Source organism: Onychostruthus taczanowskii, unplaced genomic scaffold (genome assembly GCF_017590055.1).
Source record: "Onychostruthus taczanowskii isolate IOZ18803 unplaced genomic scaffold, ASM1759005v1 scaffold12, whole genome shotgun sequence".
In the NCBI taxonomy this organism is placed as follows: domain Eukaryota; kingdom Metazoa; phylum Chordata; class Aves; order Passeriformes; family Passeridae; genus Onychostruthus; species Onychostruthus taczanowskii.
In genome coordinates this window covers 15,764,991-16,001,419 of record NW_024498351.1, presented here as the reverse complement: position 1 = coordinate 16,001,419, position 236,429 = coordinate 15,764,991, and the positions used below count along the sequence as shown (strand labels likewise).

At 38.7% G+C, this 236,429-nt stretch overlaps 7 protein-coding genes and 1 long non-coding RNA gene across 15 annotated transcripts; 5 read left to right on the top strand and 3 right to left on the bottom strand.

The window, feature by feature from the left end:
• The first annotated feature begins 14,668 nt into the window (after positions 1-14,668).
• Positions 14,669-37,944, top strand: PDLIM3 (PDZ and LIM domain 3). Of its 3 annotated transcripts, XM_041427927.1 has the most exons (8): positions 14,687-15,104; positions 20,292-20,443; positions 22,047-22,131; positions 27,761-27,828; positions 30,826-31,089; positions 33,672-33,799; positions 34,934-35,045; positions 35,931-37,944. In XM_041427927.1, exons 1-8 carry the CDS (start codon positions 15,012-15,014, stop codon positions 36,118-36,120), a joined length of 1,092 nt encoding a protein of 363 aa, XP_041283861.1. In that variant the 5' UTR covers positions 14,687-15,011; the 3' UTR covers positions 36,121-37,944. The 3 variants fall into 3 exon arrangements, with proteins under 3 accessions (XP_041283862.1, XP_041283864.1, XP_041283861.1); XM_041427928.1 differs by lacking the exons at positions 27,761-27,828; positions 30,826-31,089 and adding an exon at positions 27,123-27,310 and having other exon boundaries at positions 14,669-15,104; XM_041427930.1 differs by lacking the exon at positions 30,826-31,089 and having other exon boundaries at positions 14,680-15,104.
• Positions 37,945-49,284: 11,340 nt separating this feature from the next.
• On the top strand, positions 49,285-64,395 carry UFSP2 (UFM1 specific peptidase 2). Of its 3 annotated transcripts, none has more exons than XM_041427885.1 (12): positions 49,285-49,401; positions 51,590-51,668; positions 53,456-53,636; positions 53,701-53,767; positions 54,107-54,264; positions 55,038-55,230; positions 56,695-56,841; positions 57,302-57,466; positions 58,760-58,884; positions 60,432-60,508; positions 62,186-62,310; positions 63,628-64,395. In XM_041427885.1, the coding sequence occupies exons 2-12, from the start codon at positions 51,605-51,607 to the stop codon at positions 63,712-63,714; spliced, it is 1,389 nt and encodes a 462-aa protein (XP_041283819.1). In that variant the 5' UTR covers positions 49,285-49,401; positions 51,590-51,604; the 3' UTR covers positions 63,715-64,395. The 3 variants fall into 3 exon arrangements, with proteins under 3 accessions (XP_041283819.1, XP_041283820.1, XP_041283818.1); XM_041427886.1 differs by having other exon boundaries at positions 49,288-49,413; positions 54,110-54,264; XM_041427884.1 differs by having other exon boundaries at positions 49,288-49,413.
• On the bottom strand, positions 64,367-66,895 carry ANKRD37 (ankyrin repeat domain 37). Its single transcript, XM_041427888.1, has 5 exons — positions 66,759-66,895; positions 66,283-66,435; positions 65,496-65,587; positions 64,786-65,015; positions 64,367-64,503 (listed from the first exon to the last, which is right to left on the bottom strand). Exons 1-5 carry the CDS (start codon positions 66,783-66,785, stop codon positions 64,490-64,492), a joined length of 516 nt encoding a protein of 171 aa, XP_041283822.1. The 5' UTR covers positions 66,786-66,895; the 3' UTR covers positions 64,367-64,489.
• LOC121348408 (LRP2 binding protein) lies at positions 66,359-81,498 on the top strand. The gene is made up of 8 exons (XM_041427887.1): positions 66,359-66,386; positions 70,055-70,167; positions 72,077-72,190; positions 73,708-73,850; positions 73,928-74,033; positions 74,496-74,719; positions 78,445-78,610; positions 80,435-81,498. Exons 3-8 carry the CDS (start codon positions 72,137-72,139, stop codon positions 80,498-80,500), a joined length of 759 nt encoding a protein of 252 aa, XP_041283821.1. The 5' UTR covers positions 66,359-66,386; positions 70,055-70,167; positions 72,077-72,136; the 3' UTR covers positions 80,501-81,498.
• Positions 81,499-81,610: 112 nt separating this feature from the next.
• Positions 81,611-164,953, bottom strand: SNX25 (sorting nexin 25). 3 transcript variants are annotated; one of them, XM_041427881.1, is made up of 19 exons: positions 164,658-164,952; positions 153,121-153,205; positions 143,046-143,262; positions 130,783-130,955; positions 129,740-129,926; positions 123,962-124,032; positions 113,340-113,530; positions 106,198-106,329; positions 104,064-104,339; positions 99,810-99,965; positions 97,272-97,403; positions 92,343-92,483; positions 91,672-91,785; positions 90,991-91,155; positions 87,696-87,813; positions 86,419-86,485; positions 85,092-85,273; positions 83,410-83,510; positions 81,611-82,627 (listed from the first exon to the last, which is right to left on the bottom strand). In XM_041427881.1, exons 1-19 carry the CDS (start codon positions 164,727-164,729, stop codon positions 82,553-82,555), a joined length of 2,655 nt encoding a protein of 884 aa, XP_041283815.1. In that variant the 5' UTR covers positions 164,730-164,952; the 3' UTR covers positions 81,611-82,552. The 3 variants fall into 3 exon arrangements, with proteins under 3 accessions (XP_041283815.1, XP_041283817.1, XP_041283816.1); XM_041427883.1 differs by lacking the exon at positions 164,658-164,952 and adding an exon at positions 154,273-154,291; XM_041427882.1 differs by having other exon boundaries at positions 82,531-82,627; positions 83,370-83,510; positions 164,658-164,953.
• A 6,833-nt stretch (positions 164,954-171,786) lies between these two features.
• Positions 171,787-202,783, top strand: CFAP97 (cilia and flagella associated protein 97). Of its 2 annotated transcripts, none has more exons than XM_041427794.1 (6): positions 171,787-171,885; positions 181,897-182,766; positions 182,855-182,926; positions 191,776-192,038; positions 200,079-200,229; positions 200,874-202,783. In XM_041427794.1, exons 2-6 carry the CDS (start codon positions 181,917-181,919, stop codon positions 200,999-201,001), a joined length of 1,464 nt encoding a protein of 487 aa, XP_041283728.1. In that variant the 5' UTR covers positions 171,787-171,885; positions 181,897-181,916; the 3' UTR covers positions 201,002-202,783. The 2 variants fall into 2 exon arrangements, with proteins under 2 accessions (XP_041283728.1, XP_041283729.1); XM_041427795.1 differs by lacking the exon at positions 171,787-171,885 and adding an exon at positions 172,066-172,116.
• A 2,119-nt stretch (positions 202,784-204,902) lies between these two features.
• Positions 204,903-207,437, bottom strand: SLC25A4 (solute carrier family 25 member 4). Its single transcript, XM_041427796.1, has 4 exons — positions 207,235-207,437; positions 206,503-206,989; positions 206,070-206,210; positions 204,903-205,733 (listed from the first exon to the last, which is right to left on the bottom strand). The coding sequence occupies exons 1-4, from the start codon at positions 207,343-207,345 to the stop codon at positions 205,576-205,578; spliced, it is 897 nt and encodes a 298-aa protein (XP_041283730.1). The 5' UTR covers positions 207,346-207,437; the 3' UTR covers positions 204,903-205,575.
• A 724-nt stretch (positions 207,438-208,161) lies between these two features.
• Positions 208,162-215,237, top strand: LOC121348383. The gene is made up of 4 exons (XR_005954368.1): positions 208,162-208,884; positions 209,021-209,121; positions 213,828-213,916; positions 214,521-215,237. It is a non-coding gene; the product is annotated as an uncharacterized LOC121348383 (long non-coding RNA).
• Positions 215,238-236,429: the final 21,192 nt, after the last annotated feature.

Here is a 236,429-nt window from a genome sequence, read left to right as displayed (position 1 = left end):
CAAAAGCAACATTATGGACTTTCTGCTTAGAATGTGCCAGTTTGAGATGATTTTTCTCTTGCCAGAACCACCCTTCACACAGAAACACAAAGGTGAAACACACAATGTAAACCCTTTATACATGCCAGAAATTCCTACATCCTAATCCTTCAACAAAAGCAAAACAAAAACTCCCATGGTAAATGATGGCATAGGAATGAGAACTGAGGAAAACACTGGTTTCTGGGGAATATTTTACACTTGGGACATCTCTGCCTGGCAAAGAATAACTGTCAAAAAAAACCTTGCAACAAGAAGCAAAGCAGCTTCTAGGTTTTGGGTGGGGGGTTCTGTTTGGTTTTTTTGTTGAAATTTTTTTTCACTGCCTGGTTGCACAGATACTGCTGGAGCCTCAGAGTAGCTCTTTAGTCCTTGCTCACCATGCCATGCTGGCCACTCCTGCCAGGCTGCTTCTTCCCAAATGCTGTGCATGGTGTACTTCTATCACTAAAGAATCCAGTACAACGGTAACCTGCATTTGCACAGGAATAATCCATTTCCTCAAGTCTGATGTATGCTTGTTTCATCTTCACAATTGCTGGGTTGGAAAATGCAAACCTACCAACATCTCTAAATAAATAATAAATATGTAGCTGTCTACAGGAAGGTTAAGACCAAGGACTGCTGTTAAAACTCCAGCAGAAACTCCTGTGTCAGTATAACTGTCAGTGCTTGGAGTGTTTTCAGCTGGGACAAGGCCTCATTGAGTCAGTATGACTGAAGGGACCATTCTCTTCCTCTGCTAATTTAGCTTAAACCCACCACATGCATCTCTTCTCACAGCCCAATAACCAAATGCTGGCAGATGCAGTGTGACATGGTGTGGTTTGCCCTTTCTGCTTGCTGAGTGACCCAGCGTGGGATTCAGGACATCACTGAAGTCCTGCTGTATGCCAGGTACCTGTGAGAGCTGTCACAAACAGGCACTGTTGTGCTTTAATAGTCTTTTATAAAAACTAGCCTAATGACATCAGCTGGTTAGTATAGTCTGACTAATATAAAGAAATTCTGGATAGTTAAAGGTCTGAGTGGTTAAGGGGGGAAATAGAATCCTCTGCTAATTGTAAAGTGAATGAAAAAGCGGAAAATATTTGCCATTGTAATGAGAATAGCAAGCCATTGACACTTCAGGAGAAGACTGTAGTTCTTAATGTTTTCATCAAAAAGCAGACAACTATTTAAGTATATCCAGTTAAACCAAACATACTCAATTCTGTTAAGTCTGCTGAAATCCCAACTACACTACTGAAGGAACAAACAAAGCATTTTTTGAGTTTCCTTGGATAGGCCCGTATAAAACCAAGAAGGCCACCCCACACAAGTAGGTGGTGTTTCATCGAAAAAGCCAGAGAGCAAGAGAGGTCTGGGGAATTAGAGGCCAGCCACTTAATATCTAGGAAAAGATGAGAACAGATCAATTAAAAGCTTCAGATATTCACTGATTTTTATGGAAAATTATGTATCAAATCAAATTATTTTTCTCTTGTCGGCATATGTAGCATGCTTCATGATTTCTGTTAAGATTTGCTTTTAATGCTATGAGTTGGCAGCTGGATTTGCAGACTAAGAAAAGTCAGTGCCAGTGCAATAAAATCAAGTCTGTTGCAGAGTTGCACTACCTTACAGACAAACAGGTAATATAACGACAGCATCCCGAAAAACCAGTTGATCTCAGTCCCTACCCTGCAGAGAAAGTATTTGCTGCTGAGGCAAAGGCTTCCTAAAACAAGACAGCCCCTAACATATCAACAAGCCAGGGAGACTAATGCATGAGCAGTTCAGGGTAGTGATCTATATCCCAAACTAAGCAAAGGGTCACCCTAGCAGGTCTCACATTCTGTCACCCGTGCCAAAGCAAAGCATGGTGTCATTCTGCGATGCCTGGCATTTACTAGTTGCCTTTTAAATGGTGATATACAGAACCCGGACAGGAACACGAGGTGCTTCCTGTGCATTTGAAAAAACAGTGCATGAGCCCATGGGAAGCTGGAAACATGAAGTCAGTAGCTCTAGAAAGACCTTAGGTCATTGCTAAGTATAGTCCCTCACAGCATTTATAGTCACAGGGTGAAACCCTTCCTTTGCTCCAGTTAACAGCAAGCTCCTTTGAAGTCAACAGATCCCACAGTATTGATAGTAATTTTTGTGTTAACATGAAACTAAAATTGCATAAGAAAGAAGCACTAGAACAACTGAATGTCCAGTTTGGGTTGGCTTTATTATATTGGAAAGTGTGAGTGCACACAGAGACCAGAGTCCACTTCTTTAACTGTTCCCCCAACAGAGCAGAGCAGATAGTTGCCTTTTTTAGTACTTAACTGACACGTTAGCTTAAAAAAATTCTTTTATCCATTGTTACAACCAGCAAATACCAATCAGACCAACACCTAAATCCATCCATTTTACACAGCAGGGAACTGCCAGACCAACACATTGGAAATCAGCACCTTATCCATACACAGTAAATAGGGATGCTGAATTTAACAAGACTTTCTTCTGCAACTCTATTGATAATCAATAAACATCATGCCATTTATTTGACTGGCTGCAAAAATTGCCATTTTAGTTTTATCCTCCCTGTAATCAGCAGATAGTTAAGTTCCCAAGTCCTAGCTAAAGATTGCCCAATAGAATCTATTTTTCTCATCCATAAAGTGAAGTCACTTTCCTTTGAAAGTTAAAAATATTTTCACACATATCTATGCAGAATATGACAGAAATCCACTGAAACAAAATAATGAATGAACTCCTGCTTGCATTTCCCTAAGTCAGAAACTAATTAGGCTAAAGAAAATTATACTGATGACTGCTAGGCTCTCTTTTATGGGTTTTATCACCTCTGAAACATAAAAAAAAGAAAAAAAGCTTCTAGTTACTATGTGGTGATGAAACCAGAGAAGAACCTGAACAATCCTGCAGGTGCAACTTATAGTGCAAATGTGCTGTAAATAGTTACACTGTGCAGCTGCACCCAGGACTCCCAGCTCCTGTTTCACTTGCATCAATGAGAATCCCACACATAATGTATTAAGAAATATGCCTTTTGATATTTAGATTTTGTTTACTCAGGGTCACAAGGAGCAATGTTTTGTGGTAACCAATTGCTTTATACCACAAAAAAAGCAGAAAGCATTCTTACTAAAATAGCTTTAATGCCTATAACAACTATCCCATACAATTTTTTTGAGCACCCTTTATATCATGATGTCACATCTAATTACAAATCAGGAGCACAGAGGGTTCCACTACATCAGAATGGCATTACATCACAAGTGACACGAGGGAAGGGGTGGGGGGGAGGTGTTGACTGACAACACGAAATGCGTTGCTATCCTCAGTACAGACACTCACATCTCAACAATTCATGTTTCTTGCTGCCAACACAAATAACAAACTTGGAAGCCATTATTTCATCACCCCCATAAACAAATAGCAAAGTAATCCTCCTACATTTTCCATCCATCAGATAAATCAGTAAACCACTTTAAAAACATCCCAAGAATAATGTAATTATTTATTTCTACCAGTGAAGAATTACCAGAGAGTCACAAGCAGTGGCTCTTGATAGTTCCCTCCAAAAGGAAGGGTTTCATTTCTCACTCACAAGCCAATGTTTCCCTTTGCAAGAGTGGGCCCAGTATTCACCTGTGTCCACTTTGCAGTCCAAGCTCTAGCTCCAAGTGACTGGAAGAGAAATTTGCTATTTTAATATCTTAAAGGATCGGGTCCTTTAAGATTGTTTTGGCCATCTTACATTAATATAAAACAAAGTAATTTTATCTCAAGACTTTCTACAAGTGTCACTTAAGGACCAAAGTTATAAACCGCTCTATTAAAACAATCAAGCCTTCAGTCATTTGCACTGTGATGCTCTCCCTCACCCCTGAGTTAAGCATACAAGTGAAACCAGCACTTCAGATGGGGAACACTGAGAAGCCTGAACATGTCGTTCTAAGTGGGTCATTGCACCACTTCTGTCACTGTGATTTGCTAGATAAACCCCAAGTATGCAATGACCCAACTCATGCTTCCCTGGGTTAGTGCTCTGAACTGTAATGTGAAACATGTACAAATACCAGCTGGCTTAATACCCACCAGAGGCTTTTCTTACACTAGCACAGATTCATCTGTTATAGATAGGGGGTTTTTTCACATGTAACTGGAAGTATTTGAACAGGTGAGAATGAGCCCTTCCCTCCTTACGCCATAAAAGAGGACAAATGAATGTGCCCAGGACGTCTGGGGTAGTAGAGAGCAATATTTATATGCCATGGAAGAGTTCAAGGAATTATTTATAGATTCATTTCAACTGCTCCTGCAGCCAGCTCTGAGGTACAAGACATAAAGCAGCACATGAGACAATCTGAAGCAGAAAGTATGAAAGTCATATGCCATCAAAACCACAGGGAAATACCCAGGACACACAAAAATCCCCTCTGCTAGTCACCAATCCATACTCACATTCTGAAACAAGCATGCTGCTACATAGGGGTGCAAAGTTTTTGTACCTACCATTTCAGTCAAAAGGAATTTTAAAGACGAGTGTTGGAAGAAAGAAATTGTCCCAAACCTACATCAGCATCACATAATAACTTCTCGCCATTGCAGCTTTAATTACAAACCTTCTGCAGTTTAAGCTGTTACAGAAAATTGACTTTTCAGTTGCACACACCAGGGATAAATTCTGTGCACAGGATCTTAAAGTAACTGCTAACTATCCAAACTTTCTCCATTCTTTGCAACACACACTTCCTTTGTTTATCTATTTCATTGCAGGATCACAAACAGTGCAGGCTTCGAGACAAGAATCCTCAAGGCAGAAAACCTGCAACTTATTTGTACAGCATTCATGCTACGATGCCCTTGGTCCTTTGAGGTCTTAACCATTGCTTTAATGCAGAAGAGAAAACAGCACTAAATTAACATAAATTGTTTCACTTACAGACATACACCCACAGGTACATCCTCAGTTACAGAAACAGAAGATGTTTCAACCTCCTCCACTAAAAAAAAAAAAAAAAAAAAAAAAAAAAAAAAAAAAAAATTTAAAAAAAAAAAAAACAACAAACTAATACACAACAAAACCAGAGAGGTGGGGTGGCTACTAGTGAAGAAAAAGCAGTGTATTTAGGACATCAGAGGCAGACAAAACCAGTGAGAGCTGTTTCAGGCTCTAGAAACAGGATACCTGGCCATGTTATGGAGCCAGCCTTGTCACCTGCCTTCCTTTGACGCCTTAAGTTTTAGCTTTCATATTTTCCACATTCTGTACTGCATTAGTGTATATAACTCTGAACTTCATATAAATTGTTAGCAAGTTCTCTTCACAGTTTAGTCAGACAAAACAATCCTTTTCCAGCCTGAGAACCAAGGACACTGTTGCAGCTCCGGGCCCAAAAACAGATAACTGAGGAGAGCCATCTGGGAGGATGGCACTTCATAACCTGAAGCTGTAATTAACCCCAATACATAAATGGACCAAAACTTATAAAAGTGTGAAAACTCATGACTCAGTGCTCATCTTGGGTGGAGCCACGGCCGGGCTCTTGTGCTGCCCAAGGTGTATCCTTTGAAGGCCTTGTAATAAATACCTACTTTATTCCTTTAACACTGCCTAGCCTCTGTTCTAGGTGGCCTGACAAGGCATCCCCTTCACCAAATATATCCTGTGTTTCCATGATAGCTCCCCAGGAAAGCCATAGAAAGACCAGTCAGACCAGACTAAAAAGAGTCAAGAGTAAGATCAAGAGGGGAAGATAAAAACAGCTACAGCAAGCCCAAAGAAATCCTTCAGGCTCTATGGGCTTGCCCACCCTGAAAGGCGTGGTTTTAAGCCCAGCTGGAAATTTGACTGTCCTGGTTTTAAGCCCAGCTGGAAAGTAAGCACCATGCAGCTGCTTGCTCAATCCCCCCATACGAGTGACCTACCCTACTTTTCCCTCCAGCTCCAGCTTCCTTCCTGCCAGCTCCAGAGGCAAAAGTACTATTGAGGGAAAGGCATCCATGGAATATGAAACATTTTACTACTGAAAATTACTGCAATCCTAGTCTATTCCATTCAAGCTCTCACACTTTGGTTCTTGCCTTACCCAGACATCTACCAAAAGACTTCAGCAACTCGACATCATTGCTGAAATCCAGAACTTCCAAAGATGAGATGATCTCCTGCATCAGGCCATAAAACTTGTTAGCTAACAGCTTCCACAGCACATTTACTGGAGGTTGTTAGAAGATCCTGACTAAACATTCTGGCATTCCCTCTAGTGGGAGAACTTTAGCAAGTTACTTTTAAGCTCTGAAAAATGCTAAACAAGAAATTGCTGAAATGCAATGGACAGGCAAGAGGGGATAAAAAAAATCAGGTTTAGGGAGACTTTTTTTTTTTTTTGCTTTTCTGAAGAGGTTTTCAGTTTTCAGTGGTTTTGGTGGTTGGTTTGTTGGGTGGGGTTTTTTTTGGCTGGAGGGAGTCAGTGGTAAGGATTGCAAGCAAAACCATTTTCAGGTCTTTATTTCCAGAGAGATTTTTGTTAGGAGACTTTACTCACATTTCAAAGCACTACCTGTAAATACCATTATTTACTTCACATTGTAGAATGAGGAATACCCTTTGAAAAGCCTAGAGGAATTACGCCTAAATTCTGGCCTGGATTTCCACAGTACCAGCAAACTTCAAGAACATAAATTCCCAGCTATGGTATGAACTATATCAACCCTCCACATGCTGGAGTATAGCAATAGTGGGTATATGAATACTAGTTTTAAGACTTGGTGGATATCTGACATTTCATATACAGGTATTACCTGTTGATAAAATGAGAAGTATGTCCTGCTTAAGTTTCTGCTTTTTATCCTTGCTGCAGTTCATCATTTTCCACAATACAGCCAGGTTTTGCAAATATTTTCTCAATTCTGTGCACTTAGCCATACATTCACGGAACAGAATCAAGCAAAAAGTCCAGTCAGGACGAAGTGTGAAATACATAATTAATTATTTTATATTGGCCCTTTTTTTTTTTTTTTTTTGCTGATAATAAACTAATTCGTGGACGTGAACAAGCTGCCACTGTTCTTTAAACAAGCAGAAAGAGATTACTCAAGATAGTAATGGGGGAAATATTTACAGTATCTAGCTACATTTAAGTATTCTGCTTGAGTAACTAGAGTGTGCGTCAGGACCCAAGGATCCAGCTTTGTGGCTAGCTATATTCTGAAGCTGCTAATCTCTGGCTCAGGGCCGACCTTATACTTAAAACAGAATACAATATTTGTCTTTCAGCTGTTGCTGTTTGTCATGACTCAATAAACATGGCTAACTCTGCCATAGCAACTGCTGTTAAAATGCTGAAGCCAAGCCACAAAGTGAAAGAAAAATAGATGTTGAATACAGTACTTTATGGAACATAAGATAACACCTGTATATTAAAAGCCATTCTGATGCCTGTTTCTAAGAGAAAAATACCCAGAAGTTTTGGCACTTGGACTACAAGTGACTATGACTTAACATGTGATCTCACATATGATCTCATCATTTGTTTGTGTATGGAGTCTTATCTCTTGGGAGACCACAAAATAGGTCAAGGTATTGATCTAGAAGTTTGACACATGCTTTGAAGAAACACTTGACTGCTCTGGACTTAGAAAAAAAAATCCATATATTTTTTCAGGCTTAAGGCAGAATGAACTTTTGTTTTCCCTTCTTCCTAAGCTTCCCAGATAGAGATCTTGGGTCAGTAGACTAACACAGAACAACTGTAAATACCTGTTACCAAGGACATCTTTCTCTCATAGATACAAATGCACACAAGCTCACAGACAGGGGATGACAAAAAACCTGTCAAGTACTGCAATACAGAATGAGCCACCATGGACCACGGTTCAAATCCTTATGGTTCCTTGTTGCCTACATTCCTCCAAAAACCTGTAGCCAGCCCCAGGGAAACACCAGACACAGTCTCAGTGGCATTCACACATTTGGAGTACAGTTGCATATAAGCACTTTGCTATATTCAAAGAGCCCTATAGAAAAGCAGTATTTTACAGCCAAGGATAAAGGTGTGGTTAAAAAGAACTGCATAGAATGAAAACTAGGAGAAACTTCAGAAGAAGATCCAGACAGGATGAGCAGCTTTGCCTCCACTTTATTTCTGCCTTTCCTAACAGTATTTTGTAAATAGTCACAGCATTCCCAGACTTTTATTATTTGTTATTTACAATATAAGACATTCTCAATAAGTCAAAAGATAATAATTGAAAAATTATATACGGAAAAAAAATTTAAAATATAGAGCAGGAATAAAATACAAATCACAACCATACAGGGATAAGCATTTTCTTTTTAACCAAGAAATCACTGTTATTTCTTGACACTTCAGATCTTTTTCCAGCTATAACTTTCACTGACAAAAATATACTAGAAGAAGGGAGAAAACATACATACACAAGTGTTTCCATGGAGAGGGACATACACTATAGACAGGATCTTCATTGACAATTTTACCATTCCAAGAAGAACAAGTTCTCTCTTGTCATCTAATAATTTTTAGACAAAATGCAATCCAAAAAGCACTGCTACTGACTCCTGCCTGAAGGGTCCCTCTAGTCACACAAGGTGTACTAGGGATCTATTCTTAGTCTTTAGTTTTGCAAAATTCTCTGCAATTTTTGTTGCATCTTGTGCTACTGAATAGAACCAGCTCCTTCTCTGGCAGCAGCATATGTAATCCCAATACATTCACTTGCCTATAACCTTTTATCTTGATTAGTTAAGGAGCAGTTAATTAAAACTAACATAGAAGGGACATATCACAGGATTTTGTGCCAGTTTTAGTCTATGAATAGTGTGGATACAGTAATTCATATCCCATGAATGAGACTTGAATAACAATTACAAAATACATGTCTGAAAAGAAAGGATGCAATGTCTAAGTAAGATGCACACAGGAGAAGCTAACTGGGTCATGCCTGGAACACAGCTGGCCAACAGCTTCTAAGAATCTAAAATTACTATCTGCTAAATTACAATATAACATACCCCTCTGGAAGGCCTCATGTTACCTCCATCACTTCCACTGCCCATTTCCCTGGTCCTAATCACCTTATTTCCTCCAGCCTCTTCTTTTCTGAGCACTGCCAATACTTGACTTGTATCATGCAACCCAGCACAAGAAAAGATGTATGGTTGGCCACCACTGGCATACTAACAGCATCCAGACATGTATTTTGGCCTACACAGACACAAGCAATAATAATCTTGTGATAAATGTTTACCTTTTACACCTAAGGCTTGGAAAGAACAAGAGTCAAGTGTCTTGATGCCACTTGATCTCTCCACTATCCCTTTAGTAAATATAAGCTTTTCTCTTGAAAAGACACAGTTAGTTTCCACATAGCAATAAAAGATTACATAGCTAAACACATAAAATCACACATGAAGTAGGACTAATTCTTGCAGAAGTAAAAAGTGTGACTTTGCCTTTAACAGAGGCAGTGCTGGATGTCTGAAGAGGCATGTTATCGTTTCTGTAGGTACGTGTCATTGCACACCTAATGAAGTATTTGGACTATTTCCTAAATGCTGCTCTATAACTCTATAATATGCCTCATGAAAGAGGTTCTATAAATCTAACAACTGCTGTGCATTATTTTTTTCAGGTAAAGTCAAATGGCAAACACATCAGAGAGTTGTGTAACAGCCAACTTTTATTCAAAAATTATGTAAGTGCCAGCATGTTTATTTATGAAGCATACTGGACTTATCTGCTGGCACAGAGCCTTGCTAACTTCATTCCAACTTCAGTTCTTTGAAATGAGCTTATCTCATTCCCAATGCCAAAATGGCTTTAACTTTAAACAAAAAAGGCATCAGCTTGCCAAATTTGGACATGACGTTTGACTGCAGCTATTAAAGGGAGCAGAAACACTGATGAGTGAATGAGCTGAAAAGAAAAACAACTCCTTCCTCAGTCAGCTTTAAGATTCTCCATCAGAACTTCTACAGGCTGTCAGAACAGAAGGGGAAACCCTTTTCCATACACAAGAGGAAAACACAGCCTCTCAGAAAACATTCATAAAATTAATTGTGAAATTTGGTAAATGCAGCAATTAAGCACAAAATTTGAGAAATGCTTTGCAACTTTTTTGCCAGGAATCATAATTATAAAATGAGCTGACACATCAGACTCACAACAAAACCAATAAATGACAACAAATTCATTTTCTAGTCATAACCATATCTAACCCCCTGCAAAATAGGCAAAATTGAAATAATATGACAGAAGCAACAATTCAGAAAACCAGTGCAGTAATCAGAATCTTAGCAACATAGACTGAAAGTAAATACATGCACAGACTGCAAACACAGAGCTGCAAACATAGGGTATAGACATGAGTTTTCAAAATTAAGGTAAGCAGTATTTCAATACCTTAATGTGACATCAGCATCTCATTCCATTCAATATACTCTTTAGATTTTTTTAAACACTTGTCACTATTTTATAAATGTCCCCAACTCCTCCTTTACATTTTTTAAAAATTAAAAAGAAAAGAAAGGAAAAAAATCAGCGCACGAATATCAGTTAAGATGAAAACCAAGTACATCTGTAATTAAACAACTTTTAAAAATAAAATATTTCAAATTCTATTTTCAATTTGCTTAGAATTTTATGGAACAGCTCTGAAACATACCATTTCACTAAAAAAAAAAAAACAAACCAAAAAAAAAAAAAAAAAAAAAACCTAAAAAAAAAAAGACGGCTCGCTAATTTAGAACAAATCCTTAATGTGAGCTTTAAAAGGTTCTAAGACACCTACTCCTCACTTAGTAAGTAGGAAGCTTCTTGAATAAAATTGAGGTTTAAGTCTTCCATTTCTGCAGCATTCATGGAACAAATGAATAACCTTTGAAAGTTAAATAATATGGTGAAAAAAAAAATAGACAAGACATTCCTGGCTTCCCAAATCTGCATACAAAAGATTTACCAAAATACTTATGAGCTTCAGTTTGCTACTTAGAATCTAAGCAGCAGAGAAAAGCACCAGAGTTATGTAAAAATGATAATCAAAGGTTTAAAATGAGAGGTCAGTTGACCTAAATCACTGCTTCAAAGCATCTACAAAGCTGGGGCAGATAGGGAGGAGTTGTAGGAATGTCCTTCTCCACCTCACATGTATTTCCAGCCCAGGAATTTCTAATGCCTGGGAGAGGGGTAAAGTGCAAGACCTCCACTCCTCCCTTCCTTGCCAGATGCATGAGAAGAATAACAGAGGTGCTTGTCATACCACCTAGGAAAAGAAAAGAAGATTTCTCCCTTGCCAGGAAAAACTAAGGGTACTGCTAATTTGTCAGACATCCACTAACCAAAAGCTGATAAGAAAAGTTCACCAGGATCCAAATTATTAATCATTCCCTAACAATGGAATTAGGAAAAACTACAATCTGCATACAGTCTTATTGCTTTGGGAACTCTTTTAAAATAAGTAGTATTCATTATAAAAAGATTTCTCATATACCCATGAGTTTTGAAATAGAAAACAGGCTGTGCAGTTTGGAACACTCTGACCTTTCACCTCTGGACAGCCAGTTTCAGTACATGCTGTTCCACATGTACAAGTGATTTTCAGGCTCCATTTAGCATCCTAGACTGTTACTATCTAAACTTCACAAACAGTAAAGTCCAATATAGTTTATTATGATATAGACTAAGCTCTGAAGTAAGACACGAGTCTGAAGTGTTTGGGGGTTTTTTGTTTGTTTCTGCCTGTACCAGGGTTTATTCTGTTTCTGCAGCCTGAAACAGAGCACTCCATGGATGAATCCAGAAGGATGAATTGGTTTTAAACATTTGCTCCTTAAAACCTTTTTCTTCAACTCTCAGTCTGCCAAGTGTAAGGAAAACAACATTTTCTTCCATCAAGGCAGGGACATACTGGAACAAGAAACATGAAAATTACATCCAAAACATTCTGATGTGAGGTAAGAAGCTTGCCTTTTGTTAGCAATATGGAAAACAGTGCCATGCCATGGGCACAGGAGTTTGAAAGCTAGAGAGTTGTCATGGTGTGCAATGACAGATTTGTGTACCATGCTACCACTCTAATGCCTTAATTGAGACCCCCAGCTCCCAAATCTCCAAAAAGTGAGTGACACAAAGGAATTTGACACAGCTTTCCCCCACCTTCCATTTCTGGGGGAGGAGGCGGGTGGAAAACAGTGGTTATACCCTTTCAGGCTGCATTGGATAGAAAACTAACACTTGGCACAAAAATCAAATGAAATATCAACCTGAAAAGCAAAAGTCTGCTTCAAACATTTGGGTAGTCATACTATAAACCAAAAGACTACATTATTATTCTGGGGAGGCTAGTTTATGCATAAATTCATAGCAGTATTTGCAGATAAAAAAAGTTGTGACCAATGACCCTATAGTACAAAACAAGAAAATCTATTAAAAATCTATTTAAAAATACTTGTTTTATTATATGGAAGATTCAATGACACAAGGAAAAAAAAATAGGAAATAGCACACTGCTTCACATTTACAAAAATCTATTTTCATAGTTACAACTATTATGAAAGAAAATATGATTCCCTAAAACCAGACAAAAATAGAAAATGTTCTTTACTTTACTGAAAGGGATATACCTTTGTCCAGTGGATAAAATGCTCTGGCTTCAATCCAGCTCAGCTGGTCATTTTGTTCTAGTATGTAAAAACAGAAGTGGTCTAGGTAGATAAGCCAAAATGTGTACACATACTATGTAAATGGGTGAAGGACTTTCTTAAAAACAGTCACTAAAAAGGAACTATGAAACAGCCTTATGTGACATGCATCAAGTCAGTATTGCCTTTCAAGTCTTTTGTTTTTCTTTCCCCTCTCTAATTACAAAGAGGGGGGGAAAAAAAAAAGAGGAAAAAAAAAAAAAAAGCCAAGCTGAACCTGGGAAACATCAATAAAACCAGATCTCGCAATTGCTTTCCAGAGCAACAGCACCTTGGAGAGCAAGTCACCCTTCCAGTAAACCAGGCAGAAAAAAAAAAATTATTCTTTGAGCAAGAGCTCAGCTTCATATATGCATATGATTTCCACTGAAACTGAGAGCAACCATTTGCCTAGAAAAAGGTTAAACCTACCCTGCCCTTCTAATCTAGCAAGACTAGAAGGGATATATAAGCAAATTTCAGTACAGTACAGAAACATGAAGAAACTTTACAGACACTTAAGCAATTTAAGCAATCCCAAACCTGGGTTTCTTAAAAAAAACAAACAACCAAATAAAAAACCCTACACCCAAAAAGTAAACCTGCACATTAAGATATAAAGCAGTAATTTAAGAATGCGAATTTGGAAGGAATTTCTCCAGTGAACAAGTTATTATACAAGCATAATTTTTGACACAGGAAACTAAGAACCTGATTATAATGTTTGACCTGACACTGAAATTCCTGTATTTCAAAATAATTTTCTACTGAAGTGCATTGCAGGATTTGCAATCTCAGTATTTGAGATTGCCAGTGTTCAGAGAAAAAGAAAATGCAAATTGCAGAGGAAAGAACTCTTTAAATAAATACATCTAATATGTATTATTATGTTATGTTATTCATTTCCCACTACAAATCAAAACACACCACAGGATTCACTAGCAGATGAGGAGTGAAAACAAAAAAGTACCAAATACACCAGCTGTTTTAACCCAAAACAGATAATCATGGAAGAGGAGAAAAGGTAAGAAACTGAAGTACTACTTGGTGATAAGTTCTGACCTTGAACACACACAGTGTACTCTGCCAGGATGAACTATATAGTGGCAATATATTGAAGACATATACAGAACCAATCTCAAAATGTTAGGACATACCAGAGTATATACACCACTCAGAAAGAATGAGAGGATTTTTTTCTTCAACTTCAAAATACACAAAAATATTTGAGCTACCAAGACTGATACACCACTGACCTAAACACCTGCCTTATTTCCTTAAATGTGCCTATCTTCCTTCACATTCCTAATGAAAGCTGTGCCCCCACCAGCTGACTGACACCCCGCAAGCTCTTTGTGATATAGATACCCTTTCTGATGGTTTACTTTCAAAGAGTCACTGCTATGTGTTTCATTCTGATCAGGATGTGAATTATACTTTAATAACAAAGAATATCTTTGAAATATTCTTGACAAAAACATAGTTACAAAAACCTCTGATGAACACTACTATCTACTAGCAAGCCACAAGTAAAGGACAACTATCTTTAAAAAGCTAAGATTTGTACAAAGGAAAAAAGACATCATCACCTAATACCGCATTTCTCTTCTACAGTATGAGAAATATGTATGACATCAGTCCAGATTTTTCAAGGCATTAGGACTGGTGCATGCCATGGTCTCAAGTGACTATCTAAAAAATGCAGCTGAAGGGCTGGAAGGACTTTTTAATGCAATACACTATTACATTACAAATAAGACAAGATGTGAAACAAGACCTTGAGAGGGAAATCTCCTTATTAGTATTTCTGTTTACGTGAACCAGAATCATGTACAAAGTCAAAGCACTGCATTGCACAGCTGAATCAAACACCAGCAATATAAACAGCATGATATCAAGTGAGCAACGAGGTTGCTTTAAGAAACCAGGACACTGCATCCTGAAGCTTACTGATTGTCAGGCTGAGGGGGACTCTAAAGCAGCAGCATAAAGTTGATGTATTTGTTGTAAACTTTCCAGCATTCAAGCTTTATTTGTCCGAGTTTGATACTCCCCTCTGTGGGTGGAGAAGCCGAGGGACTGGCTGACGTCACCCAAAGAGTAGGGATAAAGTGCAGTGCCCACAGCTTTGGAATGAGTAAAACTTCTTAGGAGGTATAAAAGGTCGGCTGCCCTGTCTGGCAGGTGCTCTGCTGTCAGCAGCCTTCCTCCTATAGCTCAACTCCTCACACGGACCCAAGGAAAAAAGAACAGTAACAAGAAAAATCTGTCCACAATGCCACAAAATGTTGTTCTCCAAGGACCGTCACCCTGGGGATTCAGGCTCTCAGGAGGAATAGATTTTAACCAGCCCTTAATCATAACCAGGGTATGTACTCTTTCCATTTCCTTTCTTTTATTCCATTTAATAGTTGCTGTAGATATTTGTCTTTTACTTTTCTGGAGTTCAGAGATGCAGACTGTGAGCAGATAAAAAAGGAAAGCCAGCTGAATACTAGGAGTTCTTACAAGTTTTGTGTGACATGTTTCTGTGATTGGTCTAAGAGACTATAACTGCACTTCTCCTTCAGTCTCAAAATTAAATTCAAGTGCCTTGGCAGCAGAAAAATTCTGGCATGATTTTCTAGGCTTTCAAAATTACATTCAAACCTGCTAAAACAAAGACCTCGCTTTTATGCTTCCACAGCTAGCCTCTCTGATCACTGGGGGAGAAAACTGCTTGGCAGCAGCTCCTCATGCCTGGGAGTTTGTGCTTTGCAGATTAATCTGACTCTTATTTAACTAAACCAAGTTCTGTTTATTGCCAGCAAAGGCAACAATAACTGTTTTTACATATCTAGAAGTTTTCACTTTCATGAATGTTAAAAGAGTGAGTTATTAGAAAGTTATCCAGTCCTGCATATGAAAGAGTGTGGGTTATTTGGTGGGTTTTGCCATATTTAGAAACTAAAAGTTTACCTTGCCCTTCCTCCCCCATTAAATGTCAAGAATTTGAGCCTTCATTCTTTTTCATGGATTTTGAGATAGCTGCAATATAAAAAACCAGTGGCTCAATCAATGTAGCATACAACACACTGTCAGCTGCCCTGCACCTACAGATGTGGATCTGCTCAAAAACAGGATACATATTTTGAGAATTTCTATATTTTAAAAATTGTGTTCAATGCACAGCAGGCTAGAATTCATTCTCCTTATATTTCTGCTGCTTTTCAGGATCTTAGACATACCAAAGGCGTGTTCCATGAGCCTCCAAAATGCTATGGGGTTTTGTTTTGTTTTTTCTTTTTTCTTTTTTTTTTTTTTTTAAAGCCCTACACTATGACTCACTATATACACTTTGCCTGCTATTGAGTAAATGTCAAAAGCCTTGAAGGATTTATACCACTAGTGATGTCTTGCAGTAAATATGCTTCCAAACAAGAATCAATAGAAAGTTTAAGGACCATCATTTTACATATTAACTAGTATAAATTAACTTAGTGATTAATTCCAGATTTATAAAAGCATTAAAAAATTATGTATTTTAAACAGAAGTAAATGAAAATGCTATTATTTGACTGAATGCAGTTACATAACAACTACTCATAGAATACAGCAAAGCCTTTAGAGAAAGAGGAGACAGAAACACTGAATTAAAAAAAAAATCTCTGGATGTTTTGGGGCCTTCATTGCCTTTTATGGGCCTCTAAAAGAAAAATAGTTTCCATTATCTCTAATGAAAAATATTTTAGCGGTGTCTGGTTTGTATTTTCTTTGTGTTTAGATTAAGTGCAATGAAGTTTAAAACTGCAATAACAAAGGATGTTACTATAAATATAACTTTCTAAAGAATAAATTACTTTGCAGTTGACTCATACCTACCAAATGCCTCACAAGACATAAGCCATTGCAGAAATGCTCAAAATCACGTTTCAAGCAGTACAATGAAATATATATAAATACATATATATAGGGGGAAAAGGTTACATTTGCTTAGCTCAGGTTTAAGAATATTAACAGTAAATTTGTTCAAAGTTAGTGGTTTTGTTGCCACTGCATACATTTAGAAGAGTCCCTCATTAAATATTTATGTAATACCCCTTAAGAAATAGGAGCATTTCAAAAGATTCTCCAGTCTTGCCTCTTGGGGTCTAGGTGTTCCTTTTGTAAAAGTTATCATAAGCAGCCCATTCACACTAGGTTTAACTGTCCTGACAAGAAAAACTAAACAACAAATAGAAATTATTTTAAAATATTTTCAGAATAAAATAATTGCACAGATGTGAAGATTGGTTGGTTATGTCCTTCTTTCAACAAGAGACAGCTTTTATCAGGACTTGTCAAGAGAGACAGATGACATAAGAGATGATTATCCACCTGTCTAAAGAACAGATGTCACTTCAAAAGCTCACGTGAAAATTGTTCTGTTGTTTTGACTGTTTCAAGCAAATGCAAAAACTATAGACCATGATCACTGGGAGAGAGGAAGAACAGGAGGGGAGTAAAAATCAACATATTCAAATTCTATTATGGTCAGAAACAATAAATTAACTACAAAGACTGAAAACATTAAACTATTTGGAACTTTGCATAGATGCAAAGAAATTGCATTGATGAAACAGGAACAACTGAAACTTGTGAAGTTTGGAGAGAATGGTAAAATATTATCAACTCTAGATTTAAAGTTCTGTTTTATTTTTATAGACCCTTACCAATCACAATGCAAGTATTCATACTAACTCACTTTTATGTTTAGGCACTCTGTCTGAAGACATTCATAGTTCTCTTCAAAAAACACAGAGCCTGAAATATTTATGATGGTGTAAGGTCATAAGCTTTACAAGTCTATTATCAGATGCAGAGAGATTTTCTTCAGAGTTTCTTTGGAGACATTTGACCCTCATGTGGTTAAATAATCTGTGACACCTGAATGACCAACATCTATTTTTGTATTTATCCAAATCTAAGATGCCCAGGATACAGGAGTAACAGGCATACCATGCAGACACGGCCTGAGGAGCAAGGAAAAAATTTTCCCAAAGCAACACTAGAATCTACCTCATGAAGCCAGGGTGAGCAACAAACACTACTGTCACAACAAAATTCTAAGTGCTCAAAATACACAGTTAAGGTGTAACTAATAAGAAACAGCACCACTTACATTATTGAGGTGTCCACAATATCAGTATTGTACCCACGATATCTTGCACTGCACAGCATGTTCCCTTCCTATAAAATGTGATCAGCAGGGCAGGTGCCTGCTCTGCAGCTTAGCAGGCCTAGGCATGTAGAGCTCAGCACCTCCATCAAGGTGTTAAGGCCCAAGAGACATCTCAGGAGCTTAGCAACGATCAATTCAGCCAAGGAATAGGAAATACAGACTCCTGTGCCTTTCCCTCCTTGCTCCCACCAAATGATGGCAACCTCATTCAAACATCTATGTGGTATCAGTGCAGCTGCTGACAACTTATAAAACCCAAGGGATTTAGGAGCAACACGGAGCAGGGCATGTTCTGCTAGCAGCACAGCTGCAGGGGAATGTACTGTGCTAGGCAGACACACTACTTTATAAGGCAGGATCACTGTCTCAGGGCTTCGCTGCAGTATGTCACAGGTACAGCAGATGATTTGTTGTGACGTGTGAAACACATAAGCTGCAGAGTAATCTCCATAAGGGTTATACAAGCTAAGTTACTCTTGAGAGGGAACCAAGAATGGTTGGTTTGCCCAGTTAGGTATTAAAGCATCAACAGTCACATTGGAACACGAGGAATTCTGCTGCAGTTTGCCATTGCAGAGATATTCACAACATATTAAGCCAAATCAGGAGCAATTCCACTTTGAAGGAAGAAGAAGGATCATACCTCTAACCCCTGTCTTATTACAGTGGTATAAGTGGTCTCATTGCTGATCATTTACACTTGCAGCTGTTGAAGTTTGAGAAGTAGACAATTTTAGAGATTTCAGACTTAGAATTTATAACCAACTTCCTCGATTCATATTGAAACAGATTATTCAGGCACCCAAACACTTTGTTAAGCTCACAATACACTAGTCCATTCTTCTGAAGGGCAAGGTTGTATAAGTCTGAAGCTGGCCACAAGCACCCCTTTGGAAAGTTTGCCTGACTTGATAATAACACATGCATTGTAATTTGCTACAGTGGTATCAAAATAAGTTTACACATGGGAATGCAGAAAAAGAGCTCACAAAACAATCTCTTTGATCATTCAGACTCACCTAATGGAGATGGAAAGAGGAGAGAACGACCGCCCTTCACTGATTTTTGCCATTATTTCAATACTAATACAGTGCAACTCATAGTAAAAGGAATTTCTATTTGCCTTTTATGTTGACAGTAGTGTCCCCTTCAGAGACAAGTCTGCCAGCTTCACCAAAGCTGAGGTTCAGAACATGCTGGAAGTACACTGGGCAGCTTACTCTCTTCCTTTGCTGGAAAACTGTGAAACACCACAGCTGAATAATGTCTCCACAGTATCTTTTGCAGTCAAGACAACACATGCTTTCACTACAGCAGAAAATAGTGAGAAAAATTCTCTCCAATAGATTTTTCATTCAATATATGTCACAGATGAAAAAACTGCATTTGGAAATAAGACTGTATTGACTTTTTTTTTGCCTTCACACTGGGATTCATTTACTTACAAATAGGCAGCTACTGTTACTTTGCATGATCCAACTTGTGCCTTCAGCTGTTAGAGAGCGGAATTTTACAAGTTTATGTGCTACATGCATGAATTTTATGTTGCTGTCTAGGTAATCAAGACTTGCCCAAAATGGCAATACACACGTAAAGACGGAAATCCCACTCAGTGACCTAAGACCTCTTGTGTATGTGGTATGCGTGTAAGTGTTGTGGTGGCAGGAGAAGTCACCTCTTGCAAATAGAGGACTGTAATTCTAGAAGAAGCTTCAGTAACATCTAAGGTCATGGCCTCTCTACAGCAGTTATTTTAAAGCAAAATTATGTTGGATTTCAATCAGTTTCACAACCATAAGAAGTTTGTCAACTGGACAAAAAAAAAAAAGAAAAAAGCAAGCACAGAAAGATAAGCTTAGGGCTATTTCTGTGAATGTCACAGATGCTGGGATATGTACATAAGGTATGAATTGCACCACACAGACCATCATGAAGGATCAGGGCCACTGTTACTTAAATGCCATGGGATTTAAACCTAAGCACTTTAAGGAGTTCAGCAACACAATTTGTTACCAGTTCTTTTCTACTGATTGTTGTTGTTAAGGGGAAAACATAACTTTTTTTTCAAGCAAATTATATTTATAATGGCAGTAGAGAAATAATATTTAAAGATGAGTTACAGTAATTACAGAAATCAGAGTGGAAACTAATGCAGAAAGGTGAAGATAATTTCTTTCTAATTTGGAGTTATGATGAATAAAACATTCATATGGTTTCCTGACAACAGAACTACAGAGCCTTTGGCAAAATACCTCCTCCATCCAACAGGAAATAGGGGAATGTGATGAAGTTTATTTTCTCTATTAATTTTTGGGCATGCATGGTGATTAAGCAGTTACATTTTGGTCTTTTCAGATTACACCCGGAAGCAAGGCTTCAGCTGCCAACCTGTGCCCTGGTGATGTTATTATAGCTATTGATGGTCTAGGCACAGAGAACATGACACATAATGATGCCCAGGAGAGAATTAAAGCAGCTACACATCAGCTTTGTTTGAAAATAGAGAGGTACGTGTACACATCTGCCTATTTCTGAAAGAAGATACTACTCAATCAACAGTACAACTGATGGTGTAACTATTTAAAATAGTGTGAGGAAGTTTCCAAAATCCTTAAAATTACAAGCAACTAGACCTACCTCTTAAACTTCAGATCAAGCAAGAACCCCAGAACTCATTTTTGTAGGCAGAAAAAGAACAGCTTCCCTCAGGTAATTCACATTGTAATTCTGCTGACTGCACAAGTCCTCTGTTTACTGTCAGTAAGCAAACAGTCCTTCATATTTTGGGGAAATAATAAAATCCTCATCTAGTGTCAGTTGTTCAGTGACCTCTCTGCTCTAACACTCCCTCAGCCACAGGTGCTTATCACTGCCTCCTTCTCCCAGCCACACATAAAGCTGCCACTGCATCATCCCAGTTAGGGAAAACAACACCATGTCACGCTTTCATAAGGGGTGACAAAGGAATGAGTTTAAAGCAAATCAATCTCTTTGGTCACAACATATTAAGCCTAAAAATTATTCTCAAAGCAATGTTTAAAACAAAATTGAGAAACACTGTCTTACCTGAACTGCAGTAATCCAGAAACTTTTGTGTTCACTTCTCTCTACTAGAGCTCAGAAGAGAAACAACCTGCAGCTTCACATCTCCAGCTGAGTTTGCTCAGCCTGTAATCAGAATCACTTGGCACATTCTTTCAGCTGTCTCCAAAACTAAGACAGCCATGATTAACCTGAGGCTCTCAAGGAGGCACAACTCTTTATTGCAGCTGACTACAATATTTCTTTTGAAATACAAAAGTGTTTCTTTTTTTTTTAGAGAGTGTTGTTGAATTACCAGAGCACACACCATAGTTAAATATTCCTTCTGTTAATTCAATGTTCTCCTACAGACTGATATGCCATTTAACAAATATCTTGGGAAGTCAGTTTCAAGATGTGATAAATGTATATATAAAAGCAGCACCAGATTAATATTTAACATTATTACTATTCTACTTTAAATTTAGCTGCCACATTTCACTTTGTCAATAAAAACAGAACTGTAACTGATATTTTTGTGTTTGTTACTTCTGCCTACGTGACTGAAAGAATCACCTATGCAACTTCAATTTCCCCTTGCAAATACTTTGCATACTTAGATTGCACTTAAAACATTGAAAAGCAGGCTTGACATGAAAATTATGGCCTTTAAAAAAAAAAAAAGAAATTGATGTTTAGGATTATTACTAATATATTCAATTATTCATATAAAATATTCTGAGGACCCAACATTAATTCTAGCAACCATTAAAAAACCAAAAAAACTAAAACTAAAACTGAGCTAACTTGGTTAGCTCAGGCCAGAAAGTCACTAATCTTCCTTTCCTTTTGCATTTGGTAACTATTAACAACTTACTTCCCAATGTTAATAGCAAATGTAATTTTTTTAGAAGTAAATACATTATATATATATCAGTTACATATCATTGGCATATTTTTATGTCAAAACACTAAAAGAGTATAGAAATAGCCTGCAGATTTACAAGCTGCGTTATATTTTATGGGGACATACACAACTCTATAGGAATTCATATTATTTAAATTCGGCCTCTCTTACTTTCTTTCTAGGGCAGGAACTAAGTTATGGTCCCCACAAGTTGCAGAAGACGGCAGAGCACATCCCTTCAAGATAAATTTGGAAGCTGAACCTCAGGTATGAACTCTGAAAAGTTACCTAACCATTTTCATTTGCCTTTTTAAAATCAAAAAAATCTCTCTTGTAGTCATTAAAATTCTTTAACTAGAACTTCATCCATAATTAGCCAGTTTAAGCTCATATGAACCATCATGATTATGACATCCAGGAACACCATTTTATCTGACTCAATGTTTTTGATTTTTCAGCTGTAACCAAAACAAAATATTAAAAAGCTACAAAAAATTCTCATTTTCCTTTATGAGTCTACATATCACCATAGTTTTATTACGGAAATAAAATATGTCCTCTTATTCTGATACAGTTCAAGTTGCTTTGACTCCTTTAGAGACTCTTCGTCATATGAGGAAGTTCTTAATTTAGGAATAAATATAAAGTACCTAAGTGATGAAGCCATCAGATCACAAAATTCATTTTGATGTAGTCAGTTAAACAGGGAGATCTTTAAATGCTGGATCTCTTTACCTCCACACATTTTTATACTATGCCACAGAACTGAAGTTTACGTATTCACACAACATTCATGTACAGGTCAATAAGCAAATCACTCACCACTTCTGACTAGGAAAGTCTTGATTGCTGTATGTGACTGAAGCAAATCCAATCAATTGACAGCCATCTCTCTTTTCAAACTCAAAAAAAGAAAAGGCTACTACGAGTCAAAGCCTTCATATTGCTAATAGCGAATTAGCTAGCTACTGCTTACAACTCATCCTTTATTTCTTTGTCATTCCTCTTTAACCTACATAAACATTTGCTGTTATCTCAAGAGCAGGGAGAGAAGAATATTCTGCTGATCCTGGAAGGCCAGGTTCAAAGCAAATATGTCAAAGTATTTATCCTGTGATATCCCAGGAAAAAAAAAATGTAAGTCTAGATTCCATTCCAATAAACCCTGTGCAATAGACTTCCCAATTCTGTTGTCACAGAGATGCTCCAAACATGAATACAGCATTTCAGTGTTTTCTCTCTCTGTTCTTTCTGATTTAAAATTTGCATTAAGTGATACAGGAAACTCCACCAGAAATAATATAGCCTCTTCAGCAGCAGAAATACTATAGTGAAGAAACAAAACTATTTTAAATTAATATTCCTGTGGAAGAGCTAGAATACACATTAGATGACTAGCAATGAAACAAATTCACTAAAAAAGCTATACAGAAAACCATGCAGGCATGCATGACACAAGAGCAATCCCTCTGCATGAAAGCTGCATTCCTAAAAAGGACAGTTCCTTAAAAATAGATCACAAGATTTCACTAAGTGCTATTTGGCAGACTTTTGAAAAGCAGCCTCCATTGGGCAATCAGAAAAACTGTTTCTCCTAGATTAAACAGCCAGGATTTTCATTTAGTATATCTCTTTTTCTTTCCTAGGAAGTTCAGGAGTACTGAATATATTTCATAAATAGTAGGCATCCAAAAGTAGCAATGCTTGCAAGCAAATATACTAAAGCATTCCTGGAATGTTTTACATTTTAGATTAAGTTCTTCCATCTGAGTATCCATCACTCCCTGTGAAATAAAAATACATATAGCCTATTCGTCTGCAATTGCTGGAATTTAAAATTAAATTTTAGAGCATATTTAGTCACAAGACACAGGAGCATGTGTACCAGTATAGAAAACAGCAAAAGTTTCTTGAATCACAGATGACAAATTTTTGCACACCCACAACCTGTGCTGTCCAAGTCTTATAAGAGTTTGCCGAATTCTAACAATAAAAACAGGCACTGAAGCCAAGATGAATGGAGAAAAAAGCAATAATGTATTACTTTAAACATAGAATTTTTTTATCCAAAAGTATTGCATGCATTTACTGGTGTGCAGAAATGGAAAACCACTGGCTCCTATTTATATAATAACTGAAATTACTCAAAAGGTCATAGATCTTATAAATGTATCCAATTTTTTCACTCTCATCAAATAAACATTTTAAAATTCACTAAGAAAGTTAAGAGAAGTCAGTTATTTAAAACATTATGAGCCAACTAAAAAACAATAACAAATGATGACTTACACAATCTTCTTAATAAGTACCTAATTCAAGTTGGCAAGCTAATAAAGATACTTGCAAATGAATGGAAACCCTATTTTAAATTGTTCAGCAATGTGGCCAAATGTTTGGCCAAAGAATGCTTACTTTAGCATCAATGAATGAAAATAATTCTACAGATTCATGGAGATGGCTATGTGAAACCTGATAAACAATTAAATACTGTGCCCACATACAGCTATGGAAGAAGGAACCTTCACACAGTAGCAAACTTCTGAATCAGCCTGAGAATCTCCCAAAGGCCACCTGGAGACCGATACAGGCAATTGTCAGAGCACAGTGAGAGCTCTCACTATTTTTAAATCTGAGAAGAGGAAACTGAGGCAACAATTCTAATTCACAGCTGTAAGCGGCTGACTGAGAATCATTCTTGAAAGCTACACATTCCCATATAAAAAACAGCCACCCTGATTTTGACAGTCTGGAGCAACCTATAGTGTGATGGATAAATAATAGGAAATAGCAGACCACTTGAAGAAATACTAGTGCAATCACATTGTATTCTGAATAAAGGCAATTTATAACATAAGGTTCTCAACAAATATGAGTAGAAAGAGAAAACAAAACTATTACACGGCAAATTTTATAATAAAATTCTTTTTAAAATGCTTTCTGCTATATTGTCAATGTAAAAAAGTATGACTCACAAATGTTTTCTGTTATGATCACTTTAACCTCATTGAAAATAATTTTGTATTCATTGTCACAATTTCTTGAATTGTTTTTATTTGAACTTTTCTTTATTACTTCTATCTTTGCCTTTGAACATTTTGTTCAGTCAGACTAGTCTTTGGCCATGAAGGAGGTTATACATTCCTGGGAGATATATTATGCACATAGATAAGTATAAAAATCTCAGAAAAACACAATCCATTGCTCTAAGAAGTAAGTTTATAGTCTATTACCATTTATAATCAACTTTTGAAACAATATAATTGTGCTGGGCTAGTTCTGAGGACCTACCTCTCTTTATAACAGCACTCAAAGATAAAGATCTTAGCCACAAGATACCTCAAAAATGGACAGACACATTTGTGTTCCGTCACAGCAACTACCCCAAGGAATGCAATCATATCAGCTGTGAGGGATGCATTTCTACAGGCTTTTGGTGCTACATTATTTCTATTCCTGATACCTGTATCAATGCAAAAATGTAACTAGCTCCACAAAAAAATCAGTCAGTTGTGAAAAATAATTAATAAATTAAGTACTGCAATTCTCCAGTATTCCTACTTTGAAATTTCAACAACATTCAGTTCTCATTTAGCTTTTGAACTAAAAGAGGACTTTTCACAGATTCAATGATATCAAATAAACACAAGAGCTGGACTATTTTTGCTGCTGTATGTTCTGTCACTGACATTTTATATTAATAGATAAGTTATAAAGAAAGCAGAATTTAAGCCTCACTAACTGCAAGTTGTTTCACAACTGTTACATTGTAAACATGCTGTTATGCTGTCACATCTTCTGTTCATTTCTCTGTAAGAAATGAAATATGGGGATGAAATTACAATGTTCACAGTTGGTTTTGTTTGTTTTGCATCATACATGGATTTGAATCAATTTTAAATACTTAGACATTAATATCTTTCATTAAGTAGCCATGATCCTAAACTATTAGATTATTTCCATTTACTAATACATTTTGTTAACATCAATTCTGTTCTACCAGACAGAAAGAAGGAATTGCAAGTAAAACCTTTGTGCTCATTTATCTGATTACTGCTTTCAGTAGCCTCTTAAAGTGCAATGCTCCTAAACATTTTCATTTAAAAAACTGCTTTTTACTGTTTGCATTTTCCGGTTGCATATTCTATATATCCATGACTTTTCTTTAGTCCAATCCTAAATATATTTTGCAAACTGTTGCATAACAATTGTACTCAATACCAAACCCAAACTGGAGAACTGGAAAAAAATTCTATGATAATTGAAGTATGAATGACCTGTGCTATCTTAACATTGCAAGTTTAAGTTTCTAAGGAAAAGACCAATTCAGGTTGTAAAAACCTCTTTGTTAGAAACCAAAGCTTTTTATTCCATATGGATAGAAGTTCAAATGCTCTCAGAGAACTGTTTCCACAAGCCATCAGGACAAGGTGATGGACTGCAGTAGTTCATGTTCTTCACTCACTATGGAAAAAGGGCAAAAGCCCTCGGCAGACGACAACATTATTTTTTTTCAAAGCCCCTATTTCTGAGGCTTAGGAGTGGGCCTGAGCTGGAAGGGCCTCAAAGGACACTGTAATAATTATGCAGAATAAAAATAAGTGAATTTTCATGCAGTCAGAAATCTTTATCATTCCTGGCCAACCACTACGGAAGGACATTTTAAGATATCTGATAAACCATCAGAGATTTTATTTCCAGGCCGCATCCTTTTGAATTCCACAAACTGAGGAAATTATCCTGGCAAATGACAAAAAAGTATACAGGCAGAACACAGGCACACAGGCAGAATGATTTCAAATTTACCCATTTCTGGGTTTTACTTATTTATGATGATTTCACATTAAATTGTAGAGCAGTGCTATTTTTGATACACAGATATGCTTTAAAAATTGAATGCATTCAGAAGTATGTCCTCAATCTGATGTATGTTCAAGAAATTAAGATAAGCATACATGAAATGTTTTAAAAGAATAATGTAAACCTTGTCAAATCTAGTGACCAATATGAAAGGTCACTCTAATATTCATCCCTCCCATTTCTTCTAAGCCTTCTGCTTTCCTTGAGATGACAAATTAATGTGTATGGCTTAAATAATATATACAAAATTCATGGAAAAATATGCTTGCACCAGTTAAAAAATAGCAGAGTTGCAAAAGTAAAAATGCAGTTATTAACAATACTGGTGTTGTCAGATTTACTCATTGCTAGCTTTGGTGTGCATTGTAGCTCTGTGTGTTTTGTCTGCCTATCATGTACAGGAATTCAAGCCTATTGGTACAGCTCACAACAGAAGGGCCCAGCCTTTTGTTGCAGCAGCAAATATTGATGACAAAAGACAGGTAGTGAGCTCCTCCTATAACTCTCCAATTGGGCTCTATTCATCTGGCAATATTCAAGATGCGCTTCATGGACAACTGAGGGGTCTCATTCCTAACTCAGCGCAAAAGTGAGTATTGGTATTTACTTACGATACATCGTCATTTGTGGTATATCATTATCTGGTTTCAATTTAAAAGTCCAGCTCTTGCTGTTTTCTTCTGAGACTCAGGATACTCATTACCCAAAAAAAACTGTGATCAAGGAAGCATTTTTTTCCAACACCAAGAACTATCCATTCAGCTTTCTAGTAGCAATGCTGCAGGTAGCTAAAATTTGCCTTCTGCTTTGGGCTGCAACACTATCCTCCAACCTTCTCTCCTGTAAGTGCACTTTACTTTGCATGTTTCTGAACACTACAGTGATTGTATTTTGAGCATCAGGAATGAACAAACTAAACATGGTTACTTCACGGTTAAAATTTTTAAACATTGTTAGCTCCATTTAAACTAGAAAGCATTATGACTGAATGAGCATTTGTAGGCCAAAGAAAGCTATTTTATCTCTTTTTTCTTTACAGGATATCAACTACTTTGAACACAAGCATAATATTCGGCCCAAACCCTTCATAATCTCAGGCCGAAGCAGGTTATAAACTTTGACTGCTGTGCTGAATTTGATGCATGGTGTTATTTTTTTAATGGACAGATACTCACCATTGACAATAATTAAGCATTCTGATGCATTTGAAATTTACTTATAGTACTAGACAGCCTAATGCTGAAATTGAAAGCAAACAAGAAGAATTAAATGGTTGTCTTTCAGAGCTCAGGCTTGAAATTCAAATTTCTCTTTCCAAAAGAAAGTAGATCTACACTCAGTATAGTGTAGATCTATATAACTACAGTTATATTGATCAGAGTCTGAAGTAACTGAAGCTACAATTCAGTTTACAGCACAGCACCAGATATTGTACACTTACAGATCTCTGGCACTGTGAACTTCTTCAGACCAAATGTAGTGTAATTTGTTAACATGCTAAATAAAAGACAGATACATATATAGTATATATACATTTTTTATTTCATATGAAAAAGATATCCTACATAAAAATAAAAGATAGCTAAAGATAGAGAGTTATAAGCATTCCGAGATTTCAAACTTGCATTTCAGCAGACCTCTTTCCAGAGGACAATCTACTGCTGAAGTAAAAGTAGGAAAACTGATGTCACAGATTTGTAAAGTTCCAATACAGAAAATATTATATATTTATATCCATCATTTTAGTGTAACAAACCTCCATCTTAACTGGTGATGAAATTCCTCACTACAGAGGGGAAAAAAACAATGCAAACTCTGTGGCTAAAAAACACAAGGAAGCTCAAAAGGGCCCGAGGGATGAAATATATTATGATGTGATCCTTTATCCTTTTGAGCAGTAGCAGTTTGTGGGACCGCCAGGTACCACACAAAGCTGGCTTTGGGACTGATAGGTACCATTTTACAAGTGCCTAGATTTATGAAGAGTCAAATGAGTATAATCTCACAATTCAAAAATGAAAATGATGCAGTATTTTCCATGAAAGTGTTGAAGTAAATGGCCTTTTACCAGAATATAAGATGAAGAAAATAAACTGCAAAAACTACCTCACCAGCAATGTAACAAGTTTAAGAACTTCAGCTAGGCAAGGTCTGTCTGGAATTCTATCGCTGGGGAAGTCTGCACTTGCAAACTGCAGAACCTCTGACACAGGGTGTTACATCTAAAAAACCTCGGCTGTCACAGTTTTTCCACTACTTTTTCATTACTTTTAATTAATCCACTACTAAATACAGCAAAAAACCAAACCACCATCTCGGCTCTAAATATTTCTTTAGGACAGAGAGCATAGGCTAAATAGGACTCTGACTAAAAGAAGACATGATTGTGGACTGTAGGTTTGAGCCAATGGATTGGACATTGGACAGAATTTTGGACTTTACTCTGGTGAAACTAACTGGAAATTGTCTTTAATATATAACTATACGTTATTTTTTTTACCTATAATTTATTCTGTTTTAATAATATTTTGGCTTCACATAGCAAGAGTGAGAGTTGTGCTTTTTCTAGTCTTTTCCTGCTATGTTCCATTTACTAACACCATTAGCACTGACAAAACTTATTCTACTGCAGGATCTAATGGTGATATTGTTTCTTCTAAAAGGAAATAATGCAAATATATATGTTGCCCAGTGTGAATTTTTTGGCTAGCTCATGCTTGGTGATGATGCACAACTATATTTGCATTAAGGTTTGCCTACCATTTCAGGAATGCTTTTGTTTGACATGTCTTTGATTTTAAAAAAGTATATTTCCATTTAAAACTCTGAAAAGTGGTCCTACACAAATTCTGTTTTGAATCAAAGGGAGAATTTTGGGTTTTCTACTCCACCTGAGAGTAGCTACTGGGCAGAGTTCTGTACTATCAAACTGGGAAACAGAGCATTGTCCCACATTTACACAGCTTGGAAAGAACCACCCACAACCCTGATATCAGGCTGGAGGACAGAGATAAAGCATTTCTTGTCCCACAGCTCAGAATATCACATAAATGGTAACCAATGACTGTAGAAAGATCTGCTTACGTGCAGTTACAAAATAACAGTAAAGAAATACCCCATAACAAAGAAAGCCTCCGAGGTACTATGCAGACAAGACTGAAGTGTTCAAAACAGTGATACTTAGAAAGACTTCAAGTCTAATATTCACATTCTTTTGCCAATCTTTTTCCAGGTATGCTGAATTGGTGCACAGTTACTTCAGTCATGTCAAGCAACACTAATATTTTTTAAAAGTCTACCTCTTATTTTTATATATAAGTTATATGTAAAGTCTACTTCAAAAGCCATAAGATTAATTCTCTGAATTAACCCATTGCTCTTGTGAAGGACTACTTTACATTCTACTGGAAACACTGTAATTTAGAAAAGCAAAAGTAAGCCTGGATGTTTTAGTAACTTTTCTTCTTTGCAATGATGATCAAATACTTTTAAAAAAAAAATTGTTAAACTAGTTTTAAAAGATTCATAAATATCTTACTCTAGAATTTAAGTAAATCCAGAAAATGTCACATTCATTATTTTACACTACTTCATAGTAATTTTTCAGCACTACAGTGAGATAATTGTGAGGTACAGAACTGGAATGATGTGTCTAGGATTCTTCCAGTGCTGCAGGTGTTTATTCTGTCTCTGACATGAACAACTTACTATCCTTTTCATAGATTATAAGAATTACTCACTTAGAACAAAGAATTTTAGGGAGGCTTAATTATTCCTCAATAAAACTGTAAATAAAAATGTAAAATAATGTTATATACTGAATTATTTCACCTATCAAAGGATTTTTACTACCTTTAAAGAAAATGCATGCCAGGATTTTAAGGACTGCTTTATAGCTGGCCTTGATACTTTTTATAGGAAAGCTATCATCAATGACTACACGTACTTTTGCTTTTCTCTGCTTTCTGTAGTTTTGCTTTTTGGAGCTTGTTCCATTTATGCCTTTCAGCGCTGTTAACATCACCGTACCCCTGTCCTTTTGTCTTCACTCCCTGTAATCCCCTGCACACTGCACCCTTTCCTGCACTCTGGCCATGAACACAGTGGATGCAGCACTCCTTCGGGGCTGGACTGTGGCAGTGGGCGCAGCACCCCCTCTTCCATTAGCACGGTCAGCTCCATCTGCCCCACCGAGCTGAAGGCAGTGTCTAAGATGGCCCCTAATGTCCCCCTGGAAATGGAGCTTCCCGGTGTCAAGATTGTACACGCCCAGTTTAACACACCTATGCAGTTGTACTCAGATGACAATATCATGGAAACACTGCAAGGCCAAGTGTCTACAGCTCTGGGGGAAACACCTGTCATAAGGTAATTAGAGCGGCATCTATAATATTTATGAATACACAAATTTAAAATATGCCAAGAAATAGTATCACACAGTTTCTATAAAAAAAGAGGAAAAGGGTTAGAGAGAAACCAAGTAATTTATAACCATTCAATATTCACTAAAATATTCGTAATTTCTGGGTTTTAACCCAAAGTATGAAAGGAGTCCTTCAGAACATACAAATAAATATTTCATAGGTAATAATCTTAGAATTGTAGCTAATAAATAAAAAACTACTACTACCTGGACTATTACCTGGTAGTAATAGTATGCTACCTGGACTATTACCTGACTGACCACTTCAAGACTCCGATTCTCTCCAAAATTTAAAACTTTTAAATAAAATATTATATTTATCTAATAAAGATTTAATAATTTCATCTTATTAATAATCCATAAAATAATAAAAAAATAAAGTTTATATCTGCTGTTGAAATTCAGGTTACGAAGATTAGGAAATATTATAGATGGTTATAGTGTTCTAGATACTTAACTCCCATTCTAGACAACTCATTCAGTACAACTAGATCTTGTATAAAGAGAGACAGAATTTACTGTAGGCCTCCAAATCCATGTCTGACTTATGAATTTATTCACTGCACAACTAAAGTCAGGTAGGAGCCTTATGTATATGGATAACAATTATGATTATACAAGAAAAAGTTTTAAAGCACTATTTATTTTTTTAGGAAACAATTCACCATTTAGGTTGCTTTATCTTTACCTTTGCATAATAGTAACCTATTTTCCTGTTCTAGAACAGTACTTAAGTTAATAATTCATAATGTATATGGCATAAAGATAAGTACTAATATTTTAAATAAGCAATAATCATTGGCACCAATGAGTCTTCTTCAGCACCCTGCAGAATTTGACTGGTGCTAACAAAAAAAAATGTTTATATAAAAGTATTTAGATTCATCCTATCTAATGAAAACTGTAGTTCATGAAGTCTTTTCAGAGTGAAGTTACTCTATTTCGTGAATATTTATGCTCAATCAGAACAATCAGAGAACAATAAAAGAAAAATTTGCTGCTGGATTATTGTGAAATAATGGATTATGCCCAAAGTAATCAGATTTCACACTGCCTGTACATCGCCTACTCTCTCTATGCAGGTGTGAAATGTCTCTTACTGTGGGATAGTTTTCACTATGAATGCATCAAGGAATGTAAAATGACACATTTGTGTCTGGATTCTTTTGCCTTCTTTATGTAATTGCACTATTACTTGCCTTATATTTATAAATATTTTTGTAAAGAGGAGAGAATTCAGGGGTTTAATTAAACATTGCCAAGAATAGTAAAAACTACACTTCTATTCATTAAAAGCTTCTGACAAGAGAAACTGGTAGTTTTTTCACCAGCTTAAGATGGCTCAAAGAAATCTACTGATTGATGAAGATCAAAAAATTCACATAAGCAACAGGGGTCACTGTCCAGCTGCTGCTGCTCTTACTGGGCCATTTGGCAGCCTGGATGCTACCCTGGGAAAAAAAACCAAACCATTTAAAGAAAAACTCTGTCTAATTCTTTGTGGACAGTAGGAAGCCAGCTGCAACAAGAAATTTAAACTGGACATTTGTGTGTGTAGCTTGTGTAGCTGTAAGATAACAGAATGCATCAAATTAAATTTGGATGCTTCTGATTACCCCCAGTAAGTATATGAAATTTACAAATGCTACATATTCAGTCTAATTTCTGTCATTGCATATAGTCCTCTGCTCTTCCTCTTAACTATTTAGGATGCCATTTATCATGAACAATTCAAAATATTCAGCAAAGTTTAAAATGCCATGAAATATTCTCAGTAAAATCTTTGTCTCACAGGTCATTTGAGATTCAACCATCAACTCCTACTTGGACAATAAATTACTTTATATTTTTATTATAACATAGCCACTGCAAAAGAAAGCCTTGTCTTTTTATTAAATTAAGAAATAGAACATCCATTTTTCAGTATTCACCTTACAGTGTTTCCTATTTTGCGATACTTATTTCACTCCTTTTCGTAATCTCCATACATTTAATAAATAACAATTCTCTTACCCAAATAATCCCTATATTACCTAGTGATCAAGCTGACTTAGAAGTCATGTTCTCCCAAAAGATTTGACTGGTTAGGTTTTGCCCGATCTTATGTAAAGGCATGAGCTGTGATTTTAACAACATTCTCGAGGGCAGCTGCTGCAAAAAGGGAACTTCTGGATACCATAGCAGAGAGCACCTGGTAATGCAGCAGATGATTACTGGAATGAAACTACTTTGAGATTAAATGGCCTTTTCTCAAATGCCAGTAGAGCCAAAGCAGTAATTATGGAAATACATTAATGAGTTTCTAGATTTATTTTTGTAACAGTTGCACTGATTTAAGTTTTTTCAGCACTTTTCAGATCAAAAGAAGGCTATATAAAGCAATGTTACCTGGAAGAAAGCTTCTCAATAGTCATAGGAACATGTCTTTATGTTTGTTTCCTGAATCATATTCTATGCCTGGTAGAGACATTGCTTTAGAGTTATGTTTGATAAACTGTTTTTATCTGCTCTTCCTTCTTTAACACAGTGACCCATCTCCCAACTCAATGTCTCAGTCTGACGTGTACAAGATGCTGCACGCTAACCAGGAGGAGCCCAGTCAGCCGCGCCAGTCTGGCTCCTTTAAGGTGCTCCAGAATTTAGTCTCCGAGGAAGGTGGTTAATAACAACATATTCTACCTGTTCAAATAATTTTTAAATGTTTGTGGGAGGGGGGAATCCATGAAGAAAATGAGAAAGATTAGAGATACAAGAATTTCTGAAAGCCCAAATAATTCTGGACCTTATAGCTACCACACCAGTCTCCTGCCATTTCCCATCCTTGCTTGTACAGCAAGCAGTCTCCTCTGTGAATACAATGCAGTGCTGATCACATTTTCCAGAATCTCCTCTCAGATTTTAAGACTTTTAATATCCAAAGTTGAGTTTAACTGAATAAAGTTTCATCTGCAAGAATTTCTGGGACGAGCTGCTTATACTTATGAGACCAAGAAAGATAACACCCTCTTCCACACCTAGGGAAAAAGGAATTTAAACCAACTCCTGAAATCCCCTTAAAACCTATTTCCTCTTTATTATAAATAAAACTGAAGATGACAATACAATTTATAGTCATATTTCCTTCAAATGAAGAAGTTTAGAAAATAAAATTATTAAAGGCTGCAAGTTTATGATATTTACAGTAAGCACAAAGAGCAAAATACAACCAAAATTAACCTAAAAGGTAATATTTGAAATTTTAATGTTTATATATCAATATTTACTAGAGAAGGAATAAAGACATCTAATTGTTTACATATATATCATTGCGGGATTTTACTTAGCATTTTCTTGTATTTTGCTATTATTTTGTATTCATATCATGTTACTAATCTTTCCAAATTGTTGTACAGTTAGTTATATAAATAAGAAGCTTTCTGACAATAGGTCTTGATTATGTCATGTTTCTGTGTTAAAGTCCAATCCTTCTCCCTCTCTGCTATATCCAAGACCTACTCTCAGAGAATTAAGCGATGTCCACGAGGCAGAGAGCATGGCATATGCAATCTCTTTTGGACTTGCTTTTGGCTACAGCTTACACAATATTTCTCCTGATTCCAAAGAGGTGGAATCTAGCCTACTAAACTTTTCTAGTGAGACTGCCTTGTTTGTTCATGTAAGTGAAAGCCTGTAAATACATCCAGAAGTGTAGGTACAGTAGAGAAAATACAGAAAAGTGCAGAAAAGTACTTAACTGCAACAGATGCTTTTATATTAGCCTGTACATAACAGGATTGTTTTGTTTCTCAGATGGGCGCCCTATGGGAACAAGAAGTGTGAAAGCACCTGTAACAAAGACACCTACTGCCATGGCTGGTGTCCAGAAAGTGCCACTGTGTGACAAATGTGGGAGTGGGATTCTGTAAGTTCTTTCTTTTTAGTTTTAGAAATCCCCAGCTCAAGCACACATCATCCTCAAACACCACTGCAAACTACAGAAGTGCGTTCCCATAATGCTGCTAGAGAACAGACATACAAAAATATATTGTTCTAAATGTCAAATTATAACCTGTACCTTCAACAATTTTAATACAGATTATATAAGTTGTGACAACCTACCACTGAGGTCTTAATTGAGATTTCTCAGGACCTTTTGCAAGTCAACCATTAATTACATAATGAAACCAGCAGTTACCCATGTTGTGCTGTGTCAGGCTGTGAATTCTCAAAAATTTCTTGTTAATGCAAAGCATCCTTCTCCCAACTCAATGGGAGTAACCAACAAGCTCTGTAGACCTGTTTTCAAACTATCAGATTTCTACCTGATTAACATCACTAACTTCAGCAAAGAACACAGATAATGATGAAGTGAGAAAACACAGACATGAATAAAATGCAATGTGGTTTTCAAAGTCTTTTTGTCACCCTTTTGATAGGTTAGGTTGTGCTTTCTGTCTTGGAACCAAACCAACATATTTCTTCAAACTCTTCATTTTCCAGTGCTCGTGAACTATGTGATCAACTCTACAAGATTTTATGTTGCCTACACAAACTCAGCATCCAACCTCAAATTATATAGTAGTTTCTAAAACCACAAGATGAACAACTATAAAGCCTTAAAATAAATACCTAGAACATACACTGTATCATAGAACTGAATGGTTTGAGTTGGGAGGGAATTAAAGATCATCTGGTTCTAACCCCCCCTACCATGAGCAAGGATACCTTATAATAGTCTGAGTTGCTGCAGTTTTTCTCATTTTAAATTCATATTAATTGACTGGGGCTTTTCCTTGTTTATATACAGAGGGACAGTGGTGAAGGCACGGGATAAATACCGGCATCCAGAATGCTTCGTGTGCTCTGACTGCGATCTCAACCTGAAACAAAAAGGCTACTTCTTTGTGGAGGGCCAGCTGTACTGTGAAGCTCACGCCCGCGCCCGCATGAGGCCACCAGAGGGATACGAAACAGTCACGGTTTACCCAAAATGCTAGTCCTAGGTTAACACACAAACGTATGCATGCACACAAAAAGCCTTTACCAGCTTAGAACTGCAGTACGAGTGTCAGGACTTCTGCCTAAATCCAAAGTAGCAGCTTTTAAACCTTTCCCTGTGGGATTCTGAGAGAGGCAGAAATCCTTGTTAGCCAGCAATAGTACATTATACCAGCAAAATTCTGCTAAAATATTGGTTTTGAAACTGTCAATATAACTCAAGGAAGTATAAACTAAAACAGTTCTCCTGGAATACAAAAAGTGAAACAGCTGACCTATTACATGAATGCTACAGCATTATGTACACATATATATATAACATACATAAGTGCTGTAAGCAAGACATTATTTTTAACATAAATTAAGTATTTGTGCAAACACCAACACCATCAAAGTCTTACAGGCTGGGCCGCTACAAAAGTAGAAACTTGACAGATTAGAAGAGCAGCAATTTTACATGTTTAGTACAATACAAGCAGTTGTTCGTGTCTGCTGTTATTCTACTATCCTTAATGTATGCCCCAAAGATGTTTTGCTTACTTTGCTCTGAATTTGGGGTTATAGTACCTTAATTTTCTGATGCAGCAACTCTGATAAAAATAAATGTCAAGTCACACAATAAAATGGTTAATATAATAAAGACTGGTTAGTATGAAGCAAAGCAAAAGTTCTATGTTGTCTTAATGATTTTCAAATTATATCAACTTTCACATCACTTTGCAGAAAATTGTTCTAAGGCATGCACACACATAAATTGTTTTTTTGGAAAAAGAACCTCACACTCTAATCGGAATTGTGAATTCATTGTGAATTGAGAATGAAAACAAATTTTAAAACTTTTCTGCAGAAAATAATACTGGATTTTTGTATCTCCATCTTCCAATTTCCACACTAGAAACAAAATCTATGACAGGGAAATATCACCACAATATCTTTACTGATGGTACATTAAAGCTTGGACAATTTTAAAATAAATGTTAATTAAAATATGCAAAGGCAAGGTATTTTATTAAAAAGCCTGAGGAAGTCCTAAGGAATAAAAAACCAAAAAGCTGAAGGAATGTGGGTTTGTAATCAATTTCTGAAACTTGTCAAGGACTACATTGTTTTCTGGTAGGTGCCAGCCACATAAACACACGTAACAGTTAAACCATACTTATCACTTTTAGAAAACATCAAACCAAGTCATAAATTCTTTATTGGGGTATTTTGAACCTGCTCTAAAGTAGAAAAATCTACTAAATTTTATATCAAGTCCACAAGACTAGCAAACAATTAACAACCCAGAGACAAACAATCTTATGTACTTTTCCAATACTATAATGTAAGAAGCCTATAATACAAGTAGAATATGGAATCAAAATTAATTATACATACTTCAAATTTATCTTAAAAATTCACACTTCCCAAAGATTTAAATACAATGTCCACACATTCAAAGACTTTTCAAAATGTCTTAAAGTATTTTTTCAGAACTCAAAAGTTTTAAAAATGTGTGTGTCACTGCATTTATTACCTACATTTCCATATCAAATGCAGAGATTAAAAAAAAAAAAGCGTTGCACCCTTTTCAAGGTTAGTTCCTGAATTATTTTGTGGGCACAAAATACAATTCTGCTCCTCAGGTATCCTGGAGGAAATGTGTAGTATTAATATTTTTCCATTGATAAAGCTCATAAATCTGAAAATTCTTTTGAAAATAAGAGTGCGCATAATGTCTATTTTTACAAACTTTAAATGTCATTGCTGTTTTCAAATGTTTGTTTAATTTCTATGTCTTTGTGGAGTAACTAAAAGTAAAAATAAATCTACTACATATGATACATATTCTGTGTTTCTTTTCATCTGGTATGGAAAATGAGGAAGTGTGAGCATCAAGTGACCTGACAACAAAAGAGGTTTGGATTTCAATCTGAGAGAGCAGCGTGCTTTGGCTTGACCAGATCCCTGGCAAGAATGAAAGACAATTTTTATATTAGGCATTTGAGAACACATCCAGGGCTTTCTAAAACAGAATGAGATCATGTGCTTTCCAAACTGAAGACTCAAAACTCCTCTTATAAGAAACTGCAATACTCCAAATGAGGAAGCCAAGAATAACTTCTGAAAATACATAGATTAATATGTTTATTAATCTATCTAGTTGATTATATGTTACTCTTGAATCAGTGTTCCAAGACAAATGCTTTCGGTCTTTTAAGTAATGCAGTTTTGCCAAAAATCTGAAATCTTAGTAAGTACTCTAAAGTAGTTAAAATAAACTGGTTTTTCCATCAACTAAATAGCTTCCTTCATTTTTTCAACTACTTTTCGTCTCCTAAAAAATTAGACTCATACTTCTGTTCAGATCAGAAGTGGGCTATTGAATGTAAACCCCCCACTATTCCCACTGACTGCATTTTGGTTCACGTCACGCAACTTCAGAGTGCACAAAGTGGTTTCCTTCAGGATGAAATTCCACCAGAAGTTGTGATCTGGGAGCACTGCTAATGCACACCAACCACTAATGGGAACTCAATCCATAGAATCAAACTGGAGCTGAATAGACCATGCCTGAGACATGCGTTAAGGCAGATGCCTCAGTATCAACTGATCTGCTCCTACTGCATCTCACTGCCTTTTAAAACATGCCTGGTTTTAAGAATTGATTGCAAGCTTCATAGGGGAAAGGCTTCTTAACAGAAATTAAATTACTGACTGCTTATCCAGTCTCAGAAACTGGACCTGATTTCAGATGTGTCAATCTCAGAGCTGTTTGATCAAGATTTCTGGTTCAAATTTCTATAAACCATATCAAAGAGCATAACTCTGCAGCTGCGTATAAATCTGACTTGCTTGTAAAAGACATGTACTTGATTTGAATTCCACTTAAGGGTCTTTTTCACAAGGACAAGACCATTATCTTCCTAGGGGGTTCATACATTTATAAATGAAATGGTGGGAGATAAAACATGTTTGCTGGCATGTATCCAGCAAATTTTCTCTCTGAAGGCAAGCATACTCTGCAGATTTATCCATTTCTGTTTCTTGTTTTTGCTCCTGTCATCCAAGCAAGCTATTCAGATAGTTTCTTTGAAACTGTTAACGAGAAATCTCCACAAGCAGATTATTCTTATGTTTTTGTAAATGCATGAAGTTTTGAAATTAAATGCAAGTCTTCAGTTTATGGTCAGTACCATCAACTAAAACCTTTGCCTCCACAGCATATGCTGAATAAAAAAATGTTATCTACACAATGAATTTACAAAGGATTCTGTTTCTATATATGGTAAAGCACGTTTGTTTTATCGTTCTCAGTGAGTGTTTGTAGTTACACGCACTCTACCTAATCCTCCCTCTCTGCACACCAGAGCAAGATCCAAAGACCAGTAAAGCTTTTAGGAGAGTCTTGAAATATTGTATATTACATTACTTTGAAAAAAAATGCTCTCTTTGGCACAAGAGAGGACAGTTGCCCAAAATAAACCTTTAAAGAAATACTGGTTTATACAGGGTAGACAAAATGACAGTTGTGTTAGAGTGACAAATCACAAAACACAGAAGATGTAGAATAGTTAAAGATTATTACTTTTACTCAGAAAACAAAATATTCCCTAAATACCAACAGGATTCTGAGAGCAAAAAATCTCTTGCAAGGTTTTTACAATTTTTCTTTTCATGTTACTTTTCAAAAACAGATTTTTATAGATTACTCATTCTCTGTATAATTATTTTTAAAAATAGTATATTCTTGAGTTGAGACATTTTTAATTATCCTGTAAAAACAGGAGTTTATAAAAAGTTAAATATTAATTAGACTAGATATCCAAGCAGATATGACTGGTATAATATGTTCAATGGCAATCAAAAAAAAAAAAAAAAGGAGAGAAACAATAAAATAATACATGCAGCCAATTGTCTCTACATATTTAGGCCAGAATCAAGTTTCTGTATTACAATAAAGAGCAATGTTCTGATTTTATGCAAATCGTGTAGAGTGTCAGTAGCAACACTTTATACCCCTGGCACAAAGCACAGATATATCCATCACTTGCAATGAAAAAAGAATCTGAGTTTCCCAGCACCAGCTTTGCAAGGTAATTATGAGGTACTCACAGGCTGTGCACAGGAAGCACAGGAATAGGTAGTTTTCTATGAGGAAGAATAAATCTCAAACAGAATCTATGATTGAGCAAATGACAATCAGTCTTCCATTCTACTTACAGACAAAATATCCTTTTCATATATTGACTATTCCATTTGTGTAGGAGTCATTGAATGCATTATTAACAAATTAATGCTATTTAATAATCATATTTCTGAATAAAATTTCTCAATTTTAATTGGCAGTGTCACAAATAATTCTCACCACTGCTTTACTTTATGCAATTTGGACTTCTAACATTTTTACTCCCATATCTTGCACATTTAAGAAAGTTGTGAGTGGAATAAAACTGCCAAATATGAGACACTTAACTAAGACACTTTTATTCTGGCTTTCTAGTATTTTCCAAGAATTGCATTCCTTTCTGCTATTCTACTCTTGCAAATTCCCTCAATTTCATTTTCATTTCACTGCAAGAATGTCCCTATATTCCAAATCATGGTCATGTTTACAGAGGCCTTCTGTTCACTGCTCCAGCTCTCTTGCACCTCTTTCAGCAAGCCAGTTCAAAACTACACACAAGGAGGACAGAGGAAAACTCTACTTGTTTGAAAATTAAATTCTTCCACTGTTTAACTTACCTCATCCTACAAGGAAAGCATATATTCCAAGATCACTCAGAAGCAGAAATGGTCCAACTCTATCAGCCACTATATTGAGAATTAAAAATAATTGGTAGCCCATAGTTTAAAATTCAGACTAAGCAGAAAAGGTAGTTACAGTATGGAAGCAAAAATGGCATGATGACTTACGAACATTTTTTCACACAAGGTTAGTGGACTGAAGTTGAAATAAAGAAGCTTTAAGAATTGCAGAGTAAGAAAAATGCACAGGTAATCACTCAGCACAAAGAAAGAACTCACAGAGTGTGAAAACTAGTCATACACTAAGACACCAGCAAGATCTTTTATCAGCTGATCCAATAACTGGCTGGCTCATAAAAATTTCTCTCTTCCCTAAGTAAAAATGAATTGGAAAAAAGAGAAGCCAGGTAAGGATCCTGCATTGTTTTAACAGGACTAGTTCTTTAAACTTCTGCTTGGGTATAAATTAATGTATGGCTACACAATCTCAGGAACTTCAGAAGATTCCTTAATCCTAATATTGTAGTATAAATCTAAAAGCATGTACTTGTTACTTCTCTGACTCATTGTTCATCTAAGTGTTTCCATTTTGGCTTGCTATGAAATTCTTCTCTATGCGCCACCCAGCTCTGGTAATGGCCTTTCCTACATACTTCCTCTTCACTGCTTATTAACAACTGGCCTTTCTGAATCCAGAGCTACTCTCACCTTTGACAAAGTATGAAAGTGCAATGTTTCAGAAATTACACACTGACACATAGTGCTGTTTTTCCTTTCATGTCCACAGAAATGCCAACAAGGTAAGACCCCTTATTAAGTATGAAGTTTTAATGACCCCATGATATTTTTCTTTGAAAAGCATGCCTAAACACAGATGGGGATTTTAGCAAAAATTGCAGCAGTTATTGTCCTGCTGTAGGCAGAGGTAAGGACTGAGTAAAATGTGCTTTACACTGGTAACATCTGAGCAAAAAATAAGCTGTCAAATCAATCATGGGTCTACTGTGGCATGTAAGGAAAAAAAGGCAAAACCTTTGAGGCATTCAGAACACAGTCTTGCACTAGATCTCACTGCTGTTTGCCAAAAGGCTTTTCATGGCAATTAAATTTCCTGGAAACAAAGCCTCCTCGTCCTGAATGCTGAAAGGGCTCAAATTCATGTTCTCAACACAATACAAGACATAATACAGAAAAGTAGGACAATCTCTTTTTTCCCAAAATTCCAAGGTCAGACAAAAATGTTGTGTCTAATTTTATATTTAATTTACCAATAACAGAGGATGCTGGATACATGTTACAAAATAATTAGTAGAGCAGAACAGTATGAATACTTACACTCATGCACATTCCTATTTGAAAGTGTGCAAATTTGCCAACAGTGGTGATACCAGAATCCTGTTTTGAATGTATCCCTTAAATTACTTGGCCCTTGATACTTCAGACATTGCTGGAGAGGTCAATTTCCATCAACAGCTCTGACTCATACACTGCCTCTCAAGCTAGAGAATCAAACTGACATTTCCAAGTATTCAATGGATTTTGTCTCTATGATCAGCCGGTCAGATCCCAATGCCTCACACACTTGTATATTTACTCCTATCATGTTTCAATAAACCTGTCAAGCTTGCACCTGTTCAAAGGTTGATCATCTCAATAATCAAGGAGTGACAGCTGTGCCTGTAGCTGATTCTAACATTTCTATCATAATGAGGGACACAGACAAATTTCATTAACTGTTCATATTTAGCCTGTATTTCTTTAAGAAGATTCATGAGGCTATAAAGACCTGAGTCATGCACTCTCAAGACAGATTGCCATCTGATACTGTAAGGTATGAGAACAATGAACTGCTTCTGAATATGTCTCTCCTCTTTTCTTTATTTTTCCTTTTTTTATTAAAACCAGTTAGCAAATAACTGTTGCTGACTTTTTCTGGGAAAGTTTTCTTTAGGGAACAGACAGTCAATGTCGAACACCAGTTAAGGACAATAGGAGTCATCCTTGGCATTTCTTGAAACTTCATATTGAAAGAGCAATGCCAGACATTTTCCTAAAGCTTTACAAGGACGGAAGGACGGAAGGACGGAAGGAAGGAAGGAAGGAAGGAAGGAAGGAAGGAAGGAAGGAAGGAAGGAAGGAGACAATTCTCCTCATATCTTTGAAAAATAAACAATTCATCTTCAGAGAATCTCCTCCACGTTAAAATGGCTACCTCTCAAAAAGTAAGATAAAGCCTTAATTGTAGAATTACCTCCCCAAAAAAGACATTTTGAAACTGATCTTTCTCCCTTTCCAGAATTTGTTCTACAGTTTATATATTCTACCTGAGGTCTATTCTTCTAAAAAAGAAAAAAATGCAGGTTATTTACCTTGTCATCTTTTCAAGATCAGGTTTTACCTCCACAATCAATTCACTAACCCACAAAACAGAAATTATTTTCTCCTAAGTAAACTAGCAATTACTAACTTTCTTTCCATAACTTTTTTTTCACCAAAACCTTTAGTGTTAGGTTTCATACTAACCTGCTGCAGCAATTTCCAGCTTAAAAGTGATCCAGTCAGCTGCCCACAGCTCTTAAGGCAAGCAGTGGGGAATGAGATGAGAGGGTCACTCTGGTTACCACATGAGCACAATAGCATCTTTGTGGTCTCGTTACAGAAACTGATGTCAAAACCATCTTCTGGGGCACACAGGGGATCTCCACCACTTGTACACAAAGCCTGGGACTGTGCCACCAGGGCTCTGCAGTGATTTCTTCCCTGTTCCTGCCTTGGTAGCCAGAGAAGTCCTGGTCTGGCAAGAGTTCTGAAGAGCCTGCATGCCCCAAGTCAGAAGAGACAAAAGCAAATGGGAGTCTTTGGAAGTTACTCTCAAAATAACCTTCATCAAACAAGGTGCTGGACATCATCTCTTCACAGATTTTACTGTCCCTGCTAGCTGGCCTTGTTATGGTGTTTTTTGCTTTCGTCCATACCAACTGGTGACTACAATTTTTTTCTGTACTCTTCCTTACAGGCATTTTATCATATTCCCCCTATAATTTTAACTTTGATTTGCTCCTGCACATTCCAGAAGATTTTTTTTTCTTCCTTTTTTCTAATAAATTACTGATAACTTAATGAAGTCTAGGAAATTCCAGAAGACCATCTTTGAAGTGAACTTTAGGCTTATTCTTCTAAACTTTTCCTCCATTTTGTACTCTCTGTTTACCATTAAAATCTGAGGCTGAATTACAGTGTGTATAATCTCTTCCAAGCTTGCTCAACAGCCTGAAAATCCTACAAAAATTCTTTACACTTTAAATCTGCTATATAACTTTGATACCCTTTGGAAATGGGCTTTTAGGGGGTTGGGTTTTTCCCCCCAGGCATCATATTATTCCTCAAAATTAGTAATACAATTTCATCACTAATTACCCTGTCTTTACTCAGATAACTGCATGCCACTAAACAAATCATGTATTTCAGAATTCTCACTATGCTTTTCCTCATTTCACTTGTCAATACTTCCTGAATTTTGTTCACTTACTGGAAATTTCTGGCAATTTCCTGATGCACAATGTTGCTCTACTGTTTTCTTCTACTCCTGTTCTTGGTTTTCAGTTTCTTCTCCCTCCACATCTCTTGTAAATATTTTTGGGTGGTTTTCAATAAGAAGCATGTTGTAATGGAGCTGCAAATTAGATGAGACCTTATGTTAACAACAGATAACTATGGGAAAGAGCTCATGAGAGAAGGAAGGACAGCTACATAAATCATCACTGGCTGCTAAAACAGAAATAAACTAAAAGTGGCTAAACCAATTCTTCATTTTCAGACAATTAAGTAACAGTCCCACTGTTGTCTTCTGTGATTTTGTGCAGTATTTAACTTCCTGGAATGTCTTTCTGCACTGGACAATTTTCCTGTACTTCATAACAAATCCAGAAAGAATATTCATTATTTCTCATTTATTTACTTGTTGGAGAAATACCGACAGTCTCTCATGGGTCAATATCTGGATGTGTTTATAGAAAATGAAGTGCACAATGTAGTTTATTTCTAAACAAAGCAATGTACTGGCCTTGTTTCAGATAAAGATGTACATTTGAATTTTGCAATGATCCTATTGTTTTCAAGCCAAGACTTCCATTATGTTTTCAGGTCAAGACTTCCATACCCATTCCCTGTTTGTCTCAAATTTGGGACTAAACACTTTTCTTTATTTAGGAAGCTGTTGTATTTCCAAAGAGCTAATCTTGTTTACTTACAGCAAATAGGAGCTGACAACTTCAGAAGGTTTTTCTTGTCATCCCTCCTGGTCTTACTGACTTTTCAGGAACCCAGGAAGATCGCAACGCAGATAAGCTAAGAACGGTCTCCACTGCACACAAACCCCATGATGCACAAACAGACAGCAAAATACCACAAAGAAATTTCCAAGTAAACCTTCTCTTCCAGGGTAGATCTATAATTTCATTACTTAGAACCCTTATTTGATTTGTAAACTGATAGTATACCACAGGATTAACTCTCTCCCTGGCTGAGATTCACACATCACCCCGGTAATGCTAACTTGATGTGTACATCAATTTGTGCCACAGACAGTGGCAGAACTCACTTTTCTCAATGTTTGTATCCTCATTAACAAAGAAGATGCAATATTCTGAGAAATTTCCACAATTTAGAGGGCTTGTATCAGGAAATGATAAACTGATAAACTGATAACATTTATTCAATTCAAAAGATTAATTATTCTTGCATCACTGGTTCATCCTTCTTGCTCTTGCATTCCTTGGAAAAAATGCTTTCTGCTGTCCCCCAGACCTTCCATGGTACAGTAAGGTTTTTTAGAACTTAACAAACATTTTGTAAGTTACTTTTGACAAAACAGCCCAATATAGAACAAAAAAAAAAAAAAAAAAATCCTACTTGATTTGCTAGCATAGCTTAAGGACAAGCTGAAATCCCTGACTCAAAGATCAAGACCAGTAACTATTAAAAGCCATTCCTGAAACTTTAAGGGCAAATTTGTCCATCAGCAACTCCCAATAAAAGGTTCTAATTCTAGTGAACAGAAAAGCACTGAAGAAACACATCTGGAGACAACTTTATCACTAATCTTAGAACAGGATCCATAAAATTCTCCAAAACTGTATGCAAGGGACAGATTTCAGTGACAGATTTTATGCTGTATTAATTATGGATTGCATAAATAAACCAAAATTTGTTTTTCTGCTTGTGATGATAAAAAATTAAAAACAAAAATAAATTATTTCTCAGCTGTTAAGTAGCTAAATATAAGGTTTATGTTTGTTGGTGTTGTGTAATACTGCTGGCCTAATTCCGGACACTAAACTCTTCAGCTGTCCCTCAACAGGTGTAAAGTGGTTTCACTAACTTTGTACCTCTGCAAAAACAGGTTAGAACTGTTCAGAGACCCTGAAAACCTTGAGAATTACCATTCTTAAGGACAGAGAGTCATGACCCCACCTTGACTCTCTTACCGACATAACTGCAACTCCCCACCAAAACGATGCTCTAATGGACAGCTGTCAGTGTCTGTCAGTCTGCAGAACTACCATCCTCCCATGCTATAAACACGTGTAAACTTTCAGCATCGGCACTGAATGACAAGTTCCACGACTGAATATTAAAATGCCCAAATTTCTTCAACATCTCCCACCACCGAACTAATCAAGCAATTATATTCCAAAAGCCTGTGACTTTTCCACCAGCGTTCCCTTGAGAGACTTCTTCCCTGTGCCTGCCTTGGTAGCCAGAGAAGTCCTGGTCCGGCAAGTGCTCTGCACAGTCTAAGTCATTATATCACAGATTTTTTAATTTGAACGTTACATCAAAAGGTTGCGTTTGAACTTGTTCTTTCACCAACAAATCCTGCCAGACCTTTAGCTTACATGCAATACGCCCTGAGGGCCAAGCGGCCGCACGAAGAGGCTGCGGCACCGCTGAGGGCGGCCGGGCCTGCCGCGCCCTCCGTCCCCGGCCTTCCCCCGCCACCCTGCAGGCGGGCGCCGGGCCGCCGAGCCACAGCAGCCCCGGCGGGGAGGAAAAGGGGCGAAGGCGAGCCTGTGCTGCAATGAAGGCTGGCCCGCCTGGCCCTGGGAGGCGCGGTGGTGCCGAAGTCCCCCGAGGTTGGTGTTTTGCCCGGTTCGCCTCTTCCCAAGGCACCCCCTCGGCAGAGCCCCGGCTAAGGCTCCTGTCGATGGTCCTGTCGATGCCGCTCCTGTGCCGTGCCAGGAGCCGCAGCAGTGCTCAGACAATCCAGAGGAGGAGAAAGGAGCAGTTGGTCATTCCTCAGGCTGAACAGCTTAGAAGGATAAAAAAGAAAAAAAAAAAGTATGTGCATATCTACCTATACATATGCACTGTGTGCAACACATCTCTTGTAGCATTGCACTGTTTGCAGTTCGGAGTTCATTTTGAGCGCCGTTGATTTTTTATTCCCAGTGGAAAGTATCCCACCTCCTTTTCTCTGTTTTCATTTTCTGTACTGAATGCTTAGCTTTGACTCTGAATTTGTCTCAGCTGCAGGCAGCTTAATTATTTCTTCAAATCTTTTTCTTACCCAAGACCAAAAATGTCCTCTGGCTGCCATTTTTCACTACATATGGCAAAAATACACAGGACAAATAAAACCAGTGCAAGCAAATTTGCCAGTTTTCTTATATTTATGAACTTACACCAAAAAATGGGGATTTTATATAGCACCTAGGATAATGTGGTCCCATTCTTCTGACAACATAAAAGTATTGCTGTGCTTTCAACTGGAACTGTTTGGTCACGATTGTGTTCTTGCTTAAGAGCTCCAAATAAAAAATGAAGGTCAAATCCTGAGTGTTAGAACTTGTGTGGGATACTGCCAGATGTCTCAAAAAAACACCCAAAACTAAGAGATGAACAATATCTACAGTGCCAAGGCCTTTTCTGCTTTTGGTACTGCCACACTGGAGAGCAGACTGGGGGTGTATGGGAACTGGGAGCAGACACAGCCAGGACAGGTGACCCCAGCTGAGCAAAGGGATGTTCCAGACCATGTGACATCATGCTCAGTATGTAAAGGGAGGGATGTTTGGAGTGATGGCTTTGTCCTCCCAAGTCACTGTTAGGTGTGAAGGGACCCTGCTCTCCAGGGGATGGCTGAACACCTGCCTGCCCATGGGAAGCAGGGAATTCATTCCTTGTTTCACTTTGTGTGTGGGCTTTTGCTTTTCCTATTAAACTGTATTTATCTCAACCTGTGAGTTTTCTGGCTTTTACTCCCCTGATTCTCTCCCCAGTCCTGCTGGTGGAGGACTGAGCGAGTGGCTGCATGGGGCTTGGCTGCTGCCTGGGGTGAAACCACCACAATTTCCAACAGAAAGCTCTAAAGAGATGGATATCACACATTAGACCTATGTGGCATGTGGATGCAGAATAGAAAAGCTGCAGCAGCACAGCACTGGAAACACATTGAATAAAATCGATTTTATGCATTTTATTATGAAAATCAATGTGCTGGAACACTGTGTACAACAGAAGGGTGAGCCATATTTTCCTTGTGCTTAGCATGTGGAGCAGACAGCATGACTAAGTTTTAAAAAGCTCACAATTTTTCAGTTGTTTAGGGGGAGGGGTTTTGCAACGTGTTGGTTCACACTGTGTTTTTCTTACCCTACACCAAAAATGTCCTCTGGCTGTCATTTTTCACTACATATGGTGAAAATATACAGGATAAATAAAACCAGTGCACCATAAAAGCCCACCATTACTTCATCAGGCAACCTCAGTGTTGTTCTTCGACTCTTGGGACATCTTGACATCGGATAAGGAACTTAAGGGCAGGCGACAAGAAAGAAACAACCTGAAATGACAGAAAACTGAGCCTTGGAAACCAGTTTAACGGTTCAGTTTTAAGCTAGTTAGCATTATTTGCGAGGACAGAAATAATATATCACAAATAAACAGACCTGGAGTTAAATTCTACAGTTTAACGCACAAAGCATTTATCTAGGGGTTCATGGAGAGGTCTTCTGGACCTCAGCATGCCGATGTGCCCGAGAAGTGCGAGGGCGGATGTGGAAGCCTGGCCTGGCAGGAGCAGTAACGCGAGGCAGCAGCCGGGCCAGCGGGATTCCGCAGCGTCTCCCAGTGGATTTGTGAAATGACGAGGAAATAACACCAGCGTCTGGCAGCAGGCCGCTGACCCCGGACACACCGCGCTGAGCGCAGCCATGGCTGCCCAAGGAGAGAACGCTCAGCCCCACGCACTCCCCGCAGCGTGCCGGCCGCCAGCAGGCACGGCAGCACCGCAGAGAGGGGAAGGGAAGGCGGGTGATTCTGGGGAAAACCCGCGGCAGCGCGGCCTCTCCCTCCCGGCCGAACGGGAAGCGCTCGGGCCCGGGCCCACGGCCCGGCCAGGCGGGCCCCGCCGGCAGCGCGCCTGCGCCGCCGGGATGCGGCGGGCCCGGCCCCCCGGCGGCGCTGACAGACGTGGTGAGTCCGCCCCTCCGCGGCTCGGCCCCTTCTCCCCGTCCCCGGGGAATGGAACGGACGGATGGGTGGGAGACTAGGTAGGTGGATAGGTAAGTAGGCGGGTGTGTGTCCTTCCTCAGCGGGGAGGGGAGCGCCCCCGCCCGGGCCGAGCGGGGCGGGCTGGTGTCCCCGCTGCAGGCTGGGTGCTCGGCCGTCGCGTTTGGGCCTCCAGCCCCAGGGGTGCCCCGGGGGAGGTGCGGAGGCCCCTGGTCCCCTTTCTGCAGGACACAGGCTGTGTCACACGGGGAGCAGTGGCGCCTCCCCCACTGACGCCTTCCTATAGCCCCTGCCATTCTCCATCGCCCGTGGGGGACTCAGCTTGCCTGGCGTTAGCCACGGATTTTTTGGAAGAGATCATCATAATGATGCGCAGCTCTTCTCGGTTGTGCCAAGCAATAGGACAAGAGGCCTCAGGCAGAACCTGATGCCCAGGAAGTTTCACCTGAACAGGAGAAAGAGCATCTTTACTGTGCTGCGACAGCACGAGAACAGATTGTCTAGAGAGACTGTGGAGTCCCTCTCAGTGGAGATACTCCGGAACTGTCTGGACACAATCCTGTGCAATGTGTTCTGGGATGACCCTGCTTGAGCAAGGACATTGGACCACATCACCCTAACACCCAGGCTGTGGGTTTGATCCCCGTTATGGGCCGTTCACTTAAGTGTTGTACTCATTGTCCGTGTGGTTCCCTTCCAACTCAGAAGATTCTGTGATTCTGTGACCCGCTGTGGTCCTTTCCAGCTTCACCCATGCTGTGATTCTCTGATGTCCATGATCAGCTGCTTTTGCAGAGCTCTTCTTTTTATTGATGAACGTTATTCTTGCATAGTAATAATTCAAATAAAAAACATTTACATCAACCCAGGCAAACATTTTTTCACATTCTGGCTGGCACTTTTGTGGGTCCTACTAATTATCCTGTTAATGCCGATAACCGTATTATCTAAAATACTTCAGGATTATGCTTCAGGAACCAAACTGTTTCTTGGCACTCCAGAATCACTGAAACATGAAAATCCTTCACCAGCAGATAAAGTAGTAGATTATTATGTTTTAACAGTCATGCATATTTTGTGTATTTCTCTTTAGAATGCTTTTAATGGAAAGAAAATTAGTCCTGTGTTGTGGGGTTTTTATTTCATGAGTAGCAATGGCATTGCACGTGGAAGTGTCTCATACTTTGTAAGCAAACAGTTATACAGTCAGTCTTTCCAAAGGGTCCTAGTATAATTATTTTTTCAGGTGCTTGGTAGTGTTTTTTTGAGCAGTTTAAGCATTCTTTCTGTGGACTGTTACAGTGAGCACTACCACACTCATCTGTCACCTTTTGTTCCTCTCTGTACCGCCACAGCTGGTTTTTTCTGGTACATTGAATGTGATTGGGGATTGATCTGTCTAAAAAAGTCCTCTCTAAATAGAAGGATGTCTTTCCATCTGCATGAGCTCTCTAGGAGTTCATGTTAAAATGTGAGCAGTTAGGGGGACACAGAGCAGGGACTTTGGAAGGGGGAGCAAACAGTTGGCTGGTCTCAGTGGTGGCATAAGCAGCTCTCATGTCAAATGTGAAACTCAGCCTTAGTTCTCAAGGCTGTGTATAACACACACATATCCCCCACCCCTTTGCTTTTTGTCAGTTACCTGAAACTGTGGTTTCCTAACTAATGAATGCATACTTACAGATGCCTAATTACCTTTCAGCTCAGTTCTGTCCTTGCTTTACTTGAGCTGGAAGAATACATATTTTATATACATGTATAGTGTATATTAGTGACATTTGGATTGAAATAATGAGAAACAATTATATTTTATCTAAATGTGACATTTGGATTGAAATAATGAGAAACAATTATATTTTATCTAAATGTGACATTTGGATTGAAATAATGAGAAACAATGACATTTTACCTAAACATGACATTTGGATTGAAAAAATGAGAAACAATGGCATTTCACCTAAAGTATTTCTATAGGATAAAAGTATAGAATTATGGCTTTTTTTGTCAAGATAGGAAATGTGTTCTAAGGTGTAATTGAGGTGCTGGTGCAGCAGCTGTGCACTGCTGCACCACTCACTCCCCTGTTTATTCACTGGCCTTGTGTAACCTGAGCAGCTGCAGTAATTGCTGGTGTACTTGCACACTGTGGCATAACTGCAGTCAGTTGTGGCTTGAGAGAAGGCATGTTGAAATGGCTGTTCATTTTTGTTGCTTCTTTTTTCTCCTTAGGTAATTCTAGAAGCTATGGATATACTCTTCAGAATAAGAGGAGGCTTGGATCTTGCATTTCAGCTTGCAACTACTGATGGTGTGTCTATAAGACTAATAGATTTCTTAATACTTATATTTACTTTTATTAAGAAACTGTTTATTATATTTATTTTTTTTGGCATTTTACCAGGTGTTAAGTGTTCACAAACCTGTAAAAATTATTCTTTATCTCTATAAATTTTCTGACACTCTTTTTCCCTCCTATGTTTTTTTGTTTTCATTTGAAATAAACTTTACATTGACGTTTTTAGCTAATTTCATTTGCATATACTTCTTACTTGTGATTATGTTACTGGGATCACTTTTCACCTTGAAGCTGAAGTTAATTCTGAAATTATAAGCAAACAGAATAACTTCAATGCAATGAATTTTGTTATAATTTGACTGTGTCAATAATACAATTTTGAGACTTTGGTCCAGTCTTTCCAGAGAAATAGAGAATGGGAACAAGTAATGTACTGAATTTAGGCAGGATTCGCTACTGCAATTCCATGTGATAGAAAGAGACTAATCCATAAAGCATTAAGGGACTCCTGTAGTCCCCCATTGTTACAGTAAAGTGACATTCTCCTCAGAAGGCCTGCTCAGGGCTCTCAGGGGCCATTGAGCTGTCACAGGGCAGGATGAGGCTGTTTTTAGCTCCACTCTCAGTCATTCTGCATTTTAAAAGGATGTGTCTCTAGCAGAAACACTGAATTCCATCTAGTGAACCTTGATAAGGAACTTGGGCTTATTTGAGTTCATGATGTGGAACAGGAGTGTTGAATAGATTGACCTGATCCAAAGCAGCATTTTGTGAGTTGCGTCCTCAGAGAAGGGTTATTTATTTGACTTTGTCTATGGTGTAGTGAACTGTAACCACAGTGAAGCAGAATGGTTGTTGAATTGTCCAAGTGCATGGTACTCACACCTGTTAGTGGGTAAATAAGGCACACTGTTCCTTTTGAAGGGCAGTGAGCTTTTTCTTTTGGAGGAATTTTTTTGACTTTTCTAATAATGTAGTTTTTACAGATTTCTAGTACAAAAGTTATCTAATTGTGACCAAATTTAAGTTACTGCATCAGAGAGATACAGCATAGTCTTTGATGGCTTGTTAGTACTGTATTCAAAGTAATGTTTTTTAACCCTCACAGTAAGGAAAAAAACATGGCTGATGTGCCAGTTATTCTTTCATATCCAACAGTGTCATATCCATTATTGGTTCAGGTTGTAAGGTGTGGGTAAAACACCTTACAAGACCTGAAAGACAATTTTATACCAGTAATATGGTTTCACTTTCAACTATATACCAGTAATAAAGTTTCAGGCAAACCAGACTGTGGCATACAGGTTTATGCTGGCCAAAATTTGGTCCTCAGCTGGAATGTAGGCCCAGGTTTTCCAAAGATTAGTCTGGGTTTGGTTAGTATTTCTGAACAATGATTTGAGGTCAGAAACATGTGAGTGACTCAGATTGAATGTTTTCAGGATTTTTTCAAAAGCCTAAATATACATAGAAGTTTGTCTGTACATAGAAGTTTGTTTGCAGCCCTAGGCTTGGTTAAGACTTAGATGTGGTAAGTGACAGCAGTAGTAATATTCTTCTGTAAGTTTGATAGCATCTGAGAGAAACAGTACACTTTTGTTCAGGGAGGTGAGAGTGAATGTTTGAGACAGACCTGCTAAGTGAAATCTTACCTTAGTTTTGTTTACCCAGTCATTTTTCTGATCATAACAGCATTTTCATTTTTATTCCAAGTCAAAATTTATTAAATGTGTGCCCAGCAGCTATTAAAAAATTGTGAGAGAATTTTCTAGGCTAATTATATCCTTACTGTGTTTCAGAGGCATCAACAAAAAAGGCATTAGGATATGTTTTCAGTGATCTTGAAAACAAACTGTCTTCAGAGGTTCTTGTATTCAGAATTTGCAACAGTTCAGTCTATGTGTGGCCTAACAATGGTATGACCACAGTTCCAGAGCTGACTGATGAGTCTGCATGTAAAGAGATCAGACGATTTATACAGTAAGTATATTTAAAAAACTGGGGGGGGGAGTCATAGACATTTCTCTTTCGGTTGATAATTCAGATTTGATCAAGATGATGAGACCAAACGAAAGCTTGGCAAAAAAAAGGATAAAAAGTTACAGGATACGGTATGTTTCTAATATATAAGAAAAATTACCATTTAAACATTTTGAGACTTGCCCTCTCTAGGCTTTTCTGTACACAAATAGGCATTGACATGACTTTAAAGAATGCTTTTAAAATCATTGAGACTCAACATGAATGCAGAAATCCACCTATGGTAGATCAGCACATGGAAGTTTGTCTTCAACATTACCAGCTTTTTTCTAACCCAAGTATTTCATTACTGAGTTTGATACCAAATACCTGCAATCTTACTTTTGCCTTTTTGGTTCATGTACTTATTGGTTCTTACTTTTGCCGCCTTGTAGTTGGAGATGTAACATTGGTGTCTTTGTTCTCTGCAGCAGCAGATAATCAATGTAGACCTCATGCTGGAAATGACATCTTCATTAGCTGCTTTGGCTCCAGTCATTGAAAGGGAAAAGAAGGAACACCACTACATAAATATGACATTACCAGTTGATGTTGTTGTATCTGTTTCTCCAGAAGAGCCATGGGGAAAGTAAGTGTTATCCTGAACTTGCAAATTTTCAGCTTCATTTCTGCTTTTTCTTGAAATAATGAAGTACAGCTATATCATTCATCAGTTTAATGAAAAGTATATAGTATTTTTGTGATGTAATTTTAACTGTGTAAATAATAAAAGCTCATGTAGGCAGCTGTTAACTTCAGTAATCTTGAGACATGATTCTTTTGCTGTCTATAAAAAATTCAGTTTATCAATGTCTGAAAGATTTGATAACTCACAACCATTGCTTAGCAAAGAACTGAGAAGGTTAGGAAAATGTTCTAGAAATTTTTGTATGTGAGGTGTATAAAAGTGAGAGTTAGGGTGTATTTGATGAGTCTTTGTAATCTCAGCCCTACATTTGGGGTTACATGATGGAAAACATTTGAGTCTGCCTGTGTATTTTTTCCTTGCATTTTTTCCATAGGATTTGAGCGGAGTGGATAAAATGCAAAAAAGAAAACATTTAGTCAAATATTTAATTTTTATTTTGGCAAATGCTCATACTGATTGTGTTTCTGATAGGAGAGCAGGGTAGCCACATTTGGGAGGACTGAATCACTAGGGACTCATTTCTGTGTGCAGACAAGCTTTGAGAAAGGCACAGCTGGGCTCTGCCTTTTCCTGTGGGAGCAGAAGCATTGAAGTAGTGCAGTCATCTGACCAGGTCAGACATGCATTTAGGTATTGTATAACTCACAGCTGTGAGGAAAAGTTATTCACAATCACTGCTCTGCTTTTGAAATATTCTCCCTTGTACTTTGCAGGGTACAAAATCTCCTAGTGAAAGCAATTCATGGGCAATTAACTGACATGGAAAGATGTATCATGAAATATGTGAAAGGAACATCAATTGTGGTACCAGAACAATTTCATTTCATGTTACCAGGAAAAAATCACCTCGTAACAGTCTCATATCCTACGGGTATTTCAGATGATCAGCTGGAAAGTTACAGAAAGGTAAAGCCAACAAACGGTAACAGAACTGGATCTTTTATTTTTAATTACTGTAATTGTAGCAGTGGTAGGGCTTTCCATTTAGTCAATGTAGAATAAATACTAGCAGATACTGCTGTATTTTAGATTCATTTTTATTATAGCCAAACCAGTATACTGAATGTGAAAACTTGTTTCATTATAAGTTATTTTATAGAATGTGCCAGATCTCATTTTTGTGAGGGAACAACAGAAACTTTAAATGTACATAAAATTTGATTGATAAATATTTTCTCTAAATTATGCTTCCAGTAAATTGTTCTTTGAATTTCTCCCTTTTTTTGTTCTTCTATGGTAGAACATCAGTTTACTTTTGGTGTGTTACTACATTCAGGCTTTAATATATGTCCTGAAAAGCTTATTGGTTTTTTTTTTTGTTTGTTTGTTTTGGGTCTTTCTTGGGGTTTTGTGGTGTTGTGGGGTTTTTGTCTGGAGGGCCTGCTTTTTGTAGCTCACAGCTGGACAAACTTAGCTAGTTTTTGGCTTGTTTTTGCCTTTGGATTGGCATCTGGAAAAAAGAATATGGATGAAGTGGAAGAACGTTGAGATGTGCCAGTCCTTTCAGATTGAGACTGATACCAGTCTAGATCACATAATTGCATGTACTGAGAGCAGGGAAAGAATATTCTGCAGCTTAGAGGTGTAGGAACTGGGGACTTTTTTCTGTGTGAAGCATTACTGGGTATATAAAACCCAATCTAGCCTTGTGTTTGCAGAGGCCTCAGGCACTGGTGGCACTGCCTGTGTTTCCTGCTCTCTCTGCTGATCACTCTAACCCACTGATGGGAAGTGTTACTGCAGCTCCTGGAGCTGGGTTCAGTGCTGGGTCATCTGCCTAAAATGTATTAGCTGTGTTACATACATTATCCTAGAGGATCTCATCATGCTTCACTCTTCACTCTGTGAAATAAGACAATATATCTCTTTAAATGTGGCTGCTGTGTGGCAAACAGAGCTTAAGAGATTTTAAAATAGACTGAATCTGCTTGAACCATAAGCCCAATATCTTCATTTTGTGTCAGTATGTATTATTTGTATGCTCCAATATCAGTTAAGATTATAATTTGGTGTGTGTATCTACATTACTGTGTAGATAAAACTGTAATCCTTTTCTATGATGGTGTATTTTATCCTGCTTTCATAACAAACCTGTTACTTGTGGTATTTTCGTGGGGCCCCAGCAGCAGGTGTTATGTAACAGGGCTGCATAAAGTAGAGGGCCCTTTAGATGGGAGGTAAGCCTGCATGAGCTTCCCTGCAGAGGTGAGGTCTAGTAGTAAACATACCTGCTGAGTGTTTAATTAAGCCTATTTTAATAATTTGCTAAACTATGCTGTTAAAATTATAACTTTATTGCTGCTTACAATGTCTTTCTTTTAATCCAAAATTTGAATTGTGTTTCTTATTTTTATTTGAACTTGCATGTAGGAATTGCATGGGTTATACAATCTGCCTTGTGACAGACCATATTTCAAGAGAGCAAATGCTTATCATTTTCCAGATGAACCATATAAAGATGGATATCTCAGAAATCCACATTTACATCTTAGTTCACCTGGCATGGAGTCTGGTATGGTAAGTTTAAATTGAACCATTTTGCAGAAAGTACCTTTTTATTTTGAGATTTTTTTTTATTGAAAGAAGTAATTTAGATAGTCAGTGATGTGCAGATGGGAAAGTAAAATAATTGGTTTGACCTCTTAAGCAAAAGGGCTCCTCTGCACAAAATGGCACTGCTTTAATTTGTTGTATTTGTCCCAAATAAATTGGATTTTCTTGGGATAATAATGTCCATGATTTTAGCATGTATTCTAAAAAGTTTCTCAGAACCAGGACAAGAAACTAACACTATGAACACAGTTTAGGAGACAAAATGAGGTGCAGTTAATCATGTTTGAATAATGACCCTTTGAATCTTCCGAAGATTTGCAGTCCCCAACTGTAAACTTTACAGTGCAAGTGCCAGGTGATATGACTTCTGTGAAAACTGGTGCAAGTGTGATCAGATGGCTCTGTGTGCTCCCCTCCTGTGCAGGTTTATTTAGTACAAGGTGTATACAGTTACCACCACTACATGCAGGACCGCGTGGATGACAGCGGCTGGGGCTGTGCCTATCGCTCTTTGCAGACAATCTGCTCTTGGTTCAAGCACCAAGGCTACGTGGATAGACCTATACCAACACACAAGGAAATTCAACAGGTACAGGACATTAAGGAGATTATTTTATGCATATTTGTCTATAAAGGTTTATGTAGATTGTTTTTAAATATTAGATTCGTACATTTTAGACAATATTTTTTGTCCCTTAAATTGGACTGGTGGTTCTGAATTGTTTGTGTTGGATGACATTGTCTGTACAAATAAGATACATTAAAATAATCTTTCAAATGTTTCCTTGGATTAATGTTGTATTAGAAGCTGTGATATGACATTTTTCACTGTTTTTGTCAAATGAAAAGAACAAAGAACCCAATGTGTCATGCTAAAATCAGTTTTAAAACTGGCTGTCATACTCAGTGACAGCTGGATTAGTTCCCAGATGCTACACAGGAATTTACTGACAACTTTTGCAACTTTGCCTTTGACAGTGGTGCACTTTTTCCTGATTTTTGAACTCTCCTTCACTTCTTTTCTGTTTTGAATTTAAATGCATACCTGAATTGTTCGTTTTTGTTAACAACACTGAATTAAAACTGTAGGCTTGTAGCTAATACCCATAATTGGGTATGCCTGTCAAGGAATACTGCAGTTGCCTTCTGTCTTCTAAATATAATTCTTCATGTTACAGCTATTTACTGAACATTTTTAGTGAAGTTTAATTCATTCCATGAAAAAAACATTTATTATATGTAGCAGGGATGTGAACACTAAAGGTAAAACCACATTTCCTGAACATTTCTCTATCCACACTTGAATGCTATTGAAATCTGTGCAATCCTGTAGCATATTTAGGCATCTAAAAGAGGGCAGTAGCCCTCAAAAGACCTTTGGGCTTTGTGTCCTGAGCAGAAAAGGTCCCTCTCAAGTACTGAATGTAACATATAAAGCTCAGAATGAAGAACAGTTTAAAATAAACCATAACCTTTGACATGGATCAGTAGCCTCTTCCTCAGAGCACTATTTTATGGATCCTTTCCTGAGTGCTTTGAATAGAAATCCAAGCCTTTCAGTATGTGAAGTGGCTTCTGCAGTGTACAAATGATGCACTCCATTATTAAAGAGCTCAGTGGTCCCCCTCCCATTCTGAAGTCTGCCTGTGGAGCTGGGATTGTGGTCTCTACTCATGGACACAGTTCTGCATTACTGCTCAAAGGGACATTTCCAAAACAGAACGGCAGTGAATTAATTCAACATTCATTGGTCTGCTTTTAAACTGCTAGGTTCAAAACACATGCCCATTTATATAAAGTAATTTTGTTGACACAAAATGGTGGAATTCCCTACTATATGTTGTTGATATTTGGGTTTCTTCCTCATTATGATGTTGCAAAGGCACTGGTTGATGCTGGAGACAAGCCCGCAGCATTTGTTGGGTCACGGCAATGGATTGGTTCGATTGAGGTACAGCTTGTTTTGAATCAGCTTTTTGGAATAACATCCAAAATATTATTTGTCAGGTAAGAATCACTACTTGTTTAATGGCTTGGTAATTGCTAGAAAGACTGAATGCCTTAAAATACAAATCATGATCACAGTACATGGGAGAAGAGGTATAATTATAATTAACCCTCTATTCCTACCTTTAGTTGTGCTTACCAATGAAGGTAGTGTTAAATTTCTTGGGAGCTTGGGGTTCCAGTTTCCATTTGCTATAAATTGCTTAATAATATGCAAATTGCCCGATTCTATAAAGCTATGGTCAAATGCTTCCACAAGAAATGTGGTTCCCATTGGGTTTGCTTAATCTATAAATTGCTTCATGATATGCAAACTGATATGGAATTCAGCTTATTCCTTTGCACCACAATTTTTGATGCCAGACACACAGTCTGATGTCCAGAGAGAACTGAATGTGCACTGACAAATAGATTATTACTGCAGCCACAAACCTAACTTGTGAGTTTAGGATTGAGGCAAATTGTTGAGAAGTCTGGAAAATAATGTTCCCCTTTTTGCATTTTTGTGACACATAAAGCAAGGAGTTTGTTTCCATTCTGACAGTCTCATGCTGTCATACACAATGAAGAATCCTACGAAGATATTTGGGACAAAAAGAATAGTCTTTAGCATATATCAGAAGAAAAACTACCATACTTTTTATCATTTAGGAAGCACTAAGCATACTAATAAAACCCCGAACATTTAATAAGTACAGTCATGAAATTAAGAACATACACTAACAGTATGTATGAAAATACAAACCAAAACACTTTTCATGTGTTATGTTTCTTTAGAGTGAATTCACACTGTAGATATTCTAAAAGAGCATGGTAATGGGGATCCTTAATGGTAGGAAAATAGTTCAGGTCTTCAAGATTTTAATCTTTTTTTGCTCCAGAGCTTGTACTTGCAGTTGATCCACCTGTTATTTATAGGAGCTGTGACAGGCCCTGCCAATAGGAAGATTTTTATTCCTGCATATGAGAATATAGAATACACTCCTGAAGTAGGTAGAATTGCTCATAGTGCTGCTACAAGGGAGCAGCAGTTTTTCTCAGTGTTACAAAAAACCAACATCACTACCATGCTGGGAAGAAGAAACAATCAAGCAGCTTTTTCAGCTGGTCACTGGCAGTGGATAGCATTTTTATCTTGGGCTTATTTCCAGCTAGCATCTCTGATTCTTTATGGAAATAAGACTTCACAGCTGCACAGTACTGGATCCATTACAATAAATGCATCATTTCCCAGTTTTGTATTCTGTCTGCATTTAATCCATTCCTACTTGGGAAGTAGGCACACAGACTCTCACAGGGTTTTAAAAAGATTAGCCACTATATAAAGAACTATAAAGACAAGATATTAAAAATGTCTGTATTAATTTCCATGCCTAGCAAATAGACCTTGTGTTAGAAAATGTTTTTCAGATTTTCTCAGGAATTTTACAGAGGAATAATCCAAGTGACTTTCTAATTGGTTATCTATGCAGTGAATGAGTATAATGGGCAATTCCTGAAGTAAACCTAGTGCGAATGATAAATCTGTTATTATTTTTCTTACCTAGCCAGGGTTCTGAGCTAGCATTGCAGGGAAGAGAACTTGCTAATCATTTCAAGACTGAGGGAACTCCAATTATGATTGGTAAGTACTTGAATCTTGAAGAATGCTAATGAAAGTGCATGGCCTCTCTGTGCTGAATTTCATTTCAATTAGAACCCATTTAATTTACTGTACAAAAGTTAATCAAAACTGTAGATGAATTAAAAATTACAGTTTTCCCAAGGTAGCCTCAAAAATGGTAGAGTTTAGTCTGGTTGGTATCTTTTTATTTAGTATTTCTTTCAAGCTCAGTATTGAACATGGTAAAAAAAGTCAGTGTAAATGGTGTTTTTATAAATTTCTGTTAAGTCAGAACTTGAGCTGACTTCCATTCTCTACAGGAGCAGAAGTTCATAGAGTTCCCCAAAACTTCCCCTCAGAGAAGAGTACTGTCAATTGGCTTGGAAGATTAACTTAAGACCAGTTTTAATAATCTGAAATACTGGTATGATAAGAAGTGTCATTTGTAAAAATACTGCAACATTAATTGTTTTTTCCATGCTGTGTGTTAGGAAATTAGTAGTATTGATATTATTATTTTCAACTTTAATAACATTAATTAAAGCAATTTTCCAGTCTGTATTTGTCATTCTATAATGCAGTGTAACTTCCTCAAAACAGAGGTGCCAGAAGTCCAGACTTTGGTATGGTGGTGGTTTAGAGTAGGTATTGGGAAGAAATGTTCCATGTGAGGGTGGCGAGACACCAGAACAGCTGTGCAGAGAAGCTGTGGATGCCCCAAGACCAGGGGGATGGCCCAAGGCTCAAGGCCAGGATTTATGGAGCTTTGAGCACCTGATCTAGTGGGAGGTGACCTGCCCGTGGCAGGGGGGTTGGAACTAGGTGATACTTAAAGTCCTTTACAACCCAAACCATGCTATGATTCCATTAAATATTCTTGGCCTTTCAGCAGCCTTTTTATCTGAATGCCAAGAATGTAGAATCCTATATTGAAAAATCTTTTAGTACTCCTCCCTGTAATGCTCTCTTGCAGGTTGGTTTAATTTTTGTAGTCTTTGGAGGGCTGGAGTTGGGCTTTTTGAGGGTGGGGTTTGGGTATTGATTTTGCTTGTATTCTTCCAGGGATTTTGCAATCCCTATGTGCTGTGTGGAGTTACTACAATATTGCGGGGAAGTAAAGTATTGCATGTTATCTGAAAGAAACATGCCAGAATTGACCTGGGCTCATCTCATCAAAATATCCCCTTTTCCTGTTTGCAGGCCGAGGAAAGGGAAATCAGAATTTACTATTTTCTGCCCCTAATATTCATTGATGTAACATAGTAGAAAACAACATATAAACTTCATCCAGGAATTCCAATTTCTCTTCTAATTTTAGTCCTTTTACAACCATGAAATTTTGCAGATTTCTTTCCTACAGTTAGGTTTCTTTAAAAAAAAAGTGCAAAAGAGATGTTTGAAATATTCTAGACTTCATCTGGTAGAAGTGTGGAGGATTTAACCTGCCTTGCTGACTTAGAAGAAACTTGGAAAATGAATTCTCTACTTACTTTAGTTACTACAACTAACCTTTCTTAGCTGTAGTAAAGAAACGTTGTTTAATAATGTCAAGAATCTTATGAAAGAAACACTTTCAGAATCATCTTGACACAAGCTAATCTGTTAATAGAAGGTGTTGATGTACTTTTATTTAGCCCTTGTATATGAAATCAATCCCAATGAAAAAAAATACAGCCATCTGTGTTTCTCCTATTTTAGGTGGAGGTGTTTTGGCTCACACGATATTGGGAGTGGCTTGGAATGAGACTACAGGGCACATTAAATACTTGATTCTAGACCCACATTACACTGGAGGAGAAGATCTGCATGTTATTTTGGAAAAGGTGAGGCTTAATGCACACATATACACACACATTTATGTATATACATGTATTTTGGCATTAAACAAATAATGTCCAGCCAAATACAACGTGGCTTCTCCATTCCATATGGAAGAAGCACTGAGCCCAGTTAACCTGCATACTACAATATGCTAAGTATTGTCACTCTCTGAAACTTAGTGTCTTTGGAGATGTATCAGATCAGAAACTACATCAAGTTATTATACTATAAAGCAATGTTCTTTATTTTGTATGAATTCACCCAACTCCCCTTTTACCCAGGAGTATCCACGATAAATGTGTTTTATATTTTGAATAAAACAGAAAATTCTGTTCAGGCTGTAAGATGCTCTAAATGAAACAGGGAAGATCACTTATTTTAAATTTTAAAAGTTCTTTTAAAAATCCAGCACTAACCATTCTCAGATCAGGCCTTTAACAATGATCAGAGGGTAGGTACTGAATTGTTTGGAAAATGTAGAAAAACTACAAAGTGTTCAGGGGTATGTAATGTAACGTCATTTCCACATTTAAAGCTGCTAAAAGGGATGACGCAGCACATTACAAACTAGTAAATATAGTGTCAGAAATGTAAACTCTTAAAGCAGCTGAATCATCCTGTAAATGTAGGTAATCAATGTCTTTTCTGGTTTTCATATTAAGTTGCAAATAGTAACTTTCATTTCTAATCTTTGATACCCTTGTGTAGGCCCAACAAAAAAACCCAAACATTCAAAAAAACAGACCAACAAATAAAGCCAAGCAAACAAAAACCCAACAAACAAAAAAAGGAGCTGTTTAAGAAGCATTTTAGTGGCCTATAATGATCAAAGCTTGAAATGAACACAGGAAGAAACTATTTCCAAAGAATGTGTAGGACCAAAGGCTGTTACAGCTACTAGCTGTTAGAATGGTTCAGTGGTCCAGGAGGATAAAATAGATGCAGAACCCACTTTCCTCATCAAAAGTCTCTAGGGAGGAACTAAGGGAAACTGTGAGAATGATGGCATTTCAGAATAACATTAACCTCTCAGGAGCAGCAGAAGGTAGTGAGGAGGTGGGGATGGGGAGGAGATGATACTTTCTAAGAATTAAACTGGGGAGGGAGGAAGGGGGAGAGAGTCTTTTTGTAATGTGTTTTCCACTGATGTGTTTCCAGGCATGCAGAGAACTTTCTGAAAATTGTCATTGCATTCTATAGTCATTTGAAAATAATTCCTACAGCTTAGATTAGTATGATTAGTAAAATAAGAATAGACTCAATAGTGAAAACCAGAATTTAAAGTAGATTTAAAAGCTATCTTGCTTTTCCTTGGACAGGGCTGGTGTGGATGGAAGGGCCCGGAGTTTTGGAACAAGGACGCCTATTACAATCTGTGCCTACCTCAGCGACCAAAGGCTATTTAAATTCACTCTCATGCTGAATGCGCTGAGACAGAATAGCTGATCTAGATAAAACTCTCCTGTTATTTATCAAAATAATGCTTCAAGTCTATCAAAACCCAGGTGAAATAGAAATGTTGGTTGAATGACTTAAATTAAGAAACTATTCTTTTTTAAATGAAACCTCTAGAAATAAGTTACCTGCTTTGAACTGTATTCCTTACAAATGCATTTATTAGGCAACAAATACTCTGTACTTTTCCATAGCACAACTTTAGGTTTATATAGTATTTCCTCTTCTGCTAGAATCTCTATAGATTAAATGCCAAATCCGTTTGTTTTGTGGAATTCTTTCATGACAGAAAGATAAACTGTCCTTTGCCTTTCAAGTTCCACTTAGCCATCTGTCTTGTCCATTATGAATCTGTTCAAAGGCCTTGTTTGTTGCTGGTATTCTTGATGAAACATTTTAGGAGTGGGAAAAGAAGTGGAAAAGTAGCCATATTTACTAGATTTTATTAATTTTGCTGTCATATTTACACAGAAAAAGCAAGAGAATTAATTTTTCTATGCTCATTTATTTATAGCTGAATGAAAACAAGTATTCCAGGTGAGAAAAAAAAAATACTCACAAAATTCTTCTGTAAGAAGTAACAATAAACAAGCTTTCCTCCTTCTCAGAAGGAGACAGTGTCCCAGCACACACATCTGACTGCTCAGTGTATCATCCAGTCATGGTTCTTCAGACTTCAGATATCCCTTATTTCATGTTGAGATTACAAGATGTTTCTTCTGGCAGTTAGGCGACAAGATCTGTCATAGAAACAAAATAAGTCTGTAGCTACTTCATCAGTACATCAGCAAGGGTACCTATGATTTTTATTTCTTCTGTGTTGAAGTAGCCTCTTAAGTGGCATTCCACATGTACTGTCCATTTCCAAGAAGACCCTAACCTTAAGTACCTATGCAAGTTCATCCTTACTAGGAGGCTTCTAAATCTAACTGCTCTCTGTCTAACACACATTTGTTTTACTTAGATGCTAAAAACATTTTAAAAAATATCCTGAATTGTATTAAACCAACACTGTTACACACCATCTGATCTTCTCCTCTTCCTGTTTATGGATCTGCTTGTTTCACTTTCCTGTTTCTGTGCAGTTGGATCCTCTCTCTGCAAGCCATGTCTGTCACTTAGCGAGTTTCCAGACTGTCCTCTCAGTTTCATTGTCTGAGTGTGCTGAATTGTCCTGAGGAACTTGGCACATTCCAGAAAGCCATAATCCAGTGCAAGGTCTGCTGCTGTCTGCCCACTGTTGTTGCACAAGCTGAAATACAGAATTAACAATAACCAATTCAACTGGAATAATGAGCAAGTGCTGATTAAGAGGTGATTTAGGCAGGTGTATAAAAATAAGTACTGAGAATCAATACCAAGAAGGTTTGCAAGGATAGCATATGGCTCATACAGGGGGTGGGTATTAAATACAGAAAGGAATAATTATTTTAAAATAAATTTGTCATCAGTCTATTACTAGCTTCAGCATATCAGAAAGGCAAGAAGAGGGTGAGATGATGATCAGGAATATTCTCTCAGCAGTTATCACAGAGGTACATAGCTACACAACAGCGTGTTAGCATGTGCTCGGTGCTCCTTTGGTGTTTATGTCAGTTTTTAATACTCCTATTGCTACAGTCATGCTATATTTGCAGCCTTAGCACGTGTGTTCTGAGCAAGTTAAATGTACTCTGTAAAATGCACATCCTTTGATGCTCTTACTGAAGTTACTAAACGTTCCTCAACTTACTCAATTTTAGCATCACCAGCAACAAGGAGAGCAAGACATTCCAAACTTCCAGCTTTTGCTGCTTTATGTATCGGGGCTTCTCCAAGGCAATCCTAAAAACACAATTTATATGTAACAGTCATTTGCAAGAAGAGGAGTAGGATAAAGCTGTCTTGTTCTCAAAAATTACTGTTTAGGTACACCAGTCTGTTATGAGCTGAGAGAGAGATTAAAGGAATATAGCTAGTATAGTAATGGTAACTACCATTAAATGTCTAATGTATTCATCACCACAAAGCAGAAGTGCTGTCTCCTGCAGTACTCATTGTTTAACCTTTGCCTTCTTAAAAGATAACTTACACAGAATACCCTCTACACAGACTAACAGCATCTCTTAGCATCATTCAGGGATTGCTGTGACCAATAGCTTGCTACCAGCTCAGAGGTATAAGGGATTCGACTAAGCAACTCGAGTAAGAATCCTTACATTTACTCAAAGTAGGGACAAACTTTTGGAGGAAAAATAAATACTCAAGTTGTGTAAAAGAATTAAGTTGTTTGGACATCAGCATGCAGCACTCTAAGTGTGAAAATTAAATTATACATTGCAAGTGAACTTGCTAATGCAATATAGACAGGATTTCTGGTTCATGCTAGAAGTTACTCTAGAATAAGCAACCCCAAGTATCTCATGCAATGCAACTGAGTATAAGAAAACCCTCTCTTAGATAAAAAGTGTGTAAATAATATTAAGTGGATTTACTGACATGCCAGATTAGAAGTGGAAGGAATAAAATGTGTTTTTTACCTGTTGGTTCAAATTTGCTCCTGTCTGCAGTTGCCAGAGTAGGAAGAAGGCTTCACCACCACAAGCAGCCAAGTGAGCTGGAGACTGACCAGAGGCATCTGCAGGTGCGTTCACACCGGTTCCTGTCTCAAATAGGTTGCTGAAACTACCACACTGAAACAGGATATAAAAAGAAAAAAAGAAATGTTACTGCCAGTGTAAACCATGGCCAGGTCTCAGAATTCTGCATTACAGCAAAAAACATTCCCCTTGCAAACCACTGGACCTTCATGTTCCTTGCAACTGCTTTTTAAATATTTTCTTTTTTGAAGAGCAGTGCAAGAAAGAGGTTTTTGGCTTTTAATCTCTTAACCAGAAATACCAGCGTTAGTGCCCCAGCGTTGATAGCAGCAGCTCCAGGCAAACACCACCTCATTCACTTCCGCAGCTGGGCTCCCGGCCAGACAGAGCCACACACAGACCATCCCAAACCTCACCTCTCCGCTGCAGTCCATTATCAGCATCGCCTCCCCTGTTTGCTGGGCGCGGGGCTGTCAGGGCTCGGGGCTGTGGGCCGGTGGACCGAGGCGCGGGTCCGTCCGTGCCGCCTCCCGGGCCGGCAGCGAGCGCCGGGCCCGCAGCCCCGCCCCGGCACGTCCCGCACACACTCGGCAGCCGCGGCAGCGCCCTCCGGAGCCCCGGGGGGCCGGGCACCGGCTGCTGCACGGGCCGGGAGCGGGCGCCGCTGGAAGCCCCGCTGCCGCCTTCAGCCGGAGCCACCGAGCCCTGAGCGCGGCCTGGTGTGCTCTTGGCTGTGCCGCTGCCAGGCGCAGCCGCCACAGTGGTTCTGGCAGCGGACCTTTACGCTGCTTTGGAAGGCTAGACCAAGGCAGACTTGGATCTAGGAACGAAAATAATAGAGAATTAATTTAGATTTTTTTTCCCAGAAAGAAAAGTCAGTAAAAAGAAATCTCTACCATCGTCCTGCCCAAGCTCTGCCACTAGGCCAGGGAGACTGGCCAGGCGAGGCACGCTGTGAGACCCAGCTCTCACCTTCAGCACAGACATCGCAGCAGGTTCATCACCAATCCGAGCAGGACTAGAATCGGCAGTGGTGGATCTGGGCACAGCCACCTGCTACATCTCTGCTCAAAACACATTTGCAAAAACAGTACTTTGATTGTCACTTACTTGAGCTTGAAGTATCCTAGAGAGGGTGAGTGTCCACAGTACACAGTTCTGTTCTTAGCATTATGGTATTTCTTTCTGTGTCAAATACCTACATGTTTGTTATGGAAGTCCCTCATAATCACTACCATAATTTAAAAAAAATAATTGAAAGTCACATATTTAAAAAACAAATAATAATGGCATGGTTTTAATAAACAGAGATAGGGGGAAGGAAGCCTAACGGTGTTCCTTTAGGGCATACATAGTTCTGAAATTAATTCACAAACATGATGAAATTACCTTCTGCTTCTCCTTTGGGAAAGCTAATATAAATTATTTTAGTGCAATATGAGCATATACAGTACAATTTTTAAATGTGCAGAAATCCAGGTAAATAGGCTGTGATCAACAGCAGAATTGTTTCAGTAAATGACAGTTTTCACTTCTTTTTTATATGGAAAGAAGCACACTTGTGTAATTACAAAATGTTGTGTTGGGTTTTTCCCTGAACAGGTAGCCAAGCTAATTGTTAACAAACAAATAAAATTCCCACATTCCTAGCTATGCTTTGTTAGGGATGAAATACCTTTTTGCAATTTTAAAGATTCTTTTGAAAACACACGTATCCAGAATTAGCTTAAGACTAAATAGTTTTGCATTGCCAAAGAGGTTGTGTTTTGGTGCTTTTGGTTTTATGTTTGGTTTAAAGATCTTTCCTCCCTCCATTACCTCAGCAGTTCAGAGGTTTCAAGCTGCACCTGAGGAATCTCATCTTTCCAGCCTAGCCACCTACACACACATCTGCATCCGGCCAGCCAAAACTCTATTCAAATTCCTGCTATTAATTAGTTCTTGAGCTTCAGGTCACATTTTGCACCCCTCATTAGTGCCTGCAAAACTCTTCTGCTTTTGAATAGCCAGTACTTGTACTGGTATAAACACAGAAGTTACAATTCTCAACTATTTTGTCTGGGGCAGCCCCAAGTGCCAGGTAAGGACAAGGCTTCCTGGCTACAGCTGTTCTGGAACATAACTTAGAAACAATTCTTCTGTGCTTTGTACCTCAGATCACACGTCTTGCATGTGTATCAACAAAATTAAATTGGAAAAATGGTTCTAATAAATGTCTAAGCAGTCAGATAAACCAAGGTATGCTGGTGAATCTCACACCCTTCTGCATCAAAAGCAGCCATGCAACCCATTGTTGGTTGTCTTTGCTGAAGGGTACTGCTGCTTTCACAGACTGTTCTTCACTCTGCCTGTTAAGTAACTGAAGCTTAAAAAAAAGAAAGTTTATTTTCCTGTAGATTTCTTTGGTTATATCATCTACACAAAATTAATCAGGATTAATTTTAGGTGTTTCTTGGTACTTAAAGTCACATGGGACTACTGGAAAACATCACATTGAGCCCATGGTTTTAACCACACAAATCTGCAGGCATCACTCTCCCGTTTTGATTGTTGCCTCTTGTCCCTGTCGCTATAGAAACAGATCACACTGCCAAAAATGGAAGGATGATAATCATCTGGAAAAAAGAAAAAGCTGGGAGCACAGCTAAAGATTATTTTGAAAGCACTTTCATGCATTTTGATATTAGTCCCTTTTTGTAAGAAAGCCAGAAGCAATCAAGAGAAGTGGAAGCAATGCTTTACATTTCATGAGAAACCTCGAACAGCATTTTCCCTCAATTATCCTTTTAAGTTTTTTAATATCTATATGGGCAAAACAAACTACATTACAACAAACAGTTTCTGATCACTGGAAGCGGCGTGAAGTCCCGCCTGCTAAACTGAAGTGTCACGGCCTGGTGCCTTTTTCTCTGACTTGCATTCAGAGTTTCTGCTCCTTTTGCCTGTAGTGTTCTGCAGAGCATTCTGGGCTTCTGCTGTTCATGTCCGACAGAACCGGCGGTAGCAGGGATGATCCGGAGGGTGCCCAGCCTGCAGCCCGCACTGTGACTTACTGGCACTTCTCTCCGGACAACGGCCGGAGGTGGAGCCAAGCCCGTCGTTACATCCCCGACCTTGCCTTGCCGTGCGAGCCCAGGCCCAGCTATGGAGCGGCGCCGGGTGCCGGCGCAGGCCGGGCGGGGCGGCGGCAGGCCCCGGCACAGCAGCAAGCGTCGATCCGGGGCCGGCGGCGCCAGGAACGCGGCACCAGCGAGGGCCGCGGCCTCGCTCCCTTCTGGCCGTCCCCGCTCGGGCCAGGCCCGGGACTGCGCGTCCCGGCAGGATCGGGCCGAGCCGCCTTCGGACGCGGGGCTGCCGGGGGAGCTCGGCCGGCGGTGCTGGCTGGCGCTGCGCTCCGAGCCGCTGCCGCAGGAGCCGGACCCGCCAGGTACCGCTCTCACCTGGGCTCCGGCCGGCAGCTCCCTGCTGCGGTCAGGCGCGGCTTTCAGCTCTGGCACGGCGAACTTCACGCACACAAGGGTCAGGCTGTATTCACTGCATGTTTCCTTCGGGCTGTCTTCGCTCAGCTTTTCGGTTTTATAACAGAGCCTTTTCTTTCATCTTAGTCTTTTGAAGAACATATTAGAAAGGGACCAGCTTCAGACCTCTACTGTATTTAGGCAGGTTTCACCTCTTAGGGGACAAACCCAAACGTGTGTCTGTTTTTAATCAGAGATCCCCTCCCCTGGTGCACTCTTGGCAAAATCGGAGGAGCCGCTGGAGAAGAGTGAGGCACGTGGAGATCCTCCAGCACCTTTTCTGGATGGACAACGATACTATGAAAAGGTGCTTTCCCTCTTTTAAGTAAATATTATAAAGCAGACAGTTTTCAACACCTTTTCCATGAAAAAAGAGACACCTTAAAAAAACCTAAGAGAGGTCCCCTGTGCCTGTTTTGGTCCCATTAAAATCACCTGGTGTTCCCCCTAAATAAGCTACACTTTCCCCAAGCATGTAGTGAGATCTTCCAGTTCCCTCACAGGTCTCCTAAGGACCAGACAAGTGAGCAGCAGCCTATCCTTATAGCCAACTTCCAAGCCAGGTTGGGTTTTTGGGCAGATGACTGCCCAAATACAACACACTTCGTTTTCAGTTGCAGTGGGAGTGAGCCCTGACCGAGACACAGTTTTCGATCTTTGTTCCCCACCTGGGAACTGGAACTTGTTGAAATGTATTATCTTCAAGATCTCTGTCCCTGCCCCAGTTTGGTTAAAATTGGTCATCCAAGTCTTTGAAAGTAAATCCTCAGAGAACAGAGTGGGACTGGCTGGCAGGTGAATATAAACCTCAGCTTCCTGTGAAAACTAGAACTTAGTTCAGGAGGACAGAAAAGAATGTAGTACAAACACTGAGTCAGATATTTTCCAGTGTGACATGCACAGACTCAGTACTGTTTACAGTGCAGCAGTGGTACAGTGTAAATCAGTGTCACAGTTTCCAGCAGGAACAGAATTAACTCACTCAGACTTTCTGCTTTCTGGGCCCTGTCCTTAATGTTTTCATTAATGAATTACCTGAGACTAACTCCATGGAGCTGAATTAAGAGACTCCTCTCTGTTTCTTGACAAAATGGCTTGGATGTCCATGATAGATATTGCTGTACATCCCTAAATTTATTCTTTGAGCAGGTTTTAATTTTCAGATTTTTTAATGTATGTCTGTAGTGCCTAAAAATGCGCATGCTCATAGCACTGTACTTTTCGTTATTGGAAAAAAAAGCCCATTTCCTAATCACAGCCCTGTGTCTCCTTCACATGGCACTAAATTCTCAGGAAAGGTGAGATTAAATGTGCCCCCTGTACTTCTTTTTCTGTTACTCATGACAGCTAGTTGTAAAAAGAAATGGTTTTGGGGTTTTTTTTCAGAGTTCTTTAAAAATACAAAGCCCCACAATCAAAATGGATAAGCTCCCAAGACAATTACAATAAGATAATAGCTTGGTCAGTATTACTAGGGGATGATTGGTCATTGTGAGGACATTTGACTGACTGTTGAACTGTTGCTCAGGTCCAAGTGTTTGCAATCTTTTTTTTTTTTTTTTTAATCAAAACACACAGAAAATTTGAAGTAAAAATATAGAGAAGAATATTTTAATTTCACTATTGTTTTTATGTAGTGTTTATGCGTAAAAATATTTCAGTTAGAACACCAGGCTCAGTTAGCTGTTGTATTGCAGTTGTTTAACTGTGTTTTTAAATGTGGTTTCTTCTCAGACAATGCAGAAGCAAGTACTCTCTGAGATTGATTCTTAGGAGTGAAAGTACCTCTGTTGTTGCAGGTGATACCTCCATAAGAAATGTGTGGCAGACATCTGGGTCCATGAAAGTCTTCAGACATCTGGTTTGTTAGTCTTGGTGAAACCAGCCCTTAGCAGAGATGGAAAAGCAGACTGTTAAATCCTTGAGGTGGAAGAACAGCTGACCTAAGTTAAAGGATGTCAGATAGATGGGGCAGGGATTCTGAACTAGGCTTTATCTCCTCAAATTAAAAAGATGACAGTTTGTGGGAGGGAAGAAAGTTTGTCAGAATGGCTTTTGGTTACCCAGCTTTCTTGGTTGTTAACTTACTCCATCTGTTTCCTGCCTCTTCTGTGGTTGCAATTTTTTGTTCTTCATTCATGAGAGAAATACTCCAGGTTGAAAAATTGTTAAGGGTGTATATATCAGAGAGTTATTGTTTGTTTTCTCTTTCCCAGGGGTTGTACAAAGAAGCATTAAAGCAATTTGAAAAAATCCAGGACACAGATTTTCAAGCAATGTATCAGCTTGGTGTAATGTATTATGATGGACTTGGCACTAAAAAAGACCCTGTGAGTAATTTAGCTGCACACTTTTTATTTTTCTTCTAATATTAGCTGATAATTACTAGGAGCTTCTTTGTAAGCATGATTATTTAGTTTAAAATTACAGCCTTTTCATTTAGAGTTAGTTTCATAAAGTGCAGATGTTTACAGAGCATCATTAAAGAACAAAGGCTCTGGGTTGAGGAGGTTCTCAAAAATGGTAATAAAATAGGAATAAAAAAATACAGTAATTTCTGTTTTAAAATTAACTTTCAAAGGCTTGGTTGGACTTCATGTGGAAGCTATGTTAAAAATTGCTTTAATTTTTTTACTTTTTGATACCAAATTATGTACATTAAAATAAAGTGAATCAAAATGGAAATCAAACAATTATATTTCAAAGCATAAGATCTCTGGCACAAAAAATTTTTAAGGTACTTTCTGTTCTTTTAGCACAGATGCCAGAGATGATTGTGCTTCTGCCAATAGTTGACAGTATTATTCTTAAGTTAGACGCATGAAAAATTACATCTGCAAGCATTTGAAGAATTCAAACTGAAGAATTCTGTTACAAAAAAGGAAGACAAAGGAATGCTTTGCTACAATAAGGAGAGTTAATTTGTTGGTGAAGATGATCTTAAAAAGTGGCATGAGGAAAGAACACAAGCATTAGGAATAAAAGGGTCAGTTGTAAGACAGAAGGCCAAAATAAATGAACCAAAGAGTATATTAACAAATGGGACTCCTGTCTGGTGCTTACAGCATTGTCAGCAGAACTGAAAACATTCTGATTGGGGTTTAGATGTGATTTATTTTTTCTGTATGTCTGCATAATTACCACATTTGTTTACTTGCAAATAAACATTTTAACAAAGTTTCTTTCTTTCTTGTGTATTACAATATGAAAGCTAAATAAAAGCAAAACCTTTTATAAAGGACTAGTTCCAGCATATTTAAACAGGGTATCCATGCTAAATCCCAACAGTGTAAATCTTATTTCTAAAATAATTCTGAGGCCCAGTTGCTCATATGCAATGTTCTCCCTGCTTATTCAACATTATCAGATTTTGTCCTTTATGAGTCTAAGGTATTTTAATTGCAGGGACTTCAAAGTGTACTATATATCACTTTGCCTTCTTGTTAAGCTTGTTTTATGATTTCAGAGACAATACTAAAAAGTTCTCAGAATTCTGAAATTGAAAATGTTACAGGTGTAGGATGTGACATTCATTTACATAAGCACAGTAATGTTTTTGGGAAAAATTGTGTCAGTGAAGAAGAGTAATACATTATCAAATGAACATTTATGAGGAAATGTTTCACACTAATAATATGCTGGGGTTAAAAATGTAGGGGCTGTCTAGTAACCACAGATCAGTTCTGCTTTGGTATGATGCTGTTTCCCAAGCTGTCCTGCCAGTATGCCTCAGCCTTTCTTCAAAGGGGAAAAAATTACCTGTCTGGCAGAAGTTAGTGCATTCTCAGGTTATATATTTCATCCTCTTCACAGTCTGAACATAATAACGTATATGGCTCAATTTTAGGGAAGGGGAGTGGGATACATGAAGAAAATACTCAACTCTGATTCCCCAGAAGCAAGTCACTTGAAGTTTGCAGCTGCATACAGTCTTGGCAGGGCGTATTATGAAGGATGTGGTGTTAAACATTCAGCTGAAGAGGCTGAAAGGTAAGGGCAGTCTGTGATTTTCCTGAAAAATTATAAGATTGTGTGTTTCTTAAACTTTGTTGTCCCCATTTTCTTAGGTTGTGGCTTACTGCTGCAGACAATGGAAATCCAAAAGCAAGTGTAAAGGCGCAGAGTACTTTAGGAATGCTTTATTCTATGCCAATTCTAAAAGATATGAAGAAGGTAAATCCCTATCTTTTGAAATAAAAAGTAGTCATGACTAATCTTTAATTTCAGAGAAATAATACAGTGGTATATTTGACTCTGAAAGTTGTATTTTGAATAGTTAGACATTATCCATGCATTTAAACCTAAGTGAACAGATAGTCAGAATTCCTCATTTTGACTCACTTGACACTGCTAGCTAAGATTTTTTTTTTTTATTTTTTTTTAGTGCAAGTATCAGAAGGAATGATAGAATGGATTAAATTTTTATGAGCTTTGGTAACCTTCATAATTCAAGCAGGTAACACTGATTGGCAGCTCTGACTAAATGAAGCAGGTTTAAAAGCCTCACAAGGATTCTTCTTCCTTTTATGTATAAGCACTTCTTACAGGATGGTTGGTGTAAAAGCTTGTATGGGAACAGTATACACGAAAATCAGCTAAGTAAATACATACCCCAACTTTGTGCCTCTTGTTTAGGCATTTTTCTGGCATTCAGAAGCACGTGAGAATGGAAATCTGGAATCAAAGGGAGCACTTGGCATTATGTATCTCTATGGACAAGGTACACGTCGAAACAGAAAAGCTGCTTTGGAATGTTTGAGAGAAGCAACAGAACTTGGAAATATCTATGCTCAAGGCCATCTTGTGGAATATTACTACACTAGGAAATTTTACTCAAAAGCTGCTGCACTAGCCAAAAGGTAATTTTTGTTCTATTTTTCATTAAGGTTCTTCATGCAAGACCATATAAAACAGATTTAAATTATTAATAAGATGATGGTCCTGTCTATCAAACTCAAGAAATGTTTGAGATAATGAATTGCAAAACATCTTTAACAACAGAATAGCCAATGACAAAATTAGTACTATAAGGTTCTCAATTCCTCAGTATGATTGAACTTTTCCTTCTGATCCTATAAAGCAAAAGAGCCTTGAACAAGAATCCAAAGCAGATGCCCACATGCAGTCGTGCCTTCCTTGCCCACTATCTCCTCTAGGTTCACCATTTCCTTTAACCCCTACAGTCACAGTGTCAAAGAACCCCCAGGTTGGAAGGCAACTCAATGATCATCTGGTCTAACCTTCCTTGGCAAGAGCACAGTCTAGACACAATGGCCCAGCACCCTGTCCAGCTGAATCTTAAAAAGTGTACAAGGTCAATGAACCCACCACTTCCCTTTGTCTGCTTTTCCATCTTTGGTATGCTTCTCCCTTGGTTTTCAGCAGGCTCAGAAATTTGGAATTAAGTCAAGGGGGTCTCTTGCTACCTACTCTCCTTACCTTTAGAGGGGATGAACAAACAGTTCATTGTCCTTCCAGGAGAAGCATTCTTGAAAAATTCCCAGCACTCACTAGCTCCTTTATTCTCCATGGAATCTTCCAAGGAGACCATCCCAACTGTGTGTGAGCTGAAGTTTGCTATTCTGAAATCTGAAACCTTTGTGTTAGTATTAACTCCCAGAGTGCTCAACAGGATCCCAGATCCTCAATATTGTAATCACTGCACCCAAGACTATCACTCACTGAGGTCCTACAAAGTAGATTTTCTTGATTTGGGAGTAGCAAGACAAGCAGTGTCTCCTTCCTGATTGGCATATCTTGATTTGGGAGTAGCAAGACAAGCAGTGTCTCCTTCCTGATTGGCACATCTGACATTTGGTTGAGGCAGCAGTACTCCACTGCTCCGTTCCAGGAACTTCATGAATGTCCTGGGAGTTGCTGTATTCTTCTTTGCATCTAATGCTTGGGTAGTTCAAATCACCCATGATCCAGATTTTGTTACCCAAAGCTTACTTAAGTGACCCAAGTATTATCTCATTGGTCTTACTGTCTTGATTCAGTGGTCAGTAACAGATGCTTAGTGTAAGATCCCTCTTGAGATGATTCCTCTGATCCTGACCTAGAAGCATTCAGTAAGGCTTCCAGAATTGCCACAGTTCACTTCTCCTCATTCAAGGTTCTCCTTAATTCAGTGCATGACTCCTCCTCTTTTTCTGTCTTTACAAAACAGCCTATGGCCATCCCTCACAATCCTTCTGTCATGTCATGTGAGTTGTTCCACCTTGCTTCAGTCATTCCTATGGCTGTGTGACTTTGAGTGGGTGCAGAGCTCCAGCTCCTCCTGTTTGGTCCCAGGCTGTGTGCACGGTACACATACACTTGAGGTGGTTGTCTTCTGGTCCTCATTTGGGAAGCAGCTAAGGAATATTTGTTGCTGCTCTGGTTGGCCTGGGTTATTCCCCAGTTGGTTGGAGCATGGCACAAGTGCAACCACTTCACTTCCACTTCTGTATCTTGAACTAGTCAAGTAGGACAAGAGCAGTGTTGGTGCAATGTTCTATGTAAACAGCACATTTCTGTGACAAACCTCCAGAGTTTACCAGTGTATTGATAGAAATTCAATCTGTCCATCAGATTATTGACTTGCTGGAAATAAGATCCAGATAGACTGACTGCTTGCACAAGTAGCACATGCTAACATTTGTGCTTTTTGGGGTTTGTCTACATAGCTTCTGCTGCACAGCAGCAAACATGGCACAACTTAACCATGTTACAGAAGCTGCACTATATGCCACTGAGTAGCAGAAGCTCTGGTTAATTCAGTAGTTCAGCTATGGATGCTGTTTGCTCTACTCCACGCTGAGAAGGACTGTTTCTCTCTGAACTGCTGCTTTTCTTTCTTTTGCACTGTCAGACTGGAGCAATAACTGTTCAGTCTGGTCTAGCCTGTCTCACTAGGAATGAATCCCCTCCAGTCAATGCTGCATGGTAGATTGTCCATACAAATAAAGAGTGCACCTCATCAGCTGCAATTGCAATTGCAAAAAATAGCAATGAAATCCCACAGTACTGTCAGAGGTGACCATTTCTGAAATAAAATACCAAAACCATACTTGAAACAGTTACACTTAATTAGAATTGAAGATCGCCTTGAGGCAAAAATCTCAGCTGTTCAGCCAGTAATATCAAGCACTGATACCTTTTCTGCTAAAATTTGGCCTTCTATATTCGTAGCAACTACATTTGTTACATTATATACAAGCATAAAACATTATGTGACTATGTGCAGTGTAATCTTGCCTAATATTTGGAGTCTACATTACCTACTAATACTTCACTTCAGATAATTCAGTTATCCCACACAGTTGTACTTACCAATTGCTGTGGTATGTTCTTGAAGTCAGCTGTGCTGAAACAGAATTTTTGCCTGTCTTGATTGGATATCATTATTTGCATTAGCATTCTGCAGATTATCTTTTGAAAAGGAAGGGGAATATGTTACGTATCAGGAATAACAAAAGGTAATATGTTATTGTTGTTCTATTTTAATGTTCTTGCTAAATAAGAACAGTTGTGTTACTGTATTTGTTAACGGACTGAATTAGGTTGAAGAATATCATTCCCAACACTTCCAGTTGATCTAGCAGGCACTGATGTGCACAGGGTCATTTGAGAACAATCTTTCATAAACACTCATTTACAGGAAGTACCTATAAACTGAAATTACTTGCACTTTTCCTTCTTCTGTCAAGTCTGTGACTTTGACACAGCTAAAATGATGTGTAAGAAGCATATAATTACTGTTTGGTACCTGGAAGAGATATGGGGCTTGGGGGTATCTGTTTTAAGACAACAGAAAAAAAATCCCACTTAGGTATAGCATTTTCTAATATTATACTGTTATACTAGATAATTTCAGCTTGATATTAAAACAATATTCACTTTGTCCCTCTGATGCTTAAAATCATTATTAGTAAAAACATGCTGAAACTAAGATGACAGCAAGCACGCAGAAGAAAGGAAATAATTGAGCTGAAACAGTGATGAGTGGTTTTCCTGACAGAGTTTTATAACCAGGGGGTCTCATATGTCCAAGATTTTCAGATTACTACAATTTGCCAATATCCTTGTGAGAACTGAAAATTTTAGAATCATAGAATCACAGAATGGTTTGGGTTGGCTCTTTAAAGACTGTCTAGAGCTCCAGCCCCTGTGCTGTGGGCAGGGACATTTTCCAGTACATGAGGTTGCTCATGTAGTGAAATAAGAGGAAATAAGAGCTACATGAAATACTACATGGAATAAGAGCTTTGTCTTTCTTCTGCATACAATTTCCATAAAATAATTTAATGGGAACAATTAGCATAAACTATGTTGCCTTTTATAACTAACATAACTGTACTGAAAGTGACTTCAAAAGTTGTATGCTTGTTTGCTGCTTAATACCACAATATTCAAGTAAGACTAACTTAAAATCAAATACAAAATCGAGCAATCCTCATAAGATACCTAATACATGTGAATTTCAGCTTATTCTGGATAATTATGTAAGCAGAAAGGAGGCATTGTCAAAGTCATATATGGCCAACTTTAATTATTGCTTGAACTAGCATTATCTAACGTAATGCTCTAAATTCCACAACAGGGCTACAGCCAATGAGGACATCAACACGCTAGCCAAGGTAACTGATTGTCATCCAACTTATTTAGCCAAGGGGGCTGCTATGGCTGCTTTCTACTTGGCTAGATGCCTCCAGCTTGGCCGAGGCATAGAGAAAAACCAGCAGGCTGCTAAGACGTACTATTCTAAAGTAAGTTGAGAAAGTCTTACAGACTGGTTTGTATCTTGTGAAATGGAGTGATACCTTGGATCTGAGTTTAGTCTAAACTTGCTATTTCATTAAGGACTCCAACACTATGTTAAAAGAATATTTGCGAGAGTATGTAGACTGATAGAAATTATCAGTAGTAGTTTAGTACTGAAAACTACTAAAAATAGCCTTGAAAGGATGCTATCTGCCCAACTGCTTAAGCAAGCAGTGTAACCAACAACAACAAAAAATCTATGGCAATCATCACAGCAAAGAGCAAGATAAGTTAGCTAAACAATTTGAATAATTTTATCCCAAATTGATTTGCTTTCTGTCATTCTCTCACAACTGAAAAATTGTTATTTTTCCTTATACTTTAGCATCTGTAAAAATTACAACCTTTATTCAATTGGCCGTAACTGGTTCTCATGCATATTTCTATATTTACATTTTCCATAATAGCTGAGGATCTACTGCTTTTTCTGTTCAATATATACTGGGGGAAAAAAATCAGTTACATTTTTTCCAAAGTTCTAAATTTGGAGTAAGACTGATGGAAAATGAGCTTGAGGAAAAATACTAATAATGGCCTCTAGAAGATTAACCTGTTGAGTAGTATCAGTGATGCCTAAAGGCATCAAGGCAAGGTAGTTTTACCAGCTGAAGGGAATGTAGCAGGTTGGCATCTGTGCTTCAGGGACTCTATGGTTTCTGTGCACGTAGTGACCATTTGTTTCTGCAAGTAGAATACTGTGGTGTTCATCTTGGTGCAATCTAAGTGAATGGAGAGTTATGGAAATTATAAATTATCAGGCAAATTTTGTGGCTCTTTACTCAGGGAAGTCACTGATAGAGGAGGCTTAGCAGAGCAGGTGATCTGAATGTAGAATTTTTAAATACCTTGTTCTCCCACTGTGAAAAATGTTATAGAGGATAGGATGAGGAGGCCATCAGGACAGGAACATAAACTGTGGTATTATGATCATTCCTAGTTAAGGCATTGAAGAGGTTCATCGGGATTAAATTGTTGCATGGCATTTTAGGAGCACAGCCCTTCCCACTGTCTTCTAATGTGTGGTAAAACTGCCACAACTGAAAGAAGACCACGGCTTTCACTCATTATGCACTTGCTGTGCACCTGAGACTGGTCTAGGAGTGTCACTAATGTCTCACTATAAAGAGATGGTTCCTATGACTGGTGTCATGTTGAGACCTGGCCCAAGAAAAAGAAATATATCATGTGTCTCTAAGTCAATAGCAAAAGAGAAGCAACATAAAATAAACTAGAAAACTCCCCAAAACAGTAACTTCAAAATAGTTGTGGGGGTGTCCAGGTTTTTTTGTACCTGCAAAATTCTCATGTTAACTACGCTTACAATTACCCTTACCTAAAGTCATACTTGTTTTAATTGACTGCTTAGTTCTGGTTTTGGCCTACCATTGACTGACCAAGGCAGTTCTGTAAGAGATGAGAAAGAATGTGAGCATTGCTAAGGGACCTGAAATAGACAATGGATGTGAGTGAAACTCATCCAGTCTGTAAGCAGATTTATTTTTCCGACTGTGGTGCTGCATATGCCATGCCAACATACAGAATTTCTAAAAAAATAAAGCCAAGACTAACACTATAATCCAGTATGCTAATTTTAAATACTATTTTTTTTTATGTGGCACCAGAAAAAGGATTCAATTCGAAATATGTTAACTCTTCAATACTTTAGCAAGTTGACTAATTTTTTTGACACTTAAAGACTTTGTCATATTGATAACATGCAATTTTATTGTAGCTATAAACTAGAACTCTGATATTCTTTGTTTTTAAAGGCATGCTATCTGGATCCTGTTGTTGCTTCTCACCTTGAATTGGCAGCTAATCTTGGGAGAATTTAGTGTTTCTTTTAACTGTGACTGGTATATAAATATATTTCCTACAATAAACCATCATTAATCTCCAGCAATTATAGACTGTTCATCACTTACTGCTTGCTTTTCAACTTTCTAGAAATTATTATTTAACGCAATTCACTGATTCATTTTATCTAGAAGAGAAAGTAAAAAGTTCATGTTCTCTTTAACTCAGATAAGCTGAGACAGATTTTTTTAAAAATCATATTGAAGACTTAAAGGTTTATTAAGGACATTTCACTGGGACAGATGTATTTACTTTATGTCATATTGCTACATAGCACATGAATCAAAACAAAACCAAAGAAAGATGTTTGTTTCCTTTTTGCATTTATAATATTTAAATTTTAATATTCTGAAAAGCTTGAGCCCATACTTGTCTCATTTTCACACACAGCCCACTTACAGGCCATGGCCATTTTTAAAGCTTAATTTGTTAGTGGTGCTTATACTTTCTTCCACATACTTTCTAAAGCATTTAGATTTACTTAGAAGTTTTCATACATATTTCTTTTGGATTGCAGAGACTCAAAGTTGGAAACTGTCCAGTAGAACCCCAAGCTTTACAATTCAAACCATACCAGCTTCCAAAACTAATAAACACTACTTACAGAACTGTGGGAAAAAAGCCCCAACATTAGTATGGAAATATTGAATACGCATCCCCAAGACAAGGCCTGTTTTCCTCAATTCTACATATTCCATTCACACTGCCTCTGTATTAGAAATAGTTGAAAATCTTTTGGCTAGGAGTATTTATGTCTGAGCAATGTCAAGCTGGATCTTTTATGGAACAACATTTTGATTAACCACTAGGAAAACTTACTGATTGTTGTGGTAAGCTTGCACATTCCTAAATGCCTGTTTACTTATGAAGCTTTGTAAGTATAAAATTTGCCTTGCTTCTTAGTACTGTGCCACGACTTGAAAACTCTTCTGAAACTGTTAGAACAGAAGGGCAGATGTTACTAAAAATGTTGATTTAAATAGATCATACAGATTGTATGTACCTTACAATACAGCCAGTCATAACTGCAAGTAGTTTTTCCAAGAGCAAAACTGTACTGAATTGAGAAGACAGTAATGAGTGTCAGCTAGGGATTTTTGATGATGTTTAATTATTTAGATGTGCATTAACATCATATGTACATATTTTTACATAAATTTAAAAAAACCACCAACCACTGAAGACAGTTTTCTTTCCTTGTATAAAATAAGAGAAAAATTTGAAGGTTATTTGAAATTGGGGCATTTGAACAAAACAGCCCTGAATAATATCAGGGAAGTTATCAGAATGGTTTAATTAAATGTCTACTTGATCATCATAGAAGCAATTCATAAGCACTAATCTCTGAACTAACATTTAACACAGGCATTCTGTTAGGACATACCAGTTTACAATACATAATTTTGACACAGACTTCAAAGCAATGTAGATACTTCTTATGAAACTAGTGCTGTCAAACCCATTGATCTGTTGTCAGTACAGCCTCATTATCAAGCTGCAATCCAGTTGTGATATTTATTGCTTACAAATGCTTCAAACTACAGGAAATCTTTGGTAAAACCAAAATTGATAAAATTTTCACAATAGCTTTACATGTGGTATTGCACAACAAGGCTGTTTCAATACACAAGAAAAAAAAAAGGAATGCTCAGATCCTCAGTGAGGAGATTAGAACTGTACAACATTCATTAGTTTACCATTATAAGCAGAATTTCTTTCCATAAATGTTTAAAATATCTTCTGGTTTCTTTCAGCATATATGAACATTTATTTTTCAATCTATATTTGAAACAGAGGAGTAGTCAAATAGAACAATTTAAATAAAAATTGGCAGCTATACAGCATTTTTTGTCTACCCTACAACAGCATCAGATCTTTTCAAGTCTGTACTTCACAAAAAACTCAAGAGGAAAGAAAAATGCTAAAAATAATCATAGTCCTCAGCCCTCTATGGAAAAGAGGAAAATAAGTTTCATGTCTATTCTTGAACATAGACATTTCTCTAGTGGTCCAATTGTGCAGATTCAAACCTAAGTGGCATTAAGCTGCTCTAAATGAGCTCTCAGCTCAGGACACAGTTCAGTTAGCAGCAGTTCCAGCAAAACCTGGAAAACAGAAAAGAGTTAAAATTATGCAGGTGCCAACAAAATTTCTTGTTTCTTCATCATTTTTAGAAAACCACAAATAACAGAAGCACATAGATTTGATTACATTCATCATTTGTGCAACTACTTTTCTTTCATCCAGAAGTTAGCACATGCCCTACAGATAACATGGGAAATGTCTTAAGGCTGAAAGGAGGCAGAGTTGAGGGCAGCTCCATTCAGATGGGAATTTCCCACGCAGTAAAAAGTGGTGCTGTTCTGTCGAAGACTCCACAGCATCATAAGCACCAGGGCATGCACCTTCTCTCTGGTGCTGGGGCAGCATTGTGTGACAGGCTGCTGTCTGGAATGTGCCAGAAGAGACTGATTGTGAAAGGTGTTATACTTAGATCCAGCTGCATATTCCAACTATTCCCAACAGCTGAGGAGTGGAACTTCTGAAAGGCTGTCATATCCTAACTATGAGCCAGTTCTGGTTCACCTTCTCTAGGATTCTCCAAGACATGGTTATTTTTCTAAGCTGTACGAAGAAATTAGTTTGTACCTTATGAAGTCAGGCACATAGGATGTGGTAGAGGATCTCTTTTAGACAAAAACAATGCTGCTGTTAAACAGTCTTTTGTTATTCAAACTTAGTCAAGTGATCAAACCTAGAGCAACTGATTTATTTTAACAATAAATAAATCTTTGCAAAAACATCCCCTAGGCTTTAATACTGAGTGAGTAGAGCTCAGTAACTTACAGGATTATGTTGTTAAATAGGTGCTTTTCTGGTTACTCACGTAAAGTAGATGCTTATTAGCCTTTCTCTCTTGCAATGCATTGAACACTTTCACTACACCATGACGGGCATTTTGTTGTCCAACAAGATTCTGCAGAGTATCTGCAACAAACATTCCTTCAGTTTATGTTGTTTCACTCATGCTAGGCAAAGCCTACAGCCAGAATCATCATTCTACTACCCAAAATCACAGTCATAAAGGTTGGAAGAGGACTTGCAGATCATCTAGTTCAATCATAAAGACCCATAAAGGAGGGGAAACAAAGCCACTGCACTTCAATGGTCCTTGGCTACAAGATACACAGAGTCCCTCCTCACCAACTTTTTAAAAACACAGCTTGAAAAGATACCCTTATTCTCCAGTTACTCAATAGATAACAGTGTGTGCATCTCAGAACATTTTAAGTGTTCTAACATAATACATCAAATGCCTTTTCAGTAGTTCACTTCACTAAGTCAAGTCTCATCTCACACATCATTAAACCTTTCACTTAAATATACCTTAAGCCAAAGACACAACTTCTACAACATTTCAAACAAATTTAGCACTTTAATTGACTCTCAGTCTTCACAGAGAATACTTGCCACAAGAAGGCAGTTAAGAGAATTCTAAGTCAATTATTTACACTTTGGATTAAATTAGAGAACAAATAGTGATTCAGTGCTCCATCATTAATCTAAGGTGCATTCAGCTATGTCCTGACATATGGCTCCAAGCTCAGAAACAAACAGGAAATCAAACAATAACACAAACCTACTATGGAAGGCTATTTAGGTAAGTAGATCAATATAAAACACGGGCAGTAAATGGAAGGGTTGTTTACACATCAAAAGACAAATATTTTGCATGCATACCTACTCCTTTTTTGCAGTAAAAGTTGATTAAACTACCTAATGCATGTGGGTATATGAGATATCTAAGTGAAGCCATAAAACAGCTCGTTCTCTTCAGATGGAGCAGAGAAAAAGCATTCAAGCTATGCTGAAGTGCATTTCCAGGTCTTAATGGCAATGATTTTGATTCTCTTCAGTTAGGTGCCTTTGGGTTTACATGATCTCTGAGGGGTCAAAAATATGTAACTGGATTTCCTGTCCTGTGAGTGGGACAGGATGGAGCATCTCAGAATGGTGCCCCAAAAACATTCTGGCTGAAAAGGCAGCTGCTCAGGCTTGGGAGATAAGGGTAGGCAAAGGAAAGTACTGAAAAAAACACTCCATCTAGGATCTTTTTCTGCCCAGGATGCAGGTCACTCTAACATTCAGTGCCCTGAGACCTCTTATCAGAAATAGACAACACACAACACTGACAGCATGTGTCTCTCTCTCCAACTAAAATATAAGAGGAAGAAGTAATTGGGGTGGGTGCCACTCTCCCTATTTGGCAAGTAATTCCAAGTAGCAGAGGCACATATTTGCTCACAGAGAACCAGCAGAGAGAGAATCGACTGAGATTCCTTGATGAACATTATACACAAAAATACAGCAATTCTGATTTTGCATCCACCAATGATATCTGAATCCAGGCCTTTTACCAGACAGGCAGGAGAGGCAAAGACTAAGACCAAAATCACCCTTATTTATGCAAATAATCATAATTTAAAACTCTACAGGAAAATAATTTGATTAACCAGTTTCCTTATTAGTTATTAAATCCACGATTAAGCAGAATCAAAGTGATCTCACCTGGAATGTTTTCAAGTAGTTTTTGCTGTGCTCTCTGTTTTGTCTCCTGCTTTTGTTCATCGCTCTTGGCTCTCGGTGGTGGAGCCAACTTTCCATTTGGCCAAAAAGCATCTCGAAACACACCAATGTAGTAAACAAGCATTGGTTCACTGAACATCCAGTGTACAGTGTCACGGATTTGCCTGTAAAGAAGTGTAAAAGGGAGCCCATCAGAGCTAGTCTCATGTTTTATCCATATTTATTCTTCTTACTTCTCACAGTAGTGGAAGAGATGTTCTTTTTCATGTAATTTTGCCAGTATACCTGAGTTGATTTCATTGGCATAACAGCAGGTCATATTCAGCTCTGGGTGCTCTAGGATTTAGGTCACTCCAGATACCTCACTTAGATCTGGAAAAGGTTGCTTTTCAATGTAATCCACAAACATCCATTTCAAATTACAAGTACTACATTGAAATATACATCAAAACCACATTTCAAGGATGGGCACTACAAATTCTCCACCAGGAAAAGTCAGGATAATCAGGTCACTAATAGTAGCAAACTCCAAACTAGTTGCTTGCAGAGATGTGTCTGCTAGGATAAAAATAGACAGTTTTGATAGAGGCACAGTAGGTTCCTTCACAGATAGCAAAGCACATTACTGAAGGGATTACAGACAGAGACCTCTTCCTGTGGCTGCACCACTTGCTGTACAGCACCAGGAGTCTAAGGTAGAGAGCAGGCTCCAGTCAGTACTGCTGCCCTACAGCTAAATCCCTTAAAATTAATAAAGTCAACCTAAATGTAAAAAGCTACACAGGAACTTTGCATGCAAGCTATGCTCACAAATCCTCTGCCTCTCTGTCCTCCTTCAGGCATTTTCCAATTATCAGCAGGGTATGAACAAATGAGCCAATCAATTTAAAACTCAGTGAGTGGATACTGTCTGAGACCAGTCCAATTTACTGCTACATAATGTACATAAGAGGCTTTAAAAGCCATGCTGGCAAGTGCAAATTTAGTCACTGATTGGACAAAGAACAGCCTGCTGTGCTGACAGAATACTTCTAAAATTTGTTTCTGACCAGGGATCCAGCTTTCCATATGAGGGTGTTTACAGACAGGTATGCTCATAGCATCAGGCAGGCCTCACCTAGCAGCATAAAGATAATTTACATATCTCTGTTTTCTCTAATAAATCTAACACTGCTGTAAATTGAGCTGCGGAAAACAAATGTAGATTATCATATCCAACAGGATGTCCAGATTATTTTTACCAGTTCTTCTGTCAGCCTTTTTCTAATAGAATGATGATAAAAATTCAGTTAAAGCAACAGCTACTTACTTGTTGATGGTTCTTCCAAAAGTGACTTGTACTAGTGCAATTAATGTTTTTCTGACCCACTTGAACACTAGAACAATGAAAAATTATAAAAAATAATGACCAAGTTAATAACATTACAGAACCCATGATCATGTGCAAAACCCTGCCCTACCTCCCACCAAACTAAAACCAAACAACCCACCCCTACAGTGAACATGTTGTTATAACCCTTTCTAAGATTCCATTAATTGTACAGAGGTTTCATTTTTCTTGATCACGTGCCTTGTACTGTTTGCTGTATGGTTTTTAAGTCCTGCAGATTATATAAGTATGCATATAAAATGCATTCTAGGTTATACCATAAATTTTTATATGAAAGAATATTGAATATTTCAAGTTTATTGAGCAATACAACTACTCAAACCCCTTTTTCTACTACAAAAAAAAAACAAATGTCCTCAAATTTCCCACCCTTTTCATACCTATGAGTATAAAGTACACACAGCAGCACCATTAAAATTCTGAAAACATTTTCACTCAAACCAAGCAGTCAGCTTTCCATTACAAATAAAGGAAACAAAAGTGAGTGCTTCCTAGTAATTACTGGTAAGTCTTTCTTTCATACTGTTCACCATCACAATAAAGTCTGTATTTGGAAGATACATCTGCCATTTTTGGAAGGTGACACATTTTGCAATAGCTACCCTGTAAATAATTTTATAAAGCATCATGTGTGGCTGCACATTCAAATAGAAACAAACATAGCTTTCTTTATTATCATCATTCAGTTACATAAAAGGGGGAAAAAAATCCAGTATTTAAGTATACCACAATTCTAGCATAATTTTTATAATAGACAGTGCAGAACTAAAATGCATATGTAATTCACTTAAAATGGATATTAAAATTATATTTCTTTGTCAGAAACATGTTCTATAATAAAGCTATCTTTCCTTCTTCAAGATTTCCTACAATCTAATGAACAGCCTATTTACAAAAAGCATACTATTGTCCTTTTTTCCTTTTTTCCTAATTTTTTCATGAAAAATTTAAAAATACCAACTGCAAATGCTCTCTCCTATTAGTTACATTTTTATTGCCATTTTATATTGTAATTTCACTCCAAAGTTATGAACTACTGAAGAATAGCTTGGTCCCAAACTGGCCGTATAGACTGCAAGAATGATGACTAAGTGCAATATAGATTGCACTTATTGAAACAGCACAAAAATCTGAATTATGAAGTGCCCTACAGAGCCCAGAGATTCCATTAGCAATTCACCAGGTTTACATCTTACTTCCTCGCAGCTCAAAAATCTCTCCAATCAGCATGAAACACGGCTCAGCAAGAGAGTCCTTCTTCCCATCCACCTCCTCTCCATAGTCCGACAGGTCACTGTCCTCTTCTGTTTCTTCCTAGGAAGAGAGGGACAACATGGCTATGTGCTGCAGTTCCCCAGCCTTCTCCAGAATGGATTTAGTTACTGGGGATAGTAACTTCCTTATGCTCCGAGGAAGGAGCACAGCCAGTTCTGTCAAAAAACAGTGTCAGAGCCAAAATCTGCTGCTGGCAGGATCTGGCAAACAGGAATCTTGCTAGGTATCTTGAAAACTTCCCAGTGGACTAAAGTGGCGAGGACACTGCACTGCTGAAATTATCATCACTGCTGTATCTTCTGCTTGCAGCCTTGCCCCAGTCAGCACCTCAATGCTGTCCAGATTTTCAGAATCTATGCCTATATTGCCCCATCAACACCAGCTGGATGAAGCAAAGCAGGTGATGTAGGAGTAGTGTACTGCTAGGAAACAGGTGAGAGCTGTAAGCAGGAGATGGCACTCAATAGTGTTTGTGATTGCAAAGCCTCCTCTGACACAACACCCATAAAAAACATTCAGGATGAGAAGCTAGACAGCTGGAGCTCTTTGCAATGCAAACAGCTGTGAGTAAAGGGGAAAATCTGGTTATTGCACAGGGAGAAGCAGGTAGCTGGCTCCCCAGGAGAACAGACAGTGCCTTCACAGCTGAAGCCACTCAGTGGGATCAGGCCCTAACCTGTTGTCCTTGAAGTAAGCTGGGAACCAAATCCAGCAGTGGAAGGGCAACTGGCCACTGCACAGACAAGCACCATTAATGAAAACTAGTCCCAGGCAGAAACACAAACTGTGATACTTAGTGACCTGAGCCTGAGGATACCCAAGCTCAGGGCCCCAAAGGGAGAAGAGCTATTCAGACAGACTCCCAGAAGGTGACTGGGTTGACCCACCTCAATCCTGGCAGTACCTTCTGTTCAAGAGTGATGGGCAGACAGCAGGTTGTTCTCCCTGTCACGAAGATTGCTTCAGGATCAGGACTACAACTCCTGTCATTACTCATGGCAGCCAACACATCCCTTTGCTTTCCTGGATCTTGCCCTGCCTGCCTATGCTTCGGGCAAAGCTAATGAGAGGCAGAGCTGACCTCCACTGAGGCTGGTGCAACGCCCCAGTCTCTGGATCAGGAATGGTCACGATGTGCAAATTTTCTTCTTCAGCCTGGTTTTCAAAGATATCAATCACGTCTTCCTTTCGTCCTCATCATTCCATCACCTAATACTGATTTATTTTTCTGCTATTCAGTGAATCTCCTGTCATTTAGAAAATGCAACAAGAACTTTAAGTTTTTACACTACAGTGCATTTTCTATCCAGTAAATTTATAAACCTAAAAGCCCTTCTTTCTAGATTATATCAACTGCATTTTTGCTCTGATTTGGTTTTGGTCTGGAGAGCTAAAAAATAAGTTCTAAAGCTAACCCTGTTCAAGGAGTTATATATATAAAGAAATTACTGCAGTATCTAATCCTGAACAATTTTATTACTCAAGAGATAATATGATTGCTCTGACATGTATTTGAAAAATCTGAGATGAGATTAAGGGCAAAGAGAGAGCTGAATGAGAGCATTCTACACTACAAAGTCCAAAACACAAACTAAACCAGGAAGTCTCAGTTACAAAAAGAACGCAATTATACCAGCTTTATGTGTGGTGTAACACAACTAACTTCATTTATGACCTTGTACCAAATGGTTTAACCCCAGTTTAACTGCTTTAGGAAAGTATCCAAGATTCTATCAGTGGGGCAAGACTGTGCTGATCCAAAGCTCTTAATGAAAGACATGGGAGTCCAGGAAACAGCAGAGCTAATCCCAGACTGCCTCACAATCTGTCTCCTTCCATTTTATTTTATTACTTTCACATTAGGACAATTGTTTGACATACTCATTCATAGGGTCTAAGAGTTCCCACCATCTGTATTCTGTTATGTGTAAGCTTAAGGAAAGAAGGGAGAAGAGAGGGAAGAGAAATGTGAAGCAATAACAGTTGCATAATTTCTGCTTTGTTTATTTGTTCTTTCTCCTTTCACACACTAGTATTAAAAATTCTCTTTCCTTCTCCTGTATTTCCCAACTATTTCCTCCTACACACTCCCGTAATACAATATCTGTGCAGTTTGGCTTTGTCTTGAGGATGTTTTTCAATTAAATAGCAAAATACAAATAGCTTCACACCTCAATGCTTTTATGCTACTTCTACCTGTCAGTCATTTTAGTGAAAGCACTTTGGATTTTAGAACTCCAGTACTTCTATCAAAGCAAAACTAGTTTCTCAAATTTTCTTTATGTTTATTACTCTGAAATGAGGCACATGCATTCAGCATCTAGATGCAAACAGAGCATACTTTTGAAAGGTATTATATATATATAATATATAGGATTTTCTTATTTCTGATATCCAAGACCACCTTTCTCCCTATTAAAAGCCTAGAAGTGTACATGCTCCCAAGTCTCAAAGTATCCTGCATAAGACCCATCTGCCCCAGACAACTACAGCATGTAAGAAATTAACTGTTAAAAATGAATTTTGTATAACATATACCTAAAAGAGGGAATAGAAACATCTCCTTGAATGTTGTATTATCTGAACATGAACAACACAGAACAGAGTGCCATGGAATTATGGTCAATTTAGTCAATGAGCTATTTTAGTCACTCATATATTATTCATTGCATTTTGAAAAACAATGGGGTTTTATGGCTTAATAACAAATTCTCCAACTGGTTTGCCTACATAGACTCCTGCCTGCATTTGCAAATTCCCTCAGTAAGCCTGTACTATTTGCCAACAGTTTTTCATCAAAATTAGCTCTGCTTCAGAAGTTGTCCTGAAATAGGGATACACAGCTGTTCTTGCCAAGAGCATATTCCTGAAGGAGAATTATTTTTACCTGCCAAAACCTGAAATATGCATGTCCAGAACTCAAAGACTGGAAAAATTCTGCTGTGAAAAAATAAACAATCCCACATGAACTGCAATTTGTTTATTTGCAATAGCTTACACATTTGCCTATATGCATGTACCAACAAGGAGGAAACCTGTTTCATTAATAAACATCTTTTAAATTCATAGGCAGCTCTTTCTTCTGACTCTTTGTTCACTTACAGTAAATTACGAATGACCTTTGGAAATACTGCCTGCCATTCAAATACTAATGACTCTCCCTGCTTACTTAGGATAAGTAATTAAATTTGGAAAGATTGCTTTTCTACTACTTACCTCCTGATGAGAAAACAAATCACCAGGAAGTCGTTCTAGAAATGAGGAGAGTGAGAACGACGACTTCTTGCCTTGCACATCAATAACTTTGAGGTGCTCTGGGGAGGGGCTCAAGAAGGCGTAAAGTGCTTCACTCTGGCAGAGTCTTTCATCAGAGAGTAATTTCTGTGAAACAAAAATAATGACACTTCACAACACAGCAACACATCAATTAAATATTTCTTGTTAAGGAATAAGATGTATTGAGGCATCCAATAAAACTGATTAAATCACAGCTCAAAGGTAGTGTGAGAAAATCCCTATCTCACAAAGATACTTTAAGAAACTATTTCTGAAGTACTGGAACTAGTAAGAATAAAGCTTTTAGTCTTTAAAACTTTCCTGTTTTATAACAATGTCTCATTTGTAAAAAATTTGTGAAGAGTTTTAGCTGAAAGCAGCAATTAATGGATTCATTATTTATAATTCCTTAATTAACAGAAGTTTAAATTAAATTACCACTAGAGGAATGGTTACTATCAGTCAAACTCATCTCAACTTCAGGCATTTTGGACAATTTTGACATTTATAGTGCCAAACCTTACATGTGACCTATTGTTGTAGGTGCTTTCTTTCGGCAATAGAGAGGCAGCAGACTCTCAATTCTCCTGTTAAGATATTTGTTGGTTTTGTCTTTCTTACCTGCAGAAAGTTATTAAGCTGGTTCTTGGATTTCTCCATGAATTTCTGGTCTATGGATTTGAAGGGCAGCTTGCTGAGAGAAGGCAACTGAACTTTTTTTAATGATGGAAAACACTGTGTAGGAGAAAGGAGAGCTCAGTTAAGATGTATGCAGAGAAAAAGACTGGTGTTTCAGAATGGAAATTAAAAGACTCCTTTTTGCTCTCACCTCACTTCCACACCCCTCTCAAGAAAACACCTTCCCTTTCCCACTATGGGCTGACATCTAAACCCTTTCCCTTTACAGCACCCATCATCTATTCCTTATCAGACAGAAAGGTTAAAGCACTGTGAAAGAAAATCCCAACCTTCTCTCTCCCCCAAAGCTGTCATTTCTAATACTTCCCTAGAAGCCAGACATAAAACCTAATTCTTACAGCAGGCTTTTGTATGGCAGTGCAGAGCATACACCATTTTGAAATGGGGTTAGTCCAGTAAAACATTATTAAGGGAAAAAATGATAAACAAGTTTTATAATCATCTGTCAGAGACCAGAAATATGCAGATAGAAATCTGGCTCTAAAGGGCCAAAAGCCAAAAGGCTGGCATTAAAACTGGTAGCATTAAATTCTTACCATTCTGACAAATTTTGGCAGTTTCTATCTTTTCCCTCCCGTAACCAGGATTCGTACCTCACTGAGTTTGCGGTGTAGGCTCTGAAACTCATTAAGCTTCCTAGGAACAGTCCAGTTCTTAGTTTCAGCTCCACCAACTTCTTGTAAACTCACCATGACAGAGTAACAGGGCACTTGTTCTCCATTCTCTTCTAAAACCTTGGGGGGGAAGAAAAACCAGATAAGGTAATCTGTGTTGAAAGTAAACAGTGGAACATTTGAGCTGCCAGGTGACTGGCTTGCAAACTCAGTCATCAGTCCCACACTTCTCTTAAGATTTGAAAGCTACATATGGAGCAATTCCCTTAATGAACTAACCTTCACCCAAAATGCTGTGCCAGTCCTGAACCAATCCTCCATCTAACCACTATTACACCTTACCTACAGTTTTTCAGTGCTGTCCACCAGCAGCCACGTCTCCCTGATGTGTCCTCTTCAAAACAGCTGAGTGTATTATTTCAGTTTTTAAGGTACCTACTACGTAGCTCTATGATTGCTCATCAATACTCCATCTCTCCTACCTGCGTTTACCTGAGTGTTCTCCCTTTATTTCCACCCTCCCTTCCCAGTGCTTCTGCTGAGACTCACCCCCGCACCAGGCACAGCAGCTCTGTAGCTGGGTCTAGCAACAGCTGGTGCACTTATGGAGCGATTTCTCTGCTCACGTGAGCTGTTCTCCTTGCACAGTTTGTGGTATCCATGCACTATTGCTGAGGAACTCACAACTTTACAAAAATACTTATAAATCCAATTACAATCCTCAGCCAGAGAAAGGAGAAGCAATAAACCAAATTGTGCAAATGGGAAAACTACAGCAAAGTTAGTTTTTGTTAAGATGATGGCAGCAATGTGACCACACTGTTGCTGTGACCACACTGTTTCTTAATTTAATATAAGAATTGACATAAGAATTTCATCCTTATGCCCTATTGGTAGCAAATTTTTGTTTACTTATTTTGAGGAGACAGATTGATTATGAAAGACAAATAACAGACATGCATAAAATATTTCACTCTAGAATGCTTGTCTTTACCTCTAGAATGCTTGTCTTTACATACATGCAAATAATGATAAGGTAATTATAACATGCCACTCCCAGTCTTTTTGAGCAAAGTTATAACTTTAAAGCTTTTTTTAAAAAAGAGTATTTAAGTAAACTAATTAGGATAAGAATAAACATTAAAATTCATGTAATTATGACACTTTTTCTGAGAAGCCTGTAGAGAGCTGACAACACAATGGCATGGATGAATAATTTGACAAGCAGCTACAGCACCCTCGTAGAAGCCATGTGGCTGAAATGTACCTTCATATTTTAAGCTATTCAGAGCTGTACATTGATAATATTCCCTGTGACGCATTCCTCATAAAGCTGCACAAGGACCACTGGGAAGCCAAGTCTGAGGCCCAGATTTCACAAATCTCTGTCAAAGAGCTGCAGCAGCACTCAGACAGAATACAAAGCACCAGCCTGAATGCCTGCAAATGTGCCTGGTTCTCAGTGCAGCTATTTGGAGAAGTGCCTATCTCCTGCCAGACTATTGCAGAAATAGATGCTTGAACAGCCTCCAAGATGCAGGTCACAGAGACATGGTGCAAAACAATTGGGATTGTCTGGGACAGTCCCTGCCCTGTCTACCCTGAGCTAGATTGGGTCTATGTTGGTAGGTGACCCACAAACACCTCCTGGCTGTCATTTTTCAATACTGGGAGACGAGTGCTGAAATTGCTGATTTGAGTCATGCTAAACTTTCCATGCTAAATTTGTTCCCCGGGCAGGGGTTTGCATGTGTAGGTCATCTGAAGTGTGATTGTTAGGAGAGAGTCATCCCTCTGAAAGCACATTTTCAAAATAGGAGGATGTAGTCCTCCTGCTTCAAGCTATGTGCAGAATCCTCTAAATTCCAATTACTAGATGTAGACACATTACAGCTTTTTTTTTTCAAGTACCCTCAAATACCCTCATATAAATACTGAAGACATTCAGGATCTTCTTAGGAATGCAACATTTTTTATCAACTTAGATGCTTGCAAATTTATTTTTCCAAATTAATGTGTAAACTGGAAAACAGAAAAATTGAATGTCAGGAGGTCTTCTAAACCAGGAGATCTAGTCCTCTGCTGTTAGCAGGCACCACCTCATACAATTGCTATCATGAATGAATTCCAACTAGAGAGCCGTATTCCTCTGATTCTCCCTTTTGCTAAATTAAGCAAACAAAATTTGAAAGTGCTTTCAGAACCACTCCTCGTGGGAGAAGTTCCTCATTCAAACCCATCCTTCTCAAGGGACACAGCCCAGCACCTGCACAGTGACTAACACTTCCTCATCTTGAGTGGAAACTCCCTCCTAATGTGTTCAAGGGTTGCATTTACCCTTGACAGACCTGCAGCCCGCTCAAGATGAGCTGCACATCCGACAAGGCACCAACACATCTGCTGTTTCCAGCCAAGAGGTGCTCCAAGGGTCAGAGGTGCAGCCCAGAGCTCCTGCTGAACACAAACCTTGCATGCCAGCCACGTTGTGAGGCTGCGCTTCAAATGCTCCTGCCCAAAAAACCATCCAGCTTTTTCCCAACCTTCCTAACCCTTTTATAGTCCTGTTTTTAGGTTCTGTCTGTACAGTGCCGAGTACTGGGGGGAAATCACTTCCCTGTTCCTGCTGGCCACACTATTTCTGATACAGGCCAGGATGCATTTGGTCTCCTTGACCACCTGGGCACACTGCTGGCTTATGTTCAGACAGCTGTCAACCAGCAGCCCCAAGCTCCTGTCCACTGAGCAGCTTTTCAGCCATCTCTTGTCCAGGTGTGTAGTGTGGTAACCACAAAAAACATGCCATTTTCTTCACCTTATTCAGATCTAGAAACTCAATTCTTTCTGAAAGCAATAGATTTTTTTAAAAGATGTTATGCTCTGAAACAGTCATTCTTTGGACAAGGGAGACAGAATGTGTTAAAACATTAAATTATACAAGGCCAAAACCATTAAAGCAAGCAGATAGAGTTAGGCTATTTAGCTCTAAGTTATATACCTATATATAAGTAATGGGGAAGAGACACTCAGAATTACACAAGTTGTTATCATAGGCCCCTTCATTCAGCATGTTCCTACTCTATTTTTCAACCTCTATCAGCCAGCCAAAACACTGAGTTTCCAAAGTAAGTTTTATCAGAAATATGAGCTACCAAAAGACACCTAGAGATTATATTATTTACACTGATTTATATATATATATATATATATATATTTTATATTACTCAAAACTGTAAAGACTGAAAGATTCAAGCTAAGAGATTACAAACAAGAGTTTGGACATGTTTTTTTCCCCAAGACTTAAGTAATTGTTTTCTTTTGTGCATTCTCTCTTAACTGATTTAGTAGACCAATTTAAAAGCTCAATGACTGGCTATTACTCTTTCAGCTCAAGATCTATAGCAAAAATTACTTTTACTAAACCTGTCTGCTAAACAATAGAGCCAATATTTTCTCTCTCTAAAATCACAGAGCTATATTCTGGGATTGGCAACAATGTATTTTGCAGATAGAAAGACTATGTCATCTACTCATGCCCCCTGAAACCACTCACTGCAGCTAGAATATTCCCAAGCAATTAACTAACAAAGATAACTACAACATCCATGTTTTCTCCAGCCTACCCTTTGAAGCATGGAGTTGCAAACAGCACAATTTATGCAAGCCTATATTTAATTACCTAATCCAGTACTACTCATAAGTTATAGCTAAGGCAGCAAGCAATTAAAAGCCTCTTCCAACCTTTCTCTAATTTAGCCAAACCACCTTCTCCTCTTGTAATGAGAGACTCTGGACAGTTGCATGTGGTTGCATTTGTGCAGAAAACTGCCATTCTGCACACAGAGTTTGCCAGATTTTAAGACTAGGCTTCAAAAGCTACAAATAACTCTTAAGAAGACAATTCAAGAACTTTTCAGTTCTCAATAGTGTCACCTGCAAACAGCATTAAAACCAAACCAAATCTACATGTTTCGACATGGAAAATTTGGTTTTAAAACTGGCACTTTACATTTTTTGACCTGTTGGATTTATGTCTTTTACAATGACTTTAACTGTTGACAGACCTATCACTGGCTTGCAAGAGCTTAAGACACAACCAAATACACTCCACAGCACACACTTTTTTCCTCCAACAAAGAGTTACCTCAAGAAAATTATTTGTATTCTTTTCAGGAACATTTTCTTAGTGGCATACAAAGGGAAGGCAGCAGACACCCAATTAATCTTTAGATCTTCACACTGATATTGTCAAGAAGATTACTTATGTATGTCAGCCTACACTTACTACATAATTCACTGAGATCCTTTCATGGTAAGTGTTACTAGAGAGCCAGAAGATGGTAATACTTTTTGCTTTCATCACAATTTTTTGCATGCATTCTACAATTGTCTGCCTATGCCCAAATGGAACCGCAAAACAAGACAAAAAAAAGTAACAACTTATTCAACTTACAGATATAAAGCACTTTCTTTCTGGGCATTCAAGCCCCTTGAAACTGTACAGCCATTAAATACAATAATACAAAACCCAAAAAGTATAAGCACTGCGTCTTTGAGACATAGCAGAGACACAGCTGCACCCAAGTGCAATAGCATGGTAATACAGGAAGACACAGCTCTCATGAAAAACAGTGCCCCTAAGACAGCAAATTACCCAGTGCCAAAACTTGTTTATGTACATGCAGGTAATTTTTATAACTCCATTACAACAGTGTCTGAGGAACAGAAATTCTGTGTATGCATCATAGTAGCCACTGGGGAAACAGAAGAGGAGTTAGAGGTTAGGGTTCTTTCCCACCACAAGTAAATTTCTAGTATAGGTATAAGGAAAGTATCTACACATTTTTCTTCTGCTTTTCATGTAAGTTTGAATAGACCCAGAAGATCAAAAGGCAGAAAAAAATCCCCTACCTCTCCTGAGACAATGAAGGCTTTCCACATGCCAAGGTTCTCACACCACCAGTCTGTTCTTGCAATGTGCAGCTGAAGGTCACTGTGCTCTCTCTCCATCAGAGTAATTTCATCCTTCAGCTTAGAAACAATCTGCAGAGAAAAGTTTATTCATTATAATTGGTAGGAGAAAGCTTGTGCAGCACACAAGCTTTATGTCTTTAGGGACACTGTTCCAAAAGAAGAAAAAGGGAGCAAAAGCAGAGGGAGAAAGGGAGAAAAATTCCTGTGGATCTAAAACAAAACCAAACTAAACCAAAAAAAAAAAAAAAACAAAAAAAAAAACAAAAAAACACACACACAAAAAAAAACCCACAAAACAAAACAAAACAAAAAAACCCAAACAAACAAAAAACCCAACATATGTGAGGGAATTGATGATGCCTCCAACGTCTAGAGCACACAGCAATCTTAAAGGCCAACCCCAACCCTCACACTAAAATAAAAAACAAGTTAGAAGTGCAACTACTATCACACTACCAGCATAAAAGACACTTGAGATATGATTATATATTACACACAGTATGTTTTATAAGAACTTGAAATTGACAGTAATGAAATATACCTTACTGAAGACATCTTTATAATTTTCAGGTACACATCATGTGACTGAAGAATCTGGGAACAGATTGCATTTCTAGGAATTAACTATGTTAGAAAACACTCCAAGTTATGACTTACTTCATTCTAGTTTTGAGAAGGCAAGGATTTGTTACTGTGGAAAGCACAAAAAGTAGCCAAACATCCTGCCAGGAGACAGTATGACAAGAGAAGGTGGAAATATACCTAAGATGTGCATTAGAAACACAGTAAAAGCAGATGACACTTTTAAATTTTTAAATATGATATACCACTTAGCCAAATTTATCAGTTCTGTCACTTACACCACAAGTGATGCATTCTACAGAGCTACAGGAATTCTGTCTCGTTCAGAATTTCTCATGTCAGATGTAAAACAGTATCTATGTGACAGCTATATAACAATTTTCTAGCAAATACCTCACCTTCACTGAGGTATTTAATATTTTACTAATTTAGTATTTTTCTTATTTGCTATCAATGCTGAGGCTTCTCTGCAATCACCTCACTTTGAGTCCAGTGGCATCCAGATCATTCAATAAATACAGAACAACTGGTAAGATTTTATCATAAATTACCAGCTGTTACATTTACAAACTGAATACTGAGACCTTACAATAATACTGGATCCATTTTACTATTCTGTTTCAGAGATGCAGCTATTTTCCAAGACCAAGTATATTTTAGAAACAAAAACATATAGGGAAAAACCCACTACTTCAGTAGGGGTACAATCCCCTCCTCCCCAAGAGCCTAAGTACAGAAAGAATACAGCTATTATGGTTTCAAGAATGCAAGAGGAACATAGAACATTCATGTGAATGGAACACTATATAAAGGTTTAGTTATACAGAATCATAGAAGGGCTTGGGTTGGAAGGGAGACACCCCAGAACAGCTGCAAACATTTTCAGTTGCCTGCAGTACCCTCTGGCAGAAGGAAGATGTGGAAGGGACAGAGGGAATGAAGCTAGCCAGGGTGGCCCCAAACTCTAGTGTCCACATCTTTCTCCTGGAAGTAGCTGTGCCCAGAGCTGGGGCAGCAGAGATGAGTGGGATGTCAACTCCTATTCAGACAAGCATCTCAGCACTCACTTCACTTCCTGAGTGAAGGAAAAATGTATCAAGGAGCCAGCCAGGTTCTGAGCAATGATTAATACCCAGGTACATTTTTGTCATTGCTAGCAGCAGGATTTTAGGAAAACACCTTGGCTCATCTTACCCACCATCCACCATCTGCAACCAAATCCCATTACACCTGCCAAGACAGGCCCAACTGCATCTGAACAACAGGCATGTAAAATCAACAAAGTGGGCCCAAGCCATGTGCAAGTCCCTTGCTTCTCCTGAGTATATTCTCAGATTGCTTACCTGTTCCACTTTGCAAACAGAAAAAGATATGTATTATTTGCCCTGGTCCAGAGATTAAAGTTTCACATCGCTCTGAATTTTCTCTTTGATGACAGCATGCTTTTTCCTGGCCCCTAATAAAGGAATCGGTCCCTCCTAAAGGTTTGGGTTTCTATCCCTCAGCTCGAGGAAGTCTGTCAGAGCTGGTGCTGTGCCCCGAGCGGCAGCAGAGGGCACAGGAGCAGCGCATCCACACCCCCGGGCAGCGCGGCAGGGCAGGGAGGCAAGGGACAAACACCCCTTGCCACCCACAAGGCAGCACGGGAGAGTGAGCCTTTTTCCATGGCCAACAAAGCAATACATAGCACATTCACAAGTTTAGCTACAATAGCTTTTAGATATGGGGAAAAAACAATTAAAACTAAGTTCTGATTTCACCTTCAGTTTAACAAATTGACTGAAATAAGCATCTGACCCATACAAAATGTGACAACTGGATAATACACAAACATTTATCCAAAAATTAAAAAAAAAAAAATAAAAAAGAACTGAAGACACAAAAGGTACGTACCTTTTTGTCGGGTTTTGGTGAATTACAAATGGAATTTAGAGCCTGTTTCTTATACTCAAGCTTATCATTTAGCTGGCGAAGTTTATTTACAGCATAACTGGCCTGTTCATTAATTCTTGTGCTGCATTCTTCAGTAGCTTCTTCACAACCTTGGCTCTAGGAATAGAGGATGGGAATAATGGCTACATTAATATGAGAAAAGCGACAGTTATTCATAGAATGACAGAATGGTTTTGGCTGGAAGGGACCTTAAACATCACACGGTTCCCATCTCACTGCCACTGGCATGGACACTAGACCAGACTGGTCAGAACCCCATCCAGCCCGGCCTTGAACACTGCCAGGGAAGGGGGAGGAGGTGGATTAGCATTTGCTTCTTGATATAGATGAAAACGTAGGTACAACAGATATTCCAACCATCAGATCCAACATGAAATGTCAGTCTGTTGTGAAAAACAAAACCAAAACCCCAACAGACAAAGCCTCATTACCATTTCTACTACAGTTCTTTGGCAACTGCAGCGACACTGTAAAAATGACCTTCAAGCTAAGGCTTTAGTGTTAATGAGAGGCAGAGTTAAAGTTGGTTTTAAAAGCAAAAATAGCTTAGTAGTCATGATCACTATTCAGAGCCAGATAGAAAAGTAAATACTTAGTGCTGAGCTGAAAGATAATGAGGATGGGGCAGAAGGGAACAAAACCAAAAAAATTCCATATTTCTAACAAACAGTCCTGCCTCCCACAAACCTTCACAAAACAGATTTGTCATCCTGCAGAACAATCTAAACCAAGTCCTTTAGCTTTCTACACAGTTTTACTGCTGTTTTTAGAAGTGTTAATAAAAATGTGTTAAAAGCACATATGCCTTACCCTAAATTCATAAATCATTTTCATATATTCATTCAGACAAACCAATAGCTTTTTCCATCTTGTGTACTACAGGCTGCAAAAAATTAGAAAACTTCACACCTTTCAGTGACATTCTCCTTAACATCTTCTGACATATAGCTCAAACTCCCCCTTCTTACTGTACTTCCCCAAATAGACACGAAGACCTTGAGACCTAGCAAACAGCACTCAGCTTTTACTGCTGCCATGTTCAAAGATCTTTGAGGTCTGTTTGTGACTGAGTATATCTAAATTTATCTGAGGGAAGCTGAGTCTATTCTCATGAAGATGGGTTCTATGTTATTTAATGATATTCCAACTAAGTAAACTGTATCTTTATATCATAAAGAAAAAAGTAACAGAAGGAACTCGCACACTTTTGTAAATTCTGTGAGTTTTAGAGGAGACAATCCTGTTGTAAATTCCATAGTATCTTATTTAAGAAAGTCTGAGAAGAGATAACAGTAGCAACAATAACTAATCTCCTTAGCATGATCCTCAAACATAATGCAGAAGTCAAGAGTTCTAGGTTGAGAAATCCATGCCCTTTTCTAGCTCTGCCTTTGCCTGCTATGTGGCTGAGTAAAAACCCATTAGCTCTATGCCCTGTCCTTTTTTCTGTCTATTCTGCATGGACTATGAACTCCTAAGGTCAGAAACTTGCCTCCAAGCATAAGTACAGACCTCAGCTCAGAATGTTGTCTTCTGGCACTACAGTAACACAAATAATAATTAACAATATTGGGTTTTATTTAAAACCCAAAAATATTTAATGTAAAGAACTATAAATAACCCCAAACCTTATGCTTGTTGGGAAGCACAGAGGTAAAGAAAGAATCAAGAATGCTATTTTCAGCATAGAAGAATTAGAAGACCTTTCACATGAAGTTCAATGGTAGCAATCAATTACAAATCAATGAGGCTGTGCTCCCAGAGGTGGGCTACATGATTTCTCTGTCACTAACTTTTCAGACACTTAAAGCAAAAACCATTGTGAAGGTTTTCACTAGGTTTATCAAAAAGAAATGCTAGAATTACAAGATCAAGTAACCTGCATTCAAAATATCAAATTTAACAAACAATCAGTTCACTCAAAGCTGAGATCATAATGGATTGCTCTGTCTTCCCCTCATTGGTAAGCTGATAATGGCTTCCATTTCTGTGAGTGACGTAGAACACAGACGTCAGTCTTATTTTAGTGATCTGACACATGCAGCACCAATGCAGTCACCAGATCCTCTCCTCGAAGTGCTGGATGCCAGCACTGCCTGCTTCTGTATTCTGAACCTGGGACATTCATCCAAGTAGAAATACATGGAGGTTTGTGGAGGTTTGTCCTAGAAACAGACTGGGAAGAAGAAAGAGCTTGTTCTACCTGCAGCAGAACCAGCAGGCTGGCCCTTTGTAGATTCCTATCTTGTGACTTGATTTTCTCACATTTAATCAGGGCTCATCCTTTTGTCCTCATCTCCTTGAGTGCACAAGATGGCTTTTTATCTATTCAGCCTATAGCAGTGAAATTTATAGAAAAGGACCACAGGTGATGCCGACAGTACCCCAGGAAGTTAGGACACAGACCCAAAACCCAAACTAAAAAAAAAAAAAAAACAAAACAATCTGTACTTCCTAACAATACATATCCCTTCAGAAACATCCGATTTCTCAGCTGTCATTTCCGATCTATGGGGAGGAAAAAACCCCACAAACTTATGAGCCAGTACTGCATTTTCACCAAAATTTGAAAGAAGATGGGAAGCTTCAGAAAGACTCTTATAATTTGTTTTCATCTTTAAAGACCCTGAAGCATAGCACGGCACCATTAGAACTGCTCTATTCAAGAGATACTCAAGCAGTATATACAACTTCATACTTAATTTGTTAAAAATGAAAAAAATCTGCTCTGAATGTTATAAGCAGACTTGGCAATATATTAATCTTTAAGGTTTCATGGCTTACACAGACTTTGTATATGGTCCATACATATCCAAGGACTCAAAGGAAGGACAGATGATGCTGATGTCACAAATCTAACTTTTGGCAGCTACAGTAGATGTTATCAAACATAGTACAGCTAGCCCTAAAGTACTGCGTCAGTTTCCTCAGAGAAATCATTATCTGTGTTAGACTTTGAATAAATCATATGAAGAAATTAGAAAGCACAGCATTTAATGCTTCAGGAAGCTCTGGACAAAACTGTTCAGAGCCATTGCGCAAAGCCTCAATGATCGCAAGCACAAGGTCACAAAGCCTTTGAAGTACCTACCACCATCAACACAGAGCTGAGTTAGCAGTGAGAAAACTAAAAAACATCTTGAATATTTTACCAAGGAAAAGAATACAGGGGAAAACAAACATTGAAAAGATTCATGAAGCTCTAAAAGCACATATTGCAAGTAATTTACTTAAAACTATTCATCTCTGCAGATTTGCTGATACACAAACTACAAAGACTAGAACAACTCACCTACAGAAATTAAAGTCATTTAAGGAGTAAATACAAAAGCCTTAGGTTCTGGAAAAATTGTTTCTAAATAGCAGAATGTAGATCAGCACTTCTGGACTTATTTATTTAGATCTGGTTTTGGACAAACTGTTACATTTCATTGAGTTCTGAGCAAGTTCACCTGTAAAATGAAGACATCCATGCTGACCTGAAGCAGCAGCCTGACTGAAAGAGGCACTCAATAGTCTGAGATGTGCTCCTGTCAAAACGTTCTTGGATAAATACAGTTCCCCTGACATGACTGATTTAGACAACTCAAGGACAAAACCTGCCCCAAGAAGAGTTGCCATTGGCTTATTGCTTATGACATTTTGAATGCTCTGTTTTAGTATTTAGAGTTATTGTGCCAGACTTATCTTCCAACATGGTCTATTAATTTATTCAATAAAAACCACTAAGATTCTATTTTACATTACCTTTTCTTCTCTTTTGTGCAACTCTAATATCTATTTAGTACCTAGGAAATGCATGGGAGACAGGGACAATGAGCAGAAACCTACTGAGGTTCAATGAGAATTTTTTCACTCAAAAGCAGAGCGGCTGAACTTATATGAAATATGTTTTGCACTCTCTGTTTCTAAGAAGATGTGAAATACAGAGGGCTTAGGAATCTGAGCTATCTACTTCAACTAAATTAAAATTTAAGTAGTCTGTCATTTTGTACCCTTTTATTTCAAAGAGCATGTAAACAAACAAGTTTAACCAGATGAAACTACAAGAGTGATGACATCTATAAATAAATGCATACAATAAAGAAGAGTAGTCCAAAGCCAAAGGACAGAAGATGCTACAACATTCTTTTCTCAGGACAGTCTCTCAGATCACTTGAAATAACAGTGAAAGAAATTGTCTGTGTGACTCACCACTTCATCTTTGTCCTCAGGAGTTAGCTGAGAAGAACTTCTTTCTTCCTCCTGCTTGACTGATCTCTCATATAAATCACTGACAATGAATGAGGGGTAGTATCTGTCCTTTAGAGTTTCATAAACATCTGCCTGAATTCTGTAGAATACTTCAATGCCTTTATTTCCCACAAGACTTTGCTGTATTTCCTTATAAAGGGATTTTTCCACAGGTATTTCTCTGCTTTCCACAAAAAAATTCTGGTAAATTTCACTCACCAGTTGAGGTATTTCAGCCTAGGAAGCAATGGAGAGGGAGGGAGAAAAGAAAAACGAAACGATATTGAAAATATCAAGATGACTCAGGACCCAGGTGCACAATTTGAAGGATAATCAAGCTAATTTCCTATCCAAATGTATGAGAAGACATCTGTAAATCTCTTACTGAGATCAAGCATGCTGCCTGCCTGTGCACCTCTGCTAAGCAATCCATTTTACAAGTTAAGTATGGATATTTGTTAAGTGAAGAAACAGTTGTGCCCTACAATTGCCAGAGCTTCTGCACCCACTCCTTTAAATCCATGTTCCAAAAGCTGGCATTAAAAGGAAGAAAAGTGCCAGAGCAACAGTGTGGTCACCCTTTTAAATTCAGATGGGAAAGCTCAGCTGAATCAGCTCTCCTGTCTTCTGATGAATAGAATCAATTCACTTTATACATGATTTTCATTAATTTGCAGAGGAAAAGAAAAAAAAAGATGCAAGAAGAGGAAAAAAAGCACATTTGAAGAGACATTTATCAGTACAGGAGGCTGGGTATTTTTTACAGAGCACAGTAAAGTGCACAGGATTAAACCTTGCATTAACAAACAGGAAAGAGAGAAAGTAATGCAGCAGAGCCCATAATCAGCTCCCTAAATTAGCATCTCCCTAAACTGGACAGAATTAGAAAGGGTTTATCCACTCCCTCAGAACGGCACAATGTTCTTACCTGCCTCATCTGACAACACTACAGCCACACGGCTGCAGAACACTACCTTCGTGTGAGCTGCCCCTGGAGTGGCAGATATATCCATATCCATAGGTACATACATATTGTTTTGAACAGGAAGACCAAAAATTCACAGCTGAGAGGTCATAAAATCATTTATAGTACCTTTTCCAATCAAAAGCAGTTTGCAAATCAAAACTGATTTATAGAACTCTCTTCACAGTGCCTGACAAAGCATTTTTGTCAACACTTTCTAGCTTGAGTTGGTTGGTAGTCATTTTTTCAGATTGTATTAATGGTTCACTACTCATACTCTACAATTTATCTCTCTGTTTACAGGATGCTTTATGTTTTCCAACTGATTGGAATAAGAGCAACAAAATTACAGTAAACAAAAATTTAACTGATAATCAATAATCAAATCTGTATTTCATTTCAGTGAATCCTGAAAGTTTAATTGCTTCTCCCAGAAATCCACCACACTGGTCACAAACAGCAAATTTATCCTCTACAATTTCTTCCTCTGCATCACTGCTCCAGGGTGCTTGTTGCAACTTTAAGTGATATTCCTTATCCTTGTTTCAGGGTTCTAATTCCTACTTTATTTTAGCCAAAATTACAATATAGCATTGTTTCTTCTCTCTATCAGCAGTGTGGTACTCCTAGAGAAACTTAGCTGCTAGAGACTAGGGAAAGGCCTTTTAAAGCAACACCTCTCTTCCAGAAAGATTTTAAGAACATATATACACACAATTTCATTATTTTGGATTGAATGGGCTACCTGTAATTGGCAAGATGAGAAGTTTATGTACAGACTATCCAGTTGGAATGTGCTTCTACATTTCATGTGAACTAGTACAACTAAAGCCTGCAAGTTTTTTGTGTGGTGGAGAGGGAAACAGTTCTACTCCTTTTGCATATCAAGTATTCCTTTTAACAGATGTTGTTACAGCAACCAACAATAAATCATCATCACAACAGCCCACAAATTGTAATTGCAATATTATCTTCAAATATTGACATGAAGCAGTTAAAAAAACACAAATCGCTTAGAACCCATCCTATGCTATTGATATTTCAAAAACTTAAAGTCATTTCCTAACATCAAGACCATGACAAACAGCATCATCAATGTACAAAGCCATATAGGCTTGCAGCTTCTTCCACCTTGTTAGCATTCTTCAGGTTCTCCACAGACTCCCAGAAGCCAATCAAAGCCATCTTGTCCATCCTCTCCATGTAGATCCGGAAGTGCTCTCGGTATGAAGGGTTGGCCAAAATTTCTTCAAACTGAAGAATCTGAAGAAGGGAAAACTAAGAATAAAAACTGGTAAAATGCCTAATTCTAACTCCTTTCCTTATAGGGAAAATCTTTTCACCATGCATCCCACAAATGTGTCCTAGATTCAACTACACAGACCTCCTACAGTAACAGTTTTGCTTCATTAAAAAAAAAAAATAGAGTTTTAAGCACTTAGAAGATAAAATGATCTATGCTTCTATCAGATAGTAAATACCTCCACATCTTTCTGGATACATTTCAAAGGACTAAGATGGCATTTCAAGTCACTCATGAAATGCTGTTGTCAAAAATTTAACTTCCAATGTTCCTGCAAAGCAGAGGAGCTGAGCTGAAAGCTAAATGATCTATTCTTTACTTGTTTTGAACACCAGCAGTTTCCATACCACAGCCCACAGAGCTTTGAGATGTATCTCAGTTATTCCCAGAGACACAGAAAAAGATGGAATACCTTAGCTGCCAGGGCATTTGGTAGCCAGTTCCTACTGTTATTGAAAAACATCTATCAGGAACACAGTCAGGAACAAGTATGTTCTGGGATATAATGCTCAGGACTTTTCCTGAGTGAGGAGGGTGTACATCAGGCAGTAAAGGAAATTAAACACAGGCTTCCTGTACCCATGCAGATGCTGCAGCCATTAAGAAGTTGCATTAAAAAGCTATTATCACTTCCTTCTCCTCTACTATTTTTGTGAATCCAGGCCTTTTCTTTGAGACAAACACCTCAAAACAAAATACTCCTCTGACAAAATGATCAAAACTTCCCATACTGAACAAAATGAATAACCTTGTCTTTCTCTGAAAAATAGGACCAATTTTCCAAATACCTCATCAAAACCAAGCAACCTTTTCTCTTCAACCCTCCAGTCTTGCAGCTGAACTAGTTTTCATGTCACTTATTTAGTGCCCTTACTTTTATCACCAGGAACCCAAACACACTACCAGAGTAGTCTGAATTTGTTTCTCACAGGCACCAACCAACTCACACCTTTTTCTTTGAAAAGAAAAGAAGGTCCTGAAGTACTGGGGCTAACAAGTCTCACTATGACTTTGTATTTTATAACAAAGTTTATTTGGTATGGAGCAAGATGCGAATGCTGAGATTGAGGCATTAATAATTTCTCTAATATGGGTTTTCTTATACCTAATAATACTAATACAGTTCTAGTCAGCATCAGGATCCCTTCCTCTCTGGGAAGACCACTCATTTTCCTAAACCTAGCACCTGTGAAACACTGCAAGCAAGTTATATGTAGGAAAAACAGTTTCCTTGTCTCAAGCTACACATGAGGAAACTACCTACATGGACACATACACAATTATTGGTACAAAACCAGTGCCTTAACAAACCAAGTTAAACGTGGTTCTTTAACAACTGCAGTCATCTATGTTTTGTCTGAAACAGCTCCCCCAAATTCTGGCCAGTGTTTAAGTAAATTATATCTGTCCATATGAAATGCTCATTTACATGTTTAAATTTCCCCTGTGACAGTCATGTGCCATTCTTCTCTTTATTATCTACCATATCAATATCTTCTGGACATGATGTTGTTCTTAGCTTTAAAACTATTCAGATATGTGAACATCTGTCTTTAAAAGCTCACTCTATAAATCTCACTGAAAAGCAGAGAGTACCTTGTTCAAACTAAGCTTAATGCAGAAATGGTGATCAGGCTGTCAAAAAGAACAATACAGACCTGGCAGTTTAAAGGCCAGTCTGTGATTTAGCCTCATTACTGTGCATCATCATATTTTCTATTCAATCATTTTACCAAGGACAATGACTTAAAATACAAATGTAAGAGGGTCATTTAGCCCCTCAAACAGAGGTTTTCTCCATCTCAGGGACTGTCAGCTCTGTAAATAACAGCAGAGTTAATAAATCACAACATGGGGCATGCACTGTCACTTCTTGAGTGAGAGGTCACCTTGGTCTCTGTGCTTCCCCTACCCAAGCTGTACCCACTCTGGCTCAGCAAGGAGGGTAACTAACAAACAAACCCCTCTCAGGAGTAACTGGGGCTAAGTGCTGCTGCAGGGAGCAAGGCAAGTGCAAACATCTCTCCCACCTAACAAAGGACCCATTGCACCAGCGCCCCATGGTCATCAAAGCAGTGGTGCCTAGCAACAGTGTTAAATAAATCTTCTAACAGATAACCTTGCAAACTAAAACAAATAAATTAATGGGGAGAAAAGCTTATTCTCTTGCAGAAATGAGACTTCTCAAATGTTTTATTGATTTTTAAGTCTGGAGTATCCTGGAATTATTAAATATATATTATACCAGTCCTACACTAAAAACATTATGTTACAGCTGCCATGCCAACAATGGCAGATAGAAGAGGGTTTCAGTTTTGAGGTGAAAAATCATAAAATGCATGTGTGCTGGTTTTGACTGGGGTAAAGTTAAATTCTTAAGAGGCTGGCAGGGGCTATGTTTTAGATTTGTGCTAAACACAAGGCTGATAACATAGAGATCCTTTTGTTATTATTGCTAAGCTGTGCTCACACAGAGCCAAGGCCTTTTCTGCTTTTGGTACTGCCACATTGGAGAGCAGACTGGGGGTGTATGGGAGACTGGGAGCAGACACAGCCAGGACAGGTGACCCCAGCTGAGCAAAGGGATATTCCAGACCATGTGACATCATGCTCAGTATGTAAAGTTGGGGGGACATGATGGCTTCCCAAGTCACTGTTAGGTGTGATGGAGCGCTGCTCTCTTGGGGATGGCTGAACACCTGCCTGCCCATGGGAAGCAGTGAATTCATTCCTTGTTTCACTTTGTTTGTGTGGCTTTTGCTTTCCCTATTAAACTGTATTTATCTCAGCCCACGAGTTTTCTAGGTGGGGAGTGAGCAAGTGGCTTTGTGGGGCTTGGCTGCTGCCTGGGGTGAAACCACAACAGTTCTTTTTGGCACCCAGTTATTCTGTGGATCTTACTTCCTTTCATGATTTAAAGAAGTTCTGCAGTCATTTGTAATCCTCAGCAAAAGATCATTTTATGATTCAGTATCACCATGGATTAGAGCACAAAACTCTAAGCTATGTTGGCACACACACCGGCATCAGGGCATTTGTACACCCTCAAATCTAATATCCAGTTAGCAGATATAATCTTAGAATTATCAGCCTCCACAGCAACCCTTCAAATCCTATTAACTCAAGAACAGCTTCTGGGTTTGGAAAAACCAGAAGCTTTAGTGTTGACACATCAATTCCCTGCTTCAACAGGAATGTAACATGTATCACAGCTGGTCACAGACTCTGCCTAGGACTAGGAAAGAGTTAGCTTTTTCTATTTTTTTTTTTTTTTTCTTAAGTGGGATGCTTTAACCAGTATCCCTAGCATGTACCCACAGAAGAGACTTGTCCCCAGCCTTACAGAGCAGAGACTTGGTCTTGTTAAATCCCTAGACAGTCACAACTTCTCTCTGGACAGGAACATAGAACAACTAGGTAATCCAGGACTGCACAGGCACTAGGCACAGATTAGATGCACTGTACTGTATTAGTCTGCAACACTCCAGACTCCCATTCACTTGAACCACATTGACCTATAATGCATAGCCCAAATAAAGCTGGTAACAGCACTGCAGATGGTTGGGATGAACAGCATTTTGGGTCACTAAAGGAAATTTTCTGCTAGGACAACAGCATACAGTTAGACTGCAGAACTTCTGGTTGGTGCTTTGGATTTCTTCCCTTTTTTTAATTGGTAGAAGCCAGGAATAAGTGAAATGTAAAAACCAATGCTGATAAATATCTTTCTCCAAGTTTCATTTTAAAAACCTCAACAAATGTTTTTTCCATATTTTAATAAAATTAAAGCCTGTATTTATCTTGTTATGTTTTAAAAAGAGGCAAGTTATCAGAAGACTATCTGTCACAGCAATGTGAACTAAATGCAATGATTATTTAAGTATCAGAAAGTATATACTAACCACTTAAGGTACCTGACTATTTTACTGCACATACACTAATGTAAAAGTGCCTGCCTTGTGACTCACATGTTCACAAGCATACTTCTGTCATAAGAAAACCCATCTCCAGGCAATTGGGTGACAACAACTGAAGCTTGTTTTCTTAATATTCCCCAAATTCTGTACCATGATGTATCCTGACATAATATGATCTTACAGCCTGAAGCTCAGAAATCACTGTGAAAATCTGGTAAGTCACCAGTTAAATCAACATCTCTCCACAGATGCAGTGGAAGCAATATCTTCTGCAGGGGCTTCATCTTAGTCCTCATCAGCTGGATTATGAACACGAGCTTGTTCCACCTCAAAACACACTCAGACAGCTTCCTTGCTTTTTCACAGCTAGTTCAGGGTCAGATCCCAGACCCCTCCTAGACCCATGATCCACAAGACAGTGCCACTAAGATGCCGTGAAACCCTATGTCAAATCTCACAGACAAGGTGGGGTGGCTGTTGTGCTCAGCACAACAGGGGAAAAAAAAATCATTCACTGGATAAACACAGACAAAAAGAATTCAACTAATTACTGCAGTACTGTGCAGGCACAGTTACTGAGAAAAAGGACTAAAAGAGCATTGACTACAAAGACATGCTTGATATATTACTCAAACTGCATTTTCTCAAAAAACAAATCTAACACTTTGGGCAGAGTTGAAATCAGGATCAGAGGTAATGACAGGATTCAGATTCAGAGAGTAGCTGTGGTTTGTCTGTTTGTTCATCTGCTTATAAGCATTTGATTATAATTCACATATTTTGGATTTCCCTAGAGAACCTGGATTCAGGAAAATTAGGTGAGTGAAATATGTACAAAATCAAATTACTAAAAATCACAAGAGTATATAATCAAACAGAACACTGACAGCTCCAAATAATCCATCTCCCTATGTAAGCCCATAATCAGAACATGCATAAAAAACTTTACCAGCAATGCCATTACTCCCCTGCTACTGCAGTCAAGAAAAAGCTTTCTATAGGATGCATAAGTGAAATCAAAATACAAATTTAATTCACTAGGCAACTCTTTGTTCAACTAGTACCAAAAATTCCCCGAAGTTAATAATGTATTCAAGTTTCTGCACTACACTTAAATAAAATATTAATTCAAAACACCATAAGTAAATTTCTGACCTATTTCATGCAAGTTGAAGAAAGGAAACAAATATACAGTTTCTTCTACAAAAGCTAGTTCTGCAATTTAGATGCTACTTTAACAGAAAAGCTGGTACAACCATACTCTAATGAGTCTAAGGGCCACAAGCTGCAACTTACTAATGTATCCTATTTACTAAATCCCAAACAATGACTTTCCCTTTTGCTTAGAAAAGAACCCGAGTGTTCAATCAGTAGCGCCCAAATAGGGGAGGGCAACATCCAAAATAACACCACCTGCCTTGAAATAAGAACCCAGACTGCAGCACCACAGTGCTGAAAGAGGGTAAGAAGCAGCAACAGTGAAGAAAGACTGATTCCTCAGCTAAGCATTTTTCTATGCTCAAAGGGGGACAACACGGCCTCCATCTCTCAAGCAGCCTCCTGCAGCTTCTTTCCTGGCAATGGAGAATCAGGGACAAGAGAAGGGAGAAGCAGTTTTCCTATTTTCTATACTGACATGATGTTAGAGGCTTTCTAGGGCTTCATCACAGAAACACCAACAGCTTAGAAGCAAAACTGCCTCAGATCCCACTGTTTACACCATCACCACAACAAATGCCTGTGCAAGATGTCATTACAGCTATTAATAGTACCATTAACTCAATATTGAGCTGCTCATTGGTATATTTGCAGGATATAACCCCAGGTCAGCAACTCCCACTAAAAAAAACCCATTGGTTCATGAAACATGCAACATCAACTTCAGGAATTCCTTTGATTTTAATCACAATATTATATTTTATTATATTCCTGACCAATCCCTGCCCCTATCAAGTGCATCTTTGCTACTGGACTCCAGTCTTGAACAATCTTATGTCCGCTGTCCAGAAAAGTTGGTAACATCTCAGCAGGCATCAAAAGTGGCATCACTGGCTCATGCAGTGCTGCCACATGCTCCCATCCCTCTTTTTCTTCTTGGCACCACTTGCTGCATTCAACTTCAGGAAAGAGATCAGGACTGTCTTGGTGCAATCTGTGACATACCATCTGAAATCATGCTTTAAGGACAAGTGGGGAGTAGGAATCGTGTTTCAGACCTTACTCAAGAAAAAACAAAATACAAAAAGCAGGACTATTTCTCCATTATTCTAATTTTTCTAATAGGCTACTAAGTTACAATTATTATAAGGCCATAATGAAAATTAAAGATCCCTGCCTGAAGAGATAAGCTATCTCCTACCTACATGAAAAGCATAAAATATTTTCACATTTGAATACATCAGCTACTGTGCTTTGCCCAAAGGGAACAGAGAAGATTACAAAAGAAGTCACTAAAATTTTTAAAGATTTGCAAGGCTAAGCAGTCATTTTATTTTTGCAGATGCTGGCCAACACAATAGCTACTTCTAATTCCAGACTACAGTGGTACTGAAAACCAGCATTCAGTCACAGCAGCTTTGCCAGAGATTTTCTGCAACTGCTCAGAGTTCTGTCAATTGCCTTCCATAAGTGTTTACTTTTGAATAATTCAGTATCTTCAAAACCCACACATATTTCCTAAAGTAAATATAATGAGGGCCAAAGACATATTGCACATTTGTTGGCAGTCTTTTGTTCGAAAGCAAGTTGCTACTTTCACAAAAGCTGCTACCATGTCCTTATTAACTCCCTACAGGTGGTATGTCTGAAAAATCACACGTGCTTACAAGCCACTCAGCCAGCCCTTTGTGAAGTTTCACATTGCACAATATTCCAAGTTGAGCAATTAACGTGTCTTTTTGGGTACTTCAGCAATCTTTTCCCAAGGTAAATAAACCAAGCAGCAATTAATTTGTACTTGACTCCTGGGGGAAGGGAGGGATTAACGACAGTGAGGCAACATGATCCATCCAGTGGTAACACACTTAGAGACCTTCAGACAATGCCATTTATACCTTCTGACTAGGAGGGCCATCGCCTTCATCAGAAATGCCATCTTCCTGCTGATCATAAGCAGGGCCTCCCAGGAGCCTTATTCTCTTCTCACATTGCTTCTTTGCCACTGTCAGCTGATTAATATACCTCTTCACATTGCGAGCCCTTAGGAGGTCAGCTTTCATTGCTGCAGTTTCTTTTCCTTTTGAATCTAAGAATAAAGCAAATCAGAGACAGTATTTTACAACAGGAAAACATCCTTGTACCATTGCTTCTGTGAAACACAAATCAGAGACAGTATTTTACAACAGGAAAACATCATTTTACCATTGCTTCTGAGAAAAGCAAATCAGAGACAGTATTTTATGACATGAAAATATTGTAGCACTGCTTCTGTGACCTGTCTGATCAAAGCATCTGTCATCCATGAATCAGCTATCCTCATCAGTACAGATACTGGGAAGTTTGCATTTGAAAAAGAATGATGATTTTTAAACATTCTGCAATGATAACTCAAGGGTTTACATAAAAAAGTTGAGGGGAAAAAACCCTTATTCAAATGCATGGCAAAACCCAACCCCCTCCAGCTCTTTTTATAGTTTGTTGGAGGACACAGCCCAAGACCTCTATTCAGGATGTATGTTTATCAGATGGCATTAAGGAAATTACTAACAGCCATGGCAAATGACTCCACACGTGGAGCTGATGGCCTATATACCTTACTGAACATAGCATTGACTGCCTGGAGTCACGAGGGACTGGGCTCTCTTCCCCCCAGCCCAGCATGACACATTCCCACACATCTTATTTGCAAACCCAAACTTCTTGTGCCTGATGTGAACAGCCTATCATACAATATCCCCTCCAGGCAACTGACCAAAGTTCATTCAAAATGGTCAGATGACTAAGAAAAAAATCTTATAATGCTACGCCAACACTGCACAGTACTGTTAGAAAGTAAAGTAATGTGAAGATGACACAGACTTAGTAATAGCCAGTGTAATGGTTATGCATTCTACATTCCATCCTCTTCAGCTAATTACCTGGGTCTAAAAAAAGGAGCAGCAGATAAAGCAGATCTAAAACCCTATTGTGTGGAAATAATGTTTAATATCTGCAGGATGCAACTGATTCACATTTACACATTGGTTTTATTTTACTCTTGCTCAGTGATAACACTCATGCTTTTTTGGGCTGCAGCTATTACTCAGTAGCAAAGCCCTTGGCTTTTACTTGGCTCTGGACTGATTGCTCAGGGATAAATAGTAAAGATCTATTCTACTATGTTTTCAAACTATTAAATGCTAGCAAAATCATGTAGCTAGAAACAGCATTTGATTTTCACAAGAGTTGCTGTTACGAAACAAGTACATAGGTTTGTGAATGTACACACAGCAAAAAGGAAACCTCTCAGAAATTATTTAAAATCCCTATTTTAAGCAAGTTTCTAATACATTATGGCAACTTCTCCTTTTACAAGTGCTTTTACCCTTATATTTCCCCCTCAAAGCCACATGTAAGTATTGCATGCAACTCTCAGTTGTCTTTTACATACTGAAGGACAGCTCAAGGTACATGGAACTCCCTGAAGTTCTACACATAACTGAGTCCAGATATTCTCCCATTATCTTCGCCCATATTTTTAATCTCACTTGATTTCCTTGATGTATTAATGTTGGTAGGGATGGCTCCTGATACAAATACTCTTAGTATTTTAATGGATGAGTATCATTTGCATCTGAGCTTCCATATAATAGTGAATTAAAGAGATGATACTCACTGAAGCAAATGATAAAATTACAAAAAAAAAAAAAAAAAAAAAAAAGCCATCTGTTTTCCTGGCATGTTATCTCCACAGGGAAGTCAACAGAGCATTTAATTTAGTGTCTCAGTTCCCTAAACAGAAGTACCAGTATTAATGAAAGGAAAGGAAAGGAAAAGACCTTAAGGACAGAACAATACTCTCCCACAAATCAAAACATTTAAGCTATTACAAATACAGGAACAGAACTTTAAAGTTTAATCTTAAATCCCAAGATTAACGTTTAAGATTAAACCCCAATCTTCTCCTTGCTGCACTTGACTCTAAGATGATTTTTTAGAAGTGATCAATTCTTTCAATTGTTTAAATGCTTTGGGTTCAAAATGCATACTTGAAAAACCACACTTTTGAAAACCCACAAACAGTACAGTGCAATGATCATTCAGCCTTCTTGAAACAAAAGTACCCTTCTTGATGGGAACAAGGCATTCTTGAAGGGTTTTCAAAGTATGCATGTCTACTTCACCTGAAATCTTATCCTGTGACCACAGCAGGCCTCCAGGAGAGATTAATGAGCCTACCATTTCCAGTGATTATTTCCTGTCTTAACAGAGATCCTTCAAAAACATTTACCTCAGGTCTTCATATTGAAAAGGAGCCACTCCACCCAAGCATCACTCAGGGCAGTTCCAAAGATGACACTGCCAGCCTGTTTCTGCTCCATGGATAAACAGGACTGGTCACCGTGGAAGCCTGCCAGTGAAGTCCTTCACAAGTAAACAAGAGGCTGATGAAAAGCAGAGCAGCACAGAATGTGGCTGATGTGCTGCAGTGCAGGAAGGACAGCATGGAAGTGTGGACTAACACTAACACTTCCCTCTTCCCAATGATGAAAGATAAGCTAGCAGAAATCAGGAGGAGCATTTTCAGCTCAACTGGAGAAGGTTAGGTGGATCACTGGTTTTCTCCAAACCCTAATCTGCTTTTGAGGTTTTAGAGATTTTCAGACCTAAACTGCTCTGCTTTTGTCATATTAAGCACTATCAAAACAATATTTTAAGTTATAAAGACTTCTCTTTTTAATATGTTCTTGTCTGATTCCATAATCACCAAAATACCGAGACAGAATTAAGAGTGATTTTCCCCATCTCTGAGCATCAGGAAAGATGATGTTCGTTACATTCAGGTATTACTGCATAAACCAAATAAAACCAGAAAGGCACAACAGGAAAGGCTTGCATGTATTCACACACCCTCCAGCAAGCTTCAATAAATGGAAAAGTAGTAGATTTCTGCTACTAAGACCACTTTCACCACAATGCAAGGGGGGAAAAAAGCATCCTTTGAGTAATACTTTTTTTAATGAGTAACAACTTTGTAGTTGGGTTATTTGTCTAAAAAAAATATTATTAAAAGCAAACAAAAATCACTCCTTATAAGAAGACAAGACAAGAAATATGCTACTTTGGGATTTCCTCCCCACAAGCTGCATACACTTTACCAACAGCAAGCAAGCAGAGCCTCCATCTTCAAAGGAGCAAAGCGTCTTTTACTAACTTTCTCCAAAATAATTCTCCTTATCTGGGGAAATTTTGACAGGACATGCACTGCCATGGAGGAACTTCAAATCCCAAAAGGGTCCTGTGCACCTCTCCTAAAGGCAACCAAAAGCAATTAGTACCAAAAGCTGAATTTCAAACTCTGCTTATCAACCCACAGTTGTAGATAATTCAATTTGCACCAAACAACATTAAAATAGAAATGGTCCAAATGAGCTCAAACTTACCAAGTAATCAAAACTATTCCACCTGTGCAAATTGTTTTATTCTATGCATTTCTTGCCCATCTGCAGTAATTTCTGACAAAGCTTCCACACTGTCTTCTAAATCACTCATAACTATCTTGACTTGAGCTCAGCTAGAAGTGTATCCCCAGAAGCATATCCTAACCCACCAAAACAATTTCTGAAAAGTGATTTCTCACAACTAATTTTCTTTCCTCTTCTTTTTTTCCCCTGTGGTAGCTTTGCTACTTGAGCAGGTTTCTATCTATTAAGTACATGAAAGTGAAGTACATATTCATATTATCCATTTTTAAGTCAGAATATGGGACCTTCCAAACTGCCATGCCAAAAAAAGTCACACAAACTTTATTACCCTTAAGCACACTGGAGGATACACAAAAACAATGTAAATTTGCTTAAAGCAGAAACTTAATTGTATTTTAGACATGCATGTTCCCACCCCTCTCTTAGCAGTACCAGCAGAAGGCAGAGATTTCTCATTTTGCCTACAAAGTAATATATGGCAAAAGCATGAATAAAACAGAAAATACAAGCTCTTGTTCCTTTATAGCTTCAGTAACTACAGATCCATGACACCTGGCAGCACACACAACAGCACTGACCGGCCCTGTCACTGAAGGAGCAACACACACTCTCCAACACAAGTTTTTTGCAAGATTTTTTCCAAGAGCCAGGTTAAGCACATACAGGGCCTCCTAAATGCCATGCTTAGTATTCAAGTAGTGAACATCGATTTAACATTTTTGTGTAAGCAGTAACTGGAATATCATATATAACTTACAAGTCTTTATAGACCTCCTCCAATCTTAGAAACCTTGAATTACAAGTTTTAAAAGTCCATGTAAAAGGCCTGGAAAAGCATTTATTCAATTCTGTGAGAGCAGGATGACCTTTAAGAACAGCACACACTGTTGTTCTACTGCTCAAGGTCCAAGGAAAGGACCTTGGGCAGCTCTCCTCTAGTCTGACAACAGACTGAGGGAAGAAAAGTGTTAAATACCAACCACTTCTACAGACAGGTCTGGGAAAAGGGACTTACAGGGAGACCATGGACAAGTTAGGCCCTGATCACTAGCGATGCATTGTACAACACAGCCTCCCACTCATGGCCACAGCTGAGAAAAATAAAAAGTCAAGTGGCAGTAAGGTAAAGCTGAGCCTGGAAGTCAGTATGTACTATACAGTAAAATAATATCCACCACAGAGAACCTCTGACTGCAGGTCCTTGCATCCCCTTTGGTGACATCTATCTGACCAGTCAGCCTCTTCCCTCCCTCTTCCACTGAACAGCATGTCTCCAACTGAGAGATGCATTACCATCACTAGAAGACACAAAGGATTTCAGGAAGAGAAAGAAAAACTTCCTCTACAAAGCTGACCGGAAAATCACAAATAAAAACAAATAATGCACCAGAGACTCTGTAGCCTTTACCCTCACCCATATGGATTCCCTCCACACTTACTGCTTGAGCATGACGTGCAGGCACAATGTCAGCTCTTTAAGCCTTGCCAGAAAACTGCAAAAATAATTGTGTGTGAATGTTTATTCCTGTGTGGAGGATGCAGGGTCAGGGGGAGGAATCATAATACAGTTTTGACATAATTAAGTTACGTGGCATCTGTAATCTGCTGGAACACACAAGTACCCATTTTACTTCACTTTAAATTATCATCTTGACAAAACCCACACATCACAACCCACATAACTAAGCTAGCCCGCAGCCCCAGCTTTTTTATTAAAGTCCCTTTTTACAGCTGAACATTCAAGCCTCTTTCAGAACCACAGCACCTGAGAGGCCTGCCCACAGGCAGTTCTGTTTCTGTGCCACTTGTCAGCTTTGCTTATAAAAGCAAATATCTAGACACACAGTGGGAAGGCTCAGCAGGAGAAATCTTCTGCTGCAACGCAGCAGATCTCTCCACACAGAAATGGCTGCTTATTTGATCTGTCTCGAAATCCCCGCTTGAAAACGAGCAGTTTTCTCAACAGGGATGCCCTGGGGTCGACCACACTGTAGTGTCTGAAAAACAGCCCCATCCAGTCATCCAAGGGTGGTTTCCAGTCATGCTGTGAAGTCATGTGTAAGGTGGAGGGCATAGAAAATTAAAAGGCAAATCAGACAAATCCCTTTACAAAACATCCTTCCAAAAAAGACTTGCTCTGTGTTGTCCTAAGACAAGGTACAGGCATTTTTTGGGTTTCTTGTAAAAAGCAGCTACTAAAAGAGAACCTTGCTAAAATTCTGGTAGGATCCTGTAATACAATATCAGTATGAGAAGAAACAAAAATGCGTTTGTTAAAATTAAAACAAGTGTATTTAAGCAGCTTCCTATTCATGTTACAGCAAATATCGAGTTATTATAGCAACTTACTTTTGTTGCTATTTCCCAATTGGTGTTTTTGAAACCTTTTCTTTAAAAAAAATTAAGATTCATTCTTGCTTCTAGAGACTTGCATATCATCTGTCATTCATGCTATAATGTCTAATCCAGGTATTTGTCCTCTTACAAACTGCTTTAATAGGTCAAAATGTAGTAAACATTTTCAGATAGGCATTTGATCCTTCAAAATCTTTAGCAGATATGACAGATTTTGTAAAAAAAAAAACCAGCAAACTACTAAAATACTTAAAATTTAGCTTAATTTTAATTGGTTCCCTATTTAGAATGAATCTGTATCAAAAGGTAAGATGAGGAGAGTTGTTTGTATTTAAAGGTGTAGAAGGATACGATTCTTTTAAGCATAGCACATGTGACTAGAGAGGGATACCATCTGAATATACCAAGAGGAAGAAAAACCAGACAAATTAAACAAACAAAGAGAAAGAACAACAAAATTACCACCAAAACTAAGCTGCCTCCTACAGTCACTTCGTGAGTGACCATGACCATTTTGGAAGAAGATACACAGGAAGACAACGTAGGAAAACTGAAGTAAGGCAGATACATGCACACACCAGATTCTGTGCTTTTGTGCCAGTGCAAATGAGAAGTGCAGGGTCAGAATGCAAGGAAACGGATTCTATTTACAGAAGTGACCTGCACTGCTCCAAAATAAACTATCTACGCTTCTAGAAACAATAATGCTGTGTTAGGTTTCTTATTCAACTTCAGCAAAGCCAAAAGCAATTCTCCCAGCCACAGAAATTCTATCATCCTCCCACAACTGGCATCAGACTGCAAACCTCTCACATTACTTTGTGTCTCAACATTTTAGACCTTTGACTCTCTCAGGGAACCAAATGCAAAACCGACTGCTTAACATGAATCACATGCTTCTGTACATTTTTGTTTGCTCTCTTATGCTCACATACCAGAAGATTCAAGTGATAGAAGTCTGAAAAGAAAGAAGCCCTATAACATGCCATTTTTTAACTCCTGAGGATTTAATACAGTTATGTTTAAAAGAACTTTAAAATAGTTTCTGATTTTATTAGAGTGTCCTAACAGCTAAATATTTTGCCAATAGGTGGCACCAGCACTAGTTAAAAAGTGTAAAGAACCCTGCCCTTACTGAGCAACAAGCTTTCCTCTCCCACCTTACTAGGCATCAACATTAAATGCACACTTTGGTATCACCAAATAAAACAGTAAAAAGCTCAGGTAACTGTAGCCCCTATGAGAAGTCATCAGTCTGAAATCTGGTTCTCAGGATATTCATCCTTTAATAACAGACACCTAATCTTTTTAGAAAAAAGAAATACTTTTGGTCAGTTTTAGAGACTTAATTATTTCTCCTTAACCAATAGTAAAAGCCCACAGTCCTGCTCAGGAATACTTATTGCTAGTCATGTGGTTGTACAACGCTTCTTTTGCTAAGAAAAGTACAAATAGTGGCTAAGCAGTCACTACCGCACAGTTCAGGCCACTTCTGCTACACTAACTTGCTCCTCAGGTTTTTGTTTACACCTTCTTGTATTGAAAGCACTGCCTCAGGGAGCTCCCATATTTCCAAGTGATGGAAGCTGAGACCACTCTCATGTGGAACCCCAGCTGAGTACTGCATCCAGTTCTGGGGACCTCAGCACAGGAAAGGCATGGACCTGCTGGAGCAGGTCCAGAGGAGAGCCATGAAGATGATCAGAGGGATGGAACACCTCTCCCAAGAAGAAAGGTTGAGAGAGCTGGGCTTGTTCAGCCCGGAGATGAAAAGGCTTTGGGGACACCCATACAAAAGAGTCCTGTAAGAAAGATGGGGATGGATTTTTTAGCAGGGCTTGCTGCAATAGGACAAAGGGGCAATGGTTTTACACCGAAAGAGGGACAATTTGGATTACATAAAAGGAGTGTCTTTTACAATGAGGGTGACAAAACACTGGAACAGGCTGCCCAGAGAGGTGGTAGATGCCCCATCCCTGGAAACACTCAAGGTCAGGTGGATGGGACTCTGGGCAGACCAGTTGAAGATGCACCTGCCCATTGCACAGGGGTTGAAGTAGAGGATTTTTAAAGGTCCCTTCCAACCCAAACCACTCTATATCCACGTACGTACTATCTACGCTTGCTCTACTCTTACACTTTGAGAGCAGCCATCAGGCTCAACACAATGCTGGCCAGCCAGAGTTCAGCTGCTCTAGTTGAACACCCAGGCACTAAAGAAGCAGTTACATTTTCAGGACCCAACTTTGCCACAAGAAAAAGGAAATAGCTATCAGTAAGACTATTTCTCGCCAGGTTGGGGTCAAAGCTAAGAGGTGCCCTTGACAAAAAAGGCAGGAGCTCATTTAACAGCAAAGAAGGAACTGTCATACACATCCAGCTGCACACTCACACTGCAGGTATGCACCACATGCTGGGGGAGAAGATTAAAAAGAGAAAGACAGAATGAGATTGTGCAGACAGACTTTGATTTTGCATAAAGCTTACATTTAGTTATTGACCATTAAACTGTAATGCTACCCCTGGATTTAACATCCAGAAAAGGAAACATCAAAACATGATGCTAAGTAACACGGCAGTATCTTCCACACGATTTCAACTATCTTTATGTTAGCAATGAGCTGTGCTGGGGTTTCTTGTTGGGTTTTGTTTTTTTTTAAGAAGGGTACCACAGTTTTTCCTCTAATATTTTCTTTTTAAAATTCAGGATCATATTAGATACATTACCACATTAGGTAAAATGCCTCCACCTCCTTTAGGAAAAATAAGGCACAAAACAGTCTTCAGAAATAGATTTTACCTCTCTACAGTTTTGATAGTCCTCTTAAGAGTTTATTGTACATACGTAGAGCCTGAAAAATTTTGGTAGATGAAAACTGAGTGAAATAACTGAAATTAAAAATCTGCCCTAAATTTGTGTGAACTATAAAAAGATGGTATTTGCATGCCTCTGTTGGGCACACTGTTTCATATGTGTCAAACAAAAACATCACCTTTTCAGACAATGTGCATAACCACTGGCTCTTTAATAAACAAAAGGGTTAGCCCCAATAGTCCCCATAGCTGACAGAGTCAGCAATGGTAATCAACCCTTAAATTATATATAAGGTCACTATAGGAATACACCGAAAATAAAAGCCCATATCATAATAAAAAACTTCAATGCACCACCTAGTGAAATTTGTTAGGTTTTTTTTTGTTTGTTTGTTTTTTTGTTTTGTTTGTTTGGTTTTTTTTTTTTAGTACAGGAAGAAATCAAGTGCCCATAAAAATGCAGAATCAACTTTACCACATACCACCCGCTCTATACTTTTGTATCTGTTCTGCAGTACCAGACAACTGTAGCTTCAAAAAAAACTTCTATTCATAATTTAGAACAGTAGATATTTAAACAGATAAAGTCAAGTGAGATCAAGAATTAATTAATAAATAATTAATTGTAGGAACATAAACCGTATAAAAATATTCCCCAAATCAATTATTGCCTCAACAGGACCAATGGAAGCACAAATGGAAATACAGGCTTAGCAAGATTTGATTTTTCTTAATGTTCTCAGAGTTAAATTCCCTGTTCTCATTTTATTACTTTATGAAACAGACTTTCCATTCAATTATCTTTCATCTGAAAAATATTAATATCAATTTCTATAATGTACACTAGAATAAAAACCAATGCCTACTTTTCCTTTTACCTTGGTTTGGTACAAGCGTGATATCCTACTGGAATGCACATTTAGCTCTATTTTAGAGTGTAAACAAAAAGTATTGTTGGTGTTGACAGCCTTATACTTTCCAAAACTTGAGCATGGACCTCAAGCTCTTCAGATTGCCAAAAATTTCCCCACCCCACTGTTCATTTTCTGTTTCTGCATTTTTCATTACACTTGAATATACCTTTTAAAGTTTTCCTTTCTGATACATGGAACTAGAAAATTATTTTTTAACCTAGAGAGAGATAGGGATTACATGAGAACCTCAAAATCTTTTATGTTTATTTATAAAGAAATTGACTTTACTATCTGTTGCCTTTTTATTATGCATTGATACAACTGAAGTATACCTCCCTAGACTAATTATTTAGTCAGTAATTTTGCCATTAAGATCATCTCCTGATGATATACCTCAGGTTTTACATATTTTGAGAGCCATAAAAAGTAGTATATGTAATAAATATAAGTACAACTGTAATATGCATTGCTTTTAAAAAGGCAGCCATGGCCAAATCATTGCAGAAAATCAAGAGGACTCTTTATTGCAACTCAAAGACATAAAATATTGAAGAGTCAAACTAAAGTCTGACTGACAAATTATGCTGTATCATTCCTTCTTCTGTGTTTCAAAAAGAGAACAGACTGAGATTTTGAAGAACAGATTGTATGAAAAAGAAAGTGGAAATATGATTCTCAGCATATGAATTTGTCAGAAATCCCAGTCGCAGCAAGTTCTGAAAATAAATGTATCATAGTTATGACCTTTTTCATGATCTATCAGCTTAGATGAAGATAAGGTGGGGGATAATCATACCATGTGAGCTTCTGGAAGATTCAGACAAATTAAACAGAACCAAAATACTAAAGGCATAGCATTCCTAAAATGTGTCTAAAAAACCCACACACACTGATTGCATATGTACGGCATAAGTTCAAACAGCTTTTCAAAATGAAAACAACAGATGTGACTTAAACATGGCATCTTACCTTTCTGTCTCTTCACTTGGGGAATATTGCTGATTGTGGTTGCCTGAACTATTTCCACTACAATTTGATACCTAATTTAAAAACAGTAGGGAATAAGGGTGAAGAGAAGGAGGAGAAGAAAAAAACATGGTATTAATTTTTTACAATGTGTTCTTCATACAGCACACTTAAGAATTAATAAAAATCAAAATACTTCTACTTCCTCCTCATCTATAAACAGATTAATTTTGCAGTGTACCTGCAACCTAAGGAGCAGTGTGCACATGGAGCAGGGAAAACAGATTATCTTGAAACAAAAAGGAAACATTCAACTAACAATAACACTGTACTCTTCTCTCAACTGATGGCATTGCACAGACAGGTAATATTCACAACACAATATAAAGCCACAATATAAAGTCATACTCTAAACATTAAATATAAATTTTCATAGGAAACCAGGATGGTAGTTCAGTTTAAAAGAAAAGAGCCAGCTGTAAGATTCCTCCAGCTAATCCACTCCAAATGGAGCATATATAAATTTGCAGAAGAAACAAATTACACTAAAATATGTAAAATCTCAAAGTACTACACTAATAATTAAAACATGTTTATCACCTAAAACTACACTAGACAATAGCAGACAGTTAATGCAGCTAGCAAACTGAACTTTAAGTAAAACTGATTTTGTAAATAAGAAATACCATGCACTCAGCAAAGAAAATTACTGTCAGTTAAGTCTCATAAATGTCAAAGTTCTGGTCATAACACTCAAATTCCTTTCAATGCACTTACTTGGACAGCTATTAATACTGGTAAGAAAGCAAATTCACTGGAATATTTGCTATCTATCAAGTTAACTCTTAGATGAAAGTTGAAGCCTCCTAGAAAGGCTGCTATTTCTGTGATGACTTATTCTCCATTGAAGAAAGAATATGTGATCCTTAAAATCTATTTCCCTTCTTTCATGTAAACTTTTTTCACCAACATCATTCTATTACCCCCATTTCTCTTGCCTCCTATACCTCTTTTAGGATTTTGATTGTCTCTGGCTCTTTGTATAAGCAGCTTCATACACACAGCATACACTCACAGACTTTTTTCTACAGCAAGTTCTTCAATTATCAAATTGAAACCTGAAAACCTGTTTGAAAACCTGTAATTTTTGTACCACTACTTCCTTTTGCCATTACTGTATTTTGATTGTTTCCACCCACCACCAGAGTTCTTGCCCAGTCCGTCAGAGGAAGAACAGCCCCACAGTAAGAGTGGTGGTGTGGTGCATAGGAAGTCCCACAGTTAATTCCCCACTCAAAGACTTCCCAAATTATTCAGGGCAGCTCAGTTAGACCTTTGATGCATTGATTATGTGATCTGTAAATGCACTGCAATTCACCTCACTCAGGTGGTGTAGGCTAACTGAAATCATGAATTTATCAAACAAGGTACAGACAACCAACTGCACATGGAAGGTAGTTCCCACTTATTTTGCAATTTTTTTTTCCTTCCAGATTTCCTCCCATTTGTCCACTTTTGCAGTTTCATGTGTTTTTATTACCGATACTTAACACAGCATCTCTCTTTTCCTGTTCTTTGTATTCCTTTAGTATGGGAGATGCTTGGAGTTACATGCTCAAAGATGCTATTTAGTCTGTTCCTCCCAGGCACTGGGCTCCTGCTGCAACTATTCAATGGGAGTGCTGTACAACACTGCATCTCAGAAACACCCCTTTGCTACGCTGCCACACCATGACCCTTTTCTCCCTGTAACTCTGTTCCAAATATTCCAGCTGACTGATATTCTGTGGTGCTGGTGATTCAACATCTAAGGACATTTTAAATGTGATGTGATAATTTAACTTTGAGGAAATGACTGTACTTGATAAACTGGACCCCTCATAGCCTCACATCCATATTACTTCTTCCCTATCCTCTGTCAATTCACGCACTTCTATCGTTTCTTAGGGAAAAGATGATACAGAGTCAGTAGTGAGCTATGTTGTGACTTTTTGCTTCTGTAACAATAAATATCAGAATAAATACAATGCTGATCCTGAGAGCAGAATAAAAACTATCCACCAGCTTATTTCCTTATTATTTTTTGTTCTCAACTATGTTTTTAACCCAGCGGGTCTTTTATCTTTATTCTTCTCCTGACAGAGAAGGTACATGTTTCACATCTGATGTGAAAGAACTCATCTTTTCTTCCTTCTTTGTAGCAGAATTCCAATTAATCCATGCTAACTTCAGTTTGCGGGGAAATGAAGGTGAAATTTCACTGTTTAACTATTTCTTCTTGAAAGACAGGGACAACACTCTTTGTGGTTGGTAATACAGGAATAAAAGTCTGCCTCCCTTCATGACAAACATCAAAGAAATGAAACTTTAGAAAGAGAGTGTTCGAAGGACATTAGTGTATAACCATACAATGGTCCCTTCTGTGAAAGCTTTGCTGGTTTGTTTCTCTCACCCCATTCCCCCCAGTACATTCAACCTTTCAGATGGTAAAAGTACAATAGGAAAACAAACAAAAAACCTCAAAATAGCTCCCCAGAAATCAGCAAATTCCTTTTTATCAAAATATCAGCTCCCCTGATTTCCCTACAAAAATTCATGGGATATTTCCACAAAAACAACAGCTATGTTCCAAGAGATTAAGTGACTAAATGTTAGAGGCTCACTATAGATACAAACAAACTATGAATCCTAAAGTTCTCCAAAATTAATATTAATTAGTTACTGCATCATTCAAATGCATTCCAAAAATAAAATCCATAAAAGCCATGCAGAAAATCAATACAATATTTCTTCTTAAGGTAGTGCTTCTAAGCTAGAAGAGAAACAAGATTTAGAAAATCCTAGCACCATCATTACCCTTCCAGGGAGAGCTATTTGCATAGCAGAGAGCTTTACACTTGCTTACAAGGAGACCCACAGAGCCTCCCCCTCTCTTTTCTGACTTCCTGGGTGAGAGCAACACACACCTTTCACCCACAGGTTTCCACTGAACCAGCCAGAGGTTTTCCCTGCCTTCCCCACCATGAATATCTGGCTATACCCGCAAGAAAGCCTAGCAAAATTCTGCTAATGAAATCAGTCTGGAAGGATGCCTTATCAGCCCTCCCTCCTGTACTGTCACATGCATACATCAAGGAGCACCCAGGAGTCCCTGCCTCCTTGGCTGTCGTCAGTCAGGAGTCTGAGGAAATGTTTATCAGCGTCCCACAGCCTCTTGAACTTAGCAAGGTATTTTATTATCTTTATTTTATTAAACAGATAATCTGCAAAGATAAGCATGAATGGAATGTTTAATACAAAATAATGAGTTCCCAGCAGCTGTAGTGCCTTAGGACAAACTTCCCTCAAAGTTAAGCCTACAGTGAAAATTGCCACTGCCTGTAGGTGTTCTTTACCAAGATGTTACGTGGCAACATTGTAAGCAACAGGAGGAGGCTTAGAGATCATGAATGCCATGCACTGGCTTAGAACAGACACTGAAAAATTATTTCCAAATAAAACCAGGAATTCTTGATGAACGTAATTACCCAGAATAGCATCTAACTGGAAAACTCTGTTTAAGTAAAACTTGCCAGTAATTTATTTGTTGGAAGAGAACGGGAAGCATTTGCCCCACTCCCATCAATCCAACAGACTCTTACTGTGCTTCTCAGGGGTAAGTGCACAACAGATTATTTGTTTCTTCCTATTTAACTCTTTCTTTACAGATCTGCCCTGTGGTTCACTGTTGTGAATTACAGCTAAGTACCACCTGGTTTTGTTTGTTTTCCAGTCCATATAGGGACCGCTGTTGGGTTTGTTAATGCAAATCTGCAAGGTTTCACTGGTTAACCATGAAAGCTTTGCCAGATAGACTACACAAATTTGAGATGACTGCAGGTTGGCCCATCTCTCTCTGGGTGCTCCCACAGTGCTGGAGGATAGAGAGAATGGGAATGCCTCCTCCCACAGGGAATGCTCTTTAACCACTATCCCAGAGGAAGAAAGAACACTGCCTCCAAAATCAAATACTATTTCTCTTTAAAAAAAAAGATCAATTTTCTCAGACATTTTCTATTAAAATCCTGATCAGGTTAGACTGACCGATATTTCGTAGGGTGTAGAGGAACACATTTCAAGATTACAGCAGTTGGAAGTTGGACTTCATGGACTAGAAAGGAAAAACCTAGGTGCAGCCAAAACCACATTATTTCATAAAGCAGATCTGCTCTCTGGTATTAGAGAACGCAATTTAAAGTGACCTATCAGCTAAAAAGAGAACACACTGAGCATTAATGTGCTTGAACAACAACAACAACATAAGAGTTGGGTTTCTTTTGAAACAAACAGATCCATTAGTGTGATTATGCTAATAAATACATCAATTAGGTTTTAGGCAGAGTCTAATATAGACTAATTTCTGCTCTCAGGAAAGGCACACTGTCCTAGAGTAAAGAGCAAATTTTACAGCAGGTGAACAATAAGTAGCCAAGCAACAGAATCATTTCACCATCACCTAAATGTATTTTCCTATCCCAGAAATGCAAGTGGTTTCAGAATCAAAGAGAAGAACAAGAGAAAGGATGACGTTATTTGCACAGCCCGCACACTCCATCACAACAAGCAATCTCTTGGCCTGATCAGGCCAAACCTAACAGACATTCAGGGTCACAAGAGATGACACAGAATTCACCAAATGTAATCAATATGCATGTGTATTTCAGATATATCTACAGCTATTTGAGAAGAGAAAAAGCTGGCCTGCAGCAGCAACAGAGGGGAGTTGGGAAGAGGAAAAACTGCCAGTTCTGGCTGGTGGTAAGAGCTTAGGACAAAGACTCCAGAAATGGTTTCAGGGGTCCTCCAAAGCTTTGCTCTGCTCAACAAAACCAACTCAAGGACATCCAGGGAGGTTCTATAACAGCAGTTATCTTTGTTCCCCACTTCCTAGTCAGCTGTTCCTTATCGTTTCACATAAAGCAGAAATCAGAGGAGAAACAGCTGTAAAGATAAGGCAAGCATAAACAACTGGTTCTTGGGCAAGCAGGCTTAAGATGTGGGCAATATCTCATATTAAGAAGAGAGATATAAGGAGAAAGAGATGACACGGGGAGTGGAATTAGTATGAAAGTGAGCAGGTGCTATTTGCATTAGAAAACAGGCAAACAAACATCAAACAAACTCGTGATATGTAGGAGCTCAGTGATGTTTTTTTGGTTTTTAACGAGCTCTGTAGAGTTCATTAACACAGTTAAGAAGGATGCAATTGGGAAACACCTCCCTGCAATAGTCCAGGAAAATCTCTCATCCAGTGGTATAATGTGCTGAAACTCAAACTTCTTTCCACGCCACAGAATCACAGCAAGCTGTTCTGAATGCTCAGTGTCCCTAAGATCACTATAGCTCACATCACCAGACCACCATGGCCAGTCATAATTCATAAAGGTAATGAGGAGAAAACCATCCACACTAATGGAAATTCAACATATTTCATCTAACTCCACAGAGCTCAGTATGCCTTTCATCCATTTCAAGCATTTATCCCTTTCAACAGTACAATCATCTCCAGTATACTACTAGGCAGACTTTTTATGCACTTTCTGCCACTAAGCTAAAATGCTGATTACATTAGAGATCTAACAAATGTTGCAGCTTATCATCCTTGCAATCTCTGCTTCACCAAACAAAAAGAAATCTAAAATGAAATTTAAAAAGAAAAATCACAATTCATTCAAATCTTAGTAATGGGCTGGAAAAGAAGCATGCTTAGTTTTGAATGAGCTACAGTGAAATGTTAAATACCTCAGTTGTTTCAGGAACTCAACATCGGAGCTGCTGTTAATGAGCTTGATGAACTCCTCATAAGAAGGAGCATATGTGTAGTCTTTCTTCTGATGCTCATTCATCTGTTCTCTGTACTCCAGCTGGCTGAGTAGCATTCGGTTAATGTAATCTGGATCACTCAGCAGTTCCACCACTGGTTTCAGTACTGAAGAGAAAAAATATTTTAAAACAAAATCCTTATGTTGAAGAATAACTGCTGTCTTGCAAATGAAAACTGCAGATAAAAGACAAAAATAAATATCCACGTTTATAAACCTCAAAAAATCCAACACCAGTCTTCTGGACTACACAGGACATTTGAAATTGCATATACTTTCTTGATAAAACTGGTTATTCTATTACAGAAACTGATGTACACTGACAAAGCTGAGCTCTATTTGGAAAATTCCACGTATTTTCATTCTTTATGCTGCATGATCTGAAGGCTATGACATTATAGCCAGTAGAAATGAAAGTAAACTGAATTGCATAATATACTTGGGACTTCGTAATTTCTGAATTTGACAGTAACATAAAAAATGCATACTGTTTTTATAAACTGTAGCTGATAAAAGCAAAATAGAAATCCCTCAATTTAAAAAACACACTGCATAAATCAAAGTGTAAAATAATGAATTAAATATAATGATTCAGTTATAGGATCCACAGATTTAAGGTTGAGTTTATTCATTTGAATGTAATATAAAAGGCCAGAAATATTCATACAATCACTATAAATAATGCCAAGTAAAGCTGCAAAAGTATTCCTCTATGAAAAAAACAGAATGAGAAAAGACAAATTGTGTTTCATCCTGAAATGTGATGAACAGCCTGGCATTGGATCATGAAAATTAAGTAAGTTTATGCTTGATTTTGTGAATACAGTGTCTTACTGGCTATCACAGAAATTAAATTTCAGAATGTAAAAGCAGAGCATCAAGACTTATACCTGATAAACTTTGTAATTGCTACTATTTTACATGTACAAATGGTTAATCAATCATCTCTTATCTTTGATCTACCTTTTGTTGCAAGTATTTCTGCAAGGACTATGCGCAAGCTGACAGACTGGACATCCTTTGAGGGTAGGAGACAATACACCAGAACTTGAGAACATTTTTGCAGAAATCTTACTTCTTCATCAGAGCTCCTCAAGCATGAGTGCAGCAAAAAAGGTTTCGGTGGATCTTCCTGCCTAGAGAGAGAATAATAAAGAGGAGAGACCTTACATAGAACTTGTACCAGAAGTCACCTATGATCATCAGTCGTTAATTGATAAAATGCTGCAGCATGAGCACTGGGTGGGTGCTGTGCTGAACATGCACAGCAACATGCTGCTGGGTGAGTAAGCCCATGATGCACACTGTGTTGTTTGCAGACTCCTCACAAACAAGTTTTTGGATGACAATCTGAAAGAAACAGGGAGCAAATCTCCCTCACCTTGATTCTGTGCCCAATACTATCTAGTTCATCTCCTTGCAGGTGCCAATGGTTTTCTGGACTTTTCAGAACATGTTTGACTGAACTCCTTAGTGCAGGTCACAGCTGTACCTTTTCTTTATACAAAAACAGCTGTAGAACCAGAGACAAGGTATCCTAGCAGTTCTTTAATGGCCGCATGCCTGATGTGCTCCAATCCATTTTAACAACAAGGTGACCAAGCCAGTGGCTCCAGACAAAGTGTGACCTGAGAGGCACCACAGTAATTTACAAAGGCAGCCAAGACTGGTTATCAGTAGAAGGCTCTAAGGTGCTACAAAGGCTTGTATCTGTCATGTCTCATACCAGTCCCTGTTCCTATCTTCCACAACATCTGCTTTCTTCCCAGAGCTGGAGGCTGCCAACCTGGTTAGGTTAGGTTGCTGTCCTACTCAACTAACTGCTACTCACAGAGCTGCTCTAAGCCCATTGCCTCTGTTTGTGGAAAAAGTGACCAAGAACTGTACACAGTCAAACCAAATGTTTTCAGTTAGACACCACTATACACAGTCAATAGCAACAGGCAGTATTGTATAATAACTAATTTTTTCTAGTCAGTTCAGGAGGATGAAAATATATTGGAATAGTAACATAATTCTGATTTTGTTCTAGTAATACAATAATTTGTCTTAAGGAGACTAAAATTAGTTTTACAATTAATTTTCATAAAAACAAATGTAAAGATGACATTTGGGTTTGATTTGACTAACGCCTTTAACTCCATCACAAATCAAATGCTTTGTTTGCAAACACAGGTCATGAAAGGTGTTTCGATTGTTATAGGTATGTCAAATTCCAAAACATGTCCCTTGGAACACCTTGGATATAAATACTCTTTTCTGAGGAGTAGTGGTTTATGAAGATGATGTGTAATCTTCATTATCAACCAGTCCAGGTGGTGCAGCTGACTGAGCTCAGAAAGCTGTTTATCTTGTTCTGGTAGGATCTTTTCTCAGTGGCAGCTGAATACATAGCTATTTTCCTCAGTGCATTTCTACTCTTCTTTCCTACTCCAGACATATCGTCAAGCCTCCCCTACGCCACATCAAATATCCCCTGTCATACTCTCCCTTAAAGGCGCTCATTATTTATCCAAACCCAGACAAGTCTTAGGCAGATTACTGACAGAAAGTCTGGGTCATTTACCTACAGTCACCTCTTATTGTGGAAGTAAAGTCTTCCAGACAGGTTGGTGCACCCTAAGTCTGCCACCTGGAAACACAGCCAGAGGCATACACAAAATGCTGGCAAACAGGATGACTCACAGGGAACATAGAATAATTAAGGCTGAAAAAGCCCTTCTAGATCAAGAAGTCCACCATTAAACCATGTCTTTAAGTGTCACATCTACATGTATTTTGAACACTTCCCAGGACAGTAATTTTATCACTTCCCTGGACAGCCTGTTTCAATGCCTGACCATCTTTTCAGTGAAGAAATTTTTGCTAATAATGTAAACCTCCCCTGGCACAGCTTGAGGCCATTTCCTCTTATCCTGTTGCTTGTTAGCTGAGAAAGGACACAGACCCCCAGGTGGCTACAACCTACTTTCAGGCAGTTCTCTCAGTAGAGAGCAATAAGCAGTAAGAGCCTCCTCCTGTGCAGACTAAACACCCCAGCTCCCTCAGCCACTCCTCATAAGGCTGGTCCTCTAGACCCTTCTCCAGCTTTGCTGCCCTCCTCTGGACATGCTCCAGCACTTCCACACATTTCTTGCAGTGAAGGACCCAAAACTAAACCCAGCCTCACCGTCAAGACACAGCCTCACCAGTGCCAAGTACAAGAATTATCACTAGAAATGATTCCTGTGTATTAACAGCCATGATACAGAGTTAGAACTAAATGCAAATGGTGACTGCTTTTTGGCCTGTGAACAAACCCCATCTATTTTGGACCCCTTATTTCTGGGACATCTTGCATAGTGATTAGATCAAGATATACTTTCATAGCACTTACAAAGCATAAAACAGAGTCATAATGCACAGAAAATTTAACTGAAGTGCAATTAGCCTTCTTTGTCTTCAATATCTATCTACAAGTCTCCTGAGGAATGCCAGTCTGTTCAGGACTGCAAACACACTGCAGCATTAACTGCACCTATAGTACCACCCATGCAAAAGAACTCTGTCTCCCTACTGCAACAATTTATTCCCAGTCAAGAGCCAACACATACAGCTTTGCTGAGCTGGACCTATGCCAGGATTTTTCTGACACACAGGCAGGGGAACACAAATGGAAAATGGAACAGAATAAACAAGCACACAGGCAAATATTTGGTTCTTACCCTTCTAATTTGTCTAATGTATTCCTGCCCACAGAAATGCAAGGGGGGAGCAGAGCTGCCTACACTCCACTTTATAGGCTGCTCTAGAATATCTTCATTTTTTCCTGGAGTTGTCTCCATTATCTAAGAAGATATGACTCTCTAGAACAGGTTTTCCTAGCCAAACTATATCTACATGTGATCTAAAAAGCAAAAGGGAAGATATTTATGAAAATAGACAAAGTCTTCAGGAAATTCAACTCTAAACAGGTCTTGCCTGTCAATGCTGAACAGTTCTGTCAACAAATCCTGCAATATTCATCACTGTTGGGCAAGAGAAATAAAAGGAAGACTGAAAGCAGGAGAGGAAGCTTGGGGGGAAGCTGAACAGCTACATAATAAATCAATATGACAGCGATAAATCTGACAAGACAAAACATACTGGTTTATATCCTCCTGTGCATGTATACAGGAAGCATTACAGTTCTATTAGTCTCAATATTACCAATGATGAGCTTGCAGGGAAATACTGTGTGTCAACTAAAAGCCTGGCCAGTAAACAGCTGCCCTTTTAACCCAGGCTTCCCCTTCACTGATACACATTTAAAAAGAGAGCAGTGAGCAATCACAGAAGCATTAACACCAATGCTCAGCTACCAAACCATGTCTGTTTACTACCTTAGAGCAAGAGCTAAGATGTCCTCATCAGGCATATTCTCAATTCTGTGAGAATGTGGCACTGTTTATTTTGCAGAGACCAACAGGAAAAGCAGAAATATAAGTGCAATCCACATACATGTACACAAAGGAGAGTGCTGCTACATCTCTCCAGTGTCAATAAAGCTATTAAGCACTATTAAATAACCCAAATAGTAACATAGACATTATTTCTTTTCCTATCTAATTCTGAACATGTATTACTAGCACTGTGTGGTTGGATTTTCCAAACAAACAGTCCTTTAGTAATCACAGAAAACTGAACTAAAACTGTGCGCAGATATTTTTAGACAGAGCTTTAAAAGCCCAGTCAATTAGCCATAAATTCTGAGCACAACTGCGTGCAGTGAACTAATATAAATGTGTCATTCTAGAAAACAGTTCCAAAACAGGCATGACACAAGCTCTGTAAACCAGGCTCAATTAATCTCCTTTAGACAATATTCGAGTAACAGCAAGTGGCAACTTAATTCATTTGTGTCTTCTTGAACAATTACGACTAAAGTAAGAGTGACAACAGTCATCTGTCAAGATGCAGGTGACTTTTTTAAAACAGTAGACAGAACATATGCTCTATACAGCATTCTTACAGATCATACCCATCTTCTCTCCCCCATGAGCTACAAAGGCAGCATTAACCCCACCCAAATTCCTTTTCTGTAATTTCATGAAGAGCCTTCTCTGAATTTTTAACACTATCCAATACTTTTATATAGTGCCAGAAAGCAAAGGGATTTCCTTCAGCTGCACCTCAAAGCACTGGAAGATTAAGCAGCAGAGTACAAATATAAATCAATACATAGGACCTGCCAAAGTGAATTCCTTTGTACCAGGTCATTCCAAGCTGTACTTTTCTTAGGGAACAAACTGACACCTACTGTAACTATCCTCTGCTCAGAGGTCGCTTTGTGCATTTACTGCCTGTGTATCCCACTGAGTGTCACCAGTGTTAAGACTTTACCCCTTACTGCTGCGAGCCTACAGCTCATCCAGCACTTTATAAAGGAAAGCAGAAGACCCAGATTTGCTGCAGTATTCCTGAAGATAAGCAGTTAAAACATTACCTGGGTTATAGAAGTATAATTTCCTTCCCATACTGTAAGTAAGCAACTCAGAGCCAATAGCAACACCTTTTTAACAACAATACCTCATTTCTCAGGAATGCAGGACCTATGGCCATTTCATAAGACCAGACTATCACCTGGAATTCCAGGTTTCCCAATACAGCAACCTCATGGAAATCTTTTTTTCCCAAGAATATACTCTAGATATCCATATTTTTGTCAAGGGCCATCTAGTCACTGTCTGTATTATAAAGACTCAGGAGTACTAAAACCTGGTATTTGTGGTTGAATGTATGAACCTGACACAAAGCATCTTTGACAAACATAAGTCAGTTTGCTTTGAAATTAAGGCAGGAAGCAAATTTACACACACACACACCCTCCCCCTTAAAACACCCCCATGCCACCCAAAAAAACAGCCAACCAACAAAAAAACCAACAAAAAACAAACAAAAACAAACAAACAAACAAACAAAAAAACCCAAAAAAATCCAAAAAAACAACAAAACCCACACACCAAACAAAAAAAACCCCGAACAACAAAACCATGTAAAAAATTAACAATTCTTCTTCAGGAAAATACTTAAGGGATAGATGGATAACAAAGTGTTTCCTTCAGCCTTGGTATTTCTTTATTTAGTCTTTCAAGAGACAGCCTTGCAGAGCTCTATTTAAGTCTCAATCAGTACAATTGTGAGCAGAAGTGCACGTGCAACTCTAAATAAGTGTCATCAGTATTTTCAACATTCACCATGCATTTTCATTAAACCGACTCTGAGAACTACCAGAGCCACAAGCAGGCTGCATCTCTTCACCTGTATCACCCTCAGAGCTGTAAGCTTCTTGACAATGCAGCAAAGTAAAAACTGCTTGATCTATATGAGATTTCTAAGACATAAAAGAAACAAAACTTTAGACCTTTACAAGCCAGTATAACAAATATACTAGAAAAAAGTATCTACTTAAAAAAAAACCAAACAACCAAAAAAAAAAAAAAAAAAAAATCACATAAACCTCAGAAAGCACAACAAAAAATAGAAATAGCAGACAAAGCCAAACCCAAAATTTCCACAGCTGCTATTTTATCAAGGTAAATCAGCAAGTTTTATAAATCAATTCAACTAATGTTTACAGTGCATAAAACCTGCCATTTATACACGCCACAGTTACTTCTTTCAGGAAAAAGCCATATTAGTAACAGAGGCAAAGAACTTATGAATGGCTTACAAATTGTGGTATGACCACATCAGCACTAGGATGTCTTAATGCTTATTATGGTGTCAAGGTTACACTCAATCATTAACAGGAAACCCAACTTCCCACACTGAAGCATGAAAACAAATGGTGAGCTTTAGACCCGGTGCTAGCTATGGGCTGAATTTAATAACATGCTCAGGCCTTGGATTTTCATTACTAATTTGTTCTCAGCACTTTCATACACAGCTGTTCCCATTGCAACAAATCTCTACTGCTTCATACTAATCTCCTGGATACACCTTCCCAGAGGCTGACTGCGGCAACCAGCTCTTAGCATTTCTGGTTTCTGGCAAGTGGAATTATAAAAAAAAAGACCTGTGGGAGGTGTTTAGTTGCTATCCAGATAATTTGAATCTACAGAATTAAGCAAGTTAAATCTCAAGTGTTAAAACTCCCTCTGTATCAGTCTGCTCTTGATCAGTTTGTGGTGACATCGCCTTTTTTTTTTTTTTTTTTACTATCTTATCACAATACACATTGCAATCACAAAAAATTTGAAGTTATATACCCTATACATGCCAAGGTATTCACATGGGCAAAGAAAATGAAGAGTTATTTTGTCTCCTTACTCTGTAATAACCGAAAACAAAAGGAACATTATCAAAACATGTATGATACAAACTGTAATCCCCAAACAGTTTACCATACTGATCACTTAAGCAGCAATTTCCCCACAACACTTTCCAAGAGCACTGAGCTCTTAACTACAGGTTCTGAATAAGCACTGGTAGCAGCCTGCAGATCCCAAGCATTCATTTTGCTAAGTCATAACTTATGCTGCAACTCTGGGCACAAAAACACATAAAAACACTTCAGCATATACCAAGAGATGCTGTGTAGTAGACAACTGGTCAGAAGCAGCCTGTGATACCACATATTCATGTGTGCAGAAACCAATTCTTCCTCTGCCTCTAGGGTCAAAGGTGTCCCAGCTGTAGGTTAAAGACAGAGAATATTCAAAACCAAAAGATAGAGGGAAAAAAAAGTGAAATACTCCTAATAATAAAAATAAAACCAGTGTCATTTGACCTCTTCTTGCTGTGGTTTGTTCAAAAATCACTGCTTGTCAGGGGTTTCAAGACACAAGGATTAACTACCTTCCAATCCCACAGGCCCTCTCTGCTGTTTTTTTTCTGGGGTTATTTTCTTCCCAATGGTTAGTATGGGGCAATATTTTTGATTTGTGCTGAACACAGGTTGATAATACAGAGATGGTTTTGTTATTGCTGAGCAGCACTTGGACAGCATCAAGCACCTTTTCTGCTTCTTGAATCACCCCACTGCTAGGGGTGCACAAGGAGTTGGAAAGAGACAGCCAGGACAGGTGACTCCAGCTGACCAAAGGGATATTCCAGGCCATGTGGCATCATGCTCAGTATGTCAAGCAGGGGGAAGAAGGAGGAAGGGGGGATGTTTGGAGCGATGGTGTTTGTCTTCCCAAGTCACAGTTATATGTGATGGGGCCCTGCTCTCATGGAGATGGCTGAACACCTGCCTGCCCATGGAAAGCAGTGAATTAATTACTTGTTTTGCTCTGTATGCAGCTTTTGCTCTACCCATTAAACTGTCTTTATCTCAACGCACAAGTTTTCTTACTTTTAACCCACAAGTTCCTGCACTTACTTTTCCAGATCTCTCTGAGCATGCTGATGGGGCAGTGTGTGAGTGGTTTGTGTAGGGCTATTGCTGGCTGAGGTTAGACCATGATACCTACATATCTAATGCAGGCAAATCTCATTTTGCCTATGCTGCATCCATTAAAAATAGGGTTTTATTTATCAAATGTTAATCGTTCTGTAAATATTTAGAGCAGTTATACTTAGCCCAAAGAAAGGGCAAGGGATTTCCCTCTTCCTTTCATGTGGACAGCTTCACAGAAAAGACACTTACTATTTGTCTGCATCTTGTTAAGCCCTTTTGGTACTGACTGAGCATTTAATCCAGAAGAATAGCTACTTCTAGCTTTCAACAAACATATCATGCTACCAGAGGGAGACTAAATTCCTGGGATCAGATAATTTCGGCCCCTGAAAAGCACACTGCCACCACAGACAACACTGCACCCACATACAAACATGACCATTTCCATCATTATACACCACCTTACTCAGCTCACAGTTCACCCATGATTACACAAAATGGTATTGCCAGTATTCAGCTTGCTTATATTCTAGTTAAAGTAACCAAGCAAAGACTTAAGAAGATATGAAGGAATGAAGGAATAAAAGGTGCTATGAAACAAAAATGGCTGAATACTAACCTCTTTACCCTTGCAGGATGCACTTGGCTAATCCTGTTATAAATGCGCTCCTGATCCTGCACATATGGGAAAAGAGCAGTGGCTTCTAAAAATAAATCCAGGTCTGACTTTTCCTCCATATCTTAAATTCATAAACTAGCTAATGCTGGACACAGGAAATTATCACATTCCATTTCTATACACGAAACCAATACTAGAAATTAAATGGTTTCCTATCTAAATCATTCAAAAGGCCATAAATTTTCTCATTGAAAAATGACAGTTTCCTTTGAAATCCCTTTCTCCCAATTCCCTGTCTACAATCAGCCACCGTGGAAGTGGCCTCTCCTCTTATGAAAGAATCATAAAATGGTTTGGGTTGGAAGAGACTTAAAGATCATTTAATTCCAACCCCATGCCATGGGCAGGAACACCTTCCACTAGACCAGGTTGCTCAAAGTCCCATCCAACCTGGCCTTGACCCCTTCTCCCTCCCTTTGAAGGGAGAAAAGGTCTCCCAGCACTTTTCTTCATTTCTGGCCTTTGCTGGCTATTTACCTTGAGCTGTTTATAACAAAGTGATTTTTTGAGATGGTTAAGATAAGCCAGTCAGAAAGCAGAAGCAAAGAAAAGACTGTAGAAAAGACTGTAGAACCCTTCATTCTGAAGGGCCTCAGCCTGTTTTCATGCCCTCAGACATCCTGGTTAATCACAGACTGATTTCGTCAGTGAAACAAGAAAAGTAAAGAAATTATTGTGTCCAGTGTGCAGCTAGTCACAAAACGCATGAACTTCACTCTGAAGAAACATGACATCTGTCCTCCTGGGCATGGATGACTCCCTTCTGCTGTGCTGGTCGATTATCTGTTATATAGGAAAGCCAAGACAGAGGGCTCAGGTGGCACCCCCCTCCACAGACAGTATTAGAGGTATTTAAACAAAATGCCCTTTGCTATCATGCTGCAGTATAAACTCAGTGGCAAGAAATGATGGAGCACTCCAAGAGGTATCGCAACAGGAAAGATACCTCCCTGTAATTACAGCCTCTGTTCCACTATATTTATCATCCAAAACTAACTGGATTCATTATGAGATACAGAAGGAAATGTGAATGCCAATTTACATTTATTACTGTCTTCAAAACATTAACAGAAAGCAAAGCAGATCAAGAAGATCTGCATTCCCTACCTCAGGAAGACAAATCTTTTTGTGTTTGAACTGTGGCAATTCAGCTGTGATTCAACCCAGTAGAGAACTGAATACCACACAGATTTTCACTCACTCCCTCACCCTCCCACAGTGAGATGAGGGAGAGAATAAGTAAAAAAGGTAAAATTCCTGACTTTGGGGTGACCTAATTGCAGCCTTCAGGTACACCTGGAGGGAGCCGAAAAGAAAGGTGAAGAGAGACCATTTACAAGAGCCTGCAGCGACAGGACAAGGGGCAAAGGCTTCAAACTGAGAGAGGCTTAGATTAGATATAAGGAAGAAATTCTTCCCAGTGAGGGTGGTGAGGCACTGGAACAGGTTTCCCAGACAAGTCGTGGATGCCCCATCCTTGGAACCGTTCAAGGCCAGGTTGGATGGGGCATTGAGCAATCTGGTCTGATGAAAGGTGTCCCTTCCCACAGCAGGGATTTGGAACTAGATGACCTTTAAGGTCTCTTCCAACCCAAGCCATTCTATGACTTGAGACAAAAAGAGTTTAATAGAACAGAAAAGGAAGGGAAATTAATATTAATAATAATGATAATAATAATAGAATTAGAATATATAAAACAAGTGATGTACAATGCAAATGCTCAACACCTGCTGGCTGATGCCCAGCCAGTTCCTGAGCAGCATCTTCCAGAGAGCTTTTCACCTAATTTATATGCTGAACATTACACTATATGGTATGGAATATCCCTTTGGCCAGCTGGGGTCTGCTGTCCTGGCTATGTCACTGCCCACTTCTTGTGCTGCCCACCCCCCCTCAGCATCCTCACTGACAGGGCAGTATGAGAAGCTAAAGTCCTTGGCATAGCATAACACAGCTCAGGAACAACCAGAACACCAGTGTTATCAACATTATTCTCAACCTAAATCCATAATACAGCACCATATCAGCTACTAGGAAGAAAATTAACTCTATCCTAGTTGAAAACCAGGACAACAATACAGAAAACAATTAAAGGCTTCCAAGCTAGAAGTAACGTACTTTTTAGTTCTCAGTCTATAGCTTAAAATGTCAGAAGGTTCTAGTACAGTAAACTCCATAGCAGTAGGCAATTTGTACAAAACTCAAATTCCTGTTAAAACTACAAATTCTCTTAAATAGAAAACATTATCAGACTATTTGCTGTGCTTTCACATTTATTATATGCATGCTCACATCACTCAGCAGTACAAATTTCACCTGCAGTGTATGAGCACAATGTCACCTTTCTGCTGACTTTGCCTGTACGTAGCATTTAAGCTGCCTCTCCATCTGCTAAGAAATGGTGAGCCCTGTGCAATTTCCAAACAGCTCCCTGGACTTTTTGAACAAGTTGGGATGAGCAACATGGGCATATTCTAGAGCTTTACATGCATCATGCAGGATCATGTTGCTGATCTGTCAAGCACATTAAAATCAGACCTTCCTCCTTGTGAATTCACAGCCTTGCAGTCTGCAAAAAACAGTCACTGAGTCCAGCTGCAACCTCTATAAATTGTTCAGTTAGAGCTGTTGGGTTGGTTTGTTTGGTTTTTTCCTAACCTGCTATTACACTAAAACTTGATAGGACTTTTTTTCATTCCCATATTAATGCAGCCTGTCTTAATCAGAGCTAAGGTGCATTTATTACTCCAAGGGAAAAAAGTTAACAAGAAAAGAACCAAAAGATTTTATTTTAGTTCCACATAGTGGAAATAACAATCCAACAAAGACCAGATGAAATGGTCATAATTCTCAGCACATAAGAAACCTCACGAACAATCAGCATTAAGAATATTTAATAATTCTGCAATTCTAGATCCTACATTCCCAGCTTCAAACAGAAAAACATTCAGATTTTCAAAAAAAACCACCAACCAAAAAAAAGCCACCAACCAAAAAAAAAAAAAATTCAACTTCCTCATTCTTTAACTGTTCAAATCAAATTCTTCCCAAAAGCAAGCACTTTATTCTGATTAAGGACAAGTGCAAGCATGATACTTAAAAATCAAAGAGCACACTTAGGAGTTTTATCTAAGCTATTTCCACCTCATTGCAGAGCTAAAAGAAAGTAGTACCTAGAACCCACTGCAAGATCTACTGAAAAGTACATACACATTAATTTCTTATTTTCTTGTACGTAACCACCCTTTAGTGTCTTTTCTTTTTCTAAGCATTAGCTTACATAAAAATTAGCTAGGATTAACCACAAATACATTAACAATGTCTTCTAATACAGAAGAGAAAAGTGTCAGTGGTAACAGATTGATCACTGACAGAACACAATTGTTCTTCTTTGTCTGATGGGGTGTCAAAATACATGGATCTAACTGTAGGTAAAACAACTTCACAGAATAAAATGTACAGTCTAAATCTGAATGACCAAAGCATATTTCAATTAGAATAACCAAAATGCAGGTAAGTGCAGATACAAGACCAAATTCCATGCACAAATAGTGCATTCAGATGTAGGAGCTGCATAGGCTAAGATTTCCTATTTGCAATTACAATTTGGGTAGAACTCTAGTGTTAAGGGTTTTTTCAAGTGGACAAAGAGATCCTTGCCAAAGAGGAAATTTATGAAATTAGCAAGGTAACTTAAGCACAGAAAGAAAATACAGCCAACAAATTTTTCAGTAGAAAAATCTTGTTACTGCAGGACAAGCCACCTACAGAAATCACAAGGCTTTGCCTCCCAGGGCTAGAAGAAATGGAAAACTAAATGGAATCACTCCTGGTGCTATTCTGGGAAAAGTGCAAATAACTATCTTGTCTGTTGACTGCACTGACAGTGGCCCTTCTTTCCACTGCATGTTCACGGTACTTTGCAGGAACTGCTCACACAGCCCACCTCCTACTGTGAACAAAGGATTCATGGATTAAACTGAAAAGAGTAGTGAATCCAAACTTAGAAAAAGGAGTCTAAGTGTTTCTTTACAGACATCCTGAAGCCTGCTCGATCTCTAAAACTGGTAAAAAGTTTGAGCTATTTTATCAGTTTTATACAGAGTCTTCATCACCTTGATTTAGCACATCTGTAAGTGAAGAGAGAAACAGAAAATTCCAATGAACTGCAGTTTTGTTTTTACCTGGCATTGGCTCCTTTAAGGTCACAGAAGTGTGAGAGTAAAGCTTTCACTACATCATTGCAGACAACTTTAACTACATCAATGTGACTCAGCCTCTGTCGCAGCTGCTTGGCAATCTCCCAAAAGTCTTCAGAGAGCAGCTGGTACAGCTGCCCCTCATCTCTGCTGAGTTGCCCATACCAAGACAGGATGTAATCTCTATAGCTGTAGTCAAACACTGAAAGGAGAAACAAAACAATAAATAGCAAAAACTGCAAAAGGACAAGGCACACCAATATAGGAAAAATGTAACCCTGGACCCTTCTTGAAAACTGGATGGGTATTAGGCTTCACATCTACTTCTTACCAAAGAAAGTCAGGCTGGCAAGGTTACAGCAATCTGAACCTAACAGGTTACTGCAGGTCACTTTGCAAAGCAAAGCCTTAAAGTGGATTTGCTCAATCAGGTTACCAGCTACACACAAACCTCAGACTAATACCTGTCTCTCAGCAGTGGCTTTGGTTACATGAACTATCATATAATTGGGCTGTGTCTGAAATGTTGCAGACTGAAGGCAGCTTTCTTTGCATAGGAACTGAACAGTCTCCATTACAAAGTCATAGCTAAAAAGGGAAGGTGGTAATATTTTTGGATTTCCAAAGACATATACAACACAGAACACCACCACAGAAAGTACATTACAGGATCAGAAGAGCTAAGAGAGAACAAGTGGATTAGTGAGACCACATGAACTTCAAAAATGACAAAGCATTCCAAACCATACCGACAGGCAATAACCAATATTACTGTAATTGAAAATCCCACGGCAACACTGTCTTCTACCATTCTGACTTTGCCTTTTAGCATTTGTGTGTCACTAGTTTTACTGATGTTTCACTCCAGCAAATGTCTCTGGAAGTCTAACAGAGCAGGAGGTGTTCAGGGAGAACACTTGAACTATTTAGCAGTTGCAACGAGATGGGGGAAAAGCTGGGGTTGTAAGAGTCAATTTGCATCAACCAGATAACAAAAAAGGAAGGAATAAAATCATGTGCCTGGTAATTTGAGCACGTTCTTTACTAAACAAGCTGGTTTCAAACTTTCATATCAAAAGTCCATCTCATTTGTCAGCATAAGCCCACAGTGCAAAGTAATCATAAGATTCCACGTTTTCTTATCTTCCACTTTGATAGAAGCTGTTTGTTTGGTAAATTATGTAAATTATAAAAATCTCCCTGGCACTGGCAACAGTAAACTAATAGCATATTAATAGGACACGAACTTAAATATTTTCACCTGCCTTTTCAGGCAAAACTAGCAAACCTCAACCAATGTAACCTTGATAAAAACATTTCCAGAGAAATGGCTAAAACTGATTAGTTTCTAGACAAATACTTCACAAACTAGCTTCTTCAAGTTTATAAAGAAACTGAATCACTTCAACGAGTATGCTGAAATATATAGTTAAAAGCCTTTTGCTAAGTCATTTCAAGACTTTTTAATCAATAATTCAGAAAAAAAATTCCACATTTCTGTAAACAAATATATAACAGGTTTGATTTTTTTTCCTAATCCAGGAGAGAAAAAAGTATGCAGAGCCATATAGAAGGATGGAAACTTCCAAAATACTTTTCTAAAATTATTTTGAAATATACTGAATTTAAAAAATATACTGACTATATTTGTGGGTAAGAGTTTTCAGTGAAATATTTCATCTCTAGATTAAATATTTCACTGAAAGCTCTTACCCACAAATACTACAGAGTGGTAAAAACGGTTATAAAAGCAGTGGTCTTCTGATAAGCAAGCAGAGGAATAATCTGTCAAGACACCACAGAACAGAGGAAATAGCATTTTAAAATCTGAAGTTTTATTACTTATCTCAAGCCTTCCAAGAAAATACACTTTAAGAATCTGTTTTTCCACAGCTGTCCCCATGTCCTTCTGCAGCCACCTTTTTTGTTATAGCTTAGTTACTCTCTTCTGTTGCAAGGTCTGAAATGCTGTGGAAAGCTGACCACAGCACAGATTCTTCCTTTTCATCTAATCCATAAGAGACCAATAATTTCTCAAATACTCTTGCAGCACACTGCATTGTGGTATTTTTTTAATCTGCATCACTGGCAGGTAGTGACTTCCAGATTTTCTTACAGACACCCTCTCTATCCTTTGCAAGGGTGCAAAGTAGCTATTTCTTCAGCATCTTTTGCCCAAGAGGACAAGTCATGGTATGGAGTGGTGGCTCCTACAAAAGTCTATTCAACAGAACTCTACAAAGCAAGAGCACAAGAGCAGAACTTGCATCCCAATCCCTTACGGACATATTGTCTTTCAGAGAAAATCTATTCCTAATGACTGTTAATTTATTATTTTTTAAATAAACTATCACCTAATAATTTATATTATATAATATTATCTTACATAATTATTCTAATTGAATAAAATAAAATAATTTATTATTAAGGAACTCCACTCCAAAATGAGCTCTGTTTTAGCATACTACATATAATATAAATTATATAATATAAATTATTAGGTGATAATAAAAATAATTTATTATTAAGGAACTCCACTCCAAAATGAGCTCTGTTTTAGCATACTACATAATACCTTCTTTTGATTCCTTTTAGCCACTCATGAATTCTGTCACATACAATACAAAAGAGCCACAAAATCTATTGGCAATATCAAGCTAGAGACAAAAGATCATGAATCATCATCAAAAATCAACCATGCAATTTTGAAATATTTCATTAGTGTTTAACTCTGCCAGTTACATACTTTAAAGACCTTTAAAGGATTACACTGCTTTAAACCCTATTTTCCTGCACCTGTGTTTTACAGCTCTCTTACTTGACATGTCTTCTGTAGTTTCCTTTTCACTTCTGAACTTTGTTGCCCTTCCTGCATCACAAGAGTGCTGTTCTCTATAAAATCCAGGGTACTTTAGAGCCCAGCATGTATGTCCAAGTGAGCAGTGAGACAGCGTTTAAACAAATGACATTTTAAAAGGACACCAGCCACAGACACTAACAGTTTAAGACTGGGTAAGACACTGCCTTGTGTCATCCTGGCCATGGGGTGCAGCTGCTGCTTTAGTTTCATGCCCATTGATGCAGCTGGTGCCTTCTCAGCTCTCTAAGGAAATGCAGAAAACAAATGTAACAAATTAATAGAGAGCAGCTTGCTCCCTTCAGAGAAGAAATCTGCTCATGCATCTATTCTCATTATTTTTATACTACACGTTCTCTAAAACATTGAAAACAACAGTCAGAAGACAAGGAAGAAATAAAAAAAGAAGGAGAACACAGGACAAAACCTTACTACCTCTAACTTAGCCACTAAAAACATAAAACAAATTTCTTCTGATCAAATCAAATGCAGTGACCACAATGAGTCTGGCGCAAAACTGTAGAAACTTCTACTGGGTTTCCTAAATTAGTTCAGAAGATCCAAGTCCCAAGTTATTACAATGTAATGAAATGCCATTCTCATGCGAAATTGAAGTTGAGCCTGTTCAACTACTCTTTTTAAACACTGTAAACTAGAAGAGTGTTGGGAGCAGAGAGCCAGAAGCTTGTGTGGAGGTTTAGTGAGGACACCCCTCTAGACCCTTCCCTCATTCCTACACATGTCCTACAGTAACTGCTATCCCTTTTTCCGCATTCATTCATTGAGAGATTCAGTGGCACCACCAGGGTCTGCAGGTCCGACTGGTTTCAAAGCTGCAATTTGCAGAGCTTCACACCAGACCGCTTTTATATTGCTAAGATCCATTATACAACATTATTAAAAATAACAAAAATCTGAATAACAAGGATTAAATGCCTCCTCTTTTTCTCAAAGCAATATTAAAAGAGAACATAAATATTCTATGCAAATGCAGACAGAACTTCCCAGTTTCAACAAGTAGCTGTCCTTTCCTGAGAACCCTGGAGAAGCCACAACCACTACATTAATTTATAGTTAAATCCAAAACTCTCCTGTGACTGTATGAACAAATGAGAAAAAGGTATAGCTACAACATGGTCTTGAGTTATTCTAGAGCAACAAGCATTACAACCCATAAAAGAGAAATACAAGGGTAATGTGAATTGTGTTAGGATCCTGCAGGAAGAAACCACCTTCAAAAAGCCAAGAATCATTACCAGAATTCTGTGCTACTACAGCACTAGATCTAACATGCATGATGGGGTTATAATAAGCTGTACTTTTAGAAAAATACTTCCAATAAAAAACTAATAGAAAAAAATGACAGACTATACCACAGCCAAGTACCTATCAAAGTACTGTTCTAGAGAAGTAAATGCTAAATGCTTATTTACTTTTCACAGCCATTACCTTTTCTCCCAGCCAAAAGCCAATTCAGACCCTAAAAAACCAAGCAACAAAAAACAATGACAACAAAAACCTGAAAGAAAATTTAAAACCCCTACATTAAAGGTGGATTTAGAATTATTAATAAAATTACTAATAAATACTCTGAATATTCAGTTTTATAATTTCTAAGACATTTAAACTGAAAGAGATGAAAACCATTTTTCACTTATTGTATTTTAAATTTCATTATGTTTTAGCTATACAAGAGGATGAGGTTTTATGCTTATTAGTGTGATAAATAGGTGTGATTCGTTGATCATCCTGGTACCCTTAACGTGTAGCCAGAGCCAGAAGGCTACACTGAACAGAGCTCAAGAAATGAGAACATTGGCAATGACAAAGCAAATGATGCCAAAACAAAGCCCCAGCAGTTCCAATGCTTGTGACAACTGCAATCACCCTGTGTGGATTAAAGACAGAATGGAACCTTTATTTGCGGCACATCCAAACGTTAGTTCTGCCTGCTACAATCGCAGCAGTTTCATGGATGTCTGTGTTAAGAAAGGAAAGATGTATTGGGTAAGGAGAAATCTGGGATATAACAGACGAGCTCCCTATCCACATGGCGATCAAATTTGCCCCCAGTATGAGAAATTTGTTTGTTTTGAAAAAGATGGTAATGGGAAGGATCCGAGTGTAAGTATCAGAAGTCAAGCACAGAAAGAAAAATTAAAGGAGAGAATGAAAGCAGAAAAAGAAATAAAAAGAAATAGAAGGCAGAACAGGAAAAAGGAGTTAAAAGAATTGAATAGTTGTATAAACAGCTAAAGCAGCATTATAATAATTGAGGTTTGCCAGCCTCAAATAAGAATCTGTTTGTGAGATTGATGCAGGAGATTGCCATGGAACTAAGGCTGTCCAAATGTTAGATTTGTAGAAGCCTCAAAATAGCTGAAAGATGGCCTTGGAGAGGTGAGAGTTTAGCTCCAGAACAGTTTTTAAAATAGAACCGCACTGAAATTTCTGGAACATTGAAGAGACCTGAAGGGTGGGTTTTAAGCCATCGAGTAATTAGAACTATCTGTATAACCCGGGAAAGAAAGAAATTTAATAAAGCAGTGGGGCACACTCCTTGTAAATCCACATTAATAGTAAATGTGGACGATCATTCAAAAATTTAGCGACCTAAAATTCCTACCGAATATTGGGGACCAATAAAAGAATTAAATTGTGAATGAGATAATCAGCTTAATTTGTGCTGGTACAGAAGTCCTGGAGCTAACCCATACCAATCCATAAACAGGCTGAAAAATTTTTGGTGGTGTTTAGTAGAAAAAGTTAAAGTTTATGTTATTATGTTCGGCCTTAAGACTTTTGTTTTTGCCTTGCATGATCCCGTGTTTTATTAGGCTAATTCACTCAGTGTTTCAAAGCATGCAAATCACAACGATACCTCTAGATCTAGAATTAGCAGAAAAAAAGAAAACCAAAATCTATAATGATATTGAAAGCAAAATCAACCCATGATAAAGAAAAAAAAGAAATGAGAAACCGAGAGCGAAATCAAAAAAGAGTACAAGAGCCCAAGAAATGCTAAAAAAAAAATTGAGAAAAAGTTTGAAGCTGAAATGAAACAACAAAAGAACTTAAAGTATGAGAATTACAAGGAGTATCAAAGCACAATTTTTTAACAAAGCACGAATCAATGAACAAAAAGAGAAATGGGGGATTGTGATAAATAGGTGTGATTCGTGCTGATAAAATTGAAACAGTAATCAATATGGATATAGTAATCAATATTTGGAGATAACAAAATGGTTAAAAAGGTAAAAAGCTAGGAAAGCGGAGAGGAAGGGTCCGCCCCCCCATTATCTTCTGCAGATGTTCAAGGCAGGAAAAGGAGTCAGATAAAGCTTGCTAAAATTAACTGAAAGAGGGGAAACTTGGGTGGAAATCAGAAATATGTTAATTTACAGGATTTATTATATTGGCTTATATAATTTTGGTATTGGCACATATGATATTAGCTTGGTGCGCATGTGTAACCCAAAGGTGAAATAAAGGACACCTGAGGAAGAGGAGCGGCCTTCATCTGGACGACCCCCAAAGAGTGGTGCGACCCCCTGAAAGCTGGTGGCGCATGCGTGGTGAAGATGAAGATGAGGGTGGAGACACCAGTGTGATGAATCGAAAATAGGAGGGGATGCTGATAATAGACAGTATAAAGGGGGGAATTTTGGGCTTGGCAAGCTTGTACATGAGGTGGCAGGTGTCCCAAGGCCCGCGCGCTCCGTACCCCGCGGTAATTTTGCTTATACGTCATTACCCGAACCAGACTATATTTTATTATAACCAAATTATACTGCCCATTTATTGATGTATTCAAGTTTATATTTTTCAACTATTTCATTTAAATTTTATTAAAATTATTATTGCATTTAATTCTGTTTGGCCTTTTATTTTGTGATTGGATAATTGGGCGAACATAACATTAGCTTTACAGAAGTTTCTCATGGACACTAAATCTTTACTTAGACCATAGTATAAAAGGCTGATAAAATGATGTCTAAATGCCAACATTTCAGTGACTGTGAATTAGCAATAGTGGTTTGAAGATATCAGTGCTCTTCTAAAGTTTGTGTTTGGAAAACCACTAGCATTTTTTGGTTTACTTCCATATTCAAATTCTATGTAACTGACAGGTTCAGTAGGCTAGATGCTGTCATTGTGCATGGATGAATCAGCTCTGTGCAAAAGGAATCCCTGACAGTGTCCCAATCCCCCAATCTTTGGTCCATTTTTATTAAAATTTTCCTGGCATTTGTATCTTTACTGGTTTTTTATGCACAAAAAAAAAATTATGGAAATATATAAACAATAGAGAAAAAAAGTATTAAAAATATCTACGAAATGTAGTAAAATAAAATCAGACAAATGTATGCCCAAATAATTTTCCATATGCACCCTTTGACAAGAGTTCTTAGCTTCAAGTGTTTGAATCCCAATAGCACAGAGAACATAAATTCAAGTTGATTTGCTGATATTGTGGATCAAAAAAAATTGTTTTCAAAGCTGCTTTTTGAAAAAATAAAAATTAAAAAAAAATTAAAGTAAGTAAATTCTAAAAACCTGCTTTAAAAACCAGCTTTTCAAATAGAAAACAGCAAGAGTTCTTTTCTAAAAAAAAAAAACAATTTCAGCAGAGAAAAAAAAAGTAAAAATAAATTTAAAAACCACAACAGCTTTTCAAATAGAGAGCAGCACCCAATTAGTTTTCTAAATATCAATATGCACATATTAAGTTGGGAAATGAGACACAGTTTCTCTCAGTCTTTCTGTAAAGGGAAGGACAACCTTACATCCCCAACAGAGTTAGATCCTAAGGGCTCAACACAGATAGGCAAGATCTAATCCATAAAAAGAATCTAATTAAATACCCAAAATCTTTCCAAAAAGGTCACCTCAAGGCAGGGTCAAAGGAAGACAACCCACTCCAAAAGAAGAGATGGCTCTCCAGCAGGAAATATTTTAAGATCTAAGAAACAGGTGAATTTTCACATCAGAGCAATTTCACCAGTAAAGCTCTGCCAGGATTTGAGCTATGGCCTGTACTGTTTTACTTACTCAAAAATGACCCAGTGAAGCAGCTAAGTGATATGAAGACCATTCTTCTTGGCACTACTAAAACTGTAGAGACAAAGACTGACTGTGAAAAACAAGAAAAAGACTGCAGGACTTGGAGCAATAAAAGCAGAAAATGAAATTTGGTTCCTGGGAGGCCAGCTACCCCCAGCAGATCAATCTCCTGGCAGTGCAGCCCCAACCCAAGCAGTACACACTGTGCACAGCAGCACAAGAGGGACTGGGCACAGCCTCTCTCAGCAGACATCTTCCCACACTACTGTGAGGATGCAATCCAGACAAGCAGCAGGGAGCACTAAAGGGTATTTGTAGAAGTGGCTTATCTTTTTTTGTAAGGTAAACGAAGGTAAAACAAAAATCAAATCAATCTCTCAAGGGAAAGCATGAAAAGTACTGAAAAAAACATATTTCAATCTTAGTTACTCAAGTGCTACCAGTTGAAAAGGGGACTTGGGGTTGACAACTAAAGGCCTGTTCTTTCTGCCATACTCAACATGGAAAATCTCTTCATAACCTTACACCTGTTCTGATTTAGGGGGCAACTAATAGTAAACCCCAGGCAAACGTAATTACACAGTGATGAAACAGAGCTGAAGAAATCAGAATTAGCCAAAGGGCTGTCTCTTCACACCCAGCAACATTTCTGAAATCAGATGACATCATCCATGCATCTCAAAGGTAATGTAAAAAGAAGTAAAATCTGTTAAGGGGGAAAAAAAAACCCACACAAAAAACCCCACATCCCAAAACCTCAAGAGGCACTAAGAGTACAAATTGGTCCCCAAGATTGAAACCTCATTACAGCTGAATGTCTCCTAGCTAAATGAATAAGGCTTTCTAAAGCATTTTGTTGAGCAGTACATTACACCTAGACAGCAAAAAGTTGTCCAAAATTCCTGGGACTTATAAATGCTTTAATCCTAATCAGTGTAAGACTGGAAACAAGTACAGATGGTATGTTTTATATTATTAGTTATAAAGTTTTATTTAACAACAAACTTGTGGGGAAAAAAAAACAACAACAAAAAAACTACCATTCACATCAAGACAGCTACAAATTTCAGAACTGTCACAGGCAAGAAGTCCTGTCCATTTTCATAGAGACTGATCATTTTGTGCTAACAAAAAACAAATGACTGCTTTTGGGATTGCATTCAGTATTTCCAACTGAAGATGACTCAGTCACCTTTCAAAGCAAAAACACTTTGTATGGTAGAGCAAAAACTACAGTCTCATCTTTGTCAAACTACAAAACAGAGAAGTTGGCTTCATCACTTAGGCCTGGAAGAAATAAAATCTGACAAGTTTGTTCTCCAAAATTCAGCATGAGAATGGAGGGTAAAAGCTACTCTGAAAAAACAAAATAGCAGAAAGGCATGAGCTGTCACAGCATAAGGTACTTAACTCTGAAAAATGAATCATTTAAGTATTAGTAACTTTCTTCCAGCCTTACTGAGTAGGGATGGACTCATGCATCCAACTCAATGACATAGGTAGGTAGTGTTCCAATTTTATAATTTTGCTACATACCCTGCTAATAGCTATTCATAAAAAGAACTTAAAAAACATAACAATTTGTCTTAAGACAACCAACCCATTTAAAGCAATGATCATTTTCAAAGATACTCTCCATTTATGAAAAATACAGGAAAAAGTGCTGCAAAGCAATCTTAAAATACTTTGAATAAGTATTCAAAATTAGATAAAGTATTTACAAAAGGCTAATATACTCTATCAGCCAGAAATACAAATGTTGATTTTAGATTCAGTTTTAATGGCAAGAACTGCACTAAATGGAAAGACTGTACACAAGAGTCTACAGGATTTTTCAATTCAGGAAAACCCAGTCAAGAATATTTTAAGTGTTACCCCTTTGCTTTGTGCATAAGTATTAAGAACTGTATTTCAATGTATTTCTGTAAAAAAAACAACCACTACAATGACAAGATATCAGTTGAATAACAAAAGCAACATCACATTACCTACTACAGTGGATTTCTTGAGTAGATCTTGCCATTATATTTTATATCATGAAAGAAACCAGGGTCATATTCTGAAGTCTTGGAATATTGTGTAGTTATGGTTTGCTAAAAGGAAAAGAGATAGTCAGACTCTAATGCACCTAAGACTCACCTTCTTTCAGTGCTTTATCCATATTGTGAGAAATAATCACTCTCCTTGATTGGATTGAATCATGAGAGCTTCCAGACCAATTACTCTGAAATTAAAACAGAACATACGTCATAAGAGGAAGAAATAAACTAAAAGGTACAGAAGGAATAAAACTGGAATTCAAGGCAATAGTACTGTATCACTTGGTCTTTACACAAATAGTCACTTTATATGGTAAAACAGAGGAGTGTCAATTGGCTATGAGGTTATTAGACACTGTTCATTAAGCACATATTAATACTTGTGTATCATATATTGTACAACTTGCAAAATTATTTTAAGTGACTTTTTTGGTAGAAAGGAGCTGTATACATTTGCAAGACAGTGTACTGAGGATAGGACATGCATGTAACAAAACAAGTGGAACTCTTTTATTTAGTATTTTCACAGCAAATGGAATATTTTTATAGCCTACTGTGACAATGGACTTTGTTTAGCCTTGTAAACTACATCTAAAACAAAAGAGATGCCTTTAGACTGCCTACTGTAATTTTGGTTCACATTCTTTTGGGCTTCTTTCTTCAAAGATACTTCTGGCTCTCTGCATTTTAAGCTGCTGTCCTATACAAATATTTGTCTTTATTGGAGTATTCACTCCCACAGTGTCCAAACAGGTGGGCGGATGGAGAAACATTTTTCAGGGTACAGACAAAGAGCAGTGACTCATCATGTATTTATATAGAAAGGAGTATAATTCAAAACAGAAATAGAAACTGTTCCCACTGTCAATCAGCTTGGAGCTCACTCTCCATCATAAGGGGAAAACACTTCACAACCATCCCCATCCCTCCAACATTCACCACACAGGGAACAGGAAAGCAGCATAAAGTAAAAGCACTGTTTAATGTTCTTATAGGTAATATACCCTTATTTCAGCCAATCTGCAGGCTAATACTCTGTATTTTGGTTTAGTGTTTTTTGTCTACTTCAGATACGTGCATGTAGAGTCTAACAAAGTTCATCTAACAGAACCTCGATAAAGGAGTCTATGCACTATTTTAACAGCAAAATAAAGCTTTTCAGGCTCACTCACACCTAACACACAGCAAAGTGACTTGGAAAGGTACTTCCCATGCCTTGAGTGCCCCCCTGCCCACAGCTGATTTATTCCACCTTTTGGATGAATGCAGCAACACTCCCTGGAGTTCCTCCAGTCACTGTTCTGAGACCATGATTGTGGTCTTTCAGCTGATTTCTTCCCTCCTCCACAACTCTACCAATGGCAGGAGCAGCAAGACTTCAGCACATCTGCCTCCATTTGCAGTCCCCCCTCGCTATTAAGACCATAGTTAATGAGGTGTAAAAACAGAGAATTTAGTGAACCACTACAGATTTCTAAGCCCCCTTTTGACCTGAGCACTGGTAAAAGCTTCAGCCATACCCAGCTAAACCGTAGGAAAAAGTATTTTTTCTCTTTGTAAGGTCACCTAACACTATTTGTAAGGCTCCAACACATCATCTCTGGCTGCTAATGTTATCACACTTCCTCAACATAAAGCTGTGTTAATGCCAGTCACACGATTACTTCAGGATTTTTCTGCTTTAATTGCAGCAGGAAACTGCATTATTTCAAAAATAAAAAGAGAAGACTCACAGAGACATGAAAGACTCCAAGTACCTTAGGGGAAGAGAAAACCCAATTAAACAAACTCACTCGGGTCTTTCAATCAAGAAAGAACTCCTAAACATGAGCCAACAATCCTGACTCAAGATCCACGCTCGACACACTCCATCTTCCTTAACACTCATGCCAGCCTGGGTATCCTACAAGGCTCATCCTTCTGCTGAACTGAGCCCTACCTGCATGGAGGTCAGTGACCTTGAGCTAACAGGCATTTACAGTTGCATCACATACACTGCAGAAAGCATTTTCTATGGCCTAAAGCATCAGTAAGTGCTCCAATGCAGCGCTCACCAAATTACTCCTTTCAAAACTAGTTTAAACACAAGTTTAAAGAAAAAAAGGAAAAAAGCAACCTTCAGAGGGGATCTGTAGCTGCAAGAAGGTAAGTAGCTTGTTCCACTATTAACCTATGATTCTGGTTGGGTTACTTCAGGTTTAAGTAATAAACTTCAGGGAGACCTTACTGCTGTCTCCAACTACTGAATGACAGGATACAGAGAAAAGAGAGCCAGACTTTTCTTGCAGATGCACAGGACATTAGGAAGCATTGCAACACAGGAAATTCCCATCACAAGACAACACTATTTTAATCCTGAGGCTGCTCAAGTATCAGAATAGGGGTGCTGACAGGCTGTGGAGTCTCCATCTCTCAGTCTTGAGCAAGAGACTGAACTAGATGTCCTCCAGATATTCCTTCCAACCTGAACTATTCATGATCCTTGATGACCCTTCAGAGAGCTGTTAATTTAATTTCATTATTAATAATGTATCAGATCTAAAGATGCCTTGTCTGAAACAACTGATCAAACTCATTTTTTATTCCCATTTTATGAACTTGCATTTAGCAGAATCAAGACTTAAGCCTTGTTAGTTTAGGTTTGCTTTCAAAAAGTACCATTTCTGTGACAATAATAGTGATGAATTAATTAAATAAGCAGGCACTCCCAAGTTAGATGACATATGGCAGCAAACACCTTAAAAACAACAGTAACAACCAGTAACACAGATAACCAACATCTGTGATACCAGAAGGATTTCGGAAAATTCACAGTCCAAGCTCGGTTCTAACAGCTGAGAGAATAAGAAATACAGCATATTTCACTGAAAGACTTTCTTCCCACCCCTGACTCAAGTCAGATTGAGGGCATATGTAGAAAACAGTTCCAGCTAGAAAGCTTAGATTTGAATGTTTTCACATTTTTCTTCATGTCATTCATTTAAAGAAAAATGGTGCTAATCTTCATGAAATAGTTAGCATAACCCTGACTGAGCCAAAAACATTTGTAAATGGATTTAACACAGTCAAAGCTCTAGTTTAGATGCTCTTTTATACAGATTAAAATCTGGCATGTTCCTCTAAGTCCTGACTTGCACTATCACAGCCCTCAATAATTTAATTTTTTTAATTGGTATCAAGACAATTGAGTTCCTGTCTGTAGATTTCACTGGTAAGTAATGACAGAAACATAAATAAAACTCAACAAAAGGACTTTAAGGGCTAGGGGTGGAGAACATTTTGAATGTACATGCTAAGAATGAGGTTGCTAACAAACAGTGAGGCCTGTTTCCTGCAACACTTCAAGTTTTCCTCAGTTTTGACTTTGCTTACAGGCTGAAAAAAAGGATGTGTGCATTTCCTGTAGACTTCTGAACAACTTATTGTTTGATACTTTTGTAAACTATTTAAGATGAAGAAAACAACAGTCTAAATGGGTCAAGAAAAAAAAAGCCTGACAATGAACCTGAAATTTTGTCCTAGGTTCAGTCTCCTACAGATACAAAAATTAAGTAAATGTCATTTATTGGTTTAAATTATATAAGTAATTTTAAATTAGCTCTGAAGACAACAATAAATGTTAAATAATAAAGAATTAAGAAATTATTTCAGCGACAACACTCAATAAATGGCAAAGCACAGAAAACATGGGAGTATCTTCCACTATCAAGAAATTAATTTGCAACACTTGGTATCAAATGCAATTTTTAAAACACAGCACAGAAAGCCAGGCACCTGCTACAGGCACACCACATGCAGCCTTACTCTGCCATGGAATTAAGACCAGAAGCAGAGAAAAATTTACAATTACTCCTATTACATTAACTCAGTTACAAAAAAAACTAGAACATAGATCACAACAGATGCCACAATATAAATGGGCATTGTGGATGAGACAGCTTAATCACTGATCTAAAATGGAAGGACTGCATCTAATTCAGCATACACAAACTAACCAATTACTCATAGTTACTTGTTCCTCCCACCGTTGCCCTATTAACTTTCCTGTTATCTTTGTAAAACACACATTAACATCAGACTGGACCTTAATAACAAAGAGTCACAGCCTCAAACAATACTTCACTGAACTCTCCATAAATTCATATTTAACAGATGTGGATAGATGTATTCTTATCCACATATTACTTCATATAGATGTTCTTATCCAAACATTATTGCAACTCATGATGCAAAACCAAATTTATACTCACAAGAGTTAATATTTTTTAATTTATACTTATAGTCTATTTAAGACTACAAGGCAAGTACGTATGTATCACAGTCAGCATTAACAGATACCATAACTACCAATTTAGAAGTCAACATACTTAAAGCACATTAATCCTATTATCTTATGCATAATTATCTCAGAAATTATTTTATTATATCATCTCATTATTTCTACTAATATAGTAGCTCCTGGAATATGTAAACTCTGTTTATCAGATGGGGATCTTCAATCTTAGCTGTACCATGTTTAAAACTGGTGAAAGTGTAGCAGTGTAAAAACTTTATAATCAGCACAGAACTTGGTTCACTTAAGATTTCACAGAATACCAGACAGATAAGAATATGAAAATGAAACATTTCTCAGGTACTACTTTCATTCCATCAGTACAGCCAAGAAATAATTCACTGCTCAGCAAGAAATACAGCATTACCCTGTGCTGGAATTTTTAATATTGCCATCAAAATAAAGCCTTAAATGAATTCTCAAGGTACAGGCATAGCCCCAATTTACTGAACATTTCCACACTCTCCTCTTCTGTAAAAAGAGACGACAAGAACCTATGGTCTGTACTTCAAGGCCAAAAGAGCCATATGGCATGAGAACTCAATTGCTGGCAAGCCAGAAAAGCCAGCACAAAGTCATGCTTGAGCTGCAGAGTCTCAGCTTTGCAACCAGAGAGAAACTTCTGCAAGCTCTATTGCTATACTCTCCCTGCACATGACTTTTCACCATAAACACATTTTATAGGGTGTTCTGTGTTTTTGTGAGCACCACAAAACCACCACAAAAGCATGCCACATGAACCATCCTCATTCATTTTATTACCATTAACTTGTTCTGTTTCATTGTGCATATTTAATAGGGGGAAAAATGGTATAGAATGACTGGTCACAAAAACCTCCCATAGAGACAACACAAATCTGTTCCCCTCTTGACTATGTGATTTCTTTATCTTTTTAGCCACTTGAAGTAACAGCTTGGGAGAGGATACGGTGTTCTATGTAACTGGCTCTTCCCTTGAGTAAATTCTGCTGCTCTCCTTTGCAGAGAGCAAGAAACCAAGACTTGGTAATACAAGAGAACTTTACGTGATTTTATTTTCAGAATGTTTCTGATACGTGCCTATACTGTTTTCAATGTGAAAGCATACCTTGAATGCAGGATGTCTCCACTCTTGACCTTTTACAAAGGTTTTATAGCCACCCTTAGGATTTCCCTGCAAGAGACTTGGACAGAAAGATGAGCCCACCACCCATCCTTACTGACTCAGCAGAGCTTGGTTATCAGGAGAAATCAGCTAGCTCCCTAGTTATGTTTTCAATCATAAAACTCTGTTCATGTGAGAAGCAGTCCCTTCAAGGTAAAAACAGCCCATTCACAGCAGAATGAGAGATGTCAATCTAACACAAAGTTGAGAAAATTAAATGTCATGGACAATAAAATGCAGAGCTGACAACAAAGGATCCAATGAAAGGAATCAGAAAGGACTGCATGACAAGACAAGAAATCTCTAAATAAACATGATGAATAAAAGAAATCTAAACATATATGATGATGAAAAATGTGTGGAAAAATAAATCTGATCCCTCTGCTAAGGAGTGATGGGACAAAGAAGTAAGTAACAGGGTCTGAAAAGCATTTAATTTCCTGAGGTCAGTCTCCTGTAATAATAAAGTTATCACTCCAAAGTTACACCTGCGGGTAATCAACATATGCAGTCCTAACAAAGTTCCAATTCTGAAAAGGCTTATAAATCCCAAATTATAACAGATGTTCAACAGATCCCTCAAAATAAACTGTACCAGAAATGTCCAAACCACAGGCCCCTGCTGAACTATAACAGAACACTTGCAATTCATGCAACGTTCCCTTAACATTTTAAGATATTCATGGAATTGGTAGAAATTGCTAAAATTTATATTCATTATTTTAATTTCAGGACTTTCCTAGTAGTAAACTCAACCAGATAATTAAAGGCTCATTGTTGACCTCCCTATAAATGAGACAGAACTAAGAATAAACACATGAGACTCTGAGTTCTGCTAAAAATGCACTAAACATATCTTCTCCTTTCAATTCAGAAACAACCCATCAATTAAAAGACTGGCAGTAGATCAGAGTATCTGCTTGCAAGCCCAAAACAGTCTAAAGTGTGACAAAAGTGCCACAACCAGAGCCTGCTGTTGTTTTTACAAAAATTCTGCAATATCAGAGCTCTAAATATCCCCTGTGCAGTCAGAGAATGAGACAGACCATAGAAAATGCTTGGCTTTAGATGTAGAAAAACCCATAAATGTTTTTAATGTCTTATTAAGGCACACAGATCAAAATCTGAAGAGTTAGGAAACTTCTCATCTCCCTCACAGTCCCTACAAACTACTTATTACCTAAAGAACTCTTTTGCATCCCACTTGAAATTTATGCCCACAGATGACAAACCTTCCACTTTGCACAGCTGCTGGGGTTCCTCCAAGCTTACCTTCACAAGCTTCATCTCATGGCAAAAGTCCAACAGTGAAGGAAAATAAAACTCTATGTCCTTTCTCTCATCTTCCCTTATGTTCTTCACAAAAAGGAGAGCACTCAGCTTGGCTACTATGACAAATAGTCAACCTCAATTAAGTTGCCATCACATTTGAAAGACTGGGACCATTTCCATTTCACTACACATCCTCCTACAGCTTGGATAAAAAGCAGTACTATGTTCCAGGATCCAGATATTTCAAAGACAACCTGATCCAATGAAAAAAAGCTTTACCCATGTCCCCTCCACTAATGGCAAATTCACAAAAATAGGCATTCAAGGATGGAACAAGCCTTTAGGAACATAAAACATGATCACATGTAGTGTGATTTGCCTTTAGGGCCAGAAAGGCAAAGTGTTAGTTTACTCACTCAAAATTGAGAGCAATTAAACTGTAGTAAACAACAGTGACCAAATATGTCAGGAGATGAGTTTTAAAGAAATACTAAAAATAACTGACAATTGTTAATTGTAGGAAAATAAAGACAGGACATTAAAATCCGTGTACCCTTTTCACTGGAAAAAAAAAAGCACATTTACTATCCTTCTGTTAGTGCTGCAGACAGACTAGGTAGATCCTTCTCTATACAGAGTACCATTCACTTAATCTGAATTTAAAATGCAGTACTTACAGCTAATAAACTAATCATTGTTTTTTGCATTATTTAAATTAAGTTGATAACCCAACTCTCTGTTACTTGGAGCTTTTGCTTTGAATCAGAGTCAAAATATTATGCTAAAAAGAAAACCCCACTTCTGCCAGTTTTTTTGGCAGAGAAACAACTCACGCAAATGTGGGAAAAGTTTTCCTTCCCCCTTCCCACTAACTTGGTTAACATGGTTCTTCACATGAGTCAAAGCCATATCCCTCTACAACCACACAATGTAAAAGGAGTTTTGGAAGCAAACTCGAATTTTAAAGGGTTACATATGTTCTAACCCAGGGCTATCTTTGCTATGAACACGTCCACGGGTACTTGAGAAGTGAAAATCCCCTTTAAAACAGACATTCTCACTAAAGTACAATTGGGTCATCATGCCTTTTTGCTGCCTTGCATTTTGCTGCTCTCCTCCACCACAAAGCCATCTTGTCCTAAAACAGCTCCTGCAAAGTATTGAAAAATACCAGACAAGAATATAATGTACAATTTCAAGGACTCATTCAATTCCTATTATTTCAATATCAATAGAAACTATTTACCAATATTATCAGTACCTGCAAGTACTTAAAGTATTAAGTAAGGCATTATTAGGAGTTGCCTGTACACCTCTCTTCCAATGAAACAGAGATCTTTATGTGGAAGCCAGGAGACTGCCCAGATAGTTTTTGTGAACAGAGTTACAGAAAAAATACACTGAAAGCACAATTTATCATGGGGATATAAATCACACAGCTTAGTTTGCAATTCTCAGCACATTTCAAGTGTTCTGATATACCTGACTTCAGAAGGAAGTCTTCACCTTTCAAGTCCCAAAGGAGTTACACAAAAAGTGGACAAAGCATATCTTTTTGAGAAGATGGCTTTGCTAGTTGCAAGTTCAAGCAAAATGGGGAAAAAAAAATATATGTACCTTGCTCTTCTGAAATCCAAACCTGCAACACTGCACTTCCTCACTCATATTCCTCACTTTCATGAACAGGTCCATGAAAACCAACAGCACTGAACTCTCACATGCTAAGTGGTTGTTGAACTGAGAAGGTACAAAAAACTCCCTTTATTCAGCACAGCAGGAGGGACTCCATTCAACTTCCCTTTGAAGTTGGTCAAGAGTACTTCCACTAGCTTTCCAAGAGCTGAGTCTGACTACAACTAGAGTAAATATTTATTCCTGAATACTTACTATTTCCTCATTTGTTAACCCCAATGTGAAAAATCACACAAAGAATGAAAAGTGAATTGTCTAAATTCTGTATATAAAACACAAGAAGAGTGAGACACCGTCATAAGGTTTTTACCTTACATTTTTTCAGTTATAAGGCCAACAGGTAGTTCTTCCTTATTCTTGAGGAAAAGAAAAAACAAGGCTGAAAAAAATTACAGCTTTACTATCATCCTACTACTGGCTCCCAGAAAAGACAAAAGGATCAGAAGGCTCTATGAAAAACATGAGTGTAACAACTGAATGATAAAAAGCAGTGTAAATGCAAAAGGATGTAAAATGAAAAGACTAACTAAATTAGTAAGTTTTAGTGAATGGCCTACATTTTCTATAGGCTGCCTATCTAGACAATTTATTTTCTTCACCTGCATTTTGCTGAAGCTCCAATTAGAAAGTCTGCTATACATATACAAAATCACGTTCAGAAAACTCTTCAAGAAGCTTTGCAGTCCTGAAGCCACTTTGTACCAGAAAGAAATTAATAAAACTATAAATTGAAGGTATGAGAAACCCAGTTAAGATGCCTGGCATTACATTTTCTAAACAGAAAGGGTAAAATTACTCACTCTGTTTTTCAACATCCCTTTCATGTAAGTACTTTTGGGAACAGTGCAAAGAGGGAGGAAAGAAAAAAATTAATGGAGTCAGGCAGACTGTAACAAAACAGTCCTGGGAAAAGGGTTCTAGCAGGTACTGCTGTCTTACCAGTGGATTGCAAATACCAAATTTCAATTCCCTTCTGAAACAACAAAGACATCCATAGAGCTACAATAAATGCAAACACTACACTACACCACACAATGCAACAGCAGGTGTGCACTATTTATATAAGCAAATCCAACAGATGAACAAAACATCTTCAAGAGAAATGCACAGTAACACGTCACAAAAAGAAAGTGCAGATGGTACAGGAACAGAAGCGGCTATTTGTCTCTGGACAGTTCTAGTTTCACTGCTGTTCTATAGGCTTATGTTTTTCAGTAGGCTTACATTCTTCACAAAGGAGAAGACCAAGTAATTAATATTTTTTTCCTTCAAATCTTGGCTTCCCAAATTAAACTGGCTGTTTCACAAACCTGAAAGTTGCTCCTCATTGTGGCAGCAGGGAGATTTTGATCACTAAATTTATGTATAGACATGTTTGGTACTATGTAAAAGTAAATTAACTCACCCAGATGTTCAGATAAGTATAGAAGTACATAAATGCCACTGGAGCTATGGCATATGGCATTAACAGTGAAACATTTAATCTTGTAAATCTCAAAGCAACAGGAATTGTTGTTTTGATAATCAATTGATCCATTTACATATTTTTCCTGTTTGGTGTAACATAGCTGTATGGCCAAAAACAAAAGCATATAGTCCTTTACTAGAAGGTGCTTATGCACCTAAGACACACTTGTTACCTAGCACTCCTCCGACAAAAACCAGTTGAACAAACCCTAGCTGTACCCACCTTTTGCTTATCACTTTGTGCATTACACTTTCTTACTTCCCACCTTAACACTCATACACATTATTTTTTCTTCACTTCCTTCAGAAAGCTGAGTGTGATGTTGAGTGTTCAAAGCAAAGAGGATGTTTAAAAAAATTCTACCAATAAGACAAAATGAGTATCAGACAGAGCCACACATATATCCTGAATGCACCTTTGCAAGTTGTATTATTCACTGAATTCAACAACCCCCAGCCAAATGATCCCTACTGGCAACAATATTCTGCCGACTTCCATTAAATGCAGACCAAGAAAAGCATATTGCTCCCAAACACAGGCTCCTTCTCTCCTAGGTCAAAGAATGAAGGAATAAACCATTACTACAGGTTGTTAGCAATTTGATTGAAAAGATAGAAAGACAACTGTTTCAGCAAGTGATTTGTGTTGGGCTCTCTGCCCTGCCAGCACCCGCTGTGTTCTGCAAGCTCAGCTGAAGTGGCTGCAGCCCCAGAAATACGTGACAGCGTTACTTACTTACTGCTGCCGAGAAGTGTACGTGTACCAAATGTAACAAACTGGGTTACCAGAACAGCCAGGCTGCACACCCAGATGACACAAATTCCCTCCCTTCTCCTTTGTCAGAGTGCTCTCAGGTATCCTGACACTACTGAAGGGAAATGGCATTTACACAGTACAATCTATTGCTGCAGCAGCTCATGTGCTAACACACCTGCAAGTCACCGTGAGGGGCCAAGGGCTCCAGGCTGGAGTCGCCAGCTGTAACATTAAACATCGCATCCCTGTGACACACTACAAAGTAGGGGTGTGGGCAGATTCTCAATTTTCAGCAGTAGTTTTTCAGGCTCATCTAGGATCAGCTCCCAAGCACTGAATGATGGGGAACAGGGCTGTGGATGGGAGGAAAGTTTCCAAATGCCTCCTGCTATCAGTCCCATTCAGAAGAACCCAAAAAATATTAAGCTGTGAGCTACAAAGAGCTCGTGAACTAATACATTTTGGAATATGTACAGAAAATGAAAATGTTTCCCTTTTGCACAGAGCTCTGCAACGGCTTGAGTACAAAATGGCACTATGATAACACTATCTGAAGCTGTCCGACTTCAGAAAACGCATTAGAGGAACACTAAGCTGCCTCTTCGACCAAGTCTCTCTTTTACCAGTGACATTTCAATGGGAAGAGCAGAAAATGGTTTGAGACACAGCCACCGTGGAACGAACACACTGAACCACCTTGCCAGCATTCCCGCAATCCGGAGGTCTCTCTCGGAGCAAAGTGTTGATTTTTCCGGTGCGCCTGAAACCCTCCAACACAACTTCTGCCATTTAAAGCCCCGTGGAGCGGCAGAGTGCGGACAGGCTCCTGCGGCCGCGGCAGGACAGCAGGACACAGGGTTCGGGTGGCGCGGCGTTCCACGGCGGAGCGAGAGCCGCGCCACCCCCGCCCGCCGCCGGGCAGGGAGGGCGCGCCGCGGCCACCGCCCGCTCCGCTCCCCTCCCGCTACTCACCCCCGCGACCGGCCGGACCGGAGCGACGGCGGCAAAGTCCGGCGGCGGCAGGCGGCGGCGGCCGCGGCACATCAGGACGATCAGGGTGCCCAGCGCGGCGGCAGCGGCGGCGCAGCCCACGTAGAGGGCGAGGCGGAGCAGCAGCAGCGCCAGGCACGGCGGCCCGCCGCCCCCCGCCTCGGCCCGTTCCTGACCCAGGTGGACGACAGACACAGCCAGGAGCCCCAGTCCCGCCGCCAGCACGAAGCGGGATGAGCCGGGATCCTCGTCCTCCTCGTCTTCCGCCGCCTCCTCCTCGCCGCCGCCGACCACGGCCCGTGCGAGCCCAGCGGGCCGGGGGCGGCGGCCCCCGCCGCCTCGGGCTGCCCGGCCGTGATGCTAGCGCTGTCGGCACCGGGGAACATGCTGCTCCTGGCGCCGCTGGGAGCAAGCGCATCTCCCGCCGCGGCAGCCCCCTGCGAAGGTCGCCGCTCCCGGGGCCCCCCCTCTCCTCCGCCGCCGCCGCCGCCTCCTTCGCCGCCCGCCGCCGCCACTGGCACCGCTGCGGCCGCCGGGGGAGCCGGAGCTCATGCCCAGCGGCAGGAGGGTGCCGGAGGCGGGGGCGGTGCCTGCCGGGCGGGCGGGCCCGGGACATGTGCGCCTGCCGCACCGCCCCACGGCGGGGCTCGGCCGGACCGTTTGGTACCGTGTTGTGACCCGGGTTCTCCGCTGGGGCGGGGTTGGAGGTGTCCCCAGGCGCTGGCCAGGGAACGGGTACGCTCGGACGAAGCGAGGGGAATCCTCGCCGGCTGCAGTGCGGAGTTTGGCTCCGCGGAAAGCCACGGAAAGCCTCCCCGCCGCGGGGACTGTAGCACGGAGGGCGGCGGCTAGGCCCAGAGGGACCCGGCATGATCAGACCGGGTCATCGAGGCCCTAGCCAGAGCTCAGGACAAAAGCCTTGGCGTGCGGCATCTCAGAGATCCGGACACCCTCCTGAGTCTGGGCGGTATGCACCCCTCTGATCAGCCAAAGGAAGTCATAAATTACTGGAGTTCAGAAATAAAACGTTGATTGAACAGTGATGAAAATTGTACAACAGTGATTCTAAAAAAAAACACAGTCTCACCATCCCAAGAGAAGCATGCCAGCCCTCCTGTCAGTACCCTCCCTCCGTTGTATGTTTTATATCTGTTTGTGGTAGATCTGAGAAAAAGTTCCTGGAAGGGCACAAGGCTTGCCATATTTCAGCTGTGCTTGGGACACATGCTCATCTTGCCATACGTGCGGCACGGCTACAGCTCCACCAAATTTGTCTGCTCATAGCAGCTACTGAGCACAGCTGGATTGGGAGGCCTTGATCTCTTCAGAGTGTTGTCTGCAAAAATCAGCTTCATTACCCAGTGTGCAACAAGCCAATAATTACACACTCAAGAGAGACATTAACTACTTATTTCAGAGTTGTGCCTGGGTGCTCAGTGGTATTCAACAAATCAAGCATACCAAATATCAAAACTTTTTACTATTTATACATCTTAGCAAACAAAGGAATTAGTGTTCATTGTCTACAAGTTTCATAGTTCTCTTATTAATTAGTATTGTATCCTCCATTGGCCAATGATTTTCTCGTTTCCTGTGCTAATCAGTCTGTATGCTCAGCCTTCTTTTGATTTGGTGAATTTCTTGGGTCAGTGGTCCTTGAATCAGTGGTTGTGATCTCCCTCTGCAGGAATTACCTTTTATCAAATTTGAACTGATTTCAGCACAATTGCTGAGTTAGGTTTATTAGTTTCTTCCTCACCTTGGGAGTTCTGCCAAATGTCCATGTGTCCCATAAATTCTTCATTCTTTGTGCCCACCATCAGTGGTACATCCTTTTCCCCAAGCTTTGTTAACCTCCCCCTAGGTTTGAGATCACTGAAGCACGTCAAACCCTAAACATTAACAGTGCAATTCCACCAACAAGTAATTTGTTTTTCTAACACATGGACATCACTTAGAGCTTGCTTTTTAGCTATCTGTTTCAAGGATTATATCTCACTTCTTCTTGATTAGTCTTGAAAGTATACAAAGATCAAACATAAAAGGGCATCCTTTCTTAAGAGAATTTTTACATAGTCCACATTTTACAGCCACACTATGCAAAAGTGGATTTACAGGCATTTACTAATGGGCTTCATTTTAAGAATAGATACCTGTAAACTCTATAGTAGCGTTTAGAGATAGAAGTGTATTGGTGAGCAGCTGGTAAGATTGCCACTGCTCTATCAGTTGAGGTGTAAAAAAAAAAAAAAGCCCTGAATTTTACATTTTAAACACAGTTATTGTTGCAGAGGTTGGAGTAGTGATTTATTTATTCGTGCTTTCTAAAAAATGTTACTTCTGTCAAATGAACTCCAGTACTCTACTACCCAGATGAAGAAAAGAAACAAATACCAATGCTCTGTTCTTGTGAGTATTTACATTTCCTTATAACTTCTACAGTGCAATAAAGCAGCATCTATAAAACAGACACCCAACTTCCCTGAGTGTCTGCAATGCTAAGCAAGCCAGGACACTGAGCATGAATAGTGCAGGTGTCCAAAAGTCTGTTAGAGCCCTGGAACAGCACTTGTAATAGGGAATTGTGTGTCAGTTCATGGTGCAGAACTGCAATGGAAACGGGCACAGAACAGCACGGAGCTAGTCAGGGTTTTGAGTTACAACAAATGTTTTACTCCATTACAATATTTTCTAAGCTGTTTCTAACTTAACTCAGAGTGTCTCATGGTCTGGTGTCCATATATACTTGCCTGTGTGTATCAGAGGTTTGCAAAACAATGCATTTCCTCTCAAAATCACAAAAAAGTGGTTATGAAGTGATTTTAGGGCCCCTGTTGGTCACTGATCAAAGGAGACACTGATCCTGAATCTGATCCAAAGTCCTTACAGTAACTTAGTCCTTAGTAGGATAAAATATATAATTCTATTACAATTTGTTCTATTTAGTGGATATTAAGTTGCACAAAATCCTTTTAAATGCTAGTTCAGACAATTCACAGAGTACCCAAAATCGATTATTTAAGTAACATGTCTAATGTGATTAAAGATAAAAATCATCATATTATAACAGTGAAAATACTATTGCAATGGCAGTCCTTTCCCATGTGAATTACTATGTGGTAAAACATCCTGATGATTCACTGAAGGGCTTTGGGACCAGGGTTTTTTTCAATACATAAGACCATTAAAATCAGCAGAAATTCTTGCAGAGTGAAAGCTTTTGGATAAGGCCCAACAAGCCAGAAGGTTTCTTATAAAGTTATTATATTCTCATCAGGTAGAAAATAGAAAACAAATATCCATTTCCCAGCGCACACTTTACTCATCAAAGATTTCAGAATATCCAGGACTTTGGACTAAGTTCAAGATCTACTCTGGGATCTTTATTAAGATCCACGCAAGAAACCAGACAGAGACCTACTGCAAATGCATTCAGGAAACTGCCTGGGCCACTGGCAAAGCTACTTAAGGGAATTGAATTTTTAAATTAACCCGAAGCAAAGCATATAATGTTGATAGTCCTGTGTAAACAGAGAGTATTTTCTTACAGTATTAATTCTCAGAAGTGGAGAGGAAGATTAAAAAACCAAACCTACCTGCAATAATAATTAGTCCTGCAGTGCTTATGCATAAAGCCACTTTTTGTCTGAATGACTAATCCCACCTATTTTAGCTAGGATTTACACATCATACCCTGAATTAGATATGTCTAAATCAACTCAAGTGTGTATCCATAGAGCTAGAAGAAGATTTGATTATTTTTATTTTAGCTCTTAATAAGTTTCTATTAATTTTCAACCTGAGGCACAATTCCTAATATTTTAGATGATATCCTAGCTCTACTGAAGTTAATAGCAATTTTCAAGTTTACCTAACTGTTATTTGAACTTCCCCTTTTGTACTTTAAAAATTACTTTTCTGTACAAGACAAAAGGACTTCAGTGAGGTCAGTTTTCTGAACTGGGGATTACTATAGGCTCTTTCTCTAACTACTCAGTCATAGAACTAGTTCATGAAAAAAGAGATTCAAATTCTACCTTATCCAAGCATTACAGCAAATATCTTTCCTACAGAGATAAGAAAATTACTTATTTTAAAAGATAAATGATGTCTGATTTGCGGGAGGATTCAGCATCTTCACTGTTTTCCTCTGAGCTAGAAGTATAATTGATCTTTGTAACATAACCTAGAAAAAACCTCACTGATTTGAACAGTTTTGCAGCTGCCTTTAGTGACAATTGTTCAACTTGCCCCTTCACAGTACTGCAAACTTTAAACTTCAATGAATTTGCACTTTCAAAAGTTTAGGCAAGATTAAAATGAATACTTTTCCTGTAGGCTTTTTCACATTTGATTTCTGTTTTGTCATCCTTTCTAGCACTTCCATTGCTATAAAAGGACAAAAACAACTTATGGCTTCTCAATTAAAACAAAAAAATGTTACATTATAGGCAAAAAAGAGGTCTGTATAGTGCTTGTGTAGTTTATATTTTTAGCATACTTACAACTTTGAATTAATTACTTGCTTTTTTATAACGGCTGTGGTGCTGCATTGCAGTTACAGTCATACTAGGAGTTTATAGAAATTTCTAATGTTCAGAGCACAAAACCAAGAACTGCTTGTGAACTTGTAAACCTGGTGATAAACCAGGAAAACCTGAATAACACTGATAGAAGCAATCACAGGAAACCTAGAGCAAGAGAAATGGAAATTGGATGTTATACTTCTCAGTATCTTAAATGTACAAAATATGTAAGTTGCACTAATATTACCTGATTTCAATTTTTGCTACACCTTTTAAGACAGTGGTGTTGTATTTTGCATATTTGCAGTCAGGAATTTGACAGACAGGAAAAAATGACAAAAGCACCTATTCAGTGTCCAATGTCAGGAACCTCACATGGAGAGGTCAGCAAAGGCTCAGCATTTTGTAGCATGTTTTCCAAGTACAGTTTCCATTAATTTCAGCTGCAGTTGTCACTATTCAACATTTCAACAGTGAACTGAGAGAGGTGCCAGAAAAATAAGAAGGAAACACAGGACAAGCATAAAAATTTAGTCAATGTAGTTTGTGGAACCTGCATTAAACATTGTATAGCACAAGAGGACTTGACTCTGGTTAATTTAGACATGTTCAGTTGTATTATTCAAGAGATTTCTTTATTTTCTTGTATTGTTCTGACATATTTGCTATATGCATTTTTAAAAATGTGTGTGTATGCACACATACATCCATACATACATGCCTATGTGTATGTGCCAAGTGAAATAGGACAATATATACACTAGTTGATTTGGCTGCACAGCCCTGATTTAATTAAAAATTCAATATGCTCAGCAAAAAATGTGATCATGTCATTAAATCTCTTTCCTGATGAACAATGGGGCCAAAGTAAAGCTTAATTTTGTATGTTGAATATGTGGATCAGTAATCTGGAAGTCTTTCTTGTCACATAATTCTTTCCTTCATTGTTAAAAAGTAACTTTGCTATTATTAAGATATGATATGGCAACTGATCTCTGAAACAGCTGTAACCTTTCCCATCCTTACACAGGACACTACCACTTCTCGGGGGCAGATCACCAGCAAGTAATCACCACTTACCTACTCAGTGCCAGAAGTAATGAAACTGCCTGAAGTTTCAGTTTATACTGAAATTCAAGGTAGCTTGGGGAAGGGTCCAGATCCAACCTCAAATATTTGGATGAGGCTTCCCTAGAAGTCCTCCAGATAAGTTGTCCCTTTCCATTTCCTCAGGATACATCGCCCAGTGCTGCAACCCTGGAACGATAATGTAGGGGCACATCACACTGACCTCTGGTCCTGTGGCCTTAATATGGGCACCATCACCTTAAGGTAGCTCACAATCCCCTCAGCCTCGGGCACCGTTCACTCAGCCTGGGTCCCCCTCCAGTCCTTATTAGGCTGCCAGCACATCACCCAGGAATGCCATTATCCCAACCCAAGGCACCACCATCAAATTGATATGGGGCACTGTTACCCCAACATGAAAAACTCTCACCTCAGCATGGAGCCTCATTGTCTTAACCTAGGGCACAATAACCTCAGCCTGTGATTCTGTCACCCTGGAACCTCATGATCAAAATTTAGGGCAAATCACCTCAACTAGGGGCATTATTTCGTTAGCTTGGGGCCCCACTGCATCTCAGTGGGATTAAATTAGGAGCACTATCACCTTGGGGGCTCATTGCTTCCACCCAGCATGCCATTGTCTCAACTCAGAACTCCACTGCCACAGCTTGAGGCACAATCACCTGAGCACACAGATCCATCACCTCAGACTGGAGCAACATTGCTGCAACCTGGGGACCATCACCCCAACTTGGGGCACAGTCACCTCATCTTGGGGCCTCATGGCCTTAGTAAGAATCCCAGCTCCCTGCCCCCTTCCCACAGAACAAATAAGGGCAGGAGGGGACTGATGTCTGTACCAGAAGCGCTGGCTAGCAGGACTAGGAAAGTGATTCTTCCCCTGTGCTTGGCACTGTTAAGGCCACTACCTGAGAACTATGTCCTGTTCTGGACCTCCCAATTCAGGTAGGACATGAAGCACTGGAACAAGTTCAAAGAAGGGAAATGAAGCTGGTGAAAGGTCTGGAGCGCAGGTCTTAACAGGAAGAGCTGAGGGAACTGGGGTTGTTTAGCCTGGAAAAGAGGAGGTTCTGGGGAGACCTTATGGCTCTCTACAATTACCTGAAAGGAGGCTGCAACCAGGTGGAGATCGGCCACTTTTTCCAGGCAACCAGCGACAGGATTAAAGGACACAGTCTTAAACTGCGCCAGGGGACGCTTAGGTTGGACATTAGGCTGAGTTTCTTCACATAAAGGGTGATCAGATATTGGAACAGGCCGCTCAGGGAGGTGGTGGACCCACGGTCCCTGGAAGTGTTTCAGGAAAGACTGGATGTGGCACTTGGTGCCGTGGTCTGGTTGACACGGTGCTGCTCGGTCAGAGGCCGGAGGTTCACAGGTCTCTTCCAGTCTCCTAGTTTCCGTGTTTCTGTGGAGATCCCGCGCCTGAGGGGCCCCTCCCACGGGAGGTGCCGGCGGCCGGCTCCCTTCCCGCCCCGCTGAGGTGCCGCCTCTCCCCGCCCGGCGGCGCGCGGGGCGGCGGCGAGGGAGCGGCCTGGGCGCTGCGCTGCTCCCGCCTCCCCGGCTCTCTCCTCGCTCTCTCTCCTCCCGTGCCTGTGAGTATCTGCTCGGCTGCTTGCGCGGTTACCACAACAAAGCCGGGAGAAAGGGGCCAAGGGAGACACGGCAGCGGCCGCTGCTGCTTCTTCCGGGGGCTGCCGGCCGGCTGATGGGGCCTGCGGTGCCTCTTCCTCGCCACGGAAGGTGCCTGCAGGGCGGTTGGGGGCGGTTGGGCACGACGGGCATGTTCCTTCCCCGTCTGCGGTGATTTTTTTTCCCCAAACAAGGTGGGAGACATGTTTTGTTCGTGTGTACATATGCATTATTTTTAACCATTATATAATTTTAAAAATAATTTTGTTTTAATTAGCTGTCTTCCTACTGGCACCCCTGCGTGAGCGGCGCGCACGTAGGTATCCCCCGAGCGCGTCGTGCCTTTGCGGGGCTGGCGCTGGCGTTGGGCTGCCAGAGTTTGGCCGTGCCGCCCTGAGACGTGTGCTCCGCCCCACACCAGTGCCGGGCCTGCCCGATTTGCTCCTCGGGGAGGTTGGAAAAGAGGTGGGAGACTCCGTTCGGAGGCACCGGGCCTCGTTGTCGCCGTAGTGGTCGGCTTTGGGAGAGAGTTACGGTGTCTTGTGCGCTGCCCTTAAAGTTACCGCACTTTGAGAGACGCGTTGCAGTGATGCCCAGATAGCGTTCAGAGGGGTGTTTTGGTTGGGCTTAATTGGTGGGAATTAAGTCGCTTGGAATGGTTATTGCAAACAGCTTTCCTCGAGGGTGTTAATCATCGCAGGAGTCACGTTTTCCTCTGAACTCACGTGTAACTCCCCCTGCCCGGCACAGGGCTGTGTTCTGCAGTAATGGCTTCCAAAGTGGGGCTGTGGTTTGGAAAAATAACTAACCACCAAATCTCTTAGCCCCTCTGGATTGAGTTGGAATTCACAAATAAGGTGGTTCTGAAACCTGGGCTCCTGTAGCAGAGCAGAGTACTGAATTAATTTGAAAGAGACTCAGTGAGACGCTGCAACAAAATGCAATGTATGTTGTCTTGAAATTTGGGTTTTTTTCTGGAGTTTTCACAGCATTTTAAAACGTAGTTCAGCATGGTGTATGGCACAAATTAATTTAAAGTCATAGAATCTTTATGCCTGGCAGAAGTTTTTCCTTTTCAAGCAGTTTTTTGAAAACTGGTTTAATTATAGTATGCAAATACTTGCACTTTTATATTCTTACTATATAATAGAAATAAAAATCTAGTGTTTGCATTTGGACGTGTACATATTTTTAAAGTATGTGGTTAAAATTTCTATGCAGCATTCCTAAAAACAATGTGAGATGGAATGAATGTAACAGAAATAGCAGTGCTAAATTTCTTTTGTATCCCTTCTTTTGTCTGTAGTGAGATGCTCAATATATTGAATGGGATGCATTGTACACATTTTTGCTTCTTTGAAAAAATAGTTAATCCTCTTCCTTTGGAGAGAAAGTGATTGCTGGAATTGTCACTTGAGAGAGAACAAAGTTCCACAAAGTTAAATTCTTCAGTGGAGTTATTTGAAGACTAAAATGAAGTTGTTGTTGCTAAAAAATAAGCTTAAGAATGGGTTTGTGAAATAATTGGCATTTAAAAATATAGATGTCAGAGCTTTGGACTCTGCTTCTGGAATGCTTCAGGCGCTTCCAACACTTCTTCCTGCTTTGTCTGTTTGGTTGTTTCTGTAGTGCCTATGTTGTTCTTTTGGTTTTCTAAACCTAGGTAATACTTTAATGGTTTGGGATAGAAACCAGAGAAAATGACAAGTAATTTGGGGACATTCTGTTCCTTTTCTTGGAACTTAAAGCCATTATGACCTACTGGGATTTTTGTTCTGGTTTTGTGCTTGCCTGTTTTTAGAAGGGCATTCAGAAGGCCCTGTGTTTCTTCATAAGACTTACTTGGGCTCAGAGGGCCATCAGGACTGCTGAGCCCATTGAGACTTTGAATGCAATTGGCTGATTGGAAGGCTCAACCCAGGAACACCTAAAAGTGCAAATTCTGTAGGATGGGTAGCATGTGGTCAGCTGTGGCATAGGTGACAGGATCATCTACAAGCTTTTTAAGCCTTTTCAGATAACATAATACTACACCTGAAGCTTAGATGTAAGAATCCGAAAGCAAACTGGATCCTGGGTGAGTCTAGGTACCCCCAAAATTCATGGGAGATAGTCAGACTGTTACCTTACTGCTTCCACCAGAGCTGTTTCTTAAAGCTGTTTAATTCTTTGCTTTCTGATGTTATGTTTGATCAAGGCATAGTCTAAAACGTGATCTTGGCTGAGTTATTTTCCGTCCAACAATTTAAACTGATATTTAAGTCACAATTCAGTAATGAGTACTTGTGATTCTTGAAGTGTTTCATTGTAATTATAAACACTGGAATTCCAGGAAACCCATATTATGTTGAATTTAATACAGCCCTCTGTTTCAACATCTTACCTGTTTTTCCATACTTGATGTTTTCTCATCTGAAGAAAGGAACAAGTCACAAAAATATAATGCAAGAGATTATCTCAAGAGGCTTTTACCTCATTTGCCTCTTACACACATTCTGAGGAAAGAGAAATATATTTAGACTCTTCCTAAGTGATATTTTTTGAAGCTGCTTTTTCTATACTGATTTAGTGACTGAATTTCTGTGCTTTCTCATGCTCATCCGTAACAGGCAGTGCTTGTTCCTCTTATCTATAAATATAATCACTGAAAATTAAAAATTGCATCTTATTTTCAGTGGTTGTGGAAAATGTAATTGTGACATCTGTAAAACTGTATGTGTGTGTGTTTTAAACTGTGATAATAAGCACATCTTATGATGGAGGGCCTTATGAAGGAAATTCTTCCAGAAACTGAGGTCTCTTTGATGTGTGTTGAAGCACATCTATGCAAACAGTTAAAGGAAATGCTAATGACACACCTGTTTATCTAGTCAGGTCACTAAGCGCACTAAATTTATAATGTTAGAAGCATGAAAAACACTTTTAGTTCAGTGGGCATTTCTATTGTGGGAGACAGTTCACGTGTTGTGCCACTTGGTAGAGATGGCCTGATATTCAGAAATATGCTGTGATTTATCTGCTGTGATTTATCTCCATCAGTAGTTTGTGGTGTACTTGATTCCTTTTGGTCCTGCCATCTGTTTCAGGACTGGCAAATGTAACTCCAGAATTCACATGGCAGATATGCTGAAGCTTTGCTTTAATAAGAGCAGTTGTTTTCCTTTTTCTTGCATGCAATTTTCTGGCACTGCTGTGCCAGACTCTCTCCCTTCAGTTGTGGATAGCCTGGTTGAATACATGTTACCCCCAAATTTAAATCTTGATATCAGACAGTAATACTCTTCATAGGTATGTACCAGTATAGAAGGAGTGGGAAAACAAAGCTGGACCTTTACTTTGCTCTTCACCATTGATACCTGGCAGTAGAGTCTGTCCTTTTCTGGGCTTTTTGTACCTGTTCTGTATTATCAAAAGACTCAGGCTATGGGTCATTTTTGGGAAAGATCAATACCAGTGACCAGTTTTCCCCTAGCAGCTTGCTGCCTTCTAGTCTTTGAGGTAGATGGAGTTGGGACTCTTCCAGGTAGTGAGAAATTGTATGGCAGCAGCCCCATGAGACTTCAGTGTGGGTGGTGTCACTTAGGCTTGTACTAGTGGAAGACCTTCCAGAAGCTACTGCTACTTTTATTAACCAGCATATGATTTGTTGTCTTTGTTTTTGATTGTAATTATAAGCTACTTATTTTCTTCATGGGTTTAGAGGGTTTGCGAGTAATTTTATTGGGATTCTCCGCAATGAATGAGTGGCCATGGTCTGTTTAGACAGACCTGATGGCCATCATCACTCCCATCATTTAACTTCAGTGTTTTCTGACCCAACCTTTCTGCTCAAGAGGTCACAAGGTGACCTTTGTTGAAGAACCTGAAAAACAAATATTTAATGTGTTTCTATGAGTGAAGTCCTGGAGCTGCAGATACACACCTCTCAGCATAATGTATTGCAGCTTCTTACAGTAGGGGAATGGCTTATTTTTGGCTCAAGAGGAAATATTTTTTCTTTTCTGCCACCCCGCCCCCCCCCCATTTCTGCCTGTTCTCTCTCCTCCCTGCCTTGTACATCAACTTGAAAGCCTTTGCCCAGCAGCTGTCTGGGGCTCTTTGGTGGTCGTGTGCTTTCATTTGCTCTAACCATGATGGCAGTTGACCGTGTTTCAGGATTTTCTAGTGCCCATTGGCTGAACTGAATTCTTACTTGAAATAGCCGTGAGACTCAGGACTTCCTGTTGCAACTCTTCTTAGAAGACTCAAGAGTACTTTGAAGCATCTCCAGGGAGCCTGCCTGTTTGAGACAGAACTGCTGTTCTGGGGGCTTATAATCTGTCATAGTTTGGGGAGTTAACATACAGGGGAAAATCCTTCCATTGTGTCTAGCAGACAGAACTAAGGATGCAGGACAGCTGTAGCAGGTATTGTGCTCTGAGCTTGGAAAATCAGAATATCTGCTGAAGAGACTGGTTGTTTCATTTGTTGGGGGTTTTGCTTAAAGGAAGTAGTTTCCTAAGAGCTGTGTTTCTTCCTTTGCATGCTTTGTTGTTCTTAGTAACAAATATGAAAGCTTTAGTTTAAGAGGAGGTAAATAGGGCTGAATATGTGTGGTTTGTTGCACAGGTTTTAAGACTTGTGTTTTCTCATGTTTCCCCCTTTCGAACTAAGAAACCCCCAAAAGTAGAACTTTTCTCATCCTAACATTTTGATTGCTCTCTTCAAGATGTTTTCAAATTTGTCTTTTTTTGTTTGTTTGCTGGAGTTTTCTTTTTAAGCTTCAGCCAGAAATGAGGAAGGGAGGGAGAGGGAGCCAGGTGTGGTTCCTTTAGCATTTTTAACTTCTCCCAAGCTCACCATACAAGAGGCAATTTGGCAGTCCTGGGGCAGGAATCCCAGAGGGGAAATAACGAAAATGTAGAATCAGAAGATTATACTACCATTGGTAGTATAAGTCTTATTTAAAACACTTTCAACCCTAAAACAGAAGGTGCCATGTTGGAGCTAAATACAATAATATACTGCTTCTGATACTTTACATGTTTTTTAATACATGCTAAGATGATGTCTGTTCTTTTTTGTTGCTGTAAACATACTATTGACTCATCTTGAGTGTACTATGCTTTATGGGAATGTACAGGATGCACACAGTAACATCAGACATTTCTGATTCAGCCCCTAGGATGTCTAAGGGTCTCATTTTCCCCTTCTGTTAATTACCAGAATCTTATGTTATGAAAGCATTTAGGCCCTTCAGAGGATGCATAACATGCAAGCTCAGAGTGTGGTGTCCCTAAATGCTAGGAGTCTGTGTGACACCGGACAGGGAAAAACCAGCTTTCCTTGGACCATGTTTGTTTGCATGCTAGAAATTTTTATGTTACGAGATCAGGAAAAAACCCCAGTTGTCCTCTCTATATGAATCATTCTCTTCCTTCATTATGAAAGTAGAATGCTAAGAAAGTTGATCACTTCTTGTACCTGAATGTTGATTTTTCTTTTCTTCTTTATTTCAGAACTCTTAGGTGCACAACTTTCAGATGGCATGCATTTTAAAAAGTGAAAGATTTAGTGGATAACTTTAAGGTTTACAAGTTTAAAATACCTCAAATCTTTCACGGGGTACTTAATGTACTTCATAAGTGTTAGTTTCTGACATTCAAAAATGTTTTCAAAAGACAGGATATGTTGAACCACAAACCCACATCTAAGTCTGTATCCTCATTACATGACTTTTATGTACCATCCCACCTTTGTAGAAGATACTTCAAATTGCAGTCATGCCTAATGGCCTGCTCTTAGGCATTGCCTACAAAAATATTTCAGGTGGTGTGTAGTTGGCAGATTTGCAGCTGGTAGGGATAAAACACACAATATGCTTAGTGTGATTAGAGTCTTGATCTGTTTTTTGACATGGAGGAGGATGTCAAAATGCTGCTTGTTCTTTGGGTAGTGCAGCAGCAGGCTGTGGTTAACCTGTGGAGGAGCTGCATGGTCTTTGTTCTTGCTGGGGAGAATGTGGATGTGGTCTCAGCAGGTAGTCAGACTCTCAGTGTGTCAACCCTCTGGTGAGAAAGTGTGGGTCCCTAAAACCCTGATAGCCAGACTGCACGTTCACCTTGGCTGCTTGGCCACTGCTTTCTGATCTTAAATGGGTCAAGCTTGAAGGGATTAAAAAGTGGTATAAACTAGTTCTTCCTAAACTAGGAAGAGCTGCAGTGAGGAAGAGACAGAGACAAAAGGGTGCGCTTGGCTGTGGTAATGAGTGATTGTTACTGTTGCAAGAAAAATGGGGTGAGAGGTAGAGAATTACATGGGGAGAAGAAATATTACAGTAAAAACAAATCTGGCAAACAATTAATGGCCAGCCTGCTCTTTGGAGTTGATCATGCTTGTATTGGAGGGTTCCATGGCAAAAAGACACAAAAAGCATGTGTTTTTTTTGTAAATAAATACATTGGTCACTGAAATTAGCAGTTAATGTAAGTATTTGACTGTAATGACAGCTTTTTTGGAATTTCAGAATATCACTTGTTGAGTCTGTGCTTTAAAAACAGGCAATATAGCAGAACTCTGTATTTCTCACAGAAGTAAAATTACACTCTGTGTTGTATATAAATGGGTGTGAAATTGTAAATAGAACCAATTTATTGATTTAGGCATGCTTTATTAGCAAAGTTACCTCTTCAGTATTTCATTGTCTTAGTAAATTCCAGTTCTGTTGCAGACGTTCTCAATTCAGGAGTGGAATAGGATCCAAGAATATAATGTCTTTGTTTATTTCCTCTTGTTTACAATTTTTATTGTAAATTAAACAAATTAATTAATTAATCTTAAGTTTGTGAATGATTGACAGTGAGAGACATGGCGTGTTGGTTTCCCATTAAGATGAAGGTTAAAGTTGTTAGTGACTTGTACCAAAGTGGAATACGCATTTGTCAGTGGAATGGCTGCTGCTCCTTGGGCAGGGCCAGACTCCTAAAGGATCTCTCCTGTACTGGTGGTCGCTGTCTGCAAGGCAGTTATGTCTCAGTATTCCTAGGAAACAGCCCACTGGCCGGTGAGCTGTTCCTGAATCATGTAGAGTGGGAAGATGTGTGCTCCCTGGCTGGCATTAATGGAAAGGCATGTACAAGCTTGCTGCTATCTTTTATCACCTTTTGCCAGCTCTCCACTGCCCTTTTGTCTTGAGTTAAATCCCATCCTCATGTCAGAGACTGTGTTCAGAAGAGTCATCTGAGAAGCTGTGGTGTGACTACACATTGTAGCTGATGAGATACTGTTAGTTCGGTCTCTTTTGCTGGCATAGCATTACATGAACTAAAAATACATGGATGTGATTGCACCTCAACAAAACATTGTATTTTAAGTTATACTAAAGTTTTCAGCTATATTAAGCTATCCTAGTTTGTCTGCACCCATCTGCAAACCTTTTTGAATTGGCCCCTTATGCTCTTATGTATACAACAGTGCTAACATTATTTCAAAGCTGTGTTAGAGACAAGTGAAATACACCACATGCCTGCTTTTACCAATCAGTCACAATATTTCTAGTTATGAGCCAGAGAGATGCTAGTTCCTTAAGTAATAAAAGCCTTTCATCAGGTAGAAGAAAGGGTTTTATTTTTAAACTCTACTTCCTATATTAATTTTCTTCATAGAACTGGCTTTGTTCAAGTTGTACTTGCTAAATAAATAATTAATTGTCTATACTTAACAGGTTTTTTTCCCTTCTGGTTTAGATTACATGAGGTATAAAATTAAATTTAAATAATGTGTTACTCTTCTGATTGTTTTTTATTTTTCTATTGTGCATGTTTTTATATATTAAAAGGTATTAGCCTTTTAGGAGGCTGCTCGGGAAAAACTTTCAGGAATTCACACGATAGTTGCACATTGCAGGCTATACAAGCTGCCTGAAGCCAGCTATCACAAGAAGTGGCAGGAAGGGTGGAACCAATAGCCCAGCTGTAGTGCATCTGCACCAATGCACACAAGATGGGTAAAAACCAGGAGGAGCCAGAAGCCATGGTGCTGTGGGATAACCATGATGTAGTTGCCGTCACGGAAATGTGGTGGGGTGATTGTCGTGGCTGGAGTGGTGCCATGGCAATCATACAGTGGTGTACGGATGTAAGCTCTTCAGAAGGGACATGCCAGGAAGGAGAGGTGGTGGGGGGACCCTCTATGTTAGGGAGTATTTCAGCTGTGTAGAGCTCAAGGACAGTGATGATAAGGCTGAGTGCCTGTGAGTGAGAGCCCCCATGCAGGGACATGGCCAACAAGGCAGTCAGTCCTGAGGGATGTCTCCTATATACCACCCTGGCAGGATGAAGGGGCAGAGGAAGTATTCTGTAAGCAGCAGGGTGGTGTTTCATGATGGCTAGTGCCTGTTCTTGTGTGCAAATTTAACTTGCTGGATATCTGCAAGTTTCCAAAAGTGTTTTACTCCTTTGTTTTCTTGCTCTTTGAAGGGCTAGGTGCTTTAGAGAGTTATCTTTGTGGTCCTGAAAATTGATCTCTGCCTTTGTTGCCTAATAGTGTTTTCAGCTTTATACGTCTAACTATAATGAGTCTCTTTTCAGTTCTTTGGCTTTGTGATTCTTAAAACTATAGGAGATTCCAGACTTTTGGTTTTATGTTTTTATTTGAGGAGCATATTTTCAATTCCTCTAAACCAGTATTATTTGAGAAGTGGCAAAATATCTGAGTGACCTTTAAAATTCTGTATTTTGAGTAATTTTTAGCTAGAACCTTTCCTGGAAATTCCTTTTTTCCACCTTTGTGGAACACCATGCAACCATGTTGCCACCATGGCAACAAACTATATGTAGTTTAACGGAAACCATCCATCTTGTAAAATATTCTGGTTCTCTGGCCTTGCATGGTTGCTTCCACTGTCTTCATGTTTGATTTTTTTTGGGTCTAAAGAATGTTACATATTTATTGATTGTAGTTTACTAAATTATTTCAACAGTGAAATCTGTTGTAAAGAGTAGGAGAAAAGTGCCTCTGGCTAGATGAGTCTTTGATACTGGCTGATTTTGTTTGGTTGTGGGGTGTTTGGATTTTTTTTTGTTTTAACCCTATATATATACTACTAATGAGTGGAAACTTTTGTATCCTCCTGCCACATGTATAAAATCAAACACCATAAAATTCTGTAAGAACTAGAACATAATGGAAGCAGATTTGTAGAACATAATGGTTAACACTGAGGTCCTGATGTCTGCAGTATTATGTATTTGGACTAGCCATGATCTGGTCCCATGGACTGAATGGTAACTTCTGGTTTAAATGCACTGGTTTCAGGCCTGGATCACACATTTTGAAGACTAGGTTCATCTGAAAGAATTAAGTTTCCCTACTGTACTGTGGAGTATGAGTTACAGAAGACTGTCATGAAAAGCAGGCTCCTTGTCCAAACTAAAACATGAACACTGACAAACCCACATCTGTCACAATTTAGCCTTGGAGCCATGGATCTTTTGATATAAATTGAAATTTATCCTAACTTTAAGCACTGAAAGTCTGCAGTGTGTATGGTTGTGTCAGCCAAGATGGTGATCACTTTATACAAACAAGGTTTACAGTATAAAATTCCAACTAATGACAGCTCATATGTGGCTCTAGCTTCAAATGGCTCTACCTTAATGGGAAAAAATCAGACATGTTAATTTCTTGTTTGTAATAGTTAAGATTTTTTACCCATTAAGAGTGTTTGACAAATTTGTTTAGAAGTAATAGCTTGGAAATTGTGATGGGTTGGCTTAAAGTAAAGCTGTATGATCTAATATATGAGCTGTGTGCAGTAAGGTGGCACTGAATTTTTTTACTGAGTTCACTATGGAATTGTCTCTAGCAACTTCATGTAATTAATCGCAGAATTATAAATTACTAGAGCTAAAAGAGTGAAGCAAAACTATTATACTGAAAGTGTATTTGGATCTGTTTTTACACAAATATTTGGAAATGTTTTCTGATGCTTGCAGGTGGCACTTCATATTTCGTTATGGACCATTTTGAAGACATATCAGATGGTGAAGTGGATCATACCTTCTTTGACAGTGACTTTGAGGAAGAGAAAAAGGAAGCTGAAGAAAATGGTGAATGCATAGAGAAAGGAAGTACAAAGGCAACTCTTGCAGACACTGATTTGGTTTCTAATTCAAAGGATGAAAAGTGTTGTGAGGAGGAAAGTGAAGAAAAACAGTTAGATTTGCAAAGGGATCAATCCCTAGAAAATAGCAAAGGTCCTATTGAAGATGCTTCCTTTTTGGCAGTTTCTCCAGTTGCAGAGAATGCAGGTACATCTGGAGCAACACCAGCAAATAGAGGAACAGAGGAGATTGTTCCTGCTGGAATTCCTAAAATAGTTAAAGAAGGTGAAGAAGATTACTATACAGATGAAGAAGATAGTAGTGATGATGGCAAAAAACAGGTTAGACCAAAGTCAGCTAAGCAACCAAACATAAAAAAGGCTAGCAAAAAATATACTATCAGCTCGTCATCGTCGTCTTCCTCCTCCTCGTCCTCCTCATCATCATCCTCAAGCTCAGATACAGATGGTTCTGACACAGATTCTGATAGCTGTTTATCAGATTTATCTCATTCTTCCCCAAAAAGCAATGCTTGTAGACATGCTCTTCTGTCTCCAAAACAAAAATTCAAGTCAGCAATGAAATCAGCAGAAGGAAAACCAAAGCTTGGTGATGACCTGGAGGAGTCTGAAGACACAGTGACTGACGTAACACCTCTGTCAACTCCAGACATCAGTCCTATCCAGTCCTTTGAATTTGTAGCATCAAATGATAAGAAACTAAAAGTAAAGAGACAGGAAAATGTGAACCAAGAATTATATGGTAATTTGGAGAATTTAAGTACAACACTAAATGTGCAAAACCTATGGGGCTGGGAAATTCAATCTTATATCTATATTTTTTTCATTAGATTCCGAGTTTGATCGCAGATATAGTCGAAAAGTATTGCATGATGCCATGGACCTGAATCAGCTTCTGAAAGGTGATTTTTAAATTTTCTTTTTACAAAATACAGCATCTGCCACTTGTTGAGAACAGCTGTGTTCTAATACACAGAGAGTGGGATTTTCATATACCATGTGTATTTTTAAAACTGGTTGCTGTTTAAGTGGTGTTGATCTAATTCTTTGAATTCTTCTCTGTGTAATAATACTGATTCTGCAGTAGAGAAAAGAAGGATGCATTGGTTTGCATATACACAGAAGTAAGATACACAGACAGGGTGAATCTAAAAAAGGTTTGATATATTAATAAATTGGGCAATAAAACTGCACATGGATTTTAAGGTGTACTGGACTATGGCACAATTTAATATCTAAATTAAAACATCAACCTTTTTCTTGAAAGTCTGGATTATCAACCTCCAATCAAAATTTCATTGCATTGTAAATGGTATTCATGTACTTAAACTTCTAGTACCTTTTTGATAATTAAACAGAAGTATTTGAAATTCTTTTCTGAGCTAGGTGTCTGACTTCTAAAATACCATAGGTTGAATAAAGGTATTTAAAAAAAAAATAGCAGATAATCTGTACTAAAACATGAGTGGTTGCTTCTGGCTAATAGACATTAAAAATCTTAATAATGAAGCCTGAGAAAATTTGCAATCTCTTTCTCTGCATTCATTGCACACCTTCATTATACGGAGTAAGAATGCCCTGGATGATCTCATGTGCTTATTTTAGGGTCTACATGGTGCTTTTCAATTGTTTTGATGGCCCGGAGTTTTCAGTACTAAAATCTGTGGATTAAAAAAGGCTTAAATCAAGAAATCTGCCGGTCTCAAGTGAGGAAAGCCTCTTGCAGTTTAGGTCTGGTGCATTCCAAGCCAGGTTGGCTGTATTGAAGTAAGCCTGGCACGACTAAAACTGCATGTGTTGTGTTTCTTCACTTTGCACCTTGCCAGACTGAGCTTCTAGTGAATAAGGATTTAGAATGTATTGTACACATAGTTTAACCTGCCATTAAGTAAAAACCGTAAAGTAAAATTTCCATTTTACTTGGAAATTCTTCTGATGTTAAGAAAAGCCATGCCAGCAATCAAGAAAGGTAGAGCTTTTTCTCATCCCTGACAGTCCTTGTGCTTCAGTCATTCTTTTGTACTAAGAAACAATTCCAACCAGCTGTCAGAACATGATGTCAGAAGAACTGTTGCTTGGCAGTTGAATTGTTGCTATGCACTTGAAATTATGATGTCCTATGTCCTTATCTGTTCCTCATTAGCAAGAAGCTATTTAATAACCAGTGATTACCAATGGATTCATCTCATCCCTAAAACAAATGGGTATTACTGCTCAGAGTAGGTTTTCTCAGAGATGAATCTCTGTTGGGGAGAGGAACTTTTTTATCAAAACTGAAAACCAGTTCTAAATAACAATAATAAAGATAGAGTAATGAGGAGTAGAATTCATATGGTATAGCAGCTAATGTTCCTGATTAATGTGTATATTTCTCCCAAGTGCCTCTCTAAATCTGCAAGCGCAACATAGCTTAATTAGTTTGGCCATTTTGAAGTTTAAATGGGGCAGAATTATTAATGGTGGAAATTAAGTAGTCTGGGAAAATAGGAGCTAATCTTATTCTGAGTTATTACTTGCAGATTTTTTTATACACGTTAGGGGAAAAAGAAGTGCAAATAATTTTCCACCACCTGCTAGTCTCCATTAAATGTTCATCAGAACTGCACAGGCATAGATGTTGCTTCAATTGAGAACACTGCAAACCCAGACCTGAGTGCATGAAAAAAAATGAAATAATCATGATTTCGTTTTAAAGCATAATATTTTTCCAGTACTTTATACTGATGAAGCATTTTATTTAATTTTTTTTTTTCAAATATGCTTATAATATAGCTGGACCCAAGCATTTACAGCAGTTACACAAGTTTAATTTCCCAAGGTCCCCAGACACTTGCAGAATTTCCATGTGATCTGTTACTATGTTGTTTCTATGGGGCACACAGTAATTAATTTTGTATGATTATTCACATTACCAGTGTGTACATTTGGGAAGACTGGAATCTCTTTTATTAAAAAAAGAACTGCAAGAAAAAAAGAAAGAAATTTGCTCAGACAAGTTTTGGACTAGAACAAGAGTCTGGTTATTAGAGGCAACAAGGTTATTTGTGTATCTTAAAGCAGAATTAATTTAGAAACTGTTGCAGTTACATTTGAAAGTAATTGAAAAAGTTTTTCCTTTATATATCTTTTATGTACTTGTGCTCGTATTAAAAACTATTAATTTGTAAGCATTTTAAAAAATGTATTAGACAAAAATTTATCATGCCTTTACAACTCCTAAAGCTATGCTTGTTCTTGATAAAAGCCAAATTTTCTATTATGCATTTCTTAATAAGATAAACTCTCATAACTAACGTAGTTCTAGTTGGAAATCTCAGTTTCCCTGCTCTGTATTGCTCTTTGATTGGTTTTAGGTGGGTAGTGCTGATAGGAGGCTTGATTATAAATTTTCAGGTAGAAATACAGTTTTTCTGTTGTTTTATGATGTTATGTAGATCTTTGTGTGTAATTGTTTTGTGATTCCATTGTGTTTCCACTTTGCTATAAACCTTGAAAGTACTTCAGAAAATTAATAACTGAAAGCAATATTCTAAACCCGTACTAATAAAAAATGTCGAAGTTATTTCCTCTGCTGTACCCTTGAGTAATCTGAACACAAAAAGAGAATTAAGTATGGCAAGGCAAAGGAATAGATTGTAAAAGATTGTTTTTGAAGGTAATTTCATAAATCACCATGCTAGAAAACTGGGAATAAAATAAATTGGAAAATTTTCTGATGCTATTTTGCTTGATCCTATTTATATTATGCAGATGAAGAGATGAGTTAAGCATATGAGTGTGAACTAAGCACTCATCATCTCAAGCCATTATGCTACAGATTTGCACTCTCTTTAGATAGATCTCATAGTTTCTGTAGTCCAGATCAGTTGTCTGCTAAAATTGCTCTGTATCTCTAAGTTTGTTTGGTATCAATACAAGGGGATAGCATGAGGTATATACAGTTCTAATGAATTTAGAACTTTGTGTTTTCTTCTCTGTAAAATGGGGTTGATACCTGCTTATTTTACAGAAGTGTCTGTGAGAATTAGTCTGTAAATCCATGGTATTAGCTATTATTAACTTGAGGAGGTGGTGTGGTGGGGTAAGTAGGGCAGTTTGCCACAGGCTGAAGTTCTGTCCTTGAAGCTCTCACTGACCTCTGTGCTGATAAATCCTTTTGCCTCTTCTGTGCCTTAGATTTTTAAAATAGAGGTTCCTCTGTGAAAAGCTCTGTAATATAAATATCATAATTATGAAAGTAAAAGCTCTGTGTTTCTGAATAAAATCTGTTGTAGAAAATGAAATAGCAGCTTCAACTGAACATGAAGCAATCACTTTAACTTTTTTTTCTTATAATTTGTCACTCAGGAAATAGAAGAAGTTTTGATAACTGAAGCTTTGTTCTCTTTAGGGATATGTTATCTGTGTTCTCATTGATGCCTAAATAATGTATTTGTAAAAAAAGCAGCTAAGCAGTATCTAAATTTAAAGTAGACTCTGCAGTATACACATACCCAAACTGTAGAGTTGAACTAAGCATATATAGCTTTTTTAAGGAATTCCATTTAGTGTGTGTCTTCAGAGTTTGAACTAATTTTCTCTATGTGTATGTATTCATGTGCTTGGTTTTCACAGGCCTAGAAAATAATTTTGAGGTAGAAGACCAATTGCTAGCTTATTCATATATTTAGAGTTTGAAAAGAGATTGAAAATCTGTGAGATTATGGAGAGATACAGGCTTCCCCAACATTCATGAGAAACTTTGTAGTTGTGGGGGAAAAAAGTCCAGCACCTCTAAGATATTTTTCTCATGATATCAAGCAATAACTAGCAGTCTTATTTAAGCATGTTTAAATAGGGAAATTTTTACCTGAAAAGGACATTCTCCTTTTCTTAAAAAAACCCACCAAATCTTGAATTCTCCAAAATCCCTTTTAAAGAGCTCTGTGGCCTGCAATAATGGATCTTATAGGAAGTATTTGTTTAGAGGTACCACAGGGAAATAGTTTCATTCTTAAACTGTTATGTATTGATGAAGCACTGTGATTTATTTAATCCTTTTGCACGTGTGGTAGTGTAGCAATATAAAATAAAATATCAGTCAGGTGTAAGCATTGAAGCAATTTATACTGGGATTGCAAAAGATACACTGAAACATGCATTATTTTGATTTTAGCCTTAATACTGTTAGGACGGCTGTATCATCCTGTCCTAATGCATTTGACTTGCTAATTATAAGTTGTGTTTTATATAAGGTTTGGCCTTTCTCATTCTGCAAGGTTATTTCAATGCTTAGAAGTTAAAAGCAATGAACAGCTTGTTTACAGCTTAAAAAAAAGTCAGGTATCTCTCCATGGAAACCAGCTTTCATAGAAATCCTGTGAATACCAGGGAATTTTCTTTTCCTGCTTACCAGCAAATGAGAAGTAGGCTGCACACTGTGCAAGTCATTATGCAAATGCTGCTGCTTATTTATCATCCACCCCAAATTTTATTTAAGGTCTGACTGACAAAGAAAGTAACTGGTGGTTTAGTTAAATTACTAATTGCCCACTGATAGAATATGTATATAATAGGTAAATCGTATTTCATTGTTCCAAGACTTACAAACTCTTTAGAAACGTAAATCATAACCTTAAAACTGTAAGGGTCAGAAGTGTCACTCATGTTGTCAGTGGCCACTGCAAAAATACTCAGGTATACCATTCAAACACTTAGGCTTTGTGGTTAGAGTAGTGTGGGTGCATTGATGAATAAATCATTGAAATAACTATGAAACTCAAACACCTGAGTTATATAACATGAACTGTACTCCCAGTATTTAATAGCATTTGGAATCTTACCTTTTTTTTTGCTTATTGGTGGTGAATTGTCTCTGGTTTTGTGGACATATGCTGACCTCACTTAGACACCTGCTGTCTTTGCCATGAAAGCAACATTGCCAGTGAGAGGTAGTATGCATTCAGTGCATATTGGACGTACACCCCTGCTGTGGATTACCTAATTTTCTGTCATAGCAAGTGTGTGGAGAATAGGAATATGATGCTGTATAAATGGTGCTTTGCAGAGGCAGGTTGGACAGATTTTCAGTCAGGTGACACTGGAAGCAGTATCAACTATTATTGCTGATTTGAAATTCGGGGGTCAGAAGTGTCACTCCTGCTTCAGGGAGACCTACAGGAGTTTTTCCCTGCTGCTTTCTAGATTGCTTCTGTGACTTATTTGAACATCATTTAAGGAGCAGTGATTTCTTCTGCCTGTTTTGTTAGGAATATGCATGCTGTAGTATTAGTGGTACTCTTTCACAAAAACAACACAGCACACATTGTGTTGTCTGATTTTTCTACTAAACTTTAGACTCTCCTGTGACACAGTTCCTGTGCAGATCAGTGTTGCATTTGTGTGGTTTAAAAAAGACCATCTATGGGTAGGGTCTGGTTAGTTATGGTTTGCATTGCTGTGGTGTTTGCAGATTAAATTCTTCCTGAGTATAAAGTAAAGTATAACATAATTCAAATGAATTAACAGCTTGAAGAACAACAAACCAGGTACGTTTACTGTGTTACCTGATCCAGTGCTTTGGTGTATTGCAGCAATGTTGCAGCAAAAAGCTAGTTGTGAAGTTTCAGACAGGTTCTTGGGTCATATAGAAGGCTAATAATAAAAAGATTATTTAAGGAACTGGAGAGTTTTAGTTTGGTATTTTCATTCCATCCCCTTGAAAAAACACTTGCTGCTGTATGTGTTTTATTGGGTCTGAACTTCTGATGCAAAATTAATGAGCCTTCTGTAATTTAGCCATCTGTCAATAGATTATTTACTGGGTTTTGGCAGTTGGCCGCTGAGGCTTCACTGAATAACTTCACAACAGAATCTTTCTGGTGTGCTTAATTCTTTCCCTGTATTAATCTATTTCTCTTCAGTTGTGATAAATTCAATATTATGACTGTTAGCAAGCTCTCAACCTCAAAAGTTGCCAGAAAGCTGTTGGCAGTAGTAAAGTCAGTTTCTACATTAAGAATAAATAAATAATAATGAGGCTAAGAATGAACAACATAGGGGAGAAAGTGGGATGGAGTCTCTTTCTGCCTGACAAAGTGGGAAGGGCTATCTTTGTGGTGAGGTGATACAAGATGTGGTTGAAGCACTGTAGAAGTGATATATATTCAAAGGAAAAAGGCTAAGGAAAGGAAGACATGAATGAAAAAAGGAAAAGTCTGTGTGTTGAGGGGGGATGTGACTGAAGAAGCTGGAAAATGAGAGTAAAGTTAGTAACATTTTGTCCTTGTGTATGTAAGAAGTAGTATCCAGTAGAGCAATGCATGGATATGTACATAGATACATAGTCACTCTAATTGCCTGAGAGCTTCTGGTAAAATAAGGGGTGCTTAATGCTGCAGAAGTTACATACCACTATCCCCAGGAGATCTGAGTGGCATAGTGCAGTGCTTGTTGGGCCCTGTGTGTAGCCATTGCTTCAGGGTTCCTTGAATCATTGTTTCTAGTAGCATTTACTGACCAGCTTTGGGGTAAAATGGAAAGGCCTTTGTTCCATATCATTGCCCTGGTTTTATTTTTTCATCACATCTAGCAGCAGTTTACCAGAAAAGTGAACAAGTCAGAAAATAGGTAATAAGTAATTACCTTGAAGCATTTTTAATCTCTTTACTGGCTATAGTTCATAGTTACATCAAAAGTATATATAATCTCTGGCAAAGTATAACCTGCTATCTAATAGTGAATTAAAAGTCATTGACCAGTGAAAGCATGAAACATGTATTTCTAACTGAAAAAGTCTTTATCCAGAATGCAATTACTTTAAATTGATTTTGACTAGTTGGCACCTTCCACAGAGGCAAAACAATTGTTGGAAATTTGTGCTGACAGTCATTCAGAAATTTAAATGTCTCTTGGCATAGACTTCATCATCAATAGCATTAATGCCACAAGGCTAGGTCAAGACTTGAGTTCAACAACTGTTCTTTGTCTCAAGTGGATTTCCACTTTCGCATATGATGTGCAATCTTCTTTAACCCATGAGGTGCTACAGATATAAGGCAAAAGGTAAAATTACCTTTCATAGCTCCATAATAATACAATTATCAATTGCATAATATGATATCTTCAGATAGTTGCTCAATTTACTTTCTTCTAGCTGTGTTCTGCAGTGCTGATTTTGCTTGTTCCAGTAAAGGCATTCTAAAATATTTTCTACTGAGATATATGCTGCGAGATATATGCTGCAGATTGGTGTGAATTGTGTGGCTCTAGTTATTTTCTTTGCATTTCTTTGTCCCTTGTAGGCTTATCCAGATGAGTCTCATTCCAGGTTTGTCTTCTCCGATGGTGTTGGTGGCTGTACTAGTTTCACCTTGAGGATAACTTACTAAACTGTAGAGATGTTTCTCAAGACATTTATATTGTATTAACCCGTTGGCTGGCACACTTCATCTGCGCTAGTTTGTGTTGTGTCTTGGTTTTGAGGTGATTTGCATCTTCTCTTGACAAACAAAAGCAGAATTTGCTACCGTGGGCAACCCCACAGAGCTGCCTAGGGCCAGTTCTTGTCTGTATTGGCTAGCATGTTGATAATGCAAGTTTACTAATTTCCAAATGAATGTTGAAATTCAGTAGGTTGTTTGGGTTTTACATTCTGAATACTGTTCTTGAATTTCTCAAAGACAGTAGCAATATTTACTTGCATCAGTTCTGAAATAAAATCAGTTGAGATACTGCAAGAAAGAGTTAATTTCACTTTGAAGTAAGAAATTGCTCTTCATTCTTTGAGTTTTCTTCACTGTTAGGCTGCCTCAGACATCTCTTGCCAACAGATTGCTAATGCAGAAGTGTTTCCTGAGGAGATATTACTGCCTGCCTGGGTTTGTTTGTTTTTGTTTTTTTTTTTCTTTCTGCTTTAGATGCTTGTTTTGCTTGTGTGGAACTTCTAGGGAGATAAGAGTGAGGGATGTCTTCTGAAGGCACTCTGATATTGGAAGAGTATGGGGAATGGCACAAGTAAGGCTTTTTTGTCTGTGTCTCACCTCCAAAAATCTGTCTAATCTAAGAAGGTGCTGCCATTGCTGTACCACAGATAATGCAGTGGTGTGATGGGGTAACACCTTGACAGCAAAACTCTTACACAGCAGTTGCCAGATCTGCTGCAGAGCTTTAGAAAGCAAAGGCTCAGAAATAGGTCAACAGCAAAGTTCCAGTGGAACTGTAATACATATAGCTGGCTCTGGCTGAGAGTGAACTTTTCCAGTTAATCTTGCAATTGCACACATCAGGTTGCTGTGTATTTTTAAGTGTGTATTCTTTGCCTTGAAACCTTATTATCATGATTTGATTGTTGTTTACTTTCTATTTTAAATTTCCATGCCCCAGTAATTTTTCTTTTGTTATATGTGCTCACTCATTTCTCTCCATCCATTAAATTTACTTTTCATCGTTCCTTTTGCATTTCCTCCACCAACATGATGTGAAATTGCTTTTAGGAGTTAAGTATCAACACAATCACTTCAGGAAGTGCACTTTGTGCGTCTGAGTCAGCTTCCCCAGTGTAAGTTTTCTGTCTGAAACATTGCTTCTATTCTGCACCTTAGCTGAGATGGATACTTTAGATAAACTTGGGAGCAAAGTTTAAATTTCTATGTGCAAACATCTAAATGCTAATTTATTTTTTAATTCTTGGTTCTAGTTTATGTTTAGTACTGGGTTCCTCAAGCTGTGTTTTCTCATCTGCTTGTTTATTTCACCTTTTGCTATTTTAAAGCTTTCTTACAGTTGGATAAAAAAGAACAAAAAGTGACCATCGATCAGCCATCTAAAGGAATAAGGAAAAATTACTCTTTCACAAATGAAGAAGTAAGACAGATTGATCGGGAAAACCAGAGGTTGCTAAAAGAGCTGTCCAGACAGTCTGCAAGGCCAAGGAGAAGCAGCACGTTGAAGAAGGTGTCTGTACCACCGCCTAGATTGTACCACAGTGCCCTCAACAGGCAAAAAGAGCAGCAAAGGATTGAAAGAGAAAACCTGGTAAGTTTGCAGTATGGGTGTGGATCAGTAAATTGAGAAGGACTATCTCTTGTCAGATGAGCTGTTGCTAAATACTTAGAAGATTGATGAGGCAACACATGGACATTTACTGCAGTAAGTTTTCAATGAATTTCCATTACTGTGGTGTTGGCATAATTGTTCCTATGGGTGAGTTTCTTGGATTTTTGGGGAGAGGTGGGAGTAGTGATGGGGTTTTTTTCAGATGGAAGTAGATTTTAGTTTATATGCATTTGCTCTATTTTGGTATTGTTTAATTTAAGAGGAATGACTGTTATTGTTAACACACTCAAAACACTGGATAGCAGTCTGCCTGTTCATTCTGCTTCATCATGACTGCTAGTTTCTCAAAAACTGGCTTGCATAAAATAAAACAGCATCAAACATTATATTTGAAATACAGAGGATACAAAGTCAATGTCAGTTCTGGTTTTTGACTCATAGCTATCTCTGTCTTTGAATATTTGTTGCACACTGATTGACACAGTGTAGTGGCAATTACAATGGCTTCTTTACTGGAAAACAAAAATTCAGACACATTTGTGGGGATATTGCCAGAGTTCTCAAATAATAGAAGTAAAACTGGTTTGAATAAGGTCATTTTTATTAATTGAATTGTAATACATACATGTAATGACGTATTCGTTATCTCCCATGTATTTACCAATGTATTTGAAAAAGGCATACAATTGTAGTTAAAATAATTGGAAAATGTATACTGGAAGTAATTTGTTACTTTTTACCTTCTCTGTAAGTATAGGTTGCAATTTCCTTTTCTGTACACATAGAGAGACAGATTCAACATGGAGAAAGTCTGATTGCCCTATTTGGGAAAAGCTGTTAGATTTTCCTTCTTCCAGCTTTCAGACATCTGGATTGTTAAAACTTTGAAAATTAGGAAACTTTCTTCCCAGCTCCACTAGACTGCAGTTCACATTATACTTCAAAGTCTGAAAGAATTTAGCAAAAGATATTGTTATAGATGTGTGATACTTGTCATTGGCTGGGGAATAAATGTGTTGAGGTTGGTAGGAGGGTGTTGATGGTGTTTATTTCAAATGTTGAAAACAGGTCTTGCTCTACCACACGAACCTTGTTAATATGTTTTTAGGTGGTGGGGAGGAAGTGCTGTGCCACAGTGCCTCAGGATATAACAGTTATATGCTGTACTGCATAACAATTGATTACAGTAAATGAATGTATAGGATATTTTAAAATACACTTCTTTTTACTCAAAGCCACAACCCCTTTCTCTTATCATATATTGCAACGTTGCTTCAAGATTGTCTTGCCTTTGCAAGTTTTGGATCAAAAAACGCAGCAGACCTAAACACAGTCATTTCACATATTGCTGTTTTTGTACACGTTAGAGATGAATGATGGTTACATGAAGTCCAAGAAATAGTATTGTTTATTTACTCATTTGTGGTTTAGTTGTTGTCAGCAATATGAATGAACGTGTCGGATATGAGAATTAATGTTAGGACATTGTGTTAGTTTAGGCTATAAAAGCATTTGGTTTATTCTTTTCCCCAAGCTCAGGATGATATATTCTGTTCTTTTCAGATTAGTGATTCATCAGTGCAGCTCTTCTCTTTTGTTTAACTTTGCTGACATTTTTTAGAAATTTTGTTTATGTTTTTATTCTGTCTGAAGTGTATGTACCCCTAGAGCATCACAGTTTTAACATACTGATTTTTTAGCACTTCCTTTTGAGATTACAGGTGTGACATACTTTTCTCTGAGACTGTAAATGAAAGAGCAGCCCTACCCTGCTCATTGGTGTTGGTTTTGTTTTTCTTTAGATAAAAGTATGTGTTTTTTGAACCTGTTTTCTCCTGGTCAGCAGCTTTCCTCACTTTCATAAATTTAAAGAGGTGGAATTCTGTGGAACTTTATCAATCTTTCTTTTCTTACTTCTTTGCAATCTTTTTTTTTTTTTTTAATACAAGGCCTGAGGGTACTGCATAGAGGGTGTGGTGTTTGATACACCTTTGTGAAACGTTTGTTGGAGAAGGATGCAGAGTTTTGTAAATAATTCAATAATAGAAATCTACAGCAGTAGTCTCTGCAGGGGATTAAAGAGTTTTGATGCAGAGGGTTTTTTTTTTTTTTGCTGGTTTTGGCACAGCTTTTATAATTTCTTGTTGTGAGGTTAACAATTTGTCTATGGAAAATGTTCATTTGTTCCACCAGAACATTCTTGGAGTAATGCCTGTACTTACTGTTATCAGAAAGATTGATTTCACTTGCAGGCATTTAGTATCAGAGATGATGCAGGAAAGTAAGTAAAATTTTAGAAAATTAGAGAGGAATCTGAATAGTTTTGTGCTCCCTAGCTTTGTGAAAGGGTGCCAAGAGGTACAGGAAATATATGTTGTTCCCACAGACTGTGTTAGAAGGAGCAGTGACAGAATAGAAAGATGTATTGCTCTGATGAACAGTAGTCTTAAAGTACTGATTAGCAATTTATGGAAAAAGCACAATTAGCAAAACAGATGACTGCTAAAATTAATGCCAGAATTTTGTAATAGCTGCTTTTGACTGTGCTTTCATGAATGGAACCTACTTCTGCTTGCTTTTCAGAGCAAGATCAGAGTGTGTCTCTTGCCAATAGAGGATGCTGTTGATTCAGAAAACATAGTACTCTTGTGTTTGAAAATAATTTCAATCCCTCTTCTTCAGTGGAAAGGAATTTAAGTGTGACTGATTTGTTACTTTGTTCCCATGTCTGCATATATGTGTATCTATTTGTATTGATACAGTAATAATTTTCACCAGTATAAATAAGATACCAAACTTAATAGACTATATGCCATTGAAAATTTTAATGGTTTATGTTGGTTTTTTATTGGTTTATTATTAATGTAATGCCTGGCATATACAGGTGAGTGTTTGGGGTCCTTGAAATACTGATTTGCAGTAATCATATCATTCTTCAGTAATTTCATCAGAACTTAGAAGACATTCATATCTCTGTGTTTTCTGGTGAGTTTTTTATCATTTTTATTAATTCTTACTAGGATTTAGTTGTTAGATGACCTCAGTGAGCTAAGCTGCTATGTTCAGTCAAGTTCCTAGGGAGCAGTGACCTTTTGAGTTCACATTGGAATTTCGCTGGAAGATCTCAGCAGCTCTGGTAGGGGCAGTTCTCAAACCGTAGCTCAGGAGGGATAAGGGTGTTCCTTTTTTGTGGATATTTGGTCTTTCCATGCATTCCTACGTATTCTTCCTGTACCTCATGCTGTTATGGTTCACTGCACATAAAACTCCATGTTCTTTATTTCCTCACATCTTATTCCCACAAAATGTACCCTAAGCCCTAATAGACCCAGCTCTGATTCTAGCATAATGACCCTTCCACACAAATTTAATAAAAAAAATCACTTGCTGTGTTTCTCTGCAAGGGCTCTCTCTTTTCACTTGCTGGATTTCCTGAGTCCTCTGTGCTGCAGATTTATTATTGCTTCTGGCCACCACTTGTTGCAGTCAGTGGCCTCTACCAGCACAAGGATTCTTCAGGGAGACTTTACCTTCTCATGCAGTCGGAGCTGGCTTTGTCCTGCTGGAAGTCCTGAATCTCCTTTAGAAATGTGTTTATTGTAGTGCCACAAATGAATGTGTATTTATTTGTCTCCATTTGATTTAATGGTGCAGATGTGCTGTCATAGTTGGGTGGGGAGTAAAGGGCAAGGGAGGGACAGTGCTTTTGGCCATCCCTCTACCTGGCTGACACCATGTACAAAGAATATTCCTTTGATCCTATGCTGCACCCTGCCTGCCCTGCCAACTGTGTTATGCTGCAACAAGGGAAATAACTTGTCAGCGTGGAAAGAAGTAGGAAGAGGGCCACTGGTTCATCAAGGTTGTACCTGGGCATACTGTACTTTCCTCCCTAGAAGTATTCCATACTGCTTTTTCTCTGCCTTCCCTTTTTCCTATCCCTAAGGACTATCCCCAGAGTTAGAGAGCATCACTAGGCCTTGGACACTGCACACTTATATGGCTGTGGAAAGAATACCAAATTGGTTCAGTCTCACAGATCTCAGATCTCAGTCTGGAGGAGAAATCTGTACAGAATGCAGTTGTGAAAGACAATGTAGTCTCGTGTGATCTCAGGAACTCAGAAATAATTGATGCATTGCTGCATTGCTGACTCCTCAGAAACTCAAGCACACAGAATTTTATATGATATTTTCACTTACAGAGTTCAAAGGTGTATGCCAAACCAAAAGACAAAATGTTGATAGTTCCTGAGACTAAAAAATGCAATGCCAAAAAGTTTCCATGGCCTTATCATAATGGGAAGCTGTCAGAATATGGGATTGGCACACAGATGTGCATGGCTAAAATATTCTAAAGTACAGAATTTTATGATGATAGTATTTAGGCTATAGGCTCTTCATGGTCAGATCTTATGGTCTTCAGATTCCTGACCCAGACTTGAGATTTCCATAGCACTGCTATGGTAATTATAATAAAGACTGACTAATTGGCATTGGTTAAAGGAAAATTTTGAACACTTTGCAAAGTGCTTAATTTTGTGGGATTTTCTTTTCTGTACTCTAACCTACTTTCCTTGTGGTGTTGCCAGCCACACATAAACTTGATAGCTGTTCAGTTAAAAGACTTTTCTGTAAATTGAGTACCTCTAAGAGTTTTCTGACTAAAGAGTTAAGAGTTTGTCAGGTTAGAGCTAGTTAATGCAACTGGCAATTAAGGAAAATTACTAATACTTGTATTGATAAGAACAGAAAGCTGTCCTTGAATGCAGTTATCTGTTTCCCCCTGTAGTCTGCAAAGGGACAGTGTGATCACTAACATCAGTGACATTAGAGGAGGCATAATATAAATAAATTTGAACAGCTGTCAAGGCACACTGGTCAGCTGATTAGGATTCACAGGAGGTGAAACTGAAGCCTTCATACTTTTAAAAAGTAAAGTAAACCAAGGAAAAATAAAATTTTTAACCTTCTTTCTGAACTCAGTTCAGGTGTTACATTTTCAGTGGGTTTTTTCCTTTTTCAACATAGCTGCAGAAGAGTCTGTAATAATTATGCTTTGGTTTTTTTTTCTTTTTCTGACACAGCTTTAGAATTACCCTCAGTGCTCTCCTGATGTCTCCAAAATTGAATTAGCAGATATTGGTTTGGCTCACTGTATAACACCAGTTTTTTGATTGTGTTGGGTTTCTTTGTTCTCAGATAGTTGGCTTTTCTGACATTTCCATCATTAACAATTTTAGTATCTTTATAGATACTAATCTATGTCCAGATGCCTAGATTGATAAAGGATTATCCTATTCCTAAAAGGTAGTCATGCCAGGAACACCTTCTGTGACTTTTTTTTTTTTTAATGTTCTACTTTTACTGTAAACTCAGTATTAAAGTAAAAGATGGGGGAAATGTAAGCCAGGGAAGTCTTTTTCCAAGATGAGAGGTCATCAATGATACGATACTGTATATGTTTTGAGCTTGAATAGAGAGCTCAGAGCACCTACAATGTAATTTAGAGCAACTAATAACATTCCTGCTGTTAGTGTCTGTTCCTCTTTTTTTTTGTTCCTTAAAATTTGATTTGGAACATATGTTTGTTTCTAAACACCTGAGTTATGTTCTGTAATCTGATTCTTTGAGTGTTGAGATCAATGATGAAATTTCTATTTACTTCAGTGATGCAGGATTAAGGCTCCAGAGATTTGGTACTTCAGGAGAACAAGGAAAGTGTCAGCTTTCTTCAGTTCATGTCTCAAAAGGAAAACATAAAGAATTAGTAAATTTATACATATGGCTGAAAAACAACATTTGCTCAAGGTACTTGTACTATTGTACCAGGTAGTTCTCAGATAAGGACCTCAAGACTGTAGGGTTGGTAATAAAACCATAAGAATCAGACTAGTTCCAGGTTACAGATTTAGTAGGTCAGGGCTGCCATTTCACTGTGCCGATGTGTTCATTTCTGCGTGCAGCAGGGCCGTTTTCCAAACGGCAAAATTCACAGCTGAAAATAGCATGGAAGTTAATGTGCCCTTGGTACAATCCACAGCAGAAGGCAAGGGAACCACAGGAGCTCTTTTCTCATTCTCTAGAAAACTTTCCTTCAGACACTGCTGCACCACAGTATCTGCTTTTTCTGTAGCTCGGGTTTTTTTCCCTTCATTAATGACAACTCAATACTTTTCAAAATACAGGCATAAAAGCAGACAATTTTATTTAAACTAGAATTAAGTAGGCATATATATATATATATATATAAAAGCCAGTGTGATCAGAATCAAGCTTGAAATTACTGCAGTGTTAAGGTATGCAAATTCTATGAGGCTGTTACAATTGAATGCAGATTTGAAACATGTTCGTCTCACAGGAAAGTCACTTGTGCAATTTACCTGATCTATTTGTGATGGAACTGAATGTATTGAGAGCTTCCATTTTTAATATTGAAGGTAAAATAAGTGATCTCTGCAAAACATATATAGTTGTATGAGGAGATGTGGATGAAGTTGTGAGAAAAATGTTGGCTATAACATTTAGAGACAAGTCTACCATTTCATGTTCTGTAACTGGCTTTAGTGAAGAGCTATTTCTAGCTGAAGTCCTTCCTTTGACTTTTGCTTACTTAGGTATTCCTGCTTACCATGAACTGGCTGGCACTTGATGCAAGCACTTGTGACATGTTACATCTGAGCCAAAGTCACTTGTCCTTTCTCTGTTGTGCACTCTGTGCAGGTTTCCGGTGCCCATGCATAAACTACCAAGAGTTTGTAGATTCCTATTATAGTTAGACAATGACAACTGACATCCTGTGAATACTATACTATTTCCTCAGTCACTTCTTGTAAATTTTTTTCCTTATTAAAAAAAAAAAAAATCAGTACAATCAGTACACGTAAGTGAGCAGTTTAATGGTGATAAAGTTTCTTGCCAGTACAAGTATATATTTAGACAATGCATCTTATAAAGAGAGTTATCTTTAGTACTTTGGAGACTTAGTGTAAGCACAGTTTGCATTCTCTTGTTGATAGGATGCATGTCACAAACTGGACCACCAAAGGTTGTGTCATTGCCTAATGTTCACAAGCCATCAAATGAACTGAAATTAGTTAAGAGAGGAAATAAATAGATGTAAGTGAGGCAACCACTAAAGGTGCAGTATATTAAAAATGTGAAGTTGTTAATTGGAAGTTGCATGTATCTGGGTATTTCCCAATTTGTCCTTTTATCAGGTCCTTTTTTTAGATTATTGAAATGTCTTAATAAGTTCTGTTTCAAGTAGAAATAATTATTCAGAATAGGAAATTGTGTCTTTAAAATACTGTGTAAGTAGTTATTCCAGTACATCACTTGCCACATGATTTCCAGGGCTAATTTCAACAAGAGGAAATGATGTCTGTATCAATAATTTCAAATAGAATCTCTTAAAATTAGATTGTGGATAAAATGAAGTCTTGTAGATGTTTGTGCTTTCCTTTTGAAATTATTTTCACAGAACGGGGGTCAGTAATCCTGTCTGGGCATCATTTAGAGCAATATAAAATGGTCTGTTTGCAAAGCAAAGATTTTTAAAAAAACCCCAAACTTCTCATTCTTCTAGAAATTTAAAAGGAAGGAGTAACCAAAGGTAGGATTAGAATAGTGGAGCCCATTTCTTCACTTCCTCTGGTGAAAGTCACCAAACAGACGTATTGTTTCAAATTGCCATAAAGCACAGAGAACTGTGAGGTACTAAAGATGTACCCAGTGTAGGACTGATGATGTGCAAGAGATAGTTACCATTTGTGTCACAACACTGTGAAAAGAACTGAATAGCAGAGTGGCCCATGCTGGTCACCAGTGGAGGAGCTCCTGTTGTGTACTGCTAAAAATTTTGGGGCTTTTTGCATAAAAGTCAAATATATAAAAATATAAAATACAAATATTAAAAAAAATATAAAAAGTCAAAATAAAAGTCAATTTGTGACTGTTTGTTTTGCAGCATCTTGTTCATTCTTTCTCTTTCTTGATGACATTTTTCTTCAATGTTAAGGCTTTCCTGAAAAGACTGGAAGCAGTGAAACCAACAGCTGGTATGAAGCGTTCTGAACAACTGAGGGACTACCACCGCCAGATGAGCTACCTGACTTCTTCGCCTTCTCTAAGAAGGGCTAGATCTCCTTTCAGCCAGCTTAGTCCTCCAAGTAAGTACTTTGGAGTTGCAGATTATTATTTCTTTGCAATATATTTTTATAATTCAGAATTGTGAAGCACTTACTTGTTAAGAATAGCAAATATGTTCTTTGTCATCTTTAGATTGATTATCAAATGGAAGTTGTCAAAATTATTTTTCTAGTCACCAAAAATGATTAGTATGTGCATTGCTTTGTTGCCATCCTAAATTTCTAATAAATGATCTTGTCAATCATTTTTCCCAAGAATTAAAAATCCCTGTAGTAGTGTTTCTCATTTTGCCAGTACCCTTTATTGACGGAAGAAGAAGAGAAAAACAAACCCGACCAAAAACCCCAAAATAACATCAATGAATGTTCAAATTCTCATTCAGAAAGTTTAGATCTACTGATAGTAGCCCTGTCTTTCTCAGAAGTTCAGTGTGTAAGATTGGGAAGTAGACAGTGTGTCTCTATAGAACCATATATTTCAAATTTATGAACCAAAGGCTTGAATTTTTTCCTGATCATTTGTAAACAACTCATCATCAACTCTTTTGCAGTTGTATTCAATTTACTGTGTTTTGGTTTGGTTTATTTGATTTATTCTGAGAGCTAGGGTAATGAGTGTTGCAGTAGTAACACAGCATAAGCATTCTCCCTTTGTGTGTTAACAGGAGGAACTTCAAGATCATCCACTGTACAAAGTGCACTGAGCCAGAGAAACGAAAAGCCCATGTCTGATTCAGCCAGTGGGGCATTACAGAGACCTAAATCTACTAATGTTTGTGCTGCTTGGTTATAAGTGTGTTCTTTCCTTGTGTACTGAGATGATACTCAAACTTCTATTTTTAGTGGTTTTGTAAATTCTATGTGCAAAAATATTTTCTGCGTTGTTCAGTGATTAAAATGCATTGCATTTAGAGTAATTGCTTATAAAATGGTCTTAAAATGGTATAAAACACTTCTGTCAGTGTTTTGCATGACAGGAAGAACTTATGAAAGAGAACGAGGTATCTAAATGGACACATTAAGTAGAAATTTAACTATTACTCTCAGATCATAAGTGGAATTTGTATCCATAACATGGAAGGACAGAATTGCTGTACTAGAGGTGCAAAATGTAAATAATTTTTTTAAAATATTAATACTTTAAAATAATGCATTACACTTACAAGCATTTGCATAATTTCTGGATTGTCCTTGCTTTACATCCTGGCTTTATGTAACAGCCTTCTGAATTTTGATGTTCATGTTCTTGTGACTGAAAGAATCTTTAACAGCAGTGTGACAAGGTGAAAAGCAGATTGTGTATTCCTCCATAGTGAGCTAGAATACTGAGGTGAAGAAGACGATGTTTTGCCACTGTTAAATGTTCAGCACCTGAAGTGTGTTTTGTATGCAAGGCTGTGTCTCTTCCAGATCAAAAGGATTTTGGAAGTTGTACTGGACTTTGGAAGACATACTGGGATCTTTATGTAGGAAAGAAACATCTGATATTGTCTGAACAACAATAAAGACTGAAGTAAAAAGCAGTTTCGGATTTAGTGTAAACAAGTAAGTTCTGGTTACTTCTCAAACTAGAGAATACTATTAAGTAAGGGAAATAGTTCATGGCCCTGCTTTGCAGATGTGTGCTCTTCTCAGTGCAGAGATGTAAACTTGAGCTGCAGGAAACATCTTGAACATTGATTTTGGGTGACTACTAACCAGGATTTATGGGGAAAAAAAGACAATAGAAAAAAAAGTGTTGTTACTTTTCTTGACCCGTTTTAAATGTCATGTTCATATCTAATATTTGTAGTAATGTCAGATAAGCTCCAATAGCAACATCCATTTACGAGAGGAGTAAAACTTAATGGTGTTGGTAATCACAATAGGAGGTGGTGTGGTTTATTTCTATACATAAAGGCAGACTTTCAGTGAGCTTGTTTTGTACAACTGTAGCCTTATAAAGAGCACAAATGGTGATGCCACTGTCTGTGGATATTGCTGAAACTTTGCTTGCTTCCCCAGCTTCTTCCCAGGAAGGAAATCGATGTGTTATGGATAAAGAAAAAAAGCTGTATTTGGTAATGCTGGGTCTTTGACATGAAAAGTGTATTATTCTTTGCTAGTGCTTGCATGAGGGCTTAGGCTTTCAGGTATTCTGCATTGTAACACACTTTTTACTCAGTCCTTGTGATAGTTTGGCAGAGCTTCTTCACTTGGTGACCCGCATATCCAATTTAGCTATTTGACAATACTTGGAACTTTTAACTTTAGGCAGCATTGTGGCAAACAGATTTGTATTGCAATTATTATTCATGGTTAAGAGCTGTTAGCAATTTCTTTGTATAGTGCTGCTGTATTTATTTCTATTATTGTGCTAATGAAAATTATTCTCTATTTAAAGGTTTTTGTCCTTGAATGTGAATATCAGAGTAACAGTTTAAATACTTCTGAATGTTCATATTATAATTTTTTTTCTGTGAAGAAACTCACACAATGGATTACTTTTAATTGCTTCATCTTATTTAACTTCGGTATGAAAGAGTGTCAATTTTGTATGTCATTTGTAAATCATAAGAAATAAAATATTTAACATGAATTGTCGTTGCAGTGGCCTCTTGCTGATTTTTGTAATTGATATTAAGGTGCAAAGAAGGTTGAATAGCTCAGTGCGTAGAAAAACATAGAAAAATGCAGATTTTCCATTGTTCAGGTGTTAGATGTAAGGGAATAATGGCTTTGTCATTGGTTTTCGTTTGCCTGTGAGCAGCTCTTGCAAAGGTATAAAAGAAGTAGTATCAGTTGACTGTGACAAAGGGAGTTCAAGTAGCAGTTGCAGACATCTACGAAGTCTTCTACTTTCCAGCCTCTCAGAGCTGATGGCTGCATTTTAGGTTACAATTTCAGCAACTGTTATGCTGAGTGCCACTGACTCAGGGCAGAGCTGCTTTCAGAAGAATGATTAATTCCTTGACAGTTTTGAATCCTGACCACAGGTATCTTTATGGAGAATACTGCCTGCAATCTCCCACACTGCACACTGGCTTTTAAGCAGAAATGAGCCATTTACCTGTGTTTCCCATATGCTTCATTTCATGTACATTCTCTTAGCCCAGTGACATTTTCCTGTATTGATACCCCTTACTCTCTTTTTTAATAGTCCTTAGTCTCTCTAGTTTGCCTTTTTCTCTGGAATGTAACTTCTTTCATTTACACTTACTTGAAGTTTCTTTGCTTTCTCTTAATTTTCTTACTCAGATATGCATTTCCCCTAAGTTTTTGTATCTGCCTCATACAGTGTCTCTTCGTAGCCAGCTTAGATCTTCCCTAGCACATCCAAATGCCACTTACAGCCTTATCAGTGAGCTAAAGGAGAACTGGATAGCTGGATTGTGTCAGCAAGCTTCTTCTAAAAAGCTGTGAGGAAAGTGCAGAGGAAAGGGAAAAAGGAGCAGAAACTGTGGCAGAGTTTTGAAGGAAAACTAATGAGCTTTGAAAACCAGCAGAAATATCTTCAATCTTTGACAGATTGCAACCTTGGTTATTTACTATGGGAAAGAAAATAGACCAGGTATCTAGAAATGCAAGTATTTAAGAGAGCAACCATGAAAAAGGAAGCTGAAACTATCAGGCCAGGTTTTGTCCTGGGACAAAAAAAAAAAAAAAAAAAAAAAAAAAAATCCGTATTTCGTTAATTTAAAAACAGTCTGTCATTTTTTGGACCAGTATTTCCCAAATGCTTCTTTTTTTCAAGTGGATAGATGTTGTTCCAGACACTGGTTAGTGGCTGGCACCTGCCTTCAAGGCGAACAGAGCTGCTGGTCTGAATCTGTGGCAGACAACCAGAGCCTCTCATGCCAAGTGACAGTGAGCTAGGACTTAGCTGCATCTGACAAAGGTTTCAAACAGGAAAAGGATAACTGGAAGCTATGCATATGAAGCAGTAAAAGATGAAGGTGAGATGAAAGTTTATTTGATGTTACTGGCTTAGTCTTACCCCATTGCCCAGACAAGTTGTGGACACCCCAACAATGGAAGTGTCCAAGGCCAGGAACTGAGCCTAGTAGACAGCATCCCTGCACATGGCAAGGATGTTGGATCTAGATGGACTCTAGGGTCTCTTCCAACACAAACTATGCTCTGATTCTGAGTTTTTTGTCCTAGGTGGATACAAATGCTTGTCTGTATGTAATCTAACTGAACAACTGCAATGGCCACACCTCACTTTCCCTCCTCTGCCTAATCAGCCAGCCTGTTCTTCCATGCATTCACAACCCTGCAGCATCTAAAGTTTAAAAAGTGTATTAAGCGTGTTCTGATCTCACTGCTAATTAATAGTGCAATGTGTTCATAATGGTTCAACGTGTAGTTATTTTAATAATTCTTGAGTATCCAATTCTAAACAATTTTTTCAAGTAAATTAAGCAGTAATGACTTCACTATTCAATGAGATGCTTCAAAGTTAAGGGTATTATAAACAAATTATACAAGCAGCTAAAGCTAGGTGGAAGCTTATCTCTCAGATCTCTGGCTGCAGTATCCTTAAACTGAATCCACTTGGTTTTGCAGTTGTAGAATTATCAATAATCTCAACTTCACCTACCTAAAGCTCTATTAAAAACTTTCAAGAGACAGCCACTAACAGTGTCCTGATTAGCACATCACCTTGGAGGTGCTTGTAATGTGCTCAGTGTACTGAAAACAACAGGAAAAAATTCATTAATATATTAATTTATTTCATTTCAGTTTCAGTTCAATTGAACATCAGAGCAGACAACTTTTTCCTTTGTGACAATACAGGGAATTTTTGAAACACTGTATTTCCATGTTTTACAAAGTATGTCTGAAAAATCAGATTATGGTTTCAAGCATATTACTGTATAGCTTGTCAGGGAAGAGGCTACAGTTAGGAACTCAGCCTAGTGCTTTAGTATAGTTTATGATTTCAGACATACTTTTCACCTAACATATTAAAAAATAGAGCTTTAGAAGAAAACATGATTTTAAGTCATGTCATCACAGTGTTGGGTAGCTAGAGACATTACTTAATAAATATTTCTGACAATCTATTAAGAATTCACAATATTAGATTTTAGACTAGGTATAGATCACTTATATTTTGTCTTTAGACAAAATCTATTACCTGCAATTTGAAGTATAATATATACACAGGTTCCAAAACAAATGGTGGAGGAATTCTCATAGAAAATGTAACTGTGATGTTGTGGACAATTTTTTACATTAATATGTCCTTATCTCTGCCACGTACGTTACTCAAATTTTATTCTGTTTCCCTAGGAAATATTTTGTTGTCCATTACATCACAAGTTCGTATATTTAAAAAAGTTGATTGAGAACAATTGAACTACTGCATTATGATGTTATGTCTTAGACATACTTCTTGATTTCATCATAAAGTACTAATACAAAAGCTCCGCCCATGCCTCTCAATACATTCGACCAGGCACCCTTGAAGAACGCTTTGGATCCTTCATCTTTAGCTATCTTCCTCCAGCAATCAATTGTGCCCTTGTACATAATATCAGCTGTGGAAACAAACATAAAGGTTAGAAGGCTTGAAGTTATACAGCAAGTATGTTTCAACTGTTGTATCTTTAAAACAACAAGGAATAAGCGAAGTACAGCAAGGATTTAAAATTCAGTAATCAATTAAGGAAAATTAATTCTCCATAGGAAATCAAGTAATTTCTCAGTCCTTTAGATCAACATGATAGAAATAACCAGCAATGTGTTCCCCATAGATTTTTTTAAAGACTCCAATAAGGAAGGTTATCAATTTTCCATAAGACGAAAAAATACCCAGTATCTTATCTTATTCTGATGAAGAAAAACTTTCTGCAGCCAAAACCACTTATTCTTACCTCCCTTTCGGCCAGACTGCATCATCATCCTACGTCGCACAGTATCAAAAGGATAAGAAACCAGCCCTGCCACTGCAGTGACACTCTGGGCAATCATCCAGCTCACTATGATGTGCACATTCTTTGGATCAGGCAACATACCTGTCATCAAGAACAAATGAACAGAATCAGTACAGAGGGAAAGGGCTGTGGGAAGCATGGCTGTAGAAGGAATAAGCACCCACCAACCCCAGAGTCAATCCAAACCCAAGGCAATTCAGAGCAGCAAGTAGAGGGAGGTAGGAATGCACGTCAGAAACACCTGTGCACATTTCTAGCTCTGCACTCAACTGGTGCTGAGCCAAGCCCTGCTCGTCCTTGTATTGCCAAGTGCCCTAGAGCGCCTTTACTGAATGGATCTTCCCTTGCAGTCACTCCTCCATGAACTTCTTACCCTTGGCCGTATCGTATACCCCAAAATAGGCTGCTCTGTAGATGATGATGCCCTGGACAGACACACTAAATCCTTGGTACAAGCCCTTCAAGCCATCAGACTTAAAGATCTTGACAATGCAGTCGCCCAGGCCAGAGAACTCCCTCTCAGTGGCTCCTTTGCCCACATCAGCCGCCAGCCGGGTCCTGGCAAAATCCAGCGGGTAGACGAAGCAGAGGGAGGTGGCTCCCGCGGCACCCCCGGACGCAAGGTTTCCTGCGAAGTAGCGCCAGAACTGCTTGTGCTTGTCCACTCCGCCCAGGAAGATCTGCTTGTACTTGTCCTTGAAGGCGAAGTTAAGGGCCTGGGTGGGGAAGTACCGGATGACATTGGCCAAGTTGCCTCTCCAGAAGGAGGCGATGCCCTGCTCCTTGGGGATGCGGACTATGCAGTCCACGATGCCCTTGTACTGCTTATCGGCCGTGATCTGTTTGCTGGCATGCTGGACCTGCAGGGAGGAAGGAGGAGGGCGGCACGGTGAGAGACGGGCACCGCAGGGTGACCCCGCACGCTGAAGGGCACGGACGGGGCCGGCCCAGCTCCCGGCACCGCCAGGCGGTGCTCAGTGTCCCGGGCAGCTCCCGCGTAACCGGAGCCGGCCGAACTCCTTCCCATATTTAGTCACGCCGGGCAGCGCCCGCCGAGCCGGCACCACCTGTGGCGCGGCACCGCCGCCCCCCGTCGCCCCCTCACCTGCAGCAGCAACTTCACTCTCTCGATGGGGGCGACAGCCGTCTTGGAGACGGCGGCGGCGATCCCGCCGGCCAGAAAGTCCTTGACGAAGCTGAGCGCTTGGTCACCCATGCCGCGAGCCGGTCCGACAGCCCCGCCCGGAGAGAGGCAACGAGCGGACGCTTCCCCACCCCGCCGGACAAATGTCCCCGCGGCCCGCGCCGCCCCGCTTATAGCCCGCGGCCTCTCGCGATAGGAGGAGGCGCCCCCCCGGGCCGCGGGCATTGGCTGCGGCCCGCCGGGCCCGCCCCGCCGTGTTCCCCCGAGCGGCGGCCGCGAGGGACGCGGGGCCCGGGACGTTTAAAGGGCAAATTAAAGTTATCTGGTGCCTGCTGGGGAACGCGGTGTCACAGCATGTGCCCGCTGTATTTATAGCTCCCGGGAGGCACCGGAGGGAAGATGGGGAGCCGGCAGGAGCGCTTCAAGCCGTGTTAAGCGTTCCGTGCGGGCGAGAGGCAGCGGCTGAGGGCTGAGAGCCCGCCCGGAGCGGTGTGAGGAGAGGAGAGTGCGAGCAGCGCGCAGGGAGTGCATAAGCCTTGCCCTCATGCGCGTGGAGTCACGCAGAGAGGGCCGCCATGGGTGTCGTGCCCAAAAAGCAAAGCTCCCCAGGGATGCACCGCCAGCCTGGAAGGTGGTGCTGTGTTCAAAGGCATCAAGCACCAGGACTGGACTGGACCTCTCTTGAGTCAAGGCCAGAGAGCCGCTTCATGCTGTACGCACTGTGTGGGGCTTGCAGGCATCGAGATCTTTAAATACCCCAGCATGCGCTGGGACTCGGCTTTCCCGAGGAGGAGACAGAATGCCTTTCTGCATTGTACCCTCCTTTCACCCCTGCAAGGTCAGACCCTCGCAAGACCCACAGGCAATCAATCCCCTCTTCAGAGAGAGAGAGAGAGGGAAGGGAGGAGACTGGAAGCCCATGCCCAGGCAAGCTGAAATTGCTTGACTGGCACCAAGTGTGAAAGAAGAGTAAAGGCTGTAGTGAAGCTGCCTTTACGCAGCATCTGGTTCTTAGAAAAATGTTTGGGTCGCAAATGAAGATGAAATGGCTCCCCCATTAGTTCCTTATCTGTTCTTTCTGGCTGACCCCCATAAGAAAACAGTGGTTTATGATTCATTGACTTAGTTGTGTGGAATGGTTATGTAAAAGGCAGTGCAGGAAGGTGTAGGTGCATACCAAGGAGTTTGCCCTACAGAGCTAATAAGACAGAAAAATGTTATACCAAGGAACTCGTAAGGGTCTCTTTTATTTTGGTAATATGGTATCAGTAATGAAAATAGAATTCATCTTAATGAGATGCTAAAATCTTGGCTGTTCCACAAAAAGACATTCTATACAGGGCAGTGCATCTCTTCTCACAGTGTGTGTGTTAGCATGAGTCAATGGGATGGTACATTTGATCCCGTCTCTCTTGCCCTCTGCTGCTCTTAGGTCTGTTGAGGTCTCTTCTCATGAGCCTCAAGTGTGAGAAGTGGATGCCAGCTGTGATTTCCAGAAGCACCCTTTGTACCTTGGCCTCCTGAGAAGATGGAGCTTTTCCCCAGCTTCTAAGAAAGGGAACAAGAGCTACCCACCAAAGAGATATTTTCCCAAGCAAGGACCAAAAGCAGGTGCATAGGGGATTCCCTAGAATTAGGCTGAGTTGAAAGGAGTTTTATTTAACATATGTGGCTGCCTGCTACCTTTGACCTTTCCTTTTTTCCCTCATACTTCACTCACCAGGTCTGGTGTCTCCTCTTTTCTCAGGAAAGCAAACACCCCTTTAACATTTTGAGGCTTCTGCTGCTGGTTTCACACAGACCCCTGGGATAATGATGCTCACAGCTGCTGCCTGACTACACACACTGGTAAGGTCTCCTCAGCGTGTGCACTCAGGTGTCGACCCTGCCGACTGGGGTGTGGTGAGTGGGAGATGGGAGAGTGGTGGTGGGATGCTGCTGGGGAGGAAAGGCGGGGGGGTCTGAAGTAAGCCTGGAGTGGGGGTCTAGCCTGAAAGGATTGTTTGCCAGCCCCTTCCCCACCATCTTTGATTTAGATTGGTGGAGGGTTTTAATTATTTTTTAGGTTATTTAAATTGTTGGTGCTTTTAAAATGACATTTTAATAAAGTCTTTATTACAAGAATTCTAGTTAGTTTTTGAAGCTGTTGTTGGGTATCATCATCACATCCAGAGAGATTGTTTCATCTGATATTTCTGTAGCAGTAATATTGTTTAACCATAACTGTCAGTATTTAAAGAAAGGAGTGCATAGCAAGTGAGTTGCTACTTATTCTGCTTCTGCTCTCCCTTCTCTGAGCCCACATATCTATTTCCAGGAGATACTTTGCTTGCAAACAGTTTTAACAAAAGCAGGGCTGGACCAGGACATGTGTTGGCTACTTTGAGAGTTATTCTTAATTCATTTAATTTTTGCTCCAAATGCCTGATTTGGATCTTTCCTATGTATGATGATGAGGGGCAGTTTGCTACTTAGTGTAGGAGTTCAAACATATTCTGTAAGGAATTTACTGCTAACTCTACCTTGAGCATAAGCATTTCCAGAACTAGCTGGAAATGTCTTTAAAAAAGCTAAATAACCTTTGGTTTTCATACAGTTAGTTGGTGTTTGTTATTCAATATTCTGATACTTTCCTAGAGAAATGGTTAAAACAGTCCTGAAAATGCAATGTCTCTGAATTATTGAAAGCAATCTGTCAAGCTTCATCTTCCTTAGATCTTTGCACCTTTGGATGGATTTTTTTTTTCCTAGACTGAGTTTGTGGGTGGTCTGCACTGCTGACATAGCATAAAGACACTGCATTTTGTTCTTAACAATTCTGAGCTAAAAATAACCTAGATCTACATTTTTGAGAGAGATTAGTGACTGCATTGTGCTTTGGTGTGTGAATAGCCAGCTTGAAACACTGCAGGAGATCAACTTTTCCAAAGTAGTGCATATCCTTGATAACTTACATATCCAAGACACTGGAAACCTTAGCCCTGAGGCTAGGCCAGACACAAAATATAAAAGCTTTTCATCAAAAGTCAGCAGTCCGAGCCTGATGGCAGACACCAGGGGGAGCACAAGAAATCAGTCAGAACATCCTGACTCCCAGCCTAGACAGAGGTGAGTAGACAGAGTATTGGGAAGATGCCAAGAAGAAATATGTTGTTTTTTTCAGGAATGATTTGTGGAGTTGTGGTAAGTTCTCATTTTTAAGATTGATGCATATTTGAATTCAGAAAGAGGAGAGTAAGAGACCCAGAACAGAGCTAATTGAGGCTAAGGGTTGAAGAGGAATAATGATGTTGGTGATGACAAAGGAGATCAAGAAGGACAAAATAGTGCGAGCTTTGAGTTTGTTTTGGGCAGGTATTAATGAGGGTTATTTTATCTGGGCGTTGGTATTACCTGTCTTAAGAGCTTATATTGAGCTGGAGAGAGGGAAAATTGGACAGTAAGTGTAAGCGCACTTTGAGAAGTGTTAGTGCTGGAAATAGCAGTAAGTGTCAAGGTGTGTTTGTTTATTAGAGCATGTCTGTAATGTGAGGATGAGGAGTTGGAGGAGGGTCAGTATTTCGGAAGAAAACCAAGGAAATGGATAAAAATTAGTATGAAACGGACCAGGAGTTTCTGTTGTAACAGGACAAGCATGGGGCATAGAAGTAGGAGGAAAAAAACACCCAGCCTGTGACACAGAGAATAAACTTGTAGGAAGTGAGCATATTAATATTTCCTTTGGCAAGGATTTGTTCCTTCCTCCAAGGCCGAGGATGTTCAGGAAGAGAGCTCTTGAAAAGTGCTTCATTTAACTTGGAAAAGTAGGAAGAAAATCTATAAGAATGGCACAACTGGAATGGAAGACAGTTAAATGGTTGTGGATGAAGTAAACCTGGTCACAGATCAGCCAGGAATTTGAAGCTGGGCAGAGTTATGTGTTTGGCAATCATACTTCGTAATTCATAAGATAGGAGTGGAGAGTAAGAAACAGAGCAAATCTACAATCAGTTTGTGCTAGAAAAGAAAGATAAAGAAGGAGGAAGGGGGCTGAGATTGGATGGGATATTCTCAATCTGATGAGATGAAAATAATGGAAAGGGCAAGTGAGATGATATGAGGAAGGACATGGCAAGCAAGGGAAAAGATCAGAGAGGAAGGATGGGGTAACAGAGGTCAGGGAAAAGCAATTCTTACTGCAGACCATGTCAAAAGAATGGCTCTTTCAGGGAGTAGAACACGAAGTGAGAGGTACAGGGGAAATGAGTGGGCCAAGGCAAGGAGACATACAGGTGACTGCTACAGAGTGCCACCAAGGACATGGAAGCTTGGAAGCTTCCTGAGGATGAGTGTGAGAAATTGTGAAGAAGGGAAGAAAGTCAGTTGAAATCACAGAAGGCTGTTCAGGAGGAGCTGGCTAACTGGCTGGCAGTTCTTCAGAGCAGAAAAGAGCTGAGATACTTCTCAAAGGCAGACAAAATGTGATGGGGATGGTGAGGGTAGCCTCAGTGTGAGAGTAAGGGGTGGGATGGGATGGAGAGAATGGAGGTCTCTGTAAGAGACTGATTCTGCAGAGTCAGGCAAGGGCATCCAGAATGTGTGGACACTGGGATTTAATAGGTGTGTGGGAAATATTTAATGTGTATCTCCCAGCTGCAGCAACTGAGAAGAAAGGAGAGTGGACCAGGTAGAAGGATAGAACAGGAATACAAGAAGGGCCAGTTGAGCAATGGTAAAGTCTAGAGAGTGGGAATAGAGAGGTGTAGGTGTGGAAAACAGCACCAAGGAGGCAGCGTGAGGGGTAGGGCTCATTGCCTCAGGTAGATTGTTTAAGAAACAAGAAGCAGCAGCTGAAGAAATAAAAAGGGAGAGAGGAAACCAGACTGGGGGAGGTTGAGTAGAGGAGTACAGAAGTAAGTTGCAGCAAGAAAGCATGTGAGAGATGTGGAGAAATAGCCCACAGGTGAGGTTAACCAAGACAGACTGAGTCTCCCTGGTCTGCAGTGACTGGTTTCCTCTTGTGCATGTGTGTGGACAGGCATGTTATACTTTTGACATTCCCTGTTGACTGAACTAATAATGAAAGTGTGTATGTTAACTGAATGTCTTCTACCACATCAAAAATTGCCCTGGTGAAGGCAACTTACCTAAGGTTAATATGTTTTTTTCAATTTTTAGTGCTTCATTGGGCTCACTAGTGGCCACTCTGAGGTACTGGAGAAGGCAAAGATCACTGGAAAGAGTGGGGTGTGAAGAACCAGGGAGAAGGGAAACAAATCAAGCACCAATACTGCAGGATTTGGTTCCTCATCAGAGATTTGTTTATTTCACACAGGTTTCAGATTCTTAGAGCAACAGAACTAAACCAGCAGCTATCTGGTACTCAAACCAGACAAGCACTAATTTCTGCTACTCTAGATGTTTGAAGAATTGCAATCACAGTCTTTATTCTGAAATTAATTTCACTTCTCTATAGGACTGTACAGTAAATGCTTGGTATGCTGTAGACACAATAACACTTCTGCTAAGATTCAGAACTCCAGTGGTTTTTCCTCATAGGTCTCAACACACCTTGAGAACAAAAATCATCCTTTATGTCACAGGTGTGCATTACAGTTAGTGGATTCTACAGTCTGTCATAAACATTTACAGTACTCTAGAATATCTATTAATTGATCATTAATGCAGTCATGACATAAACATAACAGTACACAATACAGATTTTGGTGAACTTGTAAAACAGAGGTATTATGGACAGTTTGCAAGCCACGTATATAAGCAAATTAATGACTTGTTAGACTCCATAATAGTTAATTTACTACTTATTAGCTCTTCTTTGGTAAATATATTTTGATATAAAGCACAACTCATTATCCTCAGACTTCATTTAGGAAGAAAAGACAAAGACAAGTGAAATGACTTTCTCAAGGTCATTTTGTCAGTGTGTGATATAGTAAGGCATGAATAGAGCTTTCCAAGTTTTGCCAGACCTCTTTTGCACATGCCATTGTATTAAAAGTCAAGATTATATTTGTTCCAATAATACCACTAAAACTTATTCAAAACAAGCCTAAAGAAAAATTTGAAAGCCTACTTTGCAGCTGGAAGTAATGTTGTACTTTTTTTTTTGGTGTAGATCTCTGCAGAAAATAATTTCTTGAGTAATTTCCAAACATGTTTCATTACTTGGTGGAATGTATATCCCTTCTTGGATTCAGTGATTTTCAGGTTTTGTGCTTCCAGGAAAAAAATAGATGCTGAGAGGATCTGTGATGTTTATATATTAATTCTTTTTAAAAATTCTAGTTTAAACTAATTTTGCATGGAAGAAATGAGATCTGGAGAATGTTGTGTTCTGTGCAAAAACTGTGACCTTCAGGGCAAAGTTTGCCTCCCAAGAAAAGTCTATACTTCCAGGGTCTTAATTGTTATGTTTGATAGATACTTGAGGCTTCATTTTCCCACTTGCTAGCTTGAAATATTCTATTTGCCGTAATTTTTTGTCTTATTTTCCTGAGATAGAAGTTGTGCTAAGAGATAATTAGCATTGTGCTTTGCTTTTCTGCATGTTCCAGTTCATTGCCAGCGATATGCCTGTCATGGTGTTCACCAGATCTCTTGGAAGGTGTGACAGCTGCCAACAGTATCAGCAATGCCTGGGCAGGTGTGTGTCAGAGCAAAGCCAGGCTATGGCTGAAACCCTCTGTGTTTTCCATAAGACACAATTTTCTTTTGCTGCTAGTGAGTAACACACCTAAGCAGTAACATTTCAAATGTGTTTTGTGTCCTTATCAGGAAATAAAGTTCTTCACCGAGTTTTCCTGCTTACCTAGTGGGGTTTTTTTAATGTTTGTTTGTTTCCAAACTGGAGAAATGCTGGGTTGGGTGAATGCAGAATTCAGATGCACCTGCTTAAGTTCCATGACCTAGAAAACAGGTCTGATTTGTTTTCAGAGCTTGGCAAAACAAAGCTATTAAAAAGTGAAAGTAATAATATCGACTGTCGCCCTGATTTTGTAAGACTTTCTTAAGCCTTCTGATGTTTGCATTCTTTCAACAAACTTTCTCACACACAGTTCTGTAAATAACCTATGTTTTGCATTCTTTCATGGCGGGGGAGAGAATTGATGGGCCCTTGGTCTGTCCAGTGGCATTGGAGAGGTGGCACTGTCACCCTCCAATCCACTGTCACCTTTGGAAAACTATAAATGTTGGAGTCAGAAAATAAAGTTCCTCTTTTTCTTCCTTTTTGTTCCCCTCGAGAGCAGCAGTGTCTGTGTCATCATTTCGTGCCGTATCACAACAATCGACTTTTCTGACCTGAAGTTTACAAGATGCTCTTCTTCAGAAAGTCTTCTGGGTTGGAAGAAGTCTAGTATGACACCCAGCCCACTTTGTGTAGTGCAACATTCTTTACATCATTTGTGCAGTCCCCTGTGTGATGACCCCCATGTTCAGCTTTCCATAGCTCTAGTGACTCTTGCTTAGTTTTCAATTGCCTGCCTCTTCTTGGAGTTGTAGGGACTTGTTCTTTCTTCTTAGGTCCACATAAACCAGTAATTACCATTTTAAATCATTCACACAACATTGGTGCAAGTCAGAGTATATAAGGAAATCTCATGTAGCGTTTCAAGTAGTTTTATTTTCTATTTTGCTCAAGCTTATTCTTCTAAATATTGTCTTAGTATAAATCTTAATGGGATAATGTAAGTCATTGCTCTCTTCAATTCAAGTTGGTCTCTGCTCTTTTCAATACATGTTTTTATCTTCCTTCATGTTGCAGTAATTTTGGAGTATCTAAAATTATTTAAGTTGATCTTATGTTATGTTTCTTTTGTTAATCTTCTGGTTTCTATTTTCTACATTGTTGCTGTGTGTGATTTAACTGTTCTAGGTGTTTTTAAAATCATTGTTTCAGACAGATTTGAATTGTTAAATTATTTAAGTGATTTGTTTTCCATCTGCTATTTCTGACATCTGGTTAAAATACAATAATTTTCTTTTTAATAAAAGTGTCAATATGGTTAGCCCTTGCTCAAGTTGTTACGTCTTCATTTTCAGATCTTTTGTAGAGTTTCTCACTGTGATTTTACTCTAGACTAGTCTTTCTTCTGTGAAATAGTTCATAATAGTTCATAATTTTCTTGCTGACAGTAATTTTATTTTCATATGTTGTAGGAAAAACTGAAATGATTTCTGACAGTAGTATGTATTTAACAGAATTACAGTTTTGTGCACAGTCAGATAACTGCACTGCAATAGCAAAACAAGGTAATAATGTTTTTATAATATAGAAACAACTTCATGCATTAAATGTGGATGTAATTTTTACGCATACTTGCTATAGCTATAAGCACAACAGTTTTAATAGAATTACAAGCTTATTTTCAAGTGAGAAATAAATAAATTGTATTACTTAGTGAATGAATCATCAAGTTTTTGTCACCCTACCCTGGTTGAATAGACCACAATAACATTGTTGTTATAATTCAAATTATATTGATTACAATGCCAGAAATGTTTTTTTAGTAAATTGAAATATTAATCTTTCTGTATTTTGCAAGAAAATGGCAAATTAAGGTCTGTTCCATGCCACACATTATTAAAATGCATGAAGAAAAAAAAGGTTGCTGAAAAGCCAATATCCCAGCAAGTGGGATGCTGATATTGAAGATGGCAACTGCCCTGCTAGACTGAGAAAACTGAGTGAGAAAGTCTTTAGATGCCAGAGTTTATGGTTTTTGTGGCATAAAAACTCATGTCCCTTCATGGGGTATTTCAATACTTCAGAACTCACTGTGGAAAAAGCCTAGTTTGAGTCCCAGCTCCAAAAATTCATTTGAATTTGAATTTTTCCAGCTGAGCTGGTATACGGGATATGAAAGGGAACAAATTATGGGGACAAAAGCAGAAGTCAGGAAACAATTAGATTATGTGGTATATTACCTCAGCTTGATAAAAAAAACCAATCTGTATTTCATTCATTCCTGGAGAATGACTGCCAGTTTCTGATTCACTGGGAATTCAGTTTAATACTTTCTTATAAATCTTAAGAAATAAACAAAGATACTGTATTGACATACATTCTTAAATGTTGCTGTATTATTTCAAATTTACATATATGTATGTACAGTTATGGGTAGGTATGAATGAATATATGCTGTGAAATTGGCTTGCAGTTCAGCACTGTAAAAGGAATTGTCCTATTGTTCCATTTAATTTCTTTTCCTTTGTAGTAATATACAGTAATGGAAGAAGTTGAGATTGAGCTGTTTTCTATTTTCCAGACAGCTCTAAAGGGATAGAAGACAGGGGTGTTCTGAGTGTATATAGTGAGGAAAACTGAGATGTTAGGAACAATGGTGCAGACATGAAACAGTCTTGAAACAGTCAGCCAGGGATAAATTATCTGGACCTTGTCAGTTACTTCCAGGATCATAGTGATGGGGGGGGGTCACCCAGAAGCTGAGTCTGCTGCTAGTTTGTGATTTGCCTTTCAGATGTTACAATGTTGTAGGTTGGCATCCTTTTTTTCTGCATAGAACTAGACCAGCGACTCAGAAGAAACAGTTCAAATAAAATAGATCTTTATGCAATTTAAAATATCCCTCTGGCTTCCACACATTTTTATCAATGCCGTGCTTCATTTTTTGAGGTGTTCTTGAAGTTGCAGGCTTTCTTGTCCACTACTAATAATCCACAGACAGAGCAAGCTAACACTAAACAAGTGAAAAATTATGAGACAGCAGTGTTGCAGGAACCCAGCAGCTTATTCTATACTTTTGTCTCCTCTTCTCACCTCTGCAAAATAAAATTTAAAAATCCAAACCGCCATAAGCAGAGCACTTCTCTTCCCCTTATTCCTCCACTTCTGAAACATACTCAGTTTGAGAGAAGAGAACCCATTGATGTAGTTTTGGGAAAGCTATCCTAAAGCCGTGCACTTTCTCCTACTGGGCACAGCTCGGCAGGGGAGGTTGCTCTCAGTTTTGAGCAGCAGTGATGTGGATGGGAGGAGGTTGATTACAGCAAGGGATGAGAAGCATGCATTTACATAGTCTCCTTTTCCCTGCCACCTCTCCACTCTCCAGCAAGCATGGGTTTATTTTAGCATTGGCATTCTGAAGCAGGATTAATTTTCCCCTGAATAGGTCAGGCTGGAGCATAGCCAGGAAACATGGCCTTTCATAGCTGGGGTGACTCAGGAAGGCAGAGATACCTACTAAGTAGACAGGGCCCATAACTGCTGGGCCAATGCCCAGTGCAAGAGAAGTATCCTGGAATAACCTTTGTGATAAACAGCAGAAGAGTCCGTATGGAGTCTTTTTCCAGAGGCTGATGCCAGGCTGAACCAGGCTGTAGTGCTGCCCTCTGCTGTTTCCATTCGGGGAAAGAAGTAATTCAGTGATGAAATCCCGCAAATCCGAAACAAAGTATGACCAGGAAAGCAGTAGCAGCTGAACGCGTGCTTTCAGCCTCACATTTCAGGCAGTGCTTCAGCCAGCTGAAATGTGCCCGTGTATCTTCACTAGCAGTTCTGTTCATAGTAACAGAATATAGATAATAGTTTTCTTATAAGTTTTAGCACTGGTAGGGCCCTTGTGGCTCTGCAAAACAACTTGTGACAGAAATCGTGCTTTTTGATGTGCTTGCTTGTATTTCAGTGTGCAGCGGAGATGCAGAGTAAGAAATTTCCATCAGTAATTCAGATTTTTAAAACTTTGCTATACTTATTATTATGTAGAATTATTAAATTCTCTACTTACACATATTTGATACAAAATTGTGTAGAAAGCTACAGCCATCTTGTCTAAATATGTGACACCTGTGTCTAGGACCTTTTTACCATAGCTAATCTATCAGGCAGCATGGAAGCAAAATAGAAGTAATCTGTCATCAGAACTAGAGGAAATTGCCATTAAGGGGTATTTCCTGTCCCTGATGCAGTATGCATCAGGGCCAGTCTGAGAGTCTGTGTAGCCCTGAGCACTTGCACATCTGCAGATGTCCCAGCAGCTGCAAGAGCTGTGCTTAGGGTTCTGCTCTGGAACACAACAGCTGGGCTGATTTCATGACCCTAATGAAGTAAATGAGCTTGTGGTGTATGATTCTGGAAACTCACTACTTTGCTTCACAAAGGAGGTGTTAATGTTAAGCTTTGATCCCATCTTAATGCTTGTATCTTTAAATGTGATATGCATGTTTCATTTTTGATACTGATTTTAAAATAGTTGCCTTCAATTTCTTTGTCACAAATATCCCATCCCGACTGTGTGGGATTTTGACTTAGCTATCAATGTGCCTGTGGCTGCCTTTCAAAGGAAATAAACTTCTTATTTTACAACTAATAAAAAAATCTATAAAATCAAAATAAATGCAGAACTGATCAGAACCTTGTGACTCAGCTAGTGTATCCTTCATTTTACAGTACTTGAGTTGACATGTAGATAAAGGCTCTGTGAATATCTGCACAGGGACAGGTGAATTCCAGCCTGCACCAATCCTACAGTGAAAGATTTGCTGAGAGTTTGTGGGCTCCATTGCTTGGAAAGTGGCAGCATCACTACGTTCATTTCAGGAAGGGGCATTTGCACAGACCATCATCCTTCTTTTATTAGGTGGCTTTTATATTTCCCAGGTATTTGGATACCAGGGTGGATCGATCTCTTTTTTTGTTTGTTTCTTGTTACTTTCAGTAGCTGTGCAGAGCCTCTTCCAGCAGAGTGCTCTCAGTCCCTTACAGAGGCAGACAAACCACAAGCAATGACCAATGGAGAAATCCTCAGTCTTTAGCACCTTTGCATTCCTCTTGAAGCTGCTGGATAAATGGTTTAAGGAACCAGTTTAGGTAACCAGGTGGAAACATCCCTGCACTTGGGGTTTGACAGCATGGGGAAAAACTGTATGTGGCTCTTAGCCTTTTTTTTTAATTTTTTAAAATTTTTTTAAGATGCTTCTCAGCTGGACTTGTGTGTTTCTCAGTGCTTTGTTCTGGAGGAGTGCTGGTCACAGAGGACCAGTTCAGAAGTAATTGTGTAGTTGTGTAGTCAGCAAAGTGTCCTAAATAATTCACTACTGTGCTCAGTTGGTTGTTTGAGATCTCTGATATGTTGTTTATATTAGGCAGTATTTCTGTAAACTCCATTTAGTCCTATGCCATTCCTGAACAGCATAGGCTGAACTTGTATGCCAGGAGGGGGAAGGGAGAAAATTATTCACTTACCATGTAGGGTGGGTAACTTTCTTAAAATGGAATTAGAGCCTTTCTCCAAGTGGAAGATGGACTCTGGTTAAAGTAGTTAAATCTTTTCACTAACCTAGGCCTCATTTGTTTTCAATGTGTATGAAAGTATGTTTTCTTAGTACTGTTTTGTCTTTTTTAGATTTTTCACAGGAATAACTGACAAATTAAAGAGAAGGGTGAACAATGAGCAAGAATTTCAGAAAGTGCTTGAGTACTGGTAAGAACAATTTTCTTTATTTGAAACAATCTCTCTGTGGGGACATAGAATTTTAACTTCGTAGGAGTGTTTCCTTCAGCACCCTTTTTCATAGTGCCTACGTCTGAATGCATTCAGGGCATTTGTGTTTCTGTATAAGGGAAACTGTGTTAATTAACTGGATTATTTAAGGGGCAGGGAAATAATGGTTTTTTCCAGTTTATTTTTCATTTTCAAGCCACAAATGGACAATACTCTGCTACCTCGTGATCCTCAGTATGCCCAACATGCTGATGACCTGAAGACTAAAAATCTGAAAATCTTTTCATTATTCGTAGTTCAGTCATGTTGGAGATTCTTGTCCTTTGTTCAGGATGGTGCCATAGCTATAACTTCAAATATCCTGTATCTTTAAGAGGAATATTGCATTACCATGTTTTGTTTGTGCTCCATTCTGAGTTCAGAGAGCAGTTTCTGCCATCTGTCTCTAAGAGGGAGATCTCAGCACTGCAGGAATGAGTTTGACAGCTCCTGATTATGCTTTGATTGCAGTCTGTCTGAACGTGTGGAGGCATCAGCTTCATGGTGGTTATTAGTCACCAGTTGATATTGCTTCAGCACAAATTTTCTTCTTTTTCACCATTTCCTGTAAGTTGCATTTATTTCAGATATGGAAGGTTTTATTGCTGTCAGTGTTTTCACAGCAACAGATAATTTTACATCAGAATCCTCTTAATCTTTTCAGCTGGAAGTCCAGCTGCACCTATCTTCTGTTTTTTCTAGCCAAGGTATGCCTGCAGATGGCTCATACTAAGTGTCTGAGATTCTTTAGTAATTTCACCCATTTCACTAGTGGACACTTCTGGGTGTTGTCCTGATCAGAGAGGAGTCACTTTGAGTGGAAAGTAACAGATGATGATTGGAAGAGATGCACTTCCTGCTACCACAGATATAACTGAAGTCTCTTCAAGACTGGGGGATCTGAAGCTGTCCTGTCAAACAGCTTTGAAACTGGTGTTCACAGAGAGCTTTCTTCTGCGCTCTCCTCTGCAAATAAATTCCTTTTTTTCCATTGCTTATTTCAGGCTGGGAACAGGAGGCTCTGCTGCACCTCCTACAGTCCACTTTCAACAAGGAAATAACACCTGTCTTGGTTGTCATCAGTAGCTATAGTTCTTCATTGCTTGCTTCTACCTCACTTTTCCTTTGAGTATATTTAAGGACCTGCTTGTCTTGGAGGTGCCTTTTCTGTACATTGGTGCATTATCAGTGGAGCAGAAGAGTGGCATTGGACTGTCTGTTCTGAAATGTCTGTCTGGTATCTGCTGTGATAAGCTGCTTGGATGGATGTGATGGGTTAGCCCTGACCAGCACCTAAATATCCACACAGCCACTCAGTCATTCCCAGGCAGGATAGGGGCGAGAACAGGAAGGGCAAAAGCTATAAAACACTTGGGTTCAAGCAAGGATTTTAATAAATGAAAGAAAAAATGCAAAGGGATGCAAAACTGGTCATTCACCACCTTCCACAAGCTGTCTCTGAGCCGCAGCTACAATGGCTATCTTGGGAGAAAGCCCCACACCCAATTTTTAACACTGAGCATGATATTACATGGTATAGAATAATCCTTTGGCCCATTTGAGTCAGCTGTTCTGGCACTGTTGCCTCCCATCTTCTTGAGAGAACAAGATATAATAGCTTTAAATTGAAAGAGGGCAGGTTTACATTAGATATTGGAAAGAAATTCCAATAGTGAGACACTGGCAGAGGTTGCCCAGAGAAGTTGTGGATTCCCCATCCCTGGGACTGTTCAAGGCCAAGTTGGAGGGGGCTTTAAGCAATCTAGTATTGAGGCAGGTGTCCCTGCCCATGCCAGGGAGGTTGGAACTGGATGATCTTTAAGCTTCTTCCAAGCCAAACTATTCTATGATTCTTGTGCCTGCCCTCCCCAGCCTATTCACTGGAGGGGGTCAGCGTGAGAAGAAGAGAAAGCTTGATGCTGTGCTGTGCAAGCACTGTTTAGCTATAGCCAAAAGACTGGTGTGTTATCAACAACACTGTTTTAGTCACAAATGCAAAACACATATGGGCTTTCATGAAGTTAATTCCAGCCAGACATGGTAGAACACAGCTTCTTCACATTAATTTGTAGTTGATCAGGAGAGTTTCTTGGATGGCATAAGGATCCTGATGACTCAGTGACAGCTCAACTCTTTTTCCTTCCCTGTCATATGTTCCCCATCGCCTCTCATGTCAGCACTAGCAATCGTGCAGTCTTAAAAAAACTGAGTTTTCAGCACATCCTCAATAGTGAGTCAAAGCTCTTACATAGGCAGGGAGCTGGGAAAAGTGACAGAAGTGACCTTTCTGGAATGGACGTGTCAGTTTGTGGCATAGCTGTGTGGTTGTTACACAGTGGTTGTGCTTCTTCATTCTTATATACCCCTAACTAATCTCCCTCACCTCCACTTTGCTCCTAAATGTCTGCTCTCACTATGAGGTCTGTAGCTCCTACTTCAGTTTCAGAGCATTTATCTAGAGAAAACTCTATATTGCAAAAAGGGATCCAGTGACTTGGTTCTCTGAAGCTATGATGCATGGATCTCTCATTAGCAGTTAACTAGAAAAAGAAACATAACATTTAATGTATGATATAGAACTAGAGATAAAATTCACTCATATACATTATGTATGCCAGTGCAGGACAGAGGAGATTAATGTTTCACTTCGTGTGTTTTTTTCTTAGGGGGTCTCTACACAGGTCATTAGAATAGATACGGAGTATTACCACGTTTTTTAACCTTTTTTTTTTTCTTTAAATTTGGAACATGTGCAACATGTCTGGGAGGGTTTTCATATAAAGCTCCTCTGCTGAAAGAGCAGAGTGGTATTTTTGGAATGTCCTGGCCACTAGATGGCAGGGTGCCCTTTGGATAAAGGAAGCACTAGGCTCTGCTGGACACTAATTTGCTCTCAGTGTCCAAACCTCTTACTGAGACTATCAAGAGTTTTGCTGAAGTGGGGAGTGCCTACAGCTCTGGAGAGATGTTATGGCCCTTTGATAGTACTAACATGCATTTTAAAATTTTCTCCAGTAAAGTAGAGACCTAATTGAATTCTGCCAAGCTTGACACAATAAAATAATAAAGAAAAGCCGTGATTTAACCACAATTAAACCATATGTTAGTGAATATAGTGGAGAAATCTCTGCCTCTTGTGCACGTGCTGTTTTTACTGTGCCAAGTTCTGAAGTACTCAGTCCTTGAAGTGAATTCAAAAGAGGAGGCTAGCCCAAGTTGTGACCTTGGAGTCTGGCTTTAAATAGTTCAGACTGACAGTTTGCTGCAGGTGGAGGATCCAGTTAGCATTTAGAAGCGCTAAGGGCTTTAATTTTCTCTCTTTCACACCAATTTGGTAATGGATTAGATCTTCATCTAATAAATGGAACTAAATGAAACTTGTGTAATGGTGCTAAGAAACCATAGTGATATTTATGTTTAGAGTGGAATTATTTACAGTATTCAGAACATTAGAATGAAGAATTTGTGCACATCTACTATCCAAATATAAATCTGTATCTGGGGTAGTTGTGTGTAACATCCCTCTATTCTGAAATGGAGCCCTAAACATTGCTAAATTGAAATGACAACACTAAGATCAGATCCACGTCACTGAGTCCATGAACTAATGAAGGGTGAAGGTAAAAGATTCACCAAACTGGGTGCTTTCTCATGGTTTTTGTGGCATTACACTTCTTTACTAACGCATCTAGAAAACTTGTAGGGAAATTCTCAAAATTTTGAATTTTAATATTTTTAGTAGATAAATAGCTAATTTTTAAATTAGTTGACTCTTTTAATAAGTATAACGACAAGTTAACATTGACTTTATCAGGATATATGATCCTTTTAACAAAGTTCCTCAAAACTCAGTGGACTATTTAACAAAAATGGCAGCATTTTCAAGTTTCTATTTTGTGGTGTTTGAAATGGGTTGATCTTTCTTTTGCTGGAATAGTTTTTTATACTTTAATTTTTTTTAAAGTGAACAATTTTTTAAATTAGTTAAATAATAAAAAGAATGTGGTTGACAAAATGAAAAGTATAAGTTCAGGGAAACAAATATTTTTTGTGAAAAGCTGTTTCAGACAGGACACTTCAACTTGTGCAAAAGATATTTTCAAGTGGTGTATGGTGTGACACACTGTGCAGTTTTTTAATCACAGTTTCAGAAGTTATTTACTTGTAGTACTTGCCACTGGCTAAGCTTTGTTACAAATGACACTTCTTAAGCCTGTTGAATCATGACTTGGATCCTTTAGCTATAATGAAATACAGGAATTTTTTTTTTTTTTTTTGCCATATTTTGCCCACATTCAGTTTGGGAACAATCTAATCTGTTTTCACAGGAAAAAAGGTATTCCTAGTCTGTTACACAAAAGTATCTCTCTTTTGAGGCTGCCTGCATTGCACATACACTATTCCTACACTACTAGGCTTGCACTTAGCCTTTTTATCTGTCTTATCTCCATGCAAGGGCAGATTCAGAGTAGAGTGACCTAACTCGTGGGCTTCCAATCACATCTGAACTGGAGTTGAACATGTGTTTTTCCAGGGTATCAGACATGAGGTATCTCTTGTGCTCCAGCTGGAGATGCTGTATTTTTAGCGTCCTTGTGGGCATGCAGGAGCAGCTGCAGTGTGCAGATTCCAGCTGTGAGGAGAGCAGGCTGTGCTGGCAAAGCTGCAGCTGGTACACTGCTTCTTGCTGAGAGGTGCCTGGTGGAGTTGCTCAGGCAGCCTCAGTTAAAATGAATGGAGTAGCAACTGCTTTATTCCATATAATGTAAGATTTCTGGCTTGCTGTAGCAAAAATGCCTCCAAGTTATTTTTAAAGCCCTTTTTGGAGAGAAAACATCCTGTGTGGGTGAAAAGCTCTTCTTCTTTAAATATAAGGGCTTTTTTGTTTGTTTTGGTTTGGTTTTTAAATAATAAAAACTCTCTTTTGCCACCTGCACTGTCTGAATGGCTTCCTTTTGCTGTGTCTACATTTAACTTCAGAAATCTACTGTAACATCTCCATCTGTTCAAACTTCAGAGCTGGCAACTTTTTTAACCCCCCCCCCCCCAAGGACCCAAACACTACAGTTCTTGGATCAGGAATCTGATCCAAGCCCGTTTTAGTGAGAAATAATCCTTTATTTTGTCTGGTAACCTGTTACTCAGCCTGGATTTTTCAGCCATGCCTTATAGTCCTGTATGGTATCCCTGCTTTGTGACACCATCTCTGAGCTTAGCACCCAAAGAAAGATAGCTCTGATAATGCTTGATCAGATGTTCTGGCAGAATCTCCACGAGGCCTCTCAAGATATTTTTCCACTTTTTACCTGCTGTTGAAGCAATGATAAGGAGATGCAAAGGTCTTGTGCTTTCCATAACTGATAAGAACTGCTGTCATGGATGTCTATTTTACTATGGAAAGGTATTTAGTAGTCTAGCACTATTACTTTTTTCCATTTTAATTTTCTCCCACTTCCTGTTGTTTCTACTACTAACTCAGCAGCACTGGAGCTGCTGCTGTGGCACATTTGGTATTGACAGGTGGTGACAGCTTGCAGCCTTTTAACCACTACTTAGCTTAAGCCTCCTCTAAGTGTGAGTTTTACAGCAACACCAAAAAAAAATATGGTATCATTGAAATAGCTTTGCCTGAGGTGAAGATATATGGAGCTGGGATCTGGGGGATTCCTTTGGAAAGGGTAGAAAGGTGTTGTATTAAGGGGTGGTTGTCAGAGGCATAGCATGAAAGTTCATGAAACCTAGTTTTATTTCCTACCATTGTGTGACACTGGACAATGTATCCCTTGCCCCTTCTATGGCAGGCAGGTGTCAGTAAGTATAAAATCCATCAGTTTGTGAAGGACAGAACTCATCCAGGCATGCTGAGCAACCTGGTTAATGCATATAAGGAGTAGAAGAATCAAAGATACAGGAGGGAAAGACACAACACACTGGACAAGTCAACAAAATACTCATGCCACATGCTGCATTGCTAGCTCTTAATAATAGCCAGTTTGGCATGGTTTGGACTTGCTTACAGTTTCTCACAATGTATATGGGGATTATGACAGGGGGACTATTTTCTCTCTGCTTCTTGGTTTTTACGTTAGCAACACGAGAGCCTTTTCCTTGAGGCGTTATTGACAGGGTGCATGAGAGAGTTGCAGTGATAGTGGGACTCTAGGGATCTTGGCTTGCCAGTGATCCAGAGCCTGAAACGTCATGGTCTGTGTTAACCCTCTTGCCGAACTCTGTCCCCTCCCATCAGCACCCTGGTGCCGTTGTGTGCTTACTGAAATGTTTGACCTCTTTGGTTTTTATAGGGAAACAAAGGGGAGACAGGCACTCCTAGTGCTACCTTTCCTTTTCACATTTCTCTCATGGAATGAATTTTTGTTGCTTTGATGGTATTTAAATAACAAGAGACTTTTGGGCCAAATTTTGGAAGACCTTTAACTAATGTCTCCTGATCTCCAGTTAGGAGATCAGGCTCTGAATAGCCTGTGGCATGACCCAACATCCCTGACGATTTGTTACCTACCAGCTGGGTCTAAATGGCAGCATAAAATGTGGCTGTAGGAGCACCATGTTGTCTGGAGCACTAGGTTAAGCCCTGCTTTGCTGCTGAAGTGTGCATCATCCTGGCTGATGCTTTGATGGAGAAATTGTGATTAAATGGGAAAACATTTGTGTTGTTGCTTGCAGAAGTGGCTGAAGGATCTGGCTTTTGAATTAAGCATGCTCTGAAACAGTATGTATGTAATTCCAGTATGTAAATATAAATGCCAGGAATGGAGGGGCCTGCTTAATATTAAATGTTGGAGATTAGTTGGAAAAATGTCCTACAAGAAAGATATTGCTGCCATATCAGGAACTAATGATGGCTTGGGTAGCTGGGTTATTAGAAGCATTACAAACCAGAGGGGCAACAGCATATAAGCAAAGAATTAATAACAAACTGGTTAATTTTCCTTTCCCTGCCTCTAAATCTTGCATATCAGTTTTCCCAGCCACTGTTTTGCACTGAGATTGCAGTGGTTCAGCTTTCCAAGCCTGGTTTTTATATATTAGGTGTCTCCCCTTCAAGAAAATTACCTGATAGGTGAAGACTAGTGAGTTACATTTGGTGTTTTCCTTGAGATCTATGAGAGGATTGAAGTGTCAAATAGACATCCAACACCACAGATAAGGACACACCAATTCTTTCAGTGGTTATGTCATGAGAGGTGGGAAAAGGAAGGTTTTCTGGAGGGAAGTGGAACTGGTGATTTATGCCAATACAATATAATTCCAGATTCTTTTAAGTCCACTGTTAAAATCACTTTTCATAGATGTTTAAGTACTTGCCCAAATCATTGTTGCTGATTCCGTAAAAATTGCCAGATGAGAGAGATTGCTTCTGGTTCCTTTATGACACTGATTTGTTAATGTTGCTTTCACAGGCGAAATACCAGGTGATCTCTCAGAAAATGCACAAGAGGTGCTGACAGAGGCCATGTTTTTTTGTAAGCAAATGCAGCATGTAGTGTTATCCATGCTCTGCCTGCCAGCAGGAACCATGGTTTCTATGCGTGTGTTTGCACATGGGAACTGTCAGGTTGTGCACTCCACAATTGCCTTCAGTTTCTCAACAACTGCAAGTATCTCTGCCGTGCCCTTGTTCCTGGGACAGATCTGAGGTCACTGCTGGAATAATCCCCTTAGCTTATCTTTCTGGTTATATCATGCCCTGTTTGAAAACTCCTCCCACTTACTTCTTCTTACAATCAGATCAGTATAAACACCTCATTCTTGCTTCACATGCCCATCAGAATTTTAGACTGTTATCCCTCTGACATGGTCTGCAGTCTTATTTGTCTTGCCATCTCTGCTCCTGTAGCATGCTATTCTTGACACCTATTAAGTTCTTCGCCTCTGCTTTCTGTGCTTCTTCCCAATTACTTTCTTGTAGAGGACGAGTTTTTTGTGTCTTCTCTTTTCCAATAATGACCTTTTAAAATCATGCTGTTGGCATAGGTACCCAGTAGTTGTGTCTTTATAGATAATAAAAAGACACTTCAGTAACTGACTGAAACAGTTGCTGAATTTCCTAATGTACCTTAATTTACTCTGCCTCTTGGATGTAAGATATGAGAGGTAAGAACTTCTATTTGGGGAAATTGCCGATATTAAACATAGGATAAAATGGAAATAACAATTTCTTAGTTTGCATGTGCAAATGTAGGTATTGGTACAATAAACCACATGTGACTTTTTGCAGGTGTTCCCTTTGCCAGGGTTCTGGGCTTCTTGCCAAAGCATTTTCTCTCAACCTCACTGTTAACCAGTCCCTTGTGTTTTGCATCAGCTTCTGTCTAAAGAGGCTTAACCCTCCAGTTAATAGATATCTTTTTCTCAAGCCCTGCCTATTGCACCTGCTTTTGAAAATGTGCCCCGGAGAACCCAGTGATTCATCTGTTGTGTGCTGTTGTTGTTTGATTAAATCATTGCTTAGTTTCAGGTGGCTGCATTTGTGTGCTGGAACACTTGATTCTCCTGTTTACTGCTTTTGTACATCATGGAAGTGTTTGTAAAGCTTGAGAGGAAGTTCAGAATGAGAGGTATAATATCAGTGTTTGGGATAACAAATGGTATAGGCCATACACTCTCTTCATTCAATGCTTTTTCAGTTTCCACACCAGTGAGCACGATGGATGTAATGTAGTCACAGCATGTTTCCAGAAATCCTGAGATCAGTAATGTAAAATAGGTCTTTGGAATTTTAATAATGGAGAAAATGTCAGTATGCAAAGTTGGTGCAGTCTTGTTCCTCCCTTCCCCCAGCTTCACTAACTTAGGCCAGCCTATGTATTTCTGACCTTGCAGACACAATATACAGCAGGGAGAGAAAACTCTCAAGGACCGTACATTGATTCCTCTCCTGTATCAGTAGGATTGAGCACCCTAAAAAGTAAATATAAACAGACATGCTTTCAGATCACACCTTCAGGATCAGCTTCTGTCTCCCAGATGCATTTGGGAAGCTTGGGGACCTTCAACACTGAAATTACTCCTGACATCTTGTAAGAAGGAATATGGCACCCAGAAATCACTGAGTTCTTTCCAGGCTGCTGTTTTCCCCAGCCACGTTCAGGGATGGGTTGTGTGTCAGTAGCAATGCTTCAGTTATAACTATTTAAAGGTTGATGAACAGCAAAGTGTTGAAAAGGACATGATTCTGACCCACCCTCCTTATATAAATGGCATTATTTATTTAGCTTTTTAAATGATTGTGGTATTTTCCTCATAAAATGTATTGTACAGTGTCAAGTGCATGACTGCGGTTTCAGAGATCAGCTGTCCTGCTTGGGTTTTACACATCACAGCTATAGGCTAATTATGGGAATGAGAAATTATTTACAGGAAAGAGGAAGTTAACTTCTCCATGCAAGTATAAATTTATCCATATTGGCAGTTTACAGTTCATTAGCTTTCTTGAGCATTAAACATTGACAAACCTTTTATTTTGTGGTCTCCTATTCTGGCTGGATATGGAGAGCAGTTTGACATTCTTCTTATGAAAGCAATCTGATCAGAAGCCCTTGTTGTGATTGCTTCAGTGGCCTGCTTCACTCCAGGTTAGAGACCTGCCTCTCTATTCCAGGCTACCAGCTAACAATGAATATCATTATTACTTCCTTAAGTGAAATTAAATGAGCAGCTACTCAGAGCTTTACTGAACCTCTAGAAGTTAATAAGAATAAGAACTATTCTCAGTAACATATCGTGGTCATATTGGGTCCAACACCAAGAAAATTCTTGCTCGTTTGACTGTTAAGGCACTTTACTGTTTGGGTTTTTCTTTTTTTTTTTTTTATTTGGTTACCAAAAGTGAAGATTTTTCTCTCATTTTGCATCAAGAATCTCTTTTGCTCAAAAAAAAAAATCTGTTGGTTTTTTCATAGACTTATACTGGAACTTATATAAGAGGACCTATCTTTTGCAGTGGAGAGGAAAAAATAGTATAAGCCAGAGCCTGGAGACAGCTGAATCTAATGAATGATTGAAAGATTGTTTCTTTGCAACTAGAGGTGCTAAATCATCTGTGTGTGAATTTCTGAATGCTTCTATGCTTTACAAAAATTGTTCTTCTGAGGCAAATGACATTGTGAGAGAAGTAGGGCCTCCCTTTGGTAATTAGTCTTACTCTAAGAGAGGACAAATTGGGTAATAAACATAAAGACTTGTATACAACCAAAACTCCTTTCTGGTATGACACTCTTTGATGCAAGTGATGGAAGGAAGGATTAGGAAATAGCAACAATCTGGAGATTTTGTTTAACTGATCATGTAAGCAAATAGATTTTGCCCATTGATCATATGTTCAAATAGCTAGTCTTCAAATGACCTGTGCAACAGTGTAACCCTGAAATAGTTGTGGATTCCTGGAAAATTGTTCTCACTGACACTCCCTGACCAAGTTAGGTTTTATGTTCTTCAACAGAAGAACATAAAATGCTGCAGGTGTGCATTATTTTTGTGTGGGGTTTATATGTGTTGACTGAACTAAAGTTTCTCTAAATGCATGTGTCTAAATAATAAGTGAGTCTGTAGATAAGTGAAGTTGAAAGCTAGTAAAATAAGATACTGCCAGCTGAGGGCAAATGCAAAAGCAGTTGTATCTGCCCTCCTCAGCAGACTTGCTCAGAAATAAAGCAGAGTAAAGTATTCTACAGAGTGAGTTGTTCACCATGTGCCAGGCCTCTGAATCAGAAATCCCCAAGAGGAGTTAAGGACAAATTACACTCTCACAGGAAGATTTCTTGAGTTACGTAAAATGGGGAAAGCATGATGATGAAACTAAAACAACAAATAAATACTTTATTTTGTATACATTTCAATTGCCTTGTCAAAAAGAAAATAAATCCCTCCAAAAGTCAGCTGAGTTTATAAGCTTTGCAAAATGATGAATGAGTGCCTTGTTCTTTATTATTGCTTAAGTCATTCCTGTTTATGCCAGTATTTCGAGGATTATGTTTTGATTGTTCTGAAGAGGTGAAAACATTTTCTTGCTGATGAATAAACACTGCCACTTTTAAATATTTCTATGTAAAATGTCTTTAAAGCCATTATGAAATGCTTTGCAAAAGCACTAAGAAGCTGTTTCCCAAAAAGACAGTTTTTCTCTACATTTTCTTTCATGCTAAACAGTCCAAATGAAAAGCTTTTCAGAGTTAACTAGTTAAAGCAATACCAGTGTTTTAGTGTAATGAATAACTTTTTATAGAAGACAATTGCACACAGTTCAATATGCTAGTATTTCTATTTCTGTGCCCCACCAATGCCGGGATTCTAGGGTAGAATTTCTTTCTTTGAGAAAGCTGAAGCGATCAAAACCCTGATTAACCTCTGATATTCACGTGGTGCTCTTGATCTTGAGGGCCGAAGCAGTAACAAAGAGTTAATGGCAGCCATATGCTCAGGATATTGTGGGTACTGTTGACCCAAATGTGAACTCCGCAAGCAAGTGCTGCTAACTCCTGTTTGTTTCAGGTTTGGTGTGGAGATTACTGATGAAGAGTTTGAGCTGCTACTTGACAGAATCCCCCTTGATGAAGATGGAAATGTCAAATACCCCCAGTTCATGCTCAGGTTTGGTTCCTGGTATGCAGTGTATGCATTTTATTTCTCACTTGTGAGTAGAATTATTTTTAATCAAAAAGGCTCATATAACATTTCTAGACTGAATCTTATTTCTTAACTGTGCTCCTTTATGACATATTTCTTGCACAGAGTGTGCTGTTTACATTTAAAATTAGCTGATGTTGTGGATGTATGCTGTTTGTAATTTAGTTGCTCTTTACATGCTATTTACATATTTTAGAAGAAAGTCTTCAAAGTTATCTAACAAACCTTCATTTTTTTCTGAAGGTTGGGAAATATGTCAGGCTTCTAAATAAAAGCTAGTTATTTCCAGAAAATGGTAATAAATGTACTCAGTATATCTTTGAGAACTTGAAGCATTTACAGGCCCTATATATAGTCTGAAGTACTTCTGAGATGCTGACACTGGTTAATAGAAGCTCTATGCACCCTCCAAGGCCTAGCTGTGAATTAGTTTAATTAAAATAAAAAACACTGGACCAGATAAAGATATTCTGTTATTTCCCAAAAATTAAAACTCTATCCCCAAACCTGTCATGCCAGCAGCAGGGCAGAAGCCAGTGTAGTTCCTGAGGTGAATGAAAGGCTTGTGGAATCTGGGACTGGAGAAAGCCATTCTACCTGTGAAATCCAGAAAAGTAAATTCCAGCACTTTCTCACACATTTGTATGTGCACATAAGGGTTAGACAGCTCAGTTATCTATCTTGAGTTATCTAGCAGATAAGGGTATATCTAGTCTGCACACACACAAGGGTAATTAGAAGTCTGAGTTCACTGTACAGAAACCACGTGGGGTACCTTCCTGAATTTCAGGTAGCAAACCAACTAAGTACGGCAGACCTGATGAGATTGTATCTTCCTTCCCATTCCATTCAATCACCTTTCACTCTTTCTTTTCCTTTGTCCTTGTCTTCCTGCTTCAGGAAGCTTTGGGGCTGAATTCATCTGTCCACACATTTGCACATGAGGCAGTTGGATTGGATATGATGTTGGATTAATGAGATATGTGTGACCTTCTGAGTGGTATCTCCAAGGCGGTCTCCAAACGTGTTCCAAATAACCCCTGAGTGTTCCTCACTCATGACAACGCCTCCACTCCATTTCTTTACTGTATAGCCCTCTGACTGGATTGCAGTTATCACGGGTTCAGTAGTGCATGATTTTCTGTGGCATGTCTTAGCTCCAGGAGTGTTCTCTGATTGTCCTATGGTAAGGGTGTAAAGAGGAGAGACAGAGCATAAAGGCCATCTGGCAAAGCTCATGAATCTTTGAGAAACCAAAAGAATAAAAAATAAAACACAGAGATGCACAGCACTGGACCCTACCTCCTTCCTCTTGCTGTGCACTCAGCTGTGCTCTATCTTAATTGCAGGAAAAATATTAATCTGTTAGATAAGAAACTCAGAATAAGAGAGGAGGGGATTTTAGGAACTAAAATTACAGCCTGGCGTTTGTCACAGTAGAAAAAATAGAACCTGATCTTTCAGTAGTAAAATGCTTTCTTTATAACACTTTTTTTGACTGAAGTCAACCTTCAGCATTCACTAAATCTTGCCATTTCAAAGACCATTATCAAGGTTACACCTGTTGTGTAGAAGTAGTTAATGTTTATACAGGAATCTTTTGACCTTCAGTGGAATAATTTTGTACTTGCATGTGATCCAAAAAAATAATTGTATAGCACTATGTATATCAACTATTTTTTCCCAGGTTAAGTGGAAGAGAGTCCATAGGCCTTTAGTTGTCTTACCATGAGAACCAGAGGCCAGATGCTTCTCTTGGATTACTTGTATATTAATATGGAGTAATTTTGTTTACTCTAGTGCAAAACTGGAGTGTAACTGGGAATGCAATGTAGGACTGAGATATAGTTTTCACTTTCATCAGCCACTCCCGTCTTTCCTCCCATAAAACCAAATCTTACTTGCAGGCATTGTCCCAGATTCCCAGCTGTGTGTAATGGCTTGGCCCCAACCAGCAGCCAAACTCTCATCCAACCACTCACTCAGTGGGATGCCAGGAGAAAGTAGGAGAAATAGGAAAGAGAAAGCTCGTGGGTTGAACTAAACACAGGGAGATCACTTACCAGTTTCAATTGTGGGTGAAACAAGCTTGGCTTAGGGAAATTTAATGTAATATATATATATATATATATATATATATATATATAGTAATTTAGGAAGAAAAAATACAAACATTAAGAAACATTAACTCTCTTCTGTACTTTTCCCAGGATCAACTTCACTCCTCCACTGCAGACTCCTCTCTTTGTAACCACCACCAGTTACCCTCAGTTCCTTCAGCAAGGAAGCCACTGGAGCAGTGTGTATTGGGGAGCAGGCTATGCTTAGGATGTAGTGTTTTCTCTCTGCTGTTCCTTCCATCTTGCTGTTTTCTTCTGTTCTGTCCTGTGCCTTCCATTGGCTGCTTCAGGTTGGAGGGGGGGCCTGTTCTGGAAGGCAGCAGGGTGGAAGGAATGTGTCTACAGTAGCTGAGTTGGTTTATGTCCTTGAAGCTCTGGTGCTTAATGGGCTGAGAGAACCTGACCAGAGACAGCCGCCATGCACTCCTGCAGAGTTATTCTTGTGAGTGTGCCTGCCTACACATGGAGAGAGGGCTCCTTCTCAACTGAGTTTTGGCATCTAGTTTACCTGGGGAGAAGTCAAGAAACCTCTATTGGGATAAGTTGAAGTCACATCTAAATCACAGAGTTTGCAGGAGTTTCAGCATGCCCTGGAGTCACAGTTCCAGCTTCTCCATACCAAGTATGAGTCTGGAATATATTGTGGTTCCTCTCTGGTCTTCCTGCTGACAAGCACAGTGTGCAGGAAGGAGATGCATTGATAGATTATTGATGTATGATGTAATCTCAGTACACAGCCAGGCCAGGAGTCTGGACCTGCACCTAGGTGTCTCAGTTTAGACATCATTTCAAAGTGTATTTAACTTTTTAACTTTCCTGGACCTTTCTCACCCATTTTCTCTTAGGAAATGAATTTTTTTTAAATTTTTTTTGTTTGTTTTTTTTTGTTAATACCGGTTAGTCTATAAATAATGTCTACAGAAATGGAAGTTAAAAAGAAGCATTTAGGAAAACCTATGTTGTGTCATTAGAATGGCAATGAAGAAGTTTCTATTTAATTAACATTTTAATTGGGACTTCATTGAGCTATAAATTAAATGTAATCTGTGACTTCAAATATGATGTTACTTTGGTTGGAAATGGGTATTCTTGAAGGTCTGAAACTGGCTCTGCATTGGCTTGTGATGGTTTTCTCTTTTCCTCTTTTCTAATCCCTCATGCATTATTCAGCCAGGTAGGACTGAGACACTGATCATAAAAGTACAGGAGACTCAGCCTCATGTGTTCATTCCCAGTCCCATAAATACTAACCAGAGGATAACATAATGTCAGAGTTTCAGCTGGGATGGAGTTAATTTGTTTCCTGGTGGAAACAAATTATGTTTTGGATTCAGTATGAGAATAATGTTCATAACACACTGATGTTTGGTTGTTGCCAAGCAGTGCTTACCTCAAGTCAAGGACTTTTCAGTTTCCCTGATGCCTTTTTAGGCTTACCTAAATCAGAAGCCAGACAAAATTAAGGGAATAAAAAGCGGGTATATTTATTGAAGGGCCTTTAGGAACATTTTGGACAGATGAAGCCCCCCCAGGGACTTCACCCAAAATGGACAATGAGTCAAGAGTTTTCACACTTTTATAAGTTTGGTCCATTTGCATATTGGGATTCATCTTCCAATTACAGCTTTAGGCAATGAAGTCATTTTACCGCAAATTTGCTCTTTGCCTCAACTCATGTTTGTTTACACTTCTTGGGGCCTAAGACAGAAAGGTGTCCTTGATACCCAGACCTAGAGAGGAATTGTTTTGTCTGACCAAAATGTGAAGACAGTAGCTAGCACTGTATATGCAGTTTAAAGCTATATACTAAAATTACAGGATTACAAATAGATGAAAAATATACAAGTTAAAATCCTAAGGCATTACCCAGGCTCTGCCAGTGACAAAGTGCACAAGGAGCTGCGAGGGACCATGGCCAGGACAGCTGGCCTGAACTGGCCAAAGGGATATTCCATGACCGTGGAATGTCATGCTCAGGACATAAACTGGGTGGAAGTTGGCCGGGAGCTTCTGATGGCTGGTCAGGGGCAGACTGGGCATTGGTCAGCAAGTGGGGTTTATTCCTCTCCCTCTCTTTTTGTTGTCTCCCTTTTTACTGCAATTATATTTTCTTGTTATTAGATTAGTTTTATTTCAGTTATTAAACTGTTCTTATCTCAGCTCTCAGGTTTGTCTTTTTTTTCCTCTTCCCCCTCCTAATGTGTTGTGGACTGGTGTGGTACTTACTTGCTGGCTGGGCTTAAACTGGGATGCTTAAAGAATTGCATTGACTAGAAGCAGAAGATAGTTTGTGAGCTTGAGGGAATATAACCAATAAGAATAACATGGGAACTTTTGTCCCCCATCAAAGATAAACTATACAGAGGTTTAGTGTAGTAGGAATGCTAAAATCTAACTTGTTATTCTGTAATGGCATTTCATATTAGCAAGGATGGTAAGTGGATTAATAAAGAAAAAAAAGTTATTAAGGATCTGCCACAGGGATATTAGCTGTAAGTGAGACAAGCTTTCTAGGAAAAGGTAGAATTCTATACATTATTTTTGAGAAAATGGAACAGATGTATATGCTCAAAGCTGTTCTGTTGTCTCCAGTTTTATCAGCTGTGTGACCTAATGAGAGATGTCCACAGATCATATCATGGTTTCCTTCATGCTGTAGTATGTGTGCACCTGATACTAATCATGGAGCCATGTTATAGTGGCATTTATTGCTCATAGACTCCAAAAGGAGGAAACTACCCAGAAAGGGTAGTACATCAGTACATCAGTTCCTCAGTAGCTTGGCTCCTACTGCACAGTCTACAAATTTCTGACTATTGTGGTAGTGCGTTGTTTGCATACACTAAATAGAAAGGAGATGTTGTGGCAGAATTAAGGCACTGGTTACAAT

Bases quoted from the DNA above. Each gene is read 5' to 3' on its own strand.
- PDLIM3 (XM_041427927.1), top strand. From the start codon at position 15,012: ATGCCACAAAATGTTGTTCTCCAAGGACCGTCACCCTGGGGATTCAGG. The intron at 20,444-22,046 runs GTACGTGTACAC...CTTTCTTTCTAG, and splicing joins CTTTGTTTGAAAATAGAGAG to GGCAGGAACTAAGTTATGGT. The intron at 33,800-34,933 runs GTGGTTAATAAC...TTTGTTTCTCAG, and splicing joins GAATTTAGTCTCCGAGGAAG to ATGGGCGCCCTATGGGAACA.
- UFSP2 (XM_041427885.1), top strand. From the start codon at position 51,605: ATGGATATACTCTTCAGAATAAGAGGAGGCTTGGATCTTGCATTTCAG. The intron at 54,265-55,037 runs GTAAGTGTTATC...TGTACTTTGCAG, and splicing joins CCAGAAGAGCCATGGGGAAA to GGTACAAAATCTCCTAGTGA. The intron at 55,231-56,694 runs GTAAAGCCAACA...ACTTGCATGTAG, and splicing joins AGCTGGAAAGTTACAGAAAG to GAATTGCATGGGTTATACAA.
- LOC121348408 (XM_041427887.1), top strand. From the start codon at position 72,137: ATGTATCAGCTTGGTGTAATGTATTATGATGGACTTGGCACTAAAAAA. The intron at 74,034-74,495 runs GTAAATCCCTAT...CCTCTTGTTTAG, and splicing joins TTCTAAAAGATATGAAGAAG to GCATTTTTCTGGCATTCAGA. The intron at 74,720-78,444 runs GTAATTTTTGTT...ATTCCACAACAG, and splicing joins GCTGCTGCACTAGCCAAAAG to GGCTACAGCCAATGAGGACA.
- SNX25 (XM_041427881.1), bottom strand. From the start codon at position 164,729: ATGTGCCGCGGCCGCCGCCGCCTGCCGCCGCCGGACTTTGCCGCCGTC. The intron at 129,927-130,782 runs GTAGATCAAAGA...TTTTCTCTTCAG, and splicing joins AGAAATACTTGCAACAAAAG to TACTGAAACCAGTGGTGGAA. The intron at 85,274-86,418 runs GTAAGTAGCTGT...ACTTCTTTACAG, and splicing joins TTTGGAAGAACCATCAACAA to GCAAATCCGTGACACTGTAC.
- CFAP97 (XM_041427794.1), top strand. From the start codon at position 181,917: ATGGACCATTTTGAAGACATATCAGATGGTGAAGTGGATCATACCTTC. The intron at 192,039-200,078 runs GTAAGTTTGCAG...TTCAATGTTAAG, and splicing joins GGATTGAAAGAGAAAACCTG to GCTTTCCTGAAAAGACTGGA. The intron at 200,230-200,873 runs GTAAGTACTTTG...GTGTGTTAACAG, and splicing joins CAGCCAGCTTAGTCCTCCAA to GAGGAACTTCAAGATCATCC.
- SLC25A4 (XM_041427796.1), bottom strand. From the start codon at position 207,345: ATGGGTGACCAAGCGCTCAGCTTCGTCAAGGACTTTCTGGCCGGCGGG. The intron at 206,990-207,234 runs GTGAGGGGGCGA...TCCTCCCTGCAG, and splicing joins GAGTGAAGTTGCTGCTGCAG to GTCCAGCATGCCAGCAAACA. The intron at 206,211-206,502 runs GTAAGAAGTTCA...TCTTGATGACAG, and splicing joins GGTATACGATACGGCCAAGG to GTATGTTGCCTGATCCAAAG.
- ANKRD37 (XM_041427888.1), bottom strand. From the start codon at position 66,785: ATGCTGATAATGGACTGCAGCGGAGAG. The intron at 65,588-66,282 runs GTAAAAAACACA...TTGTGTTTTTAG, and splicing joins GAGCAAATTTGAACCAACAG to GATTGCCTTGGAGAAGCCCC. The intron at 65,016-65,495 runs GTAAGTTGAGGA...TCTGTATTTCAG, and splicing joins GCTGGTGATGCTAAAATTGA to CTTGTGCAACAACAGTGGGC.